The sequence below is a fragment of the Engystomops pustulosus genome, chromosome 4, assembly GCF_040894005.1.
Source record: "Engystomops pustulosus chromosome 4, aEngPut4.maternal, whole genome shotgun sequence".
NCBI classification, from domain to species: Eukaryota; Metazoa; Chordata; class Amphibia; order Anura; family Leptodactylidae; genus Engystomops; species Engystomops pustulosus.
Genome location: NC_092414.1, coordinates 178,616,384 through 178,869,008, shown reverse-complemented (window position 1 = coordinate 178,869,008; position 252,625 = coordinate 178,616,384). Strand labels below are relative to the sequence as shown.

Genomic DNA, 252,625 nt, shown 5'->3' with positions numbered 1-252,625 from the left:
CTGTACTGTAATCTACTTGTGCTCCCGGACTCCACAGGAAATTTTTGGAGAAGTCTATAACTGGTGGTCACTAGGAGCATCAGCAACAAAGTGGCAGAGAGCTGTAATCTGTCTATCCATATGCAGAGGCAGCTTTTGATGTCCAAACCAGGAGTGGAGTGAGAGAAAAAAAAACAAACGAGGAGCAGTTTCTCTCGATGATATGTTAACCATTAAAGCAGGTGTGGATAAGAACTTCAAAAATTGCATCCGGAAACCTGAATTTGTGGTTTTATAGGGCCCATTCACACACAGCATCTTATCTGTCATGATGGATGCACAGCGTAGGGGTGAGAACTCCGGAGTCATGTAACTACTGTACATGGGAGGTAGGGTCTAGGGCTGCCAGGAGGCATCTGCTAGCTTGACTTCTTGACTAGATTAAAGCAAGGAATAAAAGTTCTTTTTGCAGGCATGCTGCTGCTCTGGTCATCTATCGTGCCAGATAAGGTACAGTTTTACAGGGTTTCTAGAGGTCACGGGTTTCCTTTTAAATTGTGATTAAACAGTAGGGAGGGATATGGATGAAATAATTATCTTCTTAAGAACAAGAGTATTGGGCAAGACACTTTCTCAGCTCTCTCGTTCACAACATGAGATACCAGTTTCTTAATGAATGATCTGGCCACAGCATGTCTATGGAAGTTATATAACTGTGTGTGAGGCATAAAATCAAGCACAAGGAAAAGTCAGCTCGCCTTCCTCCATGGACGGATAAATGCTACCCATGAGGATCACCTGAGTGTCTCGGGTACAAACAAATTCAATATCAAGAAAAAAAACTATCCATAAAAATGTGATGAGGCAGAATTCCAGTAGGTATAATAATAATATAATAGGTGATCTTTATTCACACATGGTAATATAAGTTGCAATTAGAGATGAGCGAACACTAAAATGCTCGGGTACTCGTTATTCGAGACGAACTTTTCCCGATGCTCGAGTGCTCGTCTCGAATAACGAACCCCATTGAAGTCAATGGGAGACTCGAGCATTTTTCAAGGGGACCAAGGCTCTGCACAGGGAAGCTTGGCCAAACACCTGGGAACCTCAGAAAAGGATGGAAACACCACGGAAATGGACAGGAAACAGCAGGGGCAGCATGCATGGATGCCTCTGAGGCTGCATAATCGCACCATTATGCCAAAATTATGGGCAACAGCATGGCCATGACAGAGTGACAGAATGAAGCTAGATAGCATCTAAAACATCCAATAATTGACCCTGACACTATAGGGGACGGCATGCAGAGGCAGCGGCAGCAGGCTAGAGAGTGTCATGGCGACATACCCTAAATGGACTCAGGCTTCAAACCAATGGGTGGCAGAGAGGAACCAAAGGAGGTGAGCAAGAAGCGCTCAAATAATATCGGTACATGATAAAAGTTTGCCAGTATATTTTGTGGATTACACAGCAGGGTGGCGACAAAGTTAACATGGAAGCCATGAAAACAACCCAAAATTCTGCCTGACACAGCTCGTTTGATAAGGGGACGATGTATGGAGGCAGTGAACTAGTAGTAGATTAAAGGTGCTGCAGTTAAAACTATGTTAGTTGGATCTTGGCATGGAGCTGGCGCTCCGCTGCCAGGCGAGCTTTCGCCAATCCAAGCCCCTGTCTATAGGCTACTCCCCAAACAGCACTTCTAAGAACCTTTTGTATAAGATCAAGTGTAGTAGCGTTCTTATAAGTTTAGGATATGGCGGGTGAGGGGAATGTAAACAGATGCGCAAGAAGCGCTGAAATAATATCCCTAAATGGTAAAAGTTTGCAAGTATATTTTGGGGATTACACAGCAGGGTGGCGACAAAGTTAACAACTTTGATGTGGAATGCCCTGTAATAGCTCTTGGGCGGTGTGCCTTTTATCGCCTAGGCTCAGCAGTTTCAGCACCGCCTGCTGTCGCTTAGCGACGGCACTGCTGCTGTGCCTAGAGCTACCGACTGATGGCGCCATGCCCACGGATGGTAATTCGGAGGTGGAGGAGGGGTGGGAGGAGGTATAGTAGGCCTTTGAGACCTGGACCGAGGTAGGCCCCGCAATTCTCTGCGTCGGCAGTATATGACCAGCCCCAGGGTCAGACTCGGTCCCAGCCTGCACCAAGTTAAGTGTAGTAGCGTTCTCATAAGTTTGGGATATGGCGGGTGAGGGGAATGTAAACAGATGCGCAAGAAGCGCATGATGCGCATGGAGCTGGCGTTCCGCTGCCAGGCGAGCTTTCGCCAATCCAAGCCCCTGTCTCTAGGCTACTCCCCAAACAGCACTTCTAAGAACCTTTTGTATAAGATCAAGTGTAGTAGCGTTCTTATAAGTTTAGGATATGCCGGGTGAGGGGAATGTAAACAGATGCGCAAGAAGCGCTGAAATAATATCCCTAAATGGTAAAAGTTTGCCAGTATATTTTGTGGATAACACAGCAGGGTGGCGACAAAGTTAACAACTTTGATGTGGAATCCATGAAAACAACCCAAATTTCTGCCTGACACACCTCGTTTGATAAAGGGACGATGTATGGAGGCAGCTATATGGACGACTTTTGGAGGTAGCAATGGAGACAACGTGTGGAGGCTGCTATGGAGACAATTTAATTTGGATAGTGCCTGTATGTGGCAGTCCCAAACATTTTTCAAACCAGAGGAGCAGGTAGGTGGCCCTCCAGTAAAATGGAATAGATTGAGTGCCTGTATGTGGCAGTCCCAAAAATGTTTCAAACCAGAGGAGCAGGTAGGTGGCCCTGCAGTAAAATGGAATAGATTGAGTGCCTGTATGTGGCAGTCCCAAAAATTGTTCAAACCAGAGGAGCAGGTAGGTGGCCCTGCAGTAAAATGGAATAGATTGAGTGCCTGTATGTGGCAGTCCCAAAAATTGTTCAAACCAGAGGAGCAGGTAGGTGGCCCTGCAGTAAAATGGAATAGATTGAGTGCCTGTATGTGGCAGTCCCAAAAATGTTTCAAACCAGAGGAGCAGGTAGGTGGCCCTGCAGTAAAATGGAATAGATTGAGTGCCTGTATGTGGCAGTCCCAAAAATTGTTCAAACCAGAGGAGCAGGTAGGTGGCCCTGCAGTAAAATGGAATAGATTGAGTGCCTGTATGTGGCAGTCCCAAAAATTGTTCAAACCAGAGGAGCAGGTAGGTGGCCCTGCAGTAAAATGGAATAGATTGAGTGCCTGTATGTGGCAGTCCCAAAAATTTTTTAAAACAGAGGACCGGGTAGGTGGCCCTCCAGTAAAATGGAATAGATTGAGTGCCTGTATGTGGCACTCACAAAAATTGTTTCAAACAGAGGACCGGGTAGGTGGCCCTCCAGAAAAATTAAATGCATGAAGTACTATAGCAAGAGCCAGTGGGCCCTGTCAAAAAATAGCCATTTTCCTCTGCTTTACTGTACAAAGAGGAGGAGAAGGAGGAAAATGAGGAGGAGGAGGAGGAGTGGATCAATTATTCAGGTTGAGCTTCCTTCACCTGGTGGAGATTGGAAATTATGAGAAATCCAGCCTTTATTCATTTTAATAAGCGTCAGCCTGTCAGCGCTGTCAGTCGACAGGCGTGTACGCTTATCGGTGATGATGCCACCAGCTGCACTGAAAACCCGCTCGGACAAGACGCTAGCGGCAGGGCAGGCAAGAACCTCCAAGGCGTACAGCGCCAGTTCGTGCCACATGTCCAGCTTTGAAACCCAGTAGTTGTAGGGAGCTGTGTGATCATTTAGGACGATGGTATGGTCAGCTACGTACTCCCTCACCATCTTTCTGTAAAGATCAGCCCTACTCTGCCGAGACTGGGGACAGGTGACAGTGTCTTGCTGGGGTGACATAAAGCTGGCAAAAGCCTTGTAAAGCGTACCCTTGCCAGTGCTGGACAAGCTGCCTGCTCGCCTACTCTCCCTCGCTACTTGTCCCGCAGAACTACGCACTCTGCCGCTAGCGCTGTCAGAAGGGAAATACTGTTTCAGCTTGTGCACCAGGGCCTGCTGGTATTCATGCATTCTCACACTCCTTTCCTCTCCAGGGATGAGAGTGGGAAGATTTTGCTTGTACCGTGGGTCCAGGAGAGTGAACACCCAGTAATCGGTGCTGGAATAAATTCTTTGAACGCGAGGGTCACGGGATAGGCAGCCTAGCATGAAATCTGCCATATGCGCCAGAGTACCAACGCGTAAGAATTCACTCCCCTCACTGGCCTGACTGTCCATTTCCTCCTCCTCCAACTCCTCTTCTTCTGCCCATACACGCTGAACAGTGAAGGACTCAACAATGGTCCCCTCTTGTGTCTCGCCAACATTCTCCTCCTCTTCCTCCTCATCCTCCTCCACCTCCACCTCCTCCGATATGCGCTGAGAAACAGACCTCAGGGTGCTTTGGCTATCAACAAGGGAATATTCTTCCCCCGTCTCTTGTGACGAGCGCAAAGCTTCCGACTTCATGCTGACCAGAGAGTTTTTCAACAGGCCAAGCAGCGGGATGGTGAGGCTGATGATGGCGGCATCGCCACTGACCATCTGTGTTGACTCCTCAAAGTTACTCAGCACCTGACAGATATCAGACATCCACGTCCACTCCTCATTGTAGACTTGAGGAAGCTGACTGACCTGACTACCAGTTCTGGTGGAAGTTGACATCTGGCAGTCTACAATCGCTCTGCGCTGCTGGTAAACTCTGGATAACATGGTCAGTGTTGAATTCCACCTCGTGGGCACGTCGCACAACAGTCGGTGAGCGGGCAGTTGGAGGCGGCGCTGCGCTGCCCTGAGAGTGGCAGCATCTGGGCTGGACTTCCTGAAATGCGCACAGATGCGGCGCACCTTCGTGAGCAAATCAGACAGATTGGGGTATGTCTTGAGGAAACGCTGCACTATCAGATTTAACACATGGGCCAGGCATGGCACATGTGTCAGTCTGCCGAGTTGCAGAGCCGCCACCAGGTTACGGCCGTTGTCACACACAACCATTCCCGGCTTGAGGTTCAGCGGTGCCAGCCACAGATCAGTCTGCGCCGTGATGCCCTGTAATAGCTCTTGGGCGGTGTGCCTTTTGTCGCCTAGGCTCAGCAGTTTGAGCACCGCCTGCTGTCGCTTAGCGACGGCACTGCTGCTGTGCCTAGAGCTACCGACTGATGGCGCCGTGCCCACGGATGGTAGTTCGGAGGAGGAGGTGGAGGAGGGGTGGGAGGAGGAGGAGGCATAGTAGGCCTGAAACACCTGGACCGAGGTAGGCCCCGCAATCCTCGGCGTCGGCAGTATATGAGCAGCCCCAGGGTCAGACTCGGTCCCAGCCTCCACCAAGTTAACCCAATGTGCCGTCAGCGATATATAGTGGCCCTGCCCGGCAGCACTCGTCCACGTGTCCGTGGTCAGGTGGACCTTGTCAGAAACGGCGTTGGTCAGGGCACGGATGATGTTGTCTGACACGTGCTGGTGCAGGGCTGGGACGGCACATCGGGAAAAGTAGTGGCGGCTGGGGACCGAATACCGAGGGGCGGCCGCCGCCATGAGGTTGCGAAAGGCCTCGGTCTCTACTAGCCTATAGGGCAGCATCTCCAGGCTAAGCAATCTGGAGATGTGCACATTAAGGGCTTGGGCGTGCGGGTGGGTTGCACTATATTTGCGTTTCCGCTCCAGCGTCTGGGGTATGGAGAGCTGAACGCTGGTGGATGCTGTGGAGGATCGTGGAGGCGACGATGGGGTTTTTGTGCCAGGGTCCTGGGCAGGGGGCTGACTAGCAGCTGACACAGGGGAAGGAGCAGTGGTGTGCACGGCCGGAGGTGAACGGGCTTGTTGCCACTGAGTGGGGTGCTTAGCATTCATATGCCTGCGCATACTGGTGGTAGTTAAGCTAGTAGTGGTGGAACCCCTGCTGAGCCTGGTTTGGCAAATGTTGCACACCACAGTCCGTCGGTCATCCGGTGTTTCCTTAAAGAACCTCTAGACTTCTGAAAATCTAGCCCTCGCCACGGGAGCTTCACTAGTTGACACATTTGGCGCTGATGCACCAGCTCTGGCCCTGCCTCTCCGTCTGGCCCCACCACTGCCTCTTCCAACCTGTTCAGGTCGAGGACTCTCCTCCGTCTCAGAAGCACTGTGTTCACCCGGCCTCTCAACCCAGCTTGGGTCTGTCACCTCATCATCCTCCGATCCCTCAGTCTGCTCCCCCCTCGGACTTCCTGCCCTGACAACAACTTCCCCACTGTCTGACAACCGTGTCTCCTCATCGTCGGACACCTCTTTACACACTTCCACTACGTCAAGAAGGTCATCATCACCCACAGACTGTGACTGGTGGAAAACCTGGGCATCGGAAAATTGCTCAGCAGCAACCGGACAAGTGGTTTGTGACTGTGGGAAGGGTCCAGAAAACAGTTCCTCAGAGTATGCCGGTTCAAATGCCAAATTTTCCTGGGAGGGGGCAGACTGGGGGGGAGGAGGCTGAGGTGCAGGAGCTGGAGGAGTGGGGATTTCGGTGACATGGGTGGACTGCGTGGAAGACTGACTGGTGGTGGACAAATTGCTCGAAGCATTGTCAGCAATCCACGACATCACCTGTTCGCACTGTTCTGGCCTCAACAGTGCTCTACCACGAGTCCCAGTAACTTCAGACATGAACCTAGGGAGTGTAGCTCTGCGGCGTTCCCCTGCTCCCTCATCAGCAGGTGGTGTCTCACCCCGCCCAGGACCACGGCCTCTGACCCCTGCAGTAGTTGGACGCCCACGTCCCCGCCCTCGTCCTCTACCCCTAGCCCTCGGGTTAAACATTTTTAAAATGAGAGTTATAACTTTTTTTTTTTTTTTACTTCTTTTTGTTTTTTTGTGTTTTTTTTTTTTTTTGTGTTTTTTGTTTTTTTTTGAGTTTTTAAAACCAAACAATCCTATCCTATTGCTATGGCTATTTTCTAGCCAAGTATCAAAGGAAGCACACTACTATGCCAGATGAGATGACACTGAGTTATTGCCTAATAGAAATCCAACCCCTACTGAATTTTGCCACTTCGGCCTTTGCTATGGATATGTGCGCCACTAAGCGCAGAACACAGCGGTCGCAAGTCTCACTACAAATTGCTCAGAATTGGCAAGTACATGCACTGCAGAAACTACAGCCACCAGCAGATCAACCAGAAATCAAATATATAGAACGCTACTGTAGGCTTCAAGAAGCTGTTTGTATTCTCCTATGGCTATTTTCTAGCCAAGTATCAAAGGAAGCACACTACTATGCCAGATGAGATGACACTGAGTTATTGCCTAATAGAAATCCAACCCCTACTGAATTTTGCCACTTCGGCCTTTGCTATGGATATGTGCGCCACTAAGCGCAGAACACAGCGGTCGCAAGTCTCACTACAAATTGCTCAGAATTGGCAAGTACATGCACTGCAGAAACTACAGCCACCAGCAGATCAACCAGAAATCAAATATATAGAACGCTACTGTAGGCTTCAAGAAGCTGTTTGTATTCTCCTATGGCTATTTTCTAGCCAAGTATCAAAGGAAGCACACTACTATGCCAGATGAGATGACACTGAGTTATTGCCTAATAGAAATCCAACCCCTACTGAATTTTGCCACTTCGGCCTTTGCTATGGATATGTGCGCCACTAAGTGCAGAACACAGCGGTCGCAAGTCTCACTACAAATTGCTCAGAATTGGCAAGTACATGCACTGCAGAAACTACAGCCACCAGCAGATCAACCAGAAATCAAATATATAGAACGCTACTGTAGGCTTCAAGAAGCTGTTTGTATTCTCCTATGGCTATTTTCTAGCCAAGTATCAAAGGAAGCACACTACTATGCCAGATGAGATGACACTGAGTTATTGCCTAATAGAAATCCAACCCCTACTGAATTTTCCCACTTCGGCCTTTGCTATGGATATGTGCGCCACTAAGCGCAGAACACAGCGGTCGCAAGTCTCACTACAAATTGCTCAGAATTGGCAAGTACATGCACTGCAGAAACTACAGCCACCAGCAGATCAACCAGAAATCAAATATATAGAACGCTACTGTAGGCTTCAAGAAGCTGTTTGTATTCTCCTATGGCTATTTTCTAGCCAAGTATCAAAGGAAGCACACTACTATGCCAGATGAGATGACACTGAGTTATTGCCTAATAGAAATCCAACCCCTACTGAATTTTGCCACTTCGGCCTTTGCTATGGATATGTGCGCCACTAAGCGCAGAACACAGCGGTCGCAAGTCTCACTACAAATTGCTCAGAATTGGCAAGTACATGCACTGCAGAAACTACAGCCACCAGCAGATCAACCAGAAATCAAATATATAGAACGCTACTGTAGGCTTCAAGAAGCTGTTTGTATTCTCCTATGGCTATTTTCTAGCCAAGTATCAAAGGAAGCACACTACTATGCCAGATGAGATGACACTGAGTTATTGCCTAATAGAAATCCAACCCCTACTGAATTTTCCCACTTCGGCCTTTGCTATGGATATGTGCGCCACTAAGCGCAGAACACAGCGGTCGCAAGTCTCACTACAAATTGCTCAGAATTGGCAAGTACATGCACTGCAGAAACTACAGCCACCAGCAGATCAACCAGAAATCAAATATATAGAACGCTACTGTAGGCTTCAAGAAGCTGTTTGTATTCTCCTATGGCTATTTTCTAGCCAAGTATCAAAGGAAGCACACTACTATGCCAGATGAGATGACACTGAGTTATTGCCTAATAGAAATCCAACCCCTACTGAATTTTGCCACTTCGGCCTTTGCTATGGATATGTGCGCCACTAAGCGCAGAACACAGCGGTCGCAAGTCTCACTACAAATTGCTCAGAATTGGCAAGTACATGCACTGCAGAAACTACAGCCACCAGCAGATCAACCAGAAATCAAATATATAGAACGCTACTGTAGGCTTCAAGAAGCTGTTTGTATTCTCCTATGGCTATTTTCTAGCCAAGTATCAAAGGAAGCACACTACTATGCCAGATGAGATGACACTGAGTTATTGCCTAATAGAAATCCAACCCCTACTGAATTTTGCCACTTCGGCCTTTGCTATGGATATGTGCGCCACTAAGCGCAGAACACAGCGGTCGCAAGTCTCACTACAAATTGCTCAGAATTGGCAAGTACATGCACTGCAGAAACTACAGCCACCAGCAGATCAACCAGAAATCAAATATATAGAACGCTACTGTAGGCTTCAAGAAGCTGTTTGTATTCTCCTATGGCTATTTTCTAGCCAAGTATCAAAGGAAGCACACTACTATGCCAGATGAGATGACACTGAGTTATTGCCTAATAGAAATCCAACCCCTACTGAATTTTCCCACTTCGGCCTTTGCTATGGATATGTGCGCCACTAAGAGCTAAACACAACGGTAGCAAGTCCCCCTGCTAATTCCTCACAAAATGGTAAAAGATGCAAATTAAAATAAAAAAAGTAGAACGTTATTGTAGCCCTAAGAAGGGCTGTTGGGTTCTTTGAGAATCACTCCTGCCTAACAGTAAGCTAATAGAACACCCTAACGCTTTCCCTGACCAGCAGCAGCTCTCTCCCTAGCGGCATCCAGAGACAGAATGATCCGAGCAGCGCGGCCAGCGGCTAGTCTATCCCAGGGTCACCTGATCTGGCCAGCCAACCACTGCTATCGACGTGTAAGGGTACCACGTCATGCTGGGTGGAGTGCAGAGTCTCCTGGCTTGTGATTGGCTCTGTTTCTGGCCGCCAAAAAGCAAAACGGCGGGAGCTGCCATTTTCTCGAGCGGGCGAAGTATTCGTCCGAGTACCCTAATGCTCGACCGAGCATCAAGCTCGAACGAGCATGTTCGCTCATCTCTAGTTGCAATGTTTCAGCTCATCCATATAGAGCCATTATCAAGCATTCATCTCCATAGATGAGCTGGACCGCTGCACATTTATACTTACTGGAATTCTGCCTCATCACATTTTTATGGATATTTGATCTTACAAACCTGTGGATTGGGTTTCTTGGAGGTGTGCACCCACATTTGGGCTTGATCCATTATACTCGCTGTACTGCTCCACAATCGGAAAAACATATATGCTGCTGCAGGTTTATTCTTCTTTATCATCGGCATAAATTTTAGAGATATTTTTATAAGAATAAACAGTGGATTTTTTTTTTTTTTTTTTATATATCTCGAATTTGATTTTGTGCCTCCCCCAGTGGCATAAACGCCTGAACTGAAAACGTCAGTGTTGGCGTGTAATATTTAAGATGAAAGTTGTGCTTTTGTTTCCCTGCACTGATGATTATATCTGAATCATTTCTATTTTGGCGTGGAGCCGCTGTGTTGGTCTAATAATACAATCTTGCCTAATAATACAATCTATGCGCCTTGTTTTCCCTCCATAGAGTGTTTTATCTTATTTTGCACTTTTAATACCAGACTATTCCTGGCTGATCGCTGCTACTGTTCTGTACGGTCCGGTCATAAAATAAGTGCTGACATTCCCTGGCATATGAGAGCGCGGCTTTTATAACCCTTCATTCTGTGCTGGAAACATGAGAATGGAGGATGTCATGATGGGAGTGTAAATGCTGGCAGCGGGTGCAATGTCTGCTGGATGGCTCTGTGCCAGGAGCGGCCGCTGTAAATATCTGACGCTCAGGTCCAGACTGGAGCCTTGCCCCATAATTAGCAAAGCCCCATCCAAGTGCGGAGCAGACAGAGGAATGAGCACCATCTGCCCCTGTGTATCCAGGAGCAGTAATTAGCTGCCCCGCGCTCTAATCTCACCAGTAGCCAGAGAGCTTGACCTGTAATTGAAGGGGCATGATGATGAGGGCACGTAACTTGTATGAGGACATTGCTATAAGCTGCTAATTATACAGATATTTCTTTCCATGTACAATCTAATGACATCAATTATCCTGTTACCTTGTCACAAGCTGCCACTACACTTACTAGGGCTCCACACAAGGAACAAGATCATCGCTGTGATATGTAGCAAGTAGGATATACGGGGTGCTAATGCTCCAGGCTACCAGCTAGTACAGGGGTCAGGAACCTCTTTGGCTGAGAGAGCCATGAACGCCGCATATTTTAAAATGTTATTCCGTAACAGCCCTACAATATGCACATGCCCCCCAGTACATAGGTAGTCCCAGTGTCACGGGGGGCCCCTGCGATCTAGGTCTCGGATCGCAGGCACACCCATGCCCCTCTCTGTGGCAGCACCTATTTTCAAGCTCACTCAAGTCACCACTTTCCGGCTCCCGTCCCGGCTGGCCAGTGTGCCGGACGGATTTAAAGGGCCAGTGCGCCGCTGATATAAAGACTGGTGGCTACCAGATAGGTAGCCATGGCACATGTCCCCCAGTAGATGAGTAGCCACAGCACAACAACAAAAAAAAAAAAAAAGAATATTCACTTACCAGCACTCCTTGCAGCCAGCTCCTCATTGCTCCCACAATCTTCTCTTTGACCCAGGCTTAGATGATGGTGGCAATGGCACCTGGATCGTACAAAGGACGTAGGAAGCTGGAACATCACTGCCGGTGTCCAGTGATCAGTCACTCAGCCATCACTATTTATTAAAGATCTGTCTGAGAGCCAGAGGTTCCCTACCCCTGAGCTAATACATAAGATTGTGTTATGTTTTACAAGGCAGAAGGGAAGGGCAACCTACCATATACATTTTGAACCTAGAGCCCAGGAAGCCATCAGTCTTGTGCCATTCTTAGAGGACATTTTTACTTGGCTTAAAGTAGTATTATAATGACAGGGGCCTGGCCAGGGCTGTGGAGTCGTGATATAATGGACTCCAAAAACAAAATTATAAAATGTCCTTTAAATGTCTCTTCCATTCCTGATCTGAAGATTTGGACCAATAAATGTTCACACCCCCCCCCCCCCTGGCCTTTGATTATACTTCTCAACTTTAAGGGGTTGCAGATGATAATAGCACTGGAGACTCCAGGGCAGACAAGTATAGTAATGGAGAGTAGACAACAATGGAGACACCAGGCCCCCAGAGCAGATAATAATACTAGGGACCCTCTGACCCTGCAACTACAAATACTTGAGACTTAAAGGGGTATTCCGGGAATAAGAACGTCTGACACAAAAAACCATAATGATATAAATAAATGAATACAACAATACTTAATGTAATTAGTCGCAAAATGAAGCTTAAACAGTTTGATTTTACAAAATTTATGGCCTCTCTAAAGTAGGTGGAGTTATCACTAAGATGGCTGTCACTGGAAACTACAAGTTCCATGATCCTTTAGTTCTCAGTAACTCCTCCTACCTCTTATGCTCTCCTCCCAGTGATGATATAACAGACTTTCTTGCTCTGTTACCATAGTAATGATGTGTAACTGCCTTCACCAAAACACTGGCCATACTGGATGCACTGCAACCAACCCACTACAGTCAAACATAGTGGTGATCACATGACCTTCCCAGGCAGGTACAGGACATGTGATGTGGACATGTGACCAGCGGCCATCTTCTGTCCTGTGGCTGCTTTGCAACGGACCACGCGGAGAAATTTAACGGACTGATTAAAGGGCCAGTAGCATTTTAATTCTTCATTACAGTCTATGTCATCAGCATTTTCTGCTAACGGGAGCAAAATTTTAAATAACAATTAATCACACATTAGCTTATATTTTGAGTGCCCATTTGTATAAGAAGTATGCTTATTCCTGGAATACCCCTTTAAGCTGGAGGGGAGAAAAAAAAAAAAAAAGGCAGCAGCTTCTTCGCTCGAGCCGTATAGTCAGCTGACAGGTACTTACTGTTCCGGTGTCCTCTCTTGCCTCTGGGGCAATTCTGCTCAGTGTTCTTACCCATATGCTTCCAACCAGGAGTCAGGGCACAGAGTGGAGCGGCCTGAGAAGACCCGGGAGCAGTGAGGACTTCTCAGCTGCACTGACCACTACACTATCCAGCCTCCTGCACCAATGATCTGCTGTCGGTTATGGAAGAGATCATTGGTCTCTGACTGTCAGCAGGGTGTGGACCGCATCTCATGGCTTGGCAGGCTGCATGTGACCTATCAGCACGGCTCGTACAACCCCCATCCCGGTTAGGGTGATGTCACACATGGCGCTTTTAGGCAGTTTTTAGTTTGTAAAAAAAAAATGCATCAGTTTTTGTCCAGTTTTCCAAATTTGCGCAATTAAAAACAGACAAAATGCATGCATTTTTTACAATCTAAAAACTGCCCAAAAATGCCTAAAAACGCTGTGTGTGACATCCCCTTACAGTTATGATGAATGTAGCTGCACTTTATGTACATGCTCAGTGGTGAAGCTCCTCCACTACAGATCATACAAATAAGGCACAGAGAAGGAATGGCTGCATTTATCTCAGCACTGCAAGCATTTGCATCAATCCTGCAAGTTCTGGGTTTGCTTCACCCGTCTTATGCTGCACCAGAAATACTGCAAAATGTTACCGTGTCTGCACACCGTATATTCATAGATATCTAGAAAGGCTCCATGTATTAGGTAGTAAAGATCAATGTGCGCGGCCTCTCTGCAGGGGGAAGAAAGGAGCCACCATTCTAGCATGGATTCCACACCCGATGCACTGGCCGCCTCATCACATGACTATGACCACTTACACCAAACTCAATTGTGTGAATAAAAGGAAGCAGAGATTTGAGAAAACTTTGTAGAGTAGAAAGTGGCCAGACAAGGCCGTGAGGATTCATGTGGTGGTAGGAGACATGAGCGCAGTGGTTGATCATGAATTCGGACCTGTCTGAGGCACAGTTCTATATAAAGCGTCTTGTGCTGCGCTCAGAATACCCTCCTTTCATCAGAAACCATTTATAGCAGCCTCTTCCAGCCACCCATGGAGCTTGGCACTGGCTGAGATTACTGACCAGACATCCATGGAGGGAGATGCCTAGAAAGTCAGTACCAGGGGAGTACAGGACATTTTCTCTGCATAGAAATCTTCACCTTGGCCGCATTAGTTCTGGGATAATACAAATACTATATAGCAATCTTTTAGCATAGTACATTAAATCCAGATGGGGATCCAATACATTCAATGGGGGACAAAGAAATGTTGTTCTAAAAAACTTGTGTAAAGATTTAGCTTTTTAGAAGTGTGTGGGAAAGTAAGGGGTCTTTAGCCCCATTTATCAATGTAGAAACCAAAATGTCAGCCAAAAGAGGCGCACTACACAGCAACCTTACAAAAGTGTCCTTTATTACAGTATAGAAGCCTGGGCTACCATGATAGACAGGACTCGTGTGCTTTCATCATGTACAAAACATATACAATGAGCACCTTACATACAGGAACTACATCACATACATGACAAGAGAGCGGGGACTGACTACAGCAAAGAATATGCTCTATTTGAAGTTGTGAGAATAGCGAGATTTTTCCTTCTCTTATAAAGTACTTCCATATATTGCTGTATAAAGTTGTAGAAGAGAAGACTAAGCTCCATGATGTACAGCTCTTCTACGTGCCATGATTTACTCACTACAACCAAATACAGCAGTGATCGGGATGAGAGTGCGATACCCTGCACCTCCACTAGAGCCGGACCCCCAAATATCTGATATTAATTGTCCAAGGCAACACACTGATTCGGAAAAAAAACACATCCACCTAAATAAAAAAAAAAAAAAAAATGAAAAAAAAAAAAAAAAAAAAAGTGGCGCCAACTATAATTCCAAATGCACAGGACTGATGAAAGTCTTAGGAAGATGTTAGAAAACACAAGGCAGTGCAAAAAGTAATCCCACTTATACCAAGACGTTGCAATAAAACCTGCGGCACAAGCACAATCTCAATAGTCTCCCAAGGGGGAATGGGAAACCTTAAAAGTACAGACTGAAATACATCCAAGTCCCCAGGGCCACATGATGCTAGGGGTCGTGTCACTGTCACTCAGCCTTGGAGCACTGGTATAGAGAACACGCGTGAGGGGGACATGACATTGTAACACTAATTACATTTTAGTGTGAAATAATGGAGAAACAGATGTTTGGGGGGGGGGGGGGGGGGGTTAGACTTTAGCAAAGTGTTACTAATAAAACCAGATTTTCCACCTTGTGATTAATATACAAAAAAAGTGAATGAAACAAGTGACGACTAAAACACTAAAATACACAATACAGAAACCTGTTTGTTAAAAGTACAGTAAAGCAACAGAACGCCAAAAATTAAAATGAAATTCACTATCACCCCCCCTGCTGGTCGTATGACATAACTGCATCTATGAATGTTCTATACGTCACTCTCTCCTGTAGTGTAGCCAGTGATAGATATAACCCAAGTACAGACCATTTCCAGGTTCTGGCACCTCTGAGCGCAGCAGGGAAATCCACAAAGTCCAAAGTTTTCATGAAGCCACTGAAAGTTTATTGATTCCCAACCGGCAGCTCGCAGGCGGGTCCTATCCCTTACTGGACACATTAAATAGACAGTGTATCTGGGTGAACAGCTTTGGTAAAGTGCATTTTTGCTACCGAGGACACAGCAGCGGGTCTACTAAGAATACAAAGAAAATCTGGAAAATAAAATCCCTTTCATGACGGTAATGTGTGTGTAGTCTAAGGTCACAATGGCTGCGATAAAGGACTAGAAGCTCATGAAAGGTTACATAAAATACACAGAACGGTATAAAAAGGACAAAATATACAGTCTGTCAGGTAATAGAGCCGAGGAGGGGAGTAACAGCTTCACAGATCAGCGCGCTATAAAATGTTCCCTGTATTCTCTATATACACACACAGAAGCCCGATCTGTCCCGATGTCTTGGAGCTGAAGAATCCATCGTGATCCGCTACCGGACATTCAAGGTTTTCTGCGCCTGAAAGGAAAGAACAGGGAACATTAAAGACATGTGCAGCCTCCACCTACAACACATCAGGGCAAATGTAATCAATCGATGAGGTGAAGACTTCATCATTCATTTAAGGTCCAGTTCACATCTCCGTTAGGTCTTCAATTTTTATAAGTCAGTAGCAAGAGTGGAGGAATACACAGGTTGGTAAGGGGGAGACTTGTACCTCTTCTCTGTGTAGTCTGCAGAAAAACTTACAGCAGTTCTGTGTGATCCTCCTCTCCTGGTTTTGGCTCACAAGAATTAGATGTGAACTGGACCTTACCTATGCTATTCCATTGCAGAAGTGATGTAGTGGGTTTTAAAGAGCACCCGTCACCCATAAAAAGGTGACAACTTAAGCGAGCAGCTCCTAGTGCTACTACAAACGCCGCAGTGTTACACTGCTAGTGGTATAGGAAACCTCTGATAATGCTAGCAGACACTGACGCGCTGTACAACAGAAAACGCCGGACCAAGCTCACAGCGATCTGGTGTATTTACTAGGGGGTGGGACAAGGAGGCGGTCACCGCCGGCCTATGGAGTGGGAGGGGTGGTCCGGGAAGAGGCAATGCCTCAGACCGCCCCCTCATGAATACATGGGACCGGTCCGGCGTTTTTAGTGTACAGCGCGGCAGTGTCTCCGATAACGCAAGCAGTATAACACTGCTACATCTGTTCCAGCGCTAGGAGTGACTTACTTTAGTAAGAAGCTCCTAGTGCCTTTTATATGGATTCCAGGTCCTCTTTAACAGAAAGATTTCCATTTTATTTCTACATTTTTTTTTATTCTATTTTCTTCCTGACACCACATGTAGTCAGATCCTACGTTTACACGCGTTACAAATTTCTTCTCTAAACCAGTATGAAATGTGGCAGAGATGGAAAGGAGTAGGACTGCAATGGGTGCTACACAGGGTGCAGACTGGACAGAGAATCACAACAGGGGACAAGTGACAGATGACCGAGTCAGGGTGTAATGTGTCGATTTTCCCAAAGCAAATCTTTCTCTTGAAATGTAAGTTTCCAAACAGTCATGCAGAATGTAGATTTTTTTTTCACACGATAGATAAACATTGTGGATATTATCAGTCCTCACAACGGCAGGAGAAATTCACACAAAAATGTGTGGAGAATCCACAAGTACAATATATGAATTCACTGCAGACGTTCAAGCAAATACGAAGACAAAATTTTGCACTCGTCGCTGACAAGTAGATTAAACTTTGGGCAGATCACTTACTGGACATGGGAAATCTACCATGATGTGAAGCTGCAGCATGGAGAGTCTCTGGTAACAACCCTAGGAGACCCTAAGACTAATTAGCATAATTATAAAAGTTGATTTTTAGAAGGAAGGAGGCCATGGATAACACATATAAGAAGATTACCACAGTCACAGTGCCCGGATCTATGGGTATGTGTCCCTGGTTTATCATGATGGCTTTTTCCTTAAAATCAATGCATTCACCAAGTATCAATTTCTCCCAAATCATCTTCCTACATTTCAGTGTTTCAGCTGCAGGCAGATGAATAACTTACTTAGGAATGGCGTGATGTTGGTAACCAGGTCCCAAGTTGGATCCAGCTTTCATTTCTACAGCAACAGAACACTACAAAGAAAGAAGTTATTAATGGCGCAGAACACACGACTCACGTAACACACAGAGTGACCCACTACAGCTCAGTGATCAAGCCTTATACATACTCTGGTTTCCACATCCGTCCATTCCGAATCCGTGTTCTCAATCTGTGGGGGTCGATTCGTTTCAGAAGATCTGCGCTTGCGGCTGGGATACGGTAAGTAATAACATGTGAGCAAAATGATCCAAAGCCATTACCAGATGCCGACATTTATCTCTGGAGGGTTACACTCACCTGGTGCCTGGAGGGGATTCTTGTCTGAGAGTTTCAATGTCTGTGAACTGTACAGACTGACCTCCCCCTCGGGTCCTGAACACATCTCCCTGAAATATGGAGGAACAGCACATTAGGCACAGACTATAAGAAGGCAGAGACACCATATTGTGCTCACCACGTTGTGACAGTAGTAGTAGTAGTAACACAAGTACATACATGAGACAGACTGATTTGTCTTACATAAGGCTGGGCAGGACAGTATATATGTATACATTTGCCATGCACAGCTCTGGCAGCCATGGGCTGACCCCTTATGTTCCCTTTCTGACATGTAGACCGTTACCTTAATGAGTTTAGTCTCTATCTCCCCATCGGAGGCCAGCTGCTGGTGTGTCAGCATGTACTTATCACATTTTGCCAGCGCCTTTTCGCTGGCAACAGATACTTTGATTGCGTTGGGGACGTGAGGCTGCATGACCGTTTCCGTCTCCACACTACCGGTCGGCTTATGGTCTACCCATCTCTCGGCCCCTGCCGAGCGTGAGCGACGGTGTCTGGAGTGCACTGGGGGGACGTTCTAAGCAAGACCAGAAATCAAATCAAGACAGCGAATCAGTAACCAAATTATTCAGGGCAGAAAGACAGAAGCAGTCAACAGGCCTGAAACACCAGCAGACACCACTAGAGGGAGCTGAATGCATACTGGTATACATGGATCACAGAGCACAGTGTATGCAATAAGCGCCCCCTGGTGGAGGCGGCAGAGACTCAGTATATTAAATCTACATGGGGTCCAGTTCTTCTGTATGGAGCAACAGGTCATACAAACCAGTTACCGCCACTCCATTCAATGTCTATAGGGCTGTGAGAGAAGGTGGGTACAGAACCCATTGATCTACAGCAGTCATAGCGAATGAATAGGGCGGCAGATCGCAGGGTTGGCTTGTTGCTCCATTCACCTGAGGGACCCCTGTCGTAAAGTTTATTCTCTTATTTAGGGATACATTAAAACGTATGTGGTTCCCCATTTATCGGGTCTGTTGAGCTGCTCAGTCCCTCTGTATATTCATTTGTTGTAATAAAATTTAAAACACAATTCACATGCACAATCCACATTGGTTAGAGCGAGCAAAGCAGCAACTGGGGAGAGGGGCAGAAGACCACAGTCTGAGGGGCTTCCATGCATTCTTGTTATCATACACAACGGCCGCTATAATAATTGTACTTCACATGCGAACAAGACAATTATGTAGGCCTTGAAGAGCTGAGCAAAAATTATCCTGTGTTAGTATTCTATGATTAACTAAGAATTATGTTTGCTGCAGAAAGATTGTAACACCTCAGCACAGGGAGATCTGTCTGCACACAGGACAGAGCAAATGATGTCTTACAATCACCACTAGAGGGAGCATTTGCATAACAATTTAATATGCTCCCCCCAGTGGCTGCAGCAGGAATGCAGAATAACTTTATAATCTTTGGGCAGGAGAGATTTATCAATTTACTGTAGTTTGTTGACATTCAAGGAAATCTACAATCAATTTCATGCACGATAAACCCGGAACACTTAGGGCGCATTCACACGAACGTATGCCCGCACAACTACGGCCCGCCGGGCATATGTCAGGTGCCATGGGCAAGAGGGGTGACCCCTCCCCTCTCCATAGCAATCCACAGCGCACGGTCTATAAAATGGGGAAAGATAAGACATGTCCCATCTTTTCCCTGTGTACAGAGCGGTATGGTGCCACAGCCGGTGGTTGTGGCAGTACATATGTCCCCCATACGGTGGTGTGAATCGGGCCTTGCGGTACTCCTCTTATATTTGTTATCCATGGCCGCCTCCATTCTAAAATCAACTTTTATTATGCCACCAAGCGTGAAGGGGTGGGAGTTAGAGGCCCTCCATGCTGTAGTTTCACAGGCTGTAGCCATGTGCACCCACAGCACTTCCCCCATCTGCCTGATGTAATTTCACAGCAGAGGAAATTTTAGCGCACAGTGAGGGGTAGGGGGCAGTTTCTCCTGCAGTGTGACAACCAGTGAATGAAAAAGCCAGAGAAGGACTCAAGTTTATCCCCAGACTCAGAATAGCATCAGAATTATAAAAGTGGATTTTGGAGACAAGCAGGCCATGAAAAACACATATAAGAAAATCACCACAGTCATGATGCCTGGGACTATAAGTGCCCCTGGTTTATCCATGCTCGATTTTTATGCATATTTATACAAAGCTTTTGGGCACTTTAAACAAGGCAAAAACAAGAGTCTGGTTTTGCAGACAAACATTTTTACTATAAAAGTTTAATTTAGAAGTGGTGCAAGTTTTATAGCAGGAAGAGATCAGAGACAAATTTAAGCTGCTCAAATTTGTCACAATCTGCTCTGAGATGGACTAGTAAAATATCACTTTAAGGCCTCATGCACACAAGCATAACAGGGCCGAGACCCCAGCGGCGCAATTTGCGGCCAGATCAGGACCACTATCAAGTTTTCTGGCACCTGTTCACACAGTGCCTCACAGCACCATGACTGAGCCTATGGAGGGGGGAGGGGCGAGGAGCTCCCAGTCCCCTTCTGCTACGCAGGGGTTACGGCCCCATTAAGCACAGGGTGTTGTACATCCAATAAGATGAAGAAGTTGTCTAGGATAATAAACATATTACAGAAGCATCACCGCACCTAGGTTGTGCGCCAGTTGCTGCTCAAGTAGAGTTGCACCAGCCAACAACCAAGTATTGTGATATTTCTGGAATAAATCAGCCTTTATCCAATAGCAAGGAACATATGAAACTGCAGCTAACCCGCCTTCTCAGGACATGCAGGAATCATACAGAGGAACGCTAGTGTTTGCTATGCAACTCATATCCAAACACAACCAAGTGCATGCTGCATGATATTTACAGATAAGAGAATTGCTTTTTGAACTCTCCATAAGAATAGGAAGGAAATGGATTTGTGAATACCACTGGGAAAACAAATAGATGATTGGAGCTATTGCAGCAGACTAGAACAGTGACCTAGGATGGCGATTTTTGGGTTAGGTTACATTCTAAAGGCTCTGCTGATGTTACACAGCTGGCACCGAATGACTACAAGTGGCAGACATGTAGTCACTGATTTTGTCTGGATAGTTGGAGGCCACATCAGTTTGCAGAATCATTTCAGAAATCCATTTCTTTGAAGCAATATGGCAGAGCTGGTTGCTGCCTCTCTGTATCTGGAGCAGGCCACTCGGTGGAGCGTAGCACAGCAATGTGCAGCATGAAGCAGGGAAGGCCATTGGAAGCAGTAACACTACATAAGGCTGGTTTTTACAGAGCGAGCCGTACAAGCCTTGTTCAGTGGAAGGCCATTTGCACACACAGAAAACCTCACTAACCCTGAGATACTGATCCTCTTCTAGCTCTGCCTGTATAATGGATGACGGATAACCTGTCCTGTTCTCCGCTGCATTACACTTCCTAGCTGACTCTGGCTCCCACCGCCTGCGGTTGGGGCCCATCTTGCTTTCTGGTTTGTGCTGTGGAGTTTTCTGCTCCCACTGTGACACGCAGGAGGCCACGGAAATGCTGCTGCAGGAGTTTGAACGCCTGTGCAGCTGTAAGCGAGCAGGGGTGACAATGTGGTGGGGAGGCTGAGAAACAGGGTTACCAGGAAGCTGAAGAAACCAAAGACAAAGGAAATCAATGTAAGACAGTAAATACTGGGACTGGCCTAGAGAATATATCTAGTTATATAGTGTCCACATGTATGCCCGGAGTGTACGGGCATCCTCCTCCTCCAAAATATGGAAAAAGCATATGATGAAAAAGCACAGATCATGAATATAATGTATGTACTTTGGTTAACAAGTGGAATAGCTCCCTCCCCAGTGAGCTGAATGCAGACAGACAGTGTGATAAACCCCCCAGCATGCAAACAACCCAAAGGTAGGACACGTGTCTGTATATCCACCACCACCCAACACCGTAGAGAATCCACGTGACACATACAGGTACAGGTGAAGGAGATATGGATCTGATGGGAACCTTCGCGTCTCGGTCCTTCTCTCTAGATGGCCTTTCTGGCCTGTCGCCTTTACTTTCTGTTACTATTGCTTTGAGCTGTTTTAACTTTTCATCCTTCACCCACAGCTTATTCTGCATCTCTATCTGCTTGGCTGCCACACGACGCTCCTGCAATAAAAAAAGATAATAATTTTTCAGAATTAAAAGTAACAGGCTGCTTACTACCCAAAACACCTTCATATCAGTCTGTAAGGGGGACCCAGGCTGCCCATCTGCTTCTACATTTCCTTAAGAAGGGCTACGCTGCAATACCAGACAAAAGCTGTGGATCAACGTAGTTCACATTTTGGGAGTAATCCTATGTAATCAGATAATAAAAGCAGTACAGGCGGTCCCTTAAGAACACCCTACTTAAAGACGACCCCTAGTTACAAACAGACCTCTGGATGTTGGTAATTTACTGTACCTTAGCCTTAGGCTACAAAGATCAGCTGTAACACTTATCAAAAGTTCCAGCTTTATTGTTATTCCCGGTTCTGATAACAAATTAAACATTTTAAAAATCCGATTGTCACAGAGACCCAAAAAAAAAAAAAATTTGGCTGGGCTTACAATTACAAAATATACAATCCCGACTTGCATACAAATCCAACTTGAGAACAAATCTACAAAACCTATCCGGTGTGTAACCTGGGGACTGCCTGTACTTGGTGGCTTGATAAGAATATAACCAAAATTCTATCATATTTCTATAAATTTTGTCAATTACCAAACACAACGGTCTACCAGAGATACTTACACACTCCTTCTCCCACTTCATGGTATTCTCTGTCACCATTCCCTGCAGTCGCGCTTCTAGCCGCCTCTTGTCCGACAGCTGTCGCTGCAGTTTCTGTTGATGAGCCTCGAGGTCCTGTTGTAGTGTGCGCTTTTCATCTTCATAGATGGTGGTTGTCTTCTCCAGGATATCAATCTGTAAATACATATATAAGTATAAGACACTGAAGCCAGACGACACAGGAAGCTCAAACAGTTGTCTGTGCACTTACTTTGTACTCCAGAGTTTTAACTTTCTTTTCTAGTCGCTCTATTTCAGTTTTCTGAGACACGATCATCCTCTCCCTCTCAGTCATTCTCCCTTGGGCTATGTTCTCCTTGGCTGCCACTACACCGTTCAGGTCTTGTAGCATGGCCCTGAAGGAGATAACTGCAGACACAATCACAGGATTGTGAGCTTGGGAAATATACAGGAAGCATCGAGTTTAAATAGATGGTCAGAAGTCGGGCTCACCACTCTTGTTGAATTCTTCAGCCATCATTTGGCGAATACGGCGACGCTTCTCAAGAGCTTCAATGAGCCGTGGAAGAGTTTGGTCGTCATTAGAATCCAAAAGCTCACAGGATGGAATAGGAGGGAAGCTCTGGATGAGCATCTCTATTACTGCCTGTTCTTCAGGCTCTATGGAAACAAAAAGGAAAAAAAAAAGTTTTATTTTTTCTAAAAAGTATAAAAAAGGGAAAAAAAAAAAAAAAATGAGAGAGTAGTAACCAAGAGTGCACATGCCTCCATTTACAGGACCACCACGCTCCTCCAATCTACGTGTAAGCTCATCTTTAAACGCTAGGTTCCTGTACCGACGTCCAGGTGTGAGGCCACAGATTGGTTTGTCTATAGGTCTAGCAACTTCAACTTCCTGAGTCATCTCAGCAAATCGCATAACTTGCTGTAAAACATATCATTCATATTAGAAACGTAAAATACTGAGTAGTCAAGTATTTCTGAATTAGTAGTTGCGCTCTCCAATACTCACCAAACTCTCTTCATGGTCATCAGCTTTGGGATTAACACAAACTATCATTCGGACCTTCCCTTCCCCATCAAAGTAATTCTTGAAGAGATGAGTTAACTTTGAGTCTCTATAAGGGACCATCTATGGAGAAACGGTTTATAGTTAGGACAACATCAACCAGACTGAATAACTGGTGTCCTAAAGCCCTCGCGCTACTAGTTAGCAAACATGCGTCACCTTTGTGAGAGAACAAAACCAAATTGATTCATCAAACCCTACTTACCTTATTGGTTCCACAAATTTGGTTCTCTCGTAAAGCCTCAATACAGGTTCTTAGGGTCATGAGGGACTGGTTTATATTCCCTAAAAACAAAGATAACATCTGGGATAAGGATAAAGATTCCTTGAAAACATAAGTCTCATAGGTAAAGAAGTAACGTCCAGCTTTTCGACTTTACCAGCTTCACGTAGTCTGCTGCCCTCAGCTTTAGTGCGGTTTGTTCTCTCGCTCCCTGCCAAATCCACAAGTGAGAGCTGGCTTACTGTAACCTGCTCCTTTTCCTGGAAAAATAATATTTGACAAATACACATTTACACTATGTGCGGGCACATAGAATTATTAAATGGTTGCTAAATGATAATTCACACAGATTTCATTCTCTTCTGCCAGACTAATATTCTGCACCTAACTCAGTGGAATAACATATTACTCATGGCAGCAAGACATCCTGCATAGTAGGAGCTACAAAGTGTCCCCTAACAAAAGAAATAAAATTAGCTTACCTGCAGAACATGATCTCCATCAGCATCGAGAGGGGCTTGTGCCAGCTTTATCATGAAGACACTGTGGGAGCGGCTGGATTCACGGTTTAACTGCGTGTTTGCAATTCTTCTCCTTTTCTGACCTGGAGGTGAAGATTGTTAATTTCTCCTGCAGATACTTGTATATATAGGTTTTAAAAAGGCAAGTGGACGAGGAGTAAAAATTAAGATATTCTATATGTTATAAAAATTCTATAATCTGTCCCACATTTACTGGAATTGGAGGCAGCAAGTACAGGATTTTTAAAAAAATTTTGTTACAGCATCCACGGCTATTGACCACAAATTAACCCATTCAGGATAATAATAATAACTGTTTATTTATATAGCGCGCACACAGATTACGCAGCGCTGCACAAAGCATGTCAAATTGGTCCCTGTCCCCATGGGGCTCACAATCTAAACAACCTACCAGTATGTATTGGAGTGTCGGAGGAAACCCACACAAACACGGAGAGAACATACAAACTCTTTGCAGATGTTGACCTGGGTGGGATTCGAATCCAGGACCCCAGCGCCACCTCGCCGCCTATTAAAAGGGAGTCTACCCTGTAGGTATAGGTTTTCCAGTTTTATCTTTATGCCAATTAGCTTATGGTGAACTGAAGCTTAGGCACGGCCTGTATGAGCACCAGTTTTCTTCTTTCCACAACTTTTTGCTAGGGATATTCGTCAATGTGCAAAAGGGTGGCAGTGACTGATGTTGGGCATCATAGAGAGATGAAAACAAGTGCACCCGCAGGCATGGCTCTGGTGCACCAAGAAGCTTATTTGTATGAGGACAAAACTAAAATTTTCTTTAAACATAACATATTGCGGATAAACAAGCTTTCCAGACGTGGATTTCCTATGAAGAGATTTATGAGGTGTCAGGGTGCGGTCACACATTGCAGTTAAAACTGCATCAATCAGTTTTGAGGTGCCGTTTTGTTAATTTAACAGGTGAAAGGCATATGTTGAACAAGTTTCCCCTTCGAAATCACATCATTCAGTTCAACTCTTTCACCTGTTAAATTACCAAAACTGCATTTAAAACTAAATTAGCACCTTCAGATTGCCTCAAATGATTTAAAGAAATTTTCAATTAAAGAAATCTTCCCACCTTTCCAGAAGACATCAAAGGCCTCTTCGGTAGATTTCACTTCAACTTCTGTGCACCCTGCAACATACATATTGTGGTTCTGGTCTTCACGCAAAATCTTAGACTGTGGTGGTCTGAAAATAATGCAGAATATAGTGAAAATGAGCATGTGGCAGCAGATGTTAGGGGGAAAAGACTAATAGCGTGATGAGCAGGTGAAGCCACATGCAGGATTATGGAAATGTACAACACATGAGGGTACAGGAAGATGATGGCCTACAAAACTAGGGAATCAGGCAGAGCTGGGCAACAAGGCAAAAGCTATGTAATGTAACATACATAAACTCTGCATTCTTTCCCGGCGTGTTCCACCTAATGAAGAAATAGCAACAGGTTACTACGTCTTTGTTGCATCACTTCAGTCAACTAAAGCAAAAGGCAAGAGAAAGTCAAATTCACCATTCAATGTTCCTTCCTAACCTCCCAACGAAAGCTACAAGCAGCACCAACATGACATACATTGAGAATGCTGTGGTTTATAAGAAGGGGGGAAAATAATTCAAACTTACTTTGGTTTAATGGGATCTATAGGAACTTCCTCCAGAAGATCATAAATGTAATTATTGTAGATTTCGATATAGGACACAAAGACGCTGTACACGCTGTCTTCATCGATTTCTTCTACTTTGCAGGCATCTTCAATATTTATCATATCTGCAAACTCAGGTTCTGGTCTCTGTCTGCAGAACATTTTGTATAAGTATCTGGGAGGGACAAATTTAAAGAAGTAACCTACTTCTGCTCCCCATACCTGCTTAGTGGAGTCCTTGTGACCAACTGTGGCTGAGCATCTCGCTTTTGGCGCTCTAGTAATGCATCCACCTCATTCTGCACTTCTATGCCATTTTTATCATCAGTCTTAAAGACCTAGAACCAAATAATTACATGGTATTAATCCAAGCTTCATCACACACACCGAAATGGCAGAAAGCTATGGGTAGCTAATTCTATAATAAAACTTCTATGCTACTAGTAGAGTTGTCTTACATATCTCTTAGCCTGGAAGTCACTGATGCTGTTGAAAATCATGTGTAGACATCGAGGTAGAAGTCCTCCTTGTCCTGGAGACCCAGTCATCGTGAAGGTTTTTCCACTTCCAGTCACTCCATACGTGAAAAGGAGTCCTGAAGAGATGAATTGCTTGTTTAAAAAATAAATTATAACCATACAATAAGATCATCACCAAGAACATCCAGAATTGCTTACCATTTTTACCACGAATGACATCTTCTACTAGAGGCTTGGCAACCACATCGAAAAGATCTTTCTGTGTCACTTGGGTTCCAAAAACTTGTTTAAAGGAATATTGGGTCTATGGAAGAGAGATGGGAATGAGTGCACCAAGACCAACAAAACATTTGTCAATTAGACAAATGACTCCATAGATCAACCTGCACAATGATTGTCATACAAATGCCCACACAGTCGTAGGGCTCTCAAGTCTATCATCTTAGAAACCCATATGATGTAACTTGACTGCCGTCCAGAAAGCCAGAATTTCAAAAGTATAAAACTACACATATATAAACTACAACAGTTTTCCTTTTTTAATCCAGTTTCCATAGTGTAATTCTCACCTCTTTAAACTCTCCGTTCCTGTTGACTCTGCAGCCATCTGGGGGGTGCAGCTGCACGGTGGTCTCATTGATCACTTCAATGCAGCATTCCTGGTCTGGGGGACTGAGTGGACGAACCCTACAGTACACCTGGAGAAGTACAGTCACGTCAGATGGAGGTTTTAGAAACAGTTAGTAAATAATAGTACGTAAGAGACAATTATGGAGTATTTAACCATTGTGTATGGGACACTAGGCTAAACTAATGACAGATGAGAAGTGTTTTACAAATCCTGCCCTTGTATGTTGAGGTTGTATACTTACACCAACTGGATCCTTCTGTCCACTGTTAGAGGGTTTCTTTGGAACTGCCCTTCGTGGGGGCTTGGCTCGACTGCAGAAGAAAAGACCATTAAATTAAAAGGTGCCCAATAAATGCCATGAAGAGCAACATAACCCTGGAAGTTGTTGCAAGTTGACAATCGGACCAGAAAATCCAGATAAAATGTATCACTTTTTAATTTAATAAAATAGTTGTTGAACCATAAAAATACAACAAAAACATATTTACATAAAACTCACATCAAATTAGAGGTTTACACACAAATAGGGATTTAAAAATAAAGTGAGCAGATTTATATGTACTGCAAGACACAACAATTTACACTCCCAAGAAAGCCAAAACATAAACCATACAATATTTGGTTGCAATCATCTCTCCTGAAGACTCTGCTCTACGGTCACTTTCTGCTGGATGGGAGATGGCGTATCTCTATCTCTATCAGTTTGTGCGCCGCACAGACCTGTCGCTGGCAGCTGCGTACATGAAGAAAGAAGAGGAGCTGCCCGGGGCGTCAAAATGGCGAGTACGCAGTTTATTTATTTTTTTTATGGGCTGGCTGGCTGTCTATATACTCCAGGGGGCTGTGATCAATGCACTTCCCACCCTAGGCTTATACTCTAGTCAATAGGTTTTCCTAGTTTTTGGTGGTAAAATTAGGTGTCTCGGCTTATACTTGGATATATAATGGACCTCCGACTCTGCGAAGCAGAGAGAAAAGAAATATAAATCAATCACTAGATGGTATAGGGTACCTTATGTACTCAAAATGTTTACAGAATTAGGGATTGCTGGTGTTGTGGAATGGAGGAAGGTACGCTCAGCAGCCGCTTTCTAAACATCTTATGCTGGGGCTGATCTGCAAGGTGAGATTGGGATATAAAGGATGACTTTGCTTGGGTCTTATTGCACCATCATGAGGTTTCTATTGCTACACGCAAAAAGTCGCAGCTCTGCCACCTTCTTCATGCAGCAAAGGCCTGTATTCCCGCTTACTGGCGCTTTTCCGATTTCCGATTCCAATTCTCCAGTTCAGCTACAGACCAAAGGCAAAGCAGCAGCCCTCAGCAGACATCTTACTCACTAATATTCCCAGAGTGAAGATCAGGCGAAACCTTTTTAAGTCAACACTACAAACTTTTATGTACCAAGAACAAATCCCCTACATCAGAAGCACTAGTTATGTGTGAACAAGGCCCAATCATTCACAAATGTATAACCTAGTATGGCTGTTGTAAGGCTTTACTCAACAGCCAGTGATATGCAGGGGTGATCTGGGAAATTGCAGGCATTTAACCGGAAAAATTCAATGGACTATCCATTTTACATTTAACCACTTTCACTGTGTGCTCTATTCTTTCCGTCAGTACAACCCCGGGGATACCACATTTATGTAGGTCTTGGTGTACGGGTCTGTGTATCGTGTGATATTTCACCGCTTTTATTTTCCGGACAGTACAACCTTTTGATGATCCACTATTCATATTCGATGTTTTGAGATGTGAAATGTCAAAAAAGTGAGAATTCATACTTTTGTGCACCATTTTCCGTTATGGGGGTCCAAAGCCAGGAATAACAGCTTTTATATTTTGAGAGATCAAGAATTTTTGGATGCGGCGATACCTGACAGGTTTGAGTTAATGTACGTTTATTTCTCTTTGAGTTCTAGGGAAAGGAGGGCAATTTGAACTTTTTGATTTTTTTTTTTTTACCCATGTTTCTAGGCCCGCAAGGGTACTTGAACCCTACAGAGTCTGATTACTACATATACTGTTTATTACAGAATATTGTAGAATCATTGGATGTATAAAAGAGCCTGTAGAAAGAGCCTACTATGACAGGCACAGAACCTTTTGTAAGGATTCCGGCTGTCAGCCGGGGTGAGGATGCATCAGACCCTAAGCCTGCTCCATAAATCTTTAATAGTCATGTCAAGTCCAGTAAGTCACATGTCGTTAGGGTGTTAAACATAACGCATGCCCCCGTATACAGGCAGTCCCCGGGTTACGTACAAGATAGGGTCCGGAGGTTTGTTCTTAAGTTGAATTTGTATGTAAGTCGAAACTGTATATTTTATAATTGTAGATCTAGACAAAAAAAAAAAAAAATTGGCCCCAGTGACAATTGGAGTTTAAACATTTTTTGCTGTAATGGGACCAAGGATTATCAATAAAGCTTCATTACAGACACCTTACAGCTGATTATTACAGTCTGGGACTATAGTAAAGCATTCAGAAACTTCAACAGAGGTCAGAGGGGTCTGTCTGTAACTATGGGTTGTCGGGTGTCCTTAAGTAGGGGACCGCCTGTATGAGACTTTGTTCTACTTACATTTTTGGGTGAGGCAGTGCATTAGCGTTCAAGTCAGATCACAAAGGGACTAGGGTTGCCCTTCTTCTGGCTCATTAGAATAACTGTAAAAGTTTAATTTTTAGAAGGAAGGAGGCCATGGATAACAAATATTACCACAGTCACAGTGCCTGGGTCTATGAGTAAGTGTCCCTGGTTTATCATGATGGATTTTGATGCCAGATTATCTTTAAGTATAACAGACTGCACAACGTGTGATCTCTCCCACAGAGCAAGCCTGGTGAGGCGTATAACTTTTACAAAGCCGATTCAGAACCAGGAGGGAGGACACTGCATACTGTGATTGAGTCTGCACAATGTTTAATTGAACTTTGTGAATTTTCTTGTGAAACACCAGGAACTTTCTTCCCGAAATACCACGGCATCTTGTAGAGAGATACATGACTGTAAACAGGCGAGAGCCCTATAACCGTGTTCTTGTTTTATACTACACTACTGTATAGCCACCTCAGTTACAATAACATGTCCCTTTATCCACCCAGAGCAACATTTCAGGCTGGTGAACAAGCATTGACTCATTTCTACATTCTTGATGTCATTTGTTTTATTTCACAATTGTTAGGTACTAACTTATAACCTCTGTCCGATCAAACCATTTTAGGCCGCTCCAAGATCCAATTTTGTTTCAGCAGGAGAAAATTTGCTTTGGAGGATGTATCAAGCGAGAGCTGGTGGAGGGGGATTATTTTTCCTGCACACACCCATAGCCAGCACATTCCTGAGCTGTTAGCGTTATCAAAGAAAATACCTAAAGCAAGACAAGAGACCAGTGTGAGCCTTACTCTGCCCCGGCCTCATGCACACGGCATCGCTCCCACACTCCCAGCCATGCAACACGCAGGAATTATTTGTATAGCACCAGAGAGACAAATACCTCCTGTGTTACTTGGAGAACATCAGACCCAGGAAATGTGTGGCCAACAACAGCAGCCGCTTCCACAAGATGAATAATAGATACAAGATGTATAAAAGGTGTCTTCTAGTGTAATGGAATATGGTGTTAGTGTTGAATTCGTACCAAACAGGGGCACGGAAGCCGCGCACAGGGAACTTCCGGTCCGCGATGTGGACGGCTCCTCCCATGCGTCCCTATCTCTCAGCGTTGTAAGCGCTGAGAGATGGTGCGCATGGGAGCTTCCGGCCGGCCGGAAGCTCCCTGTGCGCCGGTGTAATGAAACCAGCGCACAGAGAAGACGGGCCGCGGCGCGGGACATCGGCAGCACCGGAGGAGGTAAGTACATGTTTATTATGTTTAACTAGCCCTCCCCAGCCCGGACATAAAAAAAAAATTAAACCCGGATAACCCCTTTAATCCTTGTTCTTAGGACAATCCAGCATTTTTAAAATCCAAATTGTCACAGAGACCAAAAATAAATAAATTCCTGTCTGGGGTTACAATCATAAAGTATACAGCTCCAACTTACATACAAATTCAACTTGAGAACAAATCTATAGAACCTATCTAGTTCGTAACCCAGGGACTGCCTGTACTTTCTATATCAATTCATAAGTTTTCTAAATCTGTGATTGCCGTCATTCTATAGGAAGCTTCATTGTTTACATCCTGTGGATGGAAACCTGACCATGGTCATGTGATGTCACACAGGTGCAGGGCTTCTTGTATCTATGACCATGTAATGTCACATAGGTGCATGGGTCGTTGTATCCTTGAAAATAGAAGAAACACAGGCAGCATGCACATCATCTGATCCCCCAAAAAATCTTTATTTTCGTGGTGACAGACAGACAGACACCAGGACCCTTTCTACTATTGTACAGTATTGTTCATTGTATCCATGATCATGTGATGTCACACAGGTGCCCGACTCGTTATATTCCTGGTCATGTGATGTCACACAGGTGCCCGACTCGTTATATTCCTGGTCATGTGATGTCACACAGGTGCCCGACTCGTTATATTCCTGGTCATGTGATGTCACACAGGTGCCCGACTCGTTATATTCCTGGTCATGTGATGTCACACAGGTGCCCGACTCGTTATATTCCTGGTCATGTGATGTCACACAGGTGCACGACTCGTTATATTCCTGGTCATGTGATGTCACACAGGTGCACTGCTTCTTACAGTAATCTGAGTCGTGTTACAACAAGTAGAGATGAGCGGACCTGATGTTCAAGTTCTGCCACCTGATCAGCCGATAAAGCAAATGAATGCCCCTGACAACTAGCCAGGGATTTGATGAAGCGGCCAGACCCAAACAATGGGTCCTGTCATCTCAAATAATGAGCCGTGCACCTGTGTGACATCACATGACCAGGGACATACCGCGCTGTGCGCCTGTGTGACATCACATGACCACGGACCGGTTTTGAACCACATGAAGTAAACAATGATTCTTTCTATAGAATCTAGAAAACAACAAGTATATAGGAAAATTCTATAACTTTTTACATTACAAAAAATATTTGCAGAAAGAGGACAATACAATACCTTTAACTGTACAATTGCAGGTCATTTACAAGACACAAGGGGATAGTGAGCACCTCAGTCCTTATGATACATCCAATCACACAACCCTTCCTCACATAAGATGACATCACCATCAGTGCCACTCTGCTCACCTCCAATACCTCAGTGATGACATCACACATCAGTCATGTGACCGCTGCAGCCAGTCTCTGGCCCCAGAAGCAAACACATAACGTCATGACATGACATCATAGCATTAGTGTCGGATTAACCAAGTGTTAATTTTTTGGGAAAATTCATTAAAATACTTTACTAAAAATAAAACTTTGCAGTCTGATCATACGAAAATCATAGTATGTCCCCCAAATATACCCAGAGACCTCTCAAATATTGGATACACCCGTATAGTATACACTGCCATATGCATGGACCTATATATAGTGTATACACACACCCATATATAGAGTGTAGACAGCCATACCCACGGCCCTATACATAGTGTATACAGCCCCAGGCGCACAGCAGGTACATTGCACGGATCACCTCACGTCTATAACGTCCTCCGCTGTACTTACGCGGGTTTCATCATGTTGCAGCCGCTGCTTGCTGCCCGGTAGCTCGTTCTGTCTGGCCCCGGAGATCTCCTCACAGGTCGCTCGGTTTCGGTCACTCAGCTGGAGGATTTCCGCTTCCCGCGAATTGTATTTTTCAAATTCAGCCAATCACGACGAGGAATGACGTCACGTCGTGTTCTGCAACAGAGCGCGCTCTTACTGGCTAGACAAAGCGTCAGCGATCAGTCGTCACAGTGCGCGCCACCTGGTGGTGGGAGGATAAGTCTACAAATGTAAACGGAACTGGAAATGAACATTACATCTATAACCACCTGGAAACACACAGTGGGGGCATTTATTACAAATTTCACAAGCTGCACTAGCGCAATGACATGAAGTGCATGTGATCAGTAAGGCCGATGACACGTGGCGTTTTTGTCGTGTTTCTGCTGCAATTTCGAAAACATTAAAAAAGTATGCATTTTTCAAATTTTTTTTGTGTTTGTGATTTAAAATACACAATGCTTGTATTTGCGTTAATTTAATGCAAAGCACGCAACGTCAGACAGCGCCCTTATGGCGCGTTCACATGTTGCGTTTTGGCCTGCATTATCATTGTGTTTGAAACTGTAAATCTACATCACATGATATATTTCAGTTGTATTTTGAAGGACATATATTATTTAGGAGCGCAGTGTGAGATAGAATTGTTATCTAGGAGACAATTAGGTTTGACTGTGGTATTTTTAGGGGCCCAGTGGAGAGGTGTGTGACAAGGAGCCAAAGAGATCTGGAGGCAAATTCTGAAGCAATAAATCATTCATGAAATGTCAGTGGCGTAACTTAGAGAGGCAGGGCCCCATAGCAGACTTCTGCATTGGGTCCCCTTCCCCTTAACCCCTTAGGGACGTGGCCCTTTTTCGTTTTTGCATTTTCATTTTTCACTCCCCACCTTCAAAAATCTGTAACTTTTTTATTTTTCCATGTACAGAGCTCTGTTTGAGCTTGTTTTCTGCGTAGCAAATTGAACTTCATAGTGATGCTATTTATTATTCCATGCCATGTACTGGGAAGCAGGAAAAAAATTCAGAATGCAGTGAAAGTGATAAAAAAACGCATTTGCGCCATTTTCTTGTGGGCCTGGATTTTACAACTTTCACTGAGCGCCCCAAATCACATGTCTATTTTATTCTTTGGTTCGGTACGATCACGAGGATACCAAATTTGTACAGATTTTATAATGTTTTCATACATTTAAAAAATTAAAACCTTCTGTACAAACAAAATTCTTCATTTTGCCATGTTCTGGCGCTAATAACTTTTTCATACTTCAGTGTACGGAGCTGTGGGTGGTGTCATTTTTTTGCGACTTTTGATGACGTTTTTAATGCTTTCTTTTTGAGGACTGTATGGGCTTTTGATCACTTTTTATAGAATTTTTTATATTTTTCAAAATGGCAAAAAAGTGGCATTTTCGACTTTGGGCGCAAATTTATGCGCCAATTTTATTTAAACACTGGGAAAAATTGCTAATATATTTTGATAGATCGGCAGATTTTTTGTGACGCGATGATACCTAATGAGTTTATGATTTTTACTGTTTATTTATATTTATATCAGTTCTTGGGAAAGGGGGGTGATTTAAACTTTTAGTTTTTTTACTTTTTTTTTTCATATTTAAAAAAATTTTTTTTTTTAAATGTAACCCTGCAGGGTCCGATTGCTAATACTATATACTGAAATACTACTGTATTGCAGTATATAGCTATTTTACAATAATTTTTAATAGCCTGCCCTATGCTAGAGTCTCAATGAGACTCTAGGCTGCCATAGCAACCGATAGCATTTAACGGTAAGTTAGGTGCCGAGGTCGAACCAGCACCGACCGCGGCAGTAACAGGCGGGTGTTGGCTGTTTTATACAGCCGTTACGCGCTGTGTATGGAAAGAGCTCAGCACAGCTTTAACAAGGTGTTAAAATACATACATATTAGTACACACGTTTATGTAAGTAAATAAATGTGTGTATAAACACACAAAGTTCTATACTCATACATGCCAATTTATGCACTTATACATTCATGCAGCCGAGTAGCTGCTGACCACATGGAAGTAGACAGCAGGAAGCAAGAGATGAGATCCCTAGTCCAGCCGTCCTGCTGTTTCCTCCCCCAGCATTTCTTCTCTGAACTTCCAACTCAGCTGTATACTGTGGCAGAGGTGCACTGTTATATACATATTGTGCTGTGCAATGTGTAGTATGATATGTATATAATGGTGCGCATCCTCCATTTGTTAGTGCGGCAAGTTGGATCCCAGGACCACCTGACACTGTGGGTCCCAAAGCAGCCACTTCTAGAGTAGTAGACAGCTTTTATCATATGTAGTGTCTTAACTGTGCCTGTAAGCCAGATCTGTATAGCATGTTATCTTTAATATCAAGTATGAGCAAAGCGTAACCCTAATTTTTTTCCAAAATTGTCCCCTGACTCATTATATCAGCAGTACAAGTAGCTCTCCTGCCCTTTTAGGTGTAAAATGGAACCATCTTGAAACCTCTCATATAAACAGGACGAGACACAACTCCCAGGACACACTTTTATTCCAGAAATAAGTGACATATCTGAATACTCCAGAAAGCTATGGGTGGGAGCAGGGGCATAACTACAGCGGTAGCAGCCATAGCAGCCTCTATGGCAGTGATGGCGAACCTATGGCACGCGTGCCAGAGAGGGCACGCAGAGCCCTCTCTGCAGGCACGCGTACCATCTCCCAAGTCTCATGTAAGTGGGCCCGACGCCTGCTGGGTCTCTGCGCTCTGATACCTGCTCGTCTCCGGCGCTCCGCTTCCTGCGCGGCCCCGGCACTCCTCTTCCTGCGCGGCCACGGCGCTCCGCTTCCTGCGCGGCCCCCGGCGTTCTGCTTCCTGCTTGTTCATGGCGCGTCGTCGTCTGCGCGGCCCCGGCGTCCCGCTGCCTGTGGGGTCCCAGCGCCCGATGCCTGCTGTCTGGCTCCTGTGCTCCGGCGGTGACGTCACTGCATCCTCGCTGGCACTTGAGATGGCGCGTTTCGGCTGCTGCACTTGGTAAGGCCCTCTGTGTGTGTCTGTCTATACTGGGGTGGGGGTAAGGCCCTATTTCTATCCTGGGGTGGTGGATGAGGCCCTATTTCTACCCTGGGGTGGGGGATGAGGCCCTATTTCTACCCTGGGGTAGGGGATGAGGCCCTATTTCTACCCTGGGGTGGGGGATGAGGCCCTATTTCTATCCTGTGGTGGGGGATGAGGCCCTATTTCTATCCTGTGGTGGGGGATGAGGCCCTATTTCTACCCTGGGGTGGGGGATGAGGCCCTATTTCTATCCTGTGGTGGGGGATGAGGCCCTATTTCTATCCTGTGGTGGGGGATGAGGCCCTATTTCTATCCTGGGGTGGTGGATGAGGCCCTATTTCTACCCTGGGGTGGGGGATGAGGCCCTATTTCTACCCTGGGGTAGGGGATGAGGCCCTATTTCTACCCTGGGGTGGGGGATGAGGCCCTATTTCTATCCTGTGGTGGGGGATGAGGCCCTATTTCTATCCTGGGGTGGGGGGTGAGGCCCTGTGTCTATACTGAGGTGGGGGGCCCTGTTTCTATAGTGGGGTGGGGGTGAGACTCTGTCTCTCTATACTGGCTACTGGAGGGACTGGGTATTACCCCTAAACTCACAATGCTGCAGCATTTCTCCTGTGTTGTGTATGTTATTTTCTGAGAAAATAAAACTTTTACTTAAAGAGCCACAGCCACAGTACACAGCCATACATGGAGCTACAGCCGCAGTACACAGCCATACATGGAGCTACAGCCGCAGTACACAGCCATACATGGAGCTACAGCCGCAGTACACAGCCATACATGGAGCTACAGCCGCAGTACACAGCCACACATGGAGCTACAGCCGCAGTACACAGCCATACATGGAGCTACAGCCACAGTGCACCGCCATACATGGAGCTACAGCCGCAGTACACAGCCATACATGGAGCTACAGCCACAGTACACAGCCATACATGGAGCTACAGCCGCAGTGCACAGCCATACATGGAGCTACAGCCGCAGTACACAACCATACACAGAGCTACTGCCGCAGTACACAGCCATACACAGAGCTACTGCCGCAGTACACAGCCATACATGGAGCTACAGCCGCAGTACACAGCCATACAGGGTGCTACAGCCGCAGTACACAGCCATACAGGGTGCTACAGCCGCAGTACACAGCCATACATGGAGCTACATCCGCAGGCAGTAATACAGTATTCATCACTATATTAGCTTCTAGTATAGTGTTATTATTGGTAATGTTGGTCTTTCTATAGTGATCTTTATAACCAGAATTCTGCTATTTATGTGGTTGTAATGGTGGCCTCATGATGTCAAAGTGTTATTTGTCTCTTGTATAGTGGTATTGTGACGCTATTGGGCTAAATTGCTGTGTTGGCACCTTGCGATAGAAACGTCGGCTTTGGTTTGCAGTTTGGGCACTCGGTCTCTTAAAGGTTCGCCATCACTGCTCTATGGGGCCCCCTCATCCGACGTGACACAATAAAGAATGGAGGATGTGCACTGTTATATTTATATTGTACTGCACATTGTCCAGCATGATATGTATATAACATATACTGTGATGTATATGCAACACCCTCGCCGATGCAAGGCAGAGCTGTGTTTGCGAATACATCCCACCATGTAGCTTGCAGCCTGTGTAGGGTCTGTTCAGCCCCACAGCATGTCACTACATAGTCCCTAGATAACACAGGGGAACACTGCAGTGGTAGAAACTGCCTGGTAAGGCAGGAGTTAAGTGTTTTGTGTGATGTCATATGTGTCAGCCAATCACATGTGTTACGCTCTGTTTCTGTAAGCTGAGAGGTAATTGGAGGAGCAGCCACCACCTGACCAGTGGGAATAACAAAACCTCTGGTCAGGAAAGTTCTAGAGAGCAGTTAGCTGAGCAGTAGCTCAGAAGCAGAGTGGAGTTAATCCAGTCCAGACTCTGAGGAGTCTGTGCAGTCAGCACACCAGACGAGAGCAGGTGAGCCCAGCTCCCTGCCTGAAGCATGGAGCTAATAGCTAGTTAGTGAGAGGAAAGGTGTATCATCCTACCTTCAAGGGTGATACCTGAAGCAATCCAGGATAAAGCTGAAGCATCCTACTAGGACACAGCTATCTCCCAGCCTGCCCTTTGCATCCAGGCTGAGGATCCATCCTGTGGCTCCCTCCAACTACATCTCCAGCACTCCACCACTCCGTTACCAACGTTCCTGTCGGTTCCAATAAAGAACTGTAGGTTGTTTTTGTTCAATGTCTGCCTCCGTCTGGTCCCTGCTACTACGGCTGCCACCATCACAGGCACCCTGTCCACCACACAGAGACTCATACTCTAGACACCAAAGGGTTGCCCCAGGGAGAACCGCTATAGCAGCCTCTCCCTCATCATTTCTTGCCAACACCACCCCGCTGGAGACCTGCCAGGCTGTAGGACAGCCCTCCGGTTCCCCATACCAAGCACCGTGACACTAGCGTGCCTAGGCCGCAACCGCCAGCCACTCAGGTACTGCGGGCCCCGGCTGACTCCAGCCCCCGAGAAAAGGCTAGGCCCCGGTGGGGGATGTTGCATATATATGCAGTATCTGTGATCAGGCCCGGCGCCAGCACCCGGCTAACCCGGGCAAGTGCCAGGGCCCCGGGGTACTGGAGGGGCCCATGGATCTCCCCGGGTCAGCAGGACATCTGCCCAGCTGCCCGGGAGATTCCTTTCCTCTCTCATTGTGATCTGTGTCCTCCGGACACAGATCGCGATGAGAGCATTTGCACTGGCTGCTTTCCCACAGGCTGAAGGCTGAAGGACCTTTGATGATGTCATGGTCACATGACATGCCGGGGAAAGCAGTAACAACACGGAGAGAGCTGCATCAGGTGAGGGGGAGACATGACAGGGGCCAGGGAGCGGGTCAGTGTGTATACAGGAGTGGGCATTGTGTATACAGGAGGGGGTCAGTGTGTATACAGGAGGGGGTCAGTGTGTATACAGGAGGGGGTCAGTGTATATACAGGAGGGGGTCAGTGTGTATACAGGAGGGGAGGCAGTGTGTATACAGGAGGGGAGGCAGTGTGTATACAGGAGGGGGGGCAGTGTGTATACAGGAGGGGGTCAGTGTGTATACAGGAGGGGGGCAGTGTGTATACAGGAGGGGGGCAGTGTGTATACAGGGGGGGGCAGTGTGTATACAGGGGGGGGCAGTGTGTATACAGGGGGGGGTGTATACAGGGGGGAGCAGTGTGTATACAGGGGGGGGGGGGAAGTGTGTATACAGGAGGGGGCAGTGTGTATACAGGGGGAGGGGAGGAATGTGTACACGGGGATGGGGGGGGGGGCAGTGTGACTACTGGAGGGCGGCCCATAAAGGGGCCCACTAGGGCTCTGTCGCCCAGGGGCCCACTAAAACCTGGAGCCGGCCCTGTCTGTGATGTGTAGACACTGTATGTGAGTATGTTGCCTATGGCACTGTATGTGTGTGTATATGCTGTGTGTGCACATAAGTGTATTTATATGTGATTGTAACTCGTATGTGTGAGTATAACAATATGTATATTTTTTGAGTAAGTAGGAGGGCCCCATGCAGTAGTTACGTCACTGGGTGGGAGGCTTATCTTCTGCTTCTGACAGTGGGAATAAAAAGTAGTCACCCACCAATTGTGCAAGTTCTCCCCCTTAAATAGATGGGAAAGGCCCATAATGGACACCATAGGTAGATCTCAACTATGGGAGAAAAAAAATGAGAAAACAAATCCTGAAAATCACATTGTTTGATTTGTAAAGAATTAATTTGCAAATTATGGTGGAAAAAAGGATTTTTGTGCCGCTGTTCGTCCGGCAGAGGGAACGTCCTTGCAGTATATTTCTATATAATGCAGGGGCTCTTGTCCACTGCACTGTGTGTAGTCTGTGGGATCGGGCCACCATACGGAGAGGATACACGGGCTGCACACGCTCATGTGTAACAGCCCTTAGTCAGGGCCGGCGCTATGGGTAGGTAAAGGTGGCAATTGCCCAGGGCCCCCTGAAAGGAGAGAATCTCTTGTTTCAAATGATTCTTGAATTTTGTTTCTAGGTGCTATGGATCCAGAGATATTCAGATTTAAAATGAGAATATCAGGTGCCATTTTTATATATAAAAATCACTCTCAATGGCAGTTCAACAGTTATCTCCATTTTCCTAAAACTTAGAAAACTTAGATTCATATAAAAGAGGAGACTCTCTTCTTTCATGGGAAAAAAGAAGTGAGGTTCTATGTGTCACAGAGCCAGAGATACAGCCCCCTGAAGTGTCTCCCCCCCTCCAGATTCTTAGCCATCAGGCAACAGAGAGCATTTGCTGCACACAGGAGCTGCTGCACCTCACAGATAATGGAAATATTCACTTTATATGTTACTACATTTTGAGAAGGGATAATATCAACTAATATTCATGTTTTTAACCCTTCTCTATGCAGAACTATCTGAGAACACACATTCTCTCTTATTCCCTTCTATTTTGTGATAGTTATTTTTGTTGGGAAAATTGACTGATATGATGAACATTCGATCCTCTTCGCCTAATGTGACTACATATTAACACCGCGACCCAGAACATGTCCATAAAGCTATATGTAACACCAAAACACACACATGTTCTGGAATAAAGTTTTTATTTCACATCATCCTCCATTATTTACACCTATGTTATGACGCTCTCACTCTGATTCTTATGAAGCGCGGAGGGTTCTGTTATTGTGCGGCTAATACATTGGAGACTTTTATTATCTCATTAGCTTGGTTTATGGATATATAGTTATTTATTTGGGTGACCATTGTGTAAGGAACAGACAATGATAGATCTGTGTAAATTGTCTGCAGTTCCCTTTTCTGCATATTTTGGTGAATATACACATGTGGGGGATGTATGATCTCCTCACATCTTGCTGTTTTAGGAAAGTATGTTTTCTTTATATAAGTATCTGGGTTTGTATATATTTTAAAGGAAATTTTGAATGTTAATTGCCAAATGCATCTCCTTGTTGTCTGCTTTCAAAATTCTATAGGTTTTATGGCGCCTTTACTTTTTATTCTGTTTTATTATTATATTTTACAGGTTGTGACTGTCTTAGAATTTGTTGCTGAAAAGCAGATATCTAGTTATTACAGTTTTAGTGATATTATGTGGATTAATTTATGTGAACATATCAATATGGGACATTTGTGAACTCTACACATGTCCATGTATTACATTTAGGAGATGTGAAGGTAAATATTTTCTGTTTGGAACAAATTTTTTGCCATCAAAGTCATATTTTAAATATTGTTTTATAAAATGTTTCAGTTTAAATCAAAATTGTGCCTATGTCTATAAACTCTTTGATGCAATTTTGAAAATGGGGCAAGTGTCTGCTTTCAGAAAATATTGGTCCCTCTCCCCTAATGGGCCTCACAGTCTAATCAACCTACCAGTCATTTTTTTGAGTGTGGGAGGAAACCGGAGGACCTGGAGGAGACCCACGCAGACACAGAGAGAACATACAAAATCTTTTTTCAGATGTTGACCAGCGCTGCAAGGCTGTAATGCTAACCACTGAGCCACCATGCTGCCCATCAATCTCCTATAAAATTCTCCAAAATTACAGTTTGTTTTACCATACTAAAGGGAGCCTCTTACTGACTATGACTGGTCATAAAATAGTTTTATTTTGGGGCCCCACTTTTAGTTTTGCCCAGGGCCCCACTTTGTCTAGAACCGGCTCTGCCCTTAGTGGGAGAACTTGCACAATTGGTGGCCAACTAAATACTTTTTTCCCCCACTGTAGTAGCTCAGGGTAAATCAGTACAAAATTCATACTGCACATGTGATACAGTATTAGTTTCTTCAATTCCTCTTAGCAGAATCCAGATTTTCTGCATTCCCTCTTTAGGTATGATCCCAGTCTCAACCCCTCGAAGGTTCATTTTAGTTACTTTTCTGGAAACTATATTTGTCAAAGATCTGTATTTCCATACGTATATTATAACATATTCAGTTCAATTAAACATAAGAATGGTTGTTGTGCTGCAGGAAGGGAGAAGATACAAAGTAATACAATCTAGTGTTATTTACTGCTTTGGGCCTCATATGTTGCTGGTCTCCAGATCTCATTGCACGTCTTGAATCCTCAGGAGCAAAACATAAAAAAATTCTGGTCCTTTATATATATATTTTTTTCTTCCTAAATGATACCCAATAATGTAAACCAGCAGCAAAACAGGATACAGACTCCAAAACTGCACCTAAATTATTAAAATACAATTCTCTATGTAATATAAAATGATGAGGCACTGTATACATATTTCCTTTTATTGTTTCTCCTTGCAATGAACTTGCTGAACAAAGATCATAAGAAAACACGAACAAGAAAATGAATCCATGTAATAAATAGATTGGTTTAATACAATAAACATTGGTACGTTTCCTTCATTTTACAGATCATACTGTATTTAGAACCAGCAGAAATATTCCGTATCACCTCTCGTGCAGAGACGTGGATGGAAGTGCGTTTATAATGTTGGATAAACAGCATGAAAGACAGGGGAGTCCTCCTTATATTATCTTTACACAGGGTTTAGTGAGATAGAAGACAGGACTGATAGGACCATCAGCTAGGACCACCTCCCACATGGTACAGCACCCTTTGGTTTTGGCGTCTGACGCTGTTATCTTTCGGAAAAACATCCATCTCTGTAGCTTTTCAATGTTCTCTTCTGAGCGATGCACATGACGTGCCGCCAGATTAGTCCAGCATGGAGAAATATTTGAATATGGATTTTCATAGAAATGAAACATGTACTTCCCATTTTTTCCTCTGACAATATGCCAGAAATACAATGGACCCTTTCTAAATGTCTTTCCTTCAGTGCTCTGCAGCATTATGTAGTCCATGGAGTGCGGTACAGCTGCAAGTGATAAGTGTGCAAATAAGCAAAGGTATTGTTAGTGTATTGATGACATATGCTTAGGACACCAACAGTTTGTGGTGCTGGGACGGAGCGCTGTGGATTTCTCTGGGGGATACCATACAATACATTTTTCATTCACATATCTCTACTCTTAATTTCCCGAACCATAAAAGGTTAAGATCTTCAACAAAACCAGATCCTCAAAATGGCATCTTTCTTCAAATCGGACTTAGTTCAGATACTGCATCCAAAGCACCTCAATTTCTTTTCCCTTTTTCCTGTTCTTTTGGCTTCCAGTACAGAGACCATGAGAAAACAGCAATAAGCAGTAAGGAAGTCGCCATCGCTGAAAAAAAGGCTCCCAGGGTACCAGATAGCGTTGGCACAGGGCCATGAGCAAGAAGCCATGTCTTCCTTAGGTTCATGTCCATCATCAGCGCTTCTATCTGGAAATATGTTCCCATGACACCAAATACATGGAAGAGTTGGTGGCTGTGACCTGGGATTGAAGAACAAGGCAACTTCAGAGAGGGCTTTAGTGGATCCCACCATGTTTTGTTAAATCAGTAAATTAACACGGAATATATACGGCAGACCAAGAATATATGCCTTAGGATGACTCTTAAAAGTGGTTGTATGTAATTTGAACGTTATTCCCTAGTAGGAAAAGTATATAAGTACAACCTTTTTATGGACAAGCTGCCAAGCATGTATACATAAAGGAGAAACTATTTTTTGGTAAAACTGATTTTTTTTTCCCCTCCTCCCCAATCGTAAAACTTACTACTAGCTCCAGCAACCTCTGTCTTTGAATTTGCGTTTTGAAGCGCATTACAACAGCTGAGATGAGGTGATTTGTCTAATTACATTAGTGTTAACATTAGCATTTATAAAACGCAGTGTAAACGCGATGTTAACATGTGCGTTAACAATGCATTTACGTTTGCATTTTGTTAATGCATGCTTTGATGTCGCTTTTACACTGTGTTTTGTAAACGCAAACTTTAATGTTGATAGTAATATAATTAGGCAAATCGCATAATCTCAGCTGTCCTAATGCGTTTAACCAAAATGCACCGTGTGACCGCGCCCTTAAAGATAGGATTGAAAGGATTACGGTATTTCAAAATTATATTTGTTATATTGTGATAATCGTGTATGTAAAATCGTTAAACAATTTTTTGATTTGCCACTTTCGGACACATGTACCTTTTCACATTTCTACCTATGGGGCTACGTAGGCACTCTATTTTTGTAGAGCAGGTTGTAATTTGGCATACCATTTTTTGTAGGATTAGATCTTTTGATCACTTTTTACTTTTTTTTGAAGACACAAAGCAGTGGAAAAAAAGGGGCAAAATGTGTTTCGAATTTGTAGATCTTTCTTATATCTCTCATATAAATGTATTTTTTAAAGAAACCCCTCCCCCCGCTCATTTGCCTCATGTGTTTATTTGCCAAAAATGAAAAAAAACTATTAGATGATGTGGTTAAGTTAAATTATAGACAAGGTGAATGGGAACCTTTAGTGCAGAGTAGAAGGGACTAAGAAGTTATGGCACCAGGTCAGCTATTGTAGATATAAAATCCATATACTGTGACAGCCTCTGCTGACTACAATGTATAAGGCAGCCTCCTTAGTGTGGCGTTCTATCAATACTTATAAGTAATTGACCTTTGGGCAAAATATATGCAAATAATCTGCCTTCCAACAGGGGGTGCTAGAGGCATTCATTTTAGAATTAAAAAAACATGCTCAAAATAGTTGTTTTCACTTGCAAAATAATTGTAATTTTAATACTAACCCACCTCACATGTTAGATATATCATGTACACCGATTGATGTTTTCAATGCAAGGATGTTGGAGAGAGAATATTTCAACAGGTCCAATAATTCTCCTCTCCCAACTGAAATAAACACACTAAGCTGTGCCGAGTATACACAGGAGGAATGTCAACTAAATAAGCATTTACCCTACAGCTACCTCCTGTGCATGGTCAGGCTTTTTTGTAAGTTATGGTATGTTTTTCTGTAAGGCAGCCATGGACCTTATAATATCTTCTCATATAATGAAAAATAAAAGGAGGAGGAAGAACACAAAGTTCTATTTTAGGAAAATCCAGGGAGTGTTCAGCGGTAGTAGGATGTGCCTGTATACTCACCCACATAATCAAATCGCCCTGGGGCGAGTCTCTCTGGAAGATGTGTAGCAAAGAGAAAACCAGTAAGGAAGGCAAAGATGGAGTGCCAGATGTGCATGGTGATGGTGGCGTTGTGGGTGCAGTCATTGCCCGAGCAGAAGAATACCTACATGCACACAGACAAGACAGAAGGAAAATCCAGGAGTAACAATGGGGAAGTCAAAATCTGAAACAGCATTTTTGAAATTAGTTACTTTGTTTTTAGAAGATACAAAGAAGAATCTTATGTGTATGTTTACAAGCAGAAGTATCTTATGTGTGTATACACAAGCAGTCATGTAGACCTGATCAAGGCTGACTAAACCTGATTTTGACCGGATCAGCAATGATGGTGTCTACCAGCATGTACCATATCTGCAGTTCTTAAAAGGGGAAAAAAAAAGTGTTGGATTGCTTAAAGGAAATCTACAATCAAAATCAAGGCAGGCAGTGTGACTGTGGTAATCCCCTTATATTTGTTATACATGGCCTCCTTCCTTCTAAAATCAACTTTTTAAATTATGCCAATTTAAGAGTTCTGGAGGGAGTTACCATGGTCCCTTCTTGCTAAAGATTTCCAAGTTGTTACACTCCCTTCCCCTTTTTTAAAATAATGTTTAAGATCCTGAAAGGGCTTCATAGACTGTTACACTGTTTCCCCCTCTGCTCCCACAACACTTCACCCCTCCTCCTGCACAGGGGGAAGGGGGCTCTGGTAACACTTCAGGTTCAATAACATAATTTTAAATGTTCATTTTAGAAGGAAGGAGGCCATGGATAACAAATATAAGAAGATTTCCACAGTCACAGTGCCTGGATCTATGAGCAAGTCCCTGGTTTATCATGATTTTCATGGTAGATTTCCTTTAACCCCTTAGCGCTCTGCGCCGTAGCTGTACTGCGCTGAGTCCCGCGAATAGCGCTCAGCGCAGTACAGCTACTGCGCAGAGACGATGCCGGTTCAGCGCTGTATAGCAGCCGAACCGGCATCGTTAGCCGCGGGATTTCAACGGTAATCTACCGTTGACATCCCCGGCTATCACCCGCGGTCGGAGTGGGCTCCGATCGCGGGTGTTTAACCCGTTAAATGCCGCGGTCAACGCGACCGCGGCATTTAACATGCCTTCTGGGGGTCTTTACCCCACGATCGGCCCCCCCGCACCGTTTTCGGGGGGGCCGATCGCTGTTTTGGCTCCTCTGGGGTCCGATCGGGACCCCAGAGAAGCCTGGAGGGTTTACCTTTAAGATGGCGTCTGTGACGTCATCTTAAAGGCAAAGTGTCAGCCTATGCATCTGCATAGGCTGGCACTGATAATACCCTGCAATACATTAGTATTGCAGAGTATTATCAAGAACAAGCAATCAGATGATTGCTTGTTCATATCCCATGGTGGATCATGAAAAAAAATGTAAAAAATAATGTTTTTCAATAAAAAATTACTTTATAAATCACTAAAAATGCCCATAAGCCCCAAAACATATAAAGAGACATATAACGCTCAAAAAAGTCTAAATCATAACACAAACCCCACATATATAGTATCACCGCGTCCGTAACAATCCATAGAATAAAACTAAATAACTATTGAACCCATATGATGAACGCCGTAAAAAAAAAACGTCAAAAACCCGCCAAAAATTATGATTTTTACCTATTATATCCCACTAAAAATGCAATAAAAAGTGATCAACAAAACATATGTACTCCAGAATGATATTGTTGCAAAGAACAACATGTCCCGCAAAAAACAAGCCATCAACCAGCTCTGTAGCCAAAAACGTAACAATGTTATGCCACTTGGAAGACGGCGATGCAAAAATGATAGATTTTTCCCCACATTAGGGTTTTATTTGGCAAATTTAGTAAAACATAAGAAAAAAATATTCATGTCTGGTATCCCCGTAATCGTATCGACCCATAGAATAAAGATAACAGGATTATTAGGATATATGGTGAACACGGAAAAAAAAAAAAATAAAAAATCCAGTACAGAATTGATGCTTTTCTACTCATGACCTCAAAAAAAGTTCCAAAATTTTCAACAATAGGTGATACCAACCCCAAAATGGTAACACTGGAAAAAGCATCTCGTCCCGCAAAAAAAATGCCGTCACATGGCCCAAATAACGGAAAAGCGAAAATTTTATAGCCTTCAAAAGGGGGCAACCAGAAAACTAAAATCCTGGCAGCTGCAGGGTGCTCCTTCCCTTCTGCGCCTCGCTGTGCGCCCATAACACAAGTAACGGCCCCGTGTGGGGGGTCGCTGCACTCAGGAGAAATTGTAGAACAAATTTTATGGTGAGTTTTCTCTTTTTCTCTTTTGGAAATGTGTAAATTTTAGGGCTAAATGAACGTATAAACGACAAAATTTGATAAATTTGAAATTTCTAAATTTCACCGCCATTTTGATTCAATTACTATGAAGATCTCAAGGGGTTAATAATCTTTGTAAATGCTGTTTCTGATAGTTTGAGGGGTGCAGATTTGAAAATGGGTTGGTTATATAGGGGGTTTTGTTGCTAAATATGTAAAATTTGATTTCAAACAGTATTTATCCCCAAAATAGTCAATTCCGAAAATACGGAAAATCGCTATTCGATTTGTAGGCCGCGTGACGTCAAAATAAATTATCCAAACATTTCAAAAATTATGAAAATGTAAAGTAGACAAATGGGAAATGTTATTCTGCAAGTTATTTAGGTGGTAAATCTATCTGCCTGAAAACACGGTGATTTTGAATTTCGAAAATGGCAAATTTTTCTAAAAATTCATCATTTTTTCCCTTTTTTTGTAAATAAACGCAAAACTTATCAGCCAAAATTTACCACTAAAATGAAGTACAACATGTGGGGAAAAAACAATCTCAGAATCGCTTTGATAAGTAACAGCGTTCAAAAGTTATTACCACAGAAAGAGACACTGGTCAAATTTCAAAAAAAAGTTGCGAGCCTTAACCTGCAAACAGGCTGCGTCCTTAAGGGGTTAACATCTCATAAAAAAAATATATGTTATAGACCAATGCCCATTGAAGGGGTTTTCCCATGAATACAAGTTCTCCGTGGATAGGGCCTAACTTGCTGATCAGTGGGGGTCTCAGTACTGGGACCCCTGCAAATCATCAAAACAAGGGGTCCGACCAACCCCTCGTCGCTCCATGAGAATAATGGAGCAGACGGCCGTGCATGACCATTCTGCACCATTAATCTCTATGGAGCTGACGGAGATTGCAGAGCTTGGCGCTCATCATGGAGTCTTTGTGGGAAAACCCCATGATGAGACAAGGCAACTGTCTATATCACAGATGACCTTTGTTATAGGAAAGTGTAAGCCCTTAGATTTCCTGGAGTAAAGGACACCGCAAAAAAAACAAACAAACAAAAAAAAAACCCAAATCCATCAAATACATCCATACTCTGCTGTATATCAAATGCTAAGCACATGAATGTTCTCAGTCATTCTTTTGCTATAATTTGATACTTATGAATTCATCCAACTTGTTTATTGATATCATAACATCCCCTCCCAGTGTCCTCCCAAGTCTCACCCGATAAAACACTGGAATGCTGTCAAACAGGTAGGGATAGGCAAAGGCCGTCACCCGCAACACCTTGCTGAGCCGCGGACGAGCCTCCTCTGGAAACCTGATAAAACACAGAACGAAGTGCACCTTTAGGGTTGTGCACTTGTGCAATTCAAAATCTGTGTGCACCCTCACACCCCTCTCCTCCAGCTGTATACTGGGATACACACACAAGAGTATCAGAATTAAATGTATAGGATTAACCCCAATTTCTGGACATGCACCCCTACGTAAAGACATCTTAAAGTACACCTGTCAATGACACATGAACCAGATAACAGGCCAGATGACGGCTGGATACAAAAGAAGGATTGGGCCTCATTATGTTAAGACAATATTTGTCTGCATGGTAACAATCACATAGATATGTTTGTAGAAGCAGGGGAGTAACTAGGAGAGGTAGGGCCCCATAGCATGCTGTCCCACTTAAAAAATATACATATTTGTCTACTAACACGTGAGTTACAATCACACACATTTATATACATACACAGAGATCTTACCTCATGCACACATTTAGACACTTATACACACACAGAGCCACAAATGAATGTACAGTATATATATATATATATATATATATATATACACACACACACACACACACACACCCTACATCTTATACACAAAGCATTTACAGCATACACACATCACATATATGTTATATACATATTATACTGTACAATGTGCAGCATAATATGTATATGTCAGGTTAAATGATGGGGACCCCTGACACTGTGGGCCCCATAGCAGCTGCTATGGCTGCTACCACTGTAGTCACGCTCCTATGTAGAAGAGCTGAAAAAGATTTGTTAATTTAAAAGACATCTATCATCAGATAACCTGATGGTAGATGTTTATGCTCACCTCCCCGTCCCATCTCAAACGGAAATTAGCTTCTCTTGTTCATATTTTAGATTGGCTCTCCCTCTGGCAATGACGTCACAGAGCATGAGGCGTTCAATAGAGCACCTCAGGCTCATTTGCATAGGTTATAAAGCTCTATTTCTACAAAACCCGAGCATTCTAACATATGACAAAAGAAGTTTATTGCCATTCGGGATGGGACGGGGAGGAGAGTATAAACCTCTACCATCATGTTACCTGATGTTAGATTTCCTTTAAGTGGCTTCAGATTCCCTTTGAATTAAGATTTCAATAGGAAATTTTTTTGTGTGTCCTGTAAAACCAGAAATATATGTATACATGACAGGTGCACTTTAACACTTGCCCATTCCTTAAAAATGTGACATTTTCGGGCTGGGTTCACAAGAAGTTTTTTTTTTTCTTTTTAAACCCAGCTTAGAGCGCTCTGGAATCATTTTCTGTGAAACATTGCACCTCAACTGATTTGCCCCAGATTTTTTTTATTCTCAAACTTGATTTCAGGCAGAAGGTAAGAGGTGATGATAACCACTTCATGTCTAATATTTACCTCTCTATCTGGTGCTGGTTATAATGCAGAATAGGAAGACCCAGCCTGTTGGCGATAGTTGAACAGGTAAGTCTTAAGAAAGCGGTGCAGACCTTGTAATGATGCAAGAACTGGACATTCTAAATGACAGTATGACATTCTGTGGGATTTGGATACTAATCACATGAACTACACAGCTTCTGTATGATGTGTAGTTTTTCCACATGGAAATTCTGCACTTATTATGCAATGTATGTGGGTACCCTTTCAGTGTGGCAGAGGACTAAAGCGGGCTTTGGCTGTAGAGACACAGAAATCAGTGTGCTTCAAGGTAGCTGCTCAGTTGAGGATCGGATCTGTAAGTAGTAGCAGTCACACCCCATGACACGCCTAATCTCAAACGGTTACTTTATAGACAATAAAGGTAAATTAGTAGCAGGGTGGGAGACTGTAAAACATACACATCTAAGAAAACATGACCTATAGTCCAAGCTTTTCTAGGACAAAGATTGAGTTAGCAGGACTACAGGACAAGTTCATTGATGGATACTTATTACCCAGCCATGCAAACTTCCTAGTGGAGAAGATTATATTAATTCTATCTTGAATTCTATTTTAATTTCTGTTGTTAATCAGTTTCTTTTGATGCTGTATAAGAATATGTAACACATTTGGGCCTGAATACTTAAAAGAATATATTCTCTATATCTTCTATTGTCACACTTACTACTTTCCTACCCACCTATAGGCTGTGTGTCCAGTGTAAACATACCTGGAGTAACAGGACATTCCAGTGCTGATTATTGTATTGAAGACCGCCCAGGATACAAACCATAGGTGGAAGGTGCTGTTCACCCATCGATCAGGGAAGATGTATGCTGAGTAGGCAATGGCTGACCCTGAAATCAGAAACCAAAACTTAGCGCACAAACGGAAGTTGAAGCGAGAGCCCTGGAGCAATACACTGACTAGACAAGAAGAGATCTATAGATACAGTCATTATAATACTGGTGAAACTTAGCTTTACACATTAGGCTAGTGTCATAAAAATATCATGGAAAGATCTAGTCTGTACAAGACCATATTGGGTTTTAAAAGGGGTTGTTCCAGAGTTTTAGGAGTTGCAACAAGGTGGCCAAGCTCCTGAATTGAAGTGGACAACCCCTTTAACATACTTGTTGTTTTGTTTTTATGGGATATAGGCCACTTATGGAGCTTATATCTCTTTACTTGCAGGAGTAAGAATACAGGCTCTATTGAACCAAGCATGCATGTAAATGGGGAGGATAGGAGGCCAAGCATGCATGTAATGGAGAGGATAGGAGGCCAAGCATGCATTGGTATAGGGAGGTTGCGAGGATAGATGTTGGTCAACCAAGTGCTCAGTTATCATAAGTGGTAAAATTATTCCACTATATTTTATAATCTACACCCTCAATTCATGTGACATAGGTGCATCAACAAAAATTGGGATATAAAACACTAGGGCCAGTATTATATAACAACACATAATGAATACCAAGAGATTATAGGTGGCCAATAGGCAGGATTATGGGATATAGTTAATTGCTGATGTCTAGTAGACTACCCATAAAGTAGTAGAAGAAACATAAGCTAACAAGAACACACAATGCATACTAATCCACAGTATATAACCTCTGTCTATTGTTATTATCACAGGAGTTGGAAAAGCAATTTAGTTTGAGCCCTTTGTATGCTTCTCTTGGCATCGTCTACTTTCACACCCTTAACTTTCCAATAAAATTTGTGGGAAAGGTGTTAGCTGAAGAGCATTCTTGAACCTCTTCTAGTAGATAATGTGAAATATGTAAACTATTTCCCTACCCAGACTGTACATGCTCAATGCTCCATAGTCCAGGAAGAAGCAAATGTGGCGAGCTTGGGTGGACATGACGCTGAATGTATGAGCACAGGTGGACATCAGGGGATAGATGCAGCAGGACAGGAGGTAGACAAATAATGGCCATAAATACGGATCATGGTAGGAACCAGGAGAAGAGAGTAGTGCTAGCAGACGCCATAGAAAATACCTGTAGAGACAGAGAACACTTTAAGCATTATGTAATCAGTTTGGTATGTATGAATGTCACATACCTGGTGATATACTTGTGGTCTGGGCCATGTAGGGCTAGGGCTGAATCTACTTTTATACAAAAAGTTACGCACTGCAGAACAATCCTGTTTTTAGCTTCACTGGTGCACAAAAGCAGCTTACAGTATACAGGCAGTCCCCCTACTTAAGAACACCCAACTTACAGACGGCCCCTAGTTACAAACTGACCTCTGGATGTTGGTAATTTACTGTACTTAAGCCCTAGGTTACAATCAACAGCTATAACAATTATCAAAGGTGTCTGTAATTAAGCTTTATTGTTAATCCTGACAGTTCTGACTTACATACAAATTCAACTTAAGAACAAACCTACAGACTCTATTTTGTATGTAACCCTGTACTTAAATATTTCAGTTTCAGCAAATATTGTTTGTGTGATGAAAAAGCTATACAATTCTCCAATATACTTTCTGTATCAACTCCTTACTGTTTTCTAGGTCTCTGCTTGCTTTCATTCTATAGGAAGCTTCATTGTTTAATCCTTATGGATAATAACCCATGGCCATGGGTGCACGGCTCGTTAGATCACAGAGAGTAATCAGAGCCAAGCACTTGTATGACATCACATGACCACGGACAGAGTATATCCAATGGAGGGTAACAATGAAACAAGAAAACAGAATGACAACAAGCAGAGATCTTGAAATCAAAGAGGAATTGATAAAAAAAAAGTATATTGGAAAAATGTATAACTTTTCATTATTCAAACAATACTATTTATTTGTGCAGTGGTAACATCCCTTTAACTCTGAATGGCTACATGCAAGGCTCATGCCAAGTAAAGTCTTCAAGAAGCAGGGGCAAAAGCTTCCAAAGCTGGCTAAGGATTTACTGTAGTTCATTTTTAATTTAAAAGCATATTCAAAATCATTGCAAATAGGCGGCATCACTATATATTTAGTAAATATAGGGGTGCAGAGGTTGTTGTTTCACAAGGGCACTGGAGTCTATAGTGGCTCAAATGAGTAGACCAGTCCTACAAATGACCCAAAGGGGTTGTACCAAATTAGCAAGGTATTCACTAGTCACAAGATCCCTTATCTGGATCAGTAGGGGTCCAACAGCTGGAACCTGAGCACTCTAGAGCTTTGCTGGGGCTCCAACTCTTGTGATTGTTGGGGACCCAATAGTCAGGTCTATAAGCTTGTTATCTTGTGAATGGAAGATAATGAAGACTGAAAACTTAAACTATGGCCTGAGGGGTGACAATTTTAGGAAAATTGGGTTGCACTTGCTGGATGATTTGCATATTCCTACGTAGCTTCATCTCTTATGTCTCCACATTGCTTTTAACAGCATTAGTGCAAAGCATACCTTAGTGTAGTGGCACACAGAGACCTCCCTGTGGGCACCTAGTTTGGTTGCCCAGAACACAGTTCTTCAAACATGTCTCAAGGTATCCTCCCCTAGTCCAGGCCGCCCAGGATGTTTCATGCTCAGCGTTATTTTAAAGTGACACATACTTGGCTGCTGTGGACTACAGGAGGAATGAGGAAGAGTGGACAGAGTGGTATTATCTTTGGAGCCCTTGCTCTGGGCCACCGATTTCGCCTGTTCAGGAGACCCTGAAAAGGAGGTCATCAGAACTTCTCCTTCTTTCTACTGTATTGGTGTCCGTAGGATGTTGATACGATTGAAAACTGTGGCTGAGTAGTTAGCAATAAATTACTGCTATGTTGGCACTATGTGATAAATATGTGGGTTTTGGATGTATTCAGTCTCTTAAAGGTTCATCTTCATTGCATTAGCTGTGCACTCTAGCACGGTGCCTGAGGCGGCGGGGTGCGGACGCATGGTGCCGGCAGGGAGAATGGTGTTGAACGCACGGTGCCGCCCCCTTGACAAGCAGGAGGCGCGCCGCCTGAGGCGAGATGCTCAACTCACCTAATGGCAGGTGCTCCCCTGTATAGCAGAGATCCAAGGGTTACTATTTTGAAGTATTACCAAGAATTCCCATTAGCATTATGCATCAGAAATATTGTACAATAAACATGGCAGACCACAAGCCGAAGTAGTTCTCAGGGGCTTCAAATTTGGCTTTTCAGTTCCCCATGAAAAACACCTTATATTGTAAGATTGATTTAAGCAAGTCATGTACATTGATATATTATGTACTTAGGTCTCAAGCCAAAATACTAAAGATTCCCGGCTTTTGCATAATTATTATAATTATTCTGCAATAAATATTAAGGTAGAGGATGATGCTATTGAGATGTAGATCATTGAAGAAATACATTCCTAGATATTCAATGTATTAATCATTGAAAGACACTTACAGATGGAAAAGGAGAACTGTCAGAGGAGAAAGTGATCTCCAGTGTTTGGATAGATATGAAGAACTCAGCAAAGAGCAGAATTTAGCATAGAAGAAAGGTGAAGGCTCTGAAACAGATTAATGCAGTATAGTTAGAGGGATTAAAGAGGTTGTACAAAGTTTGAGTGTTATCCATTATTCTGTGTATTGGGGATTATAATCTAACAGTCAGACCCCCACCGATCACAAAAATGGGGGTACCTTTCTTTTAATTGATAGAGTGGCAGATGGATCATGTGTCTTGTCACTCCTTTCAATACTATAAGAGTGTATGTGCACCCGGCTATCTCCAGCATTCACATAGACAGTGAATATGTGTGACAGAGATAACTGTGCCCCAGCAGTTTCCAACACTCATAGGGGCACATTTACTTACCCATCCTGACGCGTTCCCCGAAAGTGCATTGTCCGACTGGAATGCACTCCGCCGCGTTTCACTACGATCATGGGCCCAATATCCTGCATGTGTTGCTTCCCCGCTCAGGTCCGCCGGAGTTCACAATTTGAAAGTTAAATCAGAATCAGTCAGATCGCCCGACGGCTCTCCCCACAATTTCTGGCATGAAAGCCATCGCAGCTGTGCCACAATCTGATCGCGTGCGACACGATCCCCAGTTAAATACCTGCCACGCAAGACCCGAAAACATCCGAAAATCCAATGAAAGTGTGGCCGTGGTCCCTAAGTAAATAATCCCCGTAGTATTGAATAGAGCAGTAAGGTGCATGATTAACCTGCTGCTTCATCAATTACTGAGAACAGATCCCCATTCTTGTGATAGGAGGGGGAGGGGGGGGGGCCCAGTAGTTGGCCTCTCACAGAATAGGGGATAACAGTCAAACTTGGTACAACCTCTTTAGATCAAGAAATAATAGTATTACAATTTTGTAATTATGTATAATCTTACCATGTAGGTATAAAATGGGTCCAAATATTCAGGGTCTCATTAGTTAGTTGGAAGAGACTAAGGACACAAGCTGTGGCGGAACACGTTGGGGAACGATATCCACAAATAATACTGTCTTCATGAAATACCTGAGATGAAAACATAAAAGAATAAAATATAAAAAAAAGGATACGGTATATGTTCTGATGTGTAACCAGTTTCACCAGAACTCACCTTGGGCACCTGGTGGACATTGAGCAGTCTAGGCAGCTTCCAGCTTAGCATGGCAGCAGATCTAGATGGACCCTTTCCTGGTCCCTGGTCTTTCTCCGTTCCTGGAAATGAATCCGTCTAGTATTCTGGTAACACTATTATGACAAATATGTAGCAAATATGCATCATTAAGCAGCTGACAGTCTGTTGTCCTTAGGCACTAAATACAGAGCCAGGCAAGATCTGTTCTTCCAGACCCCCTTACACATGTGATCATGTCAATATTGGATGTCACCCTACGGGGTTGAAGTTATGAGTACAGGTCATGGTCGTTGCTTCGAGACATGGTGATAGTGTGCTCTCATTACAAAAGAATTCATGGGAAGATTTATCAAACTGTCTAAAAGAAAAACTGTCTTTGTTACCCATAGCAACCAATCGCTGCACAACTTTCCTGTAACTAGAAATGAAAGCTGCCCTGTGATTGGTTGCATGAGCAACAAAGACCGTTTTTCTTTAAGAAAGTTTTGTAAAACTTCTTTGGTACATTGTGTTCTGAGAATCTATTCACTCTCTACACAAGGATTTAATTAAATTCTGTTATGAAGTTAAAAGCTACATTTTTCTTTAGAAAATGGCCTTACCTTTCATTGCACCCTAATGCTCCTCTAATCCCCCAGTGCACTCTGTGCCAGGCGCCTTCTTTATGAATGGGGAGCGCACGGCGCTCCTGAAGGTTTTATTGCTACAGTTAAAGGTGTTCCTTCATTCCTGTCATATTAATGTGTGTCTAAGAGCTATTGTTTGTAATCCAATGTCATGTCCTTAGAGGATGTAAATCAGGAGAAACATTTCATGGATTAATAAGTAACTTGGAGAGGATGGGCTAGTTAACGTGTAATCTGGGACGCAGGTCCCACACTAGATCCATATGTACCAGCATATACCAGGCAGCTTACGTGCAGAATCAAACATCGCTTGGTGAGGGCACCTGACCCACAACGCTAGTAAGCCTTTGCCATACACATGTGAGCCCAATTCCTATGCACACAGCAACATCAGTCCTGTAAAGTTGGAACGTCCTGACACACAGTACAATACGCCGTCATATGCCGGATAGCAGGTTGTACAAAGTCTAAGCTCCCACTCACCTGGGGGATGCCAGCCAGACACCGGCTTGGATCTGCTCCCGAATCTGCAATTTACTCCACTCACTCCCTTTTGTCAAGAGTTCTGTCAGTGTCTGTACCTTTTCCCTCCTCTTCTGGCATTCTCACTCCTCCTCAAAGGCTTTGAATTCTGCATTGCCCCAAACACTTAAGACTTGTCAGACTGGTTTGTAGGGAGACCAAACCTGACTCAGTGGCCCATGGTGACAAGACTGTGTGACACTCCGTACACAAGAAAGTAAATACTTATATTTACATCAAGAAATTATGTAAAAATATGTGATATTTAGATTAGGAATGAAAGAAAATTCTACAATCCATCATGATAAACCAAGGACACTTACTCATAGATCCAGGCACTGTGACTGGGGTAATCTACTTATATTTATTATCCAAGGCCTCATTCTTCTAAAAATCAGCTTTTAAAATTATTCTAATGAGCCAGAAGGGCTTGGGGGGTGTTACTAGAGCCCCTCGCTGTAGGTTTACATAATATACTATACTATACTGTGATATTCTTAGTGAAGATTATGTACTATATTCCAGGATATTGGTGGGGCATGTAGATGTAACCAAAGTAAGGCATGTGTTTGTAGTTATATACATTGTCGCTTTAAAGAACATTTCAAAATGGTTCCTACACCAATCATAGTCTTTTATAGGAATATGCAAATCTGTGGGGGTCCCACACTCACAGATCTTGAAAAACATGTCCCGGAGTACCCTCCCCCCCCCCCAACCACAAATGGAGCAAAAGATCGGACACGTGTGCTGCCATTGCAGTCACCGTTTGTAGAAATGATGGAGATAGCTGAGCTCAGTGCTCGGTGATCACCATCTGCGTCATAGAAATGAATAGAGCAGGAGGGCAGAAGTGCAAGAAGTTGCTCTGTTCATTTGCAACAGACCCCCATCCTTGTGATCAGATGGGTTTCCAGCAGTTAGACCCTTACCAATCACTTGAGTGCCTGGACAACCCCTTTAAAATATCCACTGCAGAATGTACCTCCCTGACCTTAGACAGACAAGTTCTCCCCTACCTATTACTATAAGATAAACAACTAAAATACATGATCCTGCCCTGAGGATCCCCCACTCCCTGACCAGATGTCTAGTAACAATAATCCCGCCAATCCCTGGGTCATCTCACCTATAAGTATACGGATAGCAGGTCATCAGCCTTCAACTTTGTTCACAAAGAAGATCCATTCTGAATTTAGTAGAAAAACGTGTTTTATGTGTATCAGGATTGTGAGCTAATATCCTCCCAGGAACAATAGACTTATTAACACTTTAAAGACTTGGCAAACATCCTGAACATGTTGAGGCAGAAATAATACTGTGTATTAGACCTGTTACCTGGTAACACTAATTCTACCAAATATTTTACTATCTCATTAAACAAAACTACAAGTGATCCTTGGCGCAGGAAACTGTTTCCCACTTGGACACATTCACACGCGAGGAATTTGTTGCAGATTTTAAAAGTATATAAAAAGGCTTGCAGCAGGAAATCAGATTTTCTTTAATTTAATTATTAATTAATGAAATCTTAATTAATATTAATTTCGTTAATATCATGAAATATACGCGTTAGCTACTGATAAGTAGTGGTGATCCTTCCATAGCAAGATCTCCACGGGGGCTGACAGTAGTAGGGGCAGATGTGCACCAGGATAGGTTGCAGCCTAGCCATGGGTGTCACAGTAACGCAATCCTGGTTTAGGCCTCTTCCACACCCATAAGGGCCAAACGGGTGAAGAAGAAGGGGTCACTAGGTAATAAGGTTCTCTCTGGGGAATGTAATGCTCATGTATTGGGTCCGAGCTGATGGTACAGGGGAGGCCCATTGTATGGCTTAGCCAGAGACATGGAACAAAGATGGTGCAAAACTCCCAGTTCCTTTATTGCAGAACTGCAGGGCAGCAGCATTAACAGGCTGTGCAACTTTCCATGCTGATGGTGTGCAGTTGGTGTCACCCAATGGCTGGTTAAAGTGCAAGATAAGCTTCTTCTGATGCAGGCTCAGGAACTGGTCATTAGCCCTGAAGCAATGGCCTACAGGACTGGGCAAACCTTCTTGTGGTTGTATCAGCAGTGCTCAATTCTCTCTGAAAACTGAAGGCCCCAGCACCCAAGGTAAACACTACATTTATAGACTTTAGGACTCCAACCAATAGGACACCCTGCATCTCACCAGGTGATAACAATGTAAACAGAACTAAAATATGCATTCTAAATACATTGTACATTATGGATTTACTTAAAACCACTGGGGTGCTCTTGTCATAAACGCATCGGGGGCACATTTACTTGCCTGTCCCGTTGACGCTGCCTATCCGGAATGTCCGATGAGGATTCGGGTCTGCCGCGGTTCACTAAGATCGTGCATCCAATTTCCTGCATGTTTCGCTTCCCCCGCTGATGTCCGCTGGAGTTCACCTTCTCCTTCCCGGTGCATGCGAGTGCTTGATCTTGCGACACAATTTGGTTTTTAAATTCCACCGTTTGTCCGAATTAGTCGGGTTGTTCGACATCTACACCCCCCGATTTGTGTCGCATGCAAGCCGGCGCCGATGCGCCAAAAACCCGGGGCAATTCAGAACAAATCTGAAATAAATTGCGAAACCTGACGAAAATTCTGCGTTCGGACCCTAAGTAAATGTGCCCCATTCAGTCTAAATAGGAGGAAGTCTAGAGATTATATAGAAAAGCTGGGATGTACTTCCTAGACAACTGTCTCCCCAAGTTACAGATCAATGTAGGTCGATCATGCCTGCAGTGTCCACTCCAACAAGCTCACCAAAAATGGAATTTAGTAATGGTAAAACAGCACAACAACATTGCTGTTGTGATTTGAAGATGAGATATAAGATTCAATGTGAGAATGGCTGGAAGATACAGGGATTGTATTCAGCAAGTTCTCTGCACTTTTCCTGGACCAGTTGTCAAAATATCTACTGGTTTGCAGAACTAGTCTAAAAGGGGGTTAGAACTTTGGATCCCTCCTTTGGTGAGTCATGGGAGATTTAACTTAGGCTTTTTCATTTAAATGTGGGGCATTATTAGAGTGGGTATTTAGGCATTAAAATTACAATGAGGGGGATACATCTTTAAACGGTGCACTGATAGGGGTTATAGAGACCACAATGGGGGTCAAGCTGGAATTAAAAGGGGCATAAGAGAGCATTATATGAGACACTGAGGGAACAAGGAGAAATTATAGTGGGCACTGTGGGGAGGTTTAAGCGCTCAATGTACCTATGGAACCTCTGGATTACTCATCAAATATCCCCCACCCAATACAATATGAAGGCGCTCAACCAGTTTTTTTTTTAGCACTTTGTTAAATTGGCAAATTATCTTCTTGCCCTGAAGAGTAAAAGGAATATTGAACAGGCTCAACAATTGCCAGTTCCCTGTCGGGAATTTATGTTGCCCTAAAGAGGAGGCAGATGTCACCTCCTTCTAAGGCCTCATGAACACAAACTTTGCTTTTCACTGTGCGCTTGTCATTGTTTCAGTAGTTGGCACACATGCCCATGTATTTCAATGGTCTCACACATATGGCCATATATTCCAACAGAAAACTGGCTAAGCCAAAATTAAAATCTATAAATTGTGATTATAAGCTATAAATAAATATGTATCATGGACAAGTTTTAGTAAAAGCACCAGGGAGTACCTACATCCTCTAAAAATGTGCACATCCCTCCTATTCACAAAAGCAAGAGGCTAAACCAAATGGATACATTGGGGGATATTTATCATACGCTGGCGCTCATGCCCCGCCGCTGCAAATTCGCAGCCCGATACATGAAGAGGCTTCTGCCTCTTCATGTATCGGGCTGCCAGCTGCGCAGCGTTTATCCTACGCCAGGCCCTGCCTGGCGTAGAAAAAAACGCAACCGGCGACTTTTCACGTATGAAAAGTCGCCGGCAGCAGCGAGTGCGCAGGCGCGGGGACAGTAACGTCCGGCCCCGTCCCACTCCCACTCCCACTCCCGTCCGGCCGCACCCCCCCTTCACGCCCCTTCACGCCCCACTGGCGTGAAGGTGGCGGATTGGGGAAAATAATCGCAAAAGTTAGCAATAAGCTAGCATTTGCGATTAATTCAGGGCCTCTGCGCCAGTGGCGGTGCGCAGAGGTCCTGATAAATATGCCCCATTGGTTGTAAGTTTATTAGTGCATATTATTCATAAAACACAATACATAATGGTTAAAACACAAATGTAGCATGTCCTACTCCCGCCCAAGTTTGTGGCTCAGTGAGGCTTTTTCCACTGTGCAAAACCAGTGACATGCGGGCCACAAATAATGGACCACGGGTCATCTATTAGCGGTTCGGGATTGCACAGGTTGGCGTGCAGGTAGTACAAGATAGATTTCCTTGCCACTCTAGTACAATTGGCTATTTCACAGGACTTCCTGTCTCCTCAAGTTGAGATTTGAAGAGACACTGAGCTGTGAGTCAAAAGAAGGAGGTGGGGCTCACTGGCAGCCTGTAGAAAACATGACTCTTCTCTTCAGAAGTTGACTCATCTCTACACATTTGCATATCAGAAAAATGTCTGTAATTGAGGTACAGTGCTTCAGTGGCAAATAATTTTATGTGATATGGGAAAGGCATTTAACCCTTTACCCAGCAGGTTTTACTGGTCTGAGGGGCAAACATATATACCGATATATATCTTCATGATCTGCCTATTTATATTGTGGGGCTGTAGTATACCCTTCCAGATTCTTTACCAAAGGTGGTTTATGCTTGTTATATTGTAAAAACAGAGTAGAAATGACACTGTATACACCTGTCACAGGACTTGTACATGAAACCTGTGACTGCTCGTGTTTCACACCTTAGGCAGTAAAACAGATTCATCCATGCATATCATCACAAACCTAGAACTACCTGCACGCCAACAAGACATCTATGCGCTGTGAAAAACAGAGATGTTTTCTTCTGATTTTCATGGCTGCTTTGCTTCAGTCTGACAGAATCTGTATTTCAGGGTTCCTTATACACTCACCGGCCACTTTATTAGGTACACCTGTCCAACTGCTCGTTAACACTTAATTTCTAATAAGCCAATCACATGGCGGCAACTCAGTGCATTTAGGCATGTAGACATGGTCAAGACAATCTCCTGCAGTTCAAACCGAGCATCAGTATGGGGAAGAAAGGTGATTTGAGTGCCTTTGAACGTGGCATGGTTGTTGGTGCCAGAAGGGCTGGTCTGAGTATTTCAGAAACTGCTGATCTACTGGGATTTTCACGCACAAACATCTCTAGGGTTTACAGAGAATAGTCTGAAAAAGAAAAAACATCCAGTGAGCGGCAGTTCTGTGGGCGGAAATGCCTTGTTGATGCCAGAGGAGAATGGGCAGACTGGTTCGAGCTGATAGAAAGACAACAGTGACTCAAATCGCCACCCGTTACAACCAAGGTAGGCAGAAGAGCATCTCTGAACGCACAGTACATCGAACTTTGAGGCAGATGGGCTACAGCAGCAGAAGAGCACATCGGGTGCCACTCCTTTCAGCTAAGAACAGGAAACTGAGGCTACAATTTGCACAAGCTCATCGAAATTGGACAGTAGAAGATTGGAAAAACGTTGCCTGGTCTGATGAGTCTCGATTTCTGCTGCGACATTCGGATGTTAGGGTCAGAATTTGGCGTCAACAACATGAAAGCATGGATCCATCCTGCCTTGTATCAACGGTTCAGGCTGGTGGTGGTGGTGTCATGGTGTGGGGAATATTTTCTTGGCACTCTTTGGGCCCCTTGGTACCAATTGAGCATCGTTGCAACGCCACAGCCTACCTGAGTATTGTTGCTGACCATGTCCATCCCTTTATGACCACAATGTACCCAACATCTGATGGCTACTTTCAGCAGGATAATGCGCCATGTCATAAAGCTGGAATCATCTCAGACTGGTTTCTTGAACATGACAATGAGTTCACTGTACTCAAATGGCCTCCACAGTCACCAGATCTCAATCCAATAGAGCATCTTTGGGATGTGGTGGAACGGGAGATTCGCATCATGGATGTGCAGCCGACAAATCTGTGTGATGCCATCATGTCAATATGGACCAAAATCTCTGAGGAATGCTTCCAGCACCTTGTTGAATCTATGCCACGAAGAATTGAGGCAGTTCTGAAGGCAAAAGGGGGTCCAACCCGTTACTAGCATGATATACCTAATAAAGTGGCCGGTGAGTGTATATAGTCTATAGTCTATAAGTGAAAAACTGATGTGACTAGACCATGCTCTACTTTCTAATGGATTGGCCATGTGCAATGATGCATTAAAAAGTATTACATTTAGTGCAACCATGTGCCGTCTGTTCTAAAAAATACTCTACGCTAAGAGCATGACCAAAAAAAGTTTCAGATGTTCCCTAAAAACTCATCTCCTTAGGCAGGCCTAATTTTTCTCCTTACATTAACCCTTCTCTCTATGTAATCCATCGGCACTTGATGTCCCTATACAGGTTACTCTGCTGGCCCATACACCATCAGTTCTGTACACACGGACAGCGCCAGGTGACAGCTCATGCAGCATTTTTTATTTACTGTATTCTGATACTTTATAAAAAATGGCTGGACCATTGTACAAGCTCTATCACCTCTTGTGTCAACTCTTACATCCTCACAGATTGTAAGCTCTTTTGACCAGAGACATCTCTCTTATAATTATTTTATAACTCTGTTATGTTAAATAGTGTCTGTATATTCACTGCTAACGAACTTAATATTTATTTGTACAGTTAGGATAAGGGTTCGGCAGGAGGAGGGAGCAGCTAATGCAGGTGGCTATGGAGTATGGGGAATGGGGCGACATATCATAGGGTCCTTGCTCCCACCCCTTTCCTCCAGACTTACAGTGTAGAATTGATTTTGTTGTTGCACCCTTATGGAAACCTTAAGCAGTAAAAAACTAATTTGGTGAATAGGGAGTTTGACTTTGGGTTGAAGTACTTAGGCCCCTTCCACACTTGCATTGCTGTCCACGTCAGAGTCTGATCAGGGTGCGATCAGTGTTTGGTCAGTGAAAAACTGACATTTTTCATCAGAGTGCAATCCTTTGTTCAGTGTCTCAGTTTTTCACGCGCATTGTCTGCACATGAAAAACACATGGAAATTGCGTGAAAAGGACTCAGGGCTGAGCTCTATCTTTTCTATGCACTTGCATGTGTCTCAGAGTGCAATGCGTTTTTGCTGCATCTCCATAGACTTGTATGGTGCGTTTTTCACCCGCGTGACTTGCAAAAGTAGAGCATGCTGAGATTGAAACGCGCATTAAAAAACACGTGCGTGCGCGCGTGGAAAGTAATGCAAGTCTGAAAAAGCCCATTGATTACAATGGGTCAGAGTGCAATGCAAGTTCTGCACGTCAAAAGCACGCGTGAAAAACGCAAGTGTGGAAGGGGCCTTACTCTGCCAGTACTTCCCCCAGGAGCAAGGATTGTAAACCAAGCACACAGACATACTGGTGTGTCCCCTCTAGCAGGATCCACTCTTTTTTAAGCTTCCTATACCCTTGTTTTTAAGAAATAGAAGGCTTTCAAAATTATGCAAATGAGTACGAGGGGCTCCAGGCTCCATTAACACCTATGGAGTCCCTCAGGTTTAATTTGCATAAATGCCTTTTTTGTTAAAACTAGGCCATCAGGAGTTAAAAGAAGAGCAGATCCTGCCAGAGGGGGCACACACCATTATGTCAGTGTGCTTGGTTTACAATCCTCCATCCTGGTGGTAAATGTCCTTTAAGTTACTAAAGCAATACAGTTCATGAACCCCATGCTACCCATTGATATAGTGTGTAAACTGTGGATGCCGGGAGCTGCTAAATCATTACTATTTAAGATGGTAGATCTATCCACCAAAGTACTTCCATGGTAGCACAACTGTGCCACTGATGACACTAAAAAAAGTGTAAAATAACCTATAAAGACTTTATATGACTTTTTTTCCCAGGAGATTAATCAGTAGAGTAAAAGGTTCCCTAGGTAAAAGCTAATGATTCATCTGGTGACAGGCTCCTGAACATAAGAAGTATATTACACACATTTCTCTTAGGGCGTGAGTGCCGTCTATTATTTCTACCTTTCATTCGGTTGTGGATAATGGTTCACTGTCAGCCACTCCTTCATAACAGATGTAAAATGAAAAACAGCACAGAATCGATTTAGGGTAAATATTCTGCTCCTGAATCCAGATTAGCGCTGTACAATTTACATTTATCATATTCACAAAGTGACATTACACGTAACATATTGATAGGTTGGATTATCAAAAAATCACTTTTTTTTTCATCTGTAGAAATCTTTATTTTTGTATGATTTTATATAACATTATAATGCAATGTTACATTTTTAGTAAACTTAATATGTATAATATGTATTAACCCCTTAAGGACGCAGGGTTTTTTCGCTCATTTCTTGCTCTCCACCTTCAAAAATCCATAACTTTTTCATTTTTCAGTGCACAGTGAGGGCTTATTTTGCTAGTAACAAATTTTAATTCTCCGTGGCGTTATTTATCATTCCATACTATACTAAGGGAAAAAATACACATTTGCGTCACATTCTCTCGGGCTCAGTTTTTACGACTTTCACTCTGCACTCCAAAAAACACCTCTACTTTATTCTTTGGTTCGATGCAATCGTGGTGATAGCAAATTTATACAGGTTTTATTGTGTTTCACTACATTTTCAAAAGTTAAACGATTGTGTATGAAAAAGAAAAAACTTATCATACTTTGGTGAACGGAGCTGTGTGAGGTGTAACTTTTTGCGTAATGAGCCGACGTTTTCATTGCTGTTTCCATTTGACATAAAATGGTATAAAAGTCGTGTTTCGGACATTTGGGCGCCATTTTCCATTATGGGGGTCACCACCGGCAATAACGGTTTTTATATTTTGATAGATCGGGCATTTTGAGACGCGGCAATATCTATTGTGATTTTTACTGTTAATTGCATTCTATATCAGTTCTAGGGAAAGGGAAGTGATTAGAACTTTTAGGTTTTTTACTTTTTTTTAAATTATTTGTGAAACTTTTTTTTTACTATTTTTTAACCCTAGATGGTCTGATCGTTCCTACCATATACTTCAATACTACTGTATTGCAGTATATGGCATTTTTGCACAGTATACATTACATTGAGCAGCATTGCAAACACAATGGGGCTTATTTACTAAAGCTCTGCAGATCGCTTTTCCGTCAGGTTTTCTGACGTTTTTGGGGATTGCACCACTCGGAGGGTATTGTGTCCCACGCGATCGGATTTTGGCGCATCGGCTTTCATGCGACAGAAATCGGGGGGCGGGCCGTCGCAAACCAAGCACTTACATGCCCCGGGAAGAAGAAGGTGAACTCCAGCTTACCTGAACGGGGAGCGACACATGCAGGATATCGGATGCACAATCTAAGTGAATCGTGGCGGAGTGCAGGATCGTTGGACACTCCAGATCAGGGAACGCGCAGGACCGGGGAAGTAAATGTGCTTCAATGTTGACAGCAATGTAAAGAACACACCATGTGACCACACCATAAAGGGGTTGCCCCACCAAATAAGTTTGGCCTTATCCACAGGATATATCTCAGTAATGAGACTCCCATAGATTATGAGAACAGGGGTCAAAGGTACCTCCATTGGACCCCTCGTCGCTCCCCGAGATGAATGGGAAGACAGTAGCCCATGTACGTTTTGCTCCATTCATCTCTATGGAGCTGACGGTGATTGCCGAGGGAAGCCACAAGGTGTCTGACGGAGGTACCTCGAATCCCCCCCCCGTTCTCGTGATCTGTAGGGGTCTCGTCACTGAGACCCCCACCGATCAGCAAGTTAGGCCCTATCCACAGGAAAGGGCCTAACTGGTTTGGTGGGAAAACCCTTTTACTAAGATTTTCCCAACTGAGTACATGCATATCGTGGAGACCTGGTACTGACTGCTCACTAAAACAAAGCAGCTCTGATAAAAGATAAGGAAGCACAGTGCTACAAGCCGCACGAGAACATTTCAGCAGACCTTATTAAGATGAATGGGAAATTTCTGTAACAAATCTTCCACAGGTGAATTTATCCTAAGGCTGTGTTCACATGCTGCACACAGGCTTTGTGTGTGGTTATTTTCTGTGCTAACATTTTGTACAGAGATTTTACAATGTTTTAGTTCTGTGGGAAGACACCCCTTAGGCTGCATTCACACTTGATTTGAATGACCTTCAACGATTTCAAGACCTGGCCCTTTTTTGTTTTTTCATTATTTTACATTTTTTACTCCCCATGATCAAAAAACCATAACTTTTTTATTTTTCCATGTACAGAGCTGTGTGGCAACTTGTTTTCTGCGTAACAAATTGTACTTCATAGAGATGGTATTGAATATTCCATGCTGTGTACTGGGAAGCGGGAAAAAAATTCCAAATGCAGTGAAATTGGTAAAAAGCGCATTTGTGCCGTCTTCTTGTGGGCTTGGATCTTACGGATTTCACTGTGCGCCCCAAATTACATGTCTACTTTATTCTTTGGGTCTGTGCGATTACGGGGATACCAAATTTGTATAGGTTTTATAATGTTTTCATACATTTAAAAAAATTAAAACCTCCTGTACAAAAATTTTTTGGGGGATTTTGCCATCTTCTGGCGCTAATAACTTTTTTATACTTTGGTGTACTGAGCTGTGGGTGGTGTCATTTTTTGCGGATTTTGATGACATTTACAATGTTATCAATTTTAGGACTGTTCGACCTTTTGATCACTTTTTATAGAATTTTTTAATTTTTTTATATGACAAAAAAAGTGCCATTTTTGACTTTGGGCGCGATTTTCCGTTACGGGATTAAACGCAGTGAAAAACCGTTATCATATTTTGATAGATCGAGCATTTTCGGACGCGGCGATACCTAATGTGTTTATGATTTTTACTGTTTATTTATATTTATATCAGTTCTAGGGAAAGGGGGGTGATTTGAGTTTTTAGGGTTTTTATTATAATTTTTTTTTTTTAACTTTTTTTTATTTTTATTTTTAGTACTTTTAGTACTTTTCAGACTCCCTAGGGTACTTTAACCCTAGGGTGTCTGCACGATCTCATCATATACTGCCATACTACAGTATGGCAGTATATGGGGATTTTACTACTCATACATTACAATGTGCTGATAGCACATTGTAATGCATGGGTTAACCCGAAGTAGCCTCGGGTCTTCGTGAGACCCGAGGTTACCATGACGACGGGGAGCGGCGATCCTCGAAAAGATGGCGGCGCCCACGCACCGCCATCCTTTTGAAGCCGCCGGCAGCATTGCCGGCGGCGATCGAGGTGAAAACACCCGCAATATGCAGCGAGGTGAAAACACTGCAATATGCAGCAAAGGCTTACCGGCTATGGAGAGGGCTCAGCGCGTGAGCCCTCTTCATGCACCCACGGCCGACCCGTGACGTGCTATTACGTCACGGGTCGTGAACGGGTTAAGGTGTGGTCACACGTACCGCTAGCACTGCGTTTACAAACACAGAGCTAGTGTACGGGGGTGGGCTTCGGGCCGATCGCATATGCGTTTCTATGGAAATGCGATCGGTCGGTAAGGGTGATGCCACACATGGAGTTTTTAGTCCGTTTTTAATCATGCGGGTTATCAATCACATGCGTTTTCCGGGAAGCGCATATGCGATCGGCCCGAGCCCCGCCCGCTGTGCGCTAGCAGCACGTTATGAACGTGACGCTAGCGGAACTTGTGAACGCGCCCTTGGGGTGATGCCACACATGGCGTTTTGAACCCGTTTTTGGTCCATTTTTAAGCAGTCTGTTAAAAAACGACATGCGTTTTTGACAGGTTTTACCAATTATCTTAATTAAAACGGACCAAAAACGGGTTCAAAACGCCATGTGTGGCATCACCCTTACCAGAACCAAGTGTTTTGCAGTGTTTTAATGCAAGACAACGGGTTCTGGTTATCAATCACATGCGGTTCAATAGAAATTCATATGTGATCAGGCCGAGGTCCGGCCCCCTACGCTAGCGGTACGCGTGACCGCACCCTTAGTAACACAAGGCTGTAAGGCTGTATTCGCACATTGCGTTTACACATCGTAAACTCAATTAAATTTACATTGTGTTAACATAGCATTTTGTTAAACACAGTGTAATTGCAATGTAATCGAACGTGTGTACGCAGCCTATAAAGTACAACATTTTGGTGGTCTTGTTTTTTTGTGATGCAGTATTTGAAGCCAAAACTAGGATTCCATAGGTGAGAGAAGTAACACAGAAAATATACCTTTTCCAATCCACAACAACAGAATCAAGCCTGCATATGTGTCATTACCGCAATGCTCACATTTTTCTGCATGGCCGCGCTGGAAATATAAAGAAACATATGTTACCTGTTTATTTGTATCCATGCCTGTCCCGAAAGTCTTGTTTTTTAAGTTGGAGGTGCACAAGTCCCACAAGAGGGGAGTTCATGATGACCACAATGTGTGAAGCCATTACTCTAAGTACCTGGGAATATATGGGAGAATTAGTTTTCCCTAAAGAGGAGTTGATCAGCCGGCAGGCTCCAGGCAGTGTATATACAGATGTTGTCTCACTTGTTAAAAGGAGATTGTTAGCTCTTAGGTCAAATCCAAATGTAAAGGGGTTTCCCACTTTCAGCAAATAATTGATATTGTTTGTATAAGGAAAAGGTATACAAATTTCTAATATACTTTCTGCACCCATTCCTCACAGTTTTTTTCGATCTCTGCTTATAGAAAGCTTCTAGGTTTACTTCCAGTGGATAGAAATCTGTCCCTGGTCATGTGATGTCACACAGGTGCACGGCTCTGATTACTCTCTGTGATAATAATCACTCTGCACCTGTGTGATATCACGTGACCAGGGACAGATTTCTATCCACTGGAAGTAAACAATGAAGCTTCCTGTAGCAAGACAGCAAGCAGAGATCTAGAAAACTGTGATGAATGGGTGCAGAAAGTATATTGGGGAATTTGTATACCTTTTCCTTATACAAACAATATCAATTATTTGCTGAAAGTGGACAACCCCTTTAAATATATGAAACTTAAAATCTATTGTGGCACAATCTAATTGTCTTGCTCGAGGCAACCGATCATTTTACTTGAGGCTACTTTCATTTTGTATTTTGAAACGCAGCTGAGGCCGCATCACTCCATGCGTTGCGGTTTTTGTTGCTATCTCCTGTCCTGCTGACATGCCGTACAGCATGGAAACGCTGATGCGATCGGGCCGAGGCCCACCCCGGTGGGCGCGACTTTGTCTGCGTTTGCGTGCGCAGACAATGTGCTACGTGTGGCGCCAGCCTAAGGCCGGCGCCACACAGGGCGCTTTGTCTGCGCTTGCAAACGCAAACGCAGACAAAGTCACGCCCACCGGGGCGGGCCTCGGCCCGATCGCATCGGCGTTTCTATGGAAACGCCTGCGATCGGGAACGAGCCGCCGGTGTTTCGCGTTAAATTAACGCAAAACACCGGCGGCTCGTTCCCGATCGCAGGCGTTTCCATAGAAACGCCGATGCGATCGGGCCGAGGCCCGCCCCGGTGGGCGTGACTTTGTCTGCGTTTGCGTTTGCAAGCGCAGACAAAGCGCCATGTGTGGCGCCGGCCTTAGCCCTGGCTGGGGTACAGTCCGGCCTCCCCGCAGAGGACCAACATCTCCCCATAGGAAGACTGCCGACTGCCAAAGGGTGAAGACACACATGGCGTTTTTAGGCCGTTTTTGGGCCGTTTTTAGTTAGTGCGTTTTCACATCGTTAAAAACGCATGCGTTTTTGACAGGTTTGAGCAATTATCTTAATTCAAACTGGTCAAAAACGCATGCGTTTTTCACGATCTGAAAACGCACTAACTAAAAACGGCCCAAAAACGGCCTAAAAACGCCATGTTTGTCTTCACCCAAAGGGACTCTTTATGACCCCTTAGCAAAACACCATGAATACGCTCACCAGCCTGCGGAGTATCCAGGACCACCACATACTTCGGTCTACAGAGCTGTGGGTGGTGTCATTTTTTGTGACTTTTGCTGATGTTTTTAATGCTTCTATTTTTAGAACTGTACGGCCTTTTGATGACTTTTTATTGAATACTTTACATTTTTCAAAATGGCAAAAAGGTGTCATTTTCGACTTGCTATGGGTGCTATTTTCTGTGAGGGCGCGTTCACACGTTGCGCTTTGGTTGCGTTTTCATTGCGTTTTAAAACCCATAACAACAGGTGAGGAGAGGTGATTTGCCTTAATTACATTACTATGTACATGTGTTAACGCTATGTTAACGCATGTGTTAACAAACCGTATGCGTTAACGCATTGCTATTGCACGCGTTAACAATGCGTTAATGCATGCTTTTTGTTAACGCAAACGTTAACAGTAATGTAATCACCTCATCTCAGCAGTTGTTATGCGTTTTAAAACGCAATGAAAACACAACCAAAGCGCAACGTGTGAATGCGCCTTTACGGGGTTAAACGCAGTGAAAAACCATTATTATATTTTGATAGATCGGGCATTTCCGGATGTGGTGATACTTTATGTGTTTATGAATGTTACTGTTTATTTATATGACTTCTAGGAAAGGCGGGTGAATTTGAGGTTAAAAGTGGAAAAAAGTATTCTTTTTGTAATTTATAGTACATTGCCTGCCCCTAATTTCCTATGAAGATGTTTTTGAAGACAAAGTTATGTCAGGTCATATGTGGGAAAAGCCGAACTGCTAGGGGAAAAAATAGTTCTGTATTTACATTACCCAAAAAAACAGGATTCACCAGTCACACCAGTTTCTATTTGCCTCCTTTTGCAAGTGATTCCTGCCCTATTACCTGCAAGGTGTGGTGTGCACCACCCCATCATCTGTATAAAATATACGGTCTCTGCCTTATATTATCAGTTTATGCACAAATTAGCATTTTGAGAGATTTACAATGTGAACCTGAACTCAGGTTATCCCTAATCTTTTGTGCAGCCATAAATGACCTGCAGTTCACCAAACTACCAGTAGATGGCGACCAATACTAAGCCCATAGAATTGACTTTTATTGCCGGATATTGTTCTAAAAATGTTAAAATAATTACGCTAGGTGCAGTTTATAAATTGAGAAACGAGAGTAATTACCTGGCGTCTTTGCTCCAGGTTTTAGAAAATGTTAAAAATAAAAATATCCATCTAATTGCCCAACTGTGGTGCAGTGGGGAGCGGTATGTAAGTCGCAGCTATGTGATATATTTGTCAGTGTCTACAGACAGGTCACAGCTTGTTCTGTGTTAGAGAACAGGTAGTATATTAGGTTATACTTAACTTTTGGTATATATTTTGCATAAATTGTTTGAAATCTAAGGGCCTATAATACTGGCGGAAATAACACTGTGCACATACATGATGAGGTCTGTGACACTCCTGGCACAACCTGGTAATTAGCAATAATTTGCATGAAATGTGAAGGGAAAATCCACACCATAATCCTGCCAATATTAGCAGAGTCACCCCAGATTTTGTAACAGAAAGGAAGGAAAAAATACACTGCTGATCCGTAGAATATTAAGAATAATAATAATATGGAGGACCCGGAAGAAACTCGCGCAAATACGGAGAGAACATACAAACTTGAACTCAGGTCCCCAGCGCTGCAAGGCTGTAATGCTAACCGATAAGCCACCATGCTGCACACGATGTGGACTGTAACACACAGGTTTTGCTAATTTGCATGCAGGTAACTTTCCGCATCTTGGTTATGAGATTTTACATAATTTCAATACAGCATTAATAAACGTAATGGGGGACATTTATCATTTGTTTTCCGGTGGCTTTTTGATATCAAAAAGTCACATGGGGCAATTTTTTTTATAAAGTCGCATTAAAATGTATCCAATGGGATGAATGAAAAAAAAAAAACTAAAAACACTGGAAAAACAATGATAATGCCAAATTTATCAAACCATCAAAGCCGCTATGATACATCTGAAGGCCAGTAAGGTGCCGAAGATTTTTTTTTAAATAGTTGCAAGGTGCCTCCCCCAGTGCAGGAAGCTTATAAGGGGTGTCTGGGAATAGTTATTTTTAATGTATGGTTGAGGGTTGTTAAAAAATAAAACATTACTTATACTTACCTCTCTACCTGCAGCCTTGGTGCCGCCCATCATCGCCGGCTTCTGTTCGTATACAACCAGAAGCTGTGGCATCACCACAGGCCTTGTATACAAACAGATGCAAGCAGTGACGAGAGAGAGGTAAGTATAAGTTCTTTTTTTATTTATAAAGACCCCTGAGCCATATGTTATAAAAAGAACTCTGTCCCCACTGAGGCTCACAATCCAATCAACCTACCAGTATGTGTTTTTTGGAGTGTGGGAGGAAACCAGAGGACCCAGAGGAAACCCACGCAAACACACAATTTAGACACTTTTTAGCTCTTCTAATATGCAGGCACGGCCTAGTGAGAAAGGGGCTTTGACTTAAAGATGACCTATCAGGAGGTTTTACCCCACTAAACTACCAGCCCCCTCAGCCAAGGGTATGAAATGTCATTTCTAGAATTCTCTCTTTTATTCAAAATCTCCACCAAAGTCCAGCAAATATGACTCTCCTCATCTTATTTACACATGAGATGAAGCAAATATAGTGGTTGCAGGGGTAGTGTCACTTCGAAAGCCCCTCTTTTCTGTTCTGTAGTACCTAGAAACATGCTTTGTGTCATATTAAAGATAAGGATCACATCTTTTAGATGTCATCAGGCATATGGTTCTGTGGTTAGGCATTTCCAACTTTATCTTTAGTTTTCTATATCTCTGGTTCTGTAGCCCACAAAGCCATAAGTCTTATGTGAGCCTTATCTTTAATATGGCACTAAATGCCTGTTTCTAGGTGCTATAGAACAGAAGATAGGGGCGTCTGAAGCGACAATCCCCTGCTACCACTAAACTTGTCTCATCTCATGTAGAAATGAGGGGAGAAGAGTCATATTTGTACGATTTTAGGGGAGTTTTTTTTTTTTTTATAAGTAAACTAGTGAGATTTCACATAAAAGAGCGAATTCTGGAAAGGACATTTCATATATACGACCAGAGGGGGCTGATAGTTTAGTGGGGTAAAACCTGGTGACAGGTTACAGTATTATTATAGGGGTTGATTGTTATGCCCTATGCACATGACAGAAGATAACAAGCTGATCGGTGAGGGTGAAACTGCAGGGAGGTTCCAGCAATCCAGATAATGGGGGTCCTATTCTCACTTATGGGTGAAGTGGAAGGTCCAGCATGTGTTACATTCAATACTATGGTTGTCTGAAATTGCTAGTGGTCTGATATTGGGAAATGTGTAAATGTTCTTGATAGTATTTCTGGATGGTAAAAGAAGAGGGGGGGTACTCTTTTATTAAGCATATGGAATTTTTGTATGATAACCAAGCTGTACACGTCACCCATCGGAGTATTATACGGATGTTTATTATGTACGCGGCCCAGTACAGACCACCATAAACTGCACAGACAGTCCCCCTCTGTATACATCAGAGCTATCAATGAGAATAGCTGTATGTCCCTTGCCCTGCAGCGGCTATGTATTGATATGGATGAAGGTAACTTGCTATATTTGACCGTCACATACTATTATATGGACATTTTAATGCAGCCATCCACAGGGACAGCTATCCTCTGACAACAGGGCAGTTCTGGTCAAAACACTACATACATAATTTAGACTCCGGCTGAATTTTATAGCCGCTGTCTGTAGCGGCTGACACATAGATCAATGATCTCAATGACAGCCTTGCTTGACATGGGGCATCTGGTTGGAGACTGAGCGACAGTCTGTATCTCAGTGCTCGAGGCCCTTGTGTCTATTCATTGCCTGCAGACACAGTGGGGGTCATTTACTAAGGGCCCGATTCGCGTTTTCCCGACGTGTTACCCGAATATTTCCGATTTGCGCCGCTTGTACATGAATTGCCCCGGGTTTTTGGCGCACGCGATCGGATTGTGGCGCATCGGGGCCGGCATGCGCGCGACAGAAATCGGGGGGGCGTGGCCGAACGAAAACCCGACGTATTCGGAAAAACCGCCGCATTTAAAAACCTAAAATGTGTCGCTTGGGGAGCGCTCACCTTCACCTTCTATGGGATGGTGCATTCCGGGGCGTTAAGATTATTTTCGGCGCTGCAGCGCCACCTGGTGGACGGCGGAGGAACTACCATCTTAAATCCCAGCCGGACCCGAATCCTGTGCAGAGAACGCGCCGCTGGATCGTGAATGGGCCGGGTAAGTAAATGTGCCCCAGTATCTAAATGCCACTTCACTATGAATTCTATCCTTTGTGTGTAGAAATCCTAATCTAGTATCCATATTACGCTGGGAAGCTCCAGGTTGTAAACACAAGGACTGCACAAACCATGCAAAAATAGGACAATAAAGACCAGGTGGAAGAGGAGTGGAGTCCTTCATGGAGAGGATGGGACGGAAAAAACGCGGCGGAAAATTAAAGGCGAGTGGTTGCAGTCTGGGAAGGGTAGGTATAGCCCCATCATGGCGTCCAGATCACCAAGAACGTATGTTTAATTGGTAAGGATGTAGTTACTACATTTATCTAACTAGAATAATTAAAACTTAAAAAAAAATTCTGATCCAACTTTTTCACGCATCTACATTTAACAAAACTGTGCTTTTTCGTTTTTCCTAAACGCGTATAGTAAGCTCTTACGTTGACTTTAACCCCTTAAGGACGCAGAGAGTTTGCACATTAAGGCTCAGCCCGTTTTTTATCAAAAAAAATCTGATCAGTGTCCCTTTGTGTCGTAATAACTTTTTAACACTTTAATTTATCTAACCGATTTTGAGATTGTTTTCTCGTGCCACATTGTAGTTTATATATCATTTTGCTGATTGGTCAGGTTTATTTTAGGATTCTAGTGTTAGGATTAGGAAAAATGTGCAAAAAATTTTAATTTTCTAACTTTTTCAAAATGTTCTATTTTTTGACAAAGTCATACCACAATTTTTTTTTTGACATTTGTCTTTTTTCCATTTTTTTTTTTACGTTTGCTTATTTTTTTTTTTTACAAATTTTAGAAAGTTTAGGACAACCCCCTGAGTGGTTATTTTTATTTTAAACCAGAGCTGCAATCTAGTTTCCACAAACCCAGTTTTTTTTCCCTCCAAATTCTAAAGACCCAAGTCCGTTTTGACTATTACGAACATGTTTTTTTTCCTGTCCTCTGTTAACGAAAACCGCACGCTTACACTTCCATAAGTTGGAAGTCTCCATTAGCAGTCTACATGCTAGAATGAACTCTGTGCAGGCTTCTAGTTACCATCGATTTTAGTTATTAAGGATGCCAAAAATTGGCAAAAGGATTGATATACTGTATTGTCTTCCTGGGCCCAATACACCCATTCATTTCGAAAAGCGACAAACTCCAATTGCGAAAAACATTTTGAGCATAAACTGCAAGTCACAAACTCATCAACTTTTCCAGTTTGTCATTGGTGTTCCCCAAAAAACAGATTGTGAAACCAGTGCCTTAAAGGAACACTCCAGTCACAGGGCCTGAAGGGAGGAGCAGGAGTACAATGAAAATACAGGCCCTGCACCATGTATTATTCAATTAATTAGCGGTGACTGGAATGTTCCTTTAAATCATTAGATTTACCAGCCCCCTCAGGTGGGGTATGAAATTTCTCACCTGTTAACTTATAAAAATAGCTCTTCTATATTAATTTACATATGACTTTAGAGGTGTCATATTTTACCTGAGGCGTTTCAATTTAAGAGTACGCAGGAGAAGTGTCACTTCAGATATGCATATCCCCGGTCCTATAGTACCTCACATTTAAAGATGAGGATGTAATCTTTCAGATCGTATTAAAGAAATCAGATGATCTGGATGTTTATCTGCAGTTCACATTCCCAACTATAGGGGAGGATTTATCAGAAGTGTCTGAGAGAAAACGGTTTTAGATGCTCATGGCAACCAATCAGAGCTCAGCTTTAAATTTCCCACAGCAGTTTATAAAATGAAAGCTGTGCTCTGATTGGTTGCCAAATCTCCCCCACTGTGTGTTTTAGTAGCCTGTATTCCCCGGTTCAGTAGATCACAGAAGTTCAAGACTGAGATTCCAAGATTAATTTCTTATCTTTAATACAACACCAAAAAGGTGTTGATAGGTACTAGAGAAAGGAGGTTAGAGGCATCTAAAGTGACACTCCACCTGCAGCCTCTAAATTTGATAATCTCAGGCAAAATGTGCTCATTTCTTTGCTCATTTGCACAATATTTTCGAGATCGATGAGATTTAACTTAAAAAAGGGAATGCTAGAAAAGACACATGATACCCTCCCAGAGGGGCTGGTAGTTTAATGGGGGTTTGATTTGGGATATGATTGGTTTTTAAGGCCTTTTTCTTTTTTGTCTGTTCGACCCATATTAAAAGGTTGTGGTGTCCTGGATCTGGTCTATTGGAATTTTTACCACAAACCAATCCAAGATTGCAGTCATCCATCTCGGCAGAATCTTTACTTTCTGCCTAGTGCCCACTTGACAGGTTTGACCAATCGCTCGTTGGAAAAGAAAGAAGGAAATCAATACTTTCATGTCAGAGCAGCCATTTCTGAGAAACGGGAGACGTCTCTAGGGCACGGTGCCAATCCTACATATTTGCCCTTGTCGCCAGGCAGCAACATCACTTTCTTTACACACATGAAACATTCACTCTTTTTCTCCATATCATATTAAATGGAAGCCAAAAAAAAAACACCTAAAAATAACAGCACAGTCTGTTTAGAAGATAAAAATTTTTATTTTACAATCTTATAAAGCAGCTTACTGAAGCATGATGCTGATCCGTCTCTCTTTATATATAAACATAGCAACACCTCTTATTTTCCGCAAGAAAAAAAAAAATTCTGTGTATAAAATTATCATGGGCACATTGTGCTTAAAATGCAAAGTCTATACAGCATTCGGAAGGACCGCCTCACCACAAGGGATCCAGTAAACAAAGTATTGCATATATATGTGTGTACACGTGCTCTATATATGCGGGCACACACACACTCACAAACACATGGCATATACCCACATGTTAAAAAGGTCAGAAAGTGATAAACAGAACACAAAATTTTTAACCACCCCCGAAAATTATTAAGACAAGAATCTATAATAGTTTTGCCGACTGTCACTTCCGTATCCTGCTTTGTAAATCCAATGCATAGTGACTGGTAGTAGGTTTATCAATTGGTCAAATTCTATCCCCAAACTCCTCCCCCGAGGAACGGAACTAGCATTCATATTGCACCAAATCCACACAATATAAAGGGGTTTGTTCTCTTGTACCCAGATAGGTTAATGTTGGGCCTTTACAGGATTGAAATAACTCTAGGAAGATAACAAAATTTAGGTTTGAGTAAAAAAAAAAAACAAAAAAAAAACCAAACCACACACTATACAGAAACGGTATCTCACAGACTACTGGCAAATTTCTACATCGTAATAGCGGAGTTTTCAATAGAAGTGGTGTAACTTGAAGTTAGTTTTTACAGTTTAGATGTCTTATTAGGTTATTCCAGGTTAAAGCAGTCAAAGTATGGGAGATGACAATGGGTGAGGGTCCAAAGACCATAAGCCCCCACATTATCCTACAAGAAGTTTGAATGGACTGGGAGGGCACCTGGTTGTCTACCACTCCATCCAAAGTCTATACCACTCTTGTGTCCCCTCTTTTAGTGGGGTTCTTAGTAGTTGTATCCCTACTGTTCAATTGCCTTAAAGGGGTTGTCCGAGTTTTTGAAAAAAAGCTAAAAGTGGCCGGGACAGGGCTGCTTAAAAAAAATAAAGATGTACTTACCTCCCGGTGCCCTCCCGTATCCAGCGCTGCTGTCACTCCGGTCCGGGCGCCATGTAAACAAACATGGCCGCCGGAGCAGCGCTGGATTCAGCTTCCGGCCGGCCGTGGCCGGGCACGCCTATCCGTCCCTATACACAGCATTGTGTATGGGGACCGGAAGGTTGTCGGGTCCGGCCGGAACTAAGTCCAGCGCTGCTCCGGCGGCCATGTTTGTTTACATGGCGCCCGGACCGGAGTGACAGCAGCGCTGGATACGGGAGGGCACCGGGAGGTAAGTACATCTTTATTTTTTTTAAGCAGCCCTGTCCCGGCCACTTTTAGCTTTTTTTCAAAAACTCGGACAACCCCTTTAATATGGAGTCCCCCTACAGTAATATCTGATTCACATCAGTGGTGGTCTGGTAGTTATATTAGGCTTTATCCAACTTATCATATACCAGCTTTATCTAGAATATTTCTTGACAGATTACCAAAATCAGACAAAACTTGTGTGATGTTCCAAAATGTTACATCAATATCTTCATAACACAACGCTGTGAAAATGAGACCCCAAAGAACAGTTCCCCATGTTCTTTGGGCTATGAAGCCACAGGGACCATGCAATACCCAGGATAGGCTCCTATGAGCATGGTACCAGTCTCATCTTGCATACTCAGGTAATCCCCGAATTAAGGACACCCGAGACCTCTAGTTGCTGGTATTTTACTGAACTTCTGTAATGATCAACTGGAAGTTATCAAAGTGTCTGCAATGAAGTTTTTTTAAAATGTCTTTTTCCTATGACTGGGGTTATACTCGGGAAAATATACCTGTTCTGACCTGCATACATATTCAACTTAAAGGGGTTGGCCACTTTACCTCATGTTTTTGTAATATGTGTGTAAGTGTGGGGGGTGGATATTAACCAATAAACATCTATTACCTTATATACTCGAGTATAAGCCTAGTTTTTCAGCACTAAAAAAAATGTGCTGAAAACCCAAACTCGGCTTATACTTGAGTAAAAAAAAAATAGGTTTTACCAGGTTTTTGTGGTAAAATTAGGGGCCTCGGCTTATACTTGGGTCGGCTTATACTCGAGTATATACAGTAATAGTTCTGCTCCGCTTTCTTGATCTGTAAAGTGAAGCCTCCTGTCTTTTACCTCATCAGCCAAATATTCCTGACCATAAAATGGCCGCAGATGGAGGGTCATGCGATCTCTTTATGTCCATAAACAATTCGCCATTAGAGATCACATGACCCTCCATCTGCGGCCATTTTGTGGTCAGGAATCTGTGGCTGAGGTAAAAGACAGGAGACTTCACTTTACATATCAAGAAAGCGGAGCAGAACTATTACTAGATGTATATTGGTAAATTACCTAATATCCTGCCCACATTACAAAAAACATGAGGTAAAGTGGCCAACGCCTTTAAGAATAAACATGAAGAACCTATCTTGTGCATAATCCTGGGACTGCCTGCATAGATAAAACTTAAAAAAAAAATCCGACTATATGGATGGGTCTAGTATGAGGATACAGTGGGATTGCATCAGTAGAAAGATTCCAACAAAATAATGTAAAGACATTTTTAAAAGATGCAAAAACCTAAAAGATGTGTTTTTGCGATTTGAGCAGACTCAATGTTATAATTTTTTAGAACATTATATAAAAAGGAAAAAAAAAATCCAACAAAAATAGAGAATTTAGAATAGAACAAATAAAAGCCTTGCTATATATTTGTTGAATAACATGCTATTTTATTCCATCCAGTATAAAATGTTCTGTTCTCCATTAAAAAATATATGTATACTATAGTGCGAGTGTCCCTGGATAATACATGACTACTTGATATCTCATCACACACCATGTTAATATTTCATTGTACTATTGGCCTATTAGCACCATAGTATTTATACTGTAGCCAGAACACCAAGTTTAAGGCTGTGTTCACACTAGCATTGTGGTTTACATTCTAAACGGAAGCCACATTGCTCTCCGGATCAGATTGATCTGTTTGATACTAGATGCTTCCAATGGACTCCATTGACCTATATAAAGGGTTGGATCATTTGGGCAGAGCTGTAAATGATCTCCAGCTCTGGGATCATCTCCATTTGGGCAGAACTATGAAGCCTAGAGGGAGCCCCATACCATCCCTTTCTCATCACTGGTTAAGGCTGTACCACAGAAGAACCAGAACAAATGGCGAGATGCAGGAGTGTAGCAGGACTTTGTAGCTATGGATCAATTTACATAGTGTCAGCGACAATTATCTCCCAGTAAATCGCAGTGTAAGGGCGACACTAAATGCTCTTGGAGCAGTAAGTTTAGGAAATAAAGAGCAATTGCATGCACATGCAGCTGGTTTATGTCATATACAGGCACCTCAATGGCTATGGGTACACACATCGGAATGGCTGCCGATTATACTCGGCTGTAATTCTGCAAGAAACAGGATGGTTTTAGGGTTTAGGTTGAATTCCACTCCAGAATCCATAGCAAAAAAAATGGACATTACTGCAGATTTGCAATACGGCCTCCATGATCAGCTACATTCAAGTGGTGTCTCTTGGACACATTTAGCAGGCAGGCCAGGAAAGATCCTAGCATATACACTGAGCGTATACAAACTGTTCTAGTTGCCCATGGAAACCAAATCAGAGCTCAGCTTTTAATTTATAAACAGCTGTGGGAAAGTGACAGCTGAGCTCCGATTGGTTGCTACAGGCAATTAGAACAGTTCTGCCCTAGGAGACTTGTGATAACTCTCCCCCACTATGCTTACTACTTGTATATGTCTCAGCCAGCAGGAAACACCTAGATCAGTGATGGCGAACATTTTAGAGATTGAGTGCCCAAAATGACACCCAAAACGCACTAGCTTTTCCCAAAGTGCCAACACGGCAATTTAGGCAGTAACAAACTTATTGCTACCAGGATCTTTGAGCTCCAATCCAACCCTGTCCACACCTTATCACTATTTGGACAGGACCAAGCAGCACAGGATGGGTCACTTTAAAATAGCAGGGAACTACTTGGACTACCTGAGACTGCAGGAAGGTGCCATGTCTGGCAAACCCTGTGCCTGGGAGACAGCCTGCATGCCCATAGAGAGTTCTCTAAGTGCCATCTCTGGCACCAGTGCCATAGGTTCACCATCACTGACCTAGATGATCTTGCTTCCTGTTAGAAAAGACACCCCTGTACAGCACCCATCCCCGGCCTCCTCTGAGCCTACATTGTGGGCGTTTCCCCTGTGATGTAACTGTCCACATCACCAGCAGTGTCACTTAGTAGACAATCGGGCCATTGAAAATTACCAATCACTGGCTGCTGCCAACGTTTGCTCCTCCCCCTCTTCTAAGGGTGGAGGAGAGGAATCTGAGGTGTGAATGTAGCTTGAATCTGCATGAAATACTTGCAAATTCTAAAAACAGGAGAAATCTGCTGCAAATTCTTAGTAGAAATTGGACACGCTACAAATTAAAAAATCTGCAGCTCATGTCAGTCTCTGCACAGAACAAATATACTTTAATCTGGAGCTCACATGCCGATGACACACAGGACTCAAACAACAGAGGGCAGGACCATTGTTTGAGACCCCATAAGTCACATGTTTGTGTGTCGGTAGCCTATTACTTTTAATTACTATTCATTTTGCAAACTATGAAATATGAAGAAATTCTCTTCACAGTCCACAACCACATCTACACATAATAACAGTGATGCTCTTCTTACATGCAGTTTACATCTCCCTGTACAAAGGCCAATGTAATTGATCACCAATCGAGGATATTGACGACCACTGCTTCAGGATGTAAATAGCCATAGATAAGGGCGGTTTCACATTGGCAGGTTTTTTTTTTTCACTTCAGTGATTTTTCACTGAACCCATTATGGACACATACAGATTGGTTTCGTCTTCCTGGCTTCAGTGATTTATCACGGATGGCTTACTGAACCATTCTTTTCAATGGGCTTTTTCACACTTCAGTTTTATTCAGTGATCTGTTTAGTACCTGTTCAGTTTTTCTTCACTTTTCAGTTGTTGTCAGTGAACTGAAAAAGAACAGGTTCTAAACTGATCAGTGAAAAAACTCCTTGAAAAGAATGGGTCAGTAAAGCATCAGTGCTAAATCATTGAATCCAGGAAGAGAAAACCAATCTGTATGTGTCCATAAACCAAAATGGGTACAATGAAAAAATCACAGCTGTGAAAAAAGAAACGCCAATTTGAAAGCACCCTTACAGCTCTACCCTTATGGAGAGGAGTGAGAAAACAGCCAATGAACAAGATCTCTAGGTATTCAGTTACTTTGCAGCTCTGTCTTATGCTCGGAAGAATCAGAACAAGATTTAGAATTATGGTGGAAAAAAAGTGAACTGCAGAAATAGATGATGGCTCCAAAATGAGATACAATGAGTCTATTATATGCATAAAGTCTACCTACCCATAATAACTAGGACTTCCCGGCTTATTAATCCGTATGATCTCTGCCAAGAACCCCACTATAGGACATTGTTAAATAACTAGGGGTCCAGCAGGGAAGTAGTATGAAGATGCTCACTATGGAGCAACTATCAGGGATAGTCCCATCTGAATTACTCTAATGCTGTATCCTGCTGTGCCCCTGAAAATCTGACAATTTTTAAGGGGTGTCATAAGCGGCGCAATTTCCAGTAGAGAAATCAACTTTTAATGGTTCAATCCATTTTTTTTTTAAAGTTCTGGTTCAGACAAGTCCACGATCATGTTCTTGTCCCGCGACCCTTTTAACTTTGGCCAAATGGTGTCCAGATAAGTTATTTAACCTTTAGGGGGCATTCACACATTCAGTTTTTCAGAGGCCCTTTTCAAGGCCAAAATCTGTTATGGATTATAATGGGTAAGAACATATCATTGAGAAGTGCTACTCAACTTTTTCACTCCATTGGAAACTGCATCTGAAAAACTGAACGTTTGAACGCACCATTAGGTGAAAGCAGATATCCGATTTCCACTCTTGCACGTTCCAGTAGGAATGAGACAGACTACGAACACAGACAAAAAAACAAACACACAACACAAATATCGGTAGATACCTGTAAAATAAAGGCATAGTCACAGTGTTCTGCAGGGGAGTCTGGGTCGGAAGCAGTCACTTATAAATCTCTCTTTAACAATCCTCTATAATCCTCTATATTATGGTAAATAAACGGGATTCCACATATAAAATTATTCTGTTTTTTGGCAGGTATAAAAACTATGTTTTTTAACTCTGGATGCAATGTAAATATTCTCTATTTTATTTTACAGAAACTCTCTGCTTTGAGGGAGGAGACTTAAGTTTGGGACAGAATCTTTGGAAACGTGAGAAACTTGGACTAAATAGCGGACAAATATCACATCAGGTATTGTGCGTTAAAGTGCATTAGACAGGGCATCTAGTATTTTGTTAATATTAGTTGGCATACCAGTTTACAAGGGAAGGTATCAGAGCATTGCGCGTTTCGGTCCGTGATGTCACTGAAAGACAACTAGTTTCCTGTTATGATTGTCAGCACAATATATATATAGATATATCTACACTGGGAGTTCAAGTCACCAGCAGCCAAATCCTCAAGTCCCTTCAACAAATATTGGGCTATAAGTGTTGTTCCCTCCGTTTCTATGACATCATAAGGACAGAAGGCACAGAAGAAGAATCAGGAAGAAAACTGTAGTTGGAAACCATCCTAAATATGAGTCTGTTTCTGGTCCTAGCTTCCCAAAAGACAAAACTAATATTAAAGAAAACACTAGTATGTTTAACACACGCTATGGCAAGGCTGTACAGTGAGCAGCTCCCAGCTACGTCCGCCCACTATATCGATCGGGAATTCTCAACTCAAAGCGGATGTTGACCGCTGATCGGCAAAGCGTATGGGAGAGAGCTGGACTTGGACACTGGTCACACCATGACAGCTTTTGGTTTTGGGCTGGTTTTCTTGCTACCGTCTAGTTATGTTTAGCCCTGCCTCCCTTTAAATAGGATTTCCAACGACGTACAAAGTCTCGGAATATTGGAGACCCATCTATACTGGCGAGAAGCTGTAGTTGATTAATGTGGGTAGTATGGTAGTCCCAACGGGCAAGATTAGGGGCAGTGCCTAGCATGAAGTGCCTTAAATCATAAATACTTCCAGAGCCGGTGTCATAGAGAGGCAACATGGCTCGGAGGGACTCCACTCCTCGCTCAAATAGCAGCCTTGCTTCTTTGCCCGTTTTTTCTCCAGCAGTTTCTTTTAGATCGTAAAGACCAAGCAGAGCATAAATGAACCCATTCAGCACAAAAGAACTGGGCGTCGTGGGGTATTCCTCATACCAGTCATATCTGTTCATGAAAACTGCTTTTACGCCATGTTTTTCTGAGGGCAATTTGAAGGGAGTAGTTGCTTTGAGTGCAGAGTCTAGATACACCTGCTCCTTGGTCAGCAGATAGGCACGGACCAGTGTAGATATTGCCTGCCCCTGGGCCATGGCAGAATACCACCCAGGTTCCAGAGCCTTGAATCCCTCCCCCAGCTTCCTGGTTACCATAATCGGCCAGCCGCCTTTAGCATCCTGATTCCTTACAAGCCAATCACTGGCTGCAAAGAAGGCGGCTGTGTGAGCGGTGGTCGAGATGGTGATATTATCCAAAAATCCACTGCCCTTTGCTACAATGCAGACAACCTTCTTCGGCATGATTTTAGTCTGACGTACAGCTTTTGTGTTGGAAAGTCCCACTCCCTTTTTTAAATCAGTCAAGAGATCCCGCGTTAGAGTACTCCAAGTAGTTCGGGCCCCAATGCCATAATAGACATCATGGTTATGAAAGTCAATTAGTTGCGTGTTGGTCACGTAGTGTATAGTAAAAAGTTGGTTCTTCTCGGTGGTCTCCAGCACCACTGAGATACTGCCATTAGTCATGAACTTCAAGTCAAAAGACAGGATGAAATCCTTTGTGTTCCCCAGATTTAACGATGCTCCTTCCGAATTTTCTGGGAAAAGATAAACAGAAGAAGGGTGAGATGATTAGCTATGGCGAAGTTAAAAACATAATACATGGGTGCATAGGGCACCCATCTCTTACACAGGACAATGGGTTACAGCAAGATACCTCTGTTGGCAGCTCATGAGTTGAGGATTTTTAACATGCCTGACTCTTCGCACACTCAACATCTGCCATTGAGTGAGACTTGGAATATCCCCAGCGCAAAGCTGACCCTGCCAAAATCAGAGCTTTCAAAATTTAATGTGTAGAACATAGCCCAAATTTATGCCCATGGCTGTTCTGCTCAAAATGAAAAAGGTTCTCCACATCTCCATATGCTAATGTAAGCGGTGCCACAAATCTGCCATCAAAATCAAACATGATAAACCAGGGACACTTACTCCTAGATCCAGGCACTGTGACTTATATTTGTTAGCCATGGCCTGGCCTCCTGCTAATGAGCCAGAAGTGCTCTGGGGGACAGAGCCAATCCGTGCTGTAGCTTCCCAGGCTGTTACACCGTCTTAACCAGCCACTTGCTCCCTTAGCACTTTCCCCTCCCTCTGCTTACTGTAATCTTAAGGCAGCAGCGCACAGAGGGAGAACAAGTGCTCCTGCACTGTGTAACAGCCTGTAAAGCTACAAAACAGAGAGGCTCTGGTAAAGCGCTCCCGAACACTTTAGGCTAATTAGCATAATTATAAAAGTAGATTTTAGAAGGAAGGAGGGCTTGGATAATAAATCTAAGAGAATTACCACAGTCACGGTGCCTGGATCAAGAAGAAAGGGTCCCTGGTTTATCATGCTTGATTTTGATGGTAATTTATTTTAAAGGGCATCTACCAAAAGGAGGAAGGACTGCATGCAAATGAGCTTGAGGGGCTCCAGGCTCTATAGGTGTTAAAGGGGTTTTCCCACAAAGCAAAGTTAGGCCCTATCCATGGGGTATGGCACGAATTGCCGATCTGAGGGGTCTCAGGTCCGATGGACCCCATGACCGTTCTGCTCCATTAAACTCTATGGAGGTGACAGAAATTTGGCGAGCGCTGGGCTCTGCGATCTCCGTCAGCTCCTTAGAGATTAATGGAGCAGAACAGTCATGCACGGCCGTCTGCTCCATTAGTCTAAGGATCGGCGAGGGGTCCATCGGATCCCTGGTTTTCGCAATCTGTGGGGGTCTCAGCACCGAAACGCCTACTGATCAGAAAGTTAGGTCCCATCCAGGGATAGGGCCTAACTTTGCTACGTGGGAAAACCCCTTTAATGGTGCCTGGAGCCTCTTGGGCTCATTTGCAAACAAACAGTCTTTGATCCTGGTGGTTGATGTCCTTTAAATAATGTGTTTGGCCAGTTTTACTTTACTTACTAGTAACAAAACTATTGAGTAGAATGAATTGATATTCCAGGATTGTAGTTTCTCCAGCTTAGAGCACAGCAGGGTGTGGATAGCACCAGTGCACTGGAACGGCCTTACTTGTACTAAGAGTCTGCTCCTTACTTCTCTGGTAGACATCAGGGTAATGAACCACATGCCACAATGTACTTAAAAAGAAATGTGTACCCATGAAAAATGTTCCGAAAACAAGAATAAATATATGGCTGTCTTCCATCCCAACCTCATCCATTGAGGCCTATTAATGTTTCACCATCTCGCAGTCCCCGTTACGGCCTCTTTAACAAGCTTTTAACGTACTGTGGCTCCTCTGATCAATACCCATTAGGATTAACGAGTCAATCACTTCGGGAGACAATGAAGTCACTTTTGTCATCACCTTCTAGAGGAGTCCTTAAGGGATGGCGTCGGAGGACAGGCTTTCCTCCCACCCACTGGTAATGAATGCATGGCACAACTCATCGCACCGATGATAAATTGTGCTGCCAGTTACCAATGCGGGACCTGCAGCAGCTTCCAAAAAGTCAATATATACTGGAGGCTCCGGCGGGTAGAAACTTATCGGGAAGGTCTCCTACTCAAATCAAAGTCTGAGTGTAGACAATGCACATATTGCATTATATGTATAAAAAATACAGAAAACGTGGACCGGTGGTCACTGCCCGGACTTACCTGGTACTACAAATTGTCTGACGTGACTTGCCCTCGTTTTATCATACACTGTAGTAACAGAAGCTCCCTTAGGAACAGTCCACGTGCCCAGCACTCCTTCCGTGTTGTCATCAGCCTTCTCATATACTTCCATTTGTGGAGGTTTCTCTGTCAAGTTTTTGCTGTAGTGACTGAGCCCATACTGGGCAATCTGGATTGGGTAAAAATATCCCTGTGGACCCCACTGGGTAGATAATGGGACACCTAGGGCAAGCGAGACAAATGGTACAGATCATTTTTGAAACATAAGCACTAAACAAAAGCATTAAAGGGAACTTGTCAGCAGCCATTGACCTATTAACTGTTACCAGTATGTTGTCAAGCAGATTAAGACCTTCCATATCAGGTTTTTTCATGGCCCAGGGTGGTGGATCCAGAAAATCAAACCTGAAGACAGCTGTAAAATGGTTCAATAAAGTCATGGATGGAGAGAGGTAAGCACTGAAGTCAAGCTCTCCCTTCCTCAGAATCCCCCATGCTGTGATTGACATCATGAACCAGGTTTCAGGAGAAGCGATTAGTGACATCTCATAACACAGGGCTGTCAATCACAACAGAGGGGGTTTTCTGAGGTGGCATGAGCTAGACTTTAGTGCAAAGAGAGAACCCGTCATGCAAAATAACCTCCTAAACTAAATATATTTTCACAAACTACCATTAGAGAGCATTGCCTCTATCCCTTCATTGTCCCTCTACATGCCTGTAAACCTAAGCAATGAGGTCCTAAAGCTGTATGCAAATGACCTGTGAAATGTCCAATGAAGCATTAACATATTCAAGCTGTCCAGCTCATTCATGAGTGGGAGGCACAGCCACACCCCCAGTGCATGACTGACAGCCTGTATAATGATGTGAGGCTGTATAATGATGTGCTTCCTGGTGCTGGTGGCCACGCCCCCTGCAGCCTGTGTGTGCATGTGTGTGTGTATAGGAGAGATACAGCAGCTCCAGGCAGCCATGTTACAGCAGAACATGTCAGATTCATGTGTAGCTGATGTCTGTGTCTCTCACCTGTATATTAGGAGGATGCAGCATGTCAGCAGATGCAGCACAGATACCAGCAATACTTTACTATACATTACACACAGACATGAGCAGCAGGAGGAGAGGGGAGGGGTAACAGGGGTGACATCACTGCCTCTGACCATGTGACCAGCCTCATTTACATGATAAAAAAATAGATGATTTTACAATGAATAATGTATGAAATAACTAGATAAAGGCTGGGATGGGATCCTTGTGAGCTGCTCCAACAGGTAGAGGTGACAGGACAAGTGACACAGACCTGATGACAGGTGTCCTTTAAATTTTGACCTAATTTACATCTCACTTCAAAGCGGATTTTCTGGACAGATGCCACCACACTGGGTCAGGAAGGTGTCGAGTTGTTTACAACATACTGATAGAGGTTTCTTAGTTAATTTTCTGCTGACAGGTTCCCTTAAATACCAAGTACTATACCAAGGTTGCTAACCATCCAGAAGTCCACTAATATATAGGATGGTATGCAATATTCTGTGATGACAAATAGATGTATTCATACTGGTGCACAAAATGGCAAGAATACACAATATTACAAAGTATGGGAACCAGAACCGGCCTCCACAACGGGCAAGAGCTATCAGATGGCTGGAGATCCCAAGGCACATTGAGTAATATGATCCATGTCCATCATGAATGTACAGACCAGGGAACCAAACATAGCTGTAGCTAAACAAAATACAGAATTTATAATCCATCCTTTTGCTTTTCCCAATTAGCCTTTACATTTTTCTGCTACAAATATATATAATGTCGGCATTGCTGTATAAAAAAAAAAAACCCTGAAAAACAGATTAACCACAGATACCAAGTAATTTTTCTTCCTGTATTTCTTATATAATTAGTTTCTGTCCTCTCCTGTGATCTCCTCCCCTGTACCATTTTCTACATTCATCACATATTCACAATCAATTACAATCCCGCTAAGTGGAATGGCAAAATAAAACAAAATTTTAACCCCTAAAACACACCAGCATACATGAACCCCGTATATACTTGATTATAAGGCGACCAGAATATAAGCCGAGGCATCTAATTTTAACACAAAGAAAAAAACCTATGGACTTGAGTACAAGCCGAGGGTGGGAAATGCATGTAGCATACAGCCAGCCAGCCCTGTGTAGTATACAGCCAGCATCTCCCCCCCTTTCAATGTAATGCCTGTAGGAAAAAATCTAAATGTGTACTCGCCCTCCAACAGGTCCTCTTCTATCCATCGCTGCTTCGGCATCGGCTATGCACGCGGCTGACATCACAATGCCTGCGACGGACCGTGCGGTGACACAGAGCTGATGCTGGAGCCGCGATGGATAGAAGGGGACCTGCCAGGGGGGAGTTGGTAGGGGAGTACACTTTTATCCTTGACTCGTGTATAAGCAGAGTTAGGGTTTTTCAACACATTTTTTGTGAGATTATATTAGGAAGAGGATGGGCGTAAGTGCAGTAGGAGCAGTTGGAGGGGGAGACATTGGAAAAGCCCGTGAATCTACAGCGCTGAGGGGCTCTGGTAACATCCCCAGCTGCCGTTCAGACTCATTAGCATAATTAGCTTCTTAGGTTGTCTTCCCCATTCCCCTCTCCCTGGATATGGTCCAAAATTATACATCAGATCCCACTAATGGGCAAGCACAGATCCATGTAGACCCTTTAATGGGCAAAATTATCAGAGGGGACAGAGTAGGTTTTAACTTGGGCGGATCTGTGTTGGCATCATCTCTATTACTTATGTGGACTTCAGAAGTTCTGGGTCAGAATCTTTTATTGAAGTTTGATTTGTTTTGTATTTTGGCAATTGTAGAAAAAAAAAAGATAAGAGCCAAGTACTTGATGGCGCTATATAAATAAAGATTATTATTTATTATCTGGTATTTTCAGTCTATACAACTATCTGATAAAGCAGCTATAATAAGTTGCAATACAGGACACAACCAGCAAATGGCCTTACAATTGGAGCCAGGACTGTACATAATGGCCGGTTGGTCCTAGCTATTGCTGAGTACTAGTTCATTGGGCAAATGTTTGGGACCCCCACTTATAATAATAGCTAAAATGAAGACAATTTCTGGTCTTACCGGTACATCACTATTCAGACCTGTAACCCCCTCCCCCTCTATTCAATACATAAGAAGCTCTAGAGATATTACCTTCTACACCACTGATGCACTTCACGCGATCACGGACTTCCACATTATACCCTTCAAAGGACATAAATACTCCATCAGGATGATATGGACCCCGTTGTGCATATACTTTGGAGTAGCTGTGGGAAAACTCAAAGCGCTCAACGTGATCGTACTGAACAAATTTCCCATAAACCTCAAAGTACTTCTCCATCCAGGAGAAGGGCATGTACACTTCATTGCCCTCTCTCCTGCAATGCACATTGCGATCTTCATTGATCAAGCAGTCTATCTCCTCATACTTCAGTCCCGAGACTTTACTGTCCACCAGCGGTGGTGCCTTCTGCTGCTCCTGCGGCGATGCCTCCTCGGATCGGAGCTGGCCATTAGCTGCATTACTCTCGGAAGCTGCAGCCCTCTTCTCAACGCTATCAACCCTCAATCCCAATTGTGGTCCCCACGGAAGGGTAGATGAATGGTCATTGGAGGAGCATTTGTTCCACAGCAAGACAGTCACCAGGGTAAAGAGCGAGCAGATAAATATTAGAGTCTTGTAATTGACTCGAGCTGCCAAGCAACGCATGTTCACACCATACCTAGAAGACGGAGAACAAAGAGAGTTATTGTGGGGGAACAAATTAAAAGTTTGCAAATAACTAGAATAAAACTACAAGTAGTATACTATTCATATTTAACATGATATTAGAAATGTTGAATTCAGGACTGTATCTTGTCTGCAATCAAATGGTTCATGAGCAAGTTTGGTCTGAGGAACTCTCTCCGAGTTTTCCTGACCGAACTCGGCTCAGTGATTGGAAGTTCAACCTTGGAAATGCCAGAAGCACACGGAGTTACTCAGACCGAACTTACTCAAAGGTAACTGGCTTGAGTGTACGGCGTCACGTTGCGTCAAACTGCATTCTACCAAGTCCTAGTCCACCAGTGATGGTCAAAAGGCCACACAGCATTGCAAACAGAACTGAGGCTTTACAAGTCACTGGCCAGAACAGACAGGAAGGGATTAAATGCAAGATTTACCCTAATTTACCAATCAATTAACCATCATTGCAAACAATAATGGTGCATCCTTAAGCTCTGGTTGGAGTGAAAGGCCAAAACTGCTCTCATCATTGATAGGCAATTTAACTTTAAAATGGTTTTCAAGGTGGATAGGGACGATTTGGCTGCCTGCTCATATACGAATGAACGAGTCAATATGAACGAAATTTATATATTTCTGTCTTTTATTTTCTTCATTCATGGTGGATGCATTCAGCACTACCAACTTCCATCACATGGAACCTTAAGGTTAAAATCCGAGAATTTCGACATCAACATCATCATACGCACAGAAAAAAAGTGCATTAAAAACTGGACGGCATCTGCTCTTCCCTCGTCTCGGGATAAGCGGCTAGGTTTTCCAGTGAAGCGAGATCACGCTCGGCTATATAATCCTACACAAGCTTCTGATAATCAACATCTAAAAACAAGTTCCAGCTTGAAGGTTTTATAAAAAGGCAAAGATGTTACAATGAGCTAAAAGCTGCATGATATTATACCACTTGGCAAACAATGGCAGGATTGCCCCCGTGTGCATAGGCGCGTAAAAGCGAACATATGTAGACAATTACCACTAAAACCACTTTGTGGTTGAGAAACCTTATAATAATGGGAAATACATCCCGCCACATACAGTTCTGCATTTTACCAACATGAACACGTAGAATTTATACCCCGTAATAGACAAACATATTATACCTTCCCCACTGAGCGCCGCAACTTAAAGGTTGTGTTGACAAATCCGTGATGTGATAACGTTAAGCCAATAGAAGCGGCAACAGCTGACTAAATGCTCCATGTCAGCAGCAGGATTTCTGGACAGAAGCGATAAGACGGTGGGAGCCGTGTCTATTAAATCAGCCTCTCACAGGGTTGTCAGCACAATCCACAGCATCATCCATCTGGATCGGAACACACGGACAAATTTATAGAGAGCCGCCTCTGTAAATATACAATATACAATCTGTACAATCTCTATAAGCCCCATGGACATAAAAATCGTATGCTTCACCTCTATGCTGGCGTCACATGCCCGGATTGTGCTGAACATCAACACATCTCGCTCCCTCATTTACTGTGCAAATTTATGAAAGCAACACTCTTCCCGTACGCCGCATATCATTACTGCTCTCATGTGATGCAAAATACATTAGTGATGGACCTACAATGCTTCTAAGTATACTGTACTTAAAGGGAAGCGTTCCCTGGATTAACCCATTCTGTAGGTTATGTAACAGAGCTATTCTATACCATGGCACACATGGCGTCTTACGGTCCCACAGTGCAAACTCGTAGTGCACCATTGTATGCGTCTGTACACAAGTGCATAAGCCACAATTTTGTGCAGTGTGTTACTACCTACAAGTCAATACCGGAAGACTGCTGTGGAAGAGAGAAACAAAGTAAAGTGCAAAAAGAATCTGGAAATGTTTTTTTAACATTTTTTAATAAAAAATGTGTCTCAAAGTGGGCTAGACAGGTTTTAAGTATTTTAGGCCATTACTAAGAAAAATCGGGTTGGGTGTGGGTTAAGTTGTAGTGTCATATTTCATGGCATAAAAACAAAAAAATCTAAAAATGCAAAAAGTTAAACAATGAAGAAAGTGGATTAGCTCACAGCACTCTAATAAAACATGACTTCTTTATTGGAACTTCTATTTACATTGGCAATAAGAATTCCTACGCGTTTTGAGCAAAGGCTCTTTGTCGTTGCATAATTCAATGAATACAAACAAAAGTATTTAAAAAGGGAACAACCACCGATTAAGGACAATCACGGATGTTACGTAATAAGTTAACCACTCGCTCTCCAGATAGAATTCCAATGTTTGTATTCGTTGTATTATGCCACGACTAAGCACCCGTTTGCTCGAAACGCGTTAAAGTCGCAGTGTTTTATCAGAGTGCTGCTTACGAATCCACTTTCTTCAGAGTGCCATCACACGTGGCATTCTGGCGCATGCGTTTTAGACGAAGCAGCCAAACACATGGTAACATGAAAATGCATGCGTCAGAACGCCACGTGTGAACGCAGCCTCAGCAATTGCCTGTCTGTCGGTCCGCAGAACATTGTGGCACCTGGGCTCTTGTTGATGAGCTGACCGATGGTAGGGGACGACTGTGTGGGCTGATGAGCTACATGCAAGCCTCGGTTTTAGTCTTAAACAATGCCAGATTAAATCTGGCACAGTTTAGGAACATCTAGTGTAACCTTAAATAACTTTACAAAGCTTTTAGCTCCTCTCCCTCAATGTTGTAATTTTGTGGATTGTTTGTAGAGCTATTTGCCACTTTAAATACAAGTTTATAGGTCAAATTACAGGTTTTTGACCTACTTTGGGCAAGACTATTGCAGAATTGTGTAAGGAAAATCTGCAGTTGGTCCATGACAAAGATCTGTGTGGCGGTCGCATTACATGGACCGCCCTTGTTTTATGGATCAAACAAGTTGAGGGTTTTGACTCACTGCAGTACAATCTGCTGATAAGTTGGAGGAAAATTAAAGCTTGAGCAAAAGTGCTTTAGAATTTGCTGCATGTGTCCCTGACCCAGTACAGTAGATGCAAAGAACAAGTTTAATCTCTCCAACATCTCTGGAAACTCTTGCTCCAATCTTCACTTTGCAAAAAGTGGCACCAGAACACAGAGGAAATAAAATTATACATTGGTAAGAACTGGCTTGAGAAAAGACACAATTAAAGTGTTCCTCCGGTAATCCTATTTGGCAGTACCCCTGCCAGAAGGTGATATTAGATGGAGAGAGATGAAGTGCAGGCGATCCTATATAGTCTGGGCAACTACACAACCTTCTGTAAGCTACTCAATAAGGCACCAATTATAATGAAGTCAATATGGAAATCCATCAGCAATCAACACACCAGCTGCAATGTATATCCGTCCTCCATGCCCAGTAGACATATCTCGCCCACCTACTCACCACCTCACAGCACCTCCTCCCTGCTAGAAGGGTTTGCTGTAAATCCCCAGCCCACACAGTGTTGGCTGCCACTTTCCTCCATGCATTTCTAATCTCAGAGTGGGAGAAAAAGCAGCGGTTCCTCGGTTTAATGTGAATACAAATGCAAGCTAATTGGTTTCAACCCTTATTGAACTCAGATCTGTGTGCAGCCCAGTGAATGCTAGAGCCCCCTCCATCACCAGGCTGAATGGCGGCCTCCTTCCGTGTAATCGCTCCTCTAAGTGCTCGCCTGGAGTACTAAACAGCACAGGTAGCTCAAGGACAAGTGTGAACAAGAGCACTAAATATAACACTAGAAAAAAAATATATATATTATGAAAAATATATTCCCAGGGGCCTTGCTAGACTGCAGCTGCAGCGGGACCGGTCAGTGATCATCATTAATTGTTGTGTTCTTGTAAAAATATCCTAGATTTATTCTCCGGGACGGGCACACATCTGGTTTTGGAAGTGATCCTTGTGTTAGTTCAGTTTTCCTTCCATAACAACCCCCCCCCCCCCTCCCGCAAAGACTTTACCCATGAAATCAGATGAGGTCAAACAATATAATATATTTATTGTACTGACATTGTACACCTATATTGTACTGACATTTTACCTGTCTGACTGTCCAGTTACGGGTCACGTGATCTACTGGGTCTTTTTTAGGATGTTCTGTGCAGCAGATCAGACCCGGCACTCGTTACCATATGCATGCGCCCTCCAAAGGTCATCCCCAACCAGTGTTTGTGGAGCAGTTAGGTATTCAGTAATGAGTGTATGGCCCATTGACCCACAGATGTCCAAAAATCATATGCCGCTGTGTTACGTGGGCCTGAAGCTCAGCAAACAGAGAATTTTACCATGGCTAGCACAAATTGGGTGACCCTTTGAGGGGATTGTACTTTGGATAAAAAAGGTTAACTCTACCACAACCCCTTTAAGCCGCCTCATGTGGGTACAGGCAATAAAGCTTGAAAAAAAAACAGCAGATAGTGTTGGCTATTGGCGATGGAGATCTGTGTAACCTTACCCTTTGCGTGTGTTGTTCATAGCAGCAAAGTTGTGAAAATTGCATTTATATTCCAGAATTACAGCTTTTCCAAGTGCACTAGAGGTGTGATCAGACACTGATGTGCTCTTAGCGCTCTAGGTTGAACTACTTCACAGTCCCTCCTCTTCGCTCTGAGTAAAATCTGTAAAAGGTATCTGGTTGAATACTACAGTAGATACTTCTAAGCAGTGGTAAGGCGCTTTGGTAATTCAATATACAGGGCAAAAGGACACAGCAGTGTGAGGAGTGGATGAGATACAATCCCGGAATGTAAATTCAACAGCTACTGATACAAAAGCACTGGTTAAGTTTCTTAAAAAAGTTTACAAAAAACTGTAGTGATTTATATTATCAGTTAATTCAGACTACAGGGATACACTAGAAGGGTCATGGCAGCCTCCTCCTCTGCTGTGGCCATAGACACTACACAGCTCGCCAGCAAAAGTAGCTCAGTATTACACTGAATATTAATTCTTTAAATCTCTGTAGCGGGTTAGGTCAGTGTTGATACCCCTTATTACTACCCACTTACCAGTCTTTTACTTTACACATAGCATATAGAAGACTTGCGCAGACCATGCCCGGGTAACGGGATGCCATGTTAGGTGACCAAGGGGTGAATCCACAGCTTGATGATATATTAAACAATGATAAGACAATGGCTATAAAGCCAGACTACATTATCTTCTGTAATGGAGCCAGTGGGTAAATGATTGTGGTTAGTTCACCTGCCAACTGGATGTCATTGCCAAGAGTGTGAGAACAGAGGACACATGGAGGGTGAAGTGCTGGCATCGGGCTCTCCCGCTTCTCTCGTAGCTGGATGGTTAGGTTATTTTCTGTCGATCTGCCGTAGTAAATGGACCGGCAGTCGCTCCAAACCAGAAACAATGAGGGACTATGATGATCCTGATGAGCAATTCCAAACGCAGTCTGTTTAGCATCGGTGCCATCTACTAATGCATTTTGACAAAACTGGTTGCTACGGAGAAAAAAAATTGTAGAAGTGGAACTAAAAAAACCAACCTGAGGTTGATTCATGCCCAGATACATACTAGGGTGCCAAAACGGTAGCAAATACTTACGGAAAACTGAGATGATGAAAGTCCCAGAAATACTGTGGATTTGTTGATAAGCAGTTTATCTCCAATATAACAAGCCATTCACCAGCGTCCTTGAGGACAAGTTGATAGCTACAGATTTCCCTCCATTATTCCCTCTACCGGCCTTGGATGGACCTCCTTCTGGTCCACCAGTTTGATGGACACTTGATGTCCTCCCGCAGGATCCTGCACTAATCTCTATCTCTCACCCCCATGTGCGATCCTCTTTGATATTCTGACAGTGAGCTCTCCTCTAGTCCCAGGGGGTAGACATGTTACTAAGGTGACTGGCGTCTCTCAGGTGCTGGAGACAAACACAGGGCTGATGTGCTGCTGGCATCCTGCCATCCTCAGGGAATATCCTGAAGGCTCCTCACTGTGCGGAGACATATAATGAGCAGGTATGACACTTGGTATGATCACACAGCATCGGTAATGAGACGAAATCTTCAGATCTGTCTCACCTGGACTGGGCACAATACCCATAGCTCATATATCCAGTAATGAGAACATATTGTGGTGCTATGCTTTTATAGCTGTAGGAGGGTAAAGTCAATTTAATGTGATATTTTAGGGAAATTTCACATCATGTTATAGCATGCTTGTGGGTTAAGTCATAGCATTATAATTGGTGGAGGTCCGACCGCTGGGACCCCCTGACAATCTGCAACACATTAATGAAGCTCCCTGCACAGCGGAGGCTGTAAAAAGAAACTAAACTAGCACAAAACCCAGTGTTTGATGTAGATTTGCTTCAAATTTCTAGTCATATCCACAGAGAATTTTGCAGTATGGTTGGACGTGCCTTAAACCATGTCTAACATTTCACCAAACTTCGCAGAAATTAGCAGTCCATTATGTGAACTTAAGGAATAACATTCTTTATGGCCATTATATGGTGGTTTAGAGAGATCTAGCAGTTGTAACTCACTGATCCTCCTCCTTCTATGCATTTTAGTAGATTTCTGTCTGTCTTCCTGGCTAGAGGAGGGGAGATTTTGGAGTAAAACGCAAATTAGTAAGGTAGGAGCGGGAATAAAAAGTGGAGAAAGAACCACTTTGCTCTGAAAAGATAGATTACAAAAGATTTCTTGTTGTCAGTCCTCGGGGCCAAACAAACAGGGGCACATCAGTGACTGGTGGTACCGTGGGACAATGGGAGCGATGAAGGAGGCAAGAATAAGCTTTTTACTGTTTTTATAGCACCCACAATGTGCTGATAAACATTTTTTTTTTTAAGTCCAAACAACTCTTTTAAAGGGGTTTTCCCACCAAACAAGTTATCCACAGGAGAATTCACAAGAACTAGGGGTCCGATGGGGTCACATGTACCTCCGTTGAACCCCTCGTCGCTCCCTGAGAGTAATGGAGCAAACAGGCGTCAGACTACTCGTTCTAGTGGGAGACCCCCACTGATCAGCAAGTTATGCCCTATCCTGTGTGGGAAAATCCCTTTAATGTCCATGGAAATTTGGACACATTTAGCGCTATAATACCTTGGGGTAGCAGGCAAAAAAAAAAGTGTTAACCGGGCTAAAAGGAGTTTAGGACCAGTTCACGCCTCAGATTTTTTGCATCAGTTACTACCGTAGGAACCAATATTAAGTGTGGAGTCTCCACAGAGAGAAGAGATCTTGGAAAGATCCTTTTTCACCTGTATTATGCGTTTCAACACTTCTGTACTTGGCTCACAATAAGGCGCCATTCAAACTGCCCGCAAGTCTACGGAAGGGCATACGTCCGTATGGAGAGGAGGAGGTGTGACATTACATACAGCCTGTGTACGGTGACGCACATGCTCAGCGCCATACCACTCTGAGCGGCCACTGCAGTCTATGGGGGAGGTATGTACGGCCGCAAGCTTTCGGCTGTACATACGCCCCCCCCATACAGTAGTCTGAATGCAGTCTAAATGACTGGCCCTTCACCCTGAGGTATCATAGAGCCAAGTATCTACATGTACATAATTGATATTAGTTTGGATGGCTGCACTTGTATGCCGAACATTTCTGGTAGATGAACTGCTGTAAAACAGGAATTAGTAGGACCACCAGAAATGGAGGTAAATAAATCTTGCTGCCAGATATGGTACAAAACAGTAGGGTGAAATGTCACAGGTCAGCTATTACAGCCAGCATAAAAGTCTTCTGCCAAACCCAGTAAAGAAGTTTGAAGATGGCGTCAGACACGACCATCATTTTTTTTGTGTGGGTGTCTAAATATTCAGTACTAATAAATGAACATGGAAACCAACACAATCTTACAAGGTAAAAATAACCCTCAATATAACTTCTCAAGTACATAAAATAGACCCCGGAGCCGTACACAGCGGACAGATATTGATGAGGTGATGGACGTGGCTGAAGCTTTGATATTACAGATTGTGAGGAGTCAGATCTCAGATGAAAGAGATAAAACACTGGATAACAAGATGTAATTGTTAACAAACCTCTGATCTTTCCAGTCAGACTAAACGAGCCTTAAAAAAACTAAGCAAAATAGATCCCAGACTTATATCCCTATGATGGAGAACTACGGCCTTGAGAAGCAGGACATGTGAAATAGGTGTGAATATATTGGAAGGACATTAAAAGGGGTTTTCCATCTTCCAAAACTTAGACAAGATGGACAAGAAATACCTTGTAGATCATGAAATACCTAATTTAAGAAAACAGGACATCACCGGTTGGGAACACCTGCATTGGCAATGGCACCCAAGAAAATCAATGTCATTTGACAGGAATTTAAAAACAAATGGGGTGGGGGGCTGTAGGATACAAGACTTGAGGAGGGGCAGATTATTTCCTGTAAAATACAGTCAGGCCTTTCCTATTATATTAAAATAAAATTGGCATGTAATCCAAAGCCATCACTCTAGGATCGGCTGGAAATTCAATGTCCGTCTGGACAGATAAAGCCAAGCATGTATATGAGCATTCCCTGCTTCCCAACACATCATAAATAATATTCCAAAGCTAAATGCAAAATAATCACCCTGCAGACAAATTTACACCCCGTTGTTAATCTAATGAGCATCCATCAGAAGTACGAGCTACAAGTGACAGGCGTTGTGCATCCAGCCATTAATCTCACACTGAACAACATTAGTACGGCACAGGGGGAGAAAGACTCTTTAAATCACTCACCAAAATGGGGCATATTGATCCTGGGTAAAGTAAGCCGATCGACAAAGCAGTTTCATGCAGGCGGTGAAATTCCTGGAGAATGATTTACACGGCATTGTCTCTGGAAGGACGTCTGGGCGACACGCACGGGGAACGCGGTGGACCGCTCTAGGCGTGAAAGTACAAGCTCAATACGGCAGGGCCCAGCATATGGTCACTCAGCTTTTCTATTTTTGCAAACAGGACATAATTATGGAGCTAAATGTGCAAGAATTCTGACTGAATTTGCAAATCGTCAAGGAAAGGAGCCATGTCTGATCAAGAATGGGAAGCGGCATGTGCATCAAAAGGCAGGAAGGGTTAAGTTGCAAAAGTTGCAGCAAATTTGTCCCTGTAATTATTAGTTTTTCCCGTAAGATTAGAATTTTCTGACCAGTCTACATCATGAATAAAGTGACAACTGGGTGGCTCCAGCATCATCTGACAAACTCCCCCTTCTAATATACTTAGAAGGTGTGACGGAGGAAGGACACAATAGCACAGAAAGATATAGGTGGAGGAAATGAAACTTTTGGCAAGGATATACTGGTGTCATACAGAAAGGATAGGTCATCAGTTTCTGACCAAGTGGTCCTGACTGGTCGCTCTTTTACAATTATGCAAATGAGCCTAAGGGGCTCTGGCTACGTTACAGAAGCCCCTGCTGGCCCCAGTGTCTGCCAATTATTTAAACTTGTATTCGGCAATTCTGCCCACCTTCATCTATCCAGCCATAAAGCCCAATGCAGGTGTGAAAAATTCACATAAAACAGAGCCAGAAGCCACTGAGGCTCATTTACATAATTTTAAGACAGTTTTCTAAAACCTTGAAAGGAAATCAAAATACGGTACATCATGATAAACCAGGGACACTAACCCATAGATCCAGGGAACGTGACTGCGGTAATCTTCTTATATTTGTTATAAATGGCCTCCTTCCTTCTAATGTGCTTGAAGTAATTCCTGAGGGGTGTTACAGGAGACCCTCTGTGCTGCAGATTTAGAGGCTGGAACACTGTGCAGGAGCATTCCCTTGTGATGTAACCTTATCTGCTGCACTAAGATTACATCAGGAAGAGGGAAAGGAAGTGCTGAGGGAGCAAAGGCGAAGGGCAAGACAGTGTAACAGCCTGTGAAGCTGTAGTTTCTTAAAAAAAAAATCATTGAAATCATTGATTAGTGAAATCATTACTATATCAATAAAAAGAAAAATTGATAACTTGCACTGCACTAAATTTCGCTGTAATGTGAAAACCTAAGCAAGTAACTTTATGTCTGTAGAAGAACTCGCACCGACTGCTCCAGATCCCTGAATTATTCATGACTATTAGGGAGAGAGAACAGATCTGGATGACAGTCAACTTGTGTGGACTGTGTAATCACCCCTGCAGCAGAGCGTGAAGAGTACGGGCAGAGAGGACTCTCATATACTCACCTCCTCTAAGAAGAACTTTCTGAGCTCGACCTTCACACCGGTAGCAGTATTCATAACCTCCGTGTACAACAGAGCCGGACACAATCCATCACCGCACAGTCCGTATTACCTAGCGGAGGACATGCCATGTGCTGCTGTATGGAGCCTCGCTGAGAAAATACTCGCACAAGACTGTAATACAACATACAATGCTGCAATGTCATATGACCAATACACTTGTCCGATGTGGGATCGGATAATAAAATACTGAAACATTTAATATTTTGAGGCTACACATCCACGAATATTGTTGCCATTCGCGTGTCATCATGCAGATGGAACCAATGAACCCATTTATATGAAGGTGCTTATCACTGATCTGTATGGAGGCAGTGGAAAACTCAGAGCAGGTCCTATTCTTGCCCATGTTTGCAGCTAGGGCCTTCCCATACTTCTATAGGAACCGAAAAACAAAGGTATAAAAGTGTCCTTCACATGTGGTCCATATCTGTGGATCGGTTTATAGGCACAAGAGGTAGGGACAAGATAGTGCTATCATTTGCCAGCGGATGATTCAATGTGATGTTACTCCATTATTCCTCTTGGAAATGTATGAATAAGCTGTCTGTTCCCATTTCTCTAGTTGATACTTTGTGTGTACACAGCATCAAGTGAGACACAACCCCATGACAAAAGGAAGGGTAGTGCCCAGATGTCAGTCTGTGTATAAATTCCCGGGAGGAATAACAGAGTAATGACACAATACAGATTTCTAATGTTCCAGAATGTTGTAAAGGGCAAAGTACGGACAATATTTGTATCATGCCTTCAATGTAGGAAAAGCTCCACCCTATATATCCGGTATTAAGATAACATAAATCCTCTGCAGACGCCCCGGCTCTGCAACCCGGGACTTCACCTACCACTGCCCAATTTATGTATGGATTGGCAAGATTACAGTAACTAGTTTACTCCAGCAGAACGCCCTCCACCCGGCTTATCAGCAATGGCCACCATCAGTCACAGGAGTCAGGCTGGGAAGTGGAAATTTCCCAGAACTAGAACTAGTAGGCAAAGGCAGAAAAGCTGGGAAAGCGCTCAATAATTCCTCAGGGAACACAGAGGGCTAAGTAACAATGTAAGGTATAGAGGGAAGAAACTTCCATAGTTAACAAGTAACTGGCAAGTATGGGAAACCTTAGCATGGAGGCTTCTAGAGGACAAAATAAGCCAGAAATATTAAAATGTACACACACCCTTTAAAAAGGTTGAAATAGTAACGCATTTTAAATGTATGTCCCGAAAATGTAAAGAATGGGGAAAGGATAGGTGGCTGCACATTATATATTATTATATATCTTTGAGAATGATCGCTTGGAAGATGTTGGGAATTCCCATAGAAATGAATGGTAATAAATGCAGAGCCATACCCATGTACAGTGGCTAAGAAATCCCGTTCTCAAGAATTCCATGGAGTGTCGGACTGGCCCACCAGGGAGAGCAGAAGACAACCAAATTTGGGGGCCTAGCAAGGTCTGGTTTCTTGGGGAGGATGATAAAGTGTGGGCCACGAGAATAATACCCAAAAAACTCCAGTCTGACACTGAAAATGTAGGTCATAATTGTTGGAGATAGGAATTAATAAAACAAATTGGAGCCCTTCAACTCCTTTCGATCTCATGCAGCCAAGTATGCAGTCAGAGACACCATAGTGCCAACAATGGCAGTGGTGGATGTCTGATGTACTTTCCAAAGACTCACATATTTCTAGCTTTGGCTCCACATATTTTGCAGTCAATGATGTTCTACGTTTCATATGCATGTGATGAAACTCTTTGGAAGTTCACACATGGTCAACAAATCTGTAGCATGAGACCGGAGAATCAATAGAGTTGAAATGTTACATGTAATACCATCACCTATGCTCATACATTGTGCGCCAAGTGTCACGTCCAATACCTGCTGCACTAACCTGTCCCCATCCAATACCCCTCTACCCAACAACACCGTATGTTCTCCGACATCTACTCATTACACCCTCTCGCGTATCAGATCACTCAGCACCTGCCCACTGATCTCTACAGTTTCACGTAATTGAACGTTACCTTCTCCCACCCGAAACCTTCCACGGAAAGTATCAGTAACGCTTAGATCTCATACACTGCCTCGAAAACCAACCTGCCAATTATGCATCTCAATATAAAAGCAGCTACGCTGCCACATTACTACTGCCAAAAGTTGCAATTCAACAACATTACAATAAAAAAAAAAAAAAAATGCAACAAAGAATAAATGTTCTAATCTGTAGTAGAACATCTTAGAACCTAACTTGTTACAATATTTGACAGATGGCAACCTGTTGCCTTGCACAGTGTAGCAAAAAACATGCAGAGGCTTTACCATAGAGAAGACACGTGCACCCTCTGTACCTTGGATTCCCCGTCCGAGTCCCCTCTGGCCAACCGGCTTCAGACTGGAAGAGCTAATGAAGACGGTACACTTCTACCGATATAATCACACATGCTCGCAACGCCTCGGGACGAATTTAATAAACAAAGGCAGCTTTAATAATTCAGCCTCTCACTCGCAGCAGCCGATGCGCCTGTCAGAAGCATTCTGTGGAGCAGGCGGTGGATGCTCTTCCCTCCGCACAGGCTTTGCATGTGTTTAGAGAGGACCTGGTTTCTGAAAACAAATCTGTACACCCCCCCCCCCCCCTCCAGTGATTCACGTCTCTATGAAAAGCCCAAACTGTGACTGTGTGAACAAACATCAGATATCCAACATGAACTCAAATAAGGGTGTACACACCCCAGTCTTACAGCTGCCTCGTCTTATACCAACATAAGGCAGAACTAGGTCAGAAGAAGCCGGGGTGCTATAAATGGTTGCTTAAACTTAACCTTGGAAATTTGGCAGCCGATTGAGATGACTTGTTCTAGATAAGGCCAGACAGAGAATTCTTATCAACAATACTGCAAATACATCTGCAACCAAATGTGAAGGAAAGCCATAAAAGAAGGAACGGCGATGGTCCTGGTCCGGATCTGAAGTTGGCCATACTCATCTGCAGCCATGAGGGCTTTCCATTTGTCACTCCAAAGCTATGAAATATGGAAAGATGAACGCAAGACTTTTATTCAACTTTGGTTCCACTTAGAGTTCCATTTAGGAAAGGGAAGCTTTATAGTAGAATAATTGATGTGGGCCCCTGTGCTACTTTTTTCCGCTACAAATACAGAAGGGCATAAACATAGCTGGAGTAAATTTAGCTTTATATTAGTATAAGCAGAACCAGGAGATTTTGAGTTTCTACAGACCTGTGTAGGTGGGTCTCCACATGAACCCACAACTGCACAATACTTTAGTTTTCTGGCTGATAAGTCACTGCCCTCTCATTGACGATATAGTCACTCCCCAGCAAAGTAAAGGCATGAGAGCCGACAGCTTGACTGCATTCCAAGAGGGGTTAACGCTAGACTACACAGCGGCAGGTAGGTACCAACTGATATTTTTATGATCCAGGAATTCTAACTAAACACATCCTGTTGCACAACCAAAACCATAAACCCCACATTATCATTATACTCCAATATTAAATCTTTCCCTGGCCATTAAAAAGTACTTAGAGTGGCCAAGCTCAGCGGTGTAGACCTGTCTGGATTGTTAAAAGAAAAAAAACGTAAAAGTCACTGGCAATTCATGGAAAACATCTCAATAAATAAATAGATTACTTTTTTTTTATAAAAATTGTGGCCCGGTGTCAACTTGAACTGACCGAACCTACTATAGAGGTCAGAGGTCAGTCTGCTGGACTTTGCACGTTCTTTCTAGTGCAATATCCATGCACGGGTATTTAAGAAGTGTCTGCGCCACATTTATGATGCATGTGACCTTTTTGCGGTGTTGCTGCACTAGGCATCAAGCGACACAAATTAGGGGCTTTACGGTGCTCAGTCTGACCTCACGCCGGATTTAACATGCAAAGTCCAACAGAAATTTGTCACAAGTGGTGCACTTTGTGCGGCCAGTGCAGATGGCACCAGATTCATGAAGAACATGCGCCAGAAATCTTGAATCTGTCGTCCCCTGCACTATACACAGGCAAACTGCACATAGTACAGACTGCACTGGCCTTAATAAATGTGCCCCAAAGTGTTTGATTTCCCTGCAGCACCTCCACAGGAGAATTTATGCATTACATGGAGGGGTCCTCATTGTAGCTGCTCTACCCCTGGCTGACAGATGTGGGTCCTAGACATAAGACTATACTGTATAATGCAGGCTTTACACATGCTTTGTAGTCTAACAGGTATTGAGAGTTAATACGGCCTATTGTTCTTGCTCACTGAAGGAGATAAGCAACATATTTACTGGAAAATCTCAGGGATCACAAATCCCACCCAAAGTCACTTGAAAAAGAGTAGAATGTGGTTGCAAAAAGCATCTACTCCTCTGTAAGACCTATCCAATCTTGTATTACATAGACATCCCATTGATTTGCATGGGCATGGTTCAGGTCTATTTTCTGCACAGGAAACCTACTGACAAATTTCCATACACGATCACAGCAGATGACTGGGGTTTTTTTTTTTTTTTTTTTTTTCACCCTTTAAAAGGGGTTTGCCCATGAAAGAAAATTCTCAAAATTTCAATCCCCTAGCGATTTTTTACAAAATAAAGATCTTTTTAAATGTCTTACTTTACAGTTTTACTCTGTTTGATTGCTGTTTTAGCTCCGATCACCGATGGTTAGTGCAAAATTCCAGAGTTTGGGCGGGGACTCTCGAACCAGGCTTATTATGATCCATTTAGTTCTGCAAGATGCGGTGTGCTGACAATGTGCTTACATTGTCAGGGTACAGGTTTTATCTACACATCAGAACATTGTACTAGTATTTGACACATAGAAAAAGAGAGACGAGATTATAATATCCATGGGATGCATATAACACATGACATTCTCAGTTCTGCCATCACATATACTGTCCGCTCTGCTGCGCCTCCCTCCCCTGGATAAGGACCTTATCCGTCTGTAGCTTGTAGAAGCAAATCTCCTCATACAATTGCTTGCCGACAGGAAGTCTGCGAGTGTGTAGAAGAGCTTGTTTTGGGAAGCAGGGGAAGGGGCCAATGCAGAGAGGAGCTCAGTGCAGTTAGACAGGAGAACTATCTGACCCTAGACTTTTGATAGAGAGTTTACTTTGCATATTAGGTACTGAAACTATGCTTATTACGCTCTATAGTTGTGCAGCTTCCATCTCTCAACTCAGTTACCATTTCACAGACTGGCCCAATTTTAACCCCTTAATGACCGCCCTATCGGGAATCTACGTCGGTCATTAAGGGTACTTCTTCTTTCGGGACATCGGGTCAGTATAGTGCCGGTGTCAGGCTGTGATATCACAGCCCAGACCCGGCACTAACACCCGGGATCAGAAAAACTCCGATCCCGGGTGTTTAACCCCTTACACGCGTCATGCTTGACCGCGGCGTGCAAGTGTGTCCCCCGTGGATCGGACCCCATGGTGTGCTTACCGGGGGATCCGATCCCTCCTGCCGCTGCCCCGGGTCCCGACGAGTGACCCGAGGCTGTCGGCTCCTCTTCTCGCCTGGTCCTGCCTTCCTGGCAGGACCCGGCTGTAAGTAACTGAGCTTGCGCGGCATGCTCAGTTACTTACACTATACACTGCAATACAAGTGTATTGCAGTGTAGAGGCTTGAATAAGTGATCGGATGATCGCTTGTTCAAGCCAAAAGGTGGAAAATATGTGAAAGTAAAAAAAAAAAAAAAGATTAAATCATTTTATAATAATAATTAAATAAAATAAAGTCCCATAATCTCCTCAGTTACACATATAATGCAAATACAGTATATAAAACACACGAAAAATGTACATATTTGGTATCACCGCGTCCGTATTAATCTGTACAATAAATCTATATCAATATTGAACCCGCTCGGAGAACGATGAAAAAAAAAAAAAAAACTACGAATATACAATTTTTCAACAAACACCATCACAAAAAATGTTCTAAAAAGTGATTAAAAAAAAGCTACGTTCCCTAATATGATACGACTGAAAAGAACAACTCTTTTCGCAAAAAATAAGCCCTCAACCAGATCTGACAACATAAAAATACAGAAGTTATGGCCCTGAAAATTTGTCAATAGTAAAAACAATGCGATATTCTCCAATATTGGTTTTGCTCAGGAAAATTGAGCAAAGATAAGAAAAACTATATAAATGAGGTATCACCGCAATCGTAGTGAACCAGAGAATAAAGATAAAATATTATTTTTATGTTACAGTGAGAGGGGGGAAAAAATGCTAAAAATCCAAAATAAAAAATTTATGATGATTTTGTTTGTGTCCACCTTGAAATAGTTAATAAAATCTCATAAGCTATAGACCCCCTAAATAAATTATCTATACATTGTATCTCATTCCGTAAAAAATAAGCCCTCATATGTTTGCATTACCAAAAAAAATAAAAAATGTATAGGTCGTACAATGTGACAATACAAATCTGCTGTGAATGGCGCCTCCATTCATTCTATACTCGGCCGTGAGTTTAGGCCTTACAAAGTCACTTGGAAGCCGAGTTTTCCCTCAAAATGTGAGTTTTGGCAATTTTCATGAAAATGAGAAAAATCGCACCTAAAGTTCTGCACCTCATAACATCCTAGAAAAATGAGAGGACGCATAAAATATCATCCCAACATAAAGCAGACATTCCGTAAATGTAATTTATCAAGCTTTTTGGGTAGTTTTACTTCCTGTCTGGAAAGCAGAACATTTCAAACTTGGAAAATGAAGAATTTTTACAAACTTTTGCCAAATTTTCACTTTTTTTCAGAACGAAACGCAAAACTTATCACTTACATTTTATAACTAACATGAAGTACAATGTGTCACCAGAAAACATTCTCAAAATCACCGGGATATGTTAAAGCGTTCCGAAGTTATAACCAATTATCGTGAGACATGTCAGATTTGAAAAATCGAGTCTGGTCATTGAGCTGAAAACTAGTGTCGGTGATAAGGGGTTAAGAGGACAATCAATGTGCAGACACACAGGGGCAATAAGGTACAGCTGCAAATAACGCTTAAGTGTATGTAGCCAAACTGAGGGGCATTTTTGAGGCAGACATCCAAATCAATGTGCCCATAACAGGTCTATAGGGTTCAAGTTTCATTGCACAGGAAAGCCTAAAATTCAATAAATTGCTATGCGAAATGTCTGCAGTCTTCCCTTCCGGTAACTGTGCAAGTCTCCCTTTTGTGTCTATGGGAGAGAATAAAGTCAGGAATATGTGGCCTCAGGCGGCGTCTGTCGTCAACAAGTGATAACCGTCTGTGCAGCGGGATAGATGCGTTTCATCCGCTTGGTGCCAATGACTTATGGTGAAGTATTATCCGTGCCTTCACATGGCTGCTCATAGGATATTAGTCTTTTCACAGCAGCTGCAGGCTGTGCACATCTGTCGCTCTCTGCAAGGTGCCACGTATGTTACCTAAAAAAAAAGGCCTGGTAGAGGAGGGGGTGGTGGGCCGGATCCCTCGCCTGTATCTGGAATTAGTACTCTTTTTTCCATACGGAGAGAATTTGTGAAGGCTCAGGCATCTGACTACATACTTTGAAGACTTGCCTATCGCCAGCGTTTTACTGGGGCGGATTACGGCTTTTGAGACGCAGCTGTTCTGCAGCCATGTCTGTTCGCCACCAGCCTATCATAGATTTTATTTCTTTTTAATATACGCGCCAATAAAAGGATTAAGATTATATTTCCACATTTTACTAAAGCCATCCTATTCATGCATTTCATATGCCACATCCTCACGAGTTCACCGCAAACGCAAGATGGATGAAGGAGAGAATGAAATCTTACGCAGCTTTATTACATTATGCCGTTTGAAGTTCTTCTGAGCTGTCTATGCCTTGCAAAGGAAAAAAAAAAAAAAAGAAGAAAAAGACGAGCCGCAGTTTTCACACACTCCATCCAAAATTGTATTTTCCCATCCCCCATCCCGGGGAATCAAAGTCTCCGGAAAAAAAAAAGCTAAAATTCACAGTGGTGAAAATTCGCTAACTGTGCAAATTTACAGATTACTGAAGCTTTGCTCAAAATTTCCCACTTATCCCTGCACGAGGCGGAGACAATTCTGTGAATTAAAAAAAAATAAAATAAAAAAAACCCAGCCATTTCCACCAAAGACGAGAATAGGACAGTAAGATGAGCCGCATCCCGTGGCATCTTACATTTAGACAGAAATTACTGCCACAGGGGTTAGGAAAATCCTCTCTGATCTTCTCCAAATATTTAGACAGCTTTCCGATTTGCAGCCCCCGCTGTCGAGTAAACAAGTGGCTCTCAGACTCCAGAGAATCTGCCCATTATGTAACCAAAACACAAGAACAGGGCACAAACACCCCCGTCTGCCAGACGGCTCGGAAACATTAAATATTTAAGGATTAAAACAAAGTCTCTGGACGCCCTGCTCCAAAAGGTTTAAATATTAAAGCCATTTTTCACGCTTGCATTACTAATATATTCCGCTTTTCCCATTTAGCTCCTTCACATCGTCGGGATTTGGTGCCTGGTCAGAGGAGGAGTTAGACAAATGTACATGTCCTCGCTATGGCTGTATGCAGATTATACGAGCTTCATCCATGGGGGATTGTCACAGCTGACAGACCATTTACTGCGCTAGTTAGAAAGGCAAAGTGGGGCAACGCACACACACGCAAAGACTTAAAGGTATTCACAAAAAATAAAGTAGTATGGCGGCAATATAGGTTTTATGTACAATTACTGCACCAAATGATAGGCAAGAACAATCTCACTGGTGGTGGGGTCTGACTGCTGGGACCCCAGTAATCATGAGGATGGGACCCTAAGCGATCCGTACAACAGAGGCCCTGCTCCTACCCAGGGTGCAGTGGAAGGTTGACTATGCGTCCTGCGCTTCATGTATGGGAATTGGTAGCACAGCTTTGGGATCGCCGAAATGTACTTTTACTACGTATAGGCAAGCCTGACCTTATAGTATGGAGCATGTTTGGGACAACAATCTATCTTAGTAAAACCCCTTTAACATATTTCACTGCTGGTTTTACTTTACACATTGCGGATTGTGATGTGGAAAATCCGCATCTAGTTCGGATTGTTTTCATGTGAATTATTCATAAGGATTTGGTGTTGTGTTTTTTTAATGCAGGTTTTCTACACCTGCTTTTTTTTCGTTGCAAATTGTCATGTGGAAAATCCACATGGAAGTCAGCATCCAATCAGTGTGGTTTTTCATGAGGATTTGTCCATTTAGTGTCCAGTTATTCTGTCCATTTCACACTTTTTTTTGGAACCCGTTTTGTTTCACCTGATCAGACGTCGTTTCAAGTAAAAATCTTCATCAAATCAGCGTCGGTTTGATGCAGATTTTCACGCTCCCTGATATTATCAGTCAGTAAGTCTAGGTGACCCACAGTAGGTACACCTCCGGGGTGAGAGGTCACTACCACCTACCCTATACACATTTAAATGCCCCATGATGAGTCGGATGCCCTGAATGACTTCATCCTACTTTTTATACTTGCATCCTTTTGCTTGGCGACCATAGACGAATCAGACCAAAGGAAGAAACGCTTCAGCGCAGGGTGGGTGCGGGGTGCTAGTACTTGGTACTGCCCTTGTAATGGCAGGAGTCTATTGGGGATGTCAGGTACAGTTAACTACATGCTGCTATTTACTGTGTTGCTGCAACTGACCCTATGCCGATATCCTGCGGGTATGACCCTGGACTACCCACCCTTTGTATCTCTGAAATCGCCAGGAGTGGTAAGACGCACTTCTCTATTGATTCTATCTTATTACACACCCGGACTGTTCAGCTTGCTGCGTTGTTTGTATTTGCCGTAAATATGCCCAGCACTTTGGTACTCGATTTTCATGCATATCCAATAAATGTTGTGGATTTTAGATATTAGTTGATTTAATAGCTCTCATTAATTGTCATGCTGCTTTAGTAACGTGTGTGGTTAGCCTAACGGGTGAAATGGGCAGAATTCAACATAATGCAAGCCCTGCAATGACTCGGGGTGCTGGAGATCTGGGTGACTCACTTGGTGGTGGATTGCAGCCGATACTTTGGGACTTAAGACAAAAAACAACCACTTCAAGGAATAAATGAGAAGATGACTTACATACTATAAACTGTATTGGCTCCACAGGAAGTTATTATAGAGCAGGGAGCAAATTTATCTCTGCATTGCCATTCATTGTGACTCCAAAACGGAGTTCACCAACTCTGAAATGCCCCAGAAATGCCAAATCCACCCATGTAGGGGGAACCCACATGATGGCCACTAGTGGTGTCCTCATCTTACATGGTGATCTATGGAAGGGCAACAAGATACAGCTAAAGGTCTGTACTATCAAAAAAGTGCTAGAAAGCCGATGCAGATCCACCTTCAGGACAATAATTGATCATGTTGGACCCTTCTTTTCCTCTGATATCTCCCATCTGTGAGACCGCCCATTCAGTCCCATACACATTAGATGGTTGGTCAGTCCAAGAACAGGCCAAAGTATAGGCACCTTCATCAGGTATCAGAAGAACTCATAAATTTGTAAGAAGAATGACAGAGGAACAAGACACTGTTTCAAAGGGAATACCAGAAATACGGCAGAGGAACGCATAAAACATGGCAAAAAAAACAAAAAACCCCTACGTTTACCATTTATATCATATTCCGCACCGCTTAGTATAAACGCTTTACAACAATTTCCTTTTCAAGGAAATTCAAGGACCTGAGTGCCGCAGCTACAAATACAATCCCCAGTCATTACACACAAGAACAAGGGAGGGGTGATAGAAAAGAAAAAAAAAACCCACACGCATAAATTGACCGAATACATTAGCGTTCAAGCAAAAAGCATAAAATATCACTTGGAATCCACATGTCCCAGAATATGCCATCAATCAGGAGAAATCAATATGAATTACAGGCCCCTACACTCTGCCAAAGAACAAGCGGGAGGAGGCGCGTCTGAAATCAGCAATTAGTAGGAACATATCATTCAGGACAAACAGCAACGTCTGAAAGGACTGTGATTACTTTCCATTAGGGCTCAATATTTTTCTTCCCACCAGCTCTGACGTGTGATACGGCTCAGGGTTATGTAGGGGAATTTCTATTATTTCTTCACTACAGGAGACGTCGACTTAAGTTTTAATTTAAGTTTTAATCTGAAAATATCCAAAACAAAGTTAGGAAGATCTTCTAAAGGGATAAAACATTACTTTCCAAGTATTTAGAGCCCATCTGATTTATTAGGAGACGGGTACAGGACCAGTTACACAGGTTATACCCATTGCCAGGATTCTCTATAGGACTTTGCGTTGTCACTTGACCTCTGACCTCTCTGGATGAGGGATGGTCTTCTCAGGGTGGTCTGGGATTTCATGTGTGTGGCCAAAATGTAACGTAAATAAAGTAGATGATCATTCATTGTGTATTGAAAGAACTTCAGGGTAGTTTCACATCACATCCTAAGAATATTCTATATTCAGTCAGGTCACTGCTCACCTTCTCTCCAAAAATGATAAAAAAAATGTAAACAATTTGAGCAGTTTTTTGCCCAAAGTAAACGGACATAGTGGGCGATTAAGGATACGTTTACAATTTAGGCGTTTTGAACCCATTTTTGGGCCGTTTTTAAGCAGTCCGGTAAAAAACGCATGCTTTATTGACAGTTTTTTCCAAATATCTTAATGAGAATAATTGGAAAAAACGGATAAAAATGTATGAGTTTTTTAACGGACTGCTTAAAAACAGCCCAAAAACGGGTTCAAAATGCCACGTGCGCCACCGGCCTTAGGATGCGTTCACGATTTAGGTTGCGTCACAAAAGCTACTAAGAGGATATTTGCCCGATTACATTGCAGCTAACATTTACAAAATGCATGAGTCAACGGAATGTTTACAGTGTTTGCTAAACACTAATACAGTTTACAGTTAGTTAACACAATGTTAACAGCAATGTCATCAAATCTTATCTCACCTGCTGAATTACGTTTCAAAACACATGCCCTAACGCCGTGTGTGAATGCACCCTTAGGATACAGACAGTTCTTGACTTAGACATCTTCTAGGTACAGACGGACCTCTCCTCCCACTGCGCCCTCCGGTGAAGCTCTCTAATGCTGGTAATTTACTGAACTTTAGCCCCCAGAATGCAATAACCAACTATAAGTGGTATCAAAGGTGTCTACAATTAAGCTTTATTGATAATCCTTGTTCCCTTGACAACCAAACATTTGGAAAATCTAATTGCCAAAAGGGACGAAAAAAAATATATTATCTGGAGTTATACTTAAAGGGGTTGTCCACTTAAATAATTGCTATTGTTTGTGTAATGAATAAAGTTATTTTCCAATATACTTTCTGTATCAATTCCTCTGCTTGCTGTCATTCTATAGGAAGCTTCTATGTTTACTTCCTGTGAATAGAAATCTATCCATGGTCAAGTGATGGTCATGCATGGCTTGTTATAATAAATAAATAAGCTGTACATCAACTGACCACGGACAGGTTTCTATTCACAGGAAGTAAACATGGGGGTGCGTTCACACATTCAGTTTTTCAGATGCAGTTTTTGAAGCCAAATGCAGGTGTGGATCATAATGGATGAGAACATATCATTTAGACAAGTTGTTCCTTTTTCACTCCACTCCTGGTTTGGACATCAAAAACTGCACGTGTGAACGCATCCAGAAGCTTTCTGTAGAATGACAGCAAGCAGAGATCTGCAAAGAATTGATGCAGAAAGTATATTGGGGGAAAAAAAAATCAATTATTTGACAAAGGTGGTCAACCCCTTTAACAAAGTACAGGTGGTACCCTACTTAAGGACACCTGACCCCAAGCTACAGACAGACCCCTCTGCCCACTGTGACCTCTGGTGAAACTCTCTGGATGTTACTATAGTCCCAGATTGCTATAATCAGCTGTAACGTGTCTGTAATGAAGTTTTATTGATAATCCTTGGTCCCAGTACACCAAAAAATGTTGAAACTCCAAAAGTCACTGGGTCAAAAACATTTTTTGTCTGGAGCTACAATTATAAAATATACAGTTCTGACTTGCATACAAATTCAACTTAAGAACCAACCTATCTTGTACGTAACCCGCGGACTGCCTGTATATTGGTTCTGATTTGCATACAAATTCAACACAAGAACAAACCTAAAGAACATATCTTGTATGTAACCTGGGGACTGCCTGTACATCCACATTCCTGGAAACACTGCCCACAACTGGTATGAGAATTGCGGTGTCCTCGCTCAGGTTGTATTCACATGTGGGCTTTCGAAAGGCAATGCAAACACCCAGAGGGGGGGCGCAGCCTGATCGCATCTACATCATTATCAAATGCATGCACTCAATAAGCAGCACCCAGTGTTCTGCATGTACACAATGCAAAACTCTGGGTGCTTGTTGCTGATTGCATGTGTTTCACTCTAAACCCCTTTAACATACATGTTGGTGGTCTGCACCACGTAACCTTATCTTCAATCAGAATGCTTAGGGTGATGCCACATGTGGCCTTTTTGTTCTCTTTTAAAGCATGTATTTTCAGTCCGTTGAAAAACGCATGGCATCACCCTAAGGCTGCATTCACACTGCCGCAAGGGGGACGTATATACATCCGTTATACGTCCCCCATAGACGGCAATGGGCGCACGGCGCCCTACAGGAGCGGTACGGTGCAGCACACGTGCGGCACCGTACCCGGGAAAAAGATAGGACATGTCCTATCTTTTCCCGTATTATGGTGCCGTGGGCCATACATCCTTATGGAGAGTGGCGGGGGCAACGGAAGTGTGAATGTAGCCTAAGTGAGAACATCAAACTTCTCACTGCGACTATGGGAATTGCTGGTGGGAACAGTACAGGAAAATGGAAAGTAGAGAAGGCGGGAACGTGGATGCATCCTAAATCAACCACTATTTTGCACAGTGTAGAAAAAAAAAAAAAAAGACAGACCACTAAAAATTTTTACATCTGAACTTCAAGGAAAAAGGTGAGCGCTGACCTGACTAAATATATCTTTTCCGAGGGGGAAGGGGGCACTCTTTTGTGGTCAGCAGCTCACTCAATGGACTAATCTTTTGTAAAAGTTTACTATGTCTGAAACTAGGACTTTGAGGTTTATAGCATGTACAAGAGAAGGAAATCAAAGCACAAGGCACAAGCAATATTCTAAAAAAATAAAATAAAATTAAAAAAAAAAAAAAAAAAAAAAAAGAGGGAAAGGATCAGTCAAAAGTCAACCAGAAACAATAGCAGAGTCTAAAAGGGAGGACGGGAATGACAATGGCAAAGAGTGACAATTTTTATTGCAACGCTGCAGGCTGTGTTACTGTCAGACCAGGTTATGCAGGCCTACCAAATAAGATTATTCTTGAGACTTACTCCTCATCAAGCCTTATGAAATAGACCATTGTAGCCTCAAAATTGTGTTGTCTTCTGCTGTATTTTTGAGGATCTTTATCTCCTTGGTCCACTGAAGGATCCTCTGGTGGGCCAGTCCGGCACTTCACGGTCTTTAACTTCTCCGCAGGCACATTTCTACTCTCCGAGTGACAACATGCTGTAGTACTCAACCAGAAGCATGTTACAGCTGTTACTCAGAGCAGAGAATTGATACCGCTTTAAAAAGTTACATTTTTCTAATTTCTAAACCAAAAAATTTTCCCCCATGATGCACAATATTAGAAAGTTATCTGCTGTGCAAGAAAAAAAAAAATCTACATGCTTTGCTTAAAAGGAACCTGTCACCAGGAGACCCATTTTTAGCACCCCCCAGAGCATAGTACATACACTGCCAAAGTGTTTTTGTATTAAAAATTGGTTTTACAGAAAAAAAGATATGTTATATTGTACCTTTCATTAGCATGTGCTGTGTGACTAGGCAGTTGCCTTTTGGGAGGGTCTGGAAAGGAGCAGTTCCCCCCCCCACCCTTGGGGAACAGCTACCCCATGTGACCTTTTCAAATATATGAAAACACCCATCACTGGGCTTAGCGACGCCCCCTGCTCCTCTACAGCCAATCCCGAGTGAGGGGAGTTATTCATATATTTGAAAAGGTCACATGTTTCCCAAGGGTGGGGGGGGGGACTGCTCCTTTCCAGCCCCTCCCAATTGGCAACTGCCTAGTCACACAGCAGATGCTAATGAAAGGTACAATATAACATATCTTTTTTTCTGTAAAACCTATTTTTAATACAAAAACACTTTGGCAGTGTATGTACTATGCTCTGTGGGGACTGGGGGAGTGCTAAAAATGGGTCTCCTGGTGACAGGTTCCCTTTAAACACTACAAGAGACATCCAATCACCCAAAATGGTAGTTATTATTTACAGCACATGAATGTCACCCATACATTATATCTACATTGTACATGAGGACAGCGCATTATATGGCATTTCCAAGCCAATACCTGAAAAGAGAACCATACATCACAAGTGATAGCTGGTGCGCTGCCACATCAGACTGGGATTAGCAGCACTTACATGCCAGGGCGTTACACAATTTACGGGCCGGTTATTAATTGAATTGGCAATATCACTAATGGAGAAGGCAATAATAGAACAGAAGCCAATACCTTCTGGGAAAATAAGGATGTAAATGTCCATGAAGTGCGGGCTCAGACAGAAGCCATACATTTTGTTTCTTAAATCCTCTTCTACTTCTTTAAAAGGGAAGATATAAGGGACAACTCAGATTCAGGTCTCCTACTCTCACCTAGGACTTCTCTATATGGGGCCTTACAAAATGAATGGGAGGTAAATTTTAAAAGATTTTGGCCATACAGCCAATCTGGCAAATAGACACGCCTTGCTACTAGCCATGGCGACAATCCGGTAATATATCCAGGTGGCACAGCTGAACCCGAATGCCCGTGGGTCCGCTCATCTCTATCACAGGGTTTTTATCATACTGTTGATTCATTTAGGTTAAATACCTTGTTTTTACTGACAAATTGTGATGCAAAATACTGGGTATGTGAATGCAGACTAAAGGCACAGTCACACGTTGTGTTTTGGATGCGTTTCAGATGTGTTTTTCAAAATGTATCCGAAACAAAAGTGGGAAGGGCTTGACCCAAACGGGTATACATTTCCACTGCAACGGATGCATTTTGGAATGAGCAACACATTTGGCATGTCAGTAATGCAAAACATGTTGCTCATTCGACAGTGCATAGGTTTCAGTGGAAATGCACATACGTTTCGGATGCTTTCAAAAATGCATCCAAAACGCAATGTGTGAACACACCCTAAGATGAAGTGCAGCACTGCTTTTTATAACCTCAGTTATGTTTGGCTCCCAAAGTCAGTCAACCCATTAGTTATTATTATACAACACCTGTACCAAGTTCTTACAATGAAGGTAAAGGAGTCTACTCCGGTTGACATCGCAGGCGTCTCCGTGTAATATTCAATACCGTAGGACCTATATAAAAGATAATAAGAATTCCTACTGCCTGTCATTAGACATCATCTAGATGGTAATAATATCTGAAATAAACCTGTTTAATATTCCGTATTAGATGTGAGTGATCATATGAGATTACAGAGACAAGGTCAAATATCCTATTATTTGTAGAACTGAGGCTGTGTCAATCACGCGATTCAGGCAGTCAGCATACAGACCGCCATCAATTACCCGCGCCGGCGATTTCCATAATAGATGGCGCACTAGCATGCTGATCAATTCACTATACAGACTACAATCATGCCATGCCTAAATGATTATTTTACTCCAATAATTACGTATTATATCAATTCATTTCATAAACATATATGCAAAGGCCAAATGTCCGATCGGTGCGTAAAATAGATGTCGATAATGGAAATTAAAACACTTTATGTCAGATGTATTCTGAGAAACTCAACCAATCATGAAGACAACCATCTTCCAGATGACTGATAAGGCCGTGTTCACACGATTCGTTCTGAAATGCTGTTTTGAGAAGCAAATGGGGAGGAGGAGGAGTCACTCCCAAACGCAGATGTGTCCAAACCTTAAACGCATGCGTTTGGTATGTGGCGACACATGAATTGTCTTTCAGTGGCAAAATGCTGGTCGCTAGCTTGCAAACACAAGCACTTTGGTCCAAGGCTGGTGCCACACGTAGCGCTTTGTCTGCGTTTGCAAACAAAGCCGCACCCACCGCGTTTGCAAGCGCAGACAAAGCTCTATGTGTGTCATCACCCTAAGGGTGATGCCACACATGGCGTTTTGAACCAGTTTTTGGTCCGTTTTTAAGCAGTCTGTTAAAAAACGCATGCGTTTTTTGAAAATGCATCCATTAGTGACAGGTTTTACAAATTATCTTAATTGAAACTGGCCAAAAACGGATGCGTTTTTGGACAGACTGCTTAAAAACGGACCAAAACGCCATGTGTGGCATCACTCTAAACGGGCCTGTCTTCGGGAGTTACTCCTCCCAAATTGCATTATAAAACGTGGGCTCCGGTCACGAGTGGCTCGACCCGATCGCATATGCGTTTCAAACTTTGTAAACGATACAAAACACCGGGTGCTGGCTACTGATCGGATGGGGCATGAGGTACGCCCCAGCAAACGCAATACAAACGCCACATGTTACCTCACCCTCAGGACCTTACCGTTTTTGTGGACATAAAACTGGACAAAGGAGGAAACAAGGACCGCAAAAACTGACCTGAATCCACTGCTTGTGGCTGAGAACAAAGCATGTCCATTTGCCTGTGATTTTCCCCTCAGAATCCAGAAAAGCTGGGTGACTACCTCTCAGGCCACGTTCACACATAGCGTTTGCATTGCGTTTACAATGTGCAAACTACATGTTAAAATTACGTTTACATAAAACACCTTCACATCAAAATGTGTTTACAAGCGCTGCATATGATGCGGCCTCCTAGTATTGGATTTTTAGTCATATTAGCCTAGTGGTGTTTTTCTCCCGTCGTCCAGTATCCTGCGACTACTTTATAAACATGATTTCCACTGCCTCCGGCCAAAATACTGTGCCATGAGTGGAGCATTTCCAGCTGTCGCCTTCAGCCAAATGTGTTATTTACCAAGTGAGGTCATTCACACCACACGACAAGACAGCTCCTCTCTGTACGGAAAGGTTTTATTTTGGTGCTCAGAAGTAAGAATTCTTCAGCTCTGCTTTACAAAAACAGTCAAACTCTGCCCAAACCCGGCCTAGTTTAAAACAAATATTTACAGGCATAAGACACAATCATAGTCTTTGTAAGTCCAGGTACATACAGGATATGTTCTCTGCAGATTTCTCACAGCAGGAAACCAGATTTTTTTTCTCAAATATTTTCATGGCAAAAAATTAAAAAAGATTTTGCACACACACACACTTTGGATTTGTAAAAAGTCACGAAGAAAAACTTATGAACCCTGGACGGTTTAATGCATTTAGTGTATCCCGCTTTAGGGTAATGCCACACGGGTCGTTTTTTTGGACCGTTTTAAAACATGCGTTTTCATTGAGTTTTTAAAAGTTAAAGTTACACATGGGAAAGAGCTGTATATGAAAAATGGCATCTTTTGACAGCATGCACAGAGAGCAAAACTGTGGATAGCGCAGAAGGTAGAATTGTGCACTAGTTCCGCTGGATATATCAGGAGGTTGGAGTCTCCTGAAGCATTCCACATGACAGAGGGCCAGAGCTGGTGTATGATAAATGTCCCCCAATATCTCTGAATCCTGGAGGGATGTTAAAAGGGGAATTCATCTCTTTAATATGACACTCTAGGTGTAGGTGAAGTGGGTCTCCGTTATGACGTCTACACATTTTCTATCTGCATGGGTCATGAGCAATTATGACGTTTGTAGCTGTGTGGCAGTTGTGAAGGGGGTAAAGGAAATCTACCATCAAACCAGCGACACTTACTCATAGATCCACACACCGCGACTGTGGAAATCTTCTTTTATTTGTTATCCATGGTCTCCTTCCTTCTAAAATCAACATATAAAGTTGTGCTAATGAGCTGAGGGGCTACGCTAGCCCCTTTGTGATCTGGATTTACAGACCGTTACACAGTATCACCCTCCCCCTACTCCCTCAGCACTGAGATTACAGTAGGCAGAGAGAGGGAAGTGTGAGATATCATAACAGTCTATAAAGTTATATTACAGATTGGGCTCCATGGGGCTTTACAAATCATAGGGGACACATACAATATTACATTACAGAGTACAAGCAGTCTTATGGAACAATAGGAGTGAGGGCCCTGTTCACAAGAGCTTACACTCTATGAGGTTCATTAGCATGATTTTAAAAGTTGAAGGAAGGAGGCCACAGATAACAAATATAAGAAGATTACCACAGTCACGGTGCCTGGATCTCTGAGTAAGTGTCCCTGGTTTATTATACTTTATTTTGATGGTAGATTTTTTTTTAAAGAACATAAGGAAAAGAAAAAAATATATATGTATAGATGTTTTATGCAAAAACTGTCATATCTGTCAGAATATGCAAAGATACATCAACTTTTCCACTCAGAGAATCAATGCGCAAATTTTGCATCACAAAATCTAGAAGTAGCAGACATAATAATGATGAAGTGTCACTGTCCTTTCACCAAGACAGACAGAATTAAGGCTCTGTTCACACATGCATTATGATATGTTCAAGTGTCTGTCTCCTTTGACAGAAAAGACACATCACTGGGATGCATCATTTATAAGGTACCTGCATAACGGTACCACAAAGAGCAACGCACGTTTACAGTCTGAAAAATACACGCAAATGCTATTTTCTTCAGGCTTTATTGCATTCACATGGATTATCCAGTTGGAATTTCATGAATTAAAATAGAATTGCCTCAAGTTACACATTTAAGGGGTACAGAACGACAGCACACTAATTAGCCGTACACTTTCAATGAAAATGCTCCGTTCTGTTCAGCGTTCTCAATGGTTAGAAGATGAAAGACGCAGTCAGATCCTCCTAGTGGTCACTGATAACCACAAGTCCAGTATATTGACTTTGAGTCCAAGGGTGATGCCACTCATGCGTGTTCAGTCCATTTTTGAATGTTTACCAAGTGTTTGGCTGGTTTTAATCTGCTTCACAGCTGATAAACAGGTTCAAAGCAGCCAAACACATGATAAACATTCAGGGCGTGGTCACACGGTGCGTTTTTGTTGCGTTTTATGACGCATTACAACAGCTGAGATGAGGGGATTTGGCCGATTACATTACTATTACCTTTTGCTGTTGTAATGCGTTTCAAAACGCGACCAAAACGCACCATGTGACCATGTCCTCAAAAACACACTGAAAATGCATGCTTTAAAATGGTCCAAGAATCTGGCATCACTCTGAAGGTGCTTTCACTCCTGCCGTTTTGAACATGTTTTTAATCATTTGTTTTTGACCGCTTTGCCCAATTAAGATAATTGGAAAAACTGACAAAATCTGATGAGTTTTCAAAAACGCGTGCGGTTTTCTACGCACGGCTTATAAACAGAATAAAAACAGGTTCAAAACGCTACGTGTGACACCACCATAAAGGTACACATACTATTTGCGCATAGAACAGGCTGAACACAGACCCACAGTAATACATCTTGCCACATACACTACTTCGGACCATTTGTCACAGCGTCTCCATCCGCTGGATCAGGCTAAGGGTGAAGACACACGTGGCGTTTTTAGGCCATTTTTGGGCCGTTTTTAGTTTGTGCGTTTTCAGATTGTAAAAAACGCATCCATTTTTAAAAAACGCATCCGGTATTTGAAAACACATGCATTTTTTGTCAGTTTTTCTGAATTTGCGCAATTAAAAACAGACAAAAACGGCTGCTTTTTTTACGATCTGAAAACTAAAAACGGCCCAAAAACAGCCTAAAAACGCCACGTGTGTCTTCACCCTAAAGGTGATGCAACACGTGGTGTTTTTAACGCGTTTTTGGCCCGTTTTTAAGCAGTCCGTCAAAAAACACATGCGTTTTTAAAAACGCATCTGTTTTTGACAGGTTTAACCAATTATCTTAGTTTAAACTGGTCAAAAAGGCATGCGGATTTGACGGACTGCTTAAAAACGGACCAAAAACACGTTCAAAACGTCACGTGTGGCATCACCCTCACTGTGTCTGTGCTAGAGAATATGGACAGTCCTCCAAACTTTTTCCTACTCCGTGAACTCCATTGCTGCAACAACGAGTCACCGGACTCCATTCCCTAACTGAAAAGGTGATTATGTGACTACATAAAAGCGTCAGAGCGTTGCATTAGGTTTATCCACAATACATGTATAACCAGCTAATCCAATAGGTTACACAATACCAGCTTTGTACATAAGATACTTCCACACCATGCTGTAGAGCTAGGAAGGTTGTACAAAAGCAAATAGAAAATCTGTACTTTATCCATGTCACGGATCGTGTAATACAGTGCTAATAATAAAAATCTATTATATCTATAAAAATCTGCTGATATTATAATCTATAATAAGTGCTTTTTCTTCCCCTCTTCTCCATGGAGAAGCAATAGTATACGATCAGTATTTACATTTAGAGATTTTATTTCCATTAGGCAAAGAAAAAATAAAACAACCTGTTTTCACATAGTTCAACATATTAACCAAAAATGTTGATGCATCCATTATACGGTACATACATGTTATAATACACTTATTGGAATCCAGACTACGGCTACATTCACACATCTGCAAATAGTGGCTATGAGCTAGCAGCAAAACCGCAACTAGAGGTGCATTATGCACAGCCAAAGTGCGGTGAGCTCACAGTGTCCAAGCCGCAAAACATCTGGAGGACCTCTTCCTTCCAATATTAGCAGCACCGCTCCCTACGTCGGAGACAGTTGAAAACCTCCCTATGTATGGAGCTCGGTTTCATACATAGATGTGGTGAACAGAGCCTTTGGATGCGGTTACACGTACTGCTTTGACTCAGAAACTGAATCAAAACGCACAGGGGCATACCATGGCATGATCGCATATGCACTTCTACAGAAACACCATGTGACAGGTCTCCCAGTATCCTGTATAGTTTAAATGCATACCCCATGTGCTTAAATTCAGTTTCAAAGCGGAGTCAAAGTGGTACATGTGACCGCACCCTGAGGCCACGGTCACATGTTCCACTAGTGTTACGTACATGCACGTGAGGGGGCATGGAAACGCATGCCCATGTGTCTTGCATTTAAAGATTACTAGCCGCCGAGGCCTGCCACTTATGCACTCATAACGCAACACTAACGGAACGTGTGGCCGTGGCCTTAGGGTGATGCCACAAATGGCGTTTTGAACCCGTTTTTGGTCAGTTTTTAAGCAGTCCGTTAAAAAACGCATGCGTTTTTGACAAGTTTTACCAATTATCTTAATTAAAACTGGTCAAGAATGGATGAGTTTTTAAAAAACCGCATGCGTTTATGGACGGACTGCTTAAAAACAGATTCAAGACGCCATGTGTGGTATCACCCTAAAGGCAACATGCACAAGACTGTAAAAGCTGGTCCCAAAACAACAGGAGCTAGCTCACGGCCCCCATAGAGGTTTACTGTGCTGCCACGCTGGTAATTATTTAGGGCGGGTCACATCCTGCCCTGAAATGCGGCACAACCTCTCCTTTCCTATGGAGACGGGAGGGACGAGTAGCACTCACCTCTCCTATCTCCACTCTGCCAAAATGGGCCACAAACGTTACCCTGCTTGTGTCTTCCATTCCCCATAGACTTTAATGGACCGCTGCACTGTTTTTTCAATTAATAATGGAACGAGTAATGGAAACTGCTGAACGAGAGTGTGAACTTAGCCTAACCGCAGCGCACTGCAGCAGTGGCATCTCCTGCGTTACTTCTTTCACTCGGCTGCTCCTCAGGTCCTGAGGTTACCTCTGGCCGCTCCTCATGATTACACGCCCAGCAGTGATTACTTTACTATCTAATTCCATTATAGCCGCATGTCCCAACAAGTGCTGACAGCGTCTGAAATTAAAGAGAAGCCTGCAGCAAATTTCTACGATTTCTGGCTTTAAGCAGCTGAAACACAATTATAAACTGCTCAAAACAGCAAATTTCATCTCTAAGAGCAGAAATCTTATACATAAACATTAATAAAAAAGATGTGACATTTAACTCACAGTGTTCGAGATGTTTTTTTTTTTTTTTTTTTTTAGCAATGTTGCAAAACCAGCAATGTATATATGAGTTGGTCTTAGGATTGCGCAGTGTCCAGTTCTCACTATGCTGTTGTCAGATAACAAAGCGCTCTAGGGCAGGTCACTGCTACAGCCAAGTGGCTATAAAGAAAACAAGTTTAGGCAAGTTTTTGGGACTTTTTGTAATTTAACATAATTTCCACCAGTTGTGGATGAGATGGGTATATATAGCGACTTCTCCAATTCACCAGGTGCGGAAACTGTTAAAGGTTTCTCAAAGCCCAGTGATGTGAATACCAGTTTTACGTAAACTATCGATGGGTCGCCCGCATGAACAACGGGAGTCGGATCCTTTCATTGAGACGATAGCTCATTTAACTCCACCCCTAAATGTCTCACCACTCCCACTTTAAGTGTTTTAAAGTGGGGCACTGGCTGGACTGAGGTTCTCCTTTAACTTTATATATTTAATAGGGATCCATTCAGGAGCCAGGCGACTCTTCTTAGTGAGCTGAGCCCAAGGGTGATGCCACACGTGCCGCTTTGTCTGCGTTTGCAAACGCAAGTAAAGCTGCACCCACCGGGGCGGGCCGCGGGCCGATTGCATCAGCGTTTCTATGGAAACGCCAGCGATCGTGAATGAGCCGCCGGTGTTTTGCGTTAATTTAATGCAAAACACCAGCAGCTCGTTCCCGATCGCAGGCGTTTCCATAGAAACGCCAATACGATCGGGCCGCCCAGGTGGGTGGGGCTTTGTCTCCGTTTGCAAACGTAGACAAAGCGGCACATGTGGCATCACCCTCAGGCCGGCGGCACACGTGGCGTTTTGAACCCGTTTTTTAAGGAGTCAGTTAAAAAAACGTACGCGTTTAACGGATTGCTTAAAAACGTCCAAAAAATGGGTTCAAAACGCCACGTGTGCCACCGGCCTAATAATCCAGCTCACTAAGAAGATCTGGACTGCTCATCACTGATGGAAACAAAATAGCAGGGCGAGCTATGAGGTCTCTGCAACTCCTGACCACCTCATCAAGCAATATGTCATAGAGCAGGAGAAGCTGAGCACCCTAATACACAACAGTGTGAAACAACTGAGAGATTCCTGCTCTATGACATGCTACCTGCATATAGGACAACTATGTTAAATCTGTTCAGCTCTTCCTGCTCTATAACATGCTGCCTGCACATAGGTCACCATGTCCAATCTGCTCAGCTCCTCCTGCTCTATAGCATACTGCCTGCTGATTGTATAACAAATGTCTGCATATTTTCAATTTAGCATACAGGATGATACATCTACATCCTCAAGTTACAGACATCAATGAAGAAATCAGACTTTCAAGCTGATTGTCCCCAGTGACAGATGTGTCAGTAGCCGGGGTATACCAGCAGGTATGGGTGACCACCGGACATATGAGGCTGCACTGCACAGACTGGCCACAGCTCTTAACACAGGGAGTCCACATACACCGCACACACAACCACTGCAATCAAATCAAACCGATATCGATACGATTTAAAAGCTTATACTGATTTAAACAATCACTGCGCAAGCGTCACATAACATTCCCACTCCCTAAGCACAGACCTCCGTTCCGGGACCGGTCAGCTCACTACGCTGGATCCGCTGCTGTCTCCCGGGCCTCAGCTCCTAGATCCAGTCGTACTGATCTTTAGGGAAAAATAATAACCCAATCACAGCACCGCGTCCCTGTTACAGCGAGAACCACGGCCAATGACATGCAGAGCCGTGCACCGCACCCAGCCAATGAGAGGAAAGAATCGTCATTCACGTGGGTTTCTCACCTCCTGAAGCAACGAATCACAAGGCGAGAACGACACCTTCTTTGGAAGGTAGACGCTTCTAATCCCCGCCCAGAAATTCCAGACGGTTTCAGAACGAGGCGTGACACGCAGGCGTGGGCGGGGTTTCTATGATTTGACGTCACTCCCACCAGCTGTTTTGTAAAGACTTTGGTGGCAAATACGGGGCGCGGGAAATTAGGACGTTTATTTACTGTAATGTCGTATGATGGAGGAGGATGAGGCGTCACGCAGTTAGTGCAGCTTCTTATGGGGGTTTTAGTGTTGGTTTTGTTTTGTACAATCTTGTAGTCTGGAGCTCAAGTTTCCCAGTATTTGCAGGACTGTGTTACAGAGTAGCAAGGTGTGCACAATGTTACATACAGAGAGTGTTCCAGTCTAATAAGTGAACAGTAATAGGAGGGTGGAGAAACTTAGACATGTGGCTATTGTTATTTAGATGATCCCCAGGGGGTGTAAAGATGACACACACTGTACTTACCTCTGCATATCAGCATGGCTCTTCCTGTTACCTGATACGCCTCCCAACTTTTAGTCTAGGTCAGTGATGGCAAACCTTTTAGACACCGAGTGCCCAAACTGCAACCAAAACCCATGTATTTTTCGCAAAGTGCCAATTCAACAATTTAAGCAGTAACTTATTACTCCTCTTTCATGGGTTTAAATTGTATAGGCACCTGAGGACACCAATACAATAGAAAGGAGAACAAGTTTGGATTATCCTTGTAGCTTCCTTCTGGGATCCTGGGACTGCAAGAGGTCTTGAGTCCTGTCTGGCAAACTCTACCCTGGGGTGATGGCAAGGGTGCCCATATAGAGGGCGCTGAGTGCCACCTCTGGCACCCGTGCCATAAGTTCGCCACCACTGGTGTAGAGAAAGAGGGACAAAAGGCCCCTCCCCTTTTCCTAAACCATGCCCATTATCCCACCACCAAGCACAGTATAATAACGACCTTAATGGTCCCCACCTATTATAATTCCCCTTCCTGTGGCCAACCCCCCTAAGGATCCATATAATACGACATAATTCAACTAAACAGCATATCTACGGTAAGTCCCCCCTGCCCTCCATTCCCTTCATATCGTGGCCCCCTGACCTCATATTGTTGCCTCCTGCCTTTATAATTTCGCCTCCTGTCATCCATTCTCTTTATATTGTGGCCTCTGTCCTCTTTATATTGTGGCCTCTGTCCTCTTTATATTGTGGCCTCTGTCCTCTTTATATTGTGGCCTCTGTCCTCTTTATATTGTGGCCTCTGTCCTCTTTATATTGTGGCCTCTGTCCTCTTTATATTGTGGCCTCTGTCCTCTTTATATTGTGGCCTCTGTCCTCTTTATATTGTGGCCTCTGTCCTCTTTATATTGTGGCCTCTGTCCTCTTTATATTGTGGCCTCTGTCCTCTTTATATTGTGGCCTCTGTCCTCTTTATATTGTGGCCTCTGTCCTCTTTATATTGTGGCCTCTGTCCTCTTTATATTGTGGCCTCTGTCCTCTTTATATTGTGGCCTCTGTCCTCTTTATATTGTGGCCTCTGTCCTCTTTATATTGTGGCCTCTGTCCTCTTTATATTGTGGCCTCTGTCCTCTTTATATTGTGGCCTCTGTCCTCTTTATATTGTGGCCTCTGTCCTCTTTATATTGTGGCCTCTGTCCTCTTTATATTGTGGCCTCTGTCCTCTTTATATTGTGGCCTCTGTCCTCTTTATATTGTGGCCTCTGTCCTCTTTATATTGTGGCCTCTGTCCTCTTTATATTGTGGCCTCTGTCCTCTTTATATTGTGGCCTCTGTCCTCTTTATATTGTGGCCTCTGTCCTCTTTATATTGTGGCCTCTGTCCTCTTTATATTGTGGCCTCTGTCCTCTTTATATTGTGGCCTCTGTCCTCTTTATATTGTGGCCTCTGTCCTCTTTATATTGTGGCCTCTGTCCTCTTTATATTGTGGCCTCTGTCCTCCGTCCTCTTTATATTGTGGCCTCTGTCCTCCGTCCTCTTTATATTGTGGCCTCTGTCCTCCGTCCTCTTTATATTGTGGCCTCTGTCCTCCGTCCTCTTTATATTGTGGCCTCTGTCCTCCGTCCTCTTTATATTGTGGCCTCTGTCCTCCGTCCTCTTTATATTGTGGCCTCTGTCCTCCGTCCTCTTTATATTGTGGCCTCTGTCCTCCGTCCTCTTTATATTGTGGCCTCTGTCCTCCGTCCTCTTTATATTGTGGCCTCTGTCCTCCGTCCTCTTTATATTGTGGCCTCTGTCCTCCGTCCTCTTTATATTGTGGCCTCTGTCCTCCGTCCTCTTTATATTGTGGCCTCTGTCCTCCGTCCTCTTTATATTGTGGCCTCTGTCCTCCGTCCTCTTTATATTGTGGCCTCTGTCCTCCGTCCTCTTTATATTGTGGCCTCTGTCCTCCGTCCTCTTTATATTGTGGCCTCTGTCCTCCGTCCTCTTTATATTGTGGCCTCTGTCCTCCGTCCTCTTTATATTGTGGCCTCTGTCCTCCGTCCTCTTTATATTGTGGCCTCTGTCCTCCGTCCTCTTTATATTGCGGCCTCTGTCCTCTTTATATTGCGGCCTCTGTCCTCTTTATATTGCGGCCTCTGTCCTCTTTATATTGCGGCCTCTGTCCTCTTTATATTGTGGCCTCTGTCCTCCGTCCTCTTTATATTGTGGCCTCTGTCCTCCGTCCTCTTTATATTGTGGCCTCTGTCCTCTTTATATTGCGGCCTCTGTCCTCTTTATATTGCGGCCTCTGTCCTCTTTATATTACGGCCTCTGTCCTCTTTATATTACGGCCTCTGTCCTCTTTATATTACGGCCTCTGTCCTCTTTATATTACGGCCTCTGTCCTCTTTATATTACGGCCTCTGTCCTCTTTATATTACGGCCTCTGTCCTCTTTATATTGTGGCCTCTGTCCTCCGTCCTCTTAATATTGTGGCCTCTGTCCTCTTTGTAAGTAATGTTTGAACAGACACATGCAGCAGGAGTTGATCCCAGTTCCTGGTCTTGGCTCTGCAGGAGGTGGGACACCACGGCACATTTTCCTTACCACCCGGGACGGGGGGACAGCGGTCAAAAACCCTAACTGTCCTGCCGAATCTGGGACAATTGGGAGCCAGGATCTGTACACAAATGCCTGCGGTATTGTAGGGGCTTGCTTGATCGCAGATGTTTTTCAACTGAAACACGAGCAGTAGAACCATTTATTAGGCCTCTGTATACAAATCAAGACCCAAGGGGATGGGAGACACAATTTAGCGGTTATTAATCTACTACAATAATGTTGGTTCAAAACCCCCAGCATAAGTGATCTTTGTTTTCAGCAGCATGTGAATGGTGATGTTACAGCAACTAAACCACAACAAGTTCTCCTAGCTTCACTAGCTTTTAGGAAATGTTCCCCATTACAGAAAAAGATAGAATAATGCTATGATGCTCATATTAATATAATTTCTGTGGCGTCTAAGAACAACTTCACATGGGTATAGACAGACTGAATTCCTTGGAGCCTTTGTATCCATAAAGAGCAAATTTCCTATATGGAAACCATGATTACAGAATGGGACAGTAGTTCTGTGTTGTAGTAAGTGACTCACAGCATCATAGACCGGTATGAATACTGGTGTTCAGTCAAGGGAATACAGCTGACATATGCTGCATATTTCACAGACTAATACACCCATGTGTAAGTTTTCCCTGCACATCAGCACTCCTGGCCACCTGCTTGTAAAATGGTTAAAACCCATTGGTGACTTTCAGCGATCACCTTCCCCCATCAAATGTTGGCTGATGGTCGGCTATCTAGTGTTACATAAAATCACACCTATAATGTAAGGTGTACACTGTGTTGTTAAGGACATAAGCTGTAGAGCTGTCAAGGTCACATAAAGCATACTTTACAGAAGAGTGAGTAGCCTGGGAATTGTACAGAGAAGAAAAGGGACATGTAGCGGCAAGGAATCTAAGACCACTGGAGAAGGTCTGGTCTAAAAAGGTGACTGAAAGACAGATCATCGGTTAGTACAGCTTCCTGCTACCTTAAAGGGAACCTGTCATCAGCAATTGGCCAAATAAACCACTACCATTCTGTTGTTAAACAGTGTAACACCTTCTAGTTTTTGTTTATTTCATGGCCCAATGTAGTGTCATCATCCAGAAAATAAACTTTGAAAAGAGATGTAAATTGGTTGTATAATGACAAAGAGATGGAGAGTTTAATACTGATCTCAAGGTGGGGAGCTCTCAATGCTTCTACTTCTACTTCTACTTCTACTTCACATCATGATTGGACATCAGGAGATCTGGTTAGTGATGTCTCTGCATGCAGGATCATCAATTACAGCAAAGGGGCTTTCTGTGGAAGAGAGAGTTTGACTTCAGTGTTAAAATCTCTGCCTCCTTGACTTTATACAAGCAATTCACATCTCACTATTGATGTCAAAGTTGATTTTCTGGATGATGCCACCACACTGGGCCATGAAAAAAACAGGATCTGGAAAGTGTTTGCCGCTTGGCAACACACTGGTAATGGTTTATTAGGTCAATTTCTGCTGACAGGTTCCCTTTAAAGGAGTTGTTCCAAAATTTCAGGTTACCCCCTATCCATGGAATAGAGGATAGCAAGCTAATTGGTGGGGTCAGTCGGAAGAACAATCCCAAAAACAAGTCTTCCGTTCTCACTAATAGGTGGAGCAGCTGTGTCCTACTGCTCAACTCAATAGTATGGAAGTGTAAGAAGAACAGTGCCTGACTACATCTGCCACTCCCACTCACATTCAGTCTATGGGCTCAAGCAAATGACTAGGTTTTGGAGACATGTGCTAGCCATTTTTTCTATAGCTAACACACCTCACAAACACTTCTAGGGGCTCATGCCACAGCTGTGGATTCCTGCAGATGAGCCAACAGGTTGGGCTGTAAAAGATAGAGCAGGCCCTTTTCCTGTCCATAGTTCATCCTGCATAGTCTGTTATTGGTGTCATCGATGTGTGCCCAGTATTTTGGTATTTACCCGCCGATGACACATTGGATGAAAACTGTGGCCCGTCCTGTGTGCAGGTAGCCTAAGTTGAGTGACAACGATAGCCGATCGCATTATACAATTTTTGATACTTGTATACTATTCAATGGTTAGTACCAGTGAAAACGGGACCCCCATTCTCCAGATTAATGGGGATCCTACTCTGGGGTCTCAGCAGTCAGACCCTCTCCCATAAGCTTGTGGATAGGGGATTACTTGAAAATTCAAGTTTCTGAGATTAACTGGCCTGCAGAGGTAGTATACTGCAACCAGTCAACCTTTAGCCTTGAAACCCCATGTCCAATGACAATATGTGGAAGACAAAGGCAATGTTGCCACCTGTCTATCTACAACAATAGACGTTATCCTGTGCTAGCACGCACCCACAATGCCTGATAGATCTAATGGACAATACCAGGATGCCATAACTGAAGCCTAAAATTGTATTCCCTGTATCAGACATGGGAGATACTATACATGTCAGGAAATCTTTGAAATTTAGTGATTCTTCATCTCTATCGTAGGAAACCTGCTGATACAGCAGGAGACTCACAAAAGAGATATGTCTTACAACAATAGGTGTCGGAGAGGCTGCGTCTAGATGGTTTAAGAAGTCAAGATTTTGACAGATCGGGAATCTGGGAAGAAATTGTTGAGATTTTGAGATAAAAGCTTCAGAGCGTCAGACTTTATCATAGCGTAAGTGGCTCCAGATTATGTTGTTCCATTGTATGGTGTTTAATTACTTGACTATAAATGACTGCTCAGCATTATCACTCTATTACACTTGAGTTGACGGCAGATTCCCCGCTAGATGTTTAGGTCATGTCTCCATGGAAACTTGTACACATCTCCTCTCCTGCACTCTCAGACCTGACAGATTAATAAGCGGGCCTTCTGCACCAGCACATGGGTATAATTACAATCTCTGTCTATGCTGCAAGTGGCAGCTTCCCAAGCTGCCGAGACCTGACTGAGAGTCATCAGGATCATCCGCCCGCACAGCTGTCATCCAGTGTATCACTGCAGCCAGGCTAGGGGCAGGTTATGCCCACGCTATCTATATTGTGCACATACATACAAAATCTCATCAAACAATGTAGAGACATTTCTGAAGCATCTACAACCTGGTGAATATATGCTGACAACATTAATAACAATTGATACCATCTTCACACGGTGTCACCGACTCACGGACACTATGCATGCAGAGAAGTGCCTCACACTAGTTGTCATTAGTGCCATCTAGTACCTTACAGGATATCCATAACAAGGATGTGGACTTCATTATGATGGTTTCCATGGTTTTTCACTGTTGAAATCATCGCCAAAGGATATCAGCTCCATGCAACACATCTCCACACCGCACCCTTAGAAAAACCACAGTCACTTACAGTATAATGGATTGATGTGACACTCCTGCTCGCTCCTCTATGTACTTCCTGGTGCTGGCACCCCCTGCAGCCTTTGTGTGTATGAGATACTCCTATACACATGACTGACAGCCTCTATAATGATGTGACACTCTTGGTGCTGGCTCCTCTGTGTACTTTCTGGTGCTGGTGCCCCCTGCAGCCTGTGAGTGTATGAGATACTCCTATAAACATGACTGACAGCCTGTATAATGATGTGACACTCCTGCTGGCTCCTCTATATACTTCCTGGTGGTGATGCTCCTTGCAGCCTGTCAGTGTATATGAGATACTCCTATACACATGATTGACAGCCAGTATACTGATTTTACACTCCTGGTGCTGGCTTCTCTAAGTATGTCCTGGTGCTGGAGCCCCCTGCAGCCTGTGTGTGTATATGAGATACTCCTATACACATGACTGACAGTCTAATTAATGATGTGACACTCCTGGTGCTGGCGCCCCCTGCAGCCTGTGAGTGTATGAGATACTCCTATACACATGACATAAGCAGGGGGAGGGATAACAGGGGTGTCATCCAGGGCCGGATTAAAGGAGGGGCTCGAGCCCCGGGGCCCCCACCAGTTTCCGACAGTCAGTGACTCAGCTCAGCCAGTGGCTGCCTGCATCGCACATAGGGGTCTAGGATGTCAGCAGTGTCAGTGAGACACAGCTGCCATCGCTGGGGGAGATCGCTGATACACGGTTTTGGCGGCAGCAGGTTGTGATGGGACGCCGGTGGTGAGTGATGACGTCACGCCGTTGGGGTCCGATCACTACATGCTGCGCATCGGCGATCTCCCCCAGCGATGGCAGCTGTGTCTTCAGTGGCCGGCAGCTGCCTGAGGAGCAAGGAAGAGCCTGCAGCATTGTGGGGTCACTGGAAGGGAAGGTGAGGTAAGTATTAAGTTTATTATTTTGCTGCCATTTTCTACAGGGGACTGGCCGCTAAATTCTACAGGGGGCTGGTGGCTGTATACTACCAGGGGCTGGTGGCGGCACACTACAGGGTTCTGGTGGCGGCACACTACAGGGTTCTGGTGGCTGTATTCTACAGGGGGCTGGCAGGCTATATTCTACAGGGGGCTGGCAGGCTATATTCTACAGGGGGCTGGCAGGCTATATACTACAGGGGGCTGGCAGGCTATATACTTCCAAAAACATTGTTGGAAGGGCCCCCACCAATTTGCGCCCAGGGGCCCCCAACACCGTTAATCCGGCCCTGGTGACATCACTTTTTCTCTCCATTTGCCCAGGCTCATTTACGTAATAAAGAAAAGATGATTTTACAGTGGTTAATGTAGGAATTGACTAGATAAAAGTCCACCTGGTGAATTAGTTACAGAGACCTGATGACAGGTGTCCTTTAAAATTAGCAACAATTAAGAATGCATAACTTATGTTACTACTTCTATGTTTTGCCTGATGCTTTTGCAATACGTTACAACCCTGTAAGTAATCTACGTACAGCACCCTGATAGTTTATGTACACAACCGTTTTATTTCTATTCAGCTCCCCTAATTTATTTATAGTTGGCTTCCCCACAGGCCCTCATATACATACTCCCTTATTAAATTATAGACAGTATTCCATAAACAGCTACCCAAGTTTAATAAAAATCCAGCCTTTATAAACAGATCCCCCAATAATTTAATTATATGCAGCCCCCCAGTAGATGGTATATACAGCCATGCCATCCTCCAGTATATAGTATATGCAGCCATGACACTCCCAAGTAGATAGTATATGCAGCAATGCCACCCCTTTTAGAAAGTATATACAGCCGTACCACTCCCAAGTAGATAGTGGAGCACATTTACTTACCCGGTCCTGCAGAGTTCACAAAAGTGCATTGTCTACACTCACCGGCCACTTTATTAGGTACACCTGTCCAACTGCTCGTTAACACTTAATTTCTAGCCAATCACATGGCGGCAACTCAGTGCATTTAGGCATGTAGACATGGTCAAGACAATCTCCTGCAGTTCAAACCGAGCATCAGTATGGGGAAGAAAGGTGATTTGAGGCCTTTGAACGTGGCATGGTTGTTGGTGCCAGAAGGGCTGGTCTGAGTATTTCAGAAACTGCTGATCTACTGGGAATTTCACGCACAACCATCTCTAGGGTTTACAGGGAATGGTCCGAAAAAGAAAAAACATCCAGTGAGCGGCAGTTCTGTGGGCGGAAATGCCTTGTTGATGCCAGAGGTCAGAGGAGAATGGGCAGACTGGTTCGAGCTGATAGAAAGGCAACAGTGACTCAAATCGCCCCCCGTTACAACCAAGGTAGGCAGAAGAGCATCTCTGAATGCACAGTACGTCGAACTTTGAGGCAGATGGGCTACAGCAGCAGAAGACCACACCGGGTGCCACTCCTTTCAGCTAAGAACAGGAAACTGAGGCTACAATTTCCACAAGCTCATCGAAATTGGACAGTAGAAGATTGGAAAAACATTGCCTGGTCTGATGAGTCTCGATTTCTGCTGCGACATTCGGATGGTAGGGTCAGAATTTGGCGTCAACAACATGAAAGCATGGATCCATCCCGCCTTGTATCAACGGTTCAGGCTGGTGGTGGTGGTGTCATGGTGTGGGGAATATTTTCTTGGCACTCTTTGGGCCCCTTGGTACCAATTGAGCATCGTTGCAATGCCACAGCCTACCTGAGTATTGTTGCTGACCATGTCCATCCCTTTATGACCACAATGTACCCAACATCTGATGGCTACTTTCAGCAGGATAATGCGCCATGTCATAAAGCTGGAATCATCTCAGATTGGTTTCTTGCACATGACAATGAGGTCACTGTACTCAATTGGTCTCCACAGTCACCAGATCTCAATCCAATAGAACATCTTTGGGATGTGGTGGAACGGGAGATTCGCATCATGGATGTGCAGCCGACAAATCTGCGGCAACTGTGTGATGCCATCATGTCAATATGGTCCAAAATCTCTGAGGAATGCTTCCAGCACCTTGTTGAATCTATGCCACGAAGAATTGAGGCAGTCCTGAAGGCAAAAGGGGGTACAACCCGTTACTAGCATGGTGTACCTAATAAAGTGGCCGGTGAGTGTATATGGTAAATGTATTGCCAATACAGTACCCTCAGTAGGTAGTATATACAGCCATGCCACCCTCAGTAGAAAGTATATACAGCCGTGCCACTCCCAAGTAGATAGTATATACAAGCATGCCACCCACAGTATATAGTATATACAGCCATGCCATTCTCAAGTAGATAGTATATACAGCTGTGCCACTACCAAGTAGATAGTATATACAGCCGTGCCACTACCAAGTGGATAGTATATACAGCCGTGCCACCCCCAGTAGAAAGTATATACAGCCGTGCCACCCCCAGTAGAAAGTATATACAGCCATTCCACCCCCCAGTAGATAGTATATACAGGCGTGCCACACCCCAGTAGAAAGTATATACAGACGTGCCAATCCCAAGTAGATATTATATACAAGCATGCCACCCACAGTAGATAGTATATACAGCCATGCCACTCCCAAGTAGATAGTATATACAGCCATACCACCCCCAGTAAATAGTATATACAACCATTCCACCCCCAGTAGATGTGTATACAAGCATGCCACCTCCAATAGATAGTATATGCAGGCATGCCACACCCCTGTAGAAAGTATATACAGACATGCCACTCCCCAGTAGATAGTATATACAACCATGCCACCCCCAGTAGATAGTATATACAGCCATGCCACACCTGAGTAGAAAGTATTTACAACCATGCCACTCCCAGTAGATGGTATATACAGCCATGCCACCCCCAGTAGATAGTATATACAGCCATGACATCTCTCGTCTCTCTAAATTGGCTGCAGTTGTGACGTAATTTAAATGCCATGTAAACTCTGTAGCCAATCACTGGCCTCAGTGACGGCTCCAGTAGTCATTTGCTGTCATCAGGCAACTTCTGTATACAAACGGAGCTGTGGTGACAAGAACTGCTGTGCTGGATTGGAGGATAGGGGGAAGTATAAGTTACAAGAAGTATAAGTATACTTTGGTATTCCAACATCGCCTGCTGCTGCATAGATATTGATACCAGACAACCACTTTAATGCGTAGACTGATTTCAAAACACCATTTCCTATCCAAAAGTCCTCCCTATTAACATCTACAACTTTGTTGCATCCAGAATCATAATGCGCGTTACTCCATAAATCGACAGTTTTCACACGTAAATAATATTCATATGTTACCAATATTTCAGAAGAAACAAGCAGATGGTGGAGGTATTACTCACTACTTTGTTGTAATAACTCCCAAGCGGCTATCACTGACAGATCACGCCATCCTCTCAAATTAGCTGTGCCTGTGAGCAGGTCTCCTAGTGCACAAAGGGGTAAATATATCAGGAGCAAGTGTATGTAAAAGCTGAGACTAATTTGATTTATGCCTGTGACATATTTATTGCAATGTCACATATAGGTCGTTGTCAATGTCTCTAATACCAGGACTGTAGATATTCTGATGCTGCATTAACATTCAGTAGATGTTGATCAAATGCTTGTTCTGCTGACAGCTACACTGTATTTTACCTGCCTGGCTCCTAGACCTGCATGCATGTGTCAGCTCCACGCTCTTGTTCTTTTACATAGGTAAATGGATATAAACATCTCTACAATGATCAGACATGTTGAATGCAGCCGTGCCACAAAATAGGCGCATGCAACACAATTGTGGTGCAGACACTTCTCAAGTACATGTACAAGCAGTTTGCATTGAATAGAACATGCAAAGTCCAACAGAAAACTGGCGCAAGGACCTTAGTAAATGTGGGTCTGTGTTTTTAAAGCGTAACCGTCATTTCACTTTTTTTTTCTTATATGTGTACGGGATGTGCTTTAAAACAATTTAGTAATATAGTTTATTTGGGAGTTTTGTGAGCTATTATTAAAACTCTCTACCTTGAAAGCTTCCCCTGCCCTGTTGTTGTATATGCACATTACTATACAAAAGTCATCTTCATCCTGTGCTATACAGAATGAAGACAGCTCACTGGCACAGTCTATACCGTATTTTCCGGGCCATTAGGCGCACCGGAATATAAGGCGCATCAGTCCGATGCGCCGTATATATGGAATAATTCCATATATAAGGCGCATCGGACTATAAGGCGCAGGGTCCGGGGGCGTGGCGGAGGTCCGGGGGCGGAGCGGAGACCCGACGAGAAGAGACGCGACGCGACCCGAAGACGAGACCCGACGAGACGCGGCGACGCGGGGAAGGTGGAGGAGGGCAGCGGACCATACTTACAAAGGTCCCCGCTACCGGAGACAGCAGATCTCCAGCGGGAACTGCAGACCGACGCGGCAGAAGTTGTTTGTGCCGCGTGGTCTGCAGTTCCCGCTGGAGATCTGCTGTCTCCGGTAGCGGGGACCTTTGTAAGTATGGTCCGCTGCCCTCATATAGGGCGCACCGGACTATAAGGCGCACTTTGGATTTCCAAGGAAATCCAAGGCTTTTAAGTGCGCCTTATAGTCCGGAAAATACGGTATATGATGTCTGCACTCACCCTACTGCTGCCTACATGTATATTTAGAGCTCAATCTTTCCCTGCACTTAGTAAACTATTTCTTTGTTTATACAGCTCTTATAGCAGACATCCTTCACACACTAGCCATCTGCTGGAGAGAGGAGAGCTGAACAGTGAGTCATCAGATGTCACAGTGTATCAAAGTGAGCGAAAACTTCATATCTGGCAGCAAAAGTAGTCTATGGTACCTGCCTTGGTGTGATGGCACACTGTGCTTCACCTAAATTTTGACCTAGGGGCCACTAAGCTTTTAATGGCGTGGGGAGGGGCAAGGAGCACTCACTCCCCCTCCCTTCTCCACCAAGCCGTGTGCTACGTCCTGGTCCGGTCTTGAGGAACACATGGGCGTGTGAATAAGGCATTACATTTTATAGTAAATCTGAAGCCTCCTTTTTTGACACACAGTAACTTCTGTCCAACTCTTCTCTCTCATGGCAGATTGCTAGTGTGTGAAGAGACAATGTGGGCTTTCAGAGCTGACAGTGTAAGTGAACAAAGAATAAATAGCTCACAGAGTGCAGGGAAAGATCTAGTTGTAAATTTTAATGTAGACAGCAGCACAGAGAGTGGAGACATTATACATAGACTGTACCATAGACTGAGTCGTCTTCATTCACATAGCACAGGATGAAGAAGGCTTTTGCATTGCAACAGACATTTACAGAACAGTGCAAGGGAAGCTTTTAACAGGGAAAAGTAGACTTTTTTCAATAAAAGCTCACAAAATCCCCTAATATTAGAAACAATATTATCCCCTGCACAAATAAGAAAAATAAGTGAAATAATGGTTATGGTTTAACTGCCTGCATCTCAGGTTTTTTATATCACATAACCACATGATGCAGTCTAAAGGATGAGATTCTTATCTTTGAATAGCACCATAAGAATGGTTCTAGGTGCTATAGAACTGTAGATAGAGCTCTTGAGTGATACTCCCATCCAAGCCTCTAAACCTGACGTAACTCAGGCTATATAAGTTTTTAATAGGAAAATGGGTGAGATTTCACACAAATGTGCGCTATATAAATAAAGGAATTATTATTATTATTATTATTATTAAAGATCGAATTCTAGAAAAAGAGTAAAATCTGGTGACAGAGTAAATGGTAGCAGTTTTTGATTTCTTCCAGCACAGGACAAATCTTTGGGCAGGAGGTAAAGGAAAGGTAGACCCCCACCCATTAGAATTTCACACGCTATCTTGAAGTCTTTCTGCTTTGTATCCCCCATTATTAAAGTAACTATTCAGCATAAGATTAGGAGGATATCTGCTCTCCATATTAGTATACATTCAACAGCTATCTTTTGCTTATTACCGCTATTACTGTGTCATTTCTAATATTTCAAAGCTCCAGTAACACACACATCATTCTATCCACAAATATTAATGCTGATAATAATCACTGCCTTTAAGCTGCCAGTGTTATTTTACTGCCAAGTATTCCAAGAGAGAAGTTGGCAGATATGTAGATGCTGAGGGCAGGGTCATAAATATTATAGCCTCTCTGAATGAGAAGGGTTAATTACAGCTGAACTCTGGTGCATTAGCACATACAGTCATTGTAAATCAGAGCCTGCAGGGGAAAATTTGCTTTAAGCAATTGTTCCCTGTAGATCAATTGATAAGAAAACAAGAGACTTCCACATGAAGGTTATTGTGTGAAGAATCCCCAAGGTTTACTGTATTGTATTGCTGTGCATTTATATTTTTAAAACGGTGTTCACACTCCACTGTTGACCTTGCTTTATGTCTTGCTGAATTTCCCCTCTAGCCCAGGTTTGCAGTGATATGTGACTGTGATCCAAACTTTCTGCGTGCCGTAATTCTTTGTATTGTCATTGTGAGCGTAACTTATGCTGCAACCAGGAACCGTGAATCTGTGCTTGTTACAAAAAAAATCAAAGAGCTGGTGGGCATTAGCTGAGTCAGTAATGATTTGTCATGTGCTGTTCTGTGCAGATTCGTGAGTTGATTTCAAGTAGTAACTACAGTAGATAATAGGTTATTAGATACCCATGGACCACTGCTTCATACATCACTGTGCAGCAGTGGATTACAGTACCTGTGACCCCCTACAATTAGGTTTTCGTACTATGCTTTCCTCTGAAACTGCTCTTTGTAAAGTCTCCAATGATCTCCTCACTGCTAAATCCAAAGGGCACTATTCTCTCCTGGTTCTTCTGGATCGGCAACGTATCGGCAACATTCGATACTGTGGACCACCAGCTCCTCCCCAGGATGCTTCGCTCCATTGGCCTGAAGGACACTGCACTCTCCTGGTTTTCTTCCTATCTCTCTGACCGCACTTTCAGTGTCTCCTTTTCTGGATCTTTCTCTTCTCATCATCCTCTCAGTGTTGGGGTTCCTCAGGGCTCAGTCCTAGTTCCTCTTCTCTTCTCCCTCTATACTGCCCCAATTGAACAAACCATCAGCAGATTTGGTTTGTAGTATCATCTTTATGCTGATGACCCAGCTATATACTTCAGCACGTAACATCACCCCTGCCTTAATACAGAACACTAGTGACTGTCTCTCTGCCGTCTCCAACATCATGTCTTCTTTCTTCTTGAAACTTAAAGAGTGACTGTAAAGTTTCTTTTTCCCACAAATCAATAGCTCTTAGGATGTAAAACAACTTTGTCTATTATCTTTGTTACCTAAATCCATCTGTTTCTTTGCTATCCCCTTCAGATTATCTTAGTGCTGCAGTAGCTGCTTCCTCTGCCTATGCTCACAAGCCCTGGAGTCCACAGTACAAATAAACTCTACAAATTCTACAGATTCCTGGGAGGGGCTGCTGCTCCTTGCTCACAGAGGAGGAGGTCATGTGACAGAGCTCTCTGTGTATGTAGTAGGGCTGGATGTGTTCAAGGCCGTGGATACAGATGTCTCCTGCACAAAATAGTGAGGTACAAGATCTCCCTGTTCCCTATCGGTCCCTCCATCCCAGTCTGTGATTCTACAGAACTTTCTCTGTCGCTTTCTGCATCTCATGCTATAGACCGGATGTACAGGCTATAGACCGGATGTAACTGGTTTACTTGGATGTAACCACCCCCCCTTCTCTGCTTTATTATACGCTATTAGTGTAGTGGGTGGGATAAAAAAAAGTGCACCCTCACACTGCATATAAGGTCCACAGCCTATTTTTTGCTATGGGACTATGGATGAGTGGACCCGTTAAGGTTTGGGTTCCAACTCGAATGAACTGGTAACACCCACTATCTGTGCTTGTGTTACCCTTTGAATGCCAGCAGTATCTTCTCACGGACAGGGAGTGACTATTCTCTGGAAAATGGTCACCCACCTGCTCTGCCCGGATTTAACTAGCACCACGCACGTGCCAGCAGCATTTATTTAAAGAGTTAACACCCAAGATTAGTGTCGGCACTTTAAAAAAATGATGTATATTGGGCAATTTACAAAGGTACTTCATGGTATTATTCATAAATTTGTTTCTCTGCCCATCTGTAATATTTGCGTGTCTGATAATCGTTCAGAAATGCTCTCACATCAGGCAGGGCTCTCTTGTCTCTCTCCCAGACACGCCAGGTGTATTGTGATCGCACATCTATTACTAATAACATATTTTATTCCATCGTTTTCTCCTGAATATATAATCATACCAACACGATCAGCTAGTCATTGTAAATGTGAAACAATGACCTAGTTTCATACAAATTGTTTCCTTACCAGCTCCTTGTGGTTTTGCTGGAAAGGAAAGTGGTCTAAATTACACAACACTAACAAATAGGAGGTGTAAACTAGGACCAGATTATTCCAACATTGATTCCTCCCAATACAAGGAGATGTTTTGTGATCCTAGTACTGAATTAGCAAGAATACAAGGGGAGTTTCAAAGATGAAATATAGTAAGACTCACAGTTATACTACTTACAGTGCGGGATTCAGAATATTGTCACTTACAGCTCGGAGGCTTTCATTGCTCAAGGCAAAGGTTGCTGAAGAGTTCCCTTTAAATCAACACCAACCATCTCAACCCATTCCAAGTTCTAGGAAAATAAGTTTCTGGACCTTTTGACCGACATGTGGGGGAGATGCTTTAAAGTCTGTATGGTTGCTGTGATTGCCATCACTTATTCAAAGAAGCTTTATTGGCAGGACCAAAAAAGTTATCATTGCCCTTAACTTGATGGGACCAACAAGGCCATTGAGGTATGCCTGCCTCATACCAAGATATCAGTACTACTAACCATACATTATTGTTAGAGGGTCTGATACAGATTTAGCATTGAGGACCACCACATTACACAGTATATACAGTTCCCTGCTTTACTAACTAATGAGAATCTTTAATAACACTGTTTGGGATCAGAAATGATAAGTGGCCTATATACAGAAGGACTAAAAGGAAAGGTCTCAACTTTCCCTGTTCTTTTGATCAGCAGAGATCTTTTCTCGTGATTGTGGGAGTCCCAGCAATCGGACCCCCACTGATCAGATTGTTATCCCATATCCCACAGATGCCAAATTCAGCCTGTGACCTGTGTGTGTGGCAATGCATTGGGCTTGAATGTCATCACATCATGTCTGCCGGCTTCGAAGTCGGCACATGCATCCGCCACACACAAACCAAAGCAAGAAGAAGACTGCGGCAGGGGAGTAGGGAAAGGTGAGCAAATTTTTTCCACAGCGGGATATACATCAGGGGAGGGGCAACGACTTCTGGTAGAGATGACCAGGATTCCTTCTTAAGCATAGGACACACCCAGACCTGAACTTTAAGTTCAGGTCTGCACATCTCTAGCTGCTGGACCAGTGTATGGGGGGATCTCTGGCTAGTGTTTTTTAGGGTTGCAATGGCTTTTTGGCTCTGGCTGGTTTTTGGGGAACTCTGATTTCTGTTTGGGAGTCACTATATTGGTTACTGTGCAGGGCAGTGTTGACTACTGTAGGGAGCACATACTTGGCATTGTGGTTTCCTAAGTCAATTAACAATGGGGGTCATTTACTAAGGGTCCGATTCGCGTTTTCCCAACGTGTTACCCGAATATTTCCAATTTGCGCCGATTTCCCCTGAATTGCCCCGGGATTTTGGCGCACGCGATCAGATTGTCGCGCATCGGCACTGGCATGCACGCGACGGAAATCGGGGCGTGGCCGAGCGAAAACCCGACGGATTCGGAAAAACCGCCTCATTTAAAACAAAAAATCTGTCGCGGAGCTTGCACTTACCTTCACTCGGCCCGGCTCGGCGAACTCCAGCGGGTTCCAATGCTTTTCAGCGCAGCAGCGCCACCTGGTGGACGGCGGAGGAACTACCTTAATAAATCCCGGCCGGACCCGAATCCAGCACAGAAAACGCGCCGCTGGATCGCGAATGGACCGGGTAAGTAAATCTGCCCCAATGTGTTCATCTATGTGGTTGCCCTCAAATGGCTGATTGTTATGTTACGTGCTCTATAAACGTAACTGCTAAATTAAATAAATAAACATACTATAAATAAATATACTATAAATAAATATTACTATATATATATATATATATATATATATATATATATAGTAATAAAATTATTTTCAACCCCTTTAAGGCAACCATGAGACTGTGATGTGAAAATGAGTTTGACAACCCTCCTCTATCATGTCAATAGGGGTAACTAATTTGGACCAAGCCCTCTAAATTCATCCCAATATCTGCCATTCATAGATAATAATTCCTTTATTTTATATAGCGTACACAGATTACACAGCGCTGCACAGAGTTTGGCAGAACAGTCCCTGTCCCCAATGGGGTTCACAATCTAATCAACCTACCAGTATGTTTTTGGAGTGTGGGAGGAAACTGGAGGACCCTGAGGAAACCCACGCAAACATGGAGAGAACATAAAAACTCTTCCAGATGTTGACCTGGATGGGACTTGAACCCAAGTCCCCAGCCAGTGTGCTGCCCCACATAGGGGATGTTGGTCGTTTAAAGATGGCGCCTACTTACTCCAATCATAGAGGGTTTAATTTTCAAATGCCAAAGACAAAGTAAAGAATTCAAAAAGGTGGAATTTAAATAAAAAGTGATCAAATGTGAATAGATCAATGGGACAATGCTACAGATCACAGCAATCACAAGAGTTGATGTCCCCACGAACCCATGTGAATGGAGAGGTACTGCACATTCGGACCACCTGCCTCATTTACCATACCATAGAAGTGAATAGAGCTGTGATCACACATGCGCTCCATTGCTTCATTCATATGGGGCACTAGAAGACGGCAGTTCCTGTGATACATGGCGTCTGGTTTCCCGTAATTGGACATTTATTCCCTATCCTACGCCCTACCCTCCAATTCTTAGCCACAGTTTCCTTTTTTACAGACAATCCAGGGTCCTTATAAATTCCTGTCATTTTTACAATACGTTTTGCCTAATATAAACAAAGCCACCTTGGCAATGGGCCCCGAGAGACAGATTTACAATCCTATGAGCCTGCATGAGCAGATAAGCAACAACTGGAATAAGGAGCCATGCTTGTAAATAGGATTGTTAGCAGTAACTTGTATTCTTTTGTCTAAATGAAGACATTCAAGGGGACCACTGGGAGGACAAGAGCAGCAGACATCAGCTCTTGGCGGGGTGCTCAGGTTTTCCTTACTCTTTCCTGAGAGTGGATATTGGCTTGTCTGCCAAGGAGCACGCGATAAGCAGCAGCTATGGGCATAGGGAATAGAAGGACAGCACACTACTAACAGGAATAATTCAGATATCATTGAAAAAAGAGACGTGCAGCTAGAGAGATTTCTAGGTTATGGAGACGTTGGCCAATAATATTTAGTATACAGGTAGTGTACATAGTGTGGAGGCAGAAATCTAAACAGCTACATAGGCACGTAGCCATGGGCTGGCATCTGAATCATTCCCATCAATAATTTAATTCACCATGCTGGATTAGCATCTTCTGCTGCAGAATTATACGGCATAATAACTTTAATCTATTGACCATGACTCTAGAAATGATCCTAATTCTAAATCCGGCTCACAAGGATAAAAATGTCTAAATAGTAATAGCAAAGGATTGGATTATTTTACATAACCTGGCTCCATGTAAGCGGAGTGTGGTGAGTCCCGGGGAAGTTCAAATGACAGGAATCATCTTCTCCTCAATCCCTCCTCCCCACTCAGGTAGCAAAGGGAGAGGCTGAGGAAGGGCCACGAGTGAAGAAGAGGGATTGAGGAGAAGACAACTCCTGCAGAGTGAACTATCCCTCGCTCCCAGGTAATGTAAATTAATCAATTAAAAAGCACTGGATTTATTGCTGACAAAGGCATTTTTTAAAATAAACATGCCATAGGCTACAGGAACCTCTCTCCAGGTAACAATGTTCTTCCTGATGACAGGTTCCTTTTAATATTAGTAGGTTCTCAGTTTTCTTGGGGAGATTTAGTATCAAAAATAAGTTTTTGCTAAGTTTTAGGCCCTGTAAAATAACATTGCCAGAAGCCATTGATTAAGATTGTTTCAAATAACTTTCCATTCACTTGTAAAGGAGTTCCACAAATACTTGATACTTGGCTCAGCAATCTTCATTAGTCTCATAGATGATAAAGGAGATAACTTGACACATTTGCTTCAAATGGGGAAGACAGTTGTAGGTTCAGGAGATGGAACTTGTATTGATGGGATATTTATGGTAGATACCTTTTTAACACCGGTTCTTCAATGGACATGTTTAAATACCAAAAAGTCACTGAAGCCCATGTACTACTTAGACACACTACAGAAATCTGCTATCAAAATAAAGCATCATAAACCATAGATCCAGGCACCGCGACTATGGAAATCTTCTTATATTTGTTATCCGTGGCCTCCTTCCTTTTAAAATCAACTTCTGAAATTATGCTATTGAGACAGAATGGCTCTGGGGGGCATTTTCTAAACCTCTATGTGCTCCACCCTCACAGTCTGTTACACTGTGCAGGAGCACATTTCACCCTCTCCCTGCTACATTGGCACCCCCTCATATGTTTGCTTACACATTGAAAGTGCACAGTGTAACAGCCTGTAAATCTTCAGTATGGAAGGGCTCTGGTAACCAGCCCTTCCATCGTATTAGCATATTAACAGCAGGCAGATGGGGGGGGGGGGGGTGCCAAGGGAACAGGGGAGGGGGAGATGTACTCCTGCACAGTGTAACAGACTGTGAAGGTGGAGCACATAGAGGTTTAGAAAACTCCCCTCAGAGCCCTTCAGCCTTATTAGCATATTTGATTTTAGAAGGAGGAAGGCCATGGATTAATATAAGATCATTAACACAGTCACAGTGCCTGAATCAATGAGTAGGTGTCCCTGGTTCATTGTGTCTGATTTTAATGGCAGATTTCCTTTCACGTTTAACAAGGGAAACAATAACCATACTGGATCATACAGTAATATAACAATTGTATACTATCTACTAAGCTTATCATGCCTTACTAATATACAATACAGCCTGTATTTACCTTTTTTGTATCATGGACTACTGTGCGCTGGGGACAAGGGTATTTTGTACAGCACTTTAGGTGCTTTTTAATTGTTTTTATATTCTTCGTTTGTGCATCTATGTAAATTAATAAAATTGTTAAATTTATTTATTCATGGGCATCCGCTTTTTTCTTCAATATTTCATGTATCCCTTTTTGGATGTTCTCTGTTACTTTTGACCCATAATTGTTGGGTAAATAATATATGCAAAGCAAAGCAAGTTCTAAAAATTCTCTTTGAAAAACTTGAAGTTGAACTGTTCACATTGTGCCTTGATCACTTTAGCCAAAGCTGGAGATCCACAGAAGAAAACTTGCACTTTCCCTTTATTCTCTTGTTCTATTTTCTGAAAAACCTAAAGGAATTAGAAGAAAGGCAAACAAAAGTTATACAAAAAGGAAACTAAAGCTCCTGTTTTCTTGCAGTTCCATGGCACTGCCACTATACATTGTATCCATCCAGGAAGTCCCTTACTTAAGAACACCTGACTTACAGACGATCCCTAGTTACAAACGGACCTCTGGATGTTGGTAATTTACTGTACTTTAGTCCCATGCTTCAATAATCAGCTATAACTGTTATCAAAGGTGTCTGTAATTAAGATTTATTGTTAATTCTGGTATTATGACAATTCAAAATTTTTGAATCCAATAGTCATAGAGGCCAAAAAAAATTTGGGGGTTACAATTATAAAGTATACAGTTCCGACTTACATACAAATTCAACTTAAGAACAAACCTACAGAACCTATCTTGTACGTAACCCGGGGACTGTCTGTATAGGATCAGTGACTGGCTCATGGCTGCAGCCTTGAGCCCCCACTATTCACATACCATACAAATGACCTATCCTGTGTGACCAGACAACCCCTTTCACATTACCTTATTCCAGTCTGGTCGCCCTGGCTGTGTTCGGGTCTTTAGCCCTGTGATAGAGTCTCTTTGTTCTTTTTTGGCAAGAAGGTCCAGTGCCATCTGTAGCCCAATGGCTTTCATATCATTCTTGCCAAGAGCTGATGTCATGTACATATGCATTTCTAAAAATCTGCCTGTAAAATAAAATAGGAATACGCTTTTCAGATACAATTTGAGATTAAGCTCCGGCTATTGTCTGTGACATTACAGCAACCTGGCAGAAGTCCCAAGCCACCTCCAGCGAGACCGTCCTGCACTTCCATATAATCACAAGAAGCCTATTCCTGCGTGTATGATAATGTGTATATTGTATTATAATGTGTGACATTTCATACATGTCAGCAATACTTTGAGCTATAGAAGCAGCTTCATTGATTTGCATTGTAGAGATGTCAGGGCTACACTGTACATAGTGTTCTGTGCTCGCAGTGTTTTCTGTGAAGCTGGTTGCTGTGTAACTGACTGGCACATATACAATGGCAGGACATGCTATTTGTAGAAAGATTTCCATGCTTCTTTTGTCTTAGACCTGCTTGTTTACACTTGATCAGTATGGGGCTGAGAAAAGATCTGGGAAGAAAAAGCAACCATTGGAGAACATTTACATGTGTATGGTAATGGGTTTCTTCTAGTATAATGGTGCAATATATTGTGCCATGTCTGTATTCTGGCACCAAAACCTATGTGCCACTTACTCCACTACATGCAGTGTAAGCTTCTCTATACCATTATCATAGAAGATAAACCTGAAACAAGTCTCCTATGAACAAGTGCTGCAGTTTTGTCACTTGTTTAGCTGAGGTCCGTCAGGGGGCCTGTCACCCTTCGACCAATCCCTGGCGTTAGTTGTGATTAGTGATAAAAGGCGTCTAATGTGGTAGGACTGTGTGTGGCTATGATTAATGTACCCTACCATACCATCATTTGAAATACCACAGTTAAGTAAGTATACCGCACACATTATAATGTACCTGCAGTGAATATTCTATACATATAAATATATACCAGCAGTCAATATGCTGCACATTCAGCTATGTACCTGAAGTTACTATACCGCAAACATAATAATGGACCATAGGTATGAGTAAGGACCGCTACAGCATGGTCCGAAACGCGTAACCTTTTATTTGTTTGTGTACACATTATCTTTTTCGTGCATCTTTATGGACATTTTAATGGATTTTTTCTTTTCTACATGCATAATAATGGACCTGTTGTTAGTAAAATGCACACATCAATATGTATCTGCAGTGAATATTCTGCACAAATTAATGTATACCATCAGTAAAAACACCCCTTCTGTAAAGTACAGACTTCTGTTGTGAGTATTTACCTTCATCCAGGATCACTAAAAATCTTTGCAGTTAAAGAGGACCTGTCACCCTAAGAAAACACACTAGGAGCTGCTTACTAGAGACCAAGCTCACAGGGATCCGACATATTCATGAGGGGGTGGTCCGAGGCGCTGCTTCAGCCCCGAAATGCACTTACAACACCATTGGCCGGCGGTGACTGACAGGCTTCATGCCTATTGCCCCCTCATGAATATGCCAAACCGCTGTAAGATTGGTTCAGCGTTCCGAGGGTACGGCGCTGCAGTGTTTGCTAGTTTATCGAGTTTATAGGGTTCTGATAACGGTAGCAGTTTAACACTGCTAAAAATGGGGTAGCGCTAAGAGCTGCTTACTTTAGTAATCGGCTCCTAGTGTGTTTTTTAAGGGTAACTGGTCCTCTTTAACCTTTTCCTAGTAGTGGCCTTTGTGACAAACTTTTAGTAGAGTAATGAAAAATAAATAGAATAATAATATTTCGTTCAAGCGTTTAAATTATGGTAGGTGAAAAAATAAATAAAACTATAGGTAAGGGGCTTATGGGCCAGACTGTTCAGAAGGTTGCACAGTTCACACTTTACGATTAAGAATCAGAAAACAGAGCTATGTATTATATCATAATCTGAGTAACGTCTCTTATCATTTCTCCACTGTTTCCAGTCCTGGAGAGAACTGCTTACCCTCCGGTTCCTCATCAGCCTGGTCCAGTTCCAGCTTGGTTAGCAGGCTGACAAACCATTCAAAGAATTTCTGGTCTCTGTTAATCCAGATGAAATCCACCTACAAAACATGATGTGATATTTACTTACACGCAGTGAAGATTTTTCCGGCAAATTTTGTTGTGCATAAATATATTATATTTTTGTTGCATTTTCTTTCTATTTTTGATTGTCTATGTTACAATTGTATAACAATATGTATTTGCTATATAGTTATATAGGACACATATGGATTGTTTCATTTATGGCATGAATTTATCTCAGTTCACACATCAGTTTACACATATGTCATACCAACCCACCTTTTTGAGCTTCATCTCATTGTCTTTTACTGTCTCACACCAGGAGTACTTGCAGTTGGGGCAATTCTGTTTCCTCATTCGGTATCTGCCAGATTAGAAATATAATAAAAATATAATCAACTATGTGTCTGTATGGCTGGGTATATGTGTTTATGACTGTTTTTATGTATGGCTTTGTATGTGTATATATGTCGCTGTGTATCAGTGTGTGTGGTTGTTGTGTATATGTGTGTGGGGCTGTGTATATTTATGTGTAGCTTAGTATAATGTTGTGTGACTTTATGTGTGTGGCTGTGAATATATGTGTGTGGCTGTGTACATATGTGTGTGGATGTTTATATTTGTGTGTGGCTGTTTATAATGTAGTGTGCCTATATGTGTGTGGCTGTGCATATGTGTGTGGCTGCATATAATGCAGTGTGACCATATGTGTTTGTGGCTGCGTATAAAATAGCGTTGACTATATGTGCGTGCAGGGCCGGAGCCAGGGCTGGGTATAACGGGGCAAGTGCCGGTGCCCAGAGCTGCTGGGGGGACCACATAAAGCTGTACAAATGGAATCCATAGGGTGCGAGGGGGGCTTTATCTAATGAATCCATAGGGTGTGAGGGGGCTGTATATAAAATAACCATGAGGGACCTCTTTGGGATGGTAAACTAGGGAATATTTTAGGGAACAGTTTCTGAATGTTTTAGTTTCTGAATTTTTGCCACGTTAGTTCACTGCAAATGGGCCTACAGAGGCTCTGTCGCCCAGGGGCCTACCAAAACCTGGAGCCCACCCTGTGTGTGTGGATGTGTATCATGTAGTGTGACAACATATGTGTGTGGCTGTGTATATTTGTGTGTTGTGTATCAGTATGTGTTAGTGATGAGTTGTTCGCTCTTTTGTGAGAATATTGGGAGTCGGGTCCCTGCAGTGAGCCAATGGCTCACTTAATTCTGCCCCTAATGGGGGTTGCCATGCCCCCTTTTAACCCTATGGAAGTTAAGACTTAAAAATATTTCTCAATGGAGTTAAATAGGGAGCCATTAGTGATCCAGAAGAGCTGATTCTTTTTAGAGAGCTTGTGAGCACGAATGTGCGTGGCTTGTGTATATGTGTGCGTAGCTGCCTATTATTTAGTGTGACTATATGTGTGGGTGGCGGTGTATGTATGAGTGGGGCTGCAGCCATTATACATTTTTATGTTTGAAGGTCATGAAAAAATATTATTTGCTAATCTGACATCTCATGTAAAACTATCCTGACATGTGTTTCATATGTAATCTGTTTTTATAAATACAAGCATATGATGCTCAAAGCTTTCAGCAAGAAAAAGTATTTTGGCATCCAGGACTGAGATATGCGTCTCCTCCCTGCAGGCCGCTACACAAGGGACCATTGTATGGAACAGCTTTTCTAAGCTCTTTGAGCACTAATGGCGTTACATTATTATAATACACCATGTAAAGACAAACTCTGCTTCTTGTCGAGGGTCTATTCATTGGAAATAGGACAAACAGTTACAAAGGACTATTATCCTGCAGAACTGCCAAACCCAACCCTTGAAAAAAGAATCTTCAAAGATCCTTAGGAAATCTTAGAAAGTTTGTATTACTTTCAAATCTGTTTCATTGCAGAATAGAGGTTTTGTCTAGTATGAAGTAAACCATCAGAAGTGTGGTGAATAAATAACTTTAACTGGCAGTGTCACTAAAGCCTATTTAAAACGTCTTTAAAACTACACCAGACACATGGTTACAGGTGCTATAAAACCCAACATACCAGCATCTGAATTGAATTTTGCCTCTCAGTCTTTATGTTTTCAGGCAACATATTACTTTTTTCAGTTAGTTTATATTAGACTTTTTTTTTGGAGTTAAGTGATTTTTACCATATAAAAGGGAAATTCTTATTCTAGGTGCTTTAGTCTACCCAGGGCTGGCGCCAGCACTGGGCATAGCTGGGCAAGTGTCGGGGCCCAGGGCTGCTGGGAGGGCCCACATAAGGCTGTACATAAGGAATCCACAGTGGATCAGGGGTGCTGTGTGTAATGAGTCCATAGGGGTAGGGGGGCTTTATATAAAATAACCATGAGGGTGCTGTTGGGATGATAAACTAGGGAATATTTTAGGGAACAGAAGATTAAGTTTTAGTTTCTGAAATTTTACTGCCTCTATATGAGTTCATTGCAAAGGGGCCCACTGAGGCTCTTTCGCCCAGGGGTCTACAGAAGCCTGGGGCAAGCCCTGAGTCTACCATAATGTAAATTTATGTTACTATTTTGATTTACAGCAAAGTGCCTGAAGATTGGATGACGGGACAGACATTTTTGACTTTTTTATAGTAACACTTAAACATCTCTTTACCCCAAGTCCTTGGACACTATATACAGTAATATAGAAACCTGTACATGATGCTTTGTAGAATGGAAGCAAATGGAGTTATGCCTATCCCTGCCCCAATCAGTACGGCATGTTCTGACGTGAAGATCCTCCGGCTCGGAGTTCCAAATGGGCCATCAATATAGCACTGCCAACATAGGAAACATGAACAACATGCTATAAAATATGACACATACACATGCATGACCAATGCACAAGTACTGAACACAACTAGACAGCGTATTGCCTGTAGCCTTCAATTATAGCGGAATTGGCCAACCATTGAATGTGAACGATGATAGTGAAAGATAAGAAGTGTCCAGATGTTTGATTCTTTTCTCATTATAGAGATAATTTGCTGGGTCTGTCAACAGCTATATAAATCTATCTAAAGTGCATGCTGACTTGTGGCAGTCCTACTAAAGTATTTCATCTATGGGGCTGTCCAAGATCACTGTCCAGTATTTCCATAGAAGTAAATGGAGCGCCGCTTTCCCAAGAGTAATGTCGCTCCATTCCCACTTTCATTCCCTCAGCTCCAGTCATAAGTAACTTAACCATTATCCTATGGAATAGGGGATCTACAACTGGTCTAACAACATACAACCTCTATGGTTTAGATCAGTGGTGGCGAACCTTTTAGAGACCGAGTGCCCAAACTACAACCAAACCCGCTTATTAAAATACAACATGGAAATTTAAGCATTAACGTGTTGCTACCTGTTTTGTCACAGCTTTGTCACAGAAATTGTAGAAATTGTAGCTTACCTCCAGGGTCCCATGAAAAGGAAGAGCTGTGGGGCCCAGAGCAGGAGCTACAATAATAACACAGCCTTGTCTGCACCTCCCTGCTCCTCCTGTATTCCAAGGCAGAAAGGACGTGTAGCTTATAGCACTGATTACAGCACATCCAGGGTGGCCAGGGACTGCAGGAGGACATTTTGAGTCCTGTCTGAAGACTCTGTGCTGGGGTGATGGCCCAGGTGCCCACAGAGAGTGCTTAGAGTGCCACCTCTGGCGCCCGTGCCTAAAGGTTCGCCACCACTGTCCTATGTGGTGTTATGTAGCAATAGGCTGTCTGCACACATTTAGAATTGTCATGCAAAAATTCTGCAAGAAAATCTGCATCCAATAAACCCTTTTTTTTGTTCATTTTTTGTGTGTATTTCATACGGATTTGTCTATTTGGTGTCGTGTTCATATACATTTTTTAATGCAGATTTTGTGGGGACTGCTTACAGATAATATGCTTACAGTGCAAATATGTCTTCCTGCTTTCTCTAAGCATTTGCATTACACTATAATTTTGTGTTATAACTTACCTTTCTTCCTGACAGAATTCTCTGTGTAGTCCCAGTGGTTGGGCTTTGGCTTGGATGCATTTAAAAAAAAAACATGTGACTTGTTTGTGCTGCAGACTCCTCAGCCCCCACCTTTGTGCTCCTGTACAGCTCCAGTACAGCTGTTTTTAGTCTCTTTATTGAGAATGAGGTCCCTGGTGACAGGTTCCCTTTAATTTCATCTGTACTTTCAACGCGTGGCGTTTTGAACCCGTTTTTGGGCCGTTTTTAAGCAGTCCGTTAAAAAACGCTTTTGTTTTTGAAAACGCATGTGTTTTTTTAAAAACACATCCATTTTTTCTGTTTTTGTCCGTTTTTCCCAATTACCGTAATTATCATAATTGGGGAAAACGGACCAAAACTGAAAAAACGGATGTGTTTTAAAAAACACAAGGACCAAAAACTGGTTCAAAACGCCACGTGTGCAGCTGGCCTAAGTTATCAATCAATTGAACACTTTTAGGACTAACAAGCAAAAGAAGCAATAATACGGCAAGTGTAGGACCTGCTTTCATACTCTACTCATCTCAGGTACTGCTAATAATCCTGATATTGCAGTGCTTATTCACCCATTGCGAGTGTTTGGAGAGGGCTCACAGGCACATGATGAGCGTTTGCTGCAAATTACAGAAAACACCCACCAGCAACACCCACGATTAGCGCTATCACTAATCACAGGTGTTAACCCTGTGATCGCGGACGTTGGCAGTGTGGTGCCACCATCTTGGCTGTATAGCATCTGATCATTCGTATTGCATGATCAGTAAAACCCCCATATACAGTACTGCCATACTGTAGTACGGTATGTGGTAAGATCAAACAACCTAGGCTTAAAGTACGCTAGGGGGTCTGAAAAATGGTTAAAAAATAAATAAAAAATAAAATCCCCCCCCTTTCCATAGAACTGATATAAATAAACAGTAAAATCATGTTAGGTATCACCGCATCCTAAAATGTCATATCAAAATATAATAACACATAACAGAACAATCATTTTAGGGATAATAGAATGTTCAGAATGTTATACACACAGAGGCAGCTTAGAGGATCCACAGATATAACCTAGCAATTCACCCCAGTAAGTATTTTTAAGCAGTTATTTCTGAGGTTTTGATACTTACCTTAATATTACATATCTGATGATTTTCATCACCCTGAAAATGAATAAGAAAGATCACTGTAATAGCTTAGTAATAACATCATTATAACTAAAGAAACATTTGATTATTTTTTATACACCATTTGGCAGATTTCTAATCCTGCATACTTTTTAAAGACTCAGTATTTCCTTGTCAACATAGTTGCACTCTATGCTATCCCCCCACCAATTTGTAAGTAAAGCTCTCCTCTTTTTCAGTTAAGCCACACCCATTTGTCAGACAAGAAAATTTTTTTAACTTATAGTATTTGCAATGAAAATAAAAGCAAAATCATGCTGTATCACATATGGATGTGATGGTTTATAACCTCTTTTATTTACTAGTTTAGCACTAGGCCCCCTACTTTTTGCACCTACTAGCAGTGCAAACTATTGTTATATATAACTATTGTATTGGTTATATTCGTACAATTCGACCCTGGATACTTCCTCGTTTCTCCAAGCTGATGCTGATTTCATCTCCCGGCTGGCTTCTACGTGGTTTGTATGACGTCAGCTCAATCTGATCATCTATGTTATTGGCAACTGTTCCACTGAAGAGATGTTCCTAAATGTATCAAAGGGAAATTTTAAAGAACTAATATTGTCCACACATTATAAAAGTAAAGCTTAGCTGCAATACCACACACATCCTGTATGACAGACATGGCTGTGTTGTCCATGCATTAGAGATGACCAGGGATGGACTGACTCATCAGAGAGTACAGGCGGTCCCCTACTTAAGAACACCAACTTACAGACGACCCCTAGTTACAAATGGCCCTCTGGATGTTGGTCATTTACTGTACTTTAACCTTAGGCTATAATAATCAGCTATAACAGTTATCACAGGTGTCTGTAATTAAGATTTATTATTAATTCTGGTTCTTATGACAACCCAAAAGTTTTAAAATCCAATAGTCATACAGACCAAAACAATTTTTGCCTGTGGTTACAATTATAAAATATACAGTTCCGACTTGAATACAAATTCAACTTAAGAACAAACCTAAAGAACCTATCTTGTATGTAACCCGCGGACTGTCTGTACTTCATAAAGGGGCTTATATACTAAGGGTCCGTGGACGCACTTTCGTCGGACTTCCCAATGTTTTCGGGTTTTGCGGGGCTGCGACAGGTATTTAACAGGGGATTGTGTTGCACACGATCAGATTGTGGTGCAGCTGCGCTGGTTTTCATGCGGCAGAAATCGGGGGGCATGCTGTCAACCGATCTGACTGATTCGGACTGAGCGCGGGATTTGATTTTCAAATTGTGTCAAAAATGCACCAGGAGGAAGAAGGTGAACTCTGTTGCACCCGACACATACAGGATATCGGGTGCACGATCATAGTGAGTGCATTATCGTCGGACAATGCACTTTCGGTGAACTCCTCCGGACCAGTAAGTAAATGTGCCCCAATGTGCTGATGCGATGATAAAATATCAGACCCCAGCAGAAGAAAACCTCATCTGACATTAGAGATGTGATCTATCTGTAGGACCCAGAAACCCACACAATCATTACAATACTAGAACTTGGTCAGAGGAACATATAATAATGAATATGTATGGAAATGGCTTGTGACATACAAAAAGATGCGAGCCATAAAGTAATATTATTCTTATGTCCTCGATCAGACCTGACTTTGATGTTTTTTCTTCTTCATATTTTGGATCCTTCTTTTAGTATTAGGTCGCTCCTCATTTTCAGGGTTACAGAAATGTTCATACAATCTGTTTGTCCATTGTCCCAGTGAACGGATATGTAGCCATAGGGTATCTGCAGGGCAAAAATTGGCATGTGTGCTTAAAGTGAATCTGTGTTCAGGATCAGGTATTTCACCTAATCACTGTTTTTTTTGTTAATAAATTTGGATTTTTTTTCCCCCCAACTTTCTAGTAGATTTCACAGAATATTAAATAGTGGCAGCAGGGAGTACAATTTGCCCCACAAAACCCTTACATGGCTCTATAAAGAGAAACAAAAATTGGGATGTGCAGAGCTCAAACAAGACTACTGAAAAGAGTGTAGAGCCTGTACATGGTCCCACTTGTAGATAACTGGTAAAGTCCACAAGATCCTGAAGGATTGCATTCCCTGATGTGTAGTCAGGGGTGGATAAGATGGGCCCTGGGCTGTATTGATATTATAGCCCCTACAAGTCTGGATATAACTTCCTACATATGGTACTAGAATCAGCTTCTTGGAGAATGGAGGATGTGTCCCTTTTGCCGGCTTTTAATCTGCAGTTTTAGGACCTTTGGAGGACTTTTAAAGGTCCTGAAATCCCTCTTGTGTATGTGTATTGGGGAGGAACAGATGTACAAGGATTTCATGGGTGAAGGTCCTACTGAGTATAAAATTTGGTGGCTTGTTTTGGTGGCCATGGGCAGCCTAGGAGATTTGGGCCCTGGGCTATTGCCTGAACCGCCTATATTATAATCCACTACTGTGTATAATGATGCGCTACCTACAGGTCACATGGTCTTTTACACCCTCCCCTCTCAGTAGCCAGTGCGTTACCAGATCATGTGACAGGGCCTGGATGAATGCTGCTTCAATAAGAAGATTTAGCCACTTCAGCCTGTAATCACATGCTCTTACACCATACTGAATCTAAGGATGTGGAAGACCACATGACCCAGAGTTTCTCCATCAATAAACATCAATGTATGCAAACCTGTCATGTCCTGGGGACATCATTAGAGGTCCTGGGAGATCTTTAGTGATTAGTAAACTAATTAAAGGTAACTACATTGCTGAGTTTTCAATTCCTCTGGATAATCCCTTTAAGCTAATTATAATGTGCTGTATTGACATCTGACAAATATTATTGTCTATCTCACCTTCCTGCTCAGGAGCACTGCTAATGGTGAAGGGGTGCCATTCATATTTGGCAATAACTGGTATATTCAGGTATACATAGTCACCAGGCTTGTACTGAAAGGATGATGGTCTCTTTACAACAAGATGTGTCACCTGCAAGTACAAGAAACATGAATAATGTCTGAATGAGAAGCAACATTGTGTAAGGTAAAAAAGAAACAAAGCACCTTTGAGGGTAACAAGTTGACTTCTGTGATGTACAGGCCACCCATACGTGATGCTGCCATCCCAAATACTTTTTCTATTACAAACAGAAATCCTGGGACGAGAAACCATTTCCAAAATTTGGGAGTGTGGAGGAACAGCAGAATCCAGATCCAGATGTAAGACAAATGCGTCCAGTAAAATATCTGAAACAGAGAATCCTTGTGTTAATGCCCAAATGTATATTCTTGACATATATATATGTTCTCTTCATGTTTGTGTGGATTTCCTCCGGGTCCTCCATTTTCCTCCCACACTCCAAAACATACTGGTAGGATGATTAGATTGTGAGCCCCATGGGGACAGGGACCAGTTTGGCAAGCTCTGTGCAGCGCTGCGTAATCTGTAGGCGCTATATAAAATAAAAAATTATTATTATGTATCCTGTGCCCTGTTCATGTTAAACTACTTTCTTAGTTTATGTAACAGTTGCAATGTGTTTAGGTATCAGCATGGGAACATCCTTTCACAGTATATAGTGTCACCATTGTCATAGACATGATTCTTTACTGTAAGAGTGTAATTGCCTGGTGGTTGGGCTTTACGAAATAAACCTGCTCCCATTAGCTCTCTATATGGTAAACATATAGAGTATGAGGTGTACATCATCTAAGGTTCATTAAGTCATCTACTGGGTATTTCTATGTATTCTCTGCCTTGAGGCCAGCCATTGGTTGGATACCTGGAATTTCCCCAGAGTTTATGTTTATAAATACTCCCTCGGGCTGGTTTTCTAGAGAGTCCTGAGGTTCATGCAAATCAGTACACATCACTAGAACTGCAGAGACTAGTAGCCTGCAGCTGCTGTCTCCCCTGCGAGGTCTTACCCTCTCCCAGGCCTGCAGCTTTGCCTCTCCACAGACAGACCTTGCTCCGTTCTGCCCAAGCAGCTAACCTTATCCTCCAGACTCAGCTACAGGACCAAGGCTGTGATATGCATCCAGACTGTCATCCAACCATCAGTTACCTTGTGGAACCCTGCAGAAAGGTCTTTCTACCTCAATCTGTTACCCATTGCTGTCTTGGAGTCTGTGAATAAAGAGACTTTGAAATTTTTGTTTATAACCTCTGTCTCCACATGCGATCCCTGGTTGCCGCTAACATCACAGGCCTCCCCTTCATCATCTGCCTGAGGATCCTTTTACTACATGTTTCACTGGGAGTGCCCAAGGGGAAACCTTCATTACTTTGTGGCCTCCATCTCTTCTTACATCCATTCGCTGGCCCTGCCCAGCATGGAAGAGGCCTGTTCACCTGGACCAAGCTACTTGTGATACAACTAGCACTAGGCCGTGCATCAAGCCAGACACTTGAGGGAAATCCAGGTGATCCCACACCAAAAGGTCAGGACCTGGTCAAAAAACAGCATGGTGGCTTAGATGGGCAGCACTATAGTCTTGCAGCGCTGGGGACCTGGGTTCAAGTCCCAGTGTCAACATCTGCAAAGAGTTTGTATGTTCCTTCCGTGTTTGCGTGGGTTTCCTTCGGGTCCTCCAGTTTCCTCCCACACTCCAAAACATACTGGTAGGTTGCTTACATTGTGAGCCCCATTGGGATTGATCTGTCAGGCTCTGTGTAGTGTTGCATAATCTGTGTGCGCTATATAAATAAAGGAATTATTGTTTCAAGAGCAGTGACAATATGGAACCTACTGCTACACGATGTTCTGATGATTGATACATTGTACAAATTCAATTAGGATGTCAATGCCTTTCTTAAAAGTAACAATATAACTTGTTATGGGAACTAGTTATTAGGATATTGATCGCTGCATTTACTCTGAATGGCATATTTGGAGTTGGGAAGGACTTTTTTACCACTATGTGTCAATCAATCTCTGTGTCATGGGCTTTTTGTCTTCGTCTGGTTCAATACTGTAGTATTGTAGGTTGCAATTCATGGCCCTGTGTTTTATTTCTAACTTTATGAACTATAATACTATAAAATGGCACTATGTAAGTAGTGGCAAAAAAACATGAAATAATACGGTTATCCACAGCTTATCTCAAAACGGTGCCTTCATTATAACCCTCTGAGATCATACTTTCAAGGTTCCCGAACAAGTAATCCTGTATAGTTATACATTCTTTATCCACAGTACTCACTTCAAAGTGTCCTCCTTTCCTAACAAAGGTGCTGGAGCACACCAGCATGAGGAAGATGAGAAGCTGCAGCAGGATCCCTGTGATGGAGGCACTGCCATATATCCAGCCAATACCGGGCCGCAGTGTGAGGAGATATTCCCAGAATGTGTATGTACCAGGGTTTATGGACTTGTTTACTACAGGAAGACATATGAGTTATTGCAGAAAGGACTAAAATTCCCAATAGCTTATCTTCCACTTACTGAAATTTATGACATGGGCAGCAGTGTGGACCACAGTAAGAAGGGCTACTGCATACCCAACCAATTCATGGAGGATTACGTTCTGATCCAGTGGTAGGAAATTCACAACAAAGGTTGTACGGAGCCATGTAAGACAGCGACGTAGCATCAAGACCTGACGGATTAGGAGAAAGAATTATACGTAAAGTCTTTGGATATTTACAGGAGTTTGGAACATGGAACAACATTTGCAAATCTCTGCGGTGACCACCTACCACTATGAACGTGCAGTTAAAATTTAGGCACTGACCACATCCCTTAGCCAACATGATTAAACCTCCAAGACTGGAATGATTGATGGCTGCCAAGGTGAAGAGCAGTATATTCACACAGCAGTAGGAGCACATGAAGAAAACCTTGCTGCGGTTGTTATGCCAGTAAGCTCGGGTCAGGTAGCGGGGTGTGCGATTCCTCTTTTTTAGTGTTGGGGGCTTCAACCAGTTGGCAGCACTTCAATAATAGAAAGAAAGAATGGTTATACATGTACAGGCAGTCCCCGGGTTACGTACAAGATAGGTTCCATAATTTTTTTTGCCCCGTGACAATTGGAGTTTCAAAATTTTTTGCTGTAATGGGACCAAGGATTATCAATAAAGCTTCATTGCACCTCATAGCTGTTCATTGCAGTCTGGGACTATAGTAATGTATCCAGAGAGCTTCACCAGAGGTCACAGTGAGCATAGGGGTCCGTCTTTAACTAGGGGTCGTCTATAAGTCGGGTGTCCTTAAGTAGGGGACTGCCTGTAGTATATAGTATCGCTCCAGCATACTGCAAAATAATGCTGTATCTGCAGTCCAGTAATTCTATACTCTATTTCTCCCCAGAAGTAAATACTATGGTTTATCTGAGTAGAAACATTCAATGTATCCTATAGTTTCACAGGAATATATTAGTATAGAAGAAAAATCATGAGTGTGAATTGTGATTGCAGATTCAGGTACCTGATTGTAAGATTTTCCATGACTTCTGGGAAACGTTCCAGTTCCTCCTTTAGTTCCTGAAACGTGATGGATCCGCTGTTGTCCTTGTCTGCTGACTGGAAAAGCACAAGTGTCAGGTCATCCAACTTCTCCACTGGCAGTGAGATGGCGTTTTCGAGCAGACATGACTTTAACACCGTCCGTAACTCATCTGGATCAATGGAACCACTGCCTGAAAGCACAGGTCAACCACTATGAGAAGGTAGTCATCAAAATAGGAGGCAACTTGTATTAGCGCCCATGGCAGGGGGAAACTACTTGAGGTTGATATATTTTTCTCTCCCATCCATTAGCCTTCTATTAACAGAGAGGGTCCCTCACCCTTCTGTCAACTAGACTGTATGACTGCTCAGGTGGACAAGCATATCCGTGTATATATGGCTGTCCATGTAGTTTATCCTCAGGCTTTAGGTATTGGTGGAACATCCCTGTATTCTAGTCGGGCAGTTGATGTATCACCGTTGAGTCCAAAAATACTGCAGTTCCTGTCTGGACCACCACCCTCTCCATCAGATAAGACAGATGTTTGTCTTGCCAGAAGCACGGGGCAACAGCAGCTCTCAGGGTGCTAAGGACACACCGAGTGCACCAACTGCCTCATTGGCATACAACTGCTAATACCTTGGAAATTTATAATAGATAATAATAATAATGGTATATTGAAAATCACATTTTACTACACCATGCTGCCAGCAGATTATAACTAGTGTTGAGCAGACCCCAACCGCAAAGTTTGGATCCTTGCCGAACTTTGCAGGTTTAAGTCCACAAACGTGGACTTGGTCCAATGGTCACTAATTATAATGGTTGAGGTGATAGACCTCCTTTAATACAAAACTTAAAAATTTGTCATTGTAAGATAATTCATAGCAGCTGGTTGAATGATGATACACATTGGTGGTAAGTAGCTAAATTATGCTATCAATATCTCATTGCCAGTGGTCTGATGCTAGTGGCCAATGGCACTAGGAAACTTCCCACTCCACTTGGTCTTCTCTGAATGCTGTATTTTTGGCCATTTAGATGAATAAGACTTTTGAAGTCTGGACACAAATGTCTTATTGTCGGCCTTGTATTAGCTACTGTTATAATTGTAAACCATGTATCACATCAGTCTAAGAGAGAAAGTATATCTGATGCTTATCCATCCATAAGGGAACGGTTTCTAAAGTCCATTATATAAATCCAACCCTGGCCATGTGCGGCTGTTATATAGCATTATATAATAGTGATAAGTTGTTGACCCAGTCAGGAGTCCCAGGAGCCCCATACAATTACCATCAACGTCATAAACTTGGAATAGGAATCGTAGTTTGTCGGTATCACTTCCATGTATTAGGAGGTTAAAAGCCTTTAGTAACTCATCCAGGCTGATGGAGCCACTGCCGTCTGAATCAAATAAAGCGAAAAAGCGCTCTGCAAAGAAAGACTAAGGGAGGAATAGGATTAGATAAGCATTACGGGCATGTAACTACATACTGTCATAGAAACTTATATACAACATGATAAATGAATATAGGCTTTTAGGAGAGAGGATTGATTCTATTGAATAACAATGCCACAAATTCCTGGGTACAAATCAGATGATCAATACAAAGTGGTATCAGTTTGGGGATTTTTTGAAAAAATCTATGGAGTGTTAACCTTATCTAATTATGTCAAAACACATGGCAATATTTACAGACCATGTGGTTTAATAAATGATGTTACACCAAAGGTTTTTCTGTCTTTTGTAGTGACAATCCTACAGTCCTCTCCTGTACATCCCTTTAATAAAATGATCTGAGTAATCATCTGTTCCATTTCAATTTCTTCCCTTGGAGCAGTGCTCTGTTGTCTGTGTGGGTGACTGTGTGAGCGGCTGAGTCACATAAGCATCTATTCACCACCCAAGTGTTCGCCTAACCAGGGGTGTATGGATAAGAGGGTGAATAAAAAATGTTATTTATTTCTTTAGCTGGGGACACACTGGGAAAGATTACTAGAGGTTAGATGTCACAAATTTACTGGTGGCAAAAACATGCGGACCTAAAACAGAACAAAGTGGATTCGTTTTTAACAGAGAATAAGTGAATACGTTTTGGGGACTCATTCAGATGGGTGTGCTTGTGTCCTTTCTGGAAAAGCCCATCTGTTTTTTAGTTAACGTGTTGTCTGTATAAATATCGCATTCATGATTTTTCACATCTGTTCGGCATCAGATTGCACATCAGATGGTTGCCCATCCACAGTTAAAGGGAACCTACCACCATGATTCTACCTATAAAGGTAGAAAGGATGGTAGGTGGATGTATGGGACATGAGGATAGCCCTTCTTAGAGCTAATCCTCACATCCCCGCTATCTCTTTAAACTTTAATACCCTAATATGTTAATTTTTTTAAGCGGCTTCTGGGGCGTGGAGTAGTCAGACATGAGGTTACACGTCGCGGCTACTACACGCCCCAGTAGCCTCTTTTCTCCTCCTACCTTGACATCTTGGGCACGCAGCTCCTTGTAGCTGCACGCTACATTGAATTGTTCACACATCAGGGTCCATTTATTAATTTGTGGTGCCATGTCTGTTTTCTGGTGTCCGATTTTAGCTGTGTTTTGCACTGTGATGTTGTATTATGGAGCATCAGAAATGACAAACTGTAAGAGTTTTAGAAGTTGGTCTGATTATGTGCCAAAGATTACACCAGAAAAAGTGTCGGGCATCTAGAAGTTCCTAAAACTGAGGTATGTGGAGCTGACACTGTAGGCGCTGTAAATCATTCGGAACAGGTGCGAAAGAAAAACACCCTGGACTTACCTGACAGGTAATTAATAAATGTGCCCCAATGTTTTTGAATTTTGTTTTCAAATGGAGAACGGGGATAAGCCTGACCAGATTGCATATCCGTTTCTACTGCAACACATGCAAGCAGGAACCGTTGTGCTTCAATTGCATTTCAAAACACATTTCAAACGCAGCTGAAGTTTTACCAAAACTTCATTCAAATTTAACTTAACAAGTTAATTGGGCCTGAAATCTGTGGTATATTGCATACAGATTTACTGATTTTACAGATTTTAGGCTGGATTTACTGTGGACTTGTCATAGATTGGAGGATTAAGCTGCAGCACAGTTTTAGCATCTCGGTGGCCTGGTGACCCTCCTGCTTCTGAAGCAGAATCGGAAGAACTGTTGCAGATTTTGCATGCAGGCCAGTGAATTTTTGAATACGCCTCTGCTTCCAGATGTCTTTTGGTCGAGTAACTAGTTCATCCATTTGATTACTTTTGAGGACTATATAATGCCAATGCTGCCATCTAGTGATTATAAGTATAACCTCACTAAAATACTTCTAAAATACTACTAAAATATTTCATTACTCATTTCCAAATACAGTATATACTCGAGTATAAGCCGGGTTTTTCAGCACAATAAAATGTGCTTAAAACCCAAAATTAGCTAATACTTGATTAAAAAAAAAAAAGTTAATACTCACCTTTCTGAGGCCCCCCGCAGGTGCACTTCTTACGTCTAGCAGTGGCAGGTCCATGCGGCGTTGCAGCGCACAGGCTATGACGTCAGCCACCGCTGAGATCAGAGTGTGTGCGTGGCTGCCAGCACACACAATATTATGGCAGCAGTGGCTGACGTCATAGCCTGTGCGCCACAACGAAAAGGTGAGTATTGCCTTTTTTTTAATGTGCTGGCCATACTGGTGCTGGCTATACACTGGGGGCAGGCTGGATGGCTTGACACTGGGGGCTGGTGCAACATCCCCCACTGGGGCTTAGCTTTTTCTTGGGGCTTGAAGGAAGCCAGGACCAGAATACCTGAGTGGCTGGCGGTTGTGGCCTAGGCGTGCTGATGTCACGGTGCTTGGTATGGGGACCGGAGGGCTGTCCTATGGCTGGGCAGGTCTCCAGCAGGTGGTGTGTGCAAGAAATATAGAGGGAGAGGCGGATGTACTGGTTCTTCCAGGGGCAACCCCAGAGTGTCTGTAATATTTGTCCCTGGGTGATGGATGGGGAGCCCTTGGTGGTACAGCCTTATCCAGGGAACATTGTGCAAAATAATTCACGGTTCTTTATTGGAGCAACTTGGGCAAACGGCCAAAACGATCTTGGTACAGATTCCGGATTACTGGAAATTCCGTATTACTGGAGTGATCATGAAGAGTGGTCCTCAGGAATGGTTCACCAGCCTGGTAGTAGATGCAGGCTGAGATGGAGCTGTGTCCAGTTGTGGATGCTGCTGCTCTTGCCCTTGGATTAGCTGAGTGTCAGTGCTGTGGTGCACAGACACTGTCCCTCTCTTCACTCTGTGACAGGATGTGCTCTCTAGTGAGAGCTGAGGCGTAAGAGGTCTTGCTATATACTTGGAGCAGGCTGGCTATATACTGGGGCAGTGGTTGGCTAGCTATCTACTGGGGGCAGGGGGCTAGTTAGCTATCTACTGGGGGACAGAGGGCTGGCTATATACTGGAAGGTGGCTGGCTATATACTGAGGGGGGGGGAGGGACTGGCTGGCTATATACTGGGGCCAGTGGCCTGGTTATATACTGGGGCTAGGGGACTGGCTATATACTGATGTGCCGGGGGCTGAGTAGCTATATACAGGAAGGCTGTGAGCAATGTGTTTCCCACCCTAGGCTTATACTCGAGTCAAAAGTTTTTCCCACTTTTTTGTGATAAAATTAGGAGCCTTGACTTATATGCGCGTCGGCTTACTATAAGAGCATGTCATGCAACTGCTATGGGGTCAGGTGTAAGAGGGACCCCCCCACTAATAAAATCCTACATTTTTTTACAGTTCGCTCTACAGGGAACTCATTTCAAAGGAACATGAACATCTTTCAATCAATGGTACCTGTATGAATGAAGGTGAACTAAGATCCCTCTAGTGGTGGCGATTGGCAGCCAGTTTTATTATAATCAGGTTGAAAGGAAACAGAGAAATCAGAGTTTATTAATGTATTGATTCCAGTTAAGTGGTCAAAATATATTGAAACATATGCATTTCTGAATGAGTGTCATAGTTATTACCTGTTCCAATGTTCTGATAAGAGGCCACCTTTTCTACTTGAAATCAGTGGATGCCACTACATTCTCATTGTCATTTTTGATGAGCCGAAGTGTACTGTCTTTTACCAAAGGATGTATGACCTTTATTTTATGTAATATGTACTTTCATCATAGTATAGAAATACACAGAAGTGGTAGCCAAGTTATTCACTGTGGTAACTGTTAAAATCCTGGAAATAACTAAAGCTATTGACCCTGGTATTTTAGCCTTTACTCTGTATTATACCTTTTCTAAATAATGATATTAATTATAATAATAATCGTAATAACTGGAAAGGTCAATACCTACCTCTTTGACTTTCAGGGCTGTCTTGAATTCTTCTAGGTCAATTTCTTTGTCTTCTCCAGCAATACTCTCAAACTGCTTGGTTACCCACTCCAGCCACTTGGTGTCTTCATCTGCACTCATGGTTCTAGGATAAGAAATGACATGGAAATACCACATGTGGCATCATGGAGAAATATGCAGATCTATGATCTTTTACATAATCCCCACACTTACCTAGGGTAAGCTCAACGTATTGCTTTTTATTACTTCTTCAACTGAACACCCATACAGTGCAAAATATCACCCTCAGCCAAAACCATTCTGAGATCCTGTATCAGACACACAACCACCCAGTGACTTGAAAGTAGCAAAGCTTCTGTCATTTTTAGTCATTAAACATAAGAACCTTTCCTAGTCACAACCTAGGTAACCCAAAGAGGTTGTGCCCAGTTTACAGCTCATCTAGAGGATAGCTGAGAATTGTCTTATCTGACACCCCTCTTGCCCCTTGCAACCCTGTATAAATGGAGCAGCAATCTCTCTGCCACTCCATGTAACACTATGAGATTGCTGAAGATAGGGGCAGATTTGTTATTTATAGGGCACAAGCATAATGATGTCTTTGAGGCCCCATATATTGCTCTTTACCATTGCTTTAAAGTGTATTGGTGACCTGATGATATCACTTTGGGGCTTCCTAGATCTCCCTAGAAAATTATGTCTCTGGGGGCTTTGATGTATTGCTCTATTATATCATTGCTGTGGGGCCCCCTAATCCCTGGGGCACCATGAGTAATGGCCCGCTGGATGGGACATTACTAACAAATGAGTTCAAGATGGCTCCCTGCCTTAGTAATGAAGTGCGGCTCTCTCTATTCTGCTAATCCTAGGAGTTTTACCTACTAACACTGGAAATCCTCTTTATCTGTTATCCTTTGCTGCCATCTAATATTACCAAGTGGTATTACACCCACAAGATCCTATGCCTGTGCACTGGTTAATATGTCATATTGATATTAATTATTGTTGCAATCCTGGCTGGATTTCTGGGTTTTACTATTTTGTCCTAGGGAGAGGACCAAGTCTCTCTCTCCCAAAAGAGGCTAGTAGCTCTGTGAGCTAACACCACAGAGATTGCCATCCAGATTGCTGCCTAAACAGCAGAGCCCTTCTTGGCTCTTACTAGCCGGCCACAAACCACTGGACCAGGGCCGAGGTACGCTACCAAACTACAAAACCCGCAGCCAACCAAGCTGCAGAGAGAAATGTTTACAGCCTGTTTCCTGACACTTTTTTGTACTGTGTGCCATTGCAGAGGCTGTGAGGTTTTAGTTTAAGATTTATGTCTGCACATGTAATCCCTGATTGTTGCAAACATCACGTGCCTCCCCTTCACCGTCTGCCTGGGCATCCATCACCACACACACCGGGAATGCCCCAAGGGGATCCCTTCACTATACTGTGGCCCCTTCTTGCATTTCCCACCTGGCCCTGACATAGCGTAGATAAGGCCTGTTCTCCTAGATCAGTGGTGGCAAACCTATGGCACTGGTGCCAGAGGCAGCACTCGGAGCCCTCTCTAAGGGCACCCACGCCATCACCCCAGCATGAAGTTCACCAGACAGAACTCAAAGAATCTGCCTGCAGAATCTTCCTACAATGATAGGTGAATTTGCCCTCATCTTTTCAACTGCGTTGGTGTCCTTGGGAGGCTGAAGGATTTAAAGTTGTCAATGAACAAGGAGAACTACATTACTGCTTAAATTGCTGTTCTGGCACTTTCCAATAAATAAGTGGCTTTTGGTTTAAGTTTGGGCACTGAGGCTCAAAAAGGTTCGCCATCACTGTCCTAGATGAAGCCACCTGTGACATAACTGTGGCGCTAGGCTGCACTACCAGCCAGCCACCCAGGTCCCAGGGAATCCTGAATGCCCCCACACTGCAGTCAGGCCCCGGTTGATGGATGTTGCACATGTAATTGCTTAGGTTGTTTTATTAGATTCGATAACTACAACAAAGGCTTCACTAGCAGCTGCTAAGACCGAAACCTGTATCTTTAGTGTCTTGTCAAATGCACCTGGAGATCAGGCCAAGTGTCCTGTGGTTGTGACAGTCCTGATATCTCCAGGAGAGGAATATGGTAAAAAAACAAACAAAAGAGATGCTAATGTATTCTTTCCATAGGCACAGCTGTTTTCCAGCACTGTATTATGCATATATCAAAGTGTAGAATAAAAACTCCAAAAATAGAGAAAAAGTTTGTTTAGTGGTAAATTCTGGCTTCTAAAATCTGACTTTTTTCAATGTTTCATTTTGAAATCAATGTAGGGCTGTTTTCTGGTGTATATTTATACCACTGCATGGGATGTTGTACCCAGACAACAGGGTGGATATACTCCCTGTAGCTCCATTCATTGGCCCACATTTATCAAAAACAGTCCAAACTGCACTAGGTGCAACTTGCCTGTGAAGTGTGCACAGATCATGAATCTGGTGCCCCCTGCACTGCTCCGACAGAATGCAGCAACGTTTTTATGGTGCACTTTTAACATAGAACATGCAACAAAACTCGGGTGGACACTTCAAAATAATTCTGGCGCACAGACTGTGCACATGAACACCCATTTCAGTGCAGAATTTTGTGTCGCCTCGGGTATAGTGCAGCCCCAACACATATGTGTCACAGACACTTTATAAATACATGAGCAAGCAGTTTGCACTGAAAAGAATGTGCAAAGTCCATCAGAAAAGCTCTAGGGTGATGGCACACGTGGCGTTTTGAACACGTTTTTGGCCCGTTTTTAAGCAGTCAGTGCAAAAACGCATTCGTTAAAAAACGCATGCGTTTTGACAAGTTTCAATTAAGATAATTGGTCAAACCTGTCAAAAACTGATGCGTTTTCAAAAACTGATGCGTTTTCAAAAACCGCATGCGTTTTTTAACACATGCGTTTTTTGACGGCCTGCTTAAAAATGGGCCAAAAACCCATTCAAAATGCCAAGCTGCCATCACCCTTAATAAATGTGGGCCATTGTCTATAGTACTGATGGAGTTATCTTCTATCTTCTTCAGCACCACAGAGATGAATAGCGCAGTAGGGTGCATGTGCAATCTGCCCTGTTCTTTTGGGGTGCAATGGAGCCATAAAAAAGGAACTAGGAGCTGCTTACTCAGATAAAGTTAGCAGGCACTGCCGCACAGTACAATTGGAATGCTGAACCGTTTCTTAAAGCGGTCCGGTGTATTCATGAGGGGGCGGTCCGAGGCGCTGCTTCTCCCCCGGACCACCCCTCCCACTCCATAGGCCGAAGGTGACTCCAAGTCCATTACACTTCAGTCAACCTGTCCATTTATCAATCAACATTGATTGCTAATTAATTTCTCCTGCTGTTGTGCAAATAGAACAGACAACAGGTAGAACTGATTAATGCAGGTTGTGGTTCTTTAGGTGGTGACCACAAACCATTTCCCTGTTCTCATCCTTTTGGCTGTTGTTTTGGTAACTTTCCTGTTAAATTCTGAAATAAAAAAAAACTAGAGCAAATAATACACTACATTGTATTAAATCAGTAGAAATGTAAAAACCATATAGTGTTGTCAAATAATACCAATAAATAGTATCCAAATAGCGCCATACATGAAAAACGGTATTAATTAAAGGAACACTATTCCTTAAATTAGCTTTGTCTGGAGTGTTCCTTTAACACTTAACAATTACAAAACAATTTGGCATTAGTAGGGTTTACTACTGTATACTAAGTCAAATAACCCGCTTACTCCTGTGACTATAGAGGTACATGAGCAGCCATAAACAAGGATAATAATACAGACCAACAATAAAGATCTTCTAAATTGCCTCAGTACATATAATGTGTGTATATAGCAGATAAAAGATTCTATTTCTATAATATTAGGTGCCATGATACAAAGTATGACATTAAAAAAAATCGATATTAAAATGACTTACTGGTGAAATAAATGTCCTCTGCTTCCAATATCAGTCTCTCCGCTGTAACTAGGACTATACACGTGGAGGTGACAGGGCTTATTTTATATGGGAGCGAGCTCTGGCATGGGTGACATAGAGACAATACAATGATTGTATACATGACAAGCTGGTGAATGGGAATAGAAGCCTGGTCATGACAGCAACACAACCAGTGCATTCTCTCTATGGGGGTCATTTACTAAGGGCCCGATTCACGTTTTCCCGACATGTTACCCGAATATTTCCGATTTGCGCCGATTGTACCTGAATTGCGCCGGAAATCGGGGGGCGTGGCCGAGCGAAAACCTGACCGATTCGGAAAAAACGCAGCATTTTTTAAAAGCGCAGCAGCGCCACCTGGTGGACGGTGGAGGAACTACCATCATAAATCCCAGCCGGACCCGAATCCAGCGCAGAGAACGCACCGCTGGATCGCGAATGGTCCGGGTAAGTAAATCTGCCCCTATGTCTCTAAATCAAGAAAATGGGGATACAAAAGGATAAGAGTCACTGGCAACTTACCTGTTACCTGAATTGTACAGTAACACCACAAAAAAGGGAAACAATAACCAAAATGTAGAAAGCATAAAATAACACTTTATTACATCAAATAAAACAAATAAAAAAAAAATGTAAAAAGACAACATGAACATAAAAAGTCCACCAATGGACTGTCCAGCCACTGTGACTGTGGTATCTTCTTATATTTGTTATCCATCGTCTCCTTCCTTCTAAGATCAACTTTTATTCTTATGAGCCAGAAGGGCTCTGGTGGGTGTTTCCAGAGCCCTCAGTGATGTCTTTTCACACGCTGTTAGGGCTCATTCACACGGCCCCGTGCTTGCAGGGGCAAGGAGGAGGATGATAGACATATAATACCAGTTTTATGTCCCTGATAAATGTTACAGTGGGTCTCTTGTTCCTTAATCTGCCTCTCACCATACCACATTAGGTCTATGAGATGGAGGAAGTGTGGGCTCCAGGTATCAGTAGGCCCCTGGGCGACAGAGTCTCAGTGGGCCCCTTTGCAGTGAACTTACATGGCAGCATTAAAAATTCAGAAATTAAAACAGTCTCCTATTCCCTAAAATATTTCCTATTTTATCATAGTAAATGCCCCCTTATGGTTATTTTATATAAGCCCCCCTCACCCCCTATGGATTCATTAGATACAGGCCCCTCACCCCCATGTATTCCTTATGTACAGCCTTATGTGGGTCCCCCCAGCAGCTCTGGGCCCCGGCACTTACCCAGATATGCCCAGAGCTGGCGCCGTACCCTGGCTGGAGGATATGTTTGGGGCACAGATGGCACATCGATGTCAAAGACAGGTCTAAGGCAGCTTTCACTCATTTGCTGACCCTCGCCCTGGAACCAATTCTGATTCATCCATCCACAGATAGAGTTCATTTTGTTGACCCATGTAATGAACTAATACATCCAATGGTTACGCACCTGTACATATAGACAGTATTAAGCCAATTACACGGAGAAGAACGATGGGTGCATGCGAGTGACGACAGCAAGTAACCTATTATTGGTGTCAGGCTAGCGGGTGTGGATCCTCTGGACCACTGCAGACGATGACACAAGCTACTAACTGGGACCGGGGTCTAAGTGGTACCCGGTTTTCACCAGAGCCCGCCGCAAAGCAAGTTAGACAAGCTGTGGCGTGGTACCACCGGGTCGTTCCTCAGGCGTGACTTGTCTGCAGTGGCGGCCAAGGTTGAGGTACAAGAACGGCAATCAATCTTGTGGTCAAAGTCCAGCCACAGGGTCAGGGCAGGCGGCAGAGATGCAACGTCAGAGTTCAATCCGGGGTCAGCAACAGGAGGTCCAAGCAGAGGGGTACGGGAACACGGCACACAGGACAGCAGTACGGAGGAACACTGGTACACGGGAACACGGAGGAGGTCAGGTAACACCGGAACATGGAGGGAGACAGGAACGCAGGAGACACAGGAACGCAGGTTAATCGCAGTAAAGCTTTCTCTCAGGCTGTGAGGCACAAAGATCCGGCAGGGCTTGGAGGAAGAGGCAGGCTTATATAGAATTGGGCAATATGACCAGCGCCAATTAATGGCGCACTGGCCCTTTAAATCTTGAGAAGGAGCCGCGCGCGCGCCCTAGCAGTCGGGAGCGCGCGCGGAGGGGAGCGAACCAGGGGCCGGGCCCGGTGAGACACGCTGGCTGGGCAGCACGGGTCGCGGGACCACCCGTGACAATTGGCATCCCAGGACCTGTGCATTTGCTCCGTAGTCATATTATATTATTATTATTATTGTCAATAATACAACTGACAGTTTTATCACCTTTATTAAAGGGGTTGTCCGAGTTTTAAAAAAAAACTATATGTGGCCGGGAGCGGGCTGACTAAAACAATAAAGCTGTACTTACCTCCCGGTGCCCTCCCGTATCTCAGTTCCGGCCGGACCCGACAACCTTCCGGCCCCCATACACAATGCTGTGTATAGGGACGGATAGGCGTACCCGGCCACGGCCGGCCGGAAGATGAATGCAGCGCTGCTCCGGCGGCCATGTTTGTTTACATGGCGCCCGGACCGGAGCGACAGCAGCGCAGGATACCGGAGGGCACCGGAGGTAAGTACAGCTTTATTATTTTAGGCAGCCTGCTCCCGGCCACATATATATATATTTTTTTTTTAAACTCGGACAACCCCTTTAATTCCTGTGTACATTTAGAACAAATGTAATCCACAAACAAGATACATAGCTCAAGTGTGACACCTAGTGTACATAATACACATTGCAATGAATTCCTTTTTAAAAATTTTAATAAATGACTTCTTAAAAGTTATTTAATATGATGTGGAGAGACCTATATTGGGGTCCATGTTGTTTAAACCAACTTTATGACCATTTTATGACTTCTTGCTTTTTGTTATATAATAATCACTAATCACTAATTTGGGTTTTTTAGCTCTTATTTTTTTCTAGATTGGTCTTATATTCAAATGGCAGTTCTAGGGCTGTCTCACTGGAGTGCAGATTGGTTGAAAGAAGCAGATCCTGAGCATGTCCTTTAAAGATCCCCACTACACCCTGCTGGAAGCATGGTGTAATAGAGAGGTAGTATATTCACAAACTGCAGTTCTGTAATATTGTAATATATTGTATAAACAATGAGAGGGTTCAATTACTCTAAGGGGCCCTCAAGTAAAACATTTTCTAATAAAAAGTTAAAATAAAGTTAAATGTTTCAAACCCTCCTTCCCATTGAATACCTATAAAAAATAAACTACAGCAATCCTATAAATATTAGGTATCCTCATGTCCTTAAAGCATCCGTTCTATAAACATAAGTGGCCAACTAGATGTTTTTTGCATCAAAACACACCCAAAAGAAATGTAATAAAAGTTGATCTAAAGGTCATAAAAGTTTAATTAAAGGGGTTGGCCACTCTTTAATATAAATTGCCCCGATGCCTTTACTGCCTTAAAGGGAACCTAACACCACGATTCTACCTATAAAGGTAGAATGGGTGGTAGGTGGATCTATGGGACGCGAGGATAGCCCTTTTTAGAGCTAATCCTCACGTCCCGGCTATCTTTTTAAAACATTAATACCCTAATATGTAAATTTTTTTAAGCGGCTACTATGGCGCGGAGTAGCCGGACATGAGGCTACACATCGCAGCTACTCCACACCCAGTAGCCTCTTTTATCCTCCTACCCTGACATCTTCAGCACGCAGCTACGAGGAGCTGCGCGACCTTGTTCGAGAAGCTTAAAAAGATAGCAGGGACGTGAGGATTAGCTCTAAAAAGGGCTATCCTCATGTCCCATACATCCACCTACCACCCGTTCTACCTTTATAGGTAAAATCGTGGTGGTAGGTTCCCTTTAATAATAATCCCTGAATGTTAACCAATTGATGCATCGTCTCTAATGCTTCCATTAGTGCTGTGTGCAGACTCTCTGTGCACTCTGTGGGATCTTTGTTAACATGTCTCTGCATGGTCTGCAGCAGAAGATTATGACTCATCCTATTCCCCTCTCCCTGTGTCTGTCAATGAGATGGACTAAGAAAAAAAATACACTAGAGGCTGCCATTAGGACAGGCTGAAGGAGTGAGAAATGGGAAGTTGTGTATACACTCACCGGCCACTTTATTAGGTACACCATGCTAGTAACGGGTTGGACCCCCTTTTGCCTTCAGAACTGCCTCAATTCTTCGTGGCATAGATTCAACAAGGTGCTGGAAGCATTCCTCAGAGATTTTGGTCCATATTGACACGATGGCATCACACAGTTGCCGCAGATTTGTCGGCTGCACATCCATGATGCGAATCTCCCGTTCCACCACATCCCAAAGATGCTCTATTGGATTGAGATCTGGTGACTGTGGAGGCCATTTGAGTACAGTGACCTCATTGTCATGTTCAAGAAACCAGTCTGAGATGATTCCAGCTTTATGACATGGCGCATTATCCTGCTGAAAGTAGCCATCAGATGTTGGGTACATAGTGGTCATAAAGGGATGGACATGGTCAGCAACAATACTCAGGTAGGCTGTGGCGTTGCAATGATGCTGAATTGGTACCAAGGGGCCCAAAGAGTGCCAAGAAAATATTCCCCACACCATGACACCACCACCACCAGCCTGAACCGTTGATACAAGGCAGGATGGAACCATGCTTTCATGTTGTTGACGCCAAATTCTGACCCTACCATCCGAATGTCGCAGCAGAAATCGAGACTCATCAGACCAGGCAACGTTTTTCCAATCTTCTACTGTCCAATTTCGATGAGCTTGTGCAAATTGTAGCCTCAGTTTCCTGTTCTTAGCTGAAAGGAGTGGCACCCAGTGTGGTCTTCTGCTGCTGTAGCCCATCTGCCTCAAAGTTCGATGTACTGTGCATTCAGAGATGCTCTTCTGCCTACCTTGGTTGTAACGGGTGGCGATTTGAGTCACTGTTGCCTTTCTATCAGCTTGAAACAGTCTGCCCATTCTCCTCCGACCTCTGGCATCAACAAGGCATTTCTGCCCACAGAACTGCCACTCACTGGATGTTTTTTCTTTTTCGGACCATGCTCTGTAAACCCTAGAGATGGTTGTGCGTGAAAATCCCAGTAGATCAGCAGTTTCTGAAATACTCAGACCAGTCCTTCTGGCACCAACAACCATGCCACGTTCAAAGGCCTCAAATCACCTTTCTTCCCCATACTGATGCTCGGTTTGAACTGCAGGAGATTGTCTTGACCATGTCTACATGCCTAAATGCACTGAGTTGCTGTCATGTGATTGGCTGATTAGAAATTAAGTGTTAACGAGCAGTTGGACAGGTGTACCTAATAAAGTGAGTGTATATGCAGAGGGCAGCATGGGGAGAAGAGGGAAAGGCTGAAGCTCTCACAGGAGGCAAAGACACATGTACATGCAGAGACATGTCTATTGAAAAGTGGCCACATGTGGCGTTTTGAACCCGTTTTTGGTCCGTTTTTAAGCAGTCCGTCTGTCTTTTGGAAATGCATGCGTTTTTGACCAGTTTTAATTAAGATAATTGGTAAAACCTGTCAGAAACGGATGCGTTTTTTAACGGACTACTTTAAAACGGACCAAAAACAGGTTCAAAACGCCACATGTGGCATCACCCTTATAAAGCTTGTTGATTTCTGCTAGCGCCAGTGTTCGTTATACCCATTATCCACTGGGTTAGTATATTTTATGACTGTATATGTGGAGGGAATGTATATATTTTTATTCACTATAATAATTTGAGGACAGGGGCTGTGTATATTTTTGGAGGCACGGAGTACATTTTAATTAATCAGGGAATGTATATATTTTAATGAATTAAGAGGGGGTGGTATTTATGCTGATCAATTATGGGCCACTATTCATATGAGCTTGTACAGTACAGTATATAACTCAGGACTCCCAGTATTATAAATGTATAATAGTATATCATAAATTATTATCATTTTCAGTTTATTTCGTGTGGTAAGTTTGCTAGACATGATTGGTGGGCGGCACCAGGTCGCCTGAGGCCGTAGCTCCGCCCCCTTGTATCAATACAAATACAGCGAGCGCCAATCATTCGGCTACAGTCTCCGGTTATTCTCTGCCCTTGAGCGCGCGCCCTCGCTACTGCGTCACACGAGCGGGATCGCACGCTATTGGCTGCGTATAAAGGAAGCTGCACTTCGATTGGACGAATGAGATGTCAGTCAACCAAACTAAACAATGTTATTGTACGCTGTAATACATAGTTAACCGCCGAGTTCTGCCCCCGTCTCCGTATACAGGACGCTACTCGACGCGGCATCCCGTACAGTAACTAACAATACCGCCCGTCCCGGCGTGACACAGCCTCCCCGCACAATCCTTGCTTGACCTTTTCCAAGTCGTCTACTGAATGGGAGAAAAAAAGAGGGAGGGGCTAAATATCATCAGGTGACTGTTCCGGACAGCACGTGACACTGACGTCACCCCCGACCCCGAGCAACTCCATTGTAGACAAAGCAGCAGCAGCCGCAAAATGGACATGAAGAGGAGGATTCACCTGGAGCTGCGGAACAGGACACCGGCCGATGTAAGGAGCGCGGCCCGGGGGAGCAGGGGGCCGCGGGGGTGCCGGGGAGGGCGGTGATCCGTGACCCGCAGCGGGTGTGCAGGCCCCGAGTGAGCATGGTGGATGAGGCGGGAATGAGGATGTATCACAGCTGCCATGTGCGATCGCCCTGGCGCTCCCGATCGTGCACTGTAACCGAAAAAATGATTGTATTGTGATCGGTCGCCGATATCGGCCATAGACGTGACGATTACACCGTACTGCGGAGCCGTGTTGTGTACAAGTGGAGGTTTCCCATGATATTTGTTAGGGGGCTGATGTCCGCGGGTCAGTGTGATACTGGTGTCATTGTGTGCCCACTGCGGCCATGTTATCAAGGGAGAGCTGCGCTCTATGGCAAGCCGTGACCCAGATTTGGGCACGTTGCCTGGCAACAGCACATGGTACCCGGTGACAACTGAAGAGCTGCAGGCTCCTGTCTGGCCCAGGTGTAGTCACAGAGAGGTAGGAGGAGGGCAGTATACTATACTATAGGCTACTGTATATATCTGCCTGGGCCGTGTTCACACTGGAAGATTTCCAGTGCAGACTTTAGTAAAAAGTGACTTTATAAACTGCATGTATTCCAGCTCCTATTGTTTTCAGTGGAAATGTGTGCCCTTGGGTGGACAGCAGGGATATGGAGGATGGAAAGGAAAGTCTTATCACAAGTATCTAGACACAGAATAGTGTCACGGAATCTGTAGCACAGCGTCTGATCTCTGCTGCAGATCTTATATTATCCTGGGAACGTGTATAATCTTTACAGCTCCCTAGATGAGGTGGATCCTGTGGTATATGGCTCCTCCTTATACAGTAGAGGTGTTGCGGTTTAGCCTATAGGTTGCTGTGAGTTCCCAGGACACTGCATCTTCCAGGAACACGCCGCTGCTCTGGGGAGAGATTCTACTAGTAACCCCACATTGGGGAATTGTTAGTTGAGCAGGTTTTTTTAACATGTTTTCCTGTGTGTGCCATTGATAAGAAGTGGCTGCTCCCATGGGTGTATCTTTGGGTGTGTAATATTTTGGAGCCGAGCAGCCTCCTGCTGTGATGTGTGCTTGTCTCTTGCTGAATCTATATACAGTCCTTGTCCACCATTGATTTATGTATTTGCCTTGATTCACTAGTGTTACACTGTTATGGATTTGGGAGTGGGGTGTGATCTCCTTAGGTTCTGTTCACATCTGTGTCAGATCCTTTAAAAGCTTCATCCCAGGTTTTATCATTTTTCATGGGAGGGGGGGGGGATTAGTTTTTGCGTCAATATCAACACAGATGTAGAACCTACTGGAAACACTGGTACTTTGTTGTAACACTTGACGGTTAAAGTGATGGTCAGGGGATCAATTAGAGCTGCCCAAAAACCCAAATACTATTTAGGGTGATGCCATATGTTGCGTTTACTCAGCAAGATGCGAAACAACCTTACACTACTCTGGTACTCTGGTTTCCGTCTTTGGGTACTTCTAATGCAGAGGTGCACACGACCCTAAGTATGTGAGGAACACGAGAATCGAGACAGAACAAGTACACTCTGCCCTGGTCCCCATAGGGTTAACCAGAATCCTCCGACCATTGGACTTTCTGTGTGTTCTGCTGAGTTTTTTTTTTCCCCTGTCTTCTATTGGGAGAGGAAAGATCTGTGGTCCAAGGCAGAAAATTCCAAGCTCCATTGTGTGGAAATGTACTTCCCAAATACTATTTACTGGAGATTTTTTTTTTTTTTTGCACACAACTCCACAGAGAAACTACAATGCATTTATACATGTGCTGGGGCTCTGGTGCTTGATGTACAATGCACCCAAAAATAAGGAGCGTGACAGCATTAAAGTGATTGTCCAGAGGTTGGAAGCCATGGCTGCTTTCTTTAAAAAAAAATAAAAAATTAAACCAAGATAGCGCCACACCTGACCATGGTCTGTTTCGGTATTGCAGCTGGCCTGTATAGAGATAGGTTCAGCTTAGTTGGAATACCACATAATGCTTGTGGGCTGTTTTTGAATGAAAGCAGCCTTCTTTTTTTGCCAGACAATTGAATTTTACAAGTACCTTAATAAATAGGGCCTAGTATTACAAGTTGTGACGCGTAGTAATGAAGGGTGACGGATCCAGTATAATAAATTTGGCGCAGGTTCTGTCATAGTTTAGTACAATCACAATCTATCTGGCCTAAGCCCTATTGTTCTTTTGTAACTAGTAAAGTTTTTAAGTAACAACATTGTGTTTCCTGGAAGTGCAGCTGCAGCGGAATCTGATGTGTTCTGAGGGTCTGTGTAATGTGCAGCCAGGGGGTTACTCTGCTCTCCCCGGGCACATGCACACTTAGCTGGGGTGGAAACAAATATCATAAGGTCCCACAGCAAAACTTCTTATAGCTAAGCCCCCCCCCCTTTTTTTTACCTTTTAGGGGCAACATGTGCATCTAGTTTGTATATTCTCACCATATATGCTTAACCTTGCTGCAAATAGATATAAGATTACAAGGAGTGATTTATAACTGCTTATAAAATTAGTGAATACGTCGTGTCGGCGCTGCGGGCCACCCCTACATCGTGGAAAATAGACACGTATATGGCACCACTCATGGGTGTTAGCTGTTTAAAAGACTATAGATGGGTGCAGGTTACAGCAGTAAAATCCCTCTAGGGATCCAAAAAGGACCATTAAATCACTTGTTTTTCCTAGAACTGATATAAAGCACAAACGTTTCACAGCGAAAGCCATAAATTGAGAGCACTCAAAGATAATGGCACAAATGCTACTGAACAGGAAAATAAAAAAGTTATGGGTTTTAAAGGAAGGGAGCACAAGACTGAAATGCAGAGGGCCAAGGACGGGAATATAAAGAACACACACTTGTCGTGTTGTGCTTGCCCCGCTGCTCTTGCACTCGGGGTCACGGATCTTGTTGCATCCTATGAGTGTCCATGGAACGACACAGGAAGTCACATCCTATGGGGCCTTTGGAATCTCTCATTAAGAGTCTCATGAACATCCCCCCCTCCTCCTCCCCGACAAGGGTCGCATCCAAAAACCAGAGGTAACAGAGCAACAAGAGAGCTCCCCCTCCTAATACCACACAGATAATTCCTTGTTTGTCAAAGATGGGGAAGCTACACTCTGATCCCTATTAGAACAGGACGGATATGGATGAGATCATCCCCATGGAGCTAGGGAAATGTTGTTTTATCATCCGCCCTGTATGTGCAGCTATCGCCATAATTATCATATACTATATTTCTCCTCAGGTAAAAGAGCTTGTCCTGGACAATTGCCGGTCAAAAGATGGCAAAATCGAAGGGTTGACGGATGAATTTGAAGAACTGGAATTTTTGAGCACAATCAACGTCTGCCTCAGCTCTGTCGCAAACTTACCAAAGTTAAACAAATTGAAAAAGGTAACACAGATCATGGTCTTTGTATTGTTCAGGTTGATGTTGTATACTTTTTTTTTTTTTTTTTTTTATATATATATATTATATTATACACAGGCGGTCCCCTACTTAAAGACACCCGACTTACAGACAACCCATAGTTACAGACAGACCCCTCTGATGTCTGGTGAAGCTTTCTGAATGCTTTACTTTAGTCCCAGACTGCAATGACCAGCTGTAAGGTGTCTGTAATGAAGCTTTATTGATAATCCTTGGTCCCATTACAGCAAAAAAATGGTTTTTGTCTGGATCTACAATTATAAAATATACAGTTTCGACTTGCATACAAATTCAACTTAAGAACAAACCTCTGGACACTATCTTGTACGTAACCTGGGGACTGCCTGTATATATATCTATCCTTTTTTATTACTGCTGAGATCCCAAATTGTGGTCCTAGTCCTGTACAGCTATGTCATCTAGCATGTGAGTACAGCGCCACCTATTGGTGGTAGCATTGAATAGAAGAAATGGAGCATGAAAGCTGATGAAGAATGTAGCAGAACCGCTCTCTAGGAGCACTCCCCATACTTGAATGCAGTAGCAGAATCGCCATGATCGCCGGATTTACTTGTGCTGTAATTTCCTAGTTTCTGCCAGGAATGAGTAGGATATTTGATATAACAATTTAATAACCCCATGTGGTTATATGGCAGCGGGTGGTGCAGGTCCTATGTGTGTAGTGTGGTCTTCTGGCCTCGCTGCTTTAGCGCTCCTGCAGCTTAGGCGGAGCATGTGGGACGCCTGCTGTCTTCCCTGAGGAGAAGATGGAAGCGGATATAGATGCCCCAGTTACATTACAAATGAAAAGATACAGCATGAATGTCTTCCAGGAGCCATATAACTTCTAACCGTAGAGGAACCCGAAAAAAAACACACACTGTGCACATAAGTTTATATACACTTTAGAGTGGATTTACAAAAAAAGAAAAAATTGGTGCCCGACACAGATTTGCAGAAATTTTTTTTTCTAACCAAATATTAAACAAATGTGACACAATAATAAAAAAATAAATAGAAAGTCTAACATTTTATTTTAGTGTTAATCAATGTCAAAAATGAATGGGTCAGACCAACCAAAACTACCAGGTTCTTCATTTTGGTATTTTCTGTCTCTCGCCTGTTTTTGTTATTTCTGTTATTATATTTCACTTTAGTTGCTGAGTGAATCTGCTCTGAGCTTGGATATCCCTGACTATGTTGTTTTGCTATCTTGGCGTGGATGATCGTTATGCACCCCTGCAGCTAGCAGAGATGGGTTATTCTCTGGCTGGTCATGTGACGCTGTGCTGAGGCATCATGAGATTAAGAAAGAGAAAGCAGACAATATAAAATGTCTTTTATGTAACCAGAGCCTCGACCACACTGCAAATGTATTACGAGAGGCTTTTTGAGGACTAAACATTTAAAAAAAAAATATATATCTCTATATATTATATTTCTATATAAAAGTGAAATAGACAAAGTACAGACAGTCCCCGGGTTACATACAAGATGGGTTCTTTAGGTTTGTTCTTAAGTTGAATTTGTATGCAAGTCAGAATTGTATATTTTGTAATTGTAGCTCCAGACAAAAAAATTTTTTGCGCCATCGACAATTACATTTTTTTGGTACCAAGAATTATCAATATAACCTTAGAAACGTTACATATGATCATTGCAGCCTGCGGCTAATATAAAGCATCCAGAAAGTTTCACCAGAGGTCACGGTGGGCAGAGGGGTCAGTCTGTAGCTAGGAGTCAGGTGTCCTTAAGTAGGGGACTGCCTGTAATAATTAAAAAAAAATAAAAAGTAACCATATGGTTTAATACTGTAAAAGGCAGTACAATTATTTTGTTTGCCCATCAGATATGATGATGAATGGGATATTTTTTTCAAAACCAAAAGAGAGTACCGTATTTTTCGGATTATAAGACGCTCCTCACTATAAGAGGCACCCCAGATTTAGTCTTCCAAAAAAGGAAAAATATATATATAAAAGCACAGCACACACAAGCCTGCTACATCCATATATTTACACACGCAGCTCGGCTATACACAAATAGAAATAGAAACGCACTCAGCACTGCTGTATACACAAATAGAAATGGAAACGTACACTCACACTCTGACCGGGCACTGCTATATACACCTAAGGAACACACAGAACCCCCCTCCCTTCCTCTTCTTCTTACCCTGTCCCAGGGCAGCATGTCCCCATTCTCGTCACATGATTCTGACATCACCGCAGGTCCTGTAGACAGTGAGTAGGCACCCGGGAGAGAGCAGTGTGGAGGCTCCTCTCGGGGAGGTTGGGTGAGGCGCTGACATAGCGATCACCATTACAGCGGTCAGGAGGGTCTGGCAGTGCTGGATCCTCCTGGCCTTCGGTCTGTAAGACGCAGGCACTTTTTAGCAAGTTTTTTTCTTGTTAAAAAGTTTGTATTCTAATCTGAAAGATACAGCAATGATACTAAACGGTGTCTGGTCATTTAGGGGTGAATTCCTGAAAGGGGTTATACCATAGACTAGTAGGTCCTAAGCCTCAACTAGTATGTCAGGGCTGGGGTGTATAGGATCGCCTCTCTGCCCCTCTATTCTCTCCGCTGTGGATAGCGTCAGGAGGACCACATCCTGCACTGCTGCTATGTGATTTTCTTTGTGCCTTCCCATCAGACTGAGCGATCATGTTTTTTTCTTTTGATCTATAGTTGGAGTTAAGTGATAACAACATCTCTGGTGGACTGGAAGTACTGGCAGAAAAATGTCCGAACCTCACACACCTCAACCTAAGTGGAAACAGAATAAAGGACCTGAGTACGATAGAACCTCTGGTGAGTCTGAATTATGGCACATGTCATGTACCTGACAGATGAGGGTCCCTCCTGTTTGTCCTGCGCCGATCCAAGATGGTACCACCTCTCCAGTCATTCTCTGGATGTGGCCACCTCTCCCATCAGACATTTGCTATATCATATTGATAAGCTAAGAATCAAATCCTTAAACCAACTATATGAAGATTAATTTGTAAAATTTTACAGAAAATGTCAAAGACATAATTTCTCTTACTCCTAGAAAAAATTAGAGAGCCTCAAGAGCTTAGACCTGTTCAACTGCGAGGTCACCAACCTCAGTGACTACCGGGAGAACGTCTTTAAGCTACTACCCCAGCTCACTTACCTAGATGGGTACGACCATGACGAGAAGGAGGCTCCCGACTCGGATGCTGAGGCCTATGTGGAGGGTTTAGATGATGAGGATGATGATGAGGATGGTGAGTAATGGAGAAATTGTCTTTCCCAGATCCTTTTTTATCCATTCACTTAAAATAAATCTAGGTGAAACCTTTGATTTGTTAAATATCTGCTGTTATGTGATTTCCATGCTGTACATGAATCCATAAAGTCAATAGGTATAAATATGTTTGTTGGGCTCCTTCTACTGGATAGGTGCTGGTGGGACCCTATTACTGAGACATTGAAGCGGAGTGAAATATTGGGGTTAACTGCAGTGACTGATATCTCATAGCAGAGGAAGGCAGCCATTAGTTATACTCAGAGGAGTACTTAGTGAGGGCAGACATTGGATAGCACTGAGAGCGTAATTGACATGGGAGTGATGTCACAGGATGATACATTATTAAAGAGGATGGAAGATGCCGATACTATAATACTATGCGGCAGAGTAATGAGGCTGCTTCTAACGTAATCCTGACAGCCCTTCCCGGTGTGCGGGTATAAAAATATTCCCAATTATTACTTGGCTGGTTCCCTTGGAAACCATGACTATGATCGCTACTGTCTGGTTTAACACTTTATTTCCCTTTATTTGGGAGCCTGGGCTCTCATACAGATATCTCACATCTGTTCTGCCCCCACAGGGTTTTCCCGAAACTACTTTAAGTAAAACTCTGTCTAATTTTGTGTAATGTAGGATATTCCTTTGCACTTCCTATTACTATTATTAGTTTACAGCAGAAAATCTTTTAAAGTCCTAGTACCTTATGACTTCAATGTCTGCCCTGTGTGCTACTAATAAAGTTGGTATAAATAAAACTAGTATTATTTCATAGAGAAGCAGTTGTCGTTGATATAAAATAACAAAAGTAGTCATTAAAGAGAACCTGTTATCTGATTTTACTTTGTTTCTAGAATTCTCTTTTTATGTGAAATCTCCAGTTTACATATAAAAGAATCTCTCCCAAAGTCTGGCAACTATGACTCTTCTCATTGCCCTCATTTCCAAATATCACTCAAGTTTAGTGGTTGTAGGGGTAGTGTCAATTCACATGGCTCTATCTTCTGTTCTATAGTATTCAGAAACACGAAAATGTCATATTTAACCCCTTAAGGACTAGGCCCTTTTTCGTTTTTCGCATTTCATTTTTCACCCCTCGCCTTCAAAAATCTATAGCTTTTTTATTTTTCCTTGTACAGAGCTGTGTGACGGCTTGTTTTCTGGGTAACAAATTGCACCTCGTAGTGATGGTATTTAATATTCCATGCCGTGTGCTGGGAAGCGGGAAAAAAATTCTGAATGCAGTGAAAATTATGGAAAACCGCATTTGCACCATTCTCTTGTGGGCTTGGATTTTACTGCTTCCACCGAGCACCCCAAATTACATGTCCTACTTTATTCTTTTGGGTCAGTACGATCACATAGATAACATATTTCTAAAGGTTTTATGTTCTCATACATTTACAAAAATGAAAACCTCCTGTACAAAAAAAAAAATCTTCATTTTGCCATCTTCTGGCACAAATAACTTTTTCATACCTTGGTGTACGGAGCTGTGGGTGGTGTCATTTTTTTTGCGACTTTTGATGACGTTTTCAATGGCTCGTTAATGCCACCACCATCTTTGGTGGCAATCAAAGGGTCAACACCCTTTAACACAGGTGTTAGAGACTTATGTTTTGCTCCATTGTGCAGGAAACACCCGGTGAGTATGAAGTCCCGCCCCCCTATCCCCCCCCCCCCCCCCCCCCACGCAACAGGACGTTCTGTTCAAATTCACTCAAAATGAACATTAATGAATTCTCCATTTTGTTTCGGTTGTTTTGTTAATATATATAGTATCAGGCTAATGGGGTGACTATGGCGATCCTTTATGTAGTCTAAAACAGTCTAAAGATGTCGCTGCAGACTCAGGACTTTAGATATCAGCGGGCGGTCCGAAACTAGTTAACTGCTTGCGTGTCCAGTTCTGTAGCTCACAGAACAACAAGATTTGATCTGAAAGATGAGATTCTTATATGATATAATATGGCACACAGCTTGTTAAACTTGACTTATCTGATGTGAGAAGAGTCATATTTTCCTGACTTAGGAGGAATTTTTTTTTTTTTTTGGTAAGCAGGTGAGATTTCACATAAGAGGGAATTCTAGAAAGGACCAGTGGTTTAGTGTCCCACATCCCCTTCTTCGTTGTCACTTGCCTGTTACAGGTGAAGCCAGCATTGTATACCCCGGCATTACTTGCTGCTACGGAAAGGAGGAAACCAGCGATAGTTCCGTGTAGGACCTGACCTCTTTAACTCCATCCTCGCCTCCAGTAACTTCTGACTCTGTGTGCAAAATTGCTTGCAGTGTTGATGTCTATTTGACTCAATATGGTCGCTGCAGCTCAATATTGTCCTCAGCCAAACACCTTCTGAGGCCAGTGATGAGCCGTAAGGTCTGTGTGACATCAAAGTCCCCAACACTGCCTCATACAGAGACCCACAGTGACTGGAGGGGAGAGGTATTACTACTATTGTTATATTGGCCTCTGCTGTTCTGCTCTCCACCCCAAGCAACAGATGGATCACTGTGTTCAACACCACTGATCCTCCAAAATGTTCTCATTGCACGGTATATGCATTGTGATCTGTCCATGAAATTGTGCCAGCACATGGTCTGTTTTATACGGACCGATCACACTGGTGTGTTGCCGTCCTAATAGGCAGGTTGGTGATATGGGAAAGAGTTGCCTCATCGTTCCATTTATCGTATACCTTCACTTTCCTGTTGACTTAGATCCTTGACTATGTTCATGGTGTCTTCACATTTCGACACCCGTCACCTACTCTGTATTAGCTGATGTTTTGTTACTCCCTCTGTCTGTTGCTCACAGACTGGAGACTAAATTACACACATCTCCAGTCTGTTGGTGACTGAGGCTGCCCCCACTCACACAGAGGAAGACTATGATGAGGACGCTCCACCGGGTGAAGAGGGTGAGGAAGACGATGATGAAGAGGAAGGAGAGGAAGAAGAAGTGAGCGGCGAGGAGGAGGTGCGACTATTCATATTGTATTCTTGCTTTCTACGTGTATCTGTAATAATTCTGCAGCATGTACCGCACACTTGGCACCTTTACACAATTCATTCCGTTTTCAATTCATTTGCTAAATTTTCTCACGTTTTTTTGTTTTCAACTTCTTTATGGTCAAAATGGCCAAATCCCAACCACTGTTAATGTTAAAAATGAGCATGACTTGTTTTCATTGTGTTCCTAGAACCTAGAGTCATGCTCCTCCCTTCAGGCTCTTCTTCTATGAATCGGCTGTGACTGGAGTGTTCCTTTAAGTGCTGTATTTTAATCCCATGTTATCACGTTTTTTCCCAATCACTTTAGGGGTTAATCTGCATTGAAGCAGCACAAAAATCCAGCATTAATCTTTTATTTATTTTTTTCTTATTTTGGTCCATAGGAGGATGAAGAGGATGAAGCTGACCAGGATGGTATGTGGCTAATCCTCCTTATACAGATGGTATAGGCAGCTTGTTTATTTTTTTTCCTATGTATTCTTGACCTAATTTTTGACAATGAGGTTATTTTTGTACATAGTTTAATATTCTAGTTATATATTAACATTATTAGGGCGTTGGGATTCAATGAATCTTGTATATTAGAAATGTCATTGGAAATTTAAAAGAACTTTACATGAATGAATAGTACAAGTGACTATAGGTGACTTTGTACCGTATCATATCAGAGCAAAGTGTCTTGTTCTCCACATACTTGGTTTCATCTTGTGCTCACGCCCTTCTTGATAAAGTTACCTATTCTCTGAAATTTCTGAATTCCATCTTCTAATATGTTCAGAAGCTCAATGAAGTAATAGACTACATAGAAACCTATGGTGAGGGGAGATGCCGCTGAGACCTGCTTCATCCTCTGAGTGGTGGGAAGTTTAGTCCAGTCAGAACATGTGGTTGGACACATACCTGAAACCATAAGTATTGGAGTGATGCTGAAGCCAGAGCGGGATAAGTTTTAGGCTCCCCCAACCAAGATTTATAGAAAAACTACCATCTAATTCCATCATGATAAACCAGGTTCACTAAGGGCCCATGCACACGAACGTATGGGGAACGTATATACTGCCACAAATTTACTGTCGCCTATACGTCATAATTTGCTTTGGTGCCTGGGCAATGTACGGTGAGCCCACGTGCGTTCTTTGTTTGGCCGTAAGAACGTCCGCGCACCATTATTCTCCTCTCCAGCACGAGCAACGTGTGCAATCCAGGCACCGTGACTAATTTTCTTTGTTATTCATGGCCTCATTCCTTCTAAAATTAGCCTAAAGGGCTCTTAAGTTGTTACGAGAGTCTCTCCGTGCAGAAGCTTTACAAGCTGTTGTATCATGATTTAGCACTCCCCACCCCCCACTGTGTAAGGTTAGATAGAGGGGAAGAGAGTGTAACAACCTGGAAAGCTTTAGCAAGGAGGGACTCTGGTAACTCCCTCCAGAGCTCTTCTGGTTCATTAGCATAATTTTAAAGGTTGATATTAGAAGGAAGGAGACATACCACAATCTTGGTGCCTGGATCTATGACTAGGTGTCCCTGATGGTAAATGGCTGGTAAAACCTATTCACTTGTTTCCTATTCACTGATGTCTGTTTCTCTCTCCCATAACAGAAAAGGGTCAGAAAAGAAAACGGGACCTTGAAGATGTAGGAGACGAAGATGATTAATCCGCAGGACAAGATACGTGTGAAGCACGCCTTGTGACTAACAAGGAGGACTGAACCCCTAAGAACCTTTTTGGAAACTCTGTTGTAACTGTTTTTACCTTGAATTACCCTGAATTACCTTTTATCTCCCGATTGTAAGGTTGCCGTGTGCTGGACAGAAACCACACAAGAAGAATCACGCTTGGTATTTTTACTGCTGTTCTTGCAAGTTTTTCTAATTATAAGGGTTTTTTGTGTTTTTAGCACTTATTTCAATACAGCCCCCATCTTACCAATGCCCATTGCTGATTGCTTGGATTCTTTTATTTAGTTTTTTAGTTTGTACTTGTTGTCCTTTTTGGCCAATTTTGAACAGTCTTAAAGTGGACCTCTGTGTATGAAACCTGTCTCAGAGAAAAGTGGTCCAGTTACCCAAAGACATTTTATGTTTTTTTTTTTTTTTTTTTTTTTTAAATTTGGGTTGCTTTGGACAAGAAAGACTATCTTTTATTTGAGATCATGTTCATACACAAGGATTAGTAGGAATGTTAGTTAGTTCTCCAGTCGTATACAGTGAATATATCTACTCTGCCCCCTTTGTTGTAGTGTTGAGGTATCGATGGTCCATTGCATCTCCTCACAATAGCCTCTGACTACATGTTTGGCTGAAGACGGTTCTTGTACTCAGGATTTCAATAGACCAACACGACCAAAATTGAGAAATGTGTCCTGTTATCTGGAGCAGAGGCTTCATAGTACCTCCATATATACATTGCATACCTTAAGGGGGGTTTCCTACGAAGAAAAGTTGTGCTCTAGCCACAGGATAGGCCCTAACTTGGTGATCAGTGGGAGTCTTAGTGCTGAGACCCCCGCAGATCGCGAAAACAAGGGGTCCAGTACTCTCACGATCTCCGTCTGCTCCATAAAGATTAATGGAGCAGAACAGTCATGCGCAACCGTCTGCTTCGTTACTCTGATGGAATGACGAGGGGTCGGTCGGACCTCGTTTTCACGATCTGCGGGGGTCTCAGCGCTGAGACCCCCACTGATGAGCAAATTAGGGCCTACCTTGTCTTTGTGGGAAAACCCCTTTAATTTCATTTTTAAAAAATCTGTAATTAAAGGGGTTTTGACAAGTTATTCCCTATCTACAGGTTTGGTGGTAACAGTCTGAGCAGGGTCCGACTGCTGGTGCCCTAACAATCATGGGAACAGGACCCCCAGCAATCCAGAGAACGGGGTCTCATTCACAGTAATGGGTGGAGCTCATTGTGCCATTCCTGTAATAGTATGGGAGGGTCAGAAACTATCGAGCAAAGCGCTCACCAATTTCTCTCCCATATTATGACTCTCCCATATTATTGTATAGAGCAGCAGGATAAGCCCCACCCACCACTGAGAACGGGACCCTGCATCAGGATTGGTGAGGGTCCCAGCAGTAGAACCCACCCCCCCTTCCACATGATCAGATTATTTCCTATCCTGTGCATAAGAGCATCATTTGCTGACTTGGAAAAGACCCTCCCCCTGTTTGATTAATTACAAGGGTTCCTTAAAAAAAAAACCAAAAAAAAAACCTCCCTTCTCTTCCTAAATGATGTCTAAATATATATTACTAATGTAAATGGTGGAAAGTGGCAGAGAAAAATATAGATTCTATTTATGGGTTTTTTTATGTGATTTGAAAAAAATGTGTTTAAAATGTCCTATTTTTTAATATTTACCTTTTTAGTCATAGAGAAATATTTTAGGTAAAAAAAAGCAATCTTTAAATGAATTTTCTCATGAACAACACTTATCCTTTGGAGATTGCAGTCTATAAGTTTTGTTAGTGGGAAAAATTCCTTTTAAGACATTATTCAACAAAAAAATCACTTTAAAAAAACCTGAAGTCGTAGCATATGATCAAAATTATGCAAAAAAAATACTTTTTTTGGTTCTATTAAATTTGTTGAGAATGAGAACTGCTACATAATGGAACAGGAAAAATATTACTTGTAGTCGCTGTAAATTTTGGCTGGAAAATTTTAATAGAAAAACAAATGGCGGTGGAGGTTATGTAGAAAAATATTTGCTAATTTCCCTACAATTGGTCTTGCATGGAGTGGGGGTAATGCAGCCGTCTATTTTAGACCGGTGCATCTAGTCCCAAATCCTCCTAAAATATTGGTAGTTAAAGGGGTTGTCCGGACAAATATGGCTTCTTTCTTCCTAAAACAGCACACGTGACCATGGTTTGTATTGTAAAATTCATCGCTGTACAGCTGAGCTGCAATACTGGCACCAACCACGGTCAGGTGTGGCGCTGTGTTTGTAAGAAAGCAACCATGTTTTTCAACCTCTATACAACCACTTTAAAAATGTTTTTTTAGACTTGCTAAGGAGCTCTTACTGCTGGGAAATCCTAATAAATCCACTATTAAAGGGGTTTGTCTAAGCCAGTCAGCATAGTCAATACATGACGTAGGGCTACCAGCTCAGCAGTGTGTATGCTGTGACTACAGCAATTATGAGGGGGCCATGGTTCTGCTGCTGCGTGGGTGTCAGTGCCACGGACTGCATATTTATAGCTTATCCTTGGGTGAAAACCACAAGATTCCTAATTAGAATAAGATGCCATTGATTTCTTTTAATGACTTTAAAACATTATGGTTCAGATTTTTGTGCTATAATAGAACAATATTGGTCATGTACAGTTTATAGGAATAGACGGACATGTCAGGGGACAGGCATTACACTTCTTAGGGCTCATTCATACGGCCGAAATGGGGACCGATATCCGACTGCACCATTTGTGACCTGGATATCAGTCCCCACAGTTTATTCTGTCCGATCACGGTGCGGTAAGCACACTTTGTCTCACTGCATTGTGACCATTTACGGAGAAATTTAGGACATGTGGGCCCTGCTTGCCCTGCAATTCTCTATGGAGAGGGGAGGGGTAAGCGGTGCTCATCCATCTCCAGCGCCTGGACGTGACCCTTCTAGTTTTGATCATGCCGATGTGCACACACTCATTGATACCAGTCCATGTTATGTACATGAAAGCTGGAGGGAGTGTGATGAATACGGCTTTGTGTCCATGTATATTGAGCAGCCATAATATTTAACGGGTTGCACCAACTTAGGAAGTTATCTCTTTTCCACAGGAGAGGAGATGGCAAGGTGATTAGAAAGGGTTAGACTGGGGGTAGTTGTTTCCCCCCCCTACCTTCTCAATGGTCATGAGAACAGAGCACCTGGCACGATGAGCATGTGTCCTGCTGCTTCCTTCAATTGTATGGTAGTGGCAGAAATTGCTGAGCACTGCCCTCTGCTATCTCCTGCACTCCCATTCACTGTCTATAAGAGTGTCAGAGATAGTAGAGCGCAGTACTCATCAATTTCCCACACTGTCATATTTTTTGATAAGAGCAGCAGGGCGCATGTTCAACCATCACCATACTGTGATTGCTTGGGGGCCCCAGCAGTTGAACTTTAATTGATCACCTATGGATAAGGGATAACTTCCTAAGAGCCAGAGCTTGATGTGTTGTAAACAGATAAAATGGGAAATCATGACTGCATCTATAACATTATCAAGCTCCTCAGACCAATCACATACAGAGCAGAGGGTTGCATTGACCTAAAAATTCCCAAAATTTGATTCAAATCTGTGGGATATGTTGGAAATGTATCTGTTTTTAATGGGACATCTTCAAACTGAAGTCCGGCTGCTGTTTTGGTAGCATGAGGTAGACCCTGATACCACTGTTATGGCTGATCCTTATTTACATACATATACGGCTACCATTATAATAAAATATCCTTCCTACAGCAGAGACCTTTATACAGAATGGAAAAGACCACATTGCCGGCATGTTCCTGGTTCTTCTTTCTGCTGGCTAGATCTCTTTTATAGTAAAGGGAACAATTTATATCATCAAGAAATAGAATTTATACTGATCTTATTCTAGTCCAATAACTTGGAACAGTGAGTATATATATATCCATGAATCTTGTATTCTGTTCAACCACTTGGAAATCATTTAGTTTCTTTCCCTTTTCGGTGACTTTTTGCCAACTTTTTGCATGTTAGTAACTTTCTTTCTTCGATCACTGAAAGCATTGTGTTGTGTGTGTTCTGTCTGTGTGTCAGGAGTCCAATACTGATATGATTTGGTTTAGATTCAGGTGACCCCCCGCTGTATTATACACCACTGGTAGATCATAGGGGCTTCCTCCTGGTGGGAATCCCAGACAATACAATACAACTTCTGTTTGTCACTGCTAATTTTCAATAAAGTTGTTTTTTATAGAGTTGTTCAACTATAATTGTGGCCTCTGCGTGCTTTGTGTTACCAATCCGGAGACATAAATGTTACCCCATCTCCATTGTGGTTTTGGGAATAATTACTGATGCATGTGTTGTCTGAATCTTCTTCTTATCCTTGCTCAGGGGGCTTTACATGAATTATCTGTAATAATCATCACCAATTACGTGTAAACACTTAGTTTTGCTATAGGAAGTTATTCCAAAGCTTCGAGGGACTTTTATCCCAAGCCAACAAACAAGTAATAAAGGGAAATAGAAATTACTAAGACAATGTATTCCATACCACTATTTACATGCTGGATGTAAAGCCCATGTCTGCTCATTTAGAGTCCACTTAAAGGGATGTTTCCACTTCGGGAAAAATGTTTGTATGATGAAAAATACAATTTTCTAATATACTTACTGTATCAATTCCTCATGATTTCCTAGATCTCTGCTTGCTGTCATGCTATGGAAAGCTTTATTGCTTACATCTAGTGGAGAGAAGTTGGACATTGTCCACACAAGTGCACGGCTCGTTAGTATCATAGAGAATAATCAGAGCTTTGAGATATAATGAGCTGTGCACCTGTGTGACCACTGTCAGATTTCTATCCAGAGGAAATTAACAATAAAGCTTTCTATAGCATGACAGCAAGCAAGATACAGAAAGTATTTTGGAAATTTGTATAACTTTTCCATTTTCAAATAATATCAATAACTTGTTGAAATGGGAAAACCCCTTTAAAGGTTATGCTGTCACCTATGGTTACCTCACTACACTAGCTGCCCCCCTCAGTTAGGGTGTGATATAAACGTTCTTGAATTCCATCTTTTATGTGAAATCACGGCTGTTTACTGTGATTTACCATAGTCATGAAAATTGGCAGAATATTGTCATCTTTCGCCAGAGATGAGCCAGGGCCAGAAGCTGGAGGGGCAGCATTGATTTTGATGCCTATATCTTGGGCTCTATAGCGGCAAGAACCATTGTACTGTATTATAGAAGGCTATAGAGCCGGAGATATGGGCAGGTAAAATCACAGTTCAGAATCGGATCTGCATATAAAGTTCCAATTCCATAAACTAGCGGCCACATTTATTAGTTTGCGCTGTTTTTTTGCAGTACAAACTACATGCACATGTATTTCTAAAGTATCTCACGTCTGCTGTGTACGACAAGACAAAAAAAAAATAGTTTGCTTGTTAGTGCTTATTTGGAGTTTATTTGGAGTCATTTATTACTGACGTGCTCCACAATTCTGCAGCATGAACAAAGTGCACCAAAAAAATATGGTGCACACTTCCCGAGCAGTGCAGATCGTGCGCACTCCACAGGCAACTGCACAGACTGGACTAGTTTTGATAAATGTGGTCAATGTCTTTAACTCCTTGTATGTCCAGATCTTTAGCTGACAGCACCATGTACCATGGTACTAAGTCACACACACGCCTCTCAAATACATGCAAATTCATAGTCACCTAGTCTGACCCAAGCTACAGGACAACTCATTCACAGGTTATTGGCACCTATAGAAAATGGTCAGAACTAGAAGAACATTGTTCTATCTGTAGTTTATGGGCCATTATGCCAAATTTATAGGGAACCAGCAACACGTGTGTTCAACTAACAATGTTCCTTAGCCTTATGTCGTTCTGAGTAGGGTATATAATGCTTTTTAAGACTTTAGTATATCTACCACGTTTTACCACATGTCTCATTTTCACACTATGTATTGACGCATCCATATATCTATATTGTCTAGGTAGATGTGCATAATCTATTACCCCTGACACTCACAAGGGGCTAAACATACCTTGTCGTGAATTTTTGTGCAAATCTTTTTGAAACCTCATTACCTTTACCATTCGGGTGATGGCACATGTTGCGTTTTGAACGCGTTTTCAGACCGTTTTTAAGCAGTCCATCAAAAAACTCATGCGTTTTTGAAAACTCATCCATTTATTACAGGTTTGACCAATTATCTTAATGGAAACTGGTCAAAAACGCATGCGTTTTTTGACGGACTGCTTAAAAACGGGCCCAAAACACCACATGTGCCATCACCCTCACAATCCGATTGGGACCATCTATCTCCAATGGGCTGTACTAGGTTTTTTTTTTGTTTTATAGGGATAGGTTCCTTTCAGGGTGGTAGGCGGTTAAGACTATCCAAGAGAAGTAGAGTATGACCGGCACTCAAAAATTACTTTAACCCCTTCCCGACGCGCGCCGTACTAGTACAGCGCGCGCCGGGTCCCGGTGCATGGAGAGGGCTCGCGGGCCGAGCCCTCTCCATAGCCGGTAAGTCTTTGCTGCATATTGCAGCAAAGGCTTACCGGTAACACCCGCGATCGGTACTAGCACCGATCGCGGGTGTTTTCTCCGTGATCGCCGCCGGCAATGCTGCCGGCGGCTTCAAAGAGATGGCGCCGCATGGGCGCTGCCATCTTGTCGTGGATCGCTGCTCCCCGATGACGTCACGGGGAGCGGCGATCCGTCGCCATGGAAACCTCGGGTGTTCCGAACACCCGAGGCTACTTCGTTTTAACCCATGCATTACAATGTGCTAATTGCACATTGTAATGCATGGGGAGTAAAATCCACATATACTGCCATACTGTAGTATGGCAGTATATGATAGGATCGATCAGACTACCTAGGGTTAGAGTACCCTAGGGAGTCTGAAAAATAGTAAAAGTAAAAATAAAAAAAAAGTTAAAAAAAAAATTATAATAAAAAACCCTAAAAATTCAAATCACCCCCCTTTCCCTAGAACTGATATAAAAATAAATAAACAGTAAAAATCATAAACACATTAGGTATCGCTGCGTCCGAAAATGCCCGATCTATCAAAATATGATAATGTTTTTTCACTATGTTTAACCCCGTAACGGAAAATAGCGTCCAAAGTCGAAAATGGCATTTTTTTGCTATTTTGAAAAATATAAAAAAATTAATAAAAAGTGATCAAAAGGTCGCACAGTCCCAAAAATTATAGTAATGAAAACGGCATCAAAATTCACAAAAAATGACACTATCTACAGCTCCGTACACCAAAGTATGAAAAAGTTATTGGCCCCAGAAGATGGCAAAATAAAAAAAAAATATTTTGTACAGGAGGTTTTAATTTTTTTAAATGTATGAAAACATTATAAAACCTATACAAATTTGGTATCCACGTGATCGTACCGACCCAAAGAATAAAGTAGACATGTCATTTGGGACGCAGAGTGAAAGCTGTAAAATCCAAGCCCACAAGAAAACGTCACAAATGTGGTTTTTCACTATTTTCTCTGCATTTGGAATTTTTTTCCCGCTTCCCAGTACACACCATAGAATATTAAATACCGTCACGATGAAGTGCAATTTGTTACGCAGAAAATAAGCCATAACACAGCTCTTTATGTGGAAAAATAAAAAAGTTATAGATTTTTGAAGTTGGTGAGTGAAAAATGGAAGTGAAAAAACTAAAAAAGGCCAAGTCGTTAAGGGGTTAAAACTCAAGGCTTTATTTCATATCCATAAAAATCGGAGTGTACGACCATCTGCTACCTGCAATGTACACTCCGATTTTTATGGATATGGAATAAAGCCTTGAGTTTTAAAGCAATTTTTGAGTGCCGGTCATACTCTACTTCTCTTGGATATTTAAACTGGTCTCCGACAAGCCGTCTTGGACTCGTGCACCGGGACTATGCAGAAACTCCTACCCTCTTTCTAAGAGCGGCACACGTGAGTGAGCGGACAGCTCTGTAAACCTTTTTGTTTTTCTACAGACGGTTAAGACTATGGCCCTGAGTTGAGGTTATTAGGGCATATTAGATTTTCTCAGTGAGGAACTATGATTGGACAGGTACCCTGGTCCTTGGGTTCTCCTACCCTTTCTCCACAAAAAGCATATGCTCCTTACCTCAAGGCATCATCTCCTTTCTTATGTCACACTCTTACAATATATTCATCTCTACAAACGTATCTCTCGGGAAGTCATCTCTAACATTCCGTGAATGTGTATAAGGAAGGATATTGTGGAACCAGATCCCTATTTCTACACGATACTCTCACCTTGCATCAGACAAGAGCACCCAACATTTTGGGAATTTTTCCCAGATGATTGATGCGGATAGAATATTTGATTCCAGTAGAATTACCGGTAATCGTGATTTAACTACCACTGATTAATGGTTTACAGTTACAAACACTGGTGGGTTTTATGGATTATGGAGATTAGTAAATGTTATGTTTTAAAATTTCACGTTCTACCGTTTGGATTTCTATAAATGTAGCGAGGTGCTTACCCACCCTACTCCACCCTATATTACATTATGCATAGCCAGCCTATTATACCTGGCATGTAACTGATAAAATCAATGGTCATATTTCATTTTCCAGCACAGTTTGCAAAATTAGTTCTATAATAAGAAACTGCCTATTTATCACTGAGACGTGTGTCCCCTTGACAATGCCTTTTGCTAAGGTGTCCAGAATATAGGGAAAGAATACATGCAAATTCAGAATAGATCAAGGGCACAAGTGCAAAACAAAACCATGTAGAAAAACAGTGTGCGGTTTAGGGTGATGCCACACATGGCGTTTTGAACCTCTTTTTGGTCCTTTATTAAGTAGTCCGAAAAAACGCATGCATTTTTGAAAGACGCATACGTTTTTGACCAGTTTTAATTAGGATAATTGGTAAAACCTGTCAAAAATGCATGCGTTCTTAAAGATGCATGCGGTTTTTAACACATGCGTTTCTTTTAAGGACTGTTTAAAAACAGACCAAAAACAGGTTCAAAACGCCATGTGTGGCATCACCTTTGTGTGTCATATATTGGTAAAAAAACAAAACAAAAGCATCTACTAGTCTAAGCTACAGATCTTAAAGGGATGAATTTGGCAATCTCTGTGCAGCGCTATGGAAATAAAGGAATTATTATATACCATAAATCAGAGGTCCCCAACCGCTGGTCCGCGGACCAGGACCGGGCCTTTGGAGTTTATCAGCCGGTCCGGGGCCCTGCGCCTGGTCAGAGCTCGCTCTGTGTGGATTTATAATGTTTTCTGCCATAGCCGTGAAAGCTCGCAGCTCCCGGCAGAGAACATTATGCAGGACGGGGTGGGGCGTTGGGCGGGTCTTAGTGACGCAGCCCTCCATAGCACAGCATGGTACCTGTTGTACGTCACGGGGCGGGTCTTACCCCTAGATGGGACCGTCTTGTTGCAGGAAAACAAGCTCAGTGCTCCCACTGATTCAGGGAAACAAGCCTGGTGCTCCCACTCATTCTGAACCTATGGTAAGTTGAATCACATTCTCATTATAAATGTCATAATTATATGATCAGTATGCACTAAGCTCCACCCCTCCATAACCCCACCCCATATGACCAAAGCCCCGCCCCCACCGGACCATGGAGAACTGGTCTAGCTTAAAGCCGGTCCCTGGTGCAAAAAAGGTTGGGAATGATCTATTCACCGGAGAGGTCATTAACAGGTGATTGGCAGTTAGAGAATATGGCCAGAACTTGAAGAACTTTGTTCCATGTGTAGCAAATGGGCCACCGGACCACACTGCAGGTGCCTCTTGGATAGAAGATAAGAGCTGAGTTTGCGGTGCTGCCTGTACACCAGGGATGGTGCTGACTGCTTTTGGCTTTGACCATAGTGTAGTGGTTCCCCGGCACTGAGCTGGTCTTTAAGTGATAGTCATTGGGACCATCACTGATCATAAGAGTGGAGCTTCATCATTCCACCTCTTAAATCAAACCAGAGTTATTCAGATTATGGTGATAGGTGGTCCAATAGCTATGATTGAAGTGGCAGGATGATGTGTGACCCCTGCTGCATTTAATCTCTCTAATATAGGACCCAAGTTCCTCCGATTGTACACATATAAATAATCAGGGAAACCTACACAACAGATGTAGACCATACACACACGCCTCTCGCGTGGTGTCATAGATCTATCACAACACAAAGATGTATATAAACTTGTCACTAATCCTCTCCAATCACACTGGTTATAGTCCTGACGGTGTGGAGGCCTTACATCACTGAAACAAATGTGTGCTGGTCAGGGTCCTGCTCTGCCCATAGGATTTTTTAAATATATAATGTTGTTGCAAAAGTTCCACTTCCCACAAATCTGCCCCTGATGTCGGGTTCATCTTATTTACTTCCCTTTCCCCCCTTAAAGCCAAAGTTCCTTTGCTAGGCTTATCAACCGCATCTCCTAATCCCCATCCTACAGTAATTTTTTTTTTTGTTGCCACGTTTAAATTATTCTAATGAACCGAAAGGGGGAAGGCGTGAACTATAGCCCTTTCATTTTTTAGCTACACTGTGTAGGGGCATGTCTCCTCTGCTCCTTCAGAACTTCCCCCTCCCTCTGCCTGCTGCAATATCACACACTGTGAGGGCGGAAGTGCTCCAAGGCCTGTGATGCTGCAGTACAGAGGGGCTCTGGTAATACCTTCTGGAGCCCTCATTACTCATTAGCACAATATTAAAAGTTGATTTTAGAAGGAAGTTGACCATGGATAACTAATAAAAGAAGATTTCCACAGTCACAGCGCCTGGATTTATGGGTAAGTGTCCCTGGTTTATCATGTTGGATTTTGATGGTAGATTTCCTTTAAATTGCATCTTAACATTAAGGATACAATGGTAGAAGGGAATTGGAGAAAACAGGGGTTCAAAATGAGCAAACACAGAATAAATCAACTGCATTTTGGAAGAAAAGAATCGCTTCAACTTTTAACCTTTATTCTCGGCATCAGTTACAGAACATTCTTGGAAATAAATGTCCATGGTTTGCTTAGAAGGTTAATCATTTTAATATTTCACTTTGCATAGGAAGTGATGATTAGCAATAAATAATAAGGCCAACCAGCTAGAGTCAGGTCCGCCAGATTTAAAGGGGTTGGTCACTTTACATTTTTGTATTGTGTGTTGGAAGAATACCAGGTAATTCACCAATATATGTGTAAAAAAAACTACTGCTCTGCTTTCTTGATATGTAAAGTGAAGCCTCTTGTCTTTTACCTCATCAGTCAGAGATTCCTGTCCATTAAATGGCTGCAGATGGAGGCTCATGTGATCTGTACCTGAACAATCGCCCTGCCAGGAATCTAATCTTATATTCATGAATACTATCATAAGATCTTGGCAGGAAGATTATTCATGGACAATTAGAGATCACATGACCCTCCATCTGTCGCCATTTTATGGACAGGAATGTCTGGATGATGAAGTAAAAGACAGGAGGCTTCACTTTACATATCAAGAAAGCAGAGCAGAACTATTAATAGATAGATATTGGTAAATTACCTAATATCCTGCCCCACAAAATTACAGACACATTACAAAAGACATGAGGGACAGTGGCCAACCCCATTATAGTGCTCCGCTGGTAGTGAGTAACATGGACTAACTAGAATGGGAATGTGTGAATGGAGGTTTAACAGTTGTGGGAAATACTACAGGAAAAGGGGCTTATTCAGACGGCCATAATGTGAGCGCAAATCCCTGATCTGGGTCCATATAAAGCGCCCACACCACAGCCTGCTGAAATGGACCTATGGTTAGTGTCACAATCATATTGTGGTCAAAATTTCAGATCCCTATGGGAGAATGAGAATGGAGAATACACTGGTAGAAGATTGAGGGGATTGGCTCCCTAGTGCTTTTTTTCCCTTCTAGGATATCTCAGATATTCTTATGGCTTTATGGTCTTGTAGAAACCCCTGCTACTTTAAGGAGGAACCAATCTCCCTTGTCATTGGTTACGTAACTATATATCTCTCAGATCTCCCCCCATAAGCTGATGAGATATTAGTACAAGACCCTCTGATTCTTCCCACTAAACTTGATCTCGATTGTATATTGTGATTGGAAGTAATCCATCTAGATTGGTTTGGGGTCTTTTAAGCTAAGACAAGTGTAGGAGAAATTAGTTCCTTTTGGTTATAAGCAGGAACCCTGCTGGATACATGGATAATCTGTGCAATTAGTGCAGTTGGATACACAATCCTTGACAAGCTTGTGCAAGGCATTGTAGGGCTAGTTAGTCTATATACACAAGCTCTCATATATGGAGTAGTTGTCTGTCCCTGGTACAATACATATGCTCTGTATAGATGATGAGGGTGGCTAGCTCTCTTTGGGAGTATTCCTCAGGTTTCTAAGCTCCAGTTCCAGTTGTCGGATGTGGAGATCCCTCTGGGCCATCTGTTCCTTCAGACGTCGGATCTCGTCCTGCTGCCGATAGAACATGCGCAGCAGCTGTGGGGTACAGGTACGTGAGCGGGTGAAAAGCACAATCAAAAGCAAAAGTAATACCCATCCCAAGTACATACATGTGCAAGGGGGCGCTGTATTCGGAGCAATTTATGTGGGTGTCAGGTATTAGTTGAGCTTGTGTTTACTTTAAGTGAAAAAACTTATAGTAAATCTACCACTTCTAAAGCAAGCACACAGGCTGGCACGTATTTTTCCTCTTTTCTTCTAGTTTTTGAGAAATCTGTCCTTTTAAAATTGTGCAAATTGGCCTCAGGGGCTCCTAGCATTGTCACAGAAGAGCCTTCTGCCTCTGCCATTTGTTAATTATTCACACCTGCATTTGGTTCCCTATCCGGGGAGGAAGGAAGCTGTCAGGAATGTCATAGAAATGTTAGAGGCGTGAATAATTAGCAGACAATGGAGCTAGAAGGAACTTCTGTAGTGTAGTCAGGAGCCCCTGAGGCTCTTATGCTTAATATTAAAAGATGGCTTGCTCAAAAACTAGGCCGTTAGAAGATAGAGGAAGAACGGTTCCGGTTTCAGGGAGCACATGACAGCATGTAGGTGTACTTGGTTTAGAAGCACTGCATCCATGTAGCAGATTTCCTTTAGGATCATTCCCACTAATGATATATACTATTAAAATGTTATCAATATAATTACTTACTCAATCCAAAATGAGGTAAAATCCAATATGGCTGCCATCATGACATCTCAAATTACCAAATAGAAAATCTGCCTTAATACATTCCTACCTGCACTTGGACCTCGTTTTTTTAGATTTCGTCACTAAAACAATAATAGATATCCTCCATTTGCAGAACTATCATTAGTCGAGTGGAAAACATGAGTCTTGAATAATAGAAACCAGTAAAATCAATGGACGTTTTAATGGATCCGATTGAGTTCCATAATTACTATTTTAGTGACAGGAGTTGTTAGCGAAGGTCCAGACGCAGGTGTGAACTGGGACTGCCATTTGTATAACTAGGGGGAATGTTTTCAAATTCTGAAAAAAAAAAAAGATTCTTATGCAGAGTAAAGGGCATCTACCGCCATGAGGAAGGACTGTATGCAAATGAGCCTGAGGGGCTCCAGGCTTTATTTGTGTTAATGGAGCCTAGAGCCCCTCAGGCTCATTTGCATACAGTCCTTCATCCTGGTGGTAGATGTCTTTAAAGTTAATATTCACTTACTTCATTTTCAGTCCGAGGTGGCACATTTTCGAGTAGATCGATGCCATTTACCACTAAGCTCTTCTTATCTCTGATTGGTGCTTTGAATGTAGCCTTGGGCTCCTTCCGGTACCCCTCTTTAAGACTCATCAGAACAGGATCTATCGAAAGCGGTTACATTACATTTGGCATACAGAATGCTATATTTATGGTAAGTCATTGGTGCCTACTTTAGTGTATGCCAGTGTGAGGCAATTCTAGTTTGTGTCCTGTGCAGCTACAGGTAGTCCCTGTGTTACATACAAGTTTGAATTTGTATGCAAGTCAGAACTGGTGTATTTTGTTATTGTCACTCCTGACACAGTATTTTTTTCATCACTGTGACAATAGGATATTCTAAATTTTGGGCTGTCATGGGAACAAGGATTAACAATGATGCTTCATTGCAGACACCTTAGATGACTCTTATGTTGCCGATTGAAGCCTGGGGCTAAAGTATAGTAAATTACCAGCATCCAGAGAACCCTAGGTCACAGCGGCCAGAGAGGGGTTGTCTGTAAGTCGGGCACCACCTGTATATTCATGGCAAAGCTCCAGGATCGGCTCCAGCATTAAGACTTCAGAAACTGAAACAGCCCCTTCATGGTTTTTGTTATATAAAGCCCATTTCACCCCCTAAGGATTAATTAAAAACAGCCCCCTCACCCCCATGGATTCATTATATACAAACGTATGTGCCCCCCCCCCCAGCAGGTCTGGGCCCCGGCACTTGCCCAGGTATGCCAAGCGCTGGCGCCGGCCCTGCAAAGCTATTGCGAATATGCCGCTCCGCATACAGAAGCTTTATTTGTCATCTGAACCTTATAAAATAGCAGATCCCTACTAAATAGTAGTTTAAATGTACCCATATTTCACACTTTATTTATAATTGGGGGTCTGTTAAATTTTTTTTGCATAAATGCTTATATCAAAGGTTATACATGAAATTCCTGCAAATCGTAACACTTGTATGTATATCACAGTAGGCACCTTGTGCATCAGTAAAATCCGGTAAGAACCATGCACAGACCTTCCCATGTAACTTTTTTCATTCACCTCCATAGGAGTAATATTAAATGTCATTGTGTCCCAAATAATCTAATTCCAAAGGAGGGTTCCCTTATTACCCGTTGCTTCTGTATAAGATTTCACCCAGCGCATACATAGCATGACATGAAAGAATGGAAATAGAGATCCCATAGGGGTGGAAAAACCTGTTGAGGCCTTCACTGTTGTTAAAGGGCCCTTACTTCCAATGGAATCTACCAGAAGTTTTGACTATGCAAAGCTGCAGACAGTGTTAGGTATTGGCACTGAAGATCTGTGTGACCATACCTTTCTGTGTTTTGTGAATAGCAGCAGGATTATGAAAGATTAATTCACATTCCAGGATTGTAGCTGGACTTGTAAACTGGTGTTTGAGATCTCTTTACTAAACACAGCATAGCTCCTCTTTTATCCTGTTACTATATAACTTCTCTGACCCCGCCACCGTGCTCTGAAAAAAGAGCAGTATCAAGATTAGATGTTACAAGGTAGTAGCTGGGGAGTAGTTTGGATGCAGAACACAGCAGTGTTAGGAGACTCCCCCAGTCCAGGTACAATCCTGATATAGAAAACCATTTTTCACAGTCCTTATGCTACCAACAATACACACAATACGCAATTCTGTATGCAGCTTTGCATCGTCAAAACAGACTTCCTTTTACACGTTTGTAGCATGTTGTAGTGATAATACAGAAGTTTCGATTTTTGGGAGTCCCAATTTTAAGACCGTCTGCTAACAAAAAGTTAGCTTTGTTGTGATTATGTCTGTACATAACATGTAATATAATGTTACTCAGTCGGACAGTGATTCACACCCCTAGCTGTAACTGGACCCTACACCATGTTCACCTCGGTTGATGCCGCTTAGCCACTCATTAGGACTTAGTGCAGGCTCCATTCCTGGAGTCATAGGGTAAATGTCCTCCTGGTACGTTTCTGACTATAAAACAAAAAAAAAATATTATTTTAACTGACATTTAGTATTTATGACTAAATTAGTACCTGTATAACATGAAATATGTATGTATCCAATCTCACCCTTCTTGGAACTATCATAGATATTGGCTCTATTAGGTTCTTCAAAGTGATGAGCTTGTAAAAGCGGAATACCTCACACGCGGACACATCCAGTCCATGTTTTGGCATCACCCCTATGAAAAAACATTGTAAAAGTGATGAGTGTGAAGATCCTTTTAGGTCTAAAACTGATGTTCTATACGATACTTGTCACTGCTCATCGTGGAAAGTCCTATGAGAAGTCTGTAGCCGCTGTCTTGGGGTTGTGCTGGACTCCGACCTCAGCTTCTCACTGCATATTCAATCTCTTGCGCTTTTGCCGCATCTCTAGAATCTGCCCATTTCTTACAATTAAAATCTCTAGGATGCTAATTGGCGCTCTGATTTACTCTTGGCTAAATTACTGTAACTCCCTACTAGTCCGTCTCCTACTCATTAAAATCCCTCCTCTCCAATATAGTCTTAATGCAGCAGCCAGGCTTGTCTTTCAGAACCAAACTCTACACGCATGCAAACAATGTGTGCCAGTCATTGCACTGGTTGCCCGTCTCTTTCCGAATACAGTTTAAAATAATAACCCTCATCCACAAAGCTCTGCACAATGCTGCAATTTTCTACGTCTTCTCTCTCATCTCAGTCTATCACCCAACCAGTGCTCTTCGATCTGCCAGTGATGTTAGATTACTTACATCTCTATCTTAATTCCAACCTTTCACCCACATCTCTAGGACTTCTCACAGGCTGCACCAATTCTCTGGAATACCCTTCCCCAAATTATCAGACTAATACGCAACCTCCAAAGTTTGAAACATGCACTTAAACCCCATATCTTTATGCAAGCCCATCATACTAATAATCTAATCCATCCTATGTGCTGCTCCCATCTATTATCCAACAAACGCCAGGTACCAAGCTCCAGGCTTCTGTGCAGTTCCATTAAATTTGGACTTAGTATATAAGATAGAGGCTGATGGCTGGTTCAAGAAAAACATCTGTCTTTAGTAAAATATTTTACTGTGTTCCTTTACAAAGAATGGTTAAACCATTATACAAGCTCTTATACCTCCGCATAGACTGTAAGCTCTTGTGTCACCCCCTCATCCTCATAGACTGTAAGCTCTTGTGTCGCCCCCTCATCCTCATAGACTGTAAGCTCTTGTGTCACCCCTCATCCGCATAGACTGTAAGCTATTGTGTCACCCCCTCATCCTCATAGACTGTAAGCTCCTGTGTCACCCTCTCATCCTCATAGATTGTAAGCTCTTGTGTCGCCCCCTCATCCTCATAGACTGTAAGCTCTTGTGTCACCCCCTCATCCTCATTGACTGTAAGCTCTTGTGTCACCGCCTCATCCTCATAGACTGTAAGCTCTTGTGTCACCCCCTCATCCTCATAGACTGTAAGCTCTTGTGTCACCCCCTCATCCTCATTGACTGTAAGCTCTTGTGTCACCGCCTCATCCTCATAGACTGTAAGCTCTTGTGTCACCCCCTCATCCTCATAGACTGTAAGCTCTTGTGTCACCCCCTCATCCTCATAGACTGCAGCCAGATCCTGTTGCAGTGAGCTCTACAGATTTTTGTGGCAGATAACCTTTAAAAGAAGCATCACAAAAGCGAGTGTGTGAGCTTGGCGGCGAGTGTGCATTGATCCTCAGTGTGTGCAGTGTCTTAAGTGTGACTTAGGTTTAAGGGACTTAAGTTTGAGGGGCTTTAACAGGTAACTGCTGTATTTTGTGTTACTTTGACTGTAGATTCTTCTTTCTGTGCATATTTCTATTGTAATCCCCATTAGAATAATGGACTCCATAAGTGGCATTGCTACACGGTGTACATCCTGTGCCATGTATGCTTTCCTTGAACAGCCGTTCGAGGGGGAATACTGCTGTGTGGGGTGTGTGAAAATTGCTCATCTGGAAGCCCAGATTCTGGATCTAAATGAGCAAGTTTCAAGGCTGCGGGCAATTGATAATATGGAACGAAGTTTGCTGCTCCTGGAGCACAAACTCTCTGGGGAAGATGGGTGTGGGGAGGGAAGTATGGAGGTGCAGAGTGAGGGGGCAGCTAGTTGGGTAACATGTAGAAGGCGGGGTAGAGGGAAGAGTTGTAGGGAGTCTAGTCCTGATCTGGTACACCCCAATAAGTTTGCCAGGCTGGCGGATGAGGGGGATATCAGCTCTGGGGTAGCAATGCTGCAGAAAGACGTGGCCGCTAGCAACCAGGGGAATGTCTGCTCCAGTAAGAAGGGTAATGGAAGCACAGGCAAGATCAGACAGGTGCTGGTAGTGGGAGATTCGATTATTAGGGGAACACACAGGGCAATCTGTCACAAAGACCGTGCTTACCGAACAGTGTGTTGTTTGCCGGGTGCTCGGGTTCGGCATGTTGCGGATCGGGTTGACAGATTACTGGGAGGGGCTGGTGAGGAACCAGCGGTCATGGTCCACATTGGCACAAATGACAAAGTAACAGGTAGGTGGAAGGTCCTTAAAAATGATTTCAGAGATTTAGGCCATAAGCTCAGGGCAAGGACCTCAAAGGTAATTTTCTCCGAAATACTGCCTGTACCACGTGCCACACCAGAAAGGCAGCGGGAGATCAAGGAGGTAAATAAGTGGCTCAAAAGTTGGTGTAGGAAGGAGGGTTTTGGGTTCATGGAGAACTGGGCTGACTTTTCTGTCGGCTACAGGCTCTACAGTAGGGATGGGCTGCACCTCAATGGGGAGGGGGCTGCTGTTTTAGGGGAAAAAATGGCTAGAAGGTTGGAGGAGTGTTTAAACTAGAGACCTGGGGGGAGGGCAACTACACTTGTGCAGGGCAAATAGACAGTGTACATAGAGAGCTGGGAAGAGTCATAGTCCATGGGGGAGGAAGGGGGGCTGGAATGAGATTGGGGAATAAGGACAAAAGGAATACGGACAGGGATAACCATATAAAGTGCATGTACACAAATGCCAGAAGCCTCACAAACAAAATGGAGGAACTGGAACTCTTGATGTTGGAGCGGAAATATGATATAGTGGGTATCAGCGAGACATGGCTGGACAGTAGCTATGACTGGGCGGTTACTATAGATGGTTATAGTCTTTTTAGAAAGGATCGTATAAATAAAAAAGGGGGAGGGGTTTGTTTATATGTGAATTCTCGCCTCAAGCCCGTCCTGCGAGATGACATCAGTAACACAAATGTGGAGTCCCTATGGGTGGAGATAAGGGGAGGGAAAAAAAATAATAAAATATTACTAGGGGTTTGTTATAAGGCTCCAAATATAGTGGAGGCAGCAGAGGAAATGCTGATAAGTGAAATGGATGCGGCTTCAAAGCATGGTGAAGTACTTATCATGGGGGACTTCAATTACCCAGATATTGACTGGGGGGCAGAAACATGCAGGTCCTTCAAAGGCAGCAGGTTCTTGTCAACAACAAAAGACAATTACCTGTCGCAACTAGTCCTGGAGCCAACAAGAGGGGGGGCACTGCTGGTTCTTATCCTTACCAACAGACCTGATAGGGTATCAAAACTACAGGTTGGGGGGAACATGGGGAATAGTGATCATAATATTATTGATTTTGTATTATGCTTTACTAAGAGCGTTAGTGAAGGGGCAACCAACACTCTAAACTTCAGGAGGGCAAATTTTCAGCAACTAAGGGAAGACCTTAAAGGCATAGACTGGGATAATGTTCTCAAAGACAAAAGTACACCCCAAAAATGGGACTTTTTCTTATATATTCTGAAAAAGTCCTGTGAGAAACACATACCTTATGGGAAAAAGCATAAAAGGAACAAGAAAAAGCCTATGTGGCTAACTAGTCTTGTAAGGAAAACAACAAGCGAGAAAGATAAAGCGTTTAAGGTGCTAAAACGTGAAGGTAGCGATGAGGCATTACAGGATTATAGAGAGAAAAATAAATCCTGTAAAAAGCAGATAAAGGCCGCAAAAATAGAGACTGAGAGAAATATTGCCAGGGAGAGCAAAAATAATCCCAAATTATTTTTCAAGTATATAAATGATAAGAAACTAAAAACAGAGAGTGTGGGTCCCCTTAGAAATAACATGGGGGTCATGGTGGAAGGAGATGAGGAAAGGGCCTTCTCAACTGTCTTTACCCAGGAAAATCCCCTGGTGGAAGACACAATGAGGAATAATGTTAATTCTTTTTATAATGTCAACAGTTTAACCCAGGAAGAGGTACGGCGCCGCCTCGTAACCACTAAGATAGATAAATCACCTGGGCCAGATGGCATACACCCCCGGGTTCTGCATGAATTATGTACGGTGATAGACAAACCGTTATTTTTAATATTTGAAGATTCACTGAGGACTGGTTATGTTCCACAGGACTGGCGCATAGCAAATGTGGTACCAATATACAAAAAAGGATCAAATAGCGATCCTGGAAACTACAGACCCGTGAGTCTAACTGCTGTGGTGGGGAAAATATTTGAGGGGTTTATTAGAGATGCTATCCTGGAGTATCTCACTGTGCACAACCTTATAACCCAGCGTCAGCATGGGTTTATGAGAGATCGCTCCTGTCAGACTAATCTGATTGGTTTCTACGAGGAGGTAAGTTCAAGACTGGATCTGGGGGACGCTGTGGATGTTGTATATCTGGACTTTTCAAAGGCATTTGACACCGTGCCACATAAAAGGTTGGTATATAAAATGAGACTGCTGGGAATAGGAGAAAATCTGTGTATTTGGGTAAGTAATTGGCTTAGTGATAGAAAACAGAGGGTGGTCATTAATGGCACATTCTCAGATTGGGTTGATGTTACCAGTGGAGTGCCACAGGGGTCAGTATTGGGGCCACTTCTTTTTAATATTTTTATTAATGACCTTGTAGTGGGTTTACACAGTCAAGTTTCAATATTTGCAGATGATACTAAGCTGTGTAAAGTAATAAATACTGAGGTCGATAGTTTAGCATTACAGAGGGATTTGTGGAAGCTTGAGGGATGGGCAGAGAAATGGTTGATGAGGTTTAATGTAGATAAATGTAAAGTTATGCACTTGGGCCATGGAAACAAAAAGTATAATTATGTTCTAAACCAGTGGTGGCGAACCTATGGCACTGGTGCCAGAGGTGGCACTCGGAGCCCTTTCTGTGGGCACTCAGGCCATCACCAGAGATGACTCCAGGTATCTTCCTGCAGTCCCAGACAGCCCAGGTACTTGCTGTGCACAGAGCTATTTTAAAGTGACAGCTCTACCTGGAACTACAGGAGGGGTGGGAAGGTGTGGACTGATCTGGATTATCATTGTAGTTCCTGCTCCGGCCCTGACAATTCTTCCTGTTTATGGGACCCTGGAGGGAAGCTACAATGATCATCCAAATGTCTTCTATTTTCTGCTTTATTGGTGTCCTCAGGGTGCAGGTATTAATGTAAGCTGTGACAGAGCAGGGAGTATAAATCTCAAATTAAATTTCTGTGTTGGCACTTTGCGATAAATAAGTGGGACTTGGTTGTAGTTTGGGCACTCGGTCTCTAAAAGGTTCGCCATCACTGTTCTAAACGGTCAATTACTTAGTAAAACTGAGGCTGAAAAGGACTTGGGGGTATTGGTAGATGGTAAACTTAATTTTAGTGACCAGAGCCAGGCGGCTGCTGCTAAAGCAAATAAAATAATGGGATGTATCAAGAGAGGAATAGATTCTCATGATAAAGACATAGTTTTGCCCTTATACAAATCCCTGGTCAGACCACACATGGAATATTGTGTACAGTTTTGGGCACCAGTGTATAAAAAGGATATAGTAGAGCTGGAACGGGTGCAGAGGAGAGCAACCAGGATTATTAGGGGAATGGGGGAACTAGAATACACTGACAGATTACAAAATTTGGGATTATTCAGTTTAGAAAAAAGACGACTGAGGGGAGACCTCATTACAATGTACAAATACCTGAACGGACAGTACAAGGATCTCTCCAAAGATCTTTTTATACCTCGGCCTGTGACCAGGACAAGGGGGCATCCTCTACGCTTAGAGGAGAGGCGATTTTACCATCAACATAGACAAAGGTTCTTTACTGTAAGAGCAGTGAGACTATGGAACTCTCTGCCGCAGGAGGTTGTTATGGCGGACTCTATGTACATGTTCAAGAGAGGCCTGGATACCTTTCTGGAGAGAAAAAATATCACGGGTTACGGGGATAAAATATTTATTTAATTGGACTTGATGGACTTGCGTCTCCTTCCAGCCTTATATACTATGATACTATGATACTATGATACTGTAAGCTCTTGTGTCACCCCCTCATAGACTGTAAGCTCTTGTGTCACCCCCTTATCCTCATAGACTGTAAGCTCTTGTGTCAGACCCCTCATCCTCATAGACTGTAAGCTCTTGTGTCACCCCCTCATCCTCATAGACTGTAAGATCTTGTGTCACCCCCTTATCCTCATAGACTGTAAGCTCTTGTGTCACCCCCTCATCCTCATAGCCTGTAAGCTCTTGTGTCACCCCCTCATCCTCATAGCCTGTAAGCTCTTGTGTCACCCCCTCATCCTCATAGACTGTAAGCTCTTGTGTCACCCCCTCATCCTCATAGACTGTAAGCTCTTGTGTCACCCCTTCATCCTCATAGACTGTAAGGTCTTGTGTCACCTCCTCCTCCTCATAGACTGTAAGCTCTTTTGTCACCTCCTCATCCTCATAGACTGTAAGCTCTTGTGTCACCCCTCATCCTCATAGACTGTAAGCTCTTGTGTCATCCCCACATCCTCATAGACTGTAAGCTCTTGTGTCACCCTCCTCATCCTCACAGGCTGTAAGCTCTTGTGTCACCCCTCATCCATATGACTGCTTGTACTCTGTAATGTAATATTATATGTGTATACATCCCCTATGATCTGTGAAGCGCTACAGAATATGATGACGCTAAATAAATAAAGATCATTACAATAATATCCAGGCGACTGCTCTGTATCTCACCAAGGCCTTTCTGAGGTGCAGCGGAACGGAACTCCATGAGGTATGTCAGGAATGGCTTCTCCACTGTTATTTCATAGTACCGGATGTTTCCGTCTCCCTTACATAAGAAACAAAGACGTGAATTGGGTTTGTCCATAGTTTTTCATTATGTTTGGAGCATTGGGAAAGGCCAGTGTAAACCATAAGCCTCCATGCACCCAATGTATAGTGAGATATACTACTGTACAGAGGCATCCATTGTATTTATTACCCCAACAGCCAAATGATATGGGGGTTAGGCAGGATGGGAGAAGAAACCTAATAGGGTTGGAGCTTACCTTTCCAGCCAGATACAGCATGTGTGTATCCATATCATAAAAGGGAAAGAGTAGCCCGGAAAGTCCATCTATCTCTTCTTCAATCAATGGCATTGACAAGTCCTCCTGCATACGTGTTATATAGTTAGTACGATTAACAAAGACAATCAAGGGAAGACAATTCTAAATTATAATATAACCAACACTATTTTTTGCTGTAATAAGGCATTTAGACCCCTTGTGAAGCTATCTGCTGTCTCTGCTGTGTCCAGCTCAGCTCAGCTATTCCACACATTCACAGTTCCTTATTCCTTGTCATTTGTGGAGTTTAAACCTTTTTTTTTCTCTAGACAAAGACAATGCCCCTTGTCTTTTTATGTGATTTTATAACATCTGTGCCATTTCGGTCTTCAGTGTTGTCCTCTGCCTGTAAATTATGGCAGAAGATGCGCTGCTGACTTTTATTTTGTACTTACCATATATACTTGAGTATAAGCCTAGTTTTTCAGCACAAAAAATATGTGCTGAAACCACAAACTCGGATTATAGTCGAGTAAAAAATATAGGTTTTACCAGGTTTTTGTGGTAAAATTAGGGGCCTCGGCTTATACTGGGGTCAGCTTATACTCGAGTGTATACGGTAGTTTGTATTCTAAAAAAAAAATTTATGTGTTTGGAATAAATCCACTTGTTTTTCATTCAATACATGAAGTTCTGCTGAATTCTTTGTATTGTATAAATCTTCATATACATGACATCTTCATGTAATCTGCAACTGTTGTACTTTAAGGGAATTTTTTATAGCACTTTTATGCTGATGGTCTATTTTTAGGGTATACATGTAATGAATATGTAGTTGGTGAATCCTGGTTCCAACTGGCGATCAGCTGTTAGTGTAGAGGTTGCAACCACTGCCCCATCAGTTTACCTAGCATGGTGCCGTACATTGTGGCATAGTGCATGGTACTGCATCTTACTTTTGTTCAATACCATTCAAAAGAGAGGTAAACTAGACTAGGCCCAGCTTTTACATGTACAGAACAGTGCTGCATGTACAGAACAGTAGTTGGCAGGTAAGGGTGGCAGCAGTTGGATGCTCATCTCTCTGATGTCAATTACAGGGCTACGTACAGGATGGGTTCTTTAAATTTATTCTTAAGTTGAATTTGAATGTAAGTCAGAACTGTATATTTTATCATTGTAACCCCAGCCAGAATTTTTTTGGTCTCTGTGATAATTGGATTTTAAAAATGTTGTGTTGTCATAAGAACCAGGATTATCACTAAAGCTTCATTACAGACACCTGTAATAACTGTTATAGCTGCTTATTGTAGCCTAGGACTAAAGTCCAGTAAGTTACCCACATACAGAGATCTGTTTGTAACTAGGGGTCGTGTGTAAGTTGGCTGTCCGTAAGTAGGGGACCGCCTGTACAACCCTAGAAACTTATCCTTTCAGGTTTGTAAATCTGTAGGAATATTCACGGAGAGTGCAGTTGTTGTTGTATGACATTTTTCTCACCTGGTCCCACAATGCTATCTGCCTGGTATTCCACCTGGAGACGCCTGTTGTTAACAGACGCTTCATGTCCCCCAGGAAAACAACACGTGTCACCCTGTGGTTTTTACAATTTGCTGCCTTATAAAACAAAAAGGAGGACAATGAAGAGGATCATATACAGTATATACGATTTTGTAATGTATGACTTAAAACTTAGGATAAAACTTAAAATAAAACAATTTGAGGTAACGTGGCCAACCCATTTAATGTACCGTATTTTTCGGACTATAAGGCGCACCGGATTATGAGGCGCACCATCAATAAATGCCTGCTAAAACGTCTAGGTTCATATATAAGGCGCACCGGATTATAAGGCGCACCTGATTATAAGGATGAATGACCAGCAGGTGGCAGACCTGTGCACAGTTCAAAGCAGCTGTTGTCTGTAAGTACGGTTCATATATAAGGTGCACTGGATTGAAGGATTTTTTGTGCCCCTTATAGTCCGAAAAATACGGTACTTTGGATGAATAAGAAAAATGCTGACACAATATCATGTAATTACCTGCAGCACACGTCCGGATCGAGGTTCCATCACGCGCAGTTTCTTGTCCTTGCAGGTGGTGGCCAGTAGACTTCCATCCGTGTTGAATGACATACAGAGGATAACATCCGTGTGGCAGTCTATCATCTTCACCGCTTCCCCTTCTTCCAGATTCCAGATAAGGATCTGAATATCGATCATGTTACTTCTTACACAGTTCTTCTTAAACCATGAAATACGTAACATTTGATAAACTCTATAATAAATCCAGTAGACTGACCTTGTAGTCATAGCCAGCACTGAACAGTATATTGTTAGCAGTAGGATGCCATTCTATAAGTCCCACCCGCCGACTGTGTCCATAGAGCTCCAATACTGCCTCGGTCATGTTCCTCTTCAGTCCGCCATCTGGAATTTCCCATATCCTCACCTTAGGAGAAGTCATCATATTAGTTTACTACACTTCCCTATGTGCCACAATTACAATGATCATAACTTTTTACAAGGGCCCGAGGTGATCTGTAGGTGTGTTATATATAGTACAGGAATCACTGCTCCCATTGTTATTCTTGGCTTGGCCTGCAGAAAGGCTTCCTTAACTCACATCCTAAAAAGGAGGTGACATATCTCCTCACATGTCTGTTTTGGTAAATACTTGCATTCCCAATAATATTAAATTACATAAATCATCTTTCTCTGTGTTATGGTATCCCCCTGTTATCCCTCCTAAAAATGTTTGATATTACCCATTCTGGTGTTAGTGTTAAAGGTAACATGTCACAGATTTTAATACGTTAAACTACTTGCCCCCTCAGGTAGGGTATGAAATGTACATTCTAGAATTCCCTCTTTTATGTCAATTCTTGCCCATCTACCTATTAAAAAAAAAATCTCCTCCAAAGTTAAAGTGAAAATGAGCGTGAAAAAGTCATATTTTCCTTAGATGAGTCAAGTTTGAGGCGTCACTACAGACTCCTCCATCTTCACTTCTATGATGTCATGTTAAAGATGAGCATCTCATCTTTTAGATCACATCAGGCTTCATGATCTGTGATCTACACAACCGGAGAGGCAGACAGTTAAAAAAAACGCAGGAACTGTATTTTTATCTATTTCTTATCACATTTCCAACTATTTCTTTAACTGCAGTTTTTTTCTGGTTTTGTGTATCACACTGATGGGATCTGTAAGATGAGATCCTTATCTTAAGTATGACCATTTCTAGGTGCTATAGAAAAGAAGTGACACTCCCCCTGCAGCCTCTAAACATGACTCATCTTAGACAAATATGGCTCATTTTTGCATGACTTTGGATGTGATATTGGGTGAGATTTCACAATTCTAGAATTCTAGAAGGGACATGTCATACCCTACCTGACGGGGATGTTAGTTTATTTGGATAAAATCTGGTGACAGGTTTAACTGTACAGGGCCTCTCCCAATGACATGGGGAATAGTAATACCTAATGACCTTGTGCATTTCCAGGAGGAATAAATAAGATTGGAACAATGCAGAATTTCAAGAATTGCTATTTTATGAGATTTTTAATATTCACAACAAGAGGAAAAATATTTGCACTCCTTCTACAATAACATTTTATTGCATATTCTGTATTTCGTGTGATAATTAAATAATATAAAGGATGATATGATATTAATACCGTCATAATTTTTAAAAATTTACTAACAAAAAGTGTTACTTACCGAAGTGTCCTCAGAGCAGGAGGCGATGACATTCTCAATAAATGGGTTCCATTTAATATCCAGTACTGTGCCCTGGTGCCCACACACTTTGGGGTGATTGGGCTCAATGCGTCCAGTCTGGGGGAGGCACAGAAGATTTCAAAGGTGAACCCCCACCATGCAGACCTGGGGGAGGAGGACAGACAGATACACCTGTCAGTAGCTCCTCCCTCCACCTGCAGACAGGTTACAAAATAATGTGTAATATTTTCTGATATTCTATTATAACTATTATATATACATTGATCTATATAGAAATCTATGTAGAGCCACCAGCAACCATCATACCAAACATATTGGGGCTCATTTACTAATTTGATCATTTACTAAATTGCGCTGCATTTAAAAGCAGATTGTGGCGCACGCGATCGGATTTTGCCCGGCTTTCATGTGACACAAATTGGGGGGGGGGGGGGGGGTGAGGCGGGCTGTCGGACTGAGTGCGGGATTTAACATTTGAATTTGTGCCGCAAGCCATACACTTACATGCACCAGGAAGAAGAAGGTGAACTCCGGAGGACCTCAGCGCGGAGAGACAAATGCAGGATATCGGGCGCACGATCTTAGTGTATCGCGCAGGAGTCCATGATTGTTGGACAAGGGACGGGTAAGTAAATGTGCCCCAATGTATTGTCCCACTCAAATACAATTGGTGGGAATTTTTTTCATTTCCCAATTTTTATAATCTCAGAAACTCGATTTAATTTTCTTTTCAGACTGGTCATAATACAGTATTTGGGTAACTAATGTGATGCCACGTTTAACAGCTAAAGTCTTAATATTAATAGATTTATTCTGACACTCACCTGATGAAGGGGAATAACCAGAAATGAGCCCCCTCCAGCACTCTCAGTGACAATAGCTAGAAACTTAGAATTGACAGCACAGAAGGGGTTATCGTGCACATTCTTGGTAATGGGGATACATTCATAACAGTTCTCTCGGCTTGCAACCTTGCCGTACACATTCCGGAATTTAGAGCTTCGGTACTGTGGACGCCATGACATCTACAAGAAAACCGAGACTTATGTAAATATCAGTGTACAAGTTAACAGAAGATATACAGGCAGTCCCCGACTTACAGACAACCCCTAGTTACAGACAGACCTCTCTGCCCCCTGTGACCTCTGTTGAAGATCTCTGGATGTTACTATAGTGCCAGGCTGCAATGATCAGCTGTAAGGCGTCTGTAATGAAGCTTTATTAATAATCCTTCCCATTACAGCAAAAAATTTTGAAAATCCAATTGTCACAGGGACAATTTTTTTCTTCTCTAGATTTACAATTGTAAAGTATACAGTTCTGACTTACATACATATTCAGCTTACCGTATATACTGGAGTATAAGCCGACCCGGGTATAAGCCAAGACCTCTAATTTTACCACCAAAAAGTGGGAAAATCTATGGACTTGAGTATAAGCCGAGGGTGGGAAATGCATTGATCACAGACCCCCCCAGTAGTATATAGCCAGCAAGCCCTCAGTAGTATATAGCCAGCAAGTCCCCAGTAGTATATAGCCAGCCAAGCCTGCCCCCAGTAGTATACAGCCAGCCCAGCCTGCCCCCAGTAGAATACAGCCAGCCAAGCCTGCCCCATATAGTATACAGCCATCCCAGCTTTCTCCCAGTAGTAAACAGCCAGCCCAGGCTGCCCCCAGTAGTATACAGCCAGCCCAGCCTGCTACCAGTAGTATACACCCAGCCCAGCCTACCCCCAGTACTATACAGCCAGCCCAGCTTGCACCCAGTAGTATACAGCCAGCCCAGCCTGCCCCCAGTAGTATACAGCCAGCCCAGCCTGCCCCGTGTAGTATACAGCGAGACCAGCCTGCCCTGTGTAGTATACAGCCAGCCCAGCCTGCCCCTGTAGTATACAGCCAGCCCAGCCTGCCCCCGGTAGTATACAGATAGCCCAGCCTGCCCCCAGTAGTATGCAGCCATCCCAGCTTGCCCCCGGTAGTATACAGCCAGCCCAGCCTACCCCAGTAGTATAAATCCACCCCAGCCTGCCCTATGTAGTATACAGCAAGCCCAGCCTGCCCCCTATAGTATACAGCCAGCCCAGCCTGCCACCAGTAGTATACAGCCAGCCCAGCCTGCCCAGTGTAGTATACAGCCAGCCCCCAGTAGTATATAGCCAGCCCAGCACTAAATAAAATAAATAAACTTATATACTCACCCTCCGGCGGCAACGATGCGCAGCGCTGCTCCCCCGATGTCCGCGCGGCTCCTGTCTTGGGTAACATCCTTTAGGGCGCGGTCAAGCTCTTCCCGGCCAGGCAGACGCATAGTATGACGCGGCCGCTGCTGATGTCATACTATGCGCCAGCCGGGAAGAAACATGGCCGCGCCCTGCAGGATGTTACCGAAGAGAGAAGACAGAAGAGGAGCCGCATTGACATCGGGGGAGCAGCGTTGTGTATCGGGGCCGCCGGAGGGTGAGTATGTAAGTATTGACTCGAGTATAAGTTGAGGATTTGCAGCACATATTTTGTGCTCAAAGCTCAGCTTATACACAAGTATATACAGTAAGTACAAACCTAAAGAACCTATCTGTTACATAACACAGGGACTGCCTGAACACAGTTTTATCATGGAGGCCCTTGATTCTTCTTTCTTTTGATTGCCATATTTGGGGTCAGGAAAATATATTTCCCTATTTCGGGACCAATTGGCATCAGCCTTGTAGAGTTTATTTTTGGCCTCTGGATCATCATGGTAGGATTTATGCTTTGTTTTGATCTCAATCTATTTTCTCATTTTGAACTCATTATGTAAATTAGATGCTAGGTGCTTCTTTCTACATAAGATGTCCATCTTTGAGTAAAGTGTTGGTGTTGGAATTGTGTATTTTTTGCTTATAATAATAATAATTCTTCATTTATATAGAGCCTACAGATTATGCAGCGCTACATAGAGCTTGCCAAATTGTTCCCTGTCCCAAATGGGGCTCACAATCTAATCAACCTACCAGTATGTTTTTGGAGTGTGGGAGGAAACCCACACAAACACGGAGAGAACATACAAACTCTTTCCAGATGTTGACCCTGGGACTGATTTTTGAAAATCTTTGAAAAAAAGAAAAAAACTGAACATATATGTTGACTTGCATTCAATAAATTTTTTTTCTGGTTAGCCAATAAAGCTATCATTCCGTAGGCACTTTTGTATTAAATAAAATATTTTTTTTTCTTTGCTAACATTTATTATGGCTTCTCTGACGGTTTTCTGAGTTAGGGTTTCAGTGGGGACCAGACTGGAGCCTTTCAGTGTATATGGGTGCTGGCCACTTGACCTCATGATTTTTGTAATGTGTGTGTTAGTAGGGCCGGATCAAAGGAGGGGCTCCTGGGGCTTGAGCCCCGGGGCCCCCACCACTTTCAATTTTTAAGGGGCCCCCAAAAGTTTCCAACAGTCAGCGACTGAGCTCAGCCAGTGGCCGCCCGCTTCACACATAGGGGTCTAGGATGTCCGCTGTGTTAGTGAGACACAGCTGCCATCGCTGGGGGAGATCACCGATGCACTGTTTTGGCCGCAGCAGGTTGTGATGGGACGCCGGTGGCAAGTGATGACGCCACACTGTCGGCGTCTGATCGACGCATGCTGCCGCCAAAACAGTGCATCAGCAATCTCCCCCAGCTATGGCAGCTGTGTCTTCAGTGGCCAGCGGCTGCCCGAAGAGCGAGGAAGAGCCTGCAGCCTTGTGGGATCACTGGAAGAGAAGGTGAGATAAGTATGAAGTTAAGACTAAGGACTGATATGTAGAAGTCCGAAACCCGTTACCGTTGCTGTCTTTTGTCTTATTATTTTTGTCTTTTTTTGTATCTATGTACAGGCGGTCCCCTACTTAAGAACACTCGACTTACATACGACCCCTAGTTACAAACGGACCTCTGGATATTGGTAATTTATTGTACTTTAGTCCTAGGCTACAATGATCAGTAGTAACAGTTATCAAAGGTGTCTGTAATGAAGCTTTAGTGTTAATCCTTATTCTTATGACAACCCAACATTTTTAAAATCCAATTGTCACAGAGACCAAAAAAGTTCTGGCTCGGATTACAATGATAAAATATATAGTTCCGACTTACATACAAATTCAACTTAAGAACAAACCTACAGACCCTATCTTGTATGTAACCCGGGGGACTGCCTGTATTCCCTTTTGGATATGCATATTTTTTAAACAAAGAATACATTTTTGGATGAAGTTTTAACTGAAGTAGTGGAGTTCCATTGGGCTGGTTTCCCTGCCCTCTCTCCTGTTCCTCAATTTCAAGCCTGACTTGCCCTGGAATACCGGACCAGCACTCAAGGGGTAACCGTGCACCCGGCTTTGGAGGACGTTCACACTAGATCTTCACTGTCGTCTGTGGGTGAGCTGTTGCCGACTTTTTTCTTTCGTTACAATAGATGAAGTTTATTAGTTTGTGGCCATTTTCTACAGGGGACTGGCCGCTAAATTCTACAGGGAGCTGGTGGCTGTGTACTACAGGGGGCTCATGGCTGTATACTACAGGGGGCTGGTGGCTGTATTCTGCAGGGGGCTTCAGGCTATATACTACAGGGGGCTGGCAGGCTATATACTACAGGGGGCTGGTGGCGGCACACTACAGGGTTCTGGTGGCTGTGTTCTACCGGGGGCTGCAGGCTATATACTACAGGGGGCTGGCAGGCTATATACTACAGGGGGCTGGCAGGCTATATACTACAGGGGGCTGGCAGGCTGTATACTTCCAAAAACATTGTTGGAAGGGCCCCCACCAGTTTGGCCCACACCACCCTTAATCCGGTCCTGTGAGTAAGTGTGGGGGAGAAGAATACTATGTAATTTACCAATATACATCTATTAATAGTTCTGCTCCTCTTTCTTGATATGTAAAGTGAAGCCTCCTGTCTTTTACCTCATCAGCCACATAATCCTGTCCATGAAATGGCCGCAAATGAAGGGCCAGTTAAAGATCGCAGCCATTGGTCAGGAATGTACGGCTGATGAGGTAAAAGACAGGAGGCTTCACTTTACATATCAAGAAAGTGGAAAGAAAGAACTATTAATAGATGTATATTGGTAAATTACCTAATATCCTGCCCCCACACACTACAAAAGCATGAGGTAAAGTGGCCAACCACTTTTACATGTATGTTGCCAGGAGGCTGTCTCTTTTATCTAAAAAGAACATGGCAGCATGGCTAGTTTTAATTGGAGATAATTTGTGATTCTATTAAATCTAACACATTACAAAAGTAAACAATACCTACACATACTTATCTACTCTCCTCTTCATCTTGATCTCGGTGTTGGTCTTCGCTAAGCTTCACACGCCTATATCACCTAGAAAAACTAGTTATAAAAAGCAGCCAGAGCTCAAGGATGAAATGTCCAGCGCTCCGGGCTGCTAAGTCACCTCTTCTCCAACATGAGGCATTTATCACACAGGAGGCCTGAATTCCAGCCTCTCATGTGACGTCATTGGGGAGGGAGGTGCGAGAGGCCAGAATAATTAGCAGCCCAGTGCACCGGATATCTCGTCCTTGAGCCCCAGCTGCTTTTTATAAGTCTTTTTTCTAAGTGATCACGAAATGCCAAGTCTAGCGAAGATCACCGCCGGGATCAAGATGAAGAGAAGAGTAGTGAATATGTGAAGGTGTTTTTTACTTTTGTAAAGTGGTAGATTTCCTTTAACCATGAACTCCTATGTATACCAAGACAATCAAGAGATAGATGTTTGGTCATTTATCTAAAATACAAATCTTGTCCACAACTAGGCCATGCAATAAATCAACCATTTACAGCTGAAAAAAAGAAAATCAAGCTGTTGCAATGACCTAATTACAATACAGACCTCATGGTAAGGTATAACTCCAAAAACACGTAGGTCCCTGGCGCTGCATTCCCTTTATACACCTACTTTTTTAGGATGACCTGAATAAAGATGATGGATTTTTATTCCTGAAGATATGAGAGTTCTGGATGTTGTTTGCTTTGGTACCTGATTTTAAGACCTTTTAAGGACCAAATTTCCCTTTCTCCTGATACAAGAAACCATAGAATTTTAAAATGGCGTACCTAATGTTCTCCATCCATGGATGAATTTTAGACATTCTACTTCCAAGAAAACTTTGGCTTTCTTTAAGACTCTATTCCCATTTTGGCCATTGACCACTTACATAATTTTATGTTTACATAACATTTCTCAGACTAGCATCTCCATTTCTTCATCTGCTGCTATAAATATAGGATAATAGCTTTCTGGTATCTTATAAACTATATGACTTCAAGCATGTGGCCTAGGGTCAGCTTAGTCCTAACCCTAATCACCCCCAAATGAAAGCGTTGTCTGTATCACAGGCATGTTCAAGAATTCAGTGTGCCGCAGGGTGAGGGGTGACAAAAGCTTCACTGTCTTTTACCCCTTTCCCTCCTGTTACTCCCCTTCCTACAATCTTCCTTACAATGAATGGACCTCTCTTTGTAGCATCTCCCACTGACACAAAACATTAACCATTTATTAGATGACATTCTGCCATGACCCCATACCAAAATATACTACAACCACCCAAATGTACAGGGCTATATTTAGACAGTCCTTCCTCTGTGCCCTCTTTAATATTCCATTTATCAGACCCACAGTTGTCTCTTTGCTCATCCGCCTGCCATCGTCAGGACTGGCCTTCCTGTTAGTGATGTGAAACACAATGATCCACACAGCGGGATGAAGGACCCCCCACAAATAGTAAGACCCTGCCCTGAGCTATCACACATTTTTCATATTGTATGTTTTAGCACATCCCTGGGAAAATATCCTACACAGCGGTCAACAAAGGTTGTATTTCCCACATACCGCACCATAGACATCACCCATCCCTCCCACTATATACTGTATCCAACATCACCCATTGGGATTGAGTCATACTGTCTTTGTATTACTTTTTCTTCTTATACTACGGAATGGAAGTTGGTTACAACAAAAAAAAGTGCCACATTCTCATTTTTACAGCTTTCTGAAAAAGTTCTTAGAACAGGACAAGGTCAAAGGTGGGCCAAGGACACCATGGTTGTGTATAAGACTAAGAATTTTTAGGATTTTGTGCCATTATATGACAAAGCTATGTCTCTAGGTGAAGAAAATCCTGTATATTTGCCATCCATAATGAGCTGTATCCCTAGACGCTGACTCTGTATACTGCGCTGGCTTTGTATCCTTGATTTGCTCAGACAATGACAGTGCATCCTCAGTCCTGTACAGATGAGCACCAGTCCTGCGTGACCTGAGAGGAGACCGTAGGACAAGAGCACTATTGTGAAGCAAGAAAGACAACACTGCTATCACTGTCTACTGCTCCAGTCTCAGGCATCAGAGACGTTTATTATCCAATGCATTAGTAGAAAATAACTTTTGCTATCCTTCCATGAGCAGCTATACACTTAATAGACTCTGTAGCCATCACAGCATGGAGAAATGACAGCTCAAGCAGACCACGGAGACATGAAAGCTGCAGCACACATTAGATGTCTGATAATTGAATGTCTATAGGGACTGGCAGACTTTCACTCTAGACAGGGCCGGGTTAGGGGACGGCAAACTAGGAATTTGCCCAGGGCCCTCTCTCCTAAAGGGGCCCACTGCATGTGGACTTTTGTGGGCAGATGATGTATTGCTCTTTTAATCTATATATCTTCTATCTATCTACAGTGTCTCCTATCTATTATCTATCCAGTGCCGTAACTAGGAGAGGTTGGGCCCCGTAGCAGACTTCTGTGTGGGGCCACCTTACCTCCTCAGAAGAAAGAAGAAATATATATATATTTGTATACTCACACATTTATACACTGATATATACATTTATACACTTACAGAGATATGACCCAGTAGCTGTTGACCACATGGGGGAAGTACATGGCAGGATATAGAAATGAGAGATCCCTAGTCCTGTCATTATGCTGTCCCCTTTTTCTCCCCCGACATTTCTTATCTGCGCTGACGATTCATACTGTATACCGTGGAAGATGTGCATAGTTAGGTACATATTATGATGTAAAATGTGCAGCACAATGGGGCATATTTACTTACCTGGTCCAGTCGCGATCCAGCGGCGGGTTCCCCGACGCTGATTCGGGTCTGGTCCCCCGATTTCCGTTGCATGCATGCCGGTGGCGATGCGCCACAATCCGATCGTGTGCGCCAAAAACCCGGGGCAATTCGGCGAAAAACGGTAATATTCAGGAAACCCGACGGAAAAACGCGATTCGGGCCCTTAGTAAATGACCCCCAATATGTATCTAATGGTGCACATTCTCCTTTCTTCAGTGTGTCAGGGGAGATGATGGGGCCCCCTGACACTGCGGGTCCCATAGCAGCTGCTATTGCTGCTTTTGCAGAAATTCTGCCGCAACGTCATACACAAAGCCATGCTGGAAGATCATGCCTTCCACGACGTCCAGGTCTTAGAACATTGGGGCAGATTTACTTACCCGGCCCATTCGGGTCTTCCGGCTATTCACTAAGGTAGTTCCTCCGACGTCCACCAGGTGGCGCTGCTGCGCTGAAGTCTGCCGAGGCCTGCCGGTATGCACTGAAGTTCATCGGCCTATTCCTGGTGAAGGTAAGCGCCCGCGACACTTTTTTTTTTTTTTAATGCAGCGGTTTTTCCGAATCTGTCGGGTTTTCGTTCGATTTCCGTTGCGTGCAGGCCAGCGCCGATGCGCCACAATCCGATCGCGTGCGCCAAAATACAGGGAAAATCGGCGCAAATCAGAAATATTCGGGTAACATGTCGGGAAAACGCGAATCGGGCCCTTAGTAAATGACCCCCATTGTTGTCACAAATCACCAGGATGTTCAGAATTGTGCCAAGTCAAATTTTTCATGCAATTTTGATTCAATATTACTTCACTAAAGTAGTCCAATTCGATTCACTAAACTCTGATCATTGGATTTTAACCACTGTATTGAGGTAACTAACTTTGTTTTCTCTGTGTGTTTTCTGTGCACCAGCCTTTTCACTTTTGTCCCACATCGCACACATATAGGAGGTCAGCTGGTTTCCCGTGAAATTGTTTCTAGTCTTTAAGCAAGCGTGTGATCCGTGTGAAATCCTAATGAGTCTGGTCACACTTGGCTCATGACCACAACCATGCGCGCACTTGCATCTATGCATGTACTATACTTTGTGATGCTTGGCTACATTTTTCTTTATCCAAAGTGAAGATTCAATTTGCAGCCCTAAATTTAAATGTCTTGGCTAAAGCAGAGTAGATGTTGGCACTTTTCCTGGTTTCTAGGAAAGATGTCTGTATTCAGAAGCAGTGCCACTCTTCACTCAATTGTAATACCGTAATCAGCCATCTACAATAGTGGCGCTGTGGCTTTCCCTTGAGTTCTCACATATAAAAACATGAATCAGTCTGACCTCAGTCTATTTCTGGTTCTGTAATTGTCTGTTTTGCCCTAGTGCCTGCCAGATGAGTGCACAGGAGGAATGAAGGATGAATAAAGCCTCCTCTAATTCATACTCCATGTGTAGGGCCTTACTCTCATCAGTTCTCGATCTGTAATATGAAATTAGCTCCGATGTGAGAGCTGACAACAAGCAACCCCCTTCTTGTCTTGTCTCTAAAGCAGCATGTTATGAAAGGCTTCTCATGATGGCAGAGCGAACAGAAGCTGGTGCAGAAGGGAAGACAGAGAAAGATCCTATTCACAGCCCTCTATAAGACCGCAGCTGGGTGAGGGGGCTGTTCAGATCTGTGCCAAACGCTGACAGTCAGCCAGAAAAGACTGCAGGCTGAGGGCAGCCATTTCTCAGAACAAGGCAAAGTATCCAGCTGCTTATATACCATGGAGATACAGGAACACTGCCAACCTGACGTTGTTTTTACAGAAAACACAAACGCTTAAGAAGTTGATCTGTCAGCAGCCTAAAAGATGCAATGAACTTGCTTTTCTGCTCCTGGAAGCGACACATGTTACAGAGAGCAGTGTCCTTTCCTTATATTTCTGTTTCTAATCCACTAAAAAATATGGAGAATCTTAAAACACTGACCGTGTCAGACTTCGATGTGCATTTAAGCAACATAAATCCTTTGGCCTTACTCTATGCACTGAGATTTATGACTCAAGCTGTGAGATATGTCCCACCTTAAAAGATTACTAACCTTTTATTGTATATAGAGATGAGCTGCTGTATCTAAGCTGCCTTGTTAGAAATGAAGCATAGTAGATAGACTGTTTTCAGAATATTTTAGTTATTTGAAGGTTAGGGTAAAAACATATTTTTGGTTCTGTAAATCCCTGGCAATGAACCTGCACACTAATACTGCATTCATTGATCATGTGAGCTCCACAACAGTACTGATGGATATCTAAAAATTTGTGTGCGGCTCTAAGTGACACTATTTTTTACCTAGGGATGAGAGTTTTAAGTTACCGTATGTTTGTAGGGACACACAAAGGTGGATTTTATATTTCTGGTTCTGATCTGAATAGCTGAGCAGGGAGTCTGCCATAGCTGTAAAACTAGGTTATATTGTATTGTCATCTTCTGGAGTAAAATTTAAAGCACTGTCTTCCTGACGATGTACAGGGGCGTAACTATAGTGGTAGCAGACATAGCAACCGCTATGAGGCCCACAGTGTCAGGAGGCCCCAGCATCCAACCTGACACGCTAAAGAGTGGTGGATGTGCAACATTATATCCATATTATGCTGCACTTTGTACATCATAATATGTATGTAGCATATATGTGATGTATATATGCTGCATCTTTGTTGTGAATATGCTGTATGTGTATATGGTGTATGGCGTCTGCATATACTGTATGTGTGTGTATATATGCTCTGTGTTTGTAAATGTCACTGTATGTGTGTGCATATGCTATACATATGTGCAAATGTGTGAATGTAACTTGCATGTGTGAGTATACAAATATGTATAATTTTCATTGGGAAGGGGGGCCCCTGCTGAAGCCTGCTATGGGGCCCTGCCACTCCTAGTTATGCCACTGACGATGTATAATACTGGGATCTCTCCTAATTTTAACAAACAGTCTGGAAAAATTGACTGCATACCACCAATGTTTTGGACCCTCAAGCCATGGCTTGGGTTTTTTTATAGTTAACCCCATCACCAGGGACACAGCACTTGACATTTCATGAGTAAAACTTCCATAAACTAAAACGGATAAGTCAAATGACATTTTACACTTTATTTTTGCTCAATGTACTAATCCAAGCCTGATGTTGTAGTCATGGTCAGACCTGACCATACTAGTTTGAATAGTCTGATATCACTCTGACATCCCCCTCTTCAGGCACTTAAACACTTGCACAGTAAGTGCAGGAAACTCACAAATAATTGACATTGTGATCATATGGGATTTTCCTCTCTTGGGACTTTGCATTCAGTCAAGTGTGTACGATATCTTTATGACAAGGGAGGCCTCCTATGTAAGAACTAATGCAGAGGAAGTTAAAGGTTTGTCCATTGCAACAATCATCCAGGCTAATTGCATTTTCTAACTTGCTCTGCAAAAAAAAGTTGGGCAACAATTGTCTTTTTTTTAACTTAATTCCTATTGAATCCTCTGTAGCGCTGAATTGATGAACATGAAATGCTTTGGGGAGGAGGGGTGCTCCTGCTCACTCACTTTGTAGGTGTGCAGCACCTGATTTCTCTAGTTCTAGTTCTCTACCAGAAACCTGTTTTGATTTGAAATATTTGACTCATACAAAAGCATATTGCTAGGTACTATAAAACCACAATTAGAGGTGTCTGAAATGACTAATGTCTAAATTTGACTCAACTCATGCAAAATATGACTCTACTCTGATAAATTTCACATGTCCTTTACCTTCCCTGGTAGCTTCATCCTTTTCACCATGCTGCCTTTGCATATTTACACTACTTCCTTTCTCTCACTGCTCCATGGTGTCACCCACTGTGCATCTCTTTTCACTGCCCCTTCCTCACGGAGAGACACAGGCAGAGGGAAGGGAGTTTGCTACAGTTCTTTGTATTCATCAGTGCTCACACATGGAAAACAAAGAATCACAGAGTGTCTGCATACAACTCAAAAGTAAGTAGCAGGACTTCTGAATCACTTGATGAACATTCAGGTATTATTATTAAGGCAGTTAGGGCACATGTACAACTTATGTAAAAGAGTGGCCAACAACTTTAATAACCAATGCTTAAGTTCAGCTACCATGAACAGTTGATCGGTGCAGTTCCCGGTGTCCCCCCACCATCTAATATTGAAAGACCCTATAGATGCAGTACATCATAGAGAGAAGTAAAGAGTAATTTTTGTACTGCTATATGGTATCAAGTCCTGGAGGTTTGGAGCTTTTAGGGGAGAATAATACCATAACAAGGACTGCAGCATGGTATCATTTTTTGTGTTGTGTTGGAATGGTATAAAGTCAGACAGAATAATGTATACCAACAAATGAAAAAGAAGACCCACAGAGGTACAGGTACTTACAATTCATGTTTATGGCAGCCCTATTACAGCGCCATAAAACACAGCAATATACTGTACGTTTTATACAATGTATCACTGGCTCAGTGCAGCCTTGTGCACCCAAATTCTGAATTGAATCCATAATACTATATAGTGTGCACAAGAAAAATAGACCTCATACAACAGCAGACATTACACCCTCTTGTCATGATATGGATTGTATACTAAACCATCATTGCTGCAAGCAAAGCTCATCGACTGCCCCACTTTCTAAAGCTGAAAATCAATAGAATTAAGTCAATTCTAAAACACGGGTCAGTTCTGGTTTATAAAGACCTTGGTCCTAAATGTTCTTGGTCACTATATACTTGTATTAGAAGATCCCTGAAGAAATAACCTATTAAAGTGCTTTCCTGGGGTTAGTACTGACATCCACACAGCAGCATCGCCATAGAGCATCTCTCATAATCAGCAAATTACTGACACAGTACACAGTCTACTACACCGTAATACTCTACTTCTATACGCCATGAAAGCGCTTTTTCTATACATACATTGGGGGAGATTTAGTGCTGGCATATGGAGAAAGCACCATCGTGAGGTTTAGCCCTCCTGATATATCCAGCGGATGGCTGCGCTATTTGCCAAAACTATAACAGTGGCTAGCTAATATAGTTTTGTGCAAAAACCATGCAAATTCAAGGAAAATGTTTGGATGGTGTCGGTAGTGCACAAGCGCGTGTCATGGACCCACCGTGCTGGCCATGCCCCTACATGCCAAATAAGTGTTTCTATGCAAGTTTTCTGGCAAGCCCTGATAAATGCCCCCCATTGTGTCTCACCTATAGCTAGGGAGATTTTTGGCAATAAGAGTGATATAAGAATCCTTAAAAAAATGGTGGGATATCGGTCCCCATTATGCTCGTGTGAATGTGCCCTTAATGACAGTCTCACATCTGCTTTCACAACAAGATCATAAAGTCATCTGCTTCTAATAAGGTCCAAAGAATTAACATTTTCCCTTTATCTTTTTGGAGAAATACCCATTGGGTTATCACCGGAAGTGTCACTTGAAGCTCCTGGACCCCAATTTGAAATCTGAAATGACACATCGGATTGCCCCAGCCTGTCTTTTAGGCTAAATCCAGAACACAATTCCTCATAGAGCAGTGGTGGCGAACCTATGGCACGGGTGCCAGAGGTGGCACTCAGAGCCCTTTCTGTGGGCACGCAGGACTTCACCCCAACACATAGTTTGCTAGATACGACTCAATGCTTTCTCCTGCAGTCCAATATAGCCCAGGACGTGCTCAGCACTATTTTCACTATTTTAAAGCAACATCCTTGGCTGCTAGGACTACACGAGAAGCGAGAAGGTGTGGATAGAGATGGATTGTCATTGGAGCTCCTGTTCTGGGTCCTCTGATCCTTCCTCTTCAAGGGACCCTGGAGGGAAGCTACAATCCAAATTTCTCCATCATCTTTCTATTGTATTGGTGAACTCAGGACGCCAATACGATTAAAACCTGTGATACAACAGGGATCAGTAAGTTACTGCTTAAATTGTCATGTTGGCACTTTGCGACATACAAGTGGGTTTTGGTTGTAGTTTGGGCACTCTGTTTCCAAAAGGTTCGCCATCGCTGTCATAGAGGATAGAAAATAATGTATAAGATATATTCTTGTAATTGGTTGTAAGAATTAAATCCAGAACATGGACACCATGTTTAAAGCCTTCATACTTGATGAAAGGCAAGCTTTTCCAATGGGAAATTCCATTAATTAAGAACAGAATTGTCTCACAAAATCAATTGTTAAAGTCAGATTTGCAAACTATGTCCAGAGCTTTGGTCACATTTTCAAGTAGCTGTATATGGCAGGGAATGTTCCCGGATATTGTAGCAAATTTTGGTGTTGATAACTTTTGTACCACAAGAGCTTTCTGATTCTGAGACGATTTTGGTCTTCACTCATATACTAGGCGACCACTTTTCCAATGGAAAAACTCAATCCATTATGACGGCTTCCAAGATGGCGACCATGTTAAGGACATAGCCTAAAAGATGCCCCTTATGCCCCTTACTCACTGGGTATTCAGATATGTCCTTTTCCACATGATTTCTGCAATAAAAGGGTGTCCTTCACAATAAGCCATTATAATGTATGTGCTTCACAACTGAACCTAAAACCTTAGTCATTCACAAAAATAAAGCAGCTTAAAGAGCTAATTCCCCATCCAGGGAGCTTCACGCTTTAGTATCTAATTTCCTTTGACCGCTTCATTTTCATTCTTTATACAAGTGGAAATTTCCAGACCTTGTAGCTGAAAAAATCTGCAGAGATAACATTTGGATGAAGATCAACTGAGTCTGTGCCAGTTACCTGTTCTGAGTCTTTACAAACTCTAAATGTATGCCCATGTAAAAATGTAAAATAGAGCAATCACTGGCAGACGGGGGTAAGTGAACCACCTACCTGCTTATCTTTTACTGACTCCTCACACTAAGACCTGACCCATGGTTCTCTCTTATCTCCCTCCACCTCTAAGAGGCTTATCCTATCAACGTCAAAGCTGGAAGAGAAGATTATCATTTCAGGTGGCAGTCAGAAGGGTTTGCACTACGTAAAAGAAAGCTGCAATTTGCAAAATGTAGCCGTAATGTTTATGTAGCAGAATATAATGGGTAACATTGCCATAGGGGGTGCAGTAGATTGTAGAGCCATGGAGGGCACGGCTCCACAACCCGCCGCATCCCTTATGGCAATGTTGTTAGGCCCTGCTAAAAAACCATAACTGTGTTTCATAGTATCATAGTAAATAAGGTCCAATCTAAGTCCAACCTATTAATTTATACAATGTTGATTGTATACATACGACTTAAAACAGGGAAAATATTCCTTCTTGACCCTTAATATGGCAGTCAGAATAACTCCCTGGATCTTCATAAAGTAGTCTATCCTTCCAACAAACTATGTATAAATCAATAGTGCAATTAAATACTGTATATAAAATTTTTAACACATTTAATCAATTAAAAAAGGTTATTACTAATCGTAATTTATCTGAATCTTACTCCTTCCCCAAACTGACATTAACTCTGAAATTTCACCTTAATCCAACTTGGCCTCCCAAGACTGACTGCAAGTGCAGAGGTATCAGATTATAGGTAAAAAGGAGTCTGTAGAGAACAGGGAGAAAGGAGGTAGGTACGTTCATGTAAAATCCCTATAACATCTGGCTTTTGAGTAAGTGAGAAAGAATGCCTTATAGAGTTGCCTTTACTTTCTTTGTGTAGTGTACGGGAGACATTATAACAGCTTGCCTCCAGACACAAAATCAGACAGAACTAAGAATTATAGATAGAGGTGAATCTGAAAAAACCCTTGGGGGCTGGGGTGGCAAAAACTTCAGTTTTTTGGGTTGGTGTCCGGCCAGAAGTCCCGAAACCTTTTCAATCAATGAGCAGCCACCTCGGACTACAAGCCATCACTTCCAGTGTTGTCCCCTGGTCCAAGGAGGCCAGTCATTTGCTGCGGCTGAAGCAAGCCCGTAACCTGACGCAGTCCCAAAAAACAGAAGTACCCAAGAACCATGGGAAATAGGTAATCAATATGTTTTCCTCCTCATCCTCACTGTTAATGCAAACATCACTCTTAACCGGTTAAGGACCGGGCCTTTTCACGTTTTTTCATTTCCATTTTTCACTCCCCACCTTCAAAAATCTATAACTTTTTTATTTTTACACGTAAAAAGCTGTGTGACGGCTTGTTTTTTGCGTAACAAATTGCACTTCATAGTGATTGCATTGAATATTCCGTGCCATGTACTGGGAAGCGGGAAAAAAATTCCAAATGCAGTGAAAATGGTGAAAAAACGCATTTGTGTCGTATTCTTGTGGGCTTGGATATTACGGCTTTCACTGTGCGCCCCAAATGACGCATCTAATTTATTCTTTGGGTCAATACGATTACAGGGATACCAAATTTGTATAGGTTTTATAATGTTTTCATACATTTACAAAAATTAAAACCTCATGTACAAAAATTTTTTTTTTATTTTGCCGTATTCTTGTGCTTATAACTTTTTCATACTTCGTTGTATGGAGTTGAGGGTGGTGTCATCTTTTGCGACTTTTGATGATGTTTTAATTGATATTATTTTTAGGACTGTACGACCTTTTGATCACTTTTTATAAATGGCAAAAAAGTGCCAGTTTTGACTTTGGACGCGATCCAAAGTTACAGGGGTTAAACGCAGTAAAACAGTTATTATATTTTAATAGATCAGGCATTTTCGTACGCGGCAATACCTAATGTGTTTATGATTTTTACTGTTTATTTATATTTATATCAGTTCTAGGGAATGGGGGGGGATTAGAATTTTTAGTTTTTTTTAACTTTTTTTTTATTTTTATTTTTACTATTTTTCAGACTCCCTAGGGTACTTTAACCCTAGGTTGTCTGATTGATCCTACCATATAGTGCCATACTACAGTATGGCAGTATATGGGGATTTTACTCCTCATACATTACAATGTGCACATTTATGCTAATGAACCTCTGAGGCTATTGGGGTATAAAGCCTGGCGAGCGCTTTGGGATAGGGCTACACCACGCCCCTGTAGCCTCTTAAGTCTTTCCTCTGTTAGCAGCCCTACAGCGCAGCACTGAGCCAAATTACTGTGCATGCATGGGTACATTGTATTCATGATGGTAGGTTTCTTCTAAACAGCTTTATACGTCTCCACCATTCACATTTGCAGTCTAAGAAGCAAATTACTAAGTGCCTGCAAGTTCTGCTGTCCATGCAAAATGCGCCTGCAAGAGATATGCAGGAAATGCTGATAGATCTGCTAATGGATATAAAGTAATGGGGAATATAATGCAGTGTTTCTGTAATGGATCAGAAAAGCTCCTGCAGCTCAGAAACTATTACAAAATACTCGTCAATCGAGATTGTCTGAGATTTTGAGAGATATTTTGGCCAAGCTTCACCAACTATTGTTGGGGCCCCCAGAAATAATCTCGTATCTGATGGGGTATGTAATAGCGCCACCACAAATTAAATATTGACATTGATATCAATGGGCTGTTTATGTATTTCATTGATCGTTCCAGGATAATAGCCTCTTTGTAGCAGGGGCATAACTACAGTGGTAGCAGCCACAGCAGCTGCTATAGGACCCGCAGTGTCAGGGGGCCCCGATATCTGTGGTAACAGGTATGTATATACAGTAACTGTGTACTGTATATATACTATATGTGTGCACATATTTTTGATGTCTGTATATGGTATTGTCATTATTTATGTATTTGCTGTATGTTTGTGTGTATATGTGATGTGTATATGCTCTATATGTGTGTGCACATGTGTTGTGTATATGCTCTATATGTGTGTGCACATGTGATGTGTATATACTGGATGTCTGTGTATATGCTGTATGCATTTGGCACTGTATGTATATGCTGTATGTATTTAGGTTGTGTATATACTGTGTGTGATTGTAACTCACGTGTAGCCACCCTCTATTCTGGCTAGTGAATTTATGTTTCCTGATGTAGACTTAAGGAGGTTGTCTGGGAATAAAAATTCTTTGATGTATATACTGTATATATACATCTTTATAAAATCATTTTTAAAGCACAGGCACATATATATATATATAAATACATATAGATATATATAAATTGTATGCTTTGACAACCCCTTATCCGTAAACCCAGTACCCTATTTCAGAAAGACTATTTTCCTAAGGAAAGTTATCGGAAAACTCCTTTGGCAGGGATCTTTTCTTTATTGGCACACAGTAAAGAGAAGATTTGGAAATGAGGTGCAGATGTCTCAGCAGCTACGGATGTAGGGGATAATGCACATAGGGTTGTGGCAACCTTTGCCATTGAGTCAGCATTTCCTATTTGTGTCTTTTGCTACGAGCCTATTCAGACAACTCAATTTGGATTGGGAAACCGCTCCATGTGTTGGCCACATTTCCAGGGCTGACCGCAGCTCATCCAGCTTGAAATTATTAATTTATGATACTGCCAGCTATGCTGTGCCATTTGACTGATCCTTTGAGTGCTAGAATGTACCTTTTTATGATCATCCCGGCCGCCTTCTCTGACGGGTGCTAGGAATATATTTGTTATGTTTAGCCATTTTGTTACATATAGGTCCCAGATGTCATTGTTTTCAGAATAATTATTGTTAATAAATTATTTACTGAAGACCTTATGGCTAAGATTGAGCCTTCAGCAATAGGATTAGACAGCTAATGTATGGGTGGTATCACAGTAGAGCGCCTGGGACTCCATTCACAATATATACCAGGGCCCCCAACTATAAAGTGACTGTATACTCTCCATCAAATCACTCCCCTGCATTGCCCTGCATGTAATTTACATGGATCAAAGACAGTTTTTACCTTGTTGAAGTGTTGTAAGAGTGTGGACATTTTGTTTTCCTACATGTCGCTCCACTGACATCTAAACCAGGGCCCTAGGCACTGGGTCTGAACAAGCCCCCATCAGAGGCCTGCTTATACTCCCAGGATGTGCTTGTTATGAAATTTTGTCAGTGTTAACAATGGGTGAAACATATACCGTAACTAGATTACGAGGGACATGTATCACTCCTATTGCCTTTTTTTTCTTTTTTTGTGCAACTTTTAGTGCGACTTTTCACAGTTTACAACTTTTTAAAGTAAGTACAGTTGTACTTAGTTTTGCACCCAAAAAGTCTCTAATTAGTCTACATCTGTTTTGGAAAGATACATTAAGGAACACTGCAGTAGACACAACCAGCGGCGAATCTAAAAAGTCCACAAAAAGTAGAGAAAAAAAACAGATCAAAATAAAGATACATGTCCCCCCAGACTTACTTTCAAAACTACAATTACGGGCTAAAAAGTCCCACACCGAAGCAAAAAGTTGCAGAAGTGAGACTAAACAGGCAACTCATCACATGTATCACAAAGGGAAAAAACTTCAGTTAGCCAACTTCAGGAAACTTGAATAAGTGGCAGCTGAAAAACTATGATGCATGTGCCCCTACGACCCAACTTCTTCAGGACAATTGCCAATTGTGTTCCCAGTCCTCTATACTGCGAAGCATCTCCCATACATTATGACACCCTGTGCCCTCCAATAGACCATTTACCTCTCTCCCCACACTTCTTTGGACTACCACTCTCCTATATTCCTATACAATCCTCTGCCCCCACTCCTAAATACTTTTTGGGCCACCTCTCCTTTAGTTTATGATTTCCTGAGTGTGCAGTGATAATCTGGCCAAGTATAAAATATAAATAAATATATGGGAAATAATCATGCTCCTGAGGATGCCCCTTCTTAACTGGACTCAACCAAGAAGTATAGATTCTAAGATATTTAAAGGATAAGTCAACTTTGCAACTACCACATAGTGGAGAGTTGTAGTAGTCCAGGCAACAGAATCAGAAATAGACAATGAATTGAATTGAAATGAAATGAAATGAATTTACCATCCGATCTTATAGAATATCTCAGATATAGAATATCACAGATACCAAATCTCATTAGCTTTTTACATGGGTATAATATTATGCCAGGTCTACTTATAAATCCACTGTGTATGCAGATTTGAAAACTTTTTCCTGCGAAAGAATCAAAAAAAGCCCCCCTCTTGGTGTATGTAAATACTCATTCCTTCTTCTAGTTAGTAAGTAGCATCGGACATGTCACCCTCCCTTTTTTGCTTACCCTGTGGTTACTATAGAAAATGAATGTAATGCTCAGGGTCACAATACCTTCAGATGTTGAGTACAGGGTTGGTACCAGATTTCAGTAGGCCCCTGGGCGAAAGAGCCTCAGTAGGCCTCTTTGCAGTGAACTCACGGGGTGGGATTAACAATTCAGAAACTAAAACAGTCTCCTGCTCCAAAAATATTCCCTCGTTTATCATCCTAAACAATCCCCACATGGTTATCTTATATAAAACCCCTCACACCCTATAGATGCATTAGATACTGCCCTCCTCACCCCATGGATTCCTTAAGTACAGCCTTATGTGGGCCCCCCAAGCAGCTCTGGGCCCCGGCACTTGCCCAGGTATGCCCAGTGTTGGCACTGGCCTTGGTTGAGTAATCAAGTAAGCTTGAGCCAAGGCCCATATCAGCTGCTTACCTCTGTGGTAAGTATGACCTTAAATTTATTGCATTTTTCGCAAAAATCAAAAATTTTGTTTTCATAAATAAAAAATAGAATGTTATATAGAATGACAATGGTATGTCTGAAAAGCTTATAAAGGGACCTAAATATTGATGTCCTTACTGATGGGGTGATCTGTGAGCTGGCAGAATCCCTTTAGGTCCTTCTATATCAATCCCTTTATCATAGATTATAATAAATACTTCCCAGACATTAGAGTCTAACGCAGCGATCACTGAGCTGCATCTATATCTCCAATTATAACGTACATACTAATTTACCCAATCCCCAGAGTCTCCACCCAAATACTTCTAGCAAATATGCCTTTTTGTGGCTAAGGACACGATATATTTAGCCCTTCAATTAAGTCCTTTAAGCAATGACCTTGCAATCATTTGACAATGGGAAAGCAGGGGCATAACCAAACCTTCTACATCTACTTTTCCATAAACAAAATGCCCTGCTCATACATAAGTAATGAGGTCTGATTGTTAATGGCTGATGATTAACTCCCGGGTGCTCCCGCTTTCTTCATTTTTCCTGTCTGGATAGGTTTTATATGCTCAAATAAGCAGCGTCATTGAAAAACATGACAGCTCCCTAATATATTTGATCAGCAGAGAGTGAAATTTTCCGATAAACCCCAACCACTATTTATAGACAGCAATTAGGGTTAATGATGATGTATAATGATTGTTCTGCCAGGTACTGGATATACAAGCATAGCACATGTCACCTTATAGATCCTACATGATGTCACTTCTTCTGCCTGACTGCTGCAGACTGCTACAAGAAACCTCCCCACTGCAGTATTCCCAATGTACTTTACTTATACACTGAAATATTCAAGGTGACAAGACACCTCCGGTGGGGGCATCTTTCTTCGAAAATCCCTTTTAAAACCATTAACCAATTTATGAATTTTTACATTCTGCATGATGGGGATAACCAAATGGTTAAAGTTAGGGATTAAGAATGTACTAATAGTTAGACAACCAAGAAACCCAGAGTGCCTTTGGCATGTTATTAGCGTTTTAATTAATGCAAGTGCAGCACGGAGTTAACACGCATTAACTCTTTCGAAACCGGCACGCATTGCAGGGAACATTGGCACTGGTGCTGTCAGTAGAATATAAGTGTGTTATATACTGCAACACTACAACTAGGCATGTACATATAATACCGTACATTAGGAATATGCGCTCAAGTAATATGCATATGTCCCTAAAACTAACTATGATACTAATTAACCTATATAAGCAGTTTGACCTTTTATATCTGCAGACGGTATTAGGCAGGAGCTTTTGAGATATATTTAGGTATTAAACAGGAGCCTTTAAGATATATTTAATCATAACTTATATGTTGTTGGTAGTGGCAGGGCTGGATAAGGATTCATACAGGGGAGTAACTACAACGGTAGCAGCCATAGCAGCTGCTATGGGGCCCCAGTGTCAGGGGGCCCCATCATCCAACCTGACAAACTAAAGAATGGAGGATGTACACCATTATATACATATTAAGGGGGAAGTGGGGCCCCATTCAGAGGTCTGCTATGGGGCCCTGCCTCTCCTAGTTACGCCACTGGATTCATTTTTCTAGATTGTAACTTATCCAAAAGCACTGAGAGTATGTCCTCACACTGCTGTTCTCTTAGCACTTTGCTGTGAGCTGTGATGGACAATCCCTCCCCACTGTTCTGAGGAGTGACATAACTTGAAGGTAATGGGCCCGAGTGCAAAGTCTGTGCTAGGCCCCCGACTATAATGTAGTGGTTATAGTACTAGTCCTCTCATATGTGAAAGTGACACTTTATGGGCCCCCTTAGCCTCTTGGGCCCGGTTGCGACCGCACTCTGTGCACCCCTTTCAAGTTACGCCCCTGGTTCTGTTCTGAGTAACTTTTGGTTAAATACTAGAGTAGATCCAAACAGCTGCCAGATTCCCTTCAATGTGAAAGTTATTTGCAACTTGCATTAGTTTTGAGAGGTCTCTATCGCCCTTTGCTGACTAGAAACATTTTATGGTAAAACAGATTCCTTCTAGAACTGGAGACTATTATATGGGCCCAGATATGTGTCTAGTATGAGATACAGGGAAAAATATATCATCTGAAAAAAGGATTAGGAAAGGAAATACTGCACTTTATTATATATATAATATATAATATATTTTATTAATTTATTATTATTATTATTATTATTTCCCCACCCTGCACCTACACTACTTTCTATATTCTTGCATCTCAAAATATTCTCCAGGCAGAATCAGATATTGAGCTGCCTGGGACAGAAATTCAAAATTGGCACAGTTGCCCATCCCCCCTGACTACACATTTCTGACTTATGGTTGTCGGCCCACAAAGTCTTCAATGAGAGGAGAGAGTCAACTATTTGAGTTCTCTATGTGACGTGAGAACAGTACTAATATTAAAGCTGTGTTGTTATTGATAAATTGACGACTGGGTGTAACCTTTACCCTTTGGTCTAATAATATTAGAACTGATTGGACAGCGTGACTGGGCGTTATTAATTTTATTTATTCATTTCTAGTAGGAGAGATAGAGACGAATCAGACTTGTTCTAATATAGTTACTATAGTTAGCTACTATTTTAGTTTTTTTTTTCTTTTTAACAATTTATTCTAACTCAATTCAATCTTACACACCCAGTACCCACCATTCACTCTTCCATGTCTCTTCAGATGTAGCCCAGTGCAAAACTTTCATAAAACACAAGATGCATGTACACAATACAATGCTGAACTATAACATCCCATAACTGGTCTCCTCTGCCTGATTCATAAATCACTTACCTCCTGCTTTTCCATACAATTGCTGACACCCTTCCCCTTCCTAAATACATTTATGTCTTAAACCAGTAATTCCCTGACTGTTCCTTTTCCATAGTTAATAAATCAGAAAGCCGTCCCATTAAATCCATCCATATTTCCCTGGATCAGCTGTTGTGTCCTAAACCCGCTTATCCATCTGCTGTGCTTTCTGTGGCTCAGCTGAATTGTATACTATAAGGGTCCAGGCCTTCTGTTTGCTTCCTATTGATGTCAAAGGGCCAACATATACAGTAGTGCAGTACACACATCAGGGGCCTTTATTATCACCAGTTAAACGGAAAACTGGCGGTTTTTTTTCTCCTCTCTGCGCCTCTTGGGCCTGAATTTATGAAGTGTCGGCACCATAATATTGGCGTTTTTAGACACTCTCGACTCGTTCTATTTTTGGGTGCAAAATTTTGGCGCCGCTGGTGAATCCATCAGTTATTCGGCGCTTCTATTTCTCCTTTTTGAAGCGCAAAAATAGCCCAGCTAAAAGCTGATCTAGGGAGTACTAAATCTTTCAGTCTGTGCGCCAATTTATTAATCCCTTGCGCCACAAACTTACATCCCACTGAAAAATATAGAACGATTCCATGATGCCACATAAACTGGGGACTATGTCATATGAAATACTAATTTTCTATAACATACTAACAGCAGAAATCTACTCAGCTCTTCCTGCTTTATAACATGCTGCCTGCAAATAGGACACCATGTACAATCTGCTCATCTCCTCCTGCTCTATAACATGGTGCCTGCATAAAGGACACTATGTACAATCTGCTCATCTTCTCCTGCTCTATAATATGCTGCCTGCATAAAGGACACTATGTACAATCTGCTCATCTCCTCCTGCTCTATAACACGCTGCCTGCATATAGGACACTATGTACAATCTGCTCAGCTCCTCCTGCTCTATATCATGCTCCCTGCATGTAGGACACTATGTACAATCTACTTAGCTCCCCCTGCTCTATAATATGCTGCCTGCAGATAGGACACTATGTACAATCTGCTCATCTCCTCCTGCTCTTTAACACGCTGCCTGCATATAGGACACTATGTACAATCTGCTCATCTCCTCCTGCTTTATAACATGCTGCCTGCATAAAGGACACTATGTACAATGATGCTCAGCTCCTATGGCTCTATAACATGCTGCCTGCAGATAGAGCTCTATGTACAATCTCTTCAGCTCTTCCTGCTCTATAACATGCTGCCTGCAGATCAGATAGGACACTATAGACAACCTGCTGAGCTCTTCCTGCTCTATAACATGCTGCCTGCAGATAGAACACTATCTGTTCTCCTCCTTCTGTTCTTTATGAAGACATTTTTTGGTGGAATGACAGATGGCGGCCAAAACAAAATAAAGTTCTATGAACAGATGATCCAGAATTGTTTTTATATGAAGGAAACAAGTATTTACCAAAGTGGACATATCAAGAGAAGTGACAGGTCCTCTTTAATTTTAATGTGCGAAGAAATGGGAAAATGTCTTTTTCTTCTCTAGAGCTGTACTTATCAACAAGAATGTGATTTACTAAACCTACTAAAATTTTCATCATTTTTTGTCCAAATTCAAGTCAGTGTCAGCATAGCATGATCCATCGCATCTTATTACAAGTCTTCTACCAGTTTCTAACTATAATGTTTCTAATACAAATTTGGGGGAATTTATTAATTTGTGGCACATGGTTGCCGGACTTTAGCAGTGTTTTGTACTGGGGTTTTGCATTGTGGCACTTGGCTCTAATATATTTGACACATGGCAAGAAGAAAAAATGGGTGTCGGGAATAACACTCCACATTCATGCAGGGGTTCAGAAGTTGGTAGACTTGCTTTTTTTTGTCTAAATGTGCGCCATAAACTAGAAGTGCAGGAAAAGTGTCAGAAAAAAAAAACTGTGTCCAAATTGATCGACAAAAAAAAAAAAAGCTTGAGTGTTTTGTGGCGCCAACACAAAACTATTGGAACAAGTGCAAAATAAAAAATCGTAGGATTGCCCGACAAAAAACAGGCACAAAAACAATAATAAATCCCCCCCCCCCCGTTATGTTAAGCCCAGTTTATTACAACTTGACGAACATCCACTACAATTTGCTGCGTTTTTCAAACTATCCCCCCTTCCATATAATTTAGCTATTCCTCACCCACGCCCCCACGTCACAAAGCTTTAAGCAGCAGGTTGCACAAATGGTTTGGTTAGATTTCCATGTGTTCTCCCTACAGATGTCTAAAGATTAACCGGGGAGCTGTGGAGCCTATAAGACAAGAGTCCGTGTAAAGCGGTATTATGTGATATCCCCTGATTAATCCTCTGCTGGGACCCCATCCAAGAGATTACTGGCTGATTGTTGGGCAGTCTGTTGTATGGATGGGTGTTGTGGGATCACAGAGCTGCAGAAGCTTTCCGCAGTCTCAAAAGTCCATGGATATAACCGCAATGACTTCCCGTATCCCATGTAATGTACTTTACTGCCCCATTAAACATAATATTTACTCCAGAGATTGGAAATTCCTTTATAATGAAGGATATCCAGATGGATAGGATGCTGATACGCACATGCTTGTATGTATTCTTTCATCCCAGGCTCTTCCCCTCCCTCTCCATCTTCCGCATACATCAGCGTTGGCTCATCTTACCTTGGTGACAGTCATACAGAGCTGTGTCAGGGCAGGGGGACCAGGCGCCTGAGCTGCTGGCTTCTGACTGCAGATCTCTGTGCGTGGTGACTGCTTCCAAACACTCAGCGCTGCCTCCCCTCCTCCTCATTATTCCCATCCTTTGCTGAATTGTGATGTCACTCCGCATCCATACTGATCAGGCAGGAAGCAGCTCGGCCACGTTTAACCTGTTCTCTACTGGTACTACAAAATAACAAAATACTTTAACAAGACTTTTGAAGACTCTTAAACAAATTCTGGAGACAATTATTGGACTAGTAATGGAAGGATGTGTCTAGGACAGGCTGTGGGTTTATAAAGTATCTTGTGCCAAGTGGGAGCAGAAGCACAAGAGCAGCACCTGTTGGTGTCACCAAATATTAGAGATTTGATGAACGGAGGTTTTGAGAGATGCAAGCTCAAATTCTATAGTGATTCTAAGGGCACAACCATGATTGTAGTATTATATATCCCCAGGCTGTACATATGTTATAATGAATATATAAAACAATGACATTGGCTCTGTGTGATGCCAGGGATACATGACTATGCAGTTCTGGCAGTACATTACTTCTACCGATGGGCCGCAGAGTCTGGAGAAGGGAGATTGCAGTGTTACCAGGATAATGACTTTGCAGTCTGGTTAGCGTCTTGATTCTGCAGGTCTGCAAATAAAATGCAGGGAGTATACAGTGGTGAATCTGCAAGCTACAAGCGTAGTGTGGCGTCAGCCTATCTGCAGGTATACTGTACTATGGGGTGTAATAAATGGATGTCATGTTATGACTCAGCAGTAAGCACAGCCATCGTTTTTGGACATAGATCAAAAGGATGGAGACAAACGTCCTTGAAACACAGAACCTATGGTGACGGCTTGCCAGCGATCAAACATTGCCCTGGTGAGGGGAGTTCAAGTATCATATTAATACACAATGCAAAAGGGAGCGTTCATTAATTCTGGCGCAGGTTCTGTGTTTTTGGCGCACAAATCATGCAGTAATTTAGACTTTGGTGCAAGGGATTAATACATTGGCATACGATCAAAAAGGTTCAGAACTGTTTCAGGCAGCCGGGGCCCAGAATACCGGAGTGGCTGCCTGTTCCGGCCTAGGCACGCTTATGTCATGGTGCTTGGTATGGGGACCAGAGGACGGGCCTACAGCCTGGCAGGACTCCAGCAGTTGGTGTGTGCAAGTAATATGGAGGGAGAGGCTGATATACTGGTTTCTCCCTGGGGCAACCCCTGAAGTGTCTGTAGGAAGAATCCCTGGGTGATGGATGGGGAAGCCCGTGTTGGTAAGCAGCCGTATCCAGGGATCAGACGGAGGCAACGTTGTGCAAATCAACTTACAGTTCTTTATTCAACAGGAGGCCAAACGATTAACAGAAGATTCTCAAGCTGGAGGAGTCATGGAGAACCGGTCCACAGGATGGTTACACGAAGCCTGATAGTAGATGCGGGTCGGGCTAGATGGAGTCAGAGTGGTAGATATCAGTTCTGGGCTTAAGTCTCCGGACTTGCCCTGGGTGCTAGACAGTAGACCTGAGGCACCTGAAGTTCCTGGAATTAGGACAGTGACTGTGACAGACAGACCATGAGGTCTGGTTCTGTCTGTTGACTCTTTGCTCTGACTAGACTGACTGAACGTGTGCTAATGATGTTACATAACCTAATGATGAAACTTTTTCCACAATGCAAGACAGGGGTGGCTTAAATTTAGGGCCAGTTGTTTTAGTCTTTAGTGTTGCACAGTAGCAAGAGAATATTAAATAAAGTTTGAGCAATGTCCCTCTACCTTCCTTAGGGTTTGTCTATATAGAATGATTTGTTCATGTTTGTCCCATTCAACTCTTTTCGAAGCTTAGCCAAAAAAATTTCAACATAATGGGGGTGATTTACGCGCTTATCTTCATCCAGGATGGCTCGGTGAACTCCAGTGCGTTCTGATGCTCTTCAGCACAGCAGCGACACCTGGTGGCCATCGGAGGAACTGCCTTAGTGAATCCCGGCTGGACCTGAATCCACTGCAGAGAACGCTTCGCTGGATCGCAAATGGACCGGGTAAGTAAATCTGCCCAATAAACCTAAAGTGACATTTGTTGGTTGTCTGTATTCTTCTAGTTATTTGAATGACAATCACAGATTCAATTTGAGATGTTACACTTTCAACAACTAAAATAACAGACAGGCGAATAACATACAAGGCGGTTAAATAAGTACCCATGTTAGAAACAAAGATACCATTTTTTTCCAAATGTTTTTTTTATATGAATACGGGGAGGTGCGGCAGCAATTCAATTTTTTGTCGAAGCGGTCCAATAACTGAATGTAGTATTGTCCAGTGATCTTCTTCCTTTTTCTAAAAAATCCATGAGGATTACGCCGTTCGCATCCCAAAAAATTGCCGCCATGACCTTTCCGGCCGATGGGACCGTCTGTGCCTTCTTTGGAGCAGATTCAACAGGAGAAATCCATTGTTTTGATTGTTGTGACTCGGCTTATACACGAGTCACAAAATAAGTAAAAAATACTTAAAAAATAATAAACTTATATACTCACCCTCCGGTGGCCCCGATGTGCAGCGCTGCTCCCCCGATGTCCGGGCGGGTCCTCTTCTGGCTTCCGCGCCCGTCATCTGTCCTCTGTACATCGTGCTGGGCGCCGCCATTGCTCTCTCCCGGGCTGACATCATACTAGGCGCCGCCCGGGAGAGAGCAATGGCGGCGCCCAGCGCGATGTACAGAAGACGGGCGTGGAAGCCAGAAGATGAGCCGCGCGGACATCGGTGGGGCAGCACTGCAGATCGGGGCCACCGGTGGGTGAGTATATAAGTTTATTTTTTTTTTTAATGCTGGGCTGGGCTGTATACTACTGGGGGCAGGCTGGGGCTGGCTATATACTACTGGGGGCAGGCTGGGCAGTGCTGTATACTACTGGGGGCAAGCTGGGCTGGCTGTATACTACTGGGGGCAGGCTGGGCAGTGCTGTATACTACTGGGGGCAGGCTGGGCAGTGCTGTATACTACTGGGGGCAGGCTTGGCAGGCTGTATACTACTGGGGGCAGGCTGGGGTGGCTGTATACTACTGGGGGCAGGCTGGGCTGGCTGTATACTACTGGTGGCAGGCTGGGCTGGCTGTATACTACTGGGGGCAGGCTGGGCAGTGCTGTATACTACTGGGGGCAGGCTGGGCTGGCTGTATACTACTGGTGGCAGGCTGGGCTGGCTGTATACTACTGGGGGCAGGCTGGGCTAGCTGTATAATACTGGGGGCAGGCTGGGCTAGCTGTATACTACTGGGGGCAGGCTGGGCAGTGCTGTATACTACTGGGGGCAGTGCTGTATACTACTGGGGGCAGGCTGGGCAGTGCTGTATACTACTGGGGGCAGGCTTGGCAGGCTGTATACTACTGGGGGCAGGCTGGGGTGGCTGTATACTACTGGGGGCAGGCTGGGCTAGCTGTATAATACTGGGGGCAGGCTGGGCTGGCTGTATACTACTGGGGGCAGGCTGGGCAGTGCTGTATACTACTGGGGGCAGTGCTGTATACTACTGGGGGCAGGCTGGGCAGTGCTGTATACTACTGGGGGCAGGCTTGGCAGGCTGTATACTACTGGGGGCAGGCTGGGGTGGCTGTATACTACTGGGGGCAGGCTGGGCTAGCTGTATAATACTGGGGGCAGGCTGGGCTGGCTGTATACTACTGGGGGCAGGCTGGGCAGTGCTGTATACTACTGGGGGCAGGCTGAGCAGTGCTGTATACTACTGGGGGCAGGCTGGGCAGTGCTGTATACTACTGGGGGCAGGCTTGGCAGGCTGGGGGCAGGCTGGGCTGGCTGTATACTACTGGGGGCAGGCTGGGCTGGCTGTATACTACTGGGGGGCAGGCTGGGATGGCTGTTTGCTACTGGGGGCAGGCTGGGCAGTGCTGTATACTACTGGGGGCAGTGCTGTATACTACTGGGGGCAGTGCTGTAAACTACTGGGGCCAGGCTGTATACTACTGGGGGCAGGCTGTATACTACTGGGGGCAGGCTGAGGTGGCTGTATACTACTGGGGGCAGGCTGGGGTGGCTGTTTATAGTTTGAGCAGGCTGTATACTATAGGGGGCTGGCTGGCTATATACTGTGGGGGGGTCTGTGACCAATCCATTTCCCACCCTCGGCTTATGCTCGAGTCAATAGGTTTTCCCAGTTTTTGGTGGTAAAATTAGGGGTCTCGGCTTATACTCGGGTGGGATTATACTCGAGTATATACAGTAATTTCTGGTGTGTAATGATGAATCCAGGTTTCCTCAATGGTGACAACTCGACGCAAAAACTCCTTCGGACTCGCTTAAATTGCTCCAAACACTGCTTCGAAGTTAACAGCTGCATCCACTTGTTGTCCACCGTAAGCAATCGCGGCACCCATTGGGCCAACAATTTTTTTATCAGCAAATTATCATGTAAAATATTAATTGCCGTTGTGCTCGACACACCTACAGCCTCTGCTACTTCACGCACTTTCGTTTGTCGATCAGCGAGTATCATGTCATGGACTTTTTGAATGATTTCCTCGGTAACCACGTCTGCCGGGTGTCCTGGTCGCTCCTCATCAAAAACGGATGTTTGCCCATGTTTAAATTCGTTGAACCAATATCTTACTGTGGTCATAGATGGCGAAGTGTCCCCATAGACAGCATCCAACTTTGCTTCTACCTCCTCCTAATTTTTCCCATCCAAAAACAAAAAGCAAATTACCGAATGATACTGCTCTTTTTCCATCTTCGCGAAAATCTTGAAACACCAAACTAACCTATCAATCAGTCTGCAATTTGTTTTGCCGTTGTTTGATAGATGGCAGCACACGATAATAACACCAACTTCCCTCAGGAACGCCCTCTGTAGTCAAACACTGGTACTTATTGAAACCCCTCGTATATGTGTCCCTGTAGTAAAGGGACCCTTACCCCCCCTTGTAATGTTTTTTATTAAGTCTAAATAAAATGTTTCTTGGGGGAGACTGGTACAGATTGTACACTGAAGCCCAACAGCTACAAACCTGCTCAATATTGTGCACCAGTTTTTGCACTCATTGAGTACCCCAGGCACACTTATAGTTTAGAGATACCTAACACCTCCCACATTAGTCATTTGTGGGAGTACATTTGGATTTTCCTCTGTCAGTCTGGTTTTCACTGTGAATCTCTTTCCTTCCATTTTTTATGTTTTTATATTTATTAGATTAATAAAGTATATTTGGCATGAATCTGTTTTAGTTTTTGTAATAATTATGCATTCAGCCAGACACATTTGGTGCACCCTTTTTGTGTGCTTGTTATTCTAATCCAAAAGTAGGAGGAATATGGTTTATACCAATTAAGAATTCTGTGCGACACACAAGCACATACACTTAGCCCTGCTACATCCATTCATTCACACAGCTCTGCTACATGCATTGATACACAGCACTGCTACATCCATTAAATCACTCATATGCTACACATTTTTAACACAAACACACCCAGCACTGCTATACATATACACACAAACACACAGCAACACACACAGAACTTCTATGCACACACACATACACAAAACACCAAACACTACTAAACACACATCAACATACACAGCACTGCTATAGACACACACAGCAACACACACAGCATTTCTATACACACACATACACAAACACATCAAACACTACAGAACATACATCAACACACCCAGCACTGCTATAGACACACAGCAACACACCCAGCACTGCTATACACACGCGCTAAAATTTCTTCTTACCCAGTCCTAGATGGCAGCATGAGCGACATTGCAGTGATGCAAGAAGCATGTGATTAGTCATTGGGTGAAATGAGATTGGGTGTAATGCTTCATCGGTGTTTCACCCGATTTCTAGGACAGCGGTCAGCGTGTGGTCACATGCTGCACTAGATCTATATTTACAAGCACAGAGCTAACGCAATGGGGACATGCCCCAGGCCGAACGCATTTGTGTTTTCAGTGAAATACATGCGATTGGTAAACAATTGCATGCATTTCACTAGAAACGCTAATGAGATTGGGCCGCAAGCGCGACATGTGTCTTACCCTCACGAAGGTCTGGTAGTACTGGATGCCCCAGGAGGGGGCATTTATTCTCAATTTTTAAAGCTGCAGAATTCTTTTCCCTTGCTGCGCCTCTTGCGCCTTATTTATGAAAAGTCAGTGACAAAATTTTGGTGGTTTTCCAACACACGACTTGTTCTGTTTTTGGCCGCAAAATTGTGGCGCCGCTTGTGAATCCAACATTTTTCTGCCACTTGTATTTTTCCAACCTGTGCTGTGGCACGGTTTTTGGCGCACAATTAGAGCAGCTAAAAGCAAGTCTAGGGATTTCTATTCCACCTTTTTGGATGTTCTTAACCTTTTTTGGTACGTGCGCCAAATCATTAAACTAATGCGGCACAAACTTACATCCCTCGGAAAAATATACTATGTTTCCAGCACCACCCTTTTTCTTACTAATAAGTGCGTCTTATAGTCTGAAAAATATGCATTCAATTACATGGTGGTGAGCGGTGTCTCAAACATATTTCCTATGGTCTTAGATGACCCCTGTAAAATAGTTGTTTGAGGCCCAAAGGGGTCACGACCCACAGCTGTTTAAATATATCCCTATTGGTCTCCTTTTACAGGTTTGGGATGGAGAGCAACACGGTGATAAGTAATGTAATAGGGGTACAATCACATTGAGAGAGTGGAACATATGTATGAAAAGTATGTCTGAAGAGTTCTCAAAGAGTAACCAAGGAAACCATGTGGAACTGTGAGCCTCCAATCTATCCTTTTTTTAGAAGCTGTGAGTTCTTCCATATGGTTTATATAGTTAATCTGGTTAACCAGTTCAGGAAAGGTATATGTGTGTGTGTTGGATTTAGAGCTCTCTTGTCTGAAGATTACCTGTCTGGTGGCTGACAAGACACAAGATTGAGCCTAAGTCTGCAATTAAAGAAAGAAGAACAGCTCCATATTGTTAGAAATGTAGAAGTAATGGAATTTTATAAAGAAATGTGGCTATCCAGGAAGGCTACATTTAAGTGGAAGGTAGAAACCTTCATAAAACTTCATAGAAACACGTCCACCTCCATCCAGGCATCCAGACCACGTTGCAAGAAATTTGTAATTCTTCTTCTAGGCCTATCCCAAACTAAAGCTCTTGTGTCTCAGTATGAAGACCTTGGATTCTCAGGGCTAAAGAAAATTCTAGGATTTTTTCCCACCACAATAGAAAAGTTGGGGTCAAAGTCTGTATGTTGGGTAATGATCTCATATAAAGTTAAAATAGGGTGAGTTCATATTAAAGATTTAACATTAAAGGCTGTTGGAAGTCTTGGCATCTACCCATAATGATAGTAGGGGAATTGGAGAGTTGGGGCCCGGTGGAGAGATAAAACACTCTGTATTAGAAACGTTAGGGCAATACTGTAGATATTATTCTCACTTGCAATCTGTAGTATAGAGATGTAAAGCTGTAGAATGGAAATGCTGGCAGTCAGTCCTTTCTCCTTGGGTTCAGTAAGCACTACGTAAATTTGTTAAAGAACATCTATCACCAGGATGAAGGATTGTAAACCAAGCACAATGACATACTCTGGCATGGTCTGCTCATCTGCCCTTGTTTTTCAGAAAAAAAATTCTTTAAACATGATGCAAATTAGCCCAAGGGGCTCCAGGCTCCATTAACACCTATGCATGATTTTAAAAACCTTTTTTTCTTAAAACCAGATCATTAGAAGCAAAAAGAAGAGCAGATCCTGCCAAAGGGGCACACACCAGTATGTCAGTGTGCTTGGTGTACAATCCTTTTTCCTGGTGGTAGATGTCCTTTAAGGTTCAGGTTTTTTTATGTCCCCAGGTAAAACAGGTCAATGAGAAGCAAAGTTCATCCAAAATGATTTGAGACAGGTCTGATAAGGTCCATCTTCAAACTGGGCCTGGATGAGGCGTAGGCAAAATTATGGCCTTAGTTTAATGAGTTTCTGCAGATATTTGTGACAAATATACAATGAGACTTTGTTGGTAAGTAATAAGTAAATACAAAGCATTACCCACCTGTGATGATGTCAAATGTGATCAGGGCCGTTTAAGAGTGCAGGGTAAGGAGGAGGGGTACCTGAAGGATCTGGCTATGGTGGTGGCTGTGTGAACAGGAAGGGGACATGAAAGCGTAGGCTGGGGTAGAGGCGTAAGAGTTGGGGTGCTGGCTGTGTAGGCGGGCATGGGAGTTCAGGTCATGTAAGAAAAAGGGGGACCTAGGGGTACATACTGTTTAGAATAAGGGGGGCAGATGGAAGCACAGAACATGGGGTTGCGGGTAGTATCTGCCCCCTGCAGTCATCCCCTTACATTAATATAGTAGATACTTACCCTCAGCTCCTGCAGTACATAAAGATGCATTAGGTTCTGGCCAGCTACTTGTGAATCTGGTTGGGATACACACGGAGCCGGATGTTGACAGGTGAGTTATAACTGGACACGTTAAAGGAAACCTGTCAGCAGATTTTCCCCTGTATTATATAGTAAAATTATCTATGCGTGGGGTTATATGTGATTTCTTCTCTGTATATGATCTATGGGTGGAGTTAGGCAGTGATCCCAAACAATAATAATAATACTATTAATCTTTATTTATACAGAAATAATATTTTGTAGCACTTTACAAATCATAGGGGACATATACAAATATAATATAACATTACAGAGTACAAACATAGGGAACAATAAAAATGAGGGCCCTGCTCACAAGAGCTTACACACTATCTAACAGATTCCATTTAAGGTCAAATTACTTTACTTCCTTAGTTTAAGGATTCTGTAATTCTAAATTATTATTATAAATGAATTTGTTGTTATATTTCCAATATATCCAAGAAATTTGGGAATTCAGCATTTTGTAGTAATAGAAAATAAAAAAGAGAAGATTGCGCTCACGTAGAGTAGTATATCACTCAAATGTAGTAGACAAAGCCTGCAGATTTCCCATATCCCAAAGGATTTCCCAGATCCAGCATTTTCTGTCATTTTAAAATTAGAGAGATTTTGTTATAAATTGGATATAATATAATATCAAAAGACATAAATGTATTGGTCTGATTATAAATTTGTTCTTGTGTTATTTGTTTCCATTTTACATGCATCAATACTTTATAGTAAAAATTAAAATTAACCAGTACAGCACAATGGATAAGAACAAGGCCCATGTGCCACCTAGTGGTTGTTCTGGGTAAACAATGGTTAGCCTGCTAGACTGCGTTCACATTAGTGTTATATGAATGTAGAAACATATTTATCATGGCTAAGATCGTATATTTGTCTATGCCAGTGATTTTCAACCTGTGTGCCGTGGCACACTAGTGTGCCGCGACACATGGTCAGGTGTGCCGCGGGGAAATTTCCCCAAACTATGGTGCCCCCTGTGTTTTTGTTACAATGTAGGAGACGTGTACAATAACATGTGCAAGCTTTGAACCTCGTGCGACAAAATGACGCCACCAAGGCCGGCGCATCATCCTGAGAGCGGAGAGACTCCCGCATTTGCCCACCGCCAAGGTAATGCCCACCAATAATGCTGACTATATGAGCTTTTGCCTGAGTATATGAACTGTTGGCAGAATACTCAGCCTATGAGCTGGTACTTTTAGTACTCCAGCAGTATACTGCATATAACAATGAGAAATGTAAAATGAGAAATACTATAGTCATGAGGCTGGAGCACTACAAGTACCAGCTCATATGCTGGGTATATGAGCTGGCACTTGTACTCTGGCCTCGTGGCCATAGTACTTCTCATTGTACCCCTTTATTTTGCAGTATATGAGCCACAAAATAATCAGCACCATATACTAAAAACAGGGAGAAACTGAGAACTGTTGAGGAAGAGCTTCGTGTGTCTTTCCACCATTCCTGCCAGGATATCCCTTTTGTGTTTATCGAAACAGGCCCAGGTTTCACACTGAGTGAGTAAAATAAATTTAGAATCTATATTATTAACTATATGTATAATATGACTGTTTTAGTGTCATTTTGTGCTATTTTGGTTGATGGTGTGCCCCAGGATTTTCTAAGTATAAAAAGTGTGCCGCGGCTCAAAAAAGGTTGAAAATCACTGGTCTATGCAAGGAAACAGGGGGGGGGGGGGGCGCTTCCAGAAAACTGGTGCATAAGGTATTATATATAAAAGCCACTGGGCCAAATTTATTAGGGCTTGTACACCTGAAATCTGGCTCCTATTTCCTTCCTTATGCCACCTCAAGTGGGCATGGAGTGATGTTAAGGGGTTGCAGCCGGTGATGGAGTGGGCCAGCATAGGCCTACAAGCTATAACCTGCGTTAAAATGGGCAGAACCTCTGACAAATCCAGCGCAGTAGGGGGGGCTGTGGGTAATAGTAGCGTATGATGAATGTGCCCCATTGAGTCTATATTCTGTAGTGTCAAAGTTACGAGTTTGTTGAAAACTTATATTTGGTGCTTTTCAGAATAAGTTTTCTTTTCTTTGCTAAATAAACGTGCAATATATGGAGAAACAAGAATTTCTCTAATAAGATAAATTACAAAGTTTCTTACATTTTGTTGAACCATTTTCCAGTGCAGATAAAAAAAAATGGGCAGTTTGGGTGGTCATCCGGGGACCAAAGTATCTGTGACCACGTGATTTTAGTTTTATTGTAAGCTTTGCCGGGACAGTTTTATGACATGATCTAAGGACGCGCAGAAGGACCTACTCATTGTCACATGACCTCTGCAGGTCCTAAAGCAAAAGAGAGA

General features: G+C 42.9%; 6 protein-coding genes across 27 annotated transcripts; 1 reads left to right on the top strand and 5 right to left on the bottom strand.

Annotated features, from left to right (window-relative positions):
- Window positions 1-14,645: 14,645 nt before the first annotated feature.
- Window positions 14,646-32,960, bottom strand: KIF23 (kinesin family member 23). Of its 9 annotated transcripts, XM_072148736.1 has the most exons (24): window positions 32,725-32,960; window positions 27,333-27,402; window positions 27,030-27,158; window positions 26,659-26,764; window positions 26,440-26,576; window positions 26,204-26,319; window positions 25,962-26,132; window positions 25,732-25,764; window positions 25,414-25,526; window positions 24,273-24,394; window positions 23,948-24,050; window positions 23,773-23,852; window positions 23,511-23,630; window positions 23,264-23,423; window positions 22,991-23,158; window positions 22,749-22,906; window positions 22,499-22,672; window positions 21,685-21,867; window positions 21,072-21,350; window positions 18,033-18,266; window positions 17,708-17,796; window positions 17,538-17,619; window positions 17,372-17,442; window positions 14,646-15,816 (listed from the first exon to the last, which is right to left on the bottom strand). In XM_072148736.1, exons 1-24 carry the CDS (start codon window positions 32,736-32,738, stop codon window positions 15,801-15,803), a joined length of 2,928 nt encoding a protein of 975 aa, XP_072004837.1. In that variant the 5' UTR covers window positions 32,739-32,960; the 3' UTR covers window positions 14,646-15,800. The 9 variants fall into 9 exon arrangements, with proteins under 9 accessions (XP_072004837.1, XP_072004839.1, XP_072004838.1 ...); XM_072148738.1 differs by lacking the exon at window positions 18,033-18,266 and having other exon boundaries at window positions 32,725-32,959; XM_072148737.1 differs by lacking the exon at window positions 25,732-25,764 and having other exon boundaries at window positions 32,725-32,959.
- A 9,150-nt stretch (window positions 32,961-42,110) lies between these two features.
- On the bottom strand, window positions 42,111-76,573 carry PAQR5 (progestin and adipoQ receptor family member 5). Of its 11 annotated transcripts, XM_072148749.1 has the most exons (11): window positions 76,370-76,573; window positions 69,000-69,117; window positions 57,747-57,806; window positions 55,449-55,582; window positions 55,236-55,363; window positions 51,728-51,933; window positions 50,655-50,781; window positions 49,904-49,948; window positions 48,433-48,529; window positions 44,870-45,014; window positions 42,111-43,205 (listed from the first exon to the last, which is right to left on the bottom strand). In XM_072148749.1, the coding sequence occupies exons 4-11, from the start codon at window positions 55,497-55,499 to the stop codon at window positions 42,964-42,966; spliced, it is 1,041 nt and encodes a 346-aa protein (XP_072004850.1). In that variant the 5' UTR covers window positions 55,500-55,582; window positions 57,747-57,806; window positions 69,000-69,117; window positions 76,370-76,573; the 3' UTR covers window positions 42,111-42,963. The 11 variants fall into 11 exon arrangements, with proteins under 11 accessions (XP_072004850.1, XP_072004847.1, XP_072004853.1 ...); XM_072148746.1 differs by lacking the exon at window positions 57,747-57,806; XM_072148752.1 differs by lacking the exon at window positions 57,747-57,806 and having other exon boundaries at window positions 55,449-55,549.
- An 823-nt stretch (window positions 76,574-77,396) lies between these two features.
- GLCE (glucuronic acid epimerase) lies at window positions 77,397-126,415 on the bottom strand. 3 transcript variants are annotated; one of them, XR_011855055.1, is made up of 5 exons: window positions 126,258-126,415; window positions 90,734-91,305; window positions 87,510-87,752; window positions 83,532-85,451; window positions 77,397-77,994 (listed from the first exon to the last, which is right to left on the bottom strand). XR_011855055.1 is itself a non-coding variant. In XM_072148735.1 (4 exons), exons 2-4 carry the CDS (start codon window positions 91,290-91,292, stop codon window positions 84,427-84,429), a joined length of 1,827 nt encoding a protein of 608 aa, XP_072004836.1. In that variant the 5' UTR covers window positions 91,293-91,305; window positions 117,918-117,937; the 3' UTR covers window positions 83,715-84,426. The 3 variants fall into 3 exon arrangements, 2 of the variants coding, with proteins under 2 accessions (XP_072004836.1, XP_072004835.1); XM_072148735.1 differs by lacking the exons at window positions 77,397-77,994; window positions 126,258-126,415 and adding an exon at window positions 117,918-117,937 and having other exon boundaries at window positions 83,715-85,451; XM_072148734.1 differs by lacking the exons at window positions 77,397-77,994; window positions 126,258-126,415 and adding an exon at window positions 103,892-104,079 and having other exon boundaries at window positions 83,715-85,451.
- A 20,325-nt stretch (window positions 126,416-146,740) lies between these two features.
- NOX5 (NADPH oxidase 5) lies at window positions 146,741-171,185 on the bottom strand. Its single transcript, XM_072148732.1, has 17 exons — window positions 170,835-171,185; window positions 166,888-167,011; window positions 162,820-162,970; window positions 161,503-161,713; window positions 160,776-161,010; window positions 160,522-160,675; window positions 160,280-160,455; window positions 158,138-158,320; window positions 157,931-158,063; window positions 156,724-156,863; window positions 155,511-155,648; window positions 155,064-155,096; window positions 152,626-152,750; window positions 150,237-150,321; window positions 149,896-149,995; window positions 147,852-148,018; window positions 146,741-147,325 (listed from the first exon to the last, which is right to left on the bottom strand). Exons 2-17 carry the CDS (start codon window positions 167,005-167,007, stop codon window positions 147,194-147,196), a joined length of 2,283 nt encoding a protein of 760 aa, XP_072004833.1. The 5' UTR covers window positions 167,008-167,011; window positions 170,835-171,185; the 3' UTR covers window positions 146,741-147,193.
- A 5,887-nt stretch (window positions 171,186-177,072) lies between these two features.
- ANP32A (acidic nuclear phosphoprotein 32 family member A) lies at window positions 177,073-193,110 on the top strand. Its single transcript, XM_072148731.1, has 7 exons — window positions 177,073-177,412; window positions 180,682-180,831; window positions 183,559-183,681; window positions 183,923-184,121; window positions 187,027-187,124; window positions 187,543-187,573; window positions 188,759-193,110. Exons 1-7 carry the CDS (start codon window positions 177,359-177,361, stop codon window positions 188,812-188,814), a joined length of 711 nt encoding a protein of 236 aa, XP_072004832.1. The 5' UTR covers window positions 177,073-177,358; the 3' UTR covers window positions 188,815-193,110.
- A 6,726-nt stretch (window positions 193,111-199,836) lies between these two features.
- Window positions 199,837-241,954, bottom strand: CORO2B (coronin 2B). Of its 2 annotated transcripts, none has more exons than XM_072148730.1 (12): window positions 241,719-241,954; window positions 216,476-216,676; window positions 215,631-215,747; window positions 214,207-214,356; window positions 213,948-214,112; window positions 213,404-213,520; window positions 211,904-212,008; window positions 211,587-211,683; window positions 204,668-204,780; window positions 204,479-204,569; window positions 202,565-202,704; window positions 199,837-201,371 (listed from the first exon to the last, which is right to left on the bottom strand). In XM_072148730.1, the coding sequence occupies exons 2-12, from the start codon at window positions 216,674-216,676 to the stop codon at window positions 201,240-201,242; spliced, it is 1,428 nt and encodes a 475-aa protein (XP_072004831.1). In that variant the 5' UTR covers window positions 241,719-241,954; the 3' UTR covers window positions 199,837-201,239. The 2 variants fall into 2 exon arrangements, with proteins under 2 accessions (XP_072004831.1, XP_072004830.1); XM_072148729.1 differs by having other exon boundaries at window positions 241,799-241,953.
- Window positions 241,955-252,625: the final 10,671 nt, after the last annotated feature.

Excerpts from the sequence above, each read along its gene's own strand:
- KIF23 (XM_072148736.1), bottom strand. Across the intron at positions 26,320-26,439 it reads ACTTCCAGGCTAAGAGATAT|GTCTTTAAGACTGATGATAA; the intron begins GTAAGACAACTC and ends ATTTGGTTCTAG. Across the intron at positions 21,351-21,684 it reads TATCTCCTTCACCTGTACCT|CTTCCTGGTAACCCTGTTTC; the intron begins GTATGTGTCACG and ends TGGTTTCTTCAG.
- PAQR5 (XM_072148749.1), bottom strand. The coding sequence starts at position 55,499 with ATGCTAAGCTGGAAGCTGCCTAGACTGCTCAATGTCCACCAGGTGCCC. Across the intron at positions 51,934-55,235 it reads ACCCATTTTATACCTACATG|GTATTTTCTATGGCGTCTGC; the intron begins GTAAGATTATAC and ends CTGTCTCTACAG. Across the intron at positions 50,782-51,727 it reads ATTGAGCATGTACAGTCTGG|GGTCAGCCATTGCCTACTCA; the intron begins GTAGGGAAATAG and ends TTCTGATTTCAG.
- GLCE (XM_072148735.1), bottom strand. The coding sequence starts at position 91,292 with ATGCGTTGCTTGGCAGCTCGAGTCAATTACAAGACTCTAATATTTATC. Across the intron at positions 87,753-90,733 it reads GTGCATCAGTGGTGTAGAAG|GTGTCCCATTATCTACCCAG; the intron begins GTAATATCTCTA and ends CGCTTGCCCTAG. Across the intron at positions 85,452-87,509 it reads CAGACAATTTGTAGTACCAG|AAAATTCGGAAGGAGCATCG; the intron begins GTAAGTCCGGGC and ends ATCTTTTCCCAG.
- NOX5 (XM_072148732.1), bottom strand. The coding sequence starts at position 167,007 with ATGAGTGCAGATGAAGACACCAAGTGGCTGGAGTGGGTAACCAAGCAG. Across the intron at positions 160,456-160,521 it reads TGCCCATGTCATAAATTTCA|TAAACAAGTCCATAAACCCT; the intron begins GTAAGTGGAAGA and ends GTCTTCCTGTAG. Across the intron at positions 155,649-156,723 it reads AGAAAAAACATCAAAGTCAG|GAACATCTCTTCAGTGGAAC; the intron begins GTCTGATCGAGG and ends TGATACATTTAG.
- ANP32A (XM_072148731.1), top strand. The coding sequence starts at position 177,359 with ATGGACATGAAGAGGAGGATTCACCTGGAGCTGCGGAACAGGACACCG. Across the intron at positions 184,122-187,026 it reads TGAGGATGATGATGAGGATG|AGGAAGACTATGATGAGGAC; the intron begins GTGAGTAATGGA and ends CCACTCACACAG. Across the intron at positions 187,125-187,542 it reads AAGTGAGCGGCGAGGAGGAG|GAGGATGAAGAGGATGAAGC; the intron begins GTGCGACTATTC and ends TTTGGTCCATAG.
- CORO2B (XM_072148729.1), bottom strand. Across the intron at positions 213,521-213,947 it reads GATCCGGACGTGTGCTGCAG|GCAGCAAATTGTAAAAACCA; the intron begins GTAATTACATGA and ends TTGTTTTATAAG. Across the intron at positions 201,372-202,564 it reads CACCTCGGACTGAAAATGAA|CTGCTGCGCATGTTCTATCG; the intron begins GTAAGTGAATAT and ends TGTACCCCACAG.